Source organism: Rana temporaria, chromosome 5 (assembly GCF_905171775.1).
Source record: "Rana temporaria chromosome 5, aRanTem1.1, whole genome shotgun sequence".
In the NCBI taxonomy this organism is placed as follows: domain Eukaryota; kingdom Metazoa; phylum Chordata; class Amphibia; order Anura; family Ranidae; genus Rana; species Rana temporaria.
Genome location: NC_053493.1, coordinates 335729757 through 336002564, shown reverse-complemented (window position 1 = coordinate 336002564; position 272808 = coordinate 335729757). Strand labels below are relative to the sequence as shown.

At 41.0% G+C, this 272808-nt stretch overlaps 1 protein-coding gene across 2 annotated transcripts; it reads right to left on the bottom strand.

Moving 5' to 3' along the window:
- Positions 1 to 35029: 35029 nt before the first annotated feature.
- On the bottom strand, positions 35030 to 239479 carry SULF1 (sulfatase 1). 2 transcript variants are annotated; one of them, XM_040354377.1, is made up of 21 exons: positions 239207 to 239479; positions 198460 to 198544; positions 141190 to 141437; positions 138619 to 138858; positions 133674 to 133825; positions 118073 to 118242; positions 112367 to 112517; positions 109509 to 109684; positions 107051 to 107179; positions 102715 to 102771; positions 99791 to 99920; positions 75912 to 76122; positions 64889 to 65177; positions 63622 to 63718; positions 63200 to 63294; positions 57382 to 57447; positions 55877 to 56049; positions 52255 to 52397; positions 51388 to 51511; positions 49898 to 49931; positions 36010 to 36130 (listed from the first exon to the last, which is right to left on the bottom strand). In XM_040354377.1, the coding sequence occupies exons 3-21, from the start codon at positions 141359 to 141361 to the stop codon at positions 36100 to 36102; spliced, it is 2640 nt and encodes an 879-aa protein (XP_040210311.1). In that variant the 5' UTR covers positions 141362 to 141437; positions 198460 to 198544; positions 239207 to 239479; the 3' UTR covers positions 36010 to 36099. The 2 variants fall into 2 exon arrangements, with proteins under 2 accessions (XP_040210310.1, XP_040210311.1); XM_040354376.1 differs by lacking the exon at positions 49898 to 49931 and having other exon boundaries at positions 35030 to 36130; positions 239207 to 239478.
- Between the last annotated feature and the right edge of the window lie 33329 nt (positions 239480 to 272808).

The following is a 272808-nucleotide window of genomic DNA, read 5'->3' as shown; positions in this document are numbered from 1 at the left end:
GTTGACCTTTCTTTTTTAAGACCTCTGCAATTCTCCCTGGCAAGCTGTCAATCAACTTCTGGGCCACCTACTGACTGATGGCAGCCCATTCTTGCATAATCAATGCTTGGAGTTTGTGAGAATTTGTGGGAGTGGTTTTTGTTCACCCACCTCTTGAGTATTGACCACAAGTTCTCAATGGGTTTAAGGCCCGGGGAGTTTCCTGGCCATGGACCCAAAATTTGTAAGTTTTGTTCCCCAAGCCACTTAGCTACAAATTTTGCCGTATGGCAAGGTGCTCCATCATGCTGGAAAAGGCATTGTTCTTCACCAAACTGTTCTTGGATGGTTGGGAGAAGTTGCTCTCAGAGGATGTTTTTGTACCATTCTTTATTCATGGCTGTGTTCTTAGGCCAAATTATGTGTGAGCCCCCTACTCCCTTGGCTGAGAAGCAACCCCACACATGAATGGTCTCAGGATGCTTTACTGTTGACATGACTCAGGACTGATAATAGCGCTCACCTTTTCTTCTCCGGAGAAGGTTTTTTCTGGATGCCCCAAACAATCGAAAAATGGATTCATCAGAGAAATTACTTTACCCGAGTCCTCAGCAGTCCAATCCCTGTACCTTTTGCAGAATATCTGTTTGTTCCTGATATTTTTTCCTGGAGAGAAGTGGCTTCTTTGCTGCCCTTCTGGACACCAGGCCATCCTCCAAAAGTCTTTGCCTCACTGTGCGTGCAGATGTACTCACACCTGCCTGCTGCCATTCCTGAGAAAGCTCTGCACTGGTGGTGCCCAGATTCCGCAGCTGTATCAACTGTAGGAGATGGTCTTGGTACTTTTTGGGCTTCCTTGGGTGCCAAGAAGCCTTTTTCACAACAATTGAACCTCTCTCCTTGAAGATCTTGATGATCCGATAAATGGTTGATTTAGGTAGCAGCAATATCCTTGCCTGTGAATCCCTTCTTGTGAAAAGCAATGATAACTGCACGTGTTTCCTTGCAGGTAACCATGGTTAACAGAGGAAGAACAATGATTTCAAGCACCATCCTCTTTTTAAAGCTTCCAGTCTGTTATTCTAATTCAATCAGCTTTAAAGAGTGATTCCAGCCTTGTTCTCGTCAACAATGATACCTGTGTTAACGAGACAATCACTGACATGATGTCAGCTGGTCCTTTTGTGGCAGGACTGAAATGCAGGGGAAATGTTTTTTTTAGGGGATTTCATTAATTTTCATGGCAAAGGGGGACTTTGCAATTATTTGCAATTCATGTGATAGTGCTTTATAACATTCTGGAGTATATGCAAATTGCCATCATAAAAACGGAAGCAGCAGACTTTGTGAAAATTAATATTTGTGCCATTCGCAAAACTTTTTGGCCACGTCTGTACATCCAACACTCACAATACTGTTGTCCAAAGGTGCCCACTGTGCTCCTTCATCCAGAGTTGGGGGTGGGTTACTGGCCAGATCACCAGGTGAAAACACAGTGAAAAAAGTTATGCTGCCATCGTACATATTTGAGTGTAAGGCCCCATACACACCATAGAATCCATCCGCAGATAAATCCCAGCAAATGGGGTTCCGCGGATATAGCTCCCCTGGGATGGATTCCAGCAGATCGGATATTCGCTGACTTGCACAACAAATCCATCTGCTGGAATCCATCCCAACGGATGGATCCGCTGGTCTGTACAGACTCACCGAATCCATCCGTCCGAAGGGATCCCCCGCATGCGTCGTAATGATTTGACGCATGCGTGGAATTCCTTATATGACAGCGTCGCGCACGTCGCCGCGTCATAATCGCGGCGACGGCGCGACACGTCATCGCCAGAGGATTTCGGCGCGGATTTCAATGCGATGGTGTGTACACACCATCGCATGAAAATCCGCCGAAATCCACGAGAGGATTTATCCGCGGAAACGGTCCGCTGGACCGTATTCGCGGATAAATTCTATCGTGTGTATGGGGCCTGACAATCTTTTCCAAATATATGAAAAACGTCACTTTTTCGAGTCATTCAGACGTGAATCCATGACAGTACTAGATTTTAATATAAAGCCTACTTTGGTGATGCATCTATGTACATTGGCATTGGAGTAGTTCATGAACTGACTTATAGAAAATACATTTTATGACAGCAGACAATTGGCATCAGCCAGCTCAAGTCACTGTGAAGGTTTATTTTTCCCAAATACAGGTGGAAGATGCTCTGTGGCTGCAAGGAGAGGATGTTAGAACCTTAGAAGCTCTTTTTTTTTAATAAGGCGAGATCAGTAATCTCCTCTAAGTGTGCTGTCTCATGTTCCCCCGTGTGCTATGAAGTACAGAAGCGTTCGGTTGATAGTAACTGCCTACCAGAACTGGCACAGCTGGGATATTTTGTGCCAACAACTGGAAATGAACAGGCTGCATTATCTATCAGAATGTTTGTCATTGATACCAGGTGTGCTACATGTAATTAGAAGATACTGAACATGGTATGAAGTTTACTGGGAGGTATGCTTTAAAGCACAATTGAATTAGCCTAAATTACTATGCAACTACACTGTGGAGAATTGCATTGGAAGCATGGCAGAAATCATACTCCTAAATATGCAAGCCATACTAATGTTATCTATCAGGCAAGAATACCTAAAACAAAACTTTTCATGCAGGCATTGATATAATAACCATCAGCATAGGATTTTATATGTACACAGTAACCACTTGGTAATACATGAGCAAACGAAATATAAGCAGTATACAAAGGTTTAGTTGCATAATTTTTGTTACTATATGATACATTTTGTTATTGTTTTTAGGACTTATGTACAGATAGAACGTTTTGGTTTTGTTTGATCAACTTTTTAGAAGTGGCTATAGGTTCAAATTGAGTTCCATATATACAAAGCCTAGATTGACATTTTTTCTGATTAATTTTTTTTTATTTTTATTTTTTTATTCCTTTTTATAAAATACTGTAGTTCTAGTCTTTGAGAATTGTTCTGACGTCCCCCCCAGTGTGCAAAAAAACACCACTCCACCGGGGTCCAGTGAGCAGGAAGGATACTGCATAGAATCCTACTACCGCTAGTATGTTGGTGGAAAACCCTTAAAAATAAAATAGAATGTTTGGTGGAGCGCAGTACAGTAAACCATAATTCTGTACTGCACTTCTCTCAGGATAGAAGCTTTTCATAACTCAAGTTTATGCTTGCTGTATATCAGGTGTCACATCCCTAAATGATTTCCAACACAAAAAAAAAATCCTAATTAATGGGACTTTGAAGACACTAAGGAACTACAAATATATAAAATATACAAATGTTTATTGCAGATATTTGTAAAATCACAAATTATAAAATTATATAATCATTGTGTTCTGCTGCCAGGAAAGGCTCCCCACCAGCAGAATACAATGGAGCTGCGGTAAAGATTCTCCCAACAACACTGACTGTTGATGGGGGAATCAAGCTATTTTCTCTACTGGTGGATATAGAGAAAATTGCATAATCCATGGTCTGCCTTAGGCAGGCCATAAACGGTTTCAATCGTGTGTGGGCAGGGGTAATTGAAACTAGTTGATCGATCCATCAACTTGGGTACAACCAGCCTGCTGGATTCACTTGCGATTATCGCTATCAGCTGCTATAGCTGCTAGCAATTAACACCATCTTCTCACAGCGGGGACGACTTCCCCCACCGGGAGAAGACAATAGCTTGGTCAGGAGGGATTCCCTTGTCAGCACTTACTGTGTTGATAGGGGAATCTGCAAATTTCTTTCCTGCAACCCGTCCAAAAAGAGGGATTGTTTTCAAAAGAAGGGCATTTCGTCAAAATATGGGGCAGTTGGAAGGTATAGGTTATTGCATTTTTCTTTAAAGGGTCACTAAAGATATATATATATATATATATATATATATATATATATATATATATATATATATATATATACAGGGAGTGCAGAATTATTAGGCAAGTTGTATTTTTGAGGATTCATTTTATTATTGAACAACAACCATGTTCTCAATGAACCCAAAAAACTCATTAATATCAAAGCTGAATATTTTTGGAAGTAGTTTTTAGTTTGTTTTTAGTTTGAGCTATTTTAGGGGGATATCTGTGTGTGCAGGTGACTATTACAGTGCATAATTATTAGGCAACTTAACAAAAAACAAATATATACCCATTTCAATTATTTATTTTTACCAGTGAAACCAATATAACATCTCAACATTCACAAATATACATTTCTGACATTCAAAAACAAAACAAAAACAAATCAGTGACCAATATAGCCACCTTTCTTTGCAAGGACACTCAAAAGCCTGCCATCCATGGATTCTGTCAGTGTTTTGATCTGTTCACCATCAACATTGCGTGCAGCAGCAACCACAGCCTCCCAGACACTGTTCAGAGAGGTGTACTGTTTTCCCTCCTTGTAAATCTCACATTTGATGATGGACCGCAGGTTCTCAATGGGGTTCAGATCAGGTGAACAAGGAGGCCATGTCATTAGTTTTTCTTCTTTTATACCCTTTCTTGCCAGCCACGCTGTGGAGTACTTGGACGCGTGTGATGGAGCATTGTCCTGCATGAAAATCATGTTTTTCTTGAAGGATGCAGACTTCTTCCTGTACCACTGCTTGAAGAAGGTGTCTTCCAGAAACTGGCAGTAGGACTGGGAGTTGAGCTTGACTCCATCCTCAACCCGAAAAGGCCCCACAAGCTCATCTTTGATGATACCAGCCCAAACCAGTACTCCACCACCACCTTGCTGGCGTCTGAGTCGGACTGGAGCTCTCTGCCCTTTACCAATCCAGCCACGGGCCCATCCATCTGGCCCATCAAGACTCACTCTCATTTCATCAGTCCATAAAACCTTAGAAAAATCTTTCTTGAGATATTTCTTGGCCCAGTCTTGACGTTTCAGCTTGTGTGTCTTGTTCAGTGGTGGTCGTCTTTCAGCCTTTCTTACCTTGGCCATGTCTCTGAGTATTGCACACCTTGTGCTTTTGGGCACTCCAGTGATGTTGCAGCTCTGAAATATGGCCAAACTGGTGGCAAGTGGCATCTTGGCAGCTGCACGCTTGACTTTTCTCAGTTCATGGGCAGTTATTTTGCGCCTTGGTTTTTCCACACGCTTCTTGCGACCCTGTTGACTATTTTGAATGAAACGCTTGATTGTTCGATGATCACGCTTCAGAAGCTTTGCAATTTTAAGAGTGCTGCATCCCTCTGCAAGATATCTCACTATTTTTGACTTTTCTGAGCCTGTCAAGTCCTTCTTTTGACCCATTTTGCCAAAGGAAAGGAAGTTGCCTAATAATTATGCACACCTGATATAGAGTGTTGATGTCATTAGACCACACCCCTTCTCATTACAGAGATGCACATCACCTAATATGCTTAATTGGTAGTAGGCTTTCGAGCCTATACAGCTTGGAGTAAGACAACATGCATAAAGAGGATGATGTGGTCAAAATACTCATTTGCCTAATAATTCTGCACTCCCTGTATATATATATATATATATATATATATATATATATATATATATATTTTAAATAACAAACATGTTATACTTACCTCCACTGTGAAGCAAATTTTGCACAGAGTGGCCCCGATCCTTGTCTTCTGGGGTCCCTCGGCGGCTCTCTCGGCTCCTCCCTACAAGGACTCAACAACTTCATGCAAGCTCTCTTGCATGGTGTTGAGTCCTTGCGGGCGTGCTCCCATGATACAGCCAGCAGCCATAGCCGCTCACTGTATCACTCGGCCCTGCCCCCCAGTGCGCCGCGTCAGATAAGGGGTCAGATAAGTAAAGGGGGGCTCGGGGGGGGCACTAATGCACAGATGTTTTTTCACCTTAATGCATAGAATGCATTAAGGTGAAAAAACTTTTACCTTTACAACCCCGTTAAGCCCTTTGCACCTCGCAGTAATTCCTAAAGTGTATCTAAACCCAGGAACAAAAATGTAAAATCATGCAGTTTACCAGTACTTAGGTGTGGTGGCTGTATTCGTTTTCTTTTTTTCAGGATTTTTTCCCTTTGATTTACCAGGTGATTCTGATTCTGCATATAATGGCTATTGTCAACACATATGGTCAGCTTATAAAGCAGCGCCTCTCCAGAATTGTGTCCTGCCAGGGGCTGGATACATACTAACTGACAGCTCTAGTCGAAGCCGCTGTACTAACCATGTGAGGTCAGTTCATCGATCTCCCCCGCTGAGCTGCTGTGTTCTGACAGGGGGATCGCCCCCGCCATGGCTCTCCGATCATTGGTTGGAATTCTTTTATATCCAATATCATAGCTTAACTTTTAATAAGTCCATCCTTTTATCTATAAACTCACAGCATTTCAAGGGGAAGATCGAGTCATATTTTAAGAGTAAAGATGCAAAGCTTTTTAATACTGAAGTCTCTCAGCATCCTTGGAGTGCCACTTCAGGCTCTAATCCTTCCCCACCCTATCCAAAACCTGGAAAAAAGGTTTGGCTTTAATCACCACTGGCTAGAGAATCTTAAAAGTCAGCATGTATTTATTTAAATTAAGAGCAATTACTGGAACTCGACTTTTCAGACATTTAAACTGTCTATGAGATTCTCCAAGCCAAACAGGCAGTGTTGCTGAAAGAATGCAACGTTTTAGAGTCGTTTTTTGTCTTTATATGCAAAGGAAAGGACATTAAACACAAAGAAAGGAAAACTTGTTCACATTAGCCAGTTACTTTTAGTGCATTATATTTGAATAAAAGGAGACTCTGATTGGATGTTATAGGCATCACGTACAGTTCTCCTTTCATCTAATAATGTGTGCCTCATATACTATTCATACTTTAGTCAGCAATCATCCAGTGTTAAAGAAAATCTTTACTAAAAGAAATAGGGGGCTGCCATTGCTGGCCTCCTTTTGAATTTGCAAGTTTGGGTGTTATGCTGGCCCTCTGGCTTCAAACACTTTCTAAGTCACTGACCAAAAACATATTTGTAAATCAGTAAAGTCCTTGTACTGGGTACTTAGTGTAGTGACCCAACGTATTAAATAAAGAGTCAGGCAACTTGCAGTTTTAGACTAAAAAGCAATGGCAGTCTTTTTGATTCTCTTATGAAAACTGTGTCCAAAAAGTGGCTGATTGGTGTTTTCTAGCTATTGCACTCTACACTTCTGCACCTTTATTAATGCATTATAGAAAAGGAACCACCATAGAGAATAACAAGATTCTCCATTTAGCGTTGCCAACATCCCAAATTATTGTTTTGAATAGAAAACCAAAAAAGGAAAAAAGTACCCCCCAGTACAATGGGACTTTATGGGCGAACTAATTTCATTGATACATTGTATTAAATTAGATTGCCCAAAAAGTCCCATTGTAACGGGGGGAGGATACTTTTTTCCTTTTTTGGTTTTCTTTTCAGCACCTTTATTAATATTCAAATTTGAAAGTGGTTCAAATAATTTAAAGTGGTTTTGAGACAGCAGGAAAGGGCTAAAACCCATCTATTTTTTTACCGTCTCTGTTCTGTTGGGTATACGTCCTTTACTTCCTGGCCCATAGACAGAACAGGAAGTGAGAGGACAGCTCTAAAAAGGAGGATTTTCCCTTTAAGACGGTTTAACAGAACTAGAACATTTCTGACCTACTCCTATTCTGGTGACAACTGTAAAATATTGGATTTTCCATCAAATTCTGTTTTGTGACAGTGGTCTCCAGAACAAAACGAGAAAGTTGGTATTCCCAACGGGGACATAGTCAATTAAAAAAAAACCCTGACAGGTTTTTCTCTACTCTAGCCAAGATTAAAAAAAAGTTTTGGCTATACATACACTTTAAATGAAATGTAATAAATGTTAAGAAGCCATACAATGCAGTATTTGCTGTGTATTACCAAATTATGCAATTATTACAACACCATTGCCCCTATCAAGATTATAGATGTATAATATATGCCTGCCATATATATTTATATAAATCATAATTGCATTTTGAAGCACAACAGAATTAGCTGAAAATATAAAAATTGGTGGAATGTCTTTATTTATCCAAGTTCATGTGCTATTATAACGGCTGTCTCATACATTATAGAATTATTATTCAAAGTTACCTAAATCATAGTAGACCAAATAAATCTCATTGTATGGTCATTTTTAATTGTAACAACAAATATCTGCCAAAAAATAAATATTACCTTAAGAGATAATTATGTAACCAGTTTGAGCGTCCAATCAGTTCCTTTTAAAAGTGCTGCTTACAGATAAAACTGTGAGACATCTAACCTATTTATTGGGGCAAATAGTCTGAATACACTCAGGATATGTAGATCATTTTGTGCTCATCACATATTTAAAAAAAAAAACATAGTATAAGGCATGGTTACTGAAGAATGTTGCATGAACAAACATGCTTTGTGTTAATTTATTAATTAAAATGAAGTCATCATACTCCTGAATCTAAGTTAGATGTATATGTGCTAAATAGTTGGGCTATGTTATTTATTAGTATTTCTCATGCTTCAGTGTTAACATAGTTCTCTATTTTGTATAATATAATATATAGGCTAAGAAATATAGAACATATCACTTAAAAATAAATACAAACAAAATCTAATTGTAATGTATTCTGTGAAATCTAGCCATCTGCAGAGCTTTATGCTAAAGTAAGAGCAATATATTAATACTTTAAAAATATTTTATAGCATTTTAATTTGTCTACTTAATATACAGCAGAGGAAGTCATTTTTGTGAGATTCCCTTTCAGCCTAAAAATTCACTTGGAGCTGCAGAATTATTGTGGTTTTACCGATATATTTGTTGAACTAGCACCTCTGTTTTTAATACGGCAATATACTCAGGTTTCTTGGACAGCATTTGCAGGAATATCAATTAGGCCCCTTTCACATGTGCGGACTGTTCGTCCGTTTTTTACAAGTTCGTTTACGGACTTGTAATGCATCCCTATGGGATTGCAGACGTTAGCGGATGATGCATCCGCTAACGTCCGCAAAGATCCGCGTCCGTAAAGATCCGGTTTTTCGGACGGAAGAAAACCCTATTTTTCTTCCGTCCGGCGGATCGGATCGGATGAATACGGACAGACGGTCCGTATTCATCTGATTCCCCATAGGGGAGAGCGGAGGAAAGACAGGGCGGTCTCTGCACAGTGTGCGGGGACCGCCCTGTCCGCCGACAGCTCAGCGGGGATTAGGGATGATCCCCGCTGAGCTGACGGACACACACGGAGCGGACACAAAAACGGTCTGCTCCGTGTGAAAGGACCCTTAAAGGGTCACTAAAGGATTTTTTTTAGCTAAATAGCTTCCTTTACCTCACTGCAGTCCTGGTTTCATGTCCTCATTGTTCGTTTTTGCTTTGATGTTGCTGTAATTCCTCTCTGTTCTGGACACTTCCTGGCTGTCTGTTTCCTGATGACCACAGTACTGGGATATTTCTCTCTGTGGTCACTAATCAAGGAGGTGTGATTACTGTGTGTCTAAAACCCCTCAGCACCAATCCAGTTTCGTTTTACAAACCATCACTGCCCTCTATTGGCTCTCTGGCTCTGTACATCAGAGAGACAGGAAGCAACAGGCAAAAACTAAACTAAACTGTAGGTACATTATATGATTGATTTTTATCTATGTTTAATCTCTTTTAAAAGGAATCAGTTAACTATTATGTCTCTATACCCTATAAACAGTCATTTCAGCAAAAAAAATAATTCCTTTACACTTCCTTTAAGTTTCCTCATTGTGGAAAAGACCAGTCTACTTAACGTGACCTTGCATGAAATGGCAGTATAATTTACTGACCACTTTGGGCTAAGATTAACCTTGGCACTGCCATGCTAATAAAACGAACATTGTGCAATTGTACTAGGTTGCTGATTATGTGATATATAACCTTCAGTAATCGTTTGATATATAACGTTTAGAAATCTTATCCCCTAGAGTTACATCTGTGCATCTGAAGGCTAGCTCCAATATTGTGGACCAAGCAGTGACACATACTTTTATCATAATGCACGGTCTGCTTTAAGTGTGACTTATATAGTAGTGCCCACTTGGTTAGCTATGAAAATATAAAAAAAATGTTGAGTTATCTGTGCTCAAGTAATACAAACCTAATGATAAAGAAATAAAAGGTCAGATTTTCTTGAAATCCACACTCATAAAGAGCATAAAAGCCGGGGGGAATGATGTTGTTAAAAGTATTGAAGATATTCATGATCGTTACATGATGTAGCCAATTATTGGCTAGATTTGACTACTACTGTGTCTTTAGCCATTTGTTTCGCTGAGAGGACCACTGTGGGTGCTTATCTTTGATGGAAAATATGATTAGCTTGGTTGGATTTTTCCAACTGTTACTAATGCTCATCTCAGTTCAGTATGGTCCAAGATGTATCTTGGATAGATATATACATTGGCCAGTATGAGTATACTGTATGCAACTATTTATAGTTGGTGTCCACACAGCCTATTCTCATTCTTCTGTCCAGCAGCTAGATATATGCATCTGATAATGTAAGCATCATGGGTTTTTAATGATAGTACACTCGCTAAGCATTCAATTTTAAATTGAAGGTTTAATATAAGTCTCTAGAAACACATTTAACATGATTGTAAACAAAATGTCCAGTGTTAAAATGAATAATTCTCATCTCTTGCACAATCCGTAGTGGCTGGATGGTTGTGCGGAGCATCTGTGTCTCAGGCAGGGCTGTGGGGTATTTCCAGGCTGAGGTGGAATATTACAGGCCAGATGTGACACAAAATGCAGACAATAAGCAGCATTTTTATAGTTAGGTTTTATGATGAGTTCTTGTCTAGGATAGTACTAGTACTAGGATAACCCTTTAGGTTCTATTTTTGTGCTTAGTTCTGGCATATACTACCAGTCAGAATAGTATTTTTTAAGGTGCTTTCAGTATGTACTAAATCTAGATGCTGGCTGAGGTAGGTAATGTGTATGTATAGCTTTAGGCTCCATGCACACTGGCGTAAAAAAAAACGTTGCTTCTACAGGAGTTTTGTCTTCTGCCTGTAGAAGCAACTCAATGTTCTCCTATGTGTCCATACACATTAGGACGTTTACAAGCATATTTTGAGAACAACGTTTAGAGGCAGGAATAAAAAAAACTTCTCATTTGCGTTTCTGATTGGAGCTTACTGGCAAAAAAAAATTTAAACTCTCTTAAACTCCTCTAAACTTTGTACAAAAAATGCTCTATATGGACGCTTTTTACTCCAAAGAGAACAGACATTTTTTTTAAGCCCAGTGTGCATAGAGCCTCATGCCGCATACACACAATCGGTTAAACCGATGAGAATGGTCTGATGGACTGTTTTTATCGGTCAAAACCAATCGTGTGTGGGCGCCATCGGTTATTTAACCATGAGTTACAAAAAAAGCAAACTTGTTTTAAATTTTACCGATGGATTCCTAACAGATGGGAAAAAAACGTTGTGTTTTACGTCACCGCGTTCTGACACGATAGTTTTTTTAACCGATCGTGTGTAGGCGCGACGGACCATCAGTCAGCTGCATCGGTTAACCGATGAAAACGGTCCATCGGTCCGTTCTCATCAGATGGACTGATCGTGTGTACGCGGCATTACTGTTTCAGAAATGACAGGAAAATAGTGTAACTATGCTATTTTCTACAACAAATTTGGGTTGTATAAATAATAATAAGCAGATCCAATGATGATGTTGCCAGTTCCTAATGTCCTGCTTATCCAGATTAGGTGAGCAAAACCACACAAACCTAAATTGCCTATTATACAGTCAAGTTATCTGTATACTGTGGATGTACAGCTGTCACTTGAAGTCCGATATTTCAATAGAGGATGAAGGGAATGTCCAAAAATGTACCACCATCGCACCTTGTCATCAGTAGAGTCAATTGGTACATACTAGTTTTAAATCTTCATACTCTAGGAATTGGTTTGTCAAAAAAATATATTTATAGCCTACAGATTAAATTGTTCATTATTGTACACATGCCCAGATCCATACTGTTTACCAGTGTTTTCACACTTTAAATGATATCCATTTTGGTAGGTGAAATAGGTGAGGAGGGATTAAAACCACTGTCAGGTTTTATTGCCATTTGTGTCCTCCTGGATTGATCCATTTCCACTGGGATAAAAAGTGATGGGAAATCCAATGTTTTTTCAGATGTCACCAGAACAAGATATGAGGAACACATGTTCTGGTGACAAATGTCCACAGTGAATTTTGCCTTACTTTGAAACAATTTTCTCTCATTTTCCCTTGTGTCTCTGGGACTGGAAATTATGTCAGATCTTCCAATAAAGAAGTAGCAAAGGCCTGACTGGGGCTTTAACCCTTCCCTATTTTATCCACAGCTAAACAAAACATTTTGGATTTATGGCTTTATATGTGGTGTGACAATTTAATTCCCAGAATGCCCACACAGCCAGAGAGAGTGATCACCCGCACACCAAGATCTCCAGAGTGGGTCCAAAGCTTAATTCAGTGATTTACATTGTTACAGCAAAAAGCATTGTTTCGGAACCACACAGGACCCTTCATCAGGCATGGGACAAATTGTGATACAGAACAAAGAATATTTAAAGAACCAGTCACCAATCAGTAAGAAAGAAAACAACCCCAGACCCGCCCCATGATGTCATATTCCTGCCATATGCATAAAGTGTTATAAAATGACATAACAGCAATCTCATATGTGTACCAGCATAGCAATGGCTCAGCCCGCCCATTGTTCCCCTTTGATTACGGCACCAGCATAATACATTGCCATGACACTGGAGGCCAGCTCTGTATATCTTGGATGCCCCTGGGCACATGCAGCAGGACATGCCATTGGAGTCATGATTCATGCCTCCTATATTACCTAGCAACAGTATTATGCTGTTCAGCCAGGAACAGCCTCCTGCCCGGCTGATGTGGTTATTTTTAGGCTGATTCTGCCTCACACTGTCCTTCATATATGTCACTATTCATTTAAGGATGAACATGTGGCCATCAGATGTATTCACTTTATGCTATAGTTAACCTGATTGCTGTTTTGCCATATGGGATTGCTGTTACGCCATTTTTTAACAATTTATGTATATGGCGGGAATATGACATCATGATGTCAGGGGCCGGGTCTGGGGTCATTTCCTTTCTCACTGATTGGTGGATATTTCTTTAAGTATTGTCTGTTCTGTATCACAATTTGTCACATGCGTGATGAAGGGGTTCTGCATGGCTCTGAAACATTGCTTTATGCGGTAACAATGTGATTGCTGATTAAAGCTTTGGTGACATTACTCTCTGACTATATACGTTTCCAGCCGGTGGTCGCTTCAGCACCCACTTACAAATACAGCCATCTCAACAGTAATGTGTGCGTTGGGAATAGTGTTTTGCAGTCACAAAGTAATTTGCACTTGAACGTGTTCAGACATTTTCCATCTTGTACTCGTCTGGGTTGCAGAGCAGCTGACTCAGTCTTTTACATAGTAGTATAAGAAATAACACAAGTGGGCATTGGCCTGTTGGCTGAAAATGAGTGATAGGAATTTGGAGCAGTGGATTAACATCAAATTTTATGTGAAAATGTCAAAAGTGCGAGTGAAACTTTAGTTCTTTTACAAGTAAACATTCCATGAAGAAATCAAGTGTTTTTAAATGGCAAAGCAGTTTATGGAGGGACAGGAAGATGTCAACTATGACACAAGAAGTGAGCAGCCAAAAACGCAAAGGACAGATGCAAATGTGAACCCTTTTACACTCATGCTGGTGTTTTTTTTCTTGTTCAAATATTTTATTGAAGTTAGAAGAAAATCACATACAGTAAACATGTTTTTTTTTTTTATCCCAAGGGGATAGTTCACTGTTGTTTGGAAATTCTGAAAAGGTTACAGGAATCTGTTCAGAGGAAAAGACTGGAACTCTGGCATGACAGTGCTCCTTTTTTGTTATGAACATAGATATAAAGTTTTTGCAGTAGACTGAACCACACAGGTTTTTTGCACTATATTATTGAATAAGCACACATTTGTTATCCATGCAACTAGACTTACAAGGCTGCCCTGGTAACTCTCTATAAAGAACAATATCAGGAATCTCTATTAAAAAGTTAATATATGCATGCACGACTGAGGTGATCAATCTGTAGCCAGAGTACCAAATGAGATGCCACATATAGTCTTTTGTTAACTACAATTTGAGTGGTTAATGGCACACTGATACCTGGAGCTCTATTACAAATATCAATTGAACATCTTTGAGCTAAAGTCTTTAATAAAATGCTGGGAAAACTGAACTGAGGTTCTGAAAGTCACAAGATGGCCACTGTTTAGTGAATGGAGATAAAAAATGAACTTAATGTCAGAGACTGAATATTTTTTTTTCTTTTTTCTTTTACTAGTCAAAGATTGCAGTATCTGTAGTCATTTATATATGACTGAATGTGTGTGTAAATGGTATATGTAGGGACATAACTGCTGATGCATTTTATCTCAGGCAATAAATGGCGCCAATCTGATTGTAGATCAGCATTGCGGAGTGTGTTGTTAAGAATGAATATTATTGTGGTACAGCATGAAGGGTCTTTGTATTAGTGTGTTTTACTTGTAGTGCAAGAGTAATGCAGATCTCGGGTTTGCCACATTTAGGTTTGTTGTTTCTTGATATTTATTTTTATGACCACACAATCATTTCAAGCTAGGTCAAACTGGCTTATTCAATTGAAATCTTTCTGAAAATGTTTGTTTACAAACCTTTCGATACTTGACAATAAAGGAAAAATTGTTCATAATGTGTGTCTCTCTGTATGTGTATATGCTTCTGCTAGTCAAAACTTGTCACAAATAGATGGATCCATCCTTTCGTGTGCTAGCAGTTGATGAAACTATTAAAGGTGTAATGCTGTTGAGAATACATTCTTGGCACACATTAGTGGAGCATCAGTGTAATGCCAAAGTGTATCTTAGTATTGTTGCTGTCCATTTGCATCCTTTCATGGTCACAGTCCACCCATTTCCATTGGCTGTTTTCAGGAAAATAATGCATCTCTTCAAAAGACGCATCATTTAAATACTTGTCCACTAACAGAACAGTGACATCAGTGTATTCCAAAGGTTTCCGCAGTCCACAACTCTTCATTCACTCAAGCCCCATAAGTGGAGAAGCTGTGTAATGCTTTTGCCAGCGTGGATCAGAATCCATGTTTTCACCTTTTTGAACCCATGCTGCCAAGTATTTACCCAGTAGGAGTTATACCAGGTATACTGTAGAATATATGCAATCTGTTTTACCAGTCAAAAGATTTGTAACCATACTGAACCAGTTGTGATCAAGGATCCTTTGCTAGATTGCATGTTGGTGACCTCTATTTCTTTTTACTGCAGTTAGGTTATGGTCAATAAACCTACCACAGCTTGGTGATTGGACAGTGAAAGAGCATTACTGTCCTTATATGGTCATCATTTAACTGAATTAAATTGTGTTAATGTCTATCTATCTCAAATACAAAAATTAAAATCTGATGTACATAAATTGGGTCTGTACCTTAAAGTCTGAAGTGTAGTTTCAAGTTAAACACATTAGAAAACCCCCAGAGTGCATAATTACAAAGTTTTTTTTGTACCTACCATAAAATCCTTTTTCTCCGGGTTCACTGAAAGACACATCTGGATCTTGACCTATGGGCTATAGTGCCACCTGCCGGAGTAGGACACTAGGTACAAACACAATTACAGCTCAGGTGCAGCCCCTGCTGGTGGCCAAACCTCCCATCTGTAACAACAAAACTCAGTAGCCAGTTGTACACAGCATAAAGGGTGAGTGCTTTGTCCTTTAATTAATGCAGAGAAAAGGATTTTATGGTCAGTATAAAAATCTATTTTTTCCTCTCGTACTTATTAAAAGACACACCTGGACCTTTGGATCTTGATTAATGGGACGTTCCAAAGCAGTGCAAGTATAAAGGGAGGACCCAATGGAGTAACAAAAACAGATAACAGGGAACCACAACCCAGCAGAACATTAACAATGCTGCCTGCAATACCTTGTTGTCATAACTCGCATGTGAAAATGCAGAAAAATCAACCATGTAGAACTTGGTATGAACTGATCACCTTCCTGAAAACTTGAGAGACAGAGGCATGGTGATGAAAAGCTCAGGATGAACTCAGAACCATAGTAGAGTGTGCAGTACTGGGTAAAGGAGGTTCCTGAACCTGCCTAAGCCTAAATCACAGTCTGATGGATTCATCTGGAAATATTCAATGTTGAGGCAGCCTACCCCTTCCTATGACCATCCGTGACAAAAAAAAAAAGTCAGTATTTTGGATAGAATGGTGGCTTTCAGCAGGTAGACCCTAACTGCTCTAATTGCATCTTGATAATAGAGAGCCACCTCTTTAGGGTGGGAAGGATTGGGACAAAGGGAAGATAAGAAGATGATCTCAGTCAAATGACTGAGTGAAGGAAAACCTTATCCCAGAAATGGTTGCTTACAGAGCAGTGATGGAAAAGCTGCATGAAAAACCAGACTCTGTGACAGGAGATCTGGATGCAGTGGAAGACACACAGTCAGATGAGGACTAGATAAAAAGGCGAGGTCGGAACACATAGGCGCCATAAAGGACGAGGAAGGGAAGTTGGTTACAGATCACAAGGAGAAGGCATCTGTACTAAATGCTTTCTTCTCCTCAGTCTTCACACAGGAAAAGGATGGGTATAACAACCACAAATGTATGGTTAGTAACACATCACTGGATCTACCTTTTGTGGCTAACAGAAGCAGCTTAAAATAAATAAATCACCAGGACAAAATGGCTTACATTCAAGAGTCCTTAACCACTTAAGACCCGGACCAAAATGCAGCTAAAGGACCCGGCCAGGTTTTTGCGATTCGGCACTGCATCGCTTTAACAGACAATTGCGCGGTCGTGCGACGTGGCTCCCAAACAAAATTGGCGTCTTTTTTTTCCCACAAATAGAGCTTTCTTTTGGTGGTATTTGATCACCTCTTCGGTTTTTATTTTTTGCGCTATAAACAAAAATAGAGCGACAATTTTGAAAAAAATTCAATATTTTTTACTTTTTGCTATAATAAATATCCCCCAAAAATATATATAAAAAAAATTTCCTCAGTTTAGGCCGATACGTATTCTTCTACCTATTTTTGGTAAAAAAAAATCACTAAGTGTTTATCGGTTGGTTTGCGCAAAATGTATAGCGTTTACAAAATAGGGGATAGTTTTATTGCATTTTTATTAAAAAAAATGTTTTTACTACTAATGGTGGCGATCAGCATTTTTTTTCATGACTGCGACATTATGGCGGACACTTGCGACAATTTTGACACATTTTTGGGACCATTGTCATTTTCACAGCAAAAAATGCATTTAAAATGCATTGTTTACTGTGAAAATTACAATTGCAGTTTGGGAGTTAACCACAATGGGGCGCTGATGGGGTTATGTGTGACCTCATGTGTGGTTACAACTGTAGGGGGGTGTGGCTGTAGGTGTGACATCATCAATTGTGTATCCCTATAAAAGGGATCACACGATCGATGCCGCCGCCACAGTGAAGAACGGGGAAGCTGTGTTTACACACAGCTCTCCCCGTTCTTCAGCTCCGGGGACCGATCGCGGGACTCCAGCGGCGATCGGGTCCCACGGTCACGGTCACAGAGCTTCAGACCGGGGGGCGCGGGCCTCAGGCAAGCGCCCGCGACCCACGGCTGGGTACTAGCACAGGACGTACCTGTACGTGCATGTGCCCAGCTGTGCCATTCTGCCGACGTAAATGTGCAGGAGGCGGTCCTTAAGTAGTTAAGGAACTCAGTCAGGTTATAGCCAGACTGCTGTTCCTAATCTTTATGGACCGCATACTGACAGGATTGGTACCAGCTGATTGGCGAAAAATCCAGGTGATACCAATTTTCAAAAAAGGGCAGAGATATATTCCTGGAAACTATAGGTCTAGGTCGGTAGTTTATAAACTATTTTGGGGGGGGGGGGGGGGGATAAGGGACCATATCCAAGAATTTGCTGATGGAAATAGTATAATTAGAAGTAATAAGCATTCTATGAGTAAGTAAGCTGCCATCTGGACAAATGTAGGCCAGTATATGTTGTGTATCTGGATTTTGCAAAAGCATTTGATACAGGGCCCCACAAACGCTTAATCTACAAACTGAGGTTGGTGGGTATAGACCATAGGGCTTGTTCTTGGATAGAAAACTGGCTGCGGGGGCGAGTCCAAAGGGTGGTGATAAATAACCTGTAATCGGAATGGTCTAAAGTGGTTAGTGGGGTACCCCAAGGCTCTCATGGGCAAAAAGCAAAAGAACAAAAACATACAGCGCACAAGGGTTAAGTGAATGTCACTTTATAGTCTGTAATGTGTGGAAAAACATATATGCATGAAAAATTGAAAAGTTGAAAAAATTGAAAAAATTGAAGTAGCCACAAATAGCACACAGGAAAATAGCACATTAAAACATTTTTAAATTTTTTTTTTTTTAAAAACTAATAACAATAGTCCGCATAACATAAGCAGCAGTTCACGTGGAGATGGTAGAGTGAAAACACATACACTTCGGGGGAGGTGTTAGGAATGAATCCAGGTAGTGTGCATACACTTGTATGCAGAGGTAAAACAATACCTCAATAAAAGCAGCCGCATCTACGTCTCCATGCAGGGAGATGGAATCCGTTGGTGGGATGATGACAGCCACACTGGGAGCAGATGTAGAAGTTATATCCATGCAGAGATGGATACTGCCGTTTAAAGACCACTAGCTCAGGGGCTGATGGAAAGGAAACCTTCCTCGCAAACAGAAATCTCCAGCGGCAGGGGAAGTCCTGGAGGGGAGCCACCAAGCCGGTTCAGTGACGCAGCCGCGTCACACGGGAGCGAGGAAAGGGGGATGGTAGCCTGATGGAGTCACACAGAGAGCAGGAGGTGTCCGGACACCTTCGATCCAGCGTCAGGTGACTCAAAGCACCAATCAGTGTGGGCAGAAAACGAGCAGTAGAGATGCTGGCGCTAGTGTCACTGAGAGGATTTCCCGAGTGTCGGCACTACACATCAGCTGCAGTGTGCTTGCTGCAAACATATAGGGGCATCAAAGATTGTACTGGTGAGCCGTGACTGACATGTTTCGCGTGCCAGGACGCTTTATCAAAGTCACGGACAGGCTCCACCATCTAGTTAATAAAGGGGAAGGAATAATCCCATTGGACAATAGCACGGGGAGGGGGAGGGGGAGGATTCATAGTCTTAACCCTACCATCACCACCAGTTTAATGAAAACGTTTAAAAACATATAATAGAGTATATATAATATGTATAACATGACATATATGTATATAATAATCTCTCTCATGGAAGAACATATGTACATACATAGAAGATAGTCTGACATACCTTCAATACAAAGATAATAATAATTAATAATAAAGGGAAAATAAATGAAAAAAAAGAAAAAAAAACAAAAAAAAAAAAAAAAAAAAAAAACGAATGAAAAAAAAAAAAAAAAAAAAAAACTGGAAAAGAAAAAGAAAAAGAAAAAGAATGATAATAATGATGACGGTGAATAAAACTAAAATAATAATGATAAAACACTATACATACATTCACTCCATATATACCGCCTATACCACAAAAATCAAAAAATAATAAATAAATAATTAATAAATAAATAAATAAATAAAATAAAATAAAATAAATAAATCAAGTAAAATAAATAAAAATAAAAATAATAATAAAAATAAAAATATATTAAGTAAAAATAAAAATAAAAATAATAATAAAAATAAATATAAAAAGAAAAAAAGAAAAAATAAAAGGAAAAAATAGTGTGTGTACCCAGTATACTAGGTTAATTAGTGATGCTAAGAATATCCAACTCCTCGTTAAGGCCACCGGGCGACAAAGTGCCCAGCCGAAAGATCCAGAAAGTTTCCCTCTTGCATAGGAGGGAAAATCTTTCGTTCTCAGTCAAAGAACCCAACGGGATGGACTCAATAGCAAAAACCTCCAAACACTTAAAATCTTTATTGTGGACATGCAAAAAATGTCTAGGGACACTATGCTTATCACAGCCCTTTTTGATCAGGCGTCTGTGTTCTCCGATACGTATGAGTAGGGTACGGATCGTACGTCCAACGTATAATAAATTGCATGGACAGCGTAGTATGTAAACGATATATTCCGTAGAGCAAGTAAGGAATTGGCTGATCGGGAACACACAATCTTTGGTTTTAATAGTATCAGGGCCACCTTTTGGAATGGACTGACAAGTAAGGCAACCCCTTTTGCCGCATCTAAAAATGCCGGTTTTATTGTTAAAATAAGCCCGAATATCTAATGGGCGGGTGGGGTTGATCTTGGATACTTTACTGGGTGCAATGATGTTCCGGATGGTCCGGGACCTTCTAAAGGTAATCTCAGGTTTAGATGGAAGAATGGGAGACAAATATTGGTCAAGATGAAGAATATTGAAGTGTTTATTGATAATATTTATTATATTTTTATGTTTAGTGTTAAATGTCGAAATGAACCTTACATTATTCTCAACTTTATCCTTACTGACCTTATTAATTTTATTGATGGTGATACTAGCATTAAAAGCATCTTCTAATAATTCTGGAGGGTACCCCTTTTCTCTAAATTTAGTCTTCATAATAAGGCCCTGGGTCATGTAGTCCTCAGTTTTGGAACAGTTTCTGCGCAACCTATTGAATTGGCCATATGGGATGTTGGATTTCCAAGACGAGTGGTGACAACTGTTAAAGTGTAGATATGAATTACCACTAGTAGGTTTAATATGATTGCTAGTGGTAATTACTTTCTGATCATGTGACAAAACCAGGTCCAAAAAAATTAAATTGTCCTCATCATAGACATGTGTAAACGTTAAGCCTAGCGCATTGTCATTACAATGGCTTACAAATGAGGAGAACAAGTCAGCACCACCACTCCAAATAAGGACTACGTCGTCTATATAACGACCATAAAAAACGATGTGTTCCAAAAATGGATTATTGTTCCAAATCTGCAAGGTTTCCCAATAACCCATAGTCAGATTAGCATACACCGGTGCAAAATTTGCCCCCATTGCGGTCCCCTTCCTTTGTAAAAAGAACTGATCACAAAAAGAAAAATAGTTGTGGGTAAGACAGAATTCTATACCTCTACTAATAAACTCAGACTGGAAAGAGTTGATATCGTTGTTCTTACTTAGGAAGTATTGTACTGCTGCTAATCCAATATTATGGGGTATCGACGTGTATAGAGAGGCCACGTCAAGTGATGCCCACGCATAGCTATCTTCCCAAGAGTAATTCTCTAGGGTCTTAATGATCTCACTAGAATCTTTAATATATGAGGGTAATTCGCAAACAATGGGCTGTAAGGCATGGTCTATATAAGTAGATAAACCACTGGTAAGGCTATTGGTACTTGCAACGATCGGGCGACCCGGTGGATTCACCAAAGATTTGTGGACCTTCGGGAGATGGTAAAAGTGTGGGGTGCTGGAAATTTTGGGCAACAAAAATGCCTTCTCTCTCTTATTGATGACGCCCTTGCTAAAAACCGCATCAACAAGATGTGACTAGTTCTGCTTGGTAGTCGGAAAAAGGATCTGCAATCAGTTTTTGGTAGGTGTCACCATCTGATAGCAAGCGATATGCTTCTCTCAGGTACTCAGTCCTGTCCTGCACGACAAGGCTGCCCCCCTTGTCAGCTTGTTTGACTACAATATTTTTGTTGGCCTTAAGATTTTTCAGTGCCTGGCGTTCGTCGTGACTTAGATTGGGGGTCCCTGACTTGGAGGGGTTGTCACATAATTTAGAAAAATCCTTGTACACCGCTTGGTAAAAAGTCTCGATGTAGGGCCCTTTGGATTGAGTATGGTTGAAAACGGACTGTGGCCTAAAATTTGTGTGGACTATGTCAGGGTCTAGGCGCTAAACAGTATGAGAATGCACAGTGGTGGGATCTTGCCTTTTTGCAGAAATATTTGGATTTAGGTATTACGCTACGGGGGCTTCGCATTAAGAAACAATGCAGTTTTCTTGATGAGGACCTCTCGAAAGAATGGCGCCTCCCATCAGAGTTCTGCACCACCAAGTGGATAAGGATATTGGTCCAGCAACGAGAAAGAAAATTAAAACTTGCTGAACTACAGGTTGCTGAAAGGGCTCAGACAGTAAAACTTTTTAGCTCCTCCTGTCTTTTTCAAAAACGGCTCTCGATACAGGATTCTAATATAAAAAAAGATGAAGATGAGCTTATAAAGAAAAAGACCAATAAACTTGAGAGAGATGTTTCTGATTACAAGACTGGAAATGTCTTTGAATGGAAACGCCCAGTTTTAGAAACCAAACAGCCCAACACACAATCAAGTTTGGGAAGTAACCCACAGAATACCCGTTCCAATTATTTTAATGACGATAAAGAACCACGACAGAACAAGAATAGGAATAAATATAGAGGCAATAGAAGGACAAGGAATGTGAGAGATAATCCTAACAATACTAGAATTAAACAAGGTAGATCCCAAATGTCATCTTGTCCCCATGGCTATGTTTCTGAATCCATGTTGCCTATCTCGGAGGGGCCAACTGGTCAACTTAAGGACGTTCCTGTTCTTGTACCTAATCCCCCCACTATATTGGTCGATCTTAATCCTAGCCCACCAGCAGTGGATGCCACTGCCAATTCTGAGTGTAACATGTCATATTCACAGCTACCGATATGTTTTTCGGTTAGTACCTCTAATAAATACAGCCCCCTATCCAAAGATCTAGATGTTTACATCAAAGAAGGGGCTCGCCCTAGGGTCAATGGCCCCTAGGGCCCCTTTCTGCAAATAGTATTGATGAAGGTTTTTTAGACCTACCTCCAAGGGGAACTTCACTACAAAAAGAAAAAAGAAAACTCGAAGAGGTAGAAGAGGAGGATCTAGATCCAAGATTGAACAAAAAAGAAAAAATAGATTTGAACTAAAAGAGAGTACTATCAAAATTTTTAATCTTTCTAGTCATACGTTATCTCCGGTTGAACTTATCCTTCTACGTAAAGGGTTAAGTTTTTGCCCTTCCTCTGGACCCAATAAATTTGGACTTTTTAAAGATCTCAACAAATTTGTCCGACTCCTCACCCTCAAAAGATTTTTCGCCAAACGTGACACTACCAACACCGATATGGTTGTGGATTCTGATAGTGCCACAACGGGTAAAAGTGAGGATCTAGTCAAGGAACACGACCCCGATGGATTATTACAAATCCTAGAGGAGTTGTGGATTGAGGGTAACGTTGAGAGTCAAACTTTCTGTCCTTACCTAGACCCTGACATAGTCCACACAAATTTTAGGCCACAGTCCGTTTTCAACCCTACTCAATCCAAAGGGCCCTACATCGAGACTTTTTACCAAGCGGTGTACAAGGATTTTTCTAAATTATGTGACAACCCCTCCAAGTCAGGGACCCCCAATCTAAGTCACGACGAACGCCAGGCACTGAAAAATCTTAAGGCCAACAAAAATATTGTAGTCAAACAAGCTGACAAGGGGGGCAGCCTTGTCGTGCAGGACAGGACTGAGTACCTGAGAGAAGCATATCGCTTGCTATCAGATGGTGACACCTACCAAAAACTGATTGCAGATCCTTTTTCCGACTACCAAGCAGAACTAGTCACTCTTGTTGATGCGGTTTTTAGCAAGGGCGTCATCAATAAGAGAGAGAAGGCATTTTTGTTGCCCAAATTTCCAGCACCCCACACTTTTACCATCTCCCGAAGGTCCACAAATCTTTGGTGAATCCACCGGGTCGCCCGATCGTTGCAAGTACCAATAGCCTTACCAGTGGTTTATCTACTTATATAGACCATGCCTTACAGCCCATTGTTTGCGAATTACCCTCATATATTAAAGATTCTAGTGAGATCATTAAGACCCTAGAGAATTACTCTTGGGAAGATAGCTATGCGTGGGCATCACTTGACGTGGCCTCTCTATACACGTCGATACCCCATAATATTGGATTAGCAGCAGTACAATACTTCCTAAGTAAGAACAACGATATCAACTCTTTCCAGTCTGAGTTTATTAGTAGAGGTATAGAATTCTGTCTTACCCACAACTATTTTTCTTTTTGTGATCAGTTCTTTTTACAAAGGAAGGGGACCGCAATGGGGGCAAATTTTGCACCGGTGTATGCTAATCTGACTATGGGTTATTGGGAAACCTTGCAGATTTGGAACAATAATCCATTTTTGGAACACATCGTTTTTTATGGTCGTTATATAGACGACGTAGTCCTTATTTGGAGTGGTGGTGCTGACTTGTTCTCCTCATTTGTAAGCCATTGTAATGACAATGCGCTAGGCTTAACGTTTACACATGTCTATGATGAGGACAATTTAATTTTTTTGGACCTGGTTTTGTCACATGATCAGAAAGTAATTACCACTAGCAATCATATTAAACCTACTAGTGGTAATTCATATCTACACTTTAACAGTTGTCACCACTCGTCTTGGAAATCCAACATCCCATATGGCCAATTCAATAGGTTGCGCAGAAACTGTTCCAAAACTGAGGACTACATGACCCAGGGCCTTATTATGAAGACTAAATTTAGAGAAAAGGGGTACCCTCCAGAATTATTAGAAGATGCTTTTAATGCTAGTATCACCATCAATAAAATTAATAAGGTCAGTAAGGATAAAGTTGAGAATAATGTAAGGTTCATTTCGACATTTAACACTAAACATAAAAATATAATAAATATTATCAATAAACACTTCAATATTCTTCATCTTGACCAATATTTGTCTCCCATTCTTCCATCTAAACCTGAGATTACCTTTAGAAGGTCCCGGACCATCCGGAACATCATTGCACCCAGTAAAGTATCCAAGATCAACCCCACCCGCCCATTAGATATTCGGGCTTATTTTAACAATAAAACCGGCATTTTTAGATGCGGCAAAAGGGGTTGCCTTACTTGTCAGTCCATTCCAAAAGGTGGCCCTGATACTATTAAAACCAAAGATTGTGTGTTCCCGATCAGCCAATTCCTTACTTGCTCTACGGAATATATCGTTTACATACTACGCTGTCCATGCAATTTATTATACGTTGGACGTACGATCCGTACCCTACGCATACGTATCGGAGAACACAGACGCCTGATCAAAAAGGGCTGTGATAAGCATAGTGTCCCTAGACATTTTTTGCATGTCCACAATAAAGATTTTAAGTGTTTGGAGGTTTTTGCTATTGAGTCCATCCCGTTGGGTTCTTTGACTGAGAACGAAAGATTTTCCCTCCTATGCAAGAGGGAAACTTTCTGGATCTTTCGGCTGGGCACTTTGTCGCCCGGTGGCCTTAACGAGGAGTTGGATATTCTCAGCATCACTAATTAACCTAGTATACTGGGTACACACACTATTTTTTCCTTTTATTTTTTCTTTTTTTCTTTTTATATTTATTTTTATTATTATTTTTATTTTTATTTTTACTTAATATATTTTTATTTTTATTATTATTTATATTTTTATTTTTATTTAATTTTATTTATTTTACTTGATTTATTTATTTTATTTTATTTTATTTATTTATTTATTTATTAATTATTTATTTATTATTTTTAGATTTTTGTGGTATAGGCGGTATATATGGAGTGAATGTATGTATGTATAGTGTTTTATCATTATTATTTTAGTTTTATTCACCGTCATCATTATTATCATTCTTTTTCTTTTTCATTTTCTTTTCCAGTTTTTTTTTTTTTTCATTCGTTTTTTTCATTCGTTTTTTTTTTTATTTATTTTTTCATTTTTTTCATTTATTTTCCCTTTATTATTAATTATTATTATCTTTGTATTGAAGGTATGTCAGACTATCTTCTATGTATGTACATATGTTCTTCCATGAGAGAGATTATTATATACATATATGTCATGTTATACATATTATATATACTCTATTATATGTTTTTAAACGTTTTCATTAAACTGGTGGTGATGGTAGGGTTAAGACTATGAATCCTCCCCCTCCCCCTCCCCGTGCTATTGTCCAATGGGATTATTCCTTCCCCTTTATTAACTAGATGGTGGAGCCTGTCCGTGACTTTGATAAAGCGTCCTGGCACGCGAAACATGTCAGTCACGACTCACCAGTACAATCTTTGATGCCCCTATATGTTTGCAGCAAGCACACTGCAGCTGATGTGTAGTGCCGACACTCGGGAAATCCTCTCAGTGACACTAGCGCCAGCATCTCTACTGCTTGTTTTCTGCCCACACTGATTGGTGCTTTGAGTCACCTGACGCTGGATCGAAGGTGTCCGGACACCTCCTGCTCTCTGTGTGACTCCATCAGGCTACCATCCCCCTTTCCTCGCTCCCGTGTGACGCGGCTGCGTCACTGAACCGGCTTGGTGGCTCCCCTCCAGGACTTCCCCTGCCGCTGGAGATTTCTGTTTGCGAGGAAGGTTTCCTTTCCATCAGCCCCTGAGCTAGTGGTCTTTAAACGGCAGTATCCATCTCTGCATGGATATAACTTCTACATCTGCTCCCAGTGTGGCTGTCATCATCCCACCAACGGATTCCATCTCCCTGCATTGAGACGTAGAAGCGGCTGCTTTTATTGAGGTATTGTTTTACCTCTGCATACAAGTGTATGCACACTACCTGGATTCATTCCTAACACCTCCCCCGAAGTGTATGTGTTTTCACTCTACCATCTCCACGTGAACTGCTGCTTATGTTATGCGGACTATTGTTATTAGTTTTAAAAAAAAAAAAAAATTTAAAAAATTTTAATGTGCTATTTTCCTGTGTGCTATTTGTGGCTACTTCAATTTTTTCAATGTTTTCAACTTTTCAATTTTTCATGCATATATGTTTTTCCACACATTACAGACTATAAAGTGACATTCACTTAACCCTTGTGCGCTGTATGTTTTTGTTCTTTTGCTTTTTGCCCATGTCTCCTTAGTGGTTGACAGCTGCACGGATTGTGTTTTAGTGAAACTTCTTTAACCACTGACAACACTGTGGTTTACCGTCCTTATGGTGTAGCGCTTCATGTGGGTGTTTCTTTGTATACCCCAAGGCTCTCTCCTAGGACCAATTCGGTTTAACTTATTTATAAATGATATAGCGGGTGTGATAAATAGCTCGATCCCATTGTTTGCTGACGACACAAAAATATGTAGGGCAATAACAATAACACACAGAAGGATATAGAAACTTTACATGAGGACCTGAATACATTAATTGAGTGGACTACTGGAAGTCAAATGAAGTTTAACATTGATAAATGTAAGGTAATGCACTTGGGGGGTAAAACTATAAGCACAAGTTACTCATTGGGGGAGAGAACCTCTAGAGAATTCAAGGATGGAGAAGAATCTAGGGGTCTTAGTAGAAGACAGACTGTGCAATAGCATGCAGCGTCAAGGCGAGAGAATACTGGCATTAAAAAGGGTTTTGCCTTATCTGGAGTATTCCGTCTAGTTACGGTCACCAATTCTAAGAAAGGATGTGCTGGAGATGGAGAGAGTCCACAGAAGGGCAACTAAATTAATATGGGGACTGGAGGACCTCAATTATGAGGAATGACTACAAGCGCTAAACTTATTCTCACTGGAGAAGAGACACTTGAGAGAATATATGATAGCAATATACAAATATCTCAATGGTGTATGAAACTTTTCAGTCCCAGGGAGTGTAAGAGGAAACGGGGTCATATGTTGAGACTGGAAATTAAGCAGTTTAACCTTAAGCTGCGTAGGTTTTTTTTCACTATCAGGGCAGTACGGATGTGGAACTCTCTTCCACAATTGATGGTGTCAGCAGGAAGTATGGACAGTTTTAAAAGACTTTTGGATTTGTATCTTAGCCAAAACAATATATGGGGCTATGGGAAAAAAAATTCCACACACACACACACCAACACCGGTTGAACTGGATGGACTATTGTCTTAATTCAACCTTACCAGAAATGTAACTATGTAAAGCCCATTTCTGCCATTCCATATACACTAGGTTTACTGGAATGACCTTCAGCTCTATTCTGCACAACCACTGGGGCAGTAGTTTCAGTGGCGTAAAGGCATAAATCAAAGGGGATTCCTCATCAGACTACTTATAAGCAAATGAAGAGGAAGGGAGGGCTTCTCCGTGTGAACTACAAATTCCTCCATAGCTGTAGTGAAGGAGTGAAAGACGCCCAAAGCTTCCAGTCCAGAGTCTGAGAATGTCATAGATGCCTGCAGGACCAGAAGCATTTTGCAGGCAAGGCAATTGGGTCATTTGAGAAAGTGGCATCATATACCCCACAACTCACTTAGGTCAACAAGGTAGGTTTGTCCCTCACGTCCTCAGTTGCCCGCTGACCAGTCCGTCATGATTCAGTCATGGCTCTGGAGTATCCTGATACCATAGTAATGCAGATAGGGAAATTACCCCAACAGGGAAAACTTACCACACCCAGCACAACACATGCAAAAGAGCTGGGGATCCAGCCACTGTTCCAATGCACAGCCATCGCAGCTGGTCCCACTGTGACAGGGAACTTGATGCACATGTGGGCTCTTGTAGTGGATCTATAAAATCCACCCTGTCGCCCAACACAGCCGTTGAGTGGAGAACAAAAATCCATTAAAGGGAACAAAAAAAAAATGGACATAAAAGACCATAAAAATATGTGTGGTGTAAATAATACTGCACTGTCTTGAGTGAAGGGCAAGAAAACAATTAAAATATAAAAAAATGTGTTAGTGTGTGTTAAACACAATAAGCTGCTGCACCCAACCATGTAAGATACATCATGGAGAGCAAATGTTAGAAAAAAAAAAAGCTGCGCTGCAATGTGAAACTACTAAAAAACAAAAGTGATAATGTATAAATAATGATCAATTACAAAAATCACCATATGTAATGATTGGGGTCACCTGCACCTCCCTCTCCACACTGAAGTTGGGGTAGGTGAAGTAATGTGATAATACCCTAATTTAGTGCCTGTCAGTAGAACCTAGGTAACACACTGGCCCCAAACAGGACACCATCTCATCTTAATGAAAATTATAAAAAATATATAAAACATTCAATATAAATTCAAATATGATTAAAGTCCAAATAAAGTCCAATTGATCCAGTGCTAATAAATTCTTTCCAATCAGTGAAAAAAATTGGTGACACACAAAACACCCAAGGAAAAAAGTGATGATCCTAGATGAATAGAAGTGCCTCCACCAATGAAATCGCTGCCGCTTACCGGATTTCCTGATCTCATAGGAAAGAGATCAGAATAGCTTATGGCCCATACCCCAGCCAGGGTCTCTGATCCTCCCAAGCGAGTTCCTCTAGTATCCCGTACAAGTGAATCACAGTGGAAACGGTAACTCAATCAGCCAATCAGTCCCATATGATAGAGCAAAAGAAGAGAGGCTCACATAGCGTAAAACAGCTTAAAAGCACTTTAATAAACGTTTTAAAAACAATGGTCCACTCACATTTGTGCATAAATATAATAGCGTGTCAAAATAGAAAAAGTCGGCTGGCTCCCACAGCCCGTATGTTGCGGGACTTCTGCGTGGTTTGGTATGCGGTATCGCTCCTCACTACGTCGTTTCGTCACATATGGCGTCGTCCAGGGGCACGAGCGGCGCGCTGACACACCGCTGTTTAAATTCCACTACACAGGGAACGCCCAGCTCAGAGATCCGGGAGTCCCCAGCACCATCACAACTATTTTGCAATAGGGCAAATATGCCAATAGTGTCAAATTTTTGCAGACATAAAATAATGAAATTAGCGCAAAGCAACTTTTGATTAAGACTTGGAAAGAGAATCCATGAAAATTAACAAAAAAAGAGGTTAATACTTAATCAATGAATATAAATTATTAAACGTTAATCCACTGATATCGAAACGGTAACATTATTAATGCATAGATACTGTTCCTATTACTGACATGATATGTTTGATAATGTTTACATTTAACATTACGTGTTGCTGTACTGGTCACCATTGGCTGTCAGTTTCCAGCTGAATTTCGGGTAAATAGGAACAGTATCTATGCATTAGAAATGTTACCGTTTCGATATCAGTGGATTAACATTTAATCATTTATATTCATTGATTAAGTATTAACCTCTTTTTTTGTTCATTTTTATGGATTCTCTTTCCAAGTCTTAATCAAAAGTTGCTTTGCAGATAATTTCATTATTTTATGTCCGCAGAAATTTGACACTATTGGCATATTTGCCCTATTGCAAAATGGTGGCGATGGTGCCGGGGACTCCGGGATCTCTGGGCTGGGCGTTCCCTGTGTAGTGGAATTTAAATAGCGGTGTGTCAGCACGCCGCTCGTGCCCCAGGACGACGTCATCTGTGACGAAACGACGTAGGGAGGAGTGGTGTGCTGACGATACTGCATACCAAACCACGTAGAACGTACGGGCTGTGTGACCCGTTTTATTTCTGCACAAATGAGAGTGGACCATTGTTTTAAAAAAGTTTATTAAAGTGCTTTTAAGCTATGTGAGCCTCTCTTCTTTTGCTCTATCATATGGGACTGATTGGCTGATTGAGTTACCGTTTCCACTGTGATTCACTTGTACGGGATACTTGAGGAACTCGCTTGGGAGGATCAGAGACCCTGGCTGGGGTATGAGCCATAAGCTATTCTGATCTCTTTCCTTTGAGATCAGGAAATCCGGTAAGCGGCAGCGATTTCATTGGTGGAGGCACTTCTATTCATCTGGGATCATCACTTTTTTGATTGGATGTTTTGTTTGTCACCATTTTTTTCCACTGATTGTAGAGAATTTATTAGCACTGGATCAATTGGACTTTATTTGGACTTTAATCATATTTGAATTTATATTGAATGTTTTATATATTTTTATAATTTTCATTAAGATGAGATGGTGTCCTGTTTGGGGCCAGTGTGTTCCACCTAGGTTCTACTGACAGGCACTGTTTTAATAGGCTTTAGGGTATTATCACATTACTTCACCTACCCCAACTTCAGTGTGGAGAGGGAGGTGCAGGTGACCCCAATCATTACATATGGTGATTTTTGTGATTGATCATTATTTATACATTATCACTTTTGTTATTAGTAGTTTCACATTGCAGTGCAGCCTTTTTTTTCTAACATTTGCTCTCCATGATGTTTTTTTGTTTATGCCTCGCATCCTACTCTTGCAGGCGGGATTATAGCCCATCAGTCAAGATCTAAAAATACAGCAGTGTCCTTTAATGAACAAAGAGAAATATATTTTAAGTGTTTTACTTCTGTCTGTCATTCGAGTTCCAGTGCCAACCCTAAATTTAGCTCTCCTGCAGCAGGCTAAATATAAGGACTGCTGCAATCTGTAAATGCAACAGTGTATCTTTGGCTGCACAATACACCTTCTGCCTTGTCACAAACAGCTAGCTCTCCAGCCAGAAAAACTCAAATTTTCAGAGCAGTGACAGACCACCAAAGAAAGACTCAACAACCAGACCAAAATTCCACTCGCCTACAGCAGGCACAAATATCAGTGGTCTTTATCCAGGAGACAGAAGTTTAGCTTGAAACTGCATTTGGACTTTAAGCCTAAGCTTGCCTATTTATTATTATTTTTATTTTGTTTCAAGTATTAAAAAAAGGAAAATAATGTAAATTTGCTTAAAGGAGTTGTAACGGCAGAAGCTTTTTAATTTTAATGCATTTTATGCATTAGGATAAAAAATCTTCTGTGTGTAGCAGCCCCCCTAATACTTACCTGATCCCCATCTCTGTCCAGCGATGTCCACGAGTCCCTCGGCCATCCGGGACTCTCCCTCTTGATTGGCTGAGACATAGCACCGGCTCCACTGGCTACCGCTGTTGTTAATGAAAGTAAGTTAGCCAATCAGGAGAGAGAGAGGGATGGGACCAAATGGCCCCCATGGCAAGCTGCTTGCTCTGGGGGAACTCAACAGGAGGGAGGGGCCAGCAGCACAGAAGAGGGTCCCGAGAAGAGAAGGATTGGGCCTGCCCTGTGCAAAACCACTACACAGAGGAGGGAAGTATAACATGTTTGTTATTTAAAACAAAAAAAAAGACTTTACAATCACTTAAAATTAAATTATACCAATGCATACCATATATTCTCGAGTATAAACTGACTTTTTCAGCACATTTTTAATGCTGAAAAAGCCCCCCCTCGGCTTATACTCGAGTGAGGGTCTCCCGCTGTGCCAGTCTTAACTGTTCGGCGGCCGTCCACTGTAACAAAGCCCCGTCTCCTCCTCGTCGGTCATAGATGGAACACTGAACACTAATAACAATGCTGGGAAACTGAATCAGTGTTCCGTCTATCACGGACGAGGAGGAGGCGGGGCTTTGTTACAGTGGACGGCCACCGACTGCAGTTGCATGACACAGTGGGAGATCAAAGGTACATGAGGCTGCAGATGGGCACAGAGAGGCTGCAGATGGGTACAGAGAGGCTGCAGATGGGCACAGTGAGGCTGCAGATGGGCACAGTGAGGCTGCAGATGGGCATTGTTGACCCTCTTTTCCACTTACAGTAGCTGCTGCATTTCCCACCCTAGGCTTATACTCGAGTCAATACATTTTCCCATATTTTTGTGGTAAAATTAGGTGCCTCAGCTTATATTTTGGTCGGCTTATACTCGAGAATATACGGTATATAGGTAGATAGAATATTTAGAAGAATATGCATGCATCAATCATAAAACACAAAAGTAAAAGGCCACTTTAAAAAACTTTCAGAATTGTAAAAGTAAAGCACATTTTTATTTCAAGAAATGATGCTTCGAGACTTTCCTGAAGTCCGAATTGTTCTATAAAAGTATAACATGATTAAAAAAAACACAGAACAAAGCCTATTAATCTTAAATCTATTTACAAAAAAAAAGAGTACTTTCATAACCATAAATATGTTTGTCATGTCGTCACATAAGGTGACGCGCATAGCATCAGTTTTTAGTATATGTACATAGACCACATTGGGACTGCTCGGAGAAGAGAAACATTCAAAATCCCATGGAACAAATGTGGTGCTCATGTGCATTTCTGACATGGAATACCGAAGAAATATCTTGACAAAAAGGAAGAAAAATGTATTTCTACCTGGATATGTAAAAACATTGAGGTAATTTGTAAATGGATGTAACATTTACAATTTTAGTCAACGGTATACATATGACTCTGTTTATGTATAGGATATGTGCCATGTTTGCCGTTTTTTGATCCTCTAGCTGGACCTTCTTGGTAACCCCCATGTGGAAAAATACATTTATAGTACATTAACGTTGACGCCAACAAGTTGACAATGGAATTCAAGTGTAAGTGAGCTTAAAGTGCACAAATCCTTTTTAGACTTTAATGCCAATCCACAACAGCCCTTGAAAATCATATACTGTATTTATTAGCGTATAACACTCACTTTTTCCCCCTGAAAAAAGAGGGTAAACTGTGCCTGCGTGTTATACGCAGGGGGTCATGGAAAGTTCCCTCTTAGGCCACGTACACACCATCGGTCCAAACTGGTGAAAACGGACCGAAGTTCAGTTTCATCGGTCCAAACCGTCCGTGTGCACGCCCCATCAGTCTTTTGTACTTCGGACAAAAATTAGAGAACTTGCTTTAAAATCTAACCGATGGACCGCTGCCCGATAAGTCCAAACCGATGGTTAGTACACAAAAGCATCGGTTCAAAACCCGCGCATGCTCAGAATCAAGTCGACGAATGCTTGGAAGCATTGAACTTCGTTTTTTCAGCACGTCGTTGTGTTTTACGTCACCGCGTTCTGACCCGATCGGTTTTTGAACTGATGGTGTGTACGCACATCAGACCATCAGTCTGCTTCAGCTGTGAACCGATGAAAATGGTCCATCAAACCATTCTCATCGGATGGATCGACCGTGTGTATGCGGCCTTAAAGTTAGGGTGCGTGTTATACGCCTGTGCGTGTTATACGCCGATAAATACGGTACTTACCTGTTATTGCTTCACCTGCTTGGTGCTGCACAGCCTTTATTTAAAAACTCTTAATATCAAGGCCACATTTTTTCCACATATCTACACCACGATTAATATTCATTGCAATGGAAAGTCCTTACTCTGCTTATCCCTAGCAGAGTAGGAACAGGTAAGTCTATGGCTATCAAGGGCTGTTGAACATAGACATAAGAGCCCAGTAAATATAAGTGCACTTTTAAAGCTCCTGGAACTGGCAAAACTTGGAAACTCCCGTGTTACCAGACTGTGGAAGAAGAAGCAGATGGGGAACTTCCATTAAAATGGAAAGCTCTCTTTACATTGTGCATAAATCAGTAGGTATGTCAAGAGAGGAAATAAAGATACATATCACTAGAATAAAGCTGGGTCAATGTGCTCTAGATTGCGCCAGCATGCCAATAATAGAACAATGGGAGAAATAAACCAGTGATTCACGATTATGGGATACAATCCCATTAATATGATACAAGATAACTTATTGGAAAAACAACTCCTCTTTTCTCTGGATTGCACTTCCAAAATATTACCCTCTTTATAAATGGAGCAATATCCCTTTGTAAGTCACTGATTTATTCAATTTTCTCTCACCAATAGATCTATCATCTATTGGTCTAACATATTTTTGACAGATTTGGTTATCAATGTAATTATTCAAATCTGACAAATGCAGCCATCAGACACCACAGTAAATGCCTAGGTTTAGTAGGTGGCAGGGAAATTGGTTGTGCAATAATAATATGGATAAAGTCACCTAACACTGTCCAATTACTGTTGACTAGATATTAATCAGATTATCTTTGCCCCACACACAAGTTGGATTTTCCTCCAGATTTTCCTTATCTGTCACCATAATCTCCTAATGAATCAACGGGACAACACTGATTTCCAATTAGGCATTCATTATAAGATTTTGAATTTATAAAGCAAAATTGTAAAAAGCACCTTTCTGCAAAAAAAAATCTGGTCACAACAATATGTTTAGAACTAAAAGTAAAAAGGGAAAAAACATGATGGTCAAGCTTAAAAGCTTTATAAAAGTGCAAAATTAGTTTACTAATTCCAGTGGTTAGAAAATAAAATATAATATTTAGTGGGGATATAATTGTCTGTGGTGTTTAAACATTTGACACATATGAGCCCAAATAGTGAAAAAAATAAAACTGTGTGACGTCAAATTTCATGAAGTATTAATGTTCATTATCAAGTATCTTATTGAAGTGATGTTTAAAGACTCCGTTGTCCATATTGTGAAAAGCAAAAAAGCTGGATGCACTGGAATGTCAAGTGCCACAGTCACTGGTTAAATTTAGCTTTTAGTACATTTGTTCTAATCAGAAGAAAGCGAGAACGAGGCACTGCCTTCCATATCTAAGTTTGTATCTGTTTCTCCAGAAAAATCTTTTGTTGGTCGTGCTTTTGTACTTTTGTGGTCTTCAGAATCATCTAAGTGATCCACAGTGGAGATGTTTTTTACCTGGGGAGCCATGGAGTCGATAGGAAGATACATCTGGTCTTGAAATATATCTTCACTTGCAAGACGACGTTGCTGAAGTTCTCTAGGTGTATGACTGAAAGTCTGCATGTCTAAATTAATTTTAGATTCTAACTCTGTGAGTCCATTTCCACTGAAGTCCACATCATAGGTGTCTAAAGAAACTTGATCTCTCTGTCTTTCGGTTTTGCTATAGCTCCAGTGTGCCTGGTTCTTTTGTTTCTCCTTGGGGAGATTGTTTTCAAGTTTTTTCCTGTGATTAAATATCACTGTGCTCAAATTAACTTCCATTTTAGGTTCCCTTTCTTCTGCAGCTACACCGCTAAATTCATCTTCAGAGTCAGCAGAGGACATTTCCATCGGAGCCGACGCATCGGAGGACACATAAGTTCGTACAACCACAGTCGAATTTGCTGTAACTTTTTTAGGGATATTGTTCAGCAGTGCAAAAACTCTATCTACATCCTTCAAGTAATTAGCCCAATCATCCGGACTAAGTCTATACTTGTTTCTGTAGCCATACAAGCTTTCATTAACGCTGTACAGATCTTCCAGTCCTTTCCAGTCAACATCCTCTGTGAAATTGGGCAGGTTAACCTTCCCATCCATCCCATAGTTGTCCCCTGTAAAAATACAGATTGTTTAGGTCATTGAATTCTGGCTTCAATACAATCTTTCACTTCTTCACACACTTTTTAAAAAAAAAAAAATTCTATTTATAATGTAAACGTGTTTAAAATGAGGAATACTATTAAATAAAATGAGGTTAAAGTGTGTTCTTGTGTCAATTATTTTCCACTCAGTAAACAGAATGAATAGGTACAGTCTATTCAAATAAATTATAAGCACAGGGAACCCATCTCAGCAAAAAAGTTCTACGCTTAAAATATGCAATTGTTACCCAAATGCTGTTTAAAGTGCATCTATGATTTATCTAGGCAAGGAAAAGCTACAAGTTTAATAGTGTCTCCACCTCATCATCCACTCACACGCTCACCATCTAATTCAGCCACCAGAAGCAGAAACAGTTAGGACCATGTAAGCTCAAGTTGGAATTTACACAAGGCTTAGGACTCTTTCCTTCCACATGTAACAGTGTTGACTGCCTAAGGTGCAAATCACTGAGCATTAGAACTGTCACATGGGAGGAAGGGGAGTGAGTCACATGCTCCCTCATACCCAGAAGTACCAGCATATTTCTTACACTCCAGAAGCCAACAGAGTGTGGAAAGGGGAGCAAAGCAATATGAGTATACTGTATTTAGCTGGTGTGGCTGCCATTTAAGTGAATGTTTAGCCTTACCCTGCATGGAAAAAACACAGGTCATTTTAGGAATACTGCCAATCATAAATCTATTAATTTCAAAATATATTTTTACAAAGCACTGTTTATTACAGACTGCTTTTTCGAAATATCATCATATTTGAATCTGATACAATGCCATTTTAACACTTTTATGAAGCTAAATTTAAATGCTCAATCCACCCAAAACTAACATGTCTGGGCTTATATTTCCTAAGGACTCTGGTGATGAGATATGTCCACCATAATAATTTGTTTTCTATATAGTTCTATAAGACATAACAAGACAGTAGGTATAAAAACACATTGATCACACCCATAAAGGAATTGTCTTTCTCATGTGACGTTGGAAGTATTTCTCTGCTCATAAACCATAGCAGTAGGTATTTGTCATACAGTAGTATTTGTCTTGTAATTTATTATCTGCTTTTTGGGCCATCATATATTTTGTGGCTTCTAGAGCTGTCTGGTATAGAGAACTGGAAGTTGTGAATTGCCAAAAGAATGATAATACAATGATTTCATCCCATAGATAAAATGGTATTGATTTTGTCAGCATGATGTCAGTGCTGCATAAGCCAAAGACTTTATTTTCTGTAAAGTGAGGTAGATCTGTGTTCATGAAATGGATGTTTGAAGTTTGGACAGGTACACTTATTTTCACACTTGTGTTAGCCAAGCCCAGGTTTACTTCGCACTATAGTAATCCAGGCTCATGGGGCCAGATTCACAGAAGAAATAGGCCGGAGTATTTACTGATACTCCGGCGTATTTTCAAATTTGCCGCGTTGTATCTTAATTTGTGATTCACAAACAAGATACAACGGCATTTGGCTAAGATCCGACCGGCTTACGGCTTCGTACGCCTTCGGATCTTAGGCTGCAATACTTCGGCCGCCGCTGGGTGGAGTTTGCGTCATTTTCCAGCGTCGGGTATGTAAATTAGCTTTTACGGCGATCCACGAAGCTACTCGCGTGCGTTACGTCGTCGCAAGCCGTTTTTTCCCATCGCAAAGTTAAGCTTCTTTTTTCATGGCTTAACTTTAGAGCAGCCATGTTAAAGTATGGCCGTCGTTCCCGCATCGAATTTCAATTTTTTTTCCGGCGTAAGTACGTTACGCACGTCGCCATTCACAAACACGTCGGGGCGCCGTAATTTCGCGCAAAGCATGGCGGGAAATTTCCAAATGGAGCATGCGCAGAACGTTCGGTGTGGGAGCGCGCCCAATTTAAATGGTACACACCCCATTTGAATTAGGCGGGCTTGCGCTGGACGTCCTTACGATACACCGCCGTACGTTTACACGCAAGTGCTTGGTGAATCAGGCACTTGCGCTGAAAACTTGCGGCGGTGTAACGTAAAGACGATACGTTACGCCGCCGCGATTCTTTCTGAATCTGGCCCATGGTGTCTCATCTGCTCTGGCTCAGGTCACCTGCAAAAAATCCCATTATTTATAAAAAAAAATATTGTTAAAAACAGTAGCAATGAGGAGGAAATAAATTTGATGGCAAGAAATTTAAAGTACCATTTAATTTAACTCTAAATCTTACATTTTTTCATTTTGTATAGAGCAGTTGTCAGGGTTTTTCTACATCTGTATCCCAGTGGGAAGACTTTCTTTTACTTCCTGAGCAGAAGACATAACCGGAAGTGAGAGACAATCTCTTTAAAATAAGGTAAATTCCCTCTTCCCTACTGGGAAATGTGGTGTTGTGATAACTTAAAATTTTGGATTTCCCCCACTTTTAGTCCCAATGACAAAGGTCACAGGACAATTAGAGGAAGATAATCTCCCCAATAAGGATAAAGACAGCAGATGGCTTTTCTCTCCCACAAACCTTAATTTAAGATTTGGGGTGGTGACATCTGCCCCAGAACTCTCAGTCACAAACATGGCCCAAATAAAGGTGTCTCACTTTTCTTGTTGGAGTTTTCAATGTATGTGGGGACATGCTTAGCTCTTCTCTCCAGTGGAATGATTTGAGTATGGGCTCATATAGATAGGCTTTGTTTACTGTCAGAGGGTTTCAGCTTGCTTACATTTTTTTAATTTAGCAGTGTGGATGTGCTATAGGAGTCTGAGCTTGACATGTGTTTCTTTGGATGCAGTAGGTCCTATTGTAATCATTTTGGCTTGAGGAAGAAGCAGATCATATGAGACTCCAGCACCAAAACACATACATGCATACATGTGCTACATTAAAGTTCAAAACTCAGTGGTTGAAAATAAGTCTTTTTATACGACACCTACAGTGCCTTGAAAATGTATTCATACTCCTTGACATTTTTCACATTTTGTCATGTTGCAACCAAAAATGTAAATGCCTTTTATTGGGATTTTATGTCATAGACCAACACAAAGTGGCACATAATTGTGAAGTGGAAGAAAAACAAATAAATATCTGAAAAGTGTGGCATGCATTTCTATTCATTCCCCCTGAGTCAATACGTTGTAGAACCACCTTTTGCTGTAACTTTTTGGGGATGTCTCTACCAGCTTTGCACATCTAGAGATTTTTTTGCGCATTCTTCTTTGCAAAATAACTCAAGCTCTGTCAGATTGGATGGCAAGCAACTGTGAACATCAATTTTCAAGTGTTGCCACAGAATCTCAATTGGATTTAGGTCTGGACTTTGACTTGGCCATGAATATGCTTTGATCTAAACCATTCCATTGTAGCTCTGGCTCCATGTTTAGGGTCGTTGTCCTGCTGGGAGGTGAACCTCTGCCCCAGTCTCAAGTCTTTTGCAGACTCTAACAGGTTTTCTTCTAAGATTTCCCTGTATTTGGCTCCATCCATCTTCCCATCAACTCTAGCCAGCTTTCATGTCCTTGTTAAAGAAATGTATTCTCAGGATGCTGCCACCACCATGTGTCATGGTGATGTACATTGTTAGTTTTCTGCCACGCATAGCATTTTGCTTTTAGGCCAAAAAGTAACATTTTGGTCTCATCTGACCAGAGCACCTTCTTTCACATTTTTGCTGTGTCCTCCACATGGCTTCTTCCAAACTGCAAACAGGACATCTTATGACTTTCTTTCAACAATGGCTTTCTTTTTCCACTCTTTCATAAAGGACAGATTTATGGAGTGCATGACTAATAAGCTGTGGATCTCTGCAGCTCCTCCAGAGTCACAATGGGCCTCTTGGCTGCCTCTCAGATTAATGCTCTCCTTGCCCGGCCTGTCAGTTTAGGTGGACGACCATGTCTTGGTAGGTTTGCAGTTGTGCTATACTCTTTCCATTTTCGGATGATGGATTGAACAGTGCTCCATGAGATGTTCAAAGCTTGGGATATTTTTTTTATAACCTAACCCTGCTTTAAACTTCTCCACAACTTTATGCCTGACCAGTGTGGTGTGTTCCTTGGCCTTCATGATGTTGTTTGTTCACTAAGGTTCTCTAACAAACCTCTGAGGTATTCATAGAACAGCTGTATATATATACTGAGATTAAATTACACTCAGGTGGACTCTATTTACTAATTAGGTAAATTCTGAAGGCAATTGGTTTCATTAGATTTTAGTTAGGGGTATCAGAGTAAAGGGGGCTGAATACAAACACTTTTTCAAATAGTCATTTGTAAAACATTTTGAAAACCATTCATCATTTTCCTTCCACTTCACAATTATGTGCCACTTTGTGTTGGTCTCTCACAATAAAATACATTTACATTTTTGGTTGTAACATGACACAATGTGGACAATTTCAATGGGTATGAATATTTTTTTAAAGCACTGAAACATGTTTACTATTAGGGCATTTTAACAGAAACCTATCACAATAAAAACATGGAGGTTAACCCTAGCTGTTCATTTTTTTTCTGGAAATGCTAGTTGTCTGTCTATTATGGCAACCCCCTTGTTTAGATAACATTAAGTTAGTGATCTAGAGCAATTCTGGGGATAACACTCCTCAGACTTTCCCAATATGCAAAACTGTTTTGGGGTTTTGACTCAATAACCCCAAAAAAGGCAAAAGGCTCCACATAGGTAAAACCAGACCAGTAATTTATTAAATAAAACAGTAACACTTACATGGCAGTAACGTATTTCAAGTATGGACAGTAAGTTGGCCACCTACGATACGAACGCCCGTTCCTTTGGAACATTGAACAGCGCGGTGACATCAGCACGTCGCTTCTGCTGATGCGTTTCTGCACAAGTCTGATGTCGTCCTGGGGCACTCGTGCTGCCATGTAAGTGATAATAAATTACTAGTCTGGTTTTACCTATGGTGAGCCTTTGGGTTATCGTGATTATGAGAATTTAGGACCCTGGATCCTTTTAAGCTTCTGTGACCATTTATGTCCATCCGCCTACAAGTAGTGTTTGAAGGCCATTCTGGTCAGAGTCATTGCTTGACATCCCTGGAGACAAAGGCCCTGGCTGATTATTAGTTCAAAGCGATCCAGCTTGTGTTAGCTGGAAGTGTGCACTTTATGTGGTGACGAATTACATTTGCATGTTGGTGTGAATTTGTCATCTGCAGGAGGACACCAAATACTTGGCGTTCGTCTATTGTCTATCAGCAATACTTCGAAGGATTTATTTGTTTATGTTGCTGACCTATTTCTTGGGACTCAACAACCATTAGTGTTGACTCACATATTGTCGTATTTTTCGCCATTATCACATGTTGTCACTTATTAGATTTGTATATAGAGTGCAGCTCTCATATTTTATTGTCTATTTTTGTCCTTATCTCACCTTAGAGCTGCTGCAGGTTTCAGGATTTATAGGACACAGGGCAGTTTATTTTTTACATATTAACTAAACAGTGCAACTCACACATTAGAAAATACATTTCACCCAGAAAATAATAAGCACAACTAACACAGCGATAACTCTGTAAGCATCATCTGCTTACATGCTAAGCTGTAGATATTGAACAGAGCTTAGGCTTCTCACTACATCATATGGCAGGGTTGTGTGAATTATAAGTGTGGCTGCACAGAATTAAACATACTTAGGCAGGTAAACAATTCACAGACGTATATTTCATTTGTGTGTTGTTATGGCTGCAGTTTTGCTCTAAATCTTTTTTTTATTAATTTAATAACTAAAACAAAGAAAGGATATTTGGCAGCTCGGTCAGTCTAAGGTCCTCTGGGTAAGTAAATCTGTATTAAACTTAAGTGGCAGGCGGAATGCATACAATGCAAAAAATGTAGTCTGCGTACAGGGCAAAACTCTACAGTGCGTCATAACCACAATAATGCTGCTTTCCAGGCAGATGTTTTGTGATTTTCCTATCAAAGTGTCAAACTTCAGACAAACAGATTTTCTCAGAGTAGATACTGGAAGTGCAGAGCTTTAAAAAATGTAGCCTGGAGCAAAATCATAATGGATGTTATGCAAGTGTCTCATCTGAAACAAAATCCCATGACGATCACTGAAAACACCTTTAAAGAGCCAGATAAAAAAAGTATTAGCAATGAGCACTGTCATAAGACAAAGGCAAATGATCATTACATACTGTGCTCCCCAACATTCTACTGGCTTAAAGATGACATGGAAACCTTCACAAAATTGCATTTATGCGTGAAGATAAAATAGGCTGCAGAGGTCATCTGATATCACTGGATTGAGATCTACTGTTCCCTAATCTCACTGGATTGAGGTCTACTGTCCTCTGATTTCCCTGGATTGAGGTCTACTGTTCCCTAATCTCACTGGATTAAGGTCTACTGTCCTCTGATTTCCCTGGATTGAGGTCTACTGTTCCCTAATCTCACTGGATTGAGGTCTACTGTTCCCTAATCTCACTGGATTGATGTCTACTGTCCTCTGATTTCCCTGGATTGAGGTCTACTGTTACCTAATCTCACTGGATTAAGGTCTACTGTCCTCTGATTTTCCTGGATTGAGGTCCACTGTTCCCTAATCTCACTGGATTAAGGTCTACTGTCACCTGATCTCACTGGATTGAGGTCTACTGTTCCCTAATCTCACTGGATTGAAGTCAACTGTCCTCTGATCTCTCTGGATTGAGGCCTACTGTTCCCTAATCTCACTGGATTGAGGTCCACTGTGCTCTGCTCTAACTAGATTGAGGGAAGACTTTTATCTCTACAGGTAACTTTAGATTAACTAAGATTGAGTGGTATTTTCTGGGCGATTGTTACTTGGCTATTGGTCATGTAAAGTTACATTTCCAATATATATGGATTGACAGCTAAACAGAAGTTAGCTGTGTGCAGGTCTGCAAGACAGTGGCAGCAACCATCTAACCCCCATATACTATAAATGGGCCCCTAAGTCTCAAAGGGACCTTGTGCAGCCACTCAGTATGCACAAATGGTATGCCTTCTTTTGCTTTTCATGATGCTTGGCTGCTCTTCTACTTCTCTCCTCTGTACACATGAAAACGCTCCCTTTAAAGCTACCATTATCAATGTATTTTGAAAGATTGTATAAAAAACTGTTCAGGACATAAGTTCCACCCACTAGTTTACGCTATTATTGACCATTCACAATGGGTTTATGCTACAATTCAGTCAATACATTTTATCCAGCAATTTGTTAAAAGCAAACAGATTCTTCTAATACCATTGCAAGGGATGCCACTATATATTGCTCATAGTAACGTAGAATTGAGTAAAGAGCAACAATGGCTCTGATTTATCAAGCTTAGGACATATTAAGGAGCACTTAGGGCATGCTAAATTGGTCTCTCAGTCAGTTTTATTGCATGTCATAATCAGGGCCGGCGCTCCCACTAGGCGAACTAGGCAGCCGCCTAGAGCGCACTGCCTCCTAGAAGCGCAGCTACAGCTGCTGGGTCCCCTACAGAAGATCAGTTCCTCCTCAGCCGGTGGTGGCTGATGCGGAGTGTAGCGGAAGGTGGCTCTATATGGCTGGCTGCAGAGTGGCTGGACAGGGAGAAGAAGCAGGCAGATCTTCCCCTTCGCCGGACTAAGCCAGGGGTGACCATGCTAATGTCCAGCAGGCAGCAGCAGCTGTGGGTGTCAGCTCTCTGCCCGCCCCTTCTCCCTCCCTGGGTGATGTGCAACCATTGGAGGAGCAGGGCGGGCGGCATTGTGCAAACAGACACTCAGAATGGATCCACCGAGGCCCAGACTGGCCACTTGTCCTGGAGGAGTGAGGAGCCCAAAGCAAAGCTGCTCCTGCAGCTTAACCAGCCTCTCCACGGCCGGCCGCCGGAGCCCGGGGGTGGAACCAAATTATCAGCTGAAGGGGGAAGGGGCTGCAGGAGGTCTCCCATGCGTGACTGGTGATACTAACTACTGCTGCCCGCTGCCTGACATGTGGAGGGAGATGGAAAGAAGTGCCCCAAGGTAAGAACTTGTCAGGTGGTGGGGGAAGAGCTGGGGATGAGGGCTTCCAGTCAGATCTTATAACTGGTGTGTGACCCCCTCCACTTGGCTCCATCCATTCACCTAGCTGCACCCCCTCTCCTGTCCACTTTGCTATATTCTCCCTCCACCTGAATGCACTTCCCCTCTGCTGTCCACCTGGCTGCACCCCCCTCTGCTGTCCACCTGGCTGCACCCCCCTCTGCTGTCCACCAGGCTGCACCCCCCTCTGCTGTCCACCTGGCTGCACCCCCCTCTTCTGTCCACCTGGCTTCACCCCCTCTTCTGTCCACCTGGCTCCATCCCTCCACCTACCTGCACCCCCTTCCTGTCCACCTGGCTTTATCCCTCCACCTACCTGCACCCCCCTCCTGTCCACCTGGCTCTATCCCTCCACCTGGCTGCACCCCCCTCCTGTCCACCTGGCTCCATCCCTCCACCTGGCTGCACCCCCTCCTCCTGTCCACCTGGCTCCATCCCTCCACCTGCCTGCACACCCCTCCTGTCCACCTGGCTCCATCCCTCCACCTGCCTGCACCCCCCTCCTGTCCACCTGGCTCCATCCCTCCACCTGCCTGCACCCCCTCCTGTCCACCTGGCTCCATCCCTCCACCTGCCTGCACCCCCCTCCTGTCCACCTGGCTCCATTCCTCCACCTGCCTGCACCCCCTCCTGTCCACCTGGCTCCATCCCTCCACCTGCCTGCACCCCCCTCCTGTCCACCTGGCTTTATCCCTTTACCTGGCTGAACCCCCTCTCCACCTGGACCAGTTCTGGTGCTAAAATTATTGAGTTGATTTAGATTGTTTTTTTTTTGGGGGGGCGCAAGTAGCTGGTCTCGCCTAGGGTGCAAAATAGTCTAGCACCGGCCCTGGTCATAATAACACGTTATTTGGCAAGCCAGATGCAGTTGCCATTGCAGTTTGATAAATCAGGACCAATGAGTACAACGAGTACATCAGAGGAGTATAACTAATAAATCCTTCTGCATTTAAAAGGTATAAAGCTTCTGGCTGAATCAACAGCTTAGTACTATTTTACAGAATGGGCAGTTTCTAGATCTTCTGCTATAAAGGACAACCTATGGTGACACCTAAATGTCAACCTATGGTCAAACCCGTCACATATTCTGAGTTGTAAAGTCTTATGGTTTTTCACCTTAATGCATCCATTGGCTCCCGCTGCTGTCAATCAAATCCAGTGACTTGGGGGCGGGGCCGAGTCCTGCTGTCAATGGATGCAGCAGCAGGACTTTGGAGCGCGCCCGCACGAGTGTTCCCATACAATGCGGCTCTCTGGGGGGCACTCAATGCAGAGGAGGAGCCAGGGGACCCCGGAAGAGGAGGGTTGGGGCAGCTCTGTGCAAAACCCTTGCACAGAGGAGGTAAGTATAAGATATTTGTTATTTAAAAAAAAAATACCTTTACAATTGCTGTAAGGCCTTAAAGCATTAATTAATTTCAATAGCCAGAATAAATTGTTTATTCTGGCCAAGTAAATTAATTTACACCCAAGAGCTTGACACCTGTAAAAGCCCCTAAAAGCCCTTAAAAGCTTGTACAAATAGGCATATATAAAATTAATCATAGTAATTTATTGAAAAATAGTTTAAAAAGACATATTGTATAAAAACAAGAATAAATAGAACCCCAATTGCTGAATAAGCACCACCACTCCTCAAAATAGGTAGGGAGCCTATAATTCCATAACATAATAAAGGAGTGTCACCAACTAACTAAACTAAACTAAATGTTTTATTTTATATATGCCTTTTTATTGGTATGGTGCCCATAAAGTACCACATTTTTAATTTTTTCTTTTACTCTTTGTAGCTGGGTGACAGCGTGTGAGGTCAGATTGTTGACAGGCAGCAACTGTAATGCCGTGTACACACCATCGTTTTTCCTGACGTTCAAAAACCTGTTGTTTTTTTTTCACGACGTGATTCCTCTCCAGCCTGACTTGCATACACACATTCATGCAAAAAAAATGTCCGACCAAAGCGCAGTGACATACAATGCGTACGATGGGACTATAAAAGGGGAAGTTCCTTTCAAATGGCGCCACCCTTTGGGCTGATTCTGAGCATGCACATTTTTTTTCCCCTCGGAAAAGCATACACACGACTGCTTTTCGCGACGAGAAAAAGACTGATGTGAAACACAAAGAGAAAAAAGAGAGCTGGTTTCAATTTTTTGGCGGGCAGTTTTTTCGTAGAGAAAACTGCAAGCCCCCATTTTTTTATATATGTTTTTATATTTTTTTATTTCTTTTATATATATATATATATATATATATTAATTATTGTTATTATTATTATTATTATTACTAAAGGGCCCAGAGGTCCCCAGGGCCCCGGATGGCAACCCACCTTTTTTTTATAAAAGCATTACATTTTTTTTCTTTTATTTCTTTTTTTTTTCTTTTGTATATATATATATATATATTTTTTTTTTTTATTAAAGGGCTCAGAGGTCCCCAGGGCCCCATATGGCAAACCTCCTTTTTTTTTATAAATGTTTATTTTTTTTTATTTTTGTTATATATATTTTTTTCTATTTTTTTTATTAAAGGGCCCAGAGGTCCCCAGATCCCTGGATGGCAACCCCCTTTTTTTTTTTTTTTTTATAAATGTTTATTTTTTTTTTTTTTTATATATATATTTTTTTGTATTTTTTATTAAAGGGCCCAGAGGTTTTTTTTTTTTTTTTAATGAAAGGGCCCAGAGGTCCGGGATGGCAACCCCCCTTTTTTTTGTAATTTATTTTTATATAAAAAAATATTATTTGTGTATATATATATATATATATATATATATATATATATATTTTTTTTTTAATTAAAGGGCCCAGAGGTCCCCAGGGCCCCAGATGGCAACCCCCCTTAAAAAAAAATATATATATATATATTTTTTTTTCTTTTTATTAAAGGGCCTAGAGGTCCCCAGGGCCGCCCCGGATGGCTACCCCCCTTTTTTTATATATATTTTTCTTTATTTCTTCTTTTTCTTGTAAAGGGCCCCCCCTCTTCTTAATTCGCGGGGGCCCCCCCCCCCCCCCCCGCTTCTCAATTTCAGGCGGCAGCACTCCAGGAGGGCCCATGCCTAAAGCTGTGTAAGGGGCCCCATAATTCCTGATGGCGGCCCTGGTCGTGTGTACGAGGCATGAGACTTCAGGTTACCTTTGACCTCCTGACTCTCAAACATAAATAAACATGCAATCATTTAAGACTGACCATATGCCCTACTGAGATAGGTTGTTTTTAAAGGGCAACTAGACCAACCTCTAACTATATACCTGAAACACGTACATTCAACTGTTTTACAGTGCCTTGAAAAAGTATTCACACTCCTTGAAATTTTCCACATTTTGTCATGTTACAACCAAAAATGTAAATGTAAATGTATTTTATTGGGTTTTTATGTGATAGACCAACATAAAGTGGCACATAATTGTGAAGTGGAGGGAAAACAATAAATGTTTTTAAAAATGTTTTACAAATAAATATCTGAAAAGTATGATGTGTATTAGTAGAACCAATTGCCTTCAGAAGTCACCTAATTAGTAAATAGAGTCCGTCCGTGTCTTATTTATTCTTAGTATAAGTACAACTGTTCTGTGAAGCCCTCAGAGGTTTGTTGTAGAACCTTAGTGAACAAACAGCAGCATGAAGGCCAAGGAACACACCAGACTGGTCAGGCATAAAGTTGTGAAGAAGTTTAAAGCAGGGTTAAGTTATAAAAATATATCCCAAGCTTTGAACATCTTGACAGGCCAGGCAAGAGGAGAATTAATCAGAGAAGCAGCCAAGAGGCTAAGAGGGTAAGAGAATCTGTCCACAGGACAACTATTAGTCATGCACTCCACAAATCTGGCTTTTATGGAAGAGTGGCAATAAGAACGCCTTTATTGAAAGAAAGCCATAGAAAGTCCTGTTTGCAGTTTGCGAGAAGCCATATGGGGGACACAGCAAACATGTGGAAGAAAGCGCTCTGGTCAGATGAGACCAAAATTGGCTTAGAAGCAAACTGCTACATGTGGTGGAAAACTAACACTACACATCACCCTGAACACACCATCCCCACTGTGAAACATGGTGGTGGCAGCATTATGTTGTGGGATGCTTTTCTTCAGCAGGGACAGTGAAGCTGGTCAGAGTTGATGGGAAGATGGATGGAGTGAAATAAAGGGAAATCTTAGAAGAAAACCTATTATGCCCTGTACACACGATCGGTTCGTCTGATGAAAACAGACCGTTTTCATCAGACGAACCGATCGTGTGTGGGCCCCATCGGTTTTTTCTCCCATCGGTGAAAAAAAATAGAACCTGTTTTAAAATTTTCTGATGGTTAAAAAAACGATAGAAAAAAACGGTGGGGAAATCCATCGGTCAAAAATCCACGCATGCTCAGAATCAAGTAGACGCATGTTTGAAAGCATTGAACTTCATTTTTCTCTGCACGTCGTTGCTTTTTACGTCACCGCATTGGACACGATTGGATTTTTAACAGATGGTGTGTAGGCAAGACTGATTAAAGTCAGCTTTATCGGATATCTGATGAAAAAATACATTGGTCCGTTTTCATCAGACGAAACAATCGTGTGTACGTGGCATTAAAGTCTGCAAAACACCTGAGACTGGGGCGGAGGTTCACCTTCCAGCAGGACTACAACACTAAACATACAGCCAGAGCTACAATGGAATGGTTTAGATCAAAGCATATTCATGTGTTAGAATGGCCCGGTCAACGTCCAGACTTAAATCCAATTAAGAATATGTGGCGAGACTTAAAAATTGCTGTTCACAGTTGCTCTCCATCCAATCTGACAGAGCTTGAGCTGTTTTGCAAAGAAGAATGGGCAAAAATGTCCCTCTTCAGATGTGCAAAGCTGGTGGAAATGTGCAAATGTCAGATGTGCAAATGTCCCTCTTCAGATGTGCAAATCCCCAAAAATACTTGCAGCTGCAATTGCAGCGAAAGGTGGTTCTACAAAGTATTGTCTCAGGGGGACTGAATACAAATGCACACCACACTTTTCACAGATTTTTTTGTAAAAAAAATTTAAAACCATTTATCATTTTCCTTCCACTTCTCAGTTATGTGCCACTTTATGTTGATTCTAAATCCCAATAAAATACATTTACGTTTTTGGTTGCAACATGACAAGGGGCATGTCATAAACAGGGTGACAATACGGCAATACAGTGACATTGATATATCTTGTTTTTCATTTGCTGATTATAATTTACTTATTAATGGCTAAGCTAAAAAGTACAACTGTGAAATACAGGAAGGGTTGAAAAACCCACAGCTTACTCTAAAATACAAATTTATACGTCTATACATTGTTTCATGCATTTTGCAAAGCAAAACATGGTAATACACATATACAACTTTATATATGAATATATGGAGATGCAAAATGATAGTGTACACACAACACAAAGAAAACACAATGCACAGGCATTCTTATCAGTGGCACATTAACCTAAACATTGTGTGAATAAAATGTTGATAAATTAACAAGTCGCAAGCATGAAATGAGATGTATGAGCTCTTGCTGGGAATATGAGATGGAGTGAATCATGGTAGCCGGAGACCATTGACCAATATGAGGAAACCATGGTTAGAAATTGCATGCAACCAAAAGCTATGTCATGGGCCACATGACAGAAAACACACATTAGTCGGAATGGGCTGGATCATGCAATTATTTGGGAAGAAGCTGCTGGAAAGGATAAATAAGAAAAAGGACATATACCTGTGTGGATCATAGGTTCGTCCATCTTTACTTCCTGATATAGGAAAATACAAGAGTAATGGTTGTTAACTTCTAGAAGAGAAATCATTTACCAAATACTAGATTGCCAACTCTCCTTAAAAGATGGTTAAAGTGTACCCATCATTGAAATTAATAACTCAGCAGCTATTCTAATATTTAATATCAGGTATCTGAAAGGGACAGTCCACCCAAGACCAATATTTCAGCTTTTGGTAGATGCTATAGAGCTAAAGTAGACAGATTATTTTATTTCTGGGGCACTCTATTGGTGCGATTAGTGCAGCCAATATTTGTAGTTGCCACCTTCCCTGCTGGATTTTGTATTTATTTATACCATGGAGAATGGACAACAGTTGCTGGGGCATGAAAAGGTGGGTGAGAAAACCCAAACTCACAGGTAGACAGGGACAGTCAAGAGTTGGGTAGGGAGATCATTCTGCTGGAGTATCCCAAGGCATAAAATAAGGCATGGACTGACTCGGCCCATCATGCTCCATCTACTGTATAACATCACTTTTAGGTGAACTAGGCTTTTTTTTCTGTGCTTGATAATATGTAATGGGGCTTATTTACTATATTGTCTAAATAAAAACTATGTTGCCCCATAGAAACTAATCAGACTATGCTATCAGACTTCATAAGTTTGTGTCTACAGGACAACAGAGATAATGTTGGTTTTAAGCATTTTGATATATGAGGGATAGTGTAAGGATATTATAATAATTGTGGCTATACCCTTGGCCTGAACCAGCACTGTCCGGCCCTTCTACTGAGCTGGAATTTTAGCCTATTGTCGCCATTAAGTTTTCATGATGCTCCTAAGCAATGGTTTTAAACTGCTTTTAAACTACATTTGGGGGATTTTCCCATTGAGAATCATCGGTATGATAATACCTAACTTAGCTAGAAAGAGCAAGCATGTTAGAATTTACCACAAAATAGGCGCCAGCCACCACTGTATGTAAGCAATGCTATATATTTGAAAATCACTTTAATGCATGGGTTTTTATAGCTTATAGAATATAGAAACATACTAAAAGAGTGTCAATCAAAATACTCATATTAATTGGTCTTAATTTAAATTGGCTAAAAATATGCAACACCTGCAAACATAAAATTAGTGACCCACAAACTCTTTTTTACTAGGTACGGCTGATATTAGAAGGGGCACGGGCTGTGTAAGGGGTAAGCAGGTTAGTTAGCAGCCCCTGGCTACAGACAGTCTAGCAGTTGTTAGCTCTGAAGCCAATGCTGTAAATAAGCTTTGCGGTTCGTGTCGACCTGTTATTATTAAACCTGTAGGAAAGAATTGGTCAGGCCAGCAAGTTATTATTCAGCATTTTTTTTTTTTTAGCATGTAGGCATTTTTATAATCCAACTGCTGTAAATAAATAGGATGGCGTAGCAATGTTTTACACTTAGAACATATTACACTGTCTTTAAAAAACTTTATATGTACTGAAATTTACCTGTTTCTAACCCTTTCGGCCTTAGGTTGCACTGCCGGTGACCCTGACAGCTTCTTAGTTCCATCAACTGTATATGAAGCTGATTCAAAATTCCTCTCTCCACAGTATGTACAGAATTTGTGAGCTGTGGGGAAAACCGCAATGCACATGAATACATTGTTAGTAATGGTTCAAAAGGCTGAAACTAATGAGCAAACTGCAGAAACGGTTGCTATTTACATTTTGTATAAAAATATTAATTCACTCTTGGCTTGACGATTGCAAAACCTTCCTCATTGGCCTACCATTACACAGGCGATACCCCCTTTAGTCTATCATGACTGCTGCTTCTAGACCATCCACCTTACTCAACTGCTTTTTGTCTGCTCCCCTTCTCTGCCAATCCATCTATTGGCTTCCAGTGACCCAACAGCATATCAAGTCATCCACAACTCTGCCCCCAGTAACACCACAAAACTTGTCCCGATATATCACGCAGACCATCCACTCTACTCTTTCCCAGCCCCCCTGCTCTCTAGCTCCCTTTTTACCTCTTTCCATGCTTGCTTCCAAGACTTCTCTAGATCTTCTACCATCCTCTGGCACTCCCTATCCCAATCTGTATGGCTGTCTCTTACTTTCTGCCTTTAGGAGGTGATCCAAAAAAACTCAACTCCTTTATTGCATACTTACATAGTTTCAGCTTGGACCTATGTAAGTATGTGTAGCTCATCATTGAGGGGAAGCTAACAACCATGGTTTCATAATTACTGATAGGTTGTTGCTTGAAGAATAATTTCCATTGTTTGGTATTTTTGGACCATGACTGGGCCTCCTAAGCATAACTGCACTATGTCTCTAAATACTTAAATAGATTTGTGTGTTTACCTGGTAAGGGTCAATGTTCATATCGAAGTACTCCAAGAAACCGGTGGCAAATTCACAAAACAGAAAATTGTGAGTCTCGTTGATTGTTCTCAAACACCAGTATGTGTTATTATTGGAACTGGTACAGGCACAGAAAGACCCCACTGTGAAGAAAGAGGGAAATCAGATTGCATTTTAATACTTTTTAAGCATTAAATTACAAGAAAAAAAATTAGATTCTAATAGGACACATGTGCACGTATAAGGCCTATGCTTTGATATGGTCATCATGTCAAACATACATCAGTTAATAAGGTCAGCACCGTAATTGCAACAGTCATAAATATCAGCACTCCAAGTTAGAACCCGAGCAGAGTTTACATGACAAACATGTGCAGGAAAACACATAGACTGGATATTCCCATGGGGATATAGAATGCTGTTATCTAGTGATGGTGGACTTTGTCTCCTTTCCTCCTCAAAAAAATAATCAATGTAATGATTATAACAGGGGGTCTATGATTTAATTTGACTTTAAGATTTGTTTCTGTTTAAGGCAGGATTTAAAGATATGCCCCCGTGAAATTGTGGTACCCACATCCACCATGTTATTGTACCACGGGGTTCATTGAAAAGAAAAGCATCCAAGAGCCATTGGGACTTTGATGTGACTTCATACAAAGTAGTGAGAGGACATACAAAGTTTAGAGAACTCACTGGCTCAGGTAAGGCTGCTCACAACAGACAAGGCTACTCTCCAGTAGGTACCCCAGCAGGTTACCAGTAAAAAAAAAGCATGCGCTAATGGAAGGAGTGCCAGACCAAATGATAAACAAGTCCAAATGCATTATTTAGTTTATACTAATGAAGTAAAATTGCACTTTGCATAAGAATACCCTTAGCTTGAATGTGGTGAAATGTGGTAAAATTTACATTGCAAGGAATACCCAATCCTGTGCAAGGAAAATCAAGAAACTGCATTTTTGCTTGCACATGATTGGATGATGGAAGTCAGCAAAGCTTCACCTCCTTTATTAAACTCTGTGGAAAATTACACAGGAAAGCGAATGGTCTATTTTCCTTTAGTTAATTAAACTCACTGACTCGGTACTTTCCAAATGATCAATCTGATCCTAGAGTAACAATCAAGAATACTCACTTTGGTGGCAGCATTTGTTAGTGACTTAGACAGCACTGAAGTGAGAGACAGCCAAGCGTCTAGAATTTTCAAAATGCTAGCAACCGTAACCTCTGCATTTTACTCAGTACAACTTTCCTTTAAATTGTTAATGTTGTACTGGAGTGACTTTTACTTTTATATACTTGTGTTTCTCATACTGACAGTAGCACTGATAATATGAATGTAAGGTTTTCTTGATATCCAGATAGAATGAAAACCTTACATACAGTGCCTTGAAATAGTATTCATACCCTTTGATATTTTCCACATTCTGTCATGTTACAACCAAAAATTTAAATGTATTGTATTGGGATTTTATGTGAGAGACCAACACAGAGTGGCACATAATTGTGAAGTGGAAGAAAAATGGTTTTCAATTTTCTTTACAAATAAAGATCTGAAACATGTAGCATGCATTTGTATTCAGCCCTTTTACTCTGATACCCCTAACTAAAATCTAGTTTAACAGATTCCCTTCAGAAGTCAACTAATTAGTAAATGAGTCCAACTGTGTGTAAATGAATCTCAGTATAAATACAGCTGTTCTGTGAAGCCCTCAGATGTTTGTTAGAGAACCTTAGTGAACAACCAGCATCATGAAGACCAAGAACACACCAGACAGGTCAGGGATAAAGTTGTGGAGAAGTTTAAAGCAAGTTAGGTTATAAAAAAAATATCCCAAGCTTTAAACATCTCACGGAGCACTGTTCAATCCATCATCCGAAAATGGAAAGAGTATTGCACAACTGCAAACCTACTAAGACATTGCCTTCCACCTAAACTGACAGATCAAGGCAAGGAGAGCATTAATCAGAGACGCAGCCAAGAGGCCCATGGTAAATCTGTCCACAGGGCAACTATTAGTCGCTCACTCCACAAATCTGGCCTTTATGGAAGCGTGGCAAGAAGAAAGCCATTGTTGAAAGAAAGCCATAAGAAATCCCATTTGCAGTTTGCGAGAAGCCATATGGGGGACACAGAAAACATTTGAAAGAAGGTGCTCTGGTCAAATGAGACCAAAATTGAAATTTGTGGCCAAAAAGAAAAAATGCTATGTGTGGCGGAAAACTAACACTGCACTTCACCCTGAATACACCATCCCCACCGTGAAACACGGTGGTGGCAGCATCATTTTGTGGGGATGCTTTTCTTCAGCAGGGACAGGGAAGCTGGTCAGAGTTGATAGGAAGGTGGATGGAGCCAAATACAGGGCAATCTTAGAAGAAAACCTGAGTTAGAGTCTGGAAAAGACTTGAGACTGGGACGAGGTTCACCTTCCAGCAGGACAAAAACTCTAAACATACAGCCAGAGCTACAATTGAATGGTTTAGCTCAAAGCATATTCATGTGTTAGAATGGCCCAGTCAAAGCCCAGACCGAAGTCCAATTGAGAATCGGTGGCAAGACTTGAAAATTGCTGTTCACAGGCGCTCTCCATCCAATCTGACAGAGCTTGAGCTATTTTGCAAAAAAGAATGGGCAAAAATGTCACTCTCTAGATGTGCAAAGCTGGTAGAGACATCCCCAAAAAGACTTGCAGCTGTAATTGCAGTGAAAGGTGGTTCTACAAAGTAATGAATCAGAGGGGCTGAATACAAATGCACACCAAACTTTTCACATATTTATTTGTAAAAAATGTTGAAAACCATTTATCATTTTCCTTCCACTTCACAATTATGTGCCACTTTGTGTTTGTCTATCACTTAAAATCCCAATAAAATACATTTGGTTTGTAACATGACAAAATGTGAAAAATTTTGAGGGGTGTGAATATTTTTTCAAGGCTCGGTATATATACAGTATATACACAGTATATTACATACATGCACATGACCACAATCCTGTTAGTTAAGTGCAGAAATATTTTTACTGATTATTCAAGTCATATTTACTTTGGCATTACATTTAGTAATAGCACGGCCTTCATTTCCCTCATTTCTTTTTTTAATTAAGTCCATGTAAAGTACGCACACTCTGTACAACCTGATTTCTGGAAAAGTTTATCACAAGACTTTTTAATCCCAGCAGTTGTGCTGTGTTTAATTAAAGAAGGGTTTAAGCAACAAACCCCATGAACTGCTGAACTTTGCAGCTAGAATTACATACAGACCTTACAATGTATCTATACCCCATTGCCCATAGCTGCCAATTAGGCCTCATTCACACAGTAATTCTTAAGTGTACACCCGTGTGAGGACCATGTTTGCACCCACACGGATGTCAAATAGGGAGCAGCTGCTATGTCCCAAATGAGATGAATGGGGCTGTCTGCATGCCAATGTACAGGAACACCTGTGCATCCTGTGTGGGCAAACAGGGGCCTCACATTGGTGTACGCTTAAGTATGCCCGTCCGATTGTGGCCTCAGATTTCCAATACAGGTTGAAATTAACATTTACAGCTGGGTCTTTTCTAAGCATTATGACAGATGTAATTTTAGAGCATTAATGAACATGTTCTTACAGTTCCAGAATGGTGCCGTCTGCCAGTGGTTGTTGTCATGAGTGAAGCAGGTGAGTCCAGGAAGGCTGCATTCTTCTCCTTTCCTATGTCGTTTCTTTTCCTTTTTATCCTTCTTTCTTCTTCGGTTCTCTTTAAAGATCTGCAACTTGTTGTCAACCTCCTGAGCACCTTCCCTATGTGGAAAAGTAATTTAAGACAAAAGTCATGAACTAAAGTCTAAATCAGTCATCAAGAAAATCTATCAACTTTCTAAATAAACATCATTTGATTTCATAATAGTTCATGCAAACCTTATAAAATGTTAAAGCTGAAGTTAATTCTGCTATTTTTTTGCCTTCCCTAGTTCCCCCTTCATCAACATGCAAATAAAAAAGTTTAAACAAAACCTTTTGGTTTTCATGACAGACTTTATTTTTGATCCACTGATGCTATCACTGGATCTCTATGCAATGCAGGCAGATCATGGCTGGTGAAAGCCTTTAAAAGCCTGTATCCATGATGCAAACTGCAGGCTGGCTCTTGGGAGGAGATATACAAATATAAAAATGCTTTAATGGGTGGTGTCAGCCTGCAGAAGTGGGTATTCTTCTAGGCAGAATGCATTAGCATGCACACTGACTTAAGCTGGGTAGACATGGGCTGACTGTCGGGAGACATCGGCTGGTAAAAAAAAAAAAAGGCTGACATTTGGCCCATGTGTTTGTCGGTCTGTCTGACAGAATCTAGCCATTTGACCAGCTTCTGTTGGATGAGCATGCTGGAGAACAAGCAGCTGACCAACTCCCGATCAGCACTCTCAGCCAAGCGCTGATCAGAGTGTTCTTGTGGGTGGCCATCCCCCTATCAAGACACAACAGATTAGCAGGGGAGATTGCTGCACTAACTTTGCATAGTTAGTACAGCAGCTCAGACCGGAGCTTATAGGTTTTTTTTTCATTCCACCTGCTGGATGGAATGAAAAACACCTCATAGTGTGTACCAGGCTTTAGTTAATGTTAACATGTGATATTAAACCTCTATGACTGAATTAACTAACCTTGACCTTGTTACCTGCATGGGACCCTGTCCCTAATGACTGGCACCTGAGATCCCCTTCACTTTTGGAGCCTGTTGATGCAATGATGTTGTCTTTTTTATGCAGTTATTTCACTGCACTGAACTTGATGACATCACCATAGATTCTTAAATTAAGTCATTTTGTGGCAGCTACAAACATTGAAGCTCTGCACTAGGGACCATATAGATCACTTGAGGTTCCCAGGTGACCTCTCCAACCCACTTTTTCTATGATTGTGTTTACTATTTGCAAAATATGATCATCAGCATATATTTAGCAGTCCCAAATAGAACAAAGAAAAATATACTGAGAAATAAGTCTAAACCTTAATGCACAACTAAAGCTGAAAAAGAGTATTGCCGATTTTTTTATTATTACACTTTTCAGTAGAAGAAATGTGTTTGGAAAAGTTTTACATAATCAAAGAAAGTAGAATAAACTGATTTACTTGAATGGATGAATATGACTCTTTATCTTGTCTTGACCCTTCACACCTTTATCTTTCTTGTAAAATCTGGAAAACAAGTAAACAGCATTTAACAAAAAATATACAAACATATATAAAAGGTATTGTAAAATCGGTAAATCTCGCGCCAATAAAGATATAAGTAAGTAAACTGAATTAAATTAAATAAGTGTTAAGCTGCTTCCCAAAAAATCAATAAACCTAAGGCCCCGTACTCACGACCAAACATGTCTGCTGAAACTGGTCCGCAGACCAGTTTCAGCAGACATGTTTGGCCGTGTGTTGGCCCGAGCGGACCATTTTGGGACGAATCGGACAGGTTTCCAGCGGACAACTGTTTCCCGGACTTGTTTTAAAACAGTCCGCTGGAAACCTGTCCGCCCGGACATGTACGGTCGTCTGTACAGACCTACCGTACATGTCCTGCCGCCCGCATCCCTCGCATGCGTCGAATGACTTCGACGCATGCGTGGAAGCATTTTTAAGGCGGCCCGCCCACGTCGCCGCGTCATTGTCGCGGCGACACCGCGTCATCGACGCGGCGACACCGCGTCATCGACGCGGCGACACCGCGGACACGCCCCGCGTAATGTTTACGCGCGGGCTTCTGTTCGATGGTGTGTATAGCCATCGAACAGAAGTCCCCGGGCAGTCCCCGGCCAGACATGTCCGATGGAAACGGTCTGCAGACCGTTTTCATCGGACATGTCCTGTCGTGAGTACTCGGCCTGAAATGAATAGTGGGAAAAAAGTGAGGGTAGGGGGCGCTAGATAAGATTATAGAGTAGTGTTAAACATCATACATAAAGTGTAAATTATATATATCAATGAGTGTAAGATGACTTGCAATAGTCACATAATGTGAAAAAAGTCCATACATAAATTCAACATATAATAATATTAATGCAAATTGAAGTGCAATATCCCAGTGATTCCACCAATCCTTAAACAAAAGTCCTCGGTAGCAGAAATAAATTTGTTATTGCGTGCTGCAAACAAATCCACTGTGTAAAGCGTCCACCTTCACCCGCTATGAACAAATGATCACCCAACGTGCTCAGAATAAGGATGGCACCTTACCAACAGTTTTGACCCTTTTGGTTAGAAAGAGGTCAATTATAGCTTGTTATCACAAAGTGTATTGCTCCATGCAATTCAGGAATTCCTTATCAAGCGACCATATTCCAGTAGCAAAACCATGGGATATAGGATGAAAAAGAGGAAGGACCGCAATAGTGTAATTCAGTTTTATTAAAATAAGCTTAAAAACAAAATAGCCAAATGGCTCCTTACTATTTGCGGTGCCTGTATCCTGACACTGAGGCTGCTGAGCGTGTATCCGTAAGGAGAGATGGCCCCCGTCGCTGGAAGGTCTGGCATGCGTTCCACCACCAGAAACCAGCTGGACCGGAAGTTCATGACTGTGCGTGACCAGGTTCCGCCTCGACGTACGTTTCGTATGTTACTTCATCAGGATCCTTTGTTCATAGCGGGTGAAGGTGGACGCTTTACACAGTGGATTTGTTTGCAGCACGCAATCACAAATTTATTTCTGCTACAGAGGACTTTTGTTTAACCACTTAACCACCAGCCGCCGTCCAAAAACGGCGGCAAGGTGGTTGCTTAACTGGGGGTCGCCGTTCTGAAACGGCGCCCACCAGAAGCAGTGATGCGCGCCGCCTCGGGCGCGCACACAGAAAATTCTGTGCGCGCCGGGTCTATGAGACCCGGCGCTACACAGATCTCGGTAACTGACCGACAACAGCGGTCTTTTACCATGTGATCGCGCCGTCCAATGACGGCGCGATCACATGGTAAACAAACCGGCGTCATTTGATGACGCCGGTTCCTCCCTCCTCTCGCTGTACCGATCGGTACAGTGTGAGAGGAGAGCGCGGATGGCAGCAGCAGTGTGGGATGGATCTGTGACTATTGCAGTCACAGATCCATCCATCCCTGCTCAGCCATCCCTGCATTAACCCCTGCAATACTCTGCCTTCCCTGCGCAATACTCTGCAATGCTCTGCCTTCCCTGCGCAATTACTCTGCAATACCCCCTGCGCAATACTCTGCAAAACCCCCGCGCAATACTCTGCAAAACCCCCGCGCAATACTCTGCAAAACCCCCGCGCAATACTCTGCAAAACCCCCGCGCAATACTCTGCAAAACCCCCGCGCAATACTCTGCAATACCCCCGCGCAATACTCTGCAATACCCCCGCGCAATACTCTGCAATACCCCCGCGCAATACTCTGCAATACCCCCGCTCAATACTCTGCAATACACTGCAATACCCCCGCGCAATACTCTGCAATACCCCCGCGCAATACTCTGCAATACCCCCGCGCAATACTCTGCAATACCCCCGCGCAATACTCTGCAGTACTCCTTGCGCAATACTCTGCAATACCCCCGCGCAATACTCTGCAATACCCCCGCACAATACTCTGCAATACCCCCGCGCAATACTCTGCAGTACCCCCGCGCAATACTCTGCAGTACCCCCCGCGCAAAAATTCTCTGCAGTACCCCCTGCGCAATACTCTGCAGTACCCCTTGCGCAATACTCTGCAATACCCCCCGCGCAATACTCTGCAGTACCCCCGCGCAATACTCTGCAATACCCCCCGCACAATACTCTGCAATACCCCCCGCACAATACTCTGCAATACCCCCCGCACAATACTCTGCAATACCCCCGCACAATACTCTGCAATACCCCCCACACAATACTCTGCAATACCCCCCACACAATACTCTGCAATACCCCCCACACAATACTCTGCAATACCCCCGCACCAATACTCTGCAATACCCCCGCACCAATACTCTGCAATACCCCCGCACCAATACTTTGCAATACCCCGGCCAATACTCTGCAATACCCAGAAAATACTCTGGGGAAAAAAATGCGTTTTAACCACTTCCCGCCCACGTCATATGAGGTCCTTGACTTTGTGCAGGGATATCTAAATGATGCCTGCAGCTACAGGCATCATTCAGATATCATTTTTTTCAGCCGGCGATTCTCTACACCATAAGAACGATCATGGCGGCTGTTCCGCCTCTTGATCGTTCTTACGGGAGGCAAAAAGGGACGTCCCCACTCCCTTCGCCCTCCGGTGCTTCTTCTGACTCACCGCTGCGATTGAAGCCAGGATCGTTTTTTTTCTTGTTTTTTTTCAGGCTTCCCAGCCTAGAGGTGAGATGTGGGGTCTTATTGACCCCACATCTCACTGTAAAGAGGACCTGTCATGCTATATTCCTATTACAAGGGATGTTTCCATTCCTTGTAATTGGAATAAAAGTGATCAAAACATTTATTTTTGGGGAAAAACGTGTCAAACTAAAATAAATAAAGTAAAATGAACAATAAAAATAAAAAATAAATATTTAAAGCGCCCCTGTTCCCGCGTGCTCGTATACAGAAGCGAATGTGTACGTAAGTCCCGCCCACATATGAAAACGGTGTTCAAACCACACATGTGGGGTATCGCTGCGAACGTTAGAGCGAGAGCAATCATTTTGGCCCCAGACCTCCTCTGTAACTAAAAACATGTAACCAGTAAAAACATTTAAAACGTCACCTATGGGGATTTTTAAGTAGCGAAGTTTGGCGCCATTCCACAAGCGTGTGCAATATTGAAGGGTGACATGTTGGGTATCTATTTACTCGGCGTAACTTCATCTTTCATATTATGCAAAAACATTGGGCTAACTTTAATGTTTTTTTTTTAAAAAAGCACAAAACTGTTTTATTTCCCAAAAAAATGCGTTCGAAAAATTGCTGTACAAATACCATGCGCGATAAAAAGTTGCAACGACCGCCATTGTATTCTCTAGGGTCTTTGCTAAAAAAGCATATATAATGTTTTGGGGTTCTATGTAATTTTCTAACAAATAAATGATGATTTTTACATGTAGGAGAGAATATGAAACTTTTGTGGAAAAAAATAAAAATAAAAAAAACCTTGATTTTGCAAAGAATTGTGGGAAAAAATTACAACTTCAAAAAACTCACCATGCCTCTTTCTAAATACCTTGGAATGTCTTCTTTCCAAAAAGGGGTAATTTAGGGGGTATTTGTACTTTTCTGGCATGTTAGGGTCTCAAGAAATGAGAAAGGCTGTCAATACATCAGATGTGATCAAATTGATCAATTTTCAGTAATTGGTACCATTTTCAGACTAAATAATATCCAAATTTTTTTTTTTTTTAACCAAAGATATGTAGCAGTATACATTTTAGGCCAAATTTATGAAGAAAAATTCATTTTTTGCAAAATTTTATAATAGAAATGAAGAAAAATTCATTTTTTTACAAAATTTTCGTTCTTTTTTCATTTATAGCGAAAAAAATAAAAACCGCAGAGGTGATCAAATACCACCAAAAGAAAGCTCTATTTGTGGGAAAAAAAAGGACAAAAATTTCATTTGGCTACAGTGTTGTATGACGGAGTTATTGTCATTCAAAATGTGAGAGCACCGAAAGCTGAAAATTGGTCTGGTTATTAAGGGTGTTTAAGTGCCCAGTTGTCAAGTGGTTAAGGATTGGTGGAATCACTGGGATATTGCACTTCAATTTGCATTATTATTATATGTTGAATTTATGTATGGACTTTTTTCACATTATGTGACTATTGCAAGTCATCTTACACTCATTGATATATGTAATTTACACTCCATGTATGATGTTTAGCACTACTCTATAATTATATATAAAAGGTAATTTGGCCTCTGGGTCAGTGATACGTTATCCTTTGTAAAAAAAATAAAAAAAAATAAATGCACATCTTCACATGTTATTATTATTATTATTTTTAAAGGAGCCTGTAAAGTATTGCATAATAAATAAATAAATAATTATTTTGTACTTTTTGTATAGTTTTTGATCATGTATGGGCTTTTTACCTTTTTGTCCTAAACGTTGTTGTGTCCTAAACTGTGTTGTAAGCCTTTAGACCAGGGGTCTCCAAACTTTCTAAGCAAATAACCAATTTACAGTCCTTCTGGCTTTAGGTGGCCAGACTGTGGCCAGTGGGAGTAAACCGTGTGCCATCATTGGTTTTAATGGGAGGAATAATACCCCATTGTTGGTATCAGTGGGGTAGTGTCCCATCAATTGTGTTAGTGGGAGGAATGCTGGCACATCATTGGTGTCAGTTGGAGTAATAGTGCCCCAAGGACCGCATACAGGCAAGCAAAAGGCCACATATGGCCCCTGGGCCGCAGTTTGGAGACCACTGCTTTATACTATTACACCTGTACTGAAAATGACACCTTGCATGTCAGTTACATGCTGTTTTGGGTGTACAGTTAATGGTACCTCCCGTTCCCTCACTAAATGTGACTTATGTCAAATGCAACATATGAATGAATTGGGGCAAGTGTCATGACAGGTAAATAGAACAATGGATCAAGGATCTCCCAATCTATCGCACCTCCGGGTTCTCGCTCTAATGATAGATTAGGTAACACTATAAAATCTGACACCTCATCCCTATTTAATTGAAAATAGTAGCAACAGGATGATTGGGATTATAGCAGTGCCTACAATTACAAGGAATACATTTTATATAAAAATAGAAAGTTTAGTCATAAAAAACAACAATTATTGGGTTCAATAAAAAATCATTGTATGAGTATGATACATATCACATTGGTGGTCACTTTGGTGGTTTTCTTTGCATATAATCCCAATCATCCTGTTACTGCTATCTCCATGTTCTCCTTGCATACGTACTCCACACCAGAGACAATGAAATCCTTTGAATAACACCTAACATTATATGTCACTCACCCAGGTTTGCTGCAATCACATTCATCGGGTTTCCTCCTTTTCAGATGTCCTCTTACTTCTCTTAAATTCTTAATTTTGTCTTGTAGGGCTTCAATCTGAAATGCAGAAGTGTGCATTCATATCAATATTTGTATACCTCAAACTGGGTCTGTTGTGAGAGTTAAATGAACAATCCCCCTTATAATGTCAGTGACAGTTGACAGGGAGCATCGAGCATCAGTTTTGGATGGGCATTTATAAATCATAACTACATTCCAATACATAAAAGGAGAAATTCTTATTATCACCTCCTGGCACAATATGATTGGCCAAGAGGAGTATCACAGACATGTTCCTCCTGTCAATTGCTATCATTATCTCATGTAACGTTAAATTATTGTCTTGTACACACATAGAAGGAGAGCCAGCAGTGATCAGATTACCTCCTTGTCAATATAAGCTTTGTGGTCCTTCCAGGCTCTGCTTGAATGGTATAATTCCCTCTCACAGTGCACCGAGTCATTGGTCAGAATATAACACCTGAGTCAGAAAAAAGATTCAATGACCATTTTACCTACTTAGCCAACATTTATTACAGAAATAAACTAAAATATACAAAACTTTTAGGCACCATTTGCTATGATTCTTAATGATACTGTACTGTATCACCACTGTAATAAATGTGGCAATTACATACTGATTTTAAGATAACTAGAAGAAATATAACAAAGCGATTCTCTGGGCACTTGAAATATATGAAATGAAGAGGGCAAGTCCACTTCTAGATATAACTATTTAAAAGAAAACATTCATACTGGTCCCTGTAACACGTGTAAAAAAGATTTAGGCTGGGTTCACACTGCAGCACAGAGAGGCTCAAAGCAGGGGTCCGGTGTGGCCCCGCTCACCGCTTCAGGTCTGATTTCAGCCCGAATGTTTGGCTGAATTCACACCTGAAAGGACCAGATGACGCACGAGACTCCCGTGCAATTTGCACCGGAGCTGCTGCGGAGATGTGTCAACCGCCTCCATTGAGAGCCGGTCAAAATCTCCTGATATGCAAATTGGATGCGGGGAAACCTGCATCCAGTTTGCAATAATGTAAATCTGGAAAACATCAAATCTGGCAAGACTCAACTTTGTGTGTCCTTGAATGATAACTTTAGAAATCATTACTGAAATCCTGTTTCACGTCTAGGAGATGTACCTATTAGGAGTTTCTTGACACTGTTGTTTGACTTTAAAAGCCAAATGTTCAAGCTACAAAGTGTTTAGAGTTCCTGTGGCACAGAGCTGTCATCGACTACAATGGATTTTTCCTAGCAACAAAAAAGCAAAGGTACTACAAATTGCTGTTACATAACTGCTACAAAGCAATCATATACTCCAATAAATATGTAGGATGTCTTGTATATCACTAACTAACATTAACACAGAGATCATCGATAACCATTTTCATTTTCCACCTTCTCTTCTCATGTAATCTCATTTAAAGTCCCACAAACGCCTTCTGGCGTCCCCCTTTTCTTCTCTTTAATAAGTGGCAACTCAGACTAAAAATTCAATTTACAAACATCTAATTTCAAGAGACAGATGAACTGAGAACAAGGTTATTCTAAAATGTGTGGAAATATCCTTATAGCAAGACATAATGATGTTAATTTTTTAAATCTGCTAATGCTGCCAAAATGAAGGCCACCAGATGCTTACTTATGCGTGACTTTCACAGATGCAGAGTGACTGATCCCCATCACACCATCAGCCAACATTACATCATCATCCTCATTTGGGGAAGTAAATGTTTCATCCTCCTCTTCTTCATCATCATCAATATCCTCTCCCACTTCTTCTTCAGAGGCGTAATGTCTCTTGGCGATGACTCTTGTCTGTGGGGGCTCCACATTTTCTTCATCTTCTAAATTGATGTCATAAACCTCTCCTTCAAACTCAACAGCCAGGGAGCGGGCTTGTCTGGTGTGAACAAAACGGGGGTTGAATTCTGCAGAAAGAACAAAAAAAACAGAGCACTCGTAAAAGGATTACGGCTGTACTGTATGAACATCATACGTTATAAAAGTACTGTGGATAAGAACACTTAATGGTCATTTAAATTCACATAAACTATATTGTGGACCCATAAAAAAGCAAACTACACCTTTCCCAGGAGGCAGCAACAAAGGCCAGCCATAGATGGTTCGAATTTTGGCGGGTTCAGCAGGTACTGTCTGAGATTCGAACCATGTATGAACAGACTGAATGTACCAAGTTGATCGATCAATCAACCTGGGTACAACCAGCCTACCAGATTTTACATGTGGTTATTGCTAATGACTGGGAGAATACAATTCCATGTTTCCAGGAAAGAAATTTGCTCCGTGCATGGCCCTCAATACTCTTGCGCTGTTTTATCGATTATAAAGTTATAGGAGAGGGGGTTACAAAAATGTATGCACACATAATCAGGTACAGATGTGCATAGTAACCAATCAGCTTCTATATTTTAGGCCCCTTTTACACGAGAGATCCAATTGGGACAACCTGTCCACTTTTCAGCTGTTTACACCTGGCTACCTCAGGGTCCAATCTGGCAAAGTGGGATCCATTTTCCTCCAGCTGGCCAGATTCAATAAGAGGGCAGCCGGGTGTAAACAAACAGTTGGTCCATTTACATCCGGCTTCCCAAAGAGTAGAGCGGGCTGTATACATGTCTGCTCTGCATAAGTGGAGCGGGCACATACCTGTCATCCACTCGCTCTGCTCAGTTTAGCAGGGGATCAACAGATAGATCCCCTGCTGAGCAAAAACGGATTCAGCCCATGTGAAAGGGGCCTTACTGTCACAGCTTAATTGAAATAGCTGAAGTTAGAAGCTGATTTGTTACTTTGCACAGCTGCACCAGATTCTAAGTGCACCAGTTTTAGTAAGTATAGTAAGCTATGCTTTCCATGAAAAAATAGATGAAACCTATACAAAAGCACCGTTGTTAATATGTTCCTTGAACAGTGGAAACTCTAAAGCCTCATACAAACGATCGGACTTCCATTGGACTTTCCGTGGATTTTTGCCTGAAGGGCGTTGTCCGTGAACTTGGTATGCATACACACGGCAGAACATTTTTGGAAAACATACACCAAACTATGTGGTTTTTCAGCTCTTTAGTGCCACCTTTTGGGCAACTTCTGCTATTGTTGTCTGATGTTTAGCATTGGTTCGGAGCATGCGTGTTTGTACTTTGGATTTTAGTCCGATGAATTTGTGTACACACGATCAGATAATCTGACAGAACACATATTTTGTCAGAAAATTTGAGAGCATGCACAATTTCCGACAACAATTGTCTGATGGAGCATAAAGACAGTCGGATTGTCCGACAAAACACGTCCGTCGGACAGTTGTTGTCGGAAAATCTGATTGTGTGTATGGGCCTTTAAACAGCAGTGGCAGTGCATAGAACAGTTCATAAATGTTAAACTTTCTTGTTGATACACAGTATATGGTTTTAACTGATGAAGGACATTCAATTATAGAAATACACAGATTCTTAATAGGATTGGCAAGAGTAATTTTCAAGAACAGTTTATTAGCCTCATATTCATCTGCTACCACTAATTAGGAATAAGAAAAATCTATAAAACATTAACAAATTAAAAATGCAAATATAAATTGGACACAGAAATAAAGTGAACAGACATCTGGTAACAGAGCTACACCCTTGATACTATTAGGGGCTATATTTTACTACACTGCAGACATTTGACAAGCTAGGGAGATAAAAGCCAAATCCATTAACTAGCTCAATAACACTGAACACTGTGTCTGAAAATAATTTGAAACAACAATTTGCCTTAATACTTGTTATATTAAAAAAATGTGTGCAATAAATTCTCAAATCACAAATAAAAAAACAATATCACATGTCATTATAAGGTTTATGGACAAATTACTATAATACTTATATATAAAAAAAACAATATAGACAATAAACATTCAAATCTCAAATGAAACATAAATGTAGTATATCAGTATAAGGGCTATAGAGAAATAACACTTAAAACAAAAAAAAAAGTATTTTGAATAAAATTTCCTTGGAGAAGACATTTGAAGTCATTTGAAGAGACATTTTCGCAAATTGACACTTTCAGAAAGTCTGTATATTTATTATAATTTTTTTTTGTCTCATCAATTAAAGAAGGACTCTTAGCTGGCCAGAAAAAAATGTAATATTTCCCCTCCACCAGAATAAGCAAATTTAAATTGTAACACTAGTTTTGTCTAGGGCAGGGGTCTCCAAACTTTCAAAACAAAGGGCCAGTTTACTGTCCTTCAGACATTAGGGGGGCCAGACGTTGGTGTCAGTTGGTGAAATTATGACCAATCGTGTCAGTGGAAGGAATAGTACCCTATTGTTGGTGTCAGTGGGAGGAATAGTGTCCCATCATTGGTGTCAGTAGGAAGAATAATGCCCCATCATTGGTATCAGTGTGAGGAATTATGCACCATCATTGGTGTCAGTGGTTGGAATAGTGTCTTGTATCATTGAGAGGAACACTGGCACACGGGTCTGATGAAGGCAAGCAAAGGGCTGCATCTGGCCCCCGGGCCGCAGTTTGGGGACCACTGGTCTAAGGGGATATAATAAAAAGAATTACTTACCTTAACCGGTCCACGTCATACATGTCCAAGTATGTGTTTAAGCTAGGAGCATAGACCAGAACATCTGCACAGATCCCATAACAGCTGACTTAATAGGCCAACTTTAAAAGATCAGAGCAACCTTCAATGTTTTAGCTTTTGCAGAAATTCTATGGATATCCTGGTCAATGCTTTTTACTTAAACTATACAGATAACATTGCTATGTACTCATACCTTAAGAGGTAAATCCACTTTCAAAGGAACAAAAATTATAAAAAAAATTATAAAAAATAAATAAAATGTAAATACAATTTTGTCACACAAGCCATGAAGTACATGGCTTGTGTGACAATTGTATTTACATTTTTTTTTTTTGATAATTTTTTAGGCTATTTTTGTTCCTTTGAAAGTGGGTTTACCTCTTAAGGTATGAGTACATAGCAATGTTATCTGTATAGCTGTCAACTTGATCATCACTGGGTGTTTCCTTATATTGAATCATATGGACTCTTTTCCTTTTCAAATCACTGTGTGTTTTACATTTAGCCCAATGTAGGGCTCATAGTTCATGTTTTGTTCACTACAATGGATGATTCTTATTTGTTTTTTTGCATATAGGTCTACATTATGGCCTATTTCATGATTTGCTAATTTACTTTTGTGTATTGTTTATCCAAACAGGTATTTTAACTTAATTCATGATTCACGTTTATTCATATGATTTTCACATTTATGGTCACCTTTTTCGAAAAGGTTTCCTTTGATATTAGCGCAACTATATATATATTTTTTCATTTTTTTACACAAGCCATATTTTAATTGAATGTTATTAAAAAATTACCTTTTACATAAAATTCTATACAATATGACAACTTGGAGGCCTTCTGTACACGCTTTGTGAACAGATCTTCATCAGAAATTTCATTTTCTGCTTGTGTGATTAACTCACTGATTTTCCCAGAAGTCTGCACTAAGATACAAGTGAGATTTTGGGCATCCTCTGCAACACAAATTTCACTTTTGGTGAGATACTCCCAAAAGGTTAATCAGTTGCATAGAGATTCTGACCCTACAACTTTCCTCATTAGAACACTGCAAGTACATTAGGTGATAAATGCTGTGTTTTGCACTAGAAACAATTCCTTCTCGACAATGGTTCTTTGTTAAAGTATTGTGTTGGGCTTAAAATATATCTGATTGTTCTTTAATGTCTATGATTATGCCCATCAGGTGAAACATGTTACAGGGGTGGTTCTGGGGGCAGGGCCATGTGCTGAAGCTTGCCAACTGATTATAGTATTGCCAGTAAAGACATCATTAGTGTGTAATTTTGCTTTGAAATATACTACTGGTTATTGATTTAAGACACAACTGTATTGCATCCTGGTCATGCTGTGTTTGAAGAATGACCTACTGTTGGAAATAAGCAGACACTTGATACCTTGGTCGCATTTGTGGAGTGTATGCTGGAATTCACCTGGAGCTCTATTCTAATGTGATATGAGTACTAGTTGCAAGTCAGAAAACAGTGGAGTTGATTTACTCAAAGCAAATTAGTTATTTACTTTGCCAGGTAAGTTGCACTTAGTTAGTGTATTTTCCTCAGAGCTTAGTGAACGTGGTGAAATTTTACTTTTGCAAAGAATTTTTGCTTGCACATGATTGGATGATGCATTTCAGAAGAGCTTCACTTCATTCACTAATCTCTGGGAAACATTCTCTTGCAAAGTAAACAGGCCATTTGCCTTTAGTAAGTCAACCCCCAAAAAATCAACGTGACAACCAGGAAATTTGATTTTTCAGCCTCCTTACTTGACCGTGAAGCAGGTCCCACAATTCACAAGCCTGTTACAGGCTACCTTCAATAATGCAAGGAAACCAAACAGGTGGGAACCATTTAGTTGTAGGCCAGCTTTTCTCAACCAGGGTTCCTCCTGAAGTCGCTAGGGGTTCATTGAGTAATGACCAATTTCTGCCTCTTGTATGCAGTAAGTAACCACTGACCTGACCCCAATGATCTTTTTAGTTGTCTGTAAGGGGCAAGTCTATCATGCTAATATACTGTGAGTTGTACATAATCATTAGCAGGGGGTCCCTGAGACCCAAACGTTATTTCAACGGTTCCTCAGTGTTAAAAGGTTGAGAAAGGCTGCTTTAAGCCTCATGCACACAGGAAGTTTTTTTTTAACTCTCCTAGATGCCAGCAACGTTTTTGGAGAAAAAACTTTTGATGCTTGTAAAAGTGTCTAACATTTTTACAAGCGTTTAGTGCTTGGGTATTAATTTCATTGGCCAGTATAAATAATTTATTCTGGCCATTGAAATTAACTAATGCTCAAGTGCTAAATGCACCTAGCATTAACATGCGTTTAGATGCTTTTACAAGAGTCTAATGTTTTTTCTGCCCAAACTCTGCTGCTCCTGGACACGCTGGCAGAGGTTTTTTTCCTGCCTCAAAACTCTCCTGCCACTAGAAACTGATAAATGTGTGCATGAGGCCTTAGGAATAACACTTTTTTCATTGGATTCAAAGTGAGATTGAAAGAGAAGTACAGCTAAAGCTCGTTTGTACTTTTTACTTCTGTGGATCACATTAGTGCAGTTCATTCTGCACTCCTGTGACCCATTTTTACCAGACAGCGGGCTGAAGTTTACTGTCGGCTGATGTCACAGAGCTGGTCCAGACTCGGAAAAGATTGCGATCACATGGTCGGGATCTGCCCATATGCCTGGATTGACACCCGGCTCAGCCTCTCAGCGAACAGCTAAATTCTTGAGCCGCCCACTCCCGCCCATTCCTCCACAGCCAAGTGCCCCAGTGAGCGAGAGGGGACAGAGCAGAGAGCCGGTGACTGACTGTCACTGGCTCTCTGCTCAAGGAGCTATGATAACCGAGTGATCCATGGTGTTTGATCGCTCGGATCTCAGCCTTAGAGCCAGTGGGAGACCAACACTGCATCCCCCTAGGTAATTATAATAATAAAAAAAAAATCACATAATTCTCTTTAAAATAAACAGATTTCCTGCTCAGTGATATAGTAAAGCAAAGCTCCACCCCAAAGAGGAAGCTCTGCTTGTCCGCAGTTTATAACTGGTACAAACTCCTACTTCCATGGAAGATCACTGATCAGTGATCTATGACATGTCGGCCCCTCCCCCCCTCCCACTGCCTTCTGGGACACTTACAGGTCCCAGAAGACAACGGGACCATTCAGAAAGTGCAGCACAACTCGTGCATGCACAGTAGGAAACCGTCTGTGAAATCTAAAGGCTTCACTGTCGGTTTCCCTTACTTACAATGCCGTTGCCTGCACCCAAAGCTGATTGACGAATCGGCTTAATATGCTGACATTGTGGGATCCCTGGACAGGTAAGTGTCCTTATATTAAAGGTCAGCAGATATAGTATTTGTAGCTGCTGACTTTTAATAGTTTTTTTTACAGACTGGAGCTCCTCTTTAAAAAAGGCATTACTTGGGTGTTGGTCACTGGGCAGATGTATGAATCTAACATCCACATTTAATTCAGACATTCCATACTCCCCTCGAAAAAGCAGGGTAAGTTCAACATGGCCCATTGGTAGGAATGGCTGTTTTTGCACAGTATATTCCCCATTGAAGGGGTAGCAAGCCAGATGAGGCAAGTTAAGAACTCAAACATGACTTTCATGTAGGTAGAGTCTCTAAGCACTATGCTATGGATTATGTAGTGTACATCTTTGAAACATTATATTTTCCAAGAAATACCTCCAGGTTCTGGTCTTTAGTAAAAAAATAAAACTAGTCTTGCAAATATGTGATCCTTTCTTGCTGTGATATACATATACCTGGGCCAGGTTCCTCTAAGAACCAGAATAGGTTAATATCATTTATTAGTGTTTCCATCTGATTGTGCCACCTTTTCACATACTAAAAGAGCCAGCTGCATATATATAAATCACATAGAACATCTGTTTCACTTTCAATAGCCACCAGAAAGGCCAATTATACTAATTGAAAAACAGCTTCAGTAAAACATTTGTGTTAGTCCAAATTAAAGACCTCCAGTGATTTATGGTGTCAGCTGTATAAAGAAAGATAAACATACTGTAGGGAACTGTGGAGGTAATATACAGGATGATGGTTACAAGTTCACTGCTGCCCCATGCCCACCTTCACAGAGGAATGAATTAGGCTACAAGTACAAGCCATGACTGAAATATTTCTGCTGCTTTTTGTTTTGGAACACGTCGGCAGTGATAAATAAGATCAATATGACACTGGTCTTTTTCAATGAAACAGAAATTTTAGCAAAAATGGATAATAGATAATTATGAATTTTTTAATGTAGTAAAGACAAACTAAAGAAAAAAAAAACACAAATGCCCAAAGCCTCATTTTCAGTGAATTTTCATTTTTTTTTGCACAGATATTAAAATAAAATGTTAACATTCTGCATTCTGATATGTGAACTTACATTACTGTCAACGTCCACTAGGGGTCACTGTGGCACAGTATGACAGCGCTGGCACAATGACCCTGATTTGTGTGATCCGTTCTTTAATTCCAGATTTCATTAATTTAATTAAAAGCTCTAGAACTGTGATGATTAAGGATTCTCAGAGAATTTAAGATTATTTGGTCTTTTATGTAATAAAATCTTGAAAACTAAATTTATAGGATTTAAAGAGATAATTTTTTGGGATCTAACAGTGAAGCCGGTATAAGAGAAATTATAATTGTGGCTTATTTTTATGCCTGTACATCTGATATTAATTTTAAACACTGGCTACTGGTTATTAAATATTAAACAAGGAACCTAGTCCTAAACATTTTTGGTTTTGGGTGTATTGGTGTGTTGTTTGATCACCTTTCTGTATCTTATTGCTTCCTTGAAGTGGAGATCTCCCCTACCACTGGCTCTTTCCTGAAGACCAGAGACTGTAGACTGGAGTATATTCTCCACCATCATGGTGTTACTGGCCCTGTAGCGTCCTTTTCACCATAATATTTTTTTATTAATGCTGCCATTCAAGCCTACATTTCAATAGTCAATATGCAAAGAAGCACAAGATATTTTACTAGTTTCATTAAATTGTGGTGTGGCCTTTTCAACTAATCCTTTTCCCTGATATAAAATGTGATTGGATTTTTTTTCCTGTCAGGGTTAGACAAAAGTTAATCTGTGGCAGAGGATCAAAACCACTCCCCACTTTACTTAAACTAAAAAAGAAAACATTCTGCTTTAGACTAGGTTCACACTGCTGCGAATTCTATTGCGAATTCGAGCTGTTGCGATTTCTCAAATTCGCAAGTCATTTAAATTACATAGTTTAACATTAGTGTCGTTCACATCAATACCAATATAACCTGCGGGACAAAAGGGTCCTGAGTTTGATCCATGTGCGATGCGAATTCAGCTCTACAGACTGGCATTCCCTGAAATCGCGGGAAAATCGCGGCAAATTCTCGGCAAAAAAGCAGCCGCGATTTTACCACGATTTTGAATTCGCAGCAGTGTGAACCTAGCCTTAAAATTTTCTTTTTGCACATGGGCATTGCAGTATTAGATACTATACTATATACAATATTGTTTTAAAAAATCTAAATAAAAAATGGTTGCAGGTATAAAATGCAGGCAGAATTCAACCAAGAAAGATCTTATGCCCTGTACACACGATCGGTCCATCCGATGAAAACAGTCTGATTTTTTCATTGGTTAACCGATGAAGCTGACTGATGGTCAGTCGTGCCTACACACCATCGGTTAAAAAAACTATCGTGTCAGAACACGGTGACATAAAACACAACGACGTGCTAAAAAAAAACGCATGCGTCAACTTGATTCTGAGCATGCATGGATTTTTAACCGATGGACGTGCCTACAAATGATCGTTTTTTTTCTATCGGTTAGGTATCCATCGGTTAAATTTAAAACAAGATTGAATTTTTTTAACCGATGGGGCCTACACACGATCGGTTTGGTACGATGAAAACGGTCCATCAGACCGTTCTCATCGGTTTGACCGATCGTGTGTACGCGGCATTAGTATGCTAGTTGCTGTAAAGCTCCCTCATGCAGCCTCAGTTGTCCCTCTTTTTGCTCTGATTGGGTCATCTCTACACAAAATGTACAAATGTGCTTCCAAACGTGTTCTGCTGCCCTAAACCTTTTATCCAACCTTTATATTACTACATTTGTTATTTTGAAAAGTCAATATAATGGAAAAATAGAGGCCAAAAAAGCACTAGCGTGGTTTAGCCAATTCATTTTCTGCATATTAGATGTATGTGGTCCATGGGAAGTGCCAGGGCCAATGTTTTTTTTTTTTTTCAAATGGAACTCTAGGGGCAAGTTTGACATTTGGACCAGACAAATGAAGCGAGTCCTAAATAATCCCTATACGCCGGCCCTAAAGAATGACACCATTACTTAGGAATTCTCAGGCAGAAATCAAAAAGTCAGTGCACTTGTAATGGATAGGACTAATGACCAAATGATGCCTTCTCTTATGTTGACAGCCCTGCCAACTTTGTAAAAAATGTAAACCCCCTTGCCATGGCAGTGCTCATGCCTTGTGACTGATGGCTCAGGCACCCCATGTAATGCATTGTGGGAGGTAGGAGGTGGAGATGAAGGGGATGCTTAGTGTGCAGGTTCACTCCATAAAAAACAGCTTTGCCAAGACTGTTTAGTTACATCCCTGCCATTACATAGTTAGTCGAGTTGAAAAAAGACACAAGTCCATCTATTTCAACCATAAAAATAAATAAAATAAAAAATATTCTACAATCCCATATACCCAATTCATTACAGATCCACTTCTCAGTGTCAGTTGTTGTATGATCAGTATGATGTTGTATTAAGGACTAATATAATCAGTGGGAAGAGCAATAATCTACAATTACAAAAGGTTACTGATACCAACTAATCAGACTCAGAGACCAGTTACATGTTTAACTGATTGACGTAAATAGTTTCGTTAATTGAGAAAAAATATTTTCATTAACTTTATGTGACCGTAATAAATAGCTTTTTCTAAGGCCCAGTTCACACCACATGCAGTCCAGTGCCCTTTTTTTCTTTCTGCATCCAAAACGCATGGATAGTAGGTTATATGATTTTCAATGGCATAGTTCACACCAGTGCAGTCAGTTCCAGTGTGTTCCAGTTCCAGAACATGCTGCATTTTTTCTGCACTGAACTGTACTGGAACGCGGTAAAACGCACCAAAATGTACTGGAACACATATGTTCTTATTTAAGGTTAAGAAAAAAAAGAGAGGGGGAAAATGCACTGGACCGCATCAAAAACACACTGGAACACATAAAACACGCACATGCAGAAAAGCATCAGGAACACATCCGGACTGCATTTCTATGGTGTGAACTGGCCCTAAGTTTGTATGCACGTCAGCAATCTGAGGCCTATGCACTCACATGGAATTAAAGGGAACCTCTTAGCAGAGTACTGATTTTAAACTGGAACTTTATGCTAGGAATTGAAGATGGGCAAACAGGCAGGATTTATAATGCAGAAAATACATTCTTTGTCTCTTCTGCATTAAAGCCACTTACCTACCTTGTCCGCCCCTGTACAGTAAGCTTACTGCACATATTCAGCAATGCAGGACTTCCGTGCATACGTGGGAGTAATGTCAGCTCAGCCTGGCCAAAACAGTGGCCGACGATTAAGACCCTGTAGCCAGCTGCCCAAAGATGTCAGCGGCCAGTGCAGAACTCCAGGATGGCACATCACTGAATTGAAGGTAAGTTTAGTTCCGCTTTAACTTCTTAAACAAATGTACTTTAAATATTTGGTATATAGTATAGTTTCTGTTATGAAAATACTTTGAAATAAAATGGGCAGAGGGCAGAGGATTCATGTAGCATTTGCTCCCTGGAATCCATCTACCCTTAGCTCAAGCATAGAGACAGGAGGGTGTGCTTAGCTGAGAAAGCCACTCCTCTTCATGAAAGAAAAAAAATGCCCATTAAGACTCCATATGACATAATTTTGGCCTAGGCCAGAAACCAGGAAGCAACCGAAGAAATGTAAAAAAAGAGAGAGTTCAGTTCTGCTTTAAGAAGGCATTTGTCATTAAAATCCACTTGTCACTTACTTTTACCATTGGCTGGTCTTAAGAAAATCCTCTGCTTTTTTCTGGGGTTCCGATGTGGCCTGTAGTCTGTTTCAGGACACACACAATCTCTGCTCCCGTAGCCCTTTGAATTTATACTCCGTGCCCTTTTCTTCAGTGGTACAACATCTGCAGATCCTTTACACTTATGAATCCGAAGTTTACCAGACACATCTTCAATGCACTGCCATTTCTACAAGGAAACACAAAACATTGTAGGATTATTATTAAGATTTATTGATCAATCCACCTTCACATTCTAATGACTGAATTGCTGAATTGCTGTAATCTACTTATGCAGGCCCAAACACAGGCATCACATTCCATCCACGACCGTTTAGCTTGCCTACACAGCTTGTATGTCCCTTTCAAAGCCTAGTTTAAAAAAAAATCAGCACAAGGGACTTTACATTTAATGCTAAGTGTTCTCTATGCTGGTGACAAATCTCAAAGTGGAAATCTTCAGTTTTCTGCCCTCCCCACATCCACAATGATACAGTGCTGCAGTTTACCTGTTACAGACACACATCAAGAGAGCCGATTATGCCTATCTTTTCCAACCCCTCGTCTATTCACAAAAGTTGTACTACAGCTAAATGAAAAGTGATCTATAATGGAAGAAGTGGATGGAAAGAGCGAGCATAGTCAGCAATCTTAATGACAGCCCATTTGACGAGTCCAGCTCTGGTATTAACCACCATCGGAGTATCGGATGATTAACGTTGTGGGGTGTGGGGGGGGGGGGGGCAAAAGATTGAAGGTTTCCACTATAACAGCCAAAACTAGCACAAGGTACATTTTACAGTAAATTAAAGTAATGTTCCTTTTGCAGATTTTTTTTATATTTTTATACGTAAAAAAACTATACAAATACCCACAAAAAAATTATTAACATTATTTTTTAGATAAAGGAAGAATGATAAAAAATGTACTAGTACACGATGACTTACATGAGATATCCAAACAAAATAAATATTCAATGCAGCACATCTAAAATGTACATATTAAACACGAACATGATTATATGCATATTCTGAACATGCATTGCTATCAATAAGCCCATAGTCCAGAGTTTCTCAACCATGTAACAGAGTTTCTTCGGAGGTTGCGGGGGGTTCCTTGAGCAATACACCTATATCACCAATTTCTAACTGGCCCATATCATTTGGCACTATTCCAACGCCTGCCAAAAAGATTAAGAACCTAGGGGTATGGTTAGACTCAGAACTCACATTTATACAACATGTCTTAAATACCGTGAAAAATACAAACTACTACCTATATTTCCTTCGAAAGCTGAAAAATCTGTTTACCGAAGCGAAACGGAAAAAACTAGTACAAGCATTCATACTTTCCAGGTTGGATTACTCAAACGTCATCTTATTAAATCTCCCAAAGAAATGGATTGCTAAGTTGCAGTTAGTTAAAAACCATGCCGCCCGCCTTATTAAAGGACTATCTTACAGAGAACATGTCACAAGCTCTCTTCGAGAGCTTCACTGGCTATCTTTTGCCAAAAGGGCCAAATTTAAGTTTTTAACCACTTAAGCCCCGGACCAAAATGCAGGTAAAAGACCAGGCCCCTTTTTGTGATACTGCATCGCTTTAACTGACAATTGCGCGGTCGTGCGACGTGGCTCCCAAACAAAATTGGCGTCCTTTTTTTCCCACAAATAGAGCTTTCTCACCTCTGCGTTTTTTATTTTTTGCGCTATAAACAAAAATAGAGCGACAATTTTGAAAAAAAAATGCAATATTTTTTACTTTTTGCTATAATAAATATCCCCCAAAAGCATATATACATTTTTTTCCCCTCAGTTTAGGCCGATACGTATTCTTTTATTTTTGGTAAAAAAAATCGCAATAAGAGTTTATTGATTGGTTTGCGCAAAATTTATAGCGTTTACAAAATAGGGGATAGTTTTATTGCATTTTTATAACTTTTTTTTACTACTAATGGTGGCGATCAGCGATTTTTTTCGTGACTGCGACATTATGGCGGACACTTTGGACAGTTTTGACACATTTTTGGGACCATTTAAAATGCATTCTTTATTGTGAAAATGACAGTTGCAGTTTGGGAGTTAACCACTAGGGGGCGCTGTTGGGGTTATGTGTTCCCTGAAGTGTGTTTACAACTGTAGGGGGGTGTGGCTGTAGGACTGACGTCATCGATTGTGCCTCCCTAAAAAAGGGATGACACGATCGATGCTGCCGCCACAGTGAAGAACGGGGAAGCCGTGTTTACATACGGCTCTCCCCGTTCTTCAGCTCCGGGGACCGGGTCCCGCGGTCCCGGAGCTTCGGACCGCGGCTGGGTACATGTACAGGACGTACCTGTACGAACATCTGCCCAGCCGTGCCATTCTGCTGACGTACATAAGCAGGAAGCGGTCCTTAAGTGGTTAAGGCATATTGGAGTCATGGTCCAATCTATTTATCGAGTATGGTTGCTCACTATACTCCCACAAGATCTCTACGTTCGGCGAATCAAAACCGCCTTATGCCTAAATCATATAATTTTGCAGAAGCTGGGGGAAAAACTTTACAGGTCTTTGGTGTATTTCTATGGAATAATCTTCCTGAGAACATGCGGAAAATCAACTCGCTTATCCACTTTTCGCAAGATATTGAAGACTCACTTATTTACCAATGCATTTGGATAATGGGCGTGCTTTATCTATCACTAACCACCACCTGATCAGCCCGCCCCTGACTTGTTGCTGCTTGTCTAATGTTGACTGTTATTCTGTTTATTTAACTTTCTATTTATTTTTCCCTCTGATTAGATGATTCTTATACCGTTACCTTAGTTGTTATCTATTATTACTTTCTGTTCTGTACGTGATATCTGTTTTGCCTATTTTGATTGTCAGTACCTGTATTTAGTCGCAGTTCATGAACTGTATTTAGCGCTTTACAAATAATAAAAATGAAATGAAATCAATAAACAATTTCTGCCTCTCAGATAAGTTCCCACTGACTGATTTATGTTTAGCTATCTGTAAGGGGGCGAGTCTTCCCAATGACCACCATTTTTGCTGCAGCCGCAAAACATGTGTACAGCCCTGAGCAGCTGCATGCTGTTCTTTAGTTGGTTGGTCAAGGGCCGGTAACACCACCTTTTACCAAACCCCTGGCCATCCGTGTGAACAAGTCCTTATGGAGCCCATTTGTAAGCGGTAAAAACCCAACAGGAGTTTGAATCCTTCCTTACTCTATTTACAACTAATTATACAGTTTATGGCTGAGATGTTTACATCAATTCCTTCCCTTAACGAAGTGTACATACCAAGAATGATGCTAGAAAACTCTATCTGCCTAATGTCTCAAAAACCTCCATAAGAGAAAGGGAAGGCAGCATCTCTCTTTCTTACAGACATCCTTAGCAGCATATCATTTTCTCCAACCCTACAGGTGCTGTTAATGTAGGAATGTAAAATGAGATTCGGTAGTCATTTCACACTCCATAGCTGGCGTGCCAGTCTTCAGATGTTTCCTAAATAGAGGAGACTGCAAAGCACTGTTTATGTACACTGGACCAGATCAAATGTCTTCACGTTTAGCATCACATTACTACGAAGGGATCAAGTAATGCTTGCTCATGATATATTTATGTAGGGTGCTTCAGACAGGAACAGTCAACAGCTGATACATTTATTTGAAGGACAATCCAGCACACAACATTCTGTCTGCAGTGAATGAGCTGTTAATGGGAATTTGTCTCCTTCAGATTTCCAATTAGCAGCAGAGATTGATTAGAGCTGAAACAAATTTGGTTCTGTGGAAACTGACTAAAGGTATCTATATCCATTGTGGTTTTCTTGAAAAAGACGTCAGCATCTAGTAAACAGATGTTGAAGAGGAGGTGAAAGTGACTCAGCTTGGGAATCTTCATTCCCTATGTTTAATATACAACCTAACTTCCTTCCAGCTTACCAGAAGTGAGTGTACACCAGGCACCGCACAGGAAGTGGTACAGCTTGTCTAAACTCAGCCCACCTTGCGGCATGAAGAGACTTTTGTTTATAAAGCTTTAATAGATGAGCCTACAGTAATGATAACAGTGAAACTTCTGACCTATTCATAGATAATGTAGAAAAAAAAATCACACAGCTGTGTTGTCAGGAGGCAGCTTGTTATCCACCAGTTTCTGCTGGCAACTTACTCTCTCACTGTCCTCATTTCTGAGTTTTTTTCATTTTAGCGAAGATAGAACTATTGAATGCAGCTATTCTTAATTAATCACATGAATTCTTAATCAGATGAAATGATCTGGAATGGAAAGTCAGGAGGTGGTGTCAATACAACATGTGTAAAGAATCTCAAGAATAAAGAAAAATACAGAAGAAATTTAAGGATAACGATAAGTTGCATCAAGGAGATATTTCCATGTATACAACTTGGCCAATGCTTCCACCTTTTCAATGATTGGTAGGGAAGATGTTCAATGACAGGTAAAAAGGGATTTCTAAAGGGGTCATTTAAAATGTCTTCTCCATAAGTTAAACCCAAGGCAAATACCTGCTTTGCCTATTTTAAGTCTATTAACAACTCTTCTCCTTGCACGCTGTTGATGGATCAATCACACTTCGGCAAGTGGGCCCTGATAGTATTCACTTCAGAGTTCTAAGAGAACTTTGAGGTATTGTTGTTGGACTATTAAAGGGGTTGTAAAGGTTTGAATTTTCTACATAGGTTCCTTTAAGCTAGTGCATTGTTGGTTCACTTACCTTTTCCTTCGATTTCCCTTTTAAATGTTTTTTTTTCTTTGTTTTCTTTGTCTGAATTTCTCACTTCCTGTTCCTCCTCGGTAAGCTGTTCTGGCTGACTAACCCCCAGCCAGAACGGCTCAGATGATGGGGGCAAACTTACTGAGGAGAAACAGGAAGTGAGGAATTCAGACAAAGGAAAAAAAAATAGAAGTGAAATCGAAGGAAAAGGTAAGAGAACCAACAATGCACTAGCTTAAATGAACATATTTAGAAAAAAAAAAAAAAAAAAATTCTAACTCCTTTAACAGATCTTTTTAATCAATCTCTTCTAACAGAGAAGTTACCCATTAATGATGGACAGCTAATATTGTATCTATCCATAAGAAGTTCAGCAAGGTAGAATCTGGCAATTACAGTCCAGTGAGTTTAACACCTGCTGTACTCAAGTTAATAGAATCCCTCCTACAAAGAAGAGTTGCATATCACCTAAAAACACACAACTTACTGGACCCAAAGCAGCATGGCTTTATTAGGGGCAAATCATGTCAGACTAATCTGACTGAATTTCTTTTACTATATCACTAATGTTTTAGACCAGAGTGGTGCTTATATAAATTTCAACAAAACATTTGACATAGTTCCACATAATGGTCTAATAAAAATTTTGTACAAACTAGGACTTAACCTTTGGATGGTTCAGTGGATATGCAGTTGGCTAAAGAATAGATAGCAGAGTGTGGTTGAAAACGGGATTCATTTAGAACAGAGACCAGTCACTAGTGGTGTACAACAAGGCTCTGTACTAGGTTCTGTTTTATTTATTCTATATATAGGTGATATACTGTATTTATTGGCGTATAACACTCACTTTTTTACCCTGAAAATAGAGGGTAAACTGTGCCTGCGTGTTATATACGGGGGGGGGGGGGGGGGGTTTCCTGAAAATTCCCTCTGAGGCTGCGTACACACGATCGGTCAAACCCATGAGAACGGTCTGATGGACCGTTTTCATCGGTCCAAACCGATTGTGTGTGGGCGCCATCGGTTATTTATCTATCGGATAAAAAAAAGCCAACTTGTTTTAAATTTAACCGATGGATTCCTAACCGATAGAAAAAAAAAACGATCGTTAGTAGGCACGACCATCGGTTAAAAATCCACGCATGCTTAGAATCAAGTCGACGCATGCTTGGGAGCATTGAACTTCGTTTTTTTCAGCACGTCGTTGTGTTTTACGTCACCGCGTTCTGACACGATCGGTTTTTTAACCGATGGTGTGTAGGCACGACTGACCATCAGTCAGCTTCATCGGTTAACCGATGAAAACGGTCCATCAGACCGTTTTCATCGGATGGACCGATCGTGTGTACAGGGCATTAAAGTTAGGGTGCGTGTTATACGCCTGTGCGTGTTATACGCTGATAAATATGGTAGCTAAAGGATTGGTGAGCAAGGTATTGCTGATGACACAAGGGTGATACCCCTGGAGGGGTCTGTAAATGAATGAATGCATCACCAGAGGGTCCTCCAACAGAAGAAGGGAGGTCCTGATTCCCCTATATAGATCTTTAGTGAGACCTCATTTAAAATACTGTGTCCAGTTCTGGAGACCTCACTTTCAAAAAGATATTGATAAGATAGATCGAGTCCAGAGACGGGTAACAAAAATGGTGAATGGTCTGGGGGATAAAACATATTAAGAGGAACTTCAGGAGCCCAATATGTACAGTCTGTAGGAAAGAAGGGAAAGGTGAGACATGACTTAAACCTTCAAATAAATCAAGGAGATGAATAAGGTCCTTGAAGGCAGTATTTTCAATATGAAGTCTAGTTCCAGAACATGGCGACATGAACTCAGACTAGCAGGAGGAAAGTTAAAACTAGTTTTAGAACACATTAATTTACCAAAAGTAGTTAATGCTTGGAATAGACTTCCAGCAGAGGTAGTGAGTTAGTCCACAGTAAGTGCATTCCAATGTGCTTTGGAGAAGCATAGATCTGTACTCAGACAAAAAAGTTAACAAAAAAAGACATACAGTATTTAAATATACAAAAATGGGGCAGACTGGATGGACCACTTGGTCTTTTTTTATTCCATCAGTCTTCTATGTTTCTATGTTTCTAAATGGCAATTCACAATATAGAACACCCTTGCAGCATGCTGTGTTCAACCACATTGCCAACAAGGGATGACAATTTAGATGTACTTCATCTAGGTATGAGAATGTTCAGAACTATTCTAAAATGTGTTTGGACCGTAAAACAGCCCTTTGTATATGTGCTTGGTAAAACTGTAAGGCCCCTTTGACACTGGAGTGGGGTCGGCTTTTACTCCCGCTAGCGGCAGAGAAAGGGTTAAAAACCACAGCAAAGAGCCTCTGCAGAGGCGCTTTGCTGGCGGTATAGCCGCTGTGCCCCATTGATTTCAATGGGAAGGAGCGGTATACACACTGCTCCTTCACCGCTCCAAAGATGCTGCTAGCAGGACTGTTTTTTACCATCCTGCTAGCGCACCGCTCCAGTGTGAAAGCCCCGAGCAGCAGCTGTTTTAGGTCGGTTTGCCGGCGCTATTTTTTGCGTTATAGCGCCTGCAAACTGACCCAGTTTGAAAGGGGTCTTAGACTACCGGGCAAGATTGCAATAAGTAAACAACCTGATATAATATATAAATACATATTTAAATAAATACATAAAATACAAAAAAAATATATAAGATTTAAAACATTTAAGGTCCAAATCACCACAATGGCACACCAGGAAGAGGATCTATATTTTCAAAGACGTGACAATTAAATTTGGCTAAATCCAATTAAAGTAAATGAAAATAAAGATTCTTATTCTTGAGATAAAGCTTTATGTATTGAGCCTAAAGTTTTATATTTTGTTGAAAAAATATTATAAATGATCAAAAATGATGCCAGTAGTTTGGATCAAAGTCATTATAACAGAAAAAACATGTGTCTAGTATTTGACTGTCAATATCTAGCTCTCCATCTGACACCTTCAGCTCCCAGTCCCAGACATGTGTGGTTTTATTCAAAGTCCACAGCTGGTCATAGACTGGAAGTTTACAAATGTATGGTCGAAAAATGTTTATTTTATGAGAAAAGTAGATGGCTGAGCCAAACCAGACTACATTAACTTTCATCTGAATTATTAGAAAGGCTGATTTTCTCTGCTTAAGTGAAATTTGACACAGTAACTATTAGCAGCCTTACGTTAAATTTTTTTTCCCCTCAAAAGACAACCTAGATCTGATATTAGCCATGCATAAGAACTCAGAAAAATTTAGTCAGGTCCTTGTTTTTTTAACTTGACATGCATGAGTAGTACACCTTGAGTGAGATCCCCATAAACTAGTACATGTAGCCTACAGCATAAGTCAAGTAAAACAAAGAAACACATATTTTGTATATCTCTGGAATACATGCATATTTCCCATGTTTTTTCTGTTTCCTTTTTTAAATGTGGCTTAGCTTTAACCGACCAATCCAAAGTGAGCATAAAAAACAATGTCAACAATCTAAAATGGCAAGCAAGGGGTCATCGGAGGTCTGTTACAGCATATCCGATTCCTACTTAGACCCCACGTACACAGGATTTTTTTTTACCTCCCTCGGATGCCACTTAAAGCCACATTTTGCAAACACATTTAGGCAGTTCATGCACTTGAGCATTCATTCATTCATTTGCCCAGAATATTATTTTATTCTGGTCATTAGAATGCATGTTTAGACCATGTTTAGATTTTTTTGGACGCTGGAACGTGAATGTGCTAGTCCTGTTTTTTTTTCTCCCAGTAAATGCTCCTGCCTTTAAACACCTGTAAATGCCTATGTGTGCATGGACATATAGGCTAACATTGAGAGGCATTTACAGGAAATAAAAAAAACACAAAACACATCTAAAAGCGGCGTTTAAAGCATCCTGCATGCACGAGACCTTAGGCTACACAATCTCTAACAGATTTACTGCTGCTTGTATTCCTCCATACAAGTCTCTGCGAAAACAAGGCAAACTCAAGCTAAACACATCTTATAAAGTCTATATTGACCTGTGGGGGAACAGAGAAAAAGTCCCAGTGACCCATACACAGCCAAATGTGTGACCACATTTTCTATTCTGCGTAAACATTATCTTAGCAAACATTAGCTGAGCTTGAAACCTGGGCACTTCTCAAACACATTTAGAGATCTGACAATTTAGATCTAAAACAACCAACCTGACCAATAATTGTCCCATGTATGGACATCTATACAAAGAAAACAGTTCAGTTTAAATAATATACCAAACCATTGTTGGGTTCTGCATATACCCTCCAGTGCTTCTGCAGTGGTTCTCCTGCATCATTTGCACAGATAATGCTGTCTGGTGATTCACGGGTATCTAATGTCCCCAGTGCAGATAGCTGCACATCAATGAAGACCTCACTACAACGTGACAAACACATTTAAATATATGATGGTCCAGAATTTGAACTGCTAAACCAGAAGAGAAAAAATGTTACATTCCATGCTGATCTTTAGAATATTTGTAATCATTACATTTTATACACAACATCCCATAACATCATTTCCCAATTCTGAAAAGGGTAGCACAGAGGAAAAAAGTCCTAAAAATACTACCCGTAGTGCTTTGTGTAAAAACCACCACAGTTTAATGTTATATCCAAAAGAAATTCCAGTGTCCATAAGGGTCAGTCATAAGGAGTGATTATGCAACAGATCTCAGGAGAAACCTGAACTGGGTACAGCTCACATACATCACTCAGGTTCAAGGAGAACAGTCCAGCATGCACTTTCACACAGATTAACAACTAATCACTTGTGTGGCAAATAGGAAATTCTTTGCAGGGAGATTTGCGCTGTGCAATAGGCTTACAACTGGCCACTGGAATGCAATCCCATGTTAATCCGTATTGGAATTTATAAGAACAAGGAAAAATTGGATATATTAATAAAGGTATATGTCAGATGATGGAAAGGGATTTCTCTGTACAGACAGAAAAAAACACTGCGCTATCGTGTAAATAAATTAACAGTGAAAAAAATTAATTTCTGTGAAAAGCTGCCAGTATTAATACTAAAATACCATAGTAAACAAAGAAACAAAAAACAAGATAATACGGCGCTAATATTTAAACCTGTGAAAAATATATATGTGAAATATATCTCAAAAAGTTGAATGCAACATTCATAAAAATAAATGTGAAATAAATGACCAAAAGAATGATCAAAAATTTGATAAAAGAATTGACAATATGGTATTCAATGTGACAAATCCAACCATATAAATAAATGAAGTGACAAAGAAATAGTCCATAAAAAATCAGTGCAAAATAAGTCCAATTAAGGTGAGCATCTGTGATTAATCAGGAAAGGGATCCTCCACCAAAAAGGTCACCCAATGTGTGGGAAATGAAATCTCCTTACCAGAGACAAAGACCGGGCTTTCAACGGTCTAATTCAGCATAAGGATGTTTAAAGTCTTCCTTGAAAAGACTATTCCAGACACTGCTATGAATCACCAGTATTGATAACTCCAAAAGATAGAATCCCATTCAAATCCGCTCCAGTTAAACATTGGTGTTCATAAAAAATAAAGAATGGTAGGAAACCACATAGTGCATTACTGTGTAAACATTGAGCTTTAATAAAAACAGGTGTGCACTTACAGCAAAAACTTTGTAATCTCGCATGTGGGATATGGTATGGAAGGGATGGCGTTTCCTCAAGCCTCCGTTCGCTTCGTGTCTCCGTCCGTCGCGTGTCTCTCCCTCTAACGTGATGACGTCACTGTGGCTAAGCTCCTCCTACGCGTTTCGTCGCAATACGGACGTCTACGGGGATAGGCTGCCTGCAGGCAGCCTATCCCCGTAGACGTCCGTATTGCGACGAAACGCGTAGGAGGAGCTTAGCCACAGTGACGTCATCACGTTAGAGGGAGAGACACGCGACGGACGGAGACACGAAGCGAACGGAGGCTTGAGGAAACGCCATCCCTTCCATACCATATCCCACATGCGAGATTACAAAGTTTTTGCTGTAAGTGCACACCTGTTTTTATTAAAGCTCAATGTTTACACAGTAATGCACTATGTGGTTTCCTACCATTCTTTATTTTTTATGAACACCAATGTTTAACTGGAGCGGATTTGAATGGGATTCTATCTTTTGGAGTTATCAATACTGGTGATTCATAGCAGTGTCTGGAATAGTCTTTTCAAGGAAGACTTTAAACATCCTTATGCTGAATTAGACCGTTGAAAGCCCGGTCTTTGTCTCTGGTAAGGAGATTTCATTTCCCACACATTGGGTGACCTTTTTGGTGGAGGATCCCTTTCCTGATTAATCACAGATGCTCACCTTAATTGGACTTATTTTGCACTGATTTTTTATGGACTATTTCTTTGTCACTTCATTTATTTATATGGTTGGATTTGTCACATTGAATACCATATTGTCAATTCTTTTATCAAATTTTTGATCATTCTTTTGGTCATTTATTTCACATTTATTTTTATGAATGTTGCATTCAACTTTTTGAGATATATTTCACATATATATTTTTCACAGGTTTAAATATTAGCGCCGTATTATCTTGTTTTTTATATGTCAGATGATACAAGCTTGAAATAAGGCACTGCTGTTGCCAACTCTTTCCAGTAAGTATTTTTTTATTTTTTAAAGGCTAGAGAGCTCTAAGATTGATAGATAATTAAAAGACTATTGTAACATCTTTTATAGAAACAAGATTTGCAGAAAAAATAGGGTACTTACTTGTAGTAACCTAATGTACATTGTCCTTATTCAGTTGCTGTATAAAGTTTTATTGCGAGCAATAAGTCAAACAGCACAGATAAGTTTAAAGGTAATCACAATAAAAGTAATAATTAACTATAAACTTTTAAATGTCAGGTCACACATACTTATTTTAGATTTTTTTCCCATCTTGAGATAAGGACATTATAAGCCAGTTTACTGCAGGTGAGTGTAATGCCGCGTACACACGATCGGTTTGTCTGATGAAAATGGTCTGATGGACCGTTTTCATCAGACTAACCGATCGTGTGTGGGCCCCATCGTTTTTTTATCCATCGGTTAAAAAACTGGGAACTTGTTTTAAAATTATCTGACCGATAGGAAAAAACGATCATCTGTGGGTACGTCCATCGGTTAAAAATCCACGCATGCTCAGAATCAAGTGGAAGCATGCTCGGAAGCATTGAACTTAATTTTTCTCAGCACGTCGTTGTGTTTTACATCACCGCGTTCTGAAACGATCAGTTTTTTAACCGATGGTGTGTAGGCACGACTGTTGAAAGTCAGCTTCGTCGGATATCTGATGAAAAAATCCATCAGACCGTTTTCATCGGATTAACCGATCGTGCGTACAGGGCATAAGTCTCTGACTGCTGATGGAGGAACCCATAAGCAATATATTTCGTCTGAGACAGGCTGAGGTGATGCTACTGTTTGAAAATCTAAGGATCATTTATTTTGCATAGGTGACAAGTGAAAACATAGAGTAGTAAAGTAAGGGCTCATTACTGTAGAGACTTTCAGCCATGTTTGTAAAATTGCTGGGATGGATAAGTAATAAGGCCGAGCAGCGGCCTGTGTTTATGGGAGGAGCCCGGGGAGCCTATATAATCTCCTCGCCTCCCTCCGGGCTCCGTCGGCTTCCTGTCTCAGCACGAGACTTCCGGCGCACTTCGATTGCGTCATCCCTCGCAGCCGCCGCATCCACGCCATCCGCGCCATCCGCGCCATCCGTACCTTCGAATCCATCCAGCGACCTCGGCAGACACCGGGGCGTCCCTCGGTTATCGTCCGACCGCCGCAAGGTAGGCTCTGCTCTCCCGGCTCCCGAGCCCCTTCCCACCGCGGGCTCACCATTCATTTCAGCCCCCACCGCACCAACGTATCCCACACACTGGCAGACCCCAGGCATTTCAACATGTCGGTACATACTCCTTACCCGCTCCTTGCACTGTCTACTCACTCACAAACGCCCACGCACTTTCGTCACACCACACATGTCTACACTCCTTACTGTCAGTTTAAACCCATAAATGTATATTCATAATGCTTACCACAGTAGATGTATTACCATAAGTATTTTTCTGCAGTGTTACTGGTTAACTCTAAACTTGATCACTGACAATGCAAACTGAAATATTCTTGTAGTCACAGATTCATTAAGCAACAGCAAAAACTGTGATTACAATGCCCAACCGCATCTTGTGCAGTCCGCCCCATACCTATCAATGTTTTCCTTACCCTGCATACTGAACTGTAGCCCACTTGTTGTCACATGCCTCACATACGTGCACCGATCCGTTGGCACAGCTACAACTAGCTCCCCTTTGGTATTCATGTCATTAAACTGTTTTTTTTAATTTTTTTTTTTTTTTCTTGTTTGTTTATTTGTGTCTTGCCATTTTTTTTTTTTTTTTTTTCTTCTTCTTCTCCTTTTCTTCCCCTGGTTTATTGTAAAAACAAAAAAAAAAAAAAAAGACCAACTTGCAGCTTCTCCAGTTCACCGACCTCCCAGCCCCACGGCTTTCTCAGTCCCCAACACATGGTATACCGTGCACCACATTGGGAACACACGTATACCCAGCACTGCATCCCCTGCCATAGTACCCGTTGCTGTACACCTTTCCGATGCTCGGTCACGCACAAGCACTCACGCCACTATTTTTTCATGCGGTGCATCATCAGGCTTCTCCAGTCACCCCATCCATTGTTCCCTCCATTTTGCTTCACAGCAATTCCAGACACACCCCACTCGCCTCCAAATCATGCCTCACACAGCCTGCGCTCCCCACGCATCACACCCACACGCATACCAGCCGCGGCACCCCCGATCAGTAGCGACCTCACTCCCAGCTCATGCTCCACAGCTCCGCAGTCGCCAACAACATGACAACACATTGTTACGCCTCTCTCATGGGACGTTCCCTCACTTGCCCACCTGCAGTACGTCTTGGGGGTACACAAACACCTTCTCAGCTGCAGCTTCACCCCATTCCACATGTGGCCAAATCCGCCGTGGCCCCCCCCCTTTCAGTACATGCTCCAGAGCCCGGTAGTCACCCACAACCACAGTGCACCGGTTCATGCCTCTGTCATGGGTCATTTCAGCTACTCGCCCTACCACAAACACGCCCCAGCAAGACCACACACATCCTCACACACATTCCGGACCCAAACAGGCCCCTCTCTTCTTAGCCCCATTTCAGCACATGCTCCAGAGTTTCGCATCTCTGCCATGGGAATTTCTGTCACTCATTTACTTGACACAAGTCCAGATCTCAACCCCTGCACGTTCCCGCTGGCAGGCTTGCCTCGAACGTTCCCCAACAGTGTCACCCTCATTTCGGCACATGCTCCAGAGCCCCCGCGTTGTCAGTCACACCCGCAACGCACCGCTTCAGGCCTCTGTCATGGGACATTTCGGCCACCAAGCCATCGCCGCCTCACCCCCTTCGTCGGTCGCTTACAACATTCGAGCTTATCTAGCCCCCGTCCTTATGTATTATCATTTCTCCACAGGTCAGTCAAGCTCGCCAGCTTCCCCTGCACACCAGGTTCAGTAATTTTACAGGTAAAAAAAAAAAAAAAAAAAAGGTGGATCCCCCATCCCCGGCACGACACGGAAACAACCCGTTTTATCTCACCCCTGCAGGTTCCTGCTCGTCCCACCTCGACCTCCTAGACAAAACTCCGTACCCAGGGCACGATTTACCCTGAGTCATGTCTCAGGACGGCAGCGAAGACCTTTTTGCCCCTTCCTCACCGCCCCCCGCTTCAGAGAGCGGCAGCGCACGCTCCTTCAGGGGATGGACCATCCCCAAGTTAACAGCGGAGTTGAGGCGCAAGCATGTGCCCTTTCCGTCCACAGCCAGGAAGGCAGAACTTTTCAGGCTCCTGTTCCCACCTCCTGCTTCAAACAACTCCCCGCCAGCCTCACCCGGACCAAGCACCCAGCAAACTTCGCTAAACTCCATATCCGCCGCCGTGTCCCAACTCCACAACATGGTCGCAACACTCTCCACCACAATTACAGACGTACAGGCGAGAATGACGCTTCTGGAGGCTCGCCCACCTACAGCTTCCCCCGATCCATCCACGCTCACCCCGTGTGCAGTGCAACCGCAAATACCTCCCCCGCTTACACCCACAGGCAAGTGCTCCGTAGTCCTCCCAGCCCACTTGGTTCCTGCCAACATCAGGAAGGACATCCTGGACGGCAAGGACATCAACCTAGCCTCCCTCCTCATCTCGGTACACGACCTAGCCGACAACAAGGCCTATGCCTGGGGAGACGTCTCAGTGGTCCTCAAGGCCAAAGACCCAAGGCTTAACCGTAAACTATCGGTCCCGGAATTCGCCTTGGCCTTTGGCATGCTCAGAGATGTCCTATGCTCCGCCTCCCCCAGTAGGAGGGAAGAGCTGGACCTTTATCTCCACACCATAGTGGATCTGGGCTACAAGTACGGAGGGTTTTCATTCTATGACTACCACCGCTCCTTCTCAGCCAAAGCAGCGGCCAGGCTGCTGCAGTTCCAGACAGCTACAGATTGGAGTCTCATGGACACCGAGCTGTTCTGCCGCCACTTTGCTGGCCTGCGCTCACCATTATGCGCTGTTTGCCAGTCCTCCACTCACACCGCCACCTGGTGCGCCAACACCACCACCAACACCACCTCCAACACTCGCCCGTTCGAACTCCCCTCGACCTCGAGGGCAGTTCCGGGCCTACCGGCCACCCAGCAGACGTCCCAGGCCGACAAGTTCGGGCGCCCAGTACAGACGCTAGGCGGCGCGGCCATCTGCAATAATTTTAACCATGGCTCCTGCAACTTCAGCCAATGCCGTCTGCTCCATGTCTGCCTTACGTGCCATAGAGCGCACCCCAGGACCCTATGCCTAGTCAAGCAACAAAAGAAGACCTGACTAGGCCGCATTAACATCCCCTGGCTGGAGCTCTACCTCACCTCCCACCCCACCCCCTCCCTCACCACCTTCCTCGTCCAAGGCTTCACAGAAGGGTTCCACACAGGCCTCATTTCACTACCCCACACAACGCACGAATGTAGAAACCTGCGCTCAGCCGCCACAGACGAGCAGGCCATAGACCAGCTCTTACAGACAGAGCTAGAGCGAGGCTTCATCATAGGCCCCTTCACCACACCCCCCTTCAGCACCTGGAGAGTCAGCCCTATTGGGCTTGTCAAGGGCAAGTTTTCAAATAAAACACGTTTAGTTTACGATCTGTCTGCGCCTCATTCTTCCCCCACCCCCAGCCTGAACTCCTTGATCCCCTCGGAGGAGTTCTCCCTAAAATACGCGTCTGTAGACATGGCAATCCAAGCCATAATTAAAACCGGCACGGGCACCTGGCTCTCCAAGGCCGACATCTCAGACGCCTTTAAACTCTTGCCTATCCACCCGTCCCTCTGGTGTTGGCATGGCATGAAATGGAGAGAGTCATACTACTTCGCCACCAAGCTGACGTTTGGCTCCAAGTCTAGTCCCTGGCTCTTCGACACCTTCGCACAGACTCTCACCTGGATTCTCGTGCACCAAGCCCGTTGTCAACAAGTCATCCACTACTTGGATGACTTTTTGCTAATTGAACAACCCGACACGCCTCCAGGAGACCTCCAAAAGTTGAGACTCGTCTTCAAAAATCTCAACGTCCCCCTCGCAGAACACAAAGTAGAAGGCCCAGCACACTCCATTACCTTCCTCGGAGTTAATCTGGATACCACCTCCATGCAAGCCAGCCTCCCCCCCGACAAACTGACCCGCATCAGGGCAGTCCTCCATAGTTTCACCCAAACGCAGGGCTGCACCAGGAAGCAGCTGCAGTCCCTCCTGGGAATGCTAAACTTTGCAGTAAGGATCATCCCTCAGGGCCGATCCTTCGTGTCACGCCTTCTGGTCTTCCTTTCCCATGCACAGGACCCTGATCAGATTCTCAGGTTGGATACCGCAGCCTTAGCGGACCTCTCGATGTGGGAAGAATTTCTCACCAACTGGAACGGTATATCAATGTTTATACCGTCAGTGTCACCCCTTTCCCCACAAGTAGTGACCGACGCCGCAGCCTCCACAGGTTTTGCAGCTATTTTTGGCCACCACTGGTTCGCAGGACCGTGGCCGCCAGAAATACTAGCGATCCCGGGCTTCACCCAGACGTCCTCCTTGTTCGAGTTGTACCCAATCGTAGCAGCCGCCCAACTCTGGGGCCACAGCTGGGCTGGACAAACTGTTACCTTCACCACCGACAACCAGGCCACAGCCGACATTATTAACAAGGGCAGGTCCAGGTCTCTTGTTATAATGTCCTTCCTACGTCGGCTAGTGCAACTGTCCTTGCTACACCAATTCAATGTGCATTGTACCTTCCTCCCCGGCAAGTGTAATCTCGCCGCAGACGCCTTGTCCCGCTTTAATTATGCCTCTTTTTTTCAGCAGAAACCCGCAGCCGATCCATCTTCAGCCCCTATCCCTCCTTGGTCTCAACTGACCCTGGACTGACACAGCACCTACAGCAAGCTACCCAGCTGATCAACCAGTCTCTCTCCCGCAATACCCTCAAAGCCTATCACACGGCTTGGGACACCTTTACCAACTTCTTGACGCGCCACTCCGCTAACACCACCCCGAGTGTCAAGCACGTATTGGCCTTCATCTCCTACTGTCACACTTGCCAGTCCCTTTCATACAACACCATCCGTCTCTACCTGGCTGGCGTCCAGCACTTTCTGGCCTTACACGATCCGGCGAAGCCTTCGCTGTTTACGTCCCACGCAGTCAAAGCTGCCCTACGCGCAGTCCGGAAGCAACAACCAGTTGTCAACGCCAAACGCCTGCCCATTACCAGCACCATATTTAGAGACCTGTCCGCCATCCTCGCCACATCCCCGTTCGGCCTCCTGCCTAGCTTGGTCATACAAGCGGCCATCTACCTAGCGTATTATGGTTTCCTCCGACCCAGCGAGTTTGCCTTCAACAGCCCTGCCGGCCAAGTCCTGCGCAGACGACACTTGGTCCGCCATCAAGACCGCTTCACGCTTCACCTCACTACCACCAAAACACAGCAATCAGGCCCCGGCTTAGACATCGCCATTTACAAGACAGGTAACGCCTGGTGCCCAGTATCCGTGTTGGACCGCCTACTCTTACTTTTGCCAGCCCAATCAGACTCCGCTCCTCTACTCCCTTTTCCGGACAAACCTCTGAACACCAGCCAGTTCATTAAACACGTGAGGATCCTCCTTCGGACTCTGCACCTCAATCCTACCCAGTATTCGGGCCACTCCTTTCGTATCGGAGCAGCCTCAACCGCCTCGCGACACGGGGTCCCCGACCATATCATTAAGAAGCTAGGCAGGTGGAAGTCTGCCTGCTTCGCTAGGTACATTCCTGACCCTCAGGCGGAGATGGCACAAGCCTTCGCCATACTTGCTCACTAATGTTCTGACTCAATAAAACTATAACCCTACCTGAATGTTTTGCCCCCTTATTCTGGCGTACCGTCCATTAGGGCCAGCGCACACTTCAGGTCCATTGTATGTTGTGAGTCCTAGTCAGTCTGTGTCCATGTCCGTGTCGGCCGTAGGGCTCCGACCATAAGTAATAAGGCCGAGCAGCGGCCTGTGTTTATGGGAGGAGCCCGGGGAGCCTATATAATCTCCTCGCCTCCCTCCGGGCTCCGTCGGCTTCCTGTCTCAGCACGAGACTTCCGGCGCACTTCGCCCACCCCCCCATCCCATTTCACAGGAATTCCCAGGTTCATTCCTCTCCACAACATCTATCATTTAACAGGGTATGCCCCCTTATTCTGGCGTACCGTCCATTAGGGCCAGCGCACACTTCAGGTCCATTGTATGTTGTGAGTCCTAGTCAGTCTGTGTCCATGTCCGTGTCGGCCGTAGGGCTCCGACCATAAAGACCTGTAGTGCAAAGTGGATTTGCCTTTCGTAAATAACCCCCATTGTAACTGAGGATTTAGCATAGACTTATGCTATTGCACGTATAGAGATACCAACACCAATGTCACATTTGTTGTGCAGTGACCTGATCCTTCCATGGCAACATTGCCAGGTACAGACTTATTCTTTACATGGCCACATGTGATTGTGGCTATAAATGCAACGCAAATCATTGATGTGTCCAGATCTATTTTTGGTGTGTTCTAGGCCCTGCATGGAAAAAAATAAAGATAAATCTATATGTGGCGAGTACATAACATTGTTTCCTCCTAAAATGAGAATAAACACTGTGCAAAAACGTATGGAAAAAAATCTTCCAAAATTGTAAATTTGGAATGGGAGATCTGAGCATGTGTTAATAAAACCTAACTTGCTTGTAACAATATAATACATTAATAAAATTAAAATAATGTAGATCGCTAAATACGCAAAACAATTTAAACATCAATAAATCCACTTGTCACTTTATTAATCTCAGGCCCCGTACACACGGTCGAGGAACTCGACGTGCCAAACACATCGAGTTCCTCGGCGTGTTCAGTCCTGGAGCCGCCGAGGACCTCGGCGGGCCGAGTTCTCCCATAGAACAACGAGGAAATAGAGAACATGTTCTCTATTTCCTCGCCGAGGTCCTCGCCGGCTTCCTCGGCCGAAAGTGTACACACGGCCGGGTTTCTCGGCGGAATTCAGCTCCCGACCGAGTTTCTGGCTGAATTCTGCCGAGAAACTCGGTCGTGTGTACGGGGCCTAATTCTACACTAATAAGTCCAACACAGAGCAATTCTCAGTTCTGAGGCAACATTCGCTAGTGTCATTTACCAAATCAGTAAAAGACAGAAAGCAGTGTTCCTATAAATAACCGCTTCAGCAATGAAGGAGATTCTTAGCATATTGTAATAAGATAGAGGATTAAGCCTCCATAATCCACTTCATTGTTTTAGCATTGCTGTCCTCAGCAGTTCAAGTAGTGAGAAGAAAATGTATGCTCTACAGAGGTAATCCCAAAAAGGATGATTAGCAGTTGAGATTCTACTAACTAGTCCCTACTTTTGCTGGAAAAAAATCTTGCCAACAATCATAAAACTATAGCAAGTTAGAGGCCACCACTGGAGAGGAAGGAAAGGCGCACAAAAGGAGAAATGCTGAAGCAGATGAGAGAAGTGATTCTTATGAAGCGTAGCTGGCAATATCTAGAGTCTGCGGATTGGAAGGATCTAAGCATGCATAACAAATAACAACAAACTACCAATGTATAAAATACATGCATCTTCCAGGGTGCATCTAGTAAATCCCCACTTATGGAGGTTAAACACAAATAAACCATTCACTTTACAAGGGATGTTGCACTGTGCAAGGGAATTTTCCCCAGAGCTTAGTGAAGGAGGTGAAGCTCTGCTAACTTCCATCATCCAATTATGTGCAAGAAAAAATGCAGCTTTTTATTAAATTTCCCTTGCATGTGATTGGGTATTCTTTTAAAAGTGATACTCCACCACTATCCCAAGCTCTGGGGAAAAAGTACCTGGCATTTTGCAACTTCCCTTGAAATTGAACAGTCAATTTGTCTTTGTAAATTAACCCCACTGCGTCCAATGCCAACAAATATAAAATGAGAGGGCCTACCTGATCAGATATAGCTTATACAGGGAGTGCAGAATTATTAGGCAAATGAGTATTTTGACCACATCATCCTCTTTATGCATGTTGTCTTACTCCAAGCTGTATAGGCTCGAAAGCCTACTACCAATTAAGCATATTAGGTGATGTGCATCTCTGTAATGAGAAGGGGTGTGGTCTAATGACATCAACACCCTATATCAGGTGTGCATAATTATTAGGCAACTTCCTTTCCTTTGGCAAAATTGGTCAAAAGAAGGACTTGACAGGCTCAGAAAAGTCAAAAATAGTGAGATATCTTGCAGAGGGATGCAGCACTCTTAAAATTGCAAAGCTTCTGAAGCGTGATCATCGAAAAATCAAGCGTTTCATTCAAAATAGTCAACAGGGTCGCAAGAAGCGTGTGGAAAAACCAAGGCACAAAATAACTGCCCATGAACTGAGAAAAGTCAAGCGTGCAGCTGCCAAGATGCCACTTGCCACCAGTTTGGCCATATTTCAGAGCTGCAACATCACTGGAGTGCCCAAAAGCACAAGGTGTGCAATACTCAGAGACATGGCCAAGGTAAGAAAGGCTGAAAGACGACCACCACTGAACAAGACACACAAGCTGAAACGTCAAGACTGGTCCAAGAAATATCTCAAGAATGATTTTTCAAAGGTTTTATGGACTGATGAAATGAGAGTGAGTCTTGATGGGCCAGATGGATGGGTCCGTGGCTGGATTGGTAAAGGGCAGAGAGCTCCAGTCCGACTCAGACGCCAGCAAGGTGGAGGTGGAGTACTGGTTTGGGCTGGTATCATCAAAGATGAGCTTGTGGGGCCGGGTTGAGGATGGAGTCAAGCTCAACTCCCAGTCCTACTGCCAGTTTCTGGAAGACACCTTCTTCAAGCAGTGGTACAGGAAGAAGTCTGCATCCTTCAAGAAAAACATGATTTTCATGCAGGACAATGCTCCATCACACGCGTCCAAGTACTCCACAGCGTGGCTGGCAAGAAAGGGTATAAAAGAAGAAAAACGAATGACATGGCCTCCTTGTTCACCTGATCTGAACCCCATTGAGAACCTGTGGTCCATCAAATGTGAGATTTACAAGGAGGGAAAACAGTACACCTCTCTGAACAGTGTCTGGGAGGCTGTGGTTGCTGCTGCACGCAATGTTGATGGTGAACAGATCAAAACACTGACAGAATCCATGGATGTCAGGCTTTTGAGTGTCCTTGCAAAGAAAGGTGGCTATATTGGTCACTGATTTGTTTTTGTTTTGTTTTTGAATGTCAGAAATGTATATTTGTGAATGTTGAGATGTTATATTGGTTTCACTGGTAAAAATAAATAATTGAAATGGGTATATATTTTTTTTTTGTTAAGTTGCCTAATAATTATGCACAGTAATAGTCACATCCACACAGAGATATCCCCCTAAAATAGCTAAAACTAAAAACAAACTAAAAACTACTTCCAAAAATATTCAGCTTTGATATTAATGAGTTTTTTGGGTTCATTGAGAACATGGTTGTTGTTCAATAATAAAATTAATCCTCAAAAATACAACTTGCCTAATAATTCTGCACTCCCTGTAATGTTTAATTGTTATGTCTTGAAGGTTTTATTCCATTCCTGGAAGTGCAGTTTTAGGATTGGAGATATACAATTACGTGAATACAGTTTTTAAAAATCAATAGCTCAAATATCTGTAGCAGATAACTTGTCATAAAACTACCTCATACATCAAACCTGAACTCCAAAAGGACACCAAATAACCATACAAATTCAGCTCTATACAGAAACATTTCTCGTTGCTAAAAGAAATGCCTTATATGTATAGACTTTGAAAACACATCAGATCTCAATGGAGAAAAATATCATGCTGGATATCTACACTGATATGGACTGGGTAATGTGTTAGGAACGAAAGGATGCCATATTGTTTGATGGAAATTTAGAATATTTACCTACAGAGGGCTGAAGTCAAAGACACCCTGAAAATCAAAGCAGCAGGCTAGTCCATTTTGAAATTTCATTGCAGCAACTCAAAATGGTACTCAGTAGTTTGTATGACCCCCCCCCCCACGTGCTTGTATGCATGGTGTCCTAGGGTATTTCCTCCCAGATCTGGACCAGTGCATCATGGATCTCCTGAAGACTCAGATGCAACCTGGCTGCGTCGGATAGACCGAAACATAATGTCCCAGCAGTGTACTATTTAATTTAGGTCAGGCGAGCGTGGGGGTTGGTCAATGGTATCAATTCCTTCATTCTCCAGGAACTGGCTGCATACTCTCACCACATGGGGCTGGGCATTGTTGTGCACCAGGAGGAACCCAGGAACAATTGCACCAGTGTAGGGTCTGATAATGTGTCCAAGGGTTTCATTCCAATACCTAATGGCAGTCAGGATGCCATTGTCTAGCCTGTAGAGGTCTGTGTGTCCCTCCATGGATATGCCTCCCCAAACCATCCCCAGGCCATCATTGACCCACCACCAAATTGGTGATGCTGAACAATGTTACAGGCCACATAATGCTCTCCACGGCTTCTCCAGAACCTTTCACGTCTGTCACATGTGCTCAGGGTAAACCTGCTCTCATCTGTAAAAAGCACAGGGCACCAGTGGCAGACCTGCCAATTCTGGTGTTTAATGGAAAATGCCAATCGAGCTCCATGGTGCCGGGCAGTGAGCACAGAGCCCACTAGAGGATTTCGGGCTCATAGGCCCCCCAATAAAGTCTGTTTCTGATTGTTTGGTCAGAGATATTCATACCAGTGTATTGATGTGCCATCCTGGAGGAGTTGGACTGTCTATGCAACCTCTATAGGGTCCAGAAATCGCTATACATACTTTTTTTTAAGCTGATCCGATCCGGTCTCCAGAAGGGAAGCTCTGCAGAGGACACAGCCGGCTGTGAACTGACTGGGGAGTGACATCACCCATAGACTTACTATGGGGCTTCCGTAGTTGGACCTGTCCTCTGCACAGTGAAGCCGTGGCTGACAGCTCAGCGTGGGATCGGGTCAGATTGACTTCAGAAAGGGTATGTATATATATATTTTCTTTACAGGGCTAGATAGGTTAGAGTTAAATTGTGGATGTCTGTAGATGCAGGGATTTTAGTGTTAGGGTGGACTTCTACTTTAAGTATTTAGATTTTTTAGATGACTCAGTAAAGAATCTATACATATGTCCTACAATACAGTAATACAGCTTTTTATACAAGGTTAACATTCATACGCGAGAAGTATCTGTACACATACAGTATGTAATTCATCCCTGCAAACATTCAGCTACATCCTACACAGGGCAAGCATAAAAAATAAACACCTGCAAAGTTAATTCAGTTTCCAGTGAGTGGCCCTCATGGGAATCAGCTAACACGTGGTTAGAGTAGCTTCCGCAAATACTGCATAGTTGCTCTTGATACCTAGCAAGGTATTTTGTTTGATGTTTAATTCTGATGAAAATAACAGAAGCACCATGCTTTACAAAAAAAAAAAAGAGCACAGATATTTTCCTTACCTGTCCTGGCTGCTCACAAGCTGTCTGGTATCTGGCTTGCTGGCAAAGCTCCTTTACTCGCTCATACTTTGGCAAATGGTTAGACTGTGGTGCACTTTTGTTTGGCTCCTCTTTTTTTCTGATGAATTTTCTGGCAAGAGAGAGGTTTAGGTGTTTAGGACAAATAGCGTTATTGAATAAAGGGTGCAAGCATGAAGGTACTAACTATTAAGATCTAAGTGCAGCCAAAATAAAAAAAACACAGACGTCAGCACAAGGGACATAACTTACAGACAGTAGGACATGTCCCTTGTGCTGAGCCCCTGTAGAAGCTCACAGTGGTATGGATGGAGGGGGCATAGACAGAGGAGGATTTCACCTAAAAGAAGAGACATCATGACAAGGGACACACCCTATTGACTTGTAAGTTATGTCCCTTGTGCTCATCTTTTGGTGTGGAAAAACTTGAGCGGCCCGAAGAGCTTTAATCTCAACCCTATTGAACACTTTTGGGACGAATTTCAATGGAGATTGCAAACCAGGTCTTGTCCAACATCAGTACCTAATGTCACACATGTTCTTTTTGTTAAATGGATGAAAATTCCCACAGACATACACCAAATCCAGTGGAAAGCTTTCCTAGAAAAGTAGGGGTTGTTATAGCTGCAAAAGGGAGGGGACAACTTCGTGATGCTTATGGTTTTGGAATGAGATGTCCAACATAGGTGTTCACAAACTCTTGGCATATAGTGCATAGCAAATATCAGTAATTCTTTCATAGCTCCACTGCAACTAATAAGCAACCCTAGCCTAAACAGCATTATGTATGAACATTCAGTGCCACCATAAAGATAGTACAGTGCCTTAAAAAAAGTATTTATACCCCTTGAAATTTTCCAAATTTTGTGATGTTACATCCAAAAATGTAAATGTAGTTTATTGGGATTTTATGTGATAGACCAACACAAAGTGGCACATAATTGTGAAGTGGAAGGAAAATGATAAATTGTTTTCATTTCTTTTTACAAATAAATATGTGAAAAGTGTGGGGTGCATTTGTATTCAGCCGCCCTGAGTCAATACTTTGTAGAACCACCGTTTGCTGAAATTACAGCTGCAAGTCTTTTTGGGGATGTCTCTACCAGCTTTGCACATCTAGAGAGAGACATTTTTGCCCATTCTTTGCAAAATAGCTCAAGCTCTGTCAGATTGGATGGAAAGCTTCTGTGAAGAGCAATTTTCAAGTCTTGCCACAGATTCTCAATTGGATTTAGGTCTGGACTTTAACTGGGCCACTCTTAATATACTTTGATAGAAAACCATTCCATTGTAGCTATTGCTGTATGTTTAGTGTTGTTGTCCTGCTGGAAGGTGAACCTCCTCCCCAGTCTCAAGTTTTTTTGCAGACTCTAACAGGTTTGTCTTCTAAGACTGCCCTGTATTTGGCTCCATCCATCTTCCCATCAAATCTGACCAGTGTCCCCGTCTCTGCTAAAAAAAAGCATCCCTACAACATGATGCTGCCACCATCATGTTTCACGGTGGGGATGGTGTGTTCAGGATGATGTGCAGTATTTGTTTTTCGCCACAAATAGTATTTTGCTTTAAGGCCAAAAAGTTAAATTTTGGTCTCATCTGACCAGAGCACCTTCTTCCACATGTTTGCTGTGTCCCCCACAAGGCTTCTCAGAAAATGCAAACAGGACTTACTATGGCTTTCTTTCAACAATGGCTTCCTTCTTGCCACTCTTCCATAAAGGCCAGATTTGTGGAGAAAATGACTAATAGTTATACTGATATTAAATTACACACAGGTGGACTCTATTTACTAATTAGGTGACTTCTGAAGGCAATTGGTTCCACTAGATTTTAGTTAGGGATATAAGAGTAAAGGAGGCTGAATAAAAATGCACGCCACACTTTTTAAATATTTATTCATAAACCATTTTGAAAGCCATTTATCATTTTCCTTCCACTTCACAATTATTTGCCACTTTTTTTTTTATCTATCACATAAAATCCTAATAAAATACATTTACGTTCTTTGGTTGTAACATGACAAACTGTAAGTTCTAACCACTGCTATTAAGCTCACCTCTTTATCATGGCTGTTTAATTCCATAGGGAAACTTCCCCTGAGTTTAGCCATGAAATATCACAGATCACTTAACCAGAAGATATGTGGAGTAGAATCACTGCACCAGCCATTAGCAAATTATCTTCCCTGTCACAGGGAATCTTCTTCTGGCACCTCACTCTCCAGTGTGCTTAGCCTAATTATAATTTGAACCTTTTAATTTTTCATCGTAGAAAGTGCACTTGGGGTTTGGCTCAGATCCCTGCATCAGTGTTGTGAAAGTTTGGTGCTCACAAACCAAACATTAATGACAATTCATAGTTATTTATGAAAATAATAAGATCCCAGTGCTGCCTAACCTATATACTATGCCAGTAACTTTTATTTCACCTTGGGTTACAAATCCATCCCTATCGTCACCTGACAACCCCAATTCAACTGGACTCTTTATTTAAAGTGCATTATAAAGACCACACAGTAGTTGTTAAACCATACTGCTTCACGTTCATGCACACAAAAAAATCAATACATAATTAATATAAGTTGTAAAAGTCCATTGTATACCTCTAATTGCACTGATCATCCTAATCAGCTATGGCCTTACAACATATCGCTAGGTCTTATTTTGTACAGTACATTTTAATAAACTAGAAATAGAACCTTCTATTCCAGCCTGGTAGTTTTCTACTGGTTTTTGCTTCGGGGCTCTCTGGCATAAAGACAGAAAAATATTCCGCTTGAGAAGTACAGTAACCTCCTCTTCAATCTTGTGCCAGATGTAATTTTAAATCATGACACATGTTTATATTGTCGAGACATGTAAAATGAAGTTCAGTCATTGTATGAAATAATAAACGTAGCCTGTTACCCTCTTTCCACCAAGAATGTATCTCTCCAGATCTTGTTTTTTTTATTGGTCCGTAATCTGGAATAAAAGGAAGGAGAATGAGTCTGAGTGAGAACCAGCTGTGTAAAAGTGGACTTCATGTTAAAACAAAAGAGTCAAAAGTTTGCATTGCCCTTAGCAACGGGAAGTTTGCAACTTTTTTTTTTGTTAGCCAGTCTTACAAAGTGACAGACGAAGCCTGCTTTATTACAAACTCAATCATTTTCTTTGCTCCAGTTTTATGGATGATGACTGATTACTAAAATCCTGGTAGCTTCAGCTTGTTCTTTTTATTTGGGATCATTTCAGTGTGTTTTTTGTTCCCTTAGTAAATGTCAGTTCACTGAAAGTTGAAATAAGAGTTGGTAAACTTAAAACATCTGTATGTGAGCTGCATAAATGACTCTATAATTTAAGCTTTATCTGTGCTATAAACCAGCCATTCTGGATGTATATATGATTCCAGGGGTGTAATAGAATGGCTTGTATGTCTCTGCCCAATGCCTAAACCCTCTTAATCTAGCCAAACAGAAATATGGGAACTGCCATTGCAGACATGTTTTACAGTGGTGCATACCCATCATCCTAAAGTCTTTCTTTCTTTCACTACTTGGTGGGGGTAGTGATCTAAAACAAGCATATACATATCTGGTGCCCCAACAACTCTTATTTGCATACTTGCTCTGGATCAATGACTCACTAATTAGTGATGCAAGAATAGATATTACAGTCCAAGCTTGGAGCCTCACTATGCAATTGGGCAGATGAGAATCGTTGGGTGCCATATGAGTTTATCATTGTTTTCATTCAGCAATGGCAGCTTCCATTTTGCTTTTCTAAAACCCTGTACACACGATCAGTTTGTCAGCTGAAAACCGACCGATGGACTGTTTTTATCAGACAAACCGATCGTGTGTGGGCCCCATCGTTTTTTTTCCATCGGTGAAAAAAAATAGAACATGTTTTAAATTTTTCCTATGGATAAAAATCTGATTGTCTGTGTGGAACATCGGACAAAAATCCACGCATTCTCAGAATCAAGTCGACGCATGCTTAGAAGCATTGAACATAATTTTTTTCGGCTTCTCGTAGTGTTTTGTACATCACCGCGTTTTGGCACGGTCGGATTTTCGACTGATGGTGTGTAGGCAAGACTGATCAAAGTCAGCTTTATCGGATATCCGACGAAAAAATCCATCAGATTCCATCAGATATCCGATCGTGTGTACAGGGCTTAACAGTTTTCTTTTAAACTCCTTTTTTCTGGACTGGTGATATATTCTGAAATATCGATAAAATCAAAGAAACAATCGTTCAATGCTTTACTACAGGGGTAAGCAACCTCGGCACTCCAGCTGTGGTGAAACTACAAATCCCATCATGCCTCTGCCTCTAGGAGTCATGCCTGTGATTGTCAGGGTCTTGCAATGTCTCATGGGACTTGTAGTTTCACCACAGCTGGAGGGCTGAGGTTGCCTACCCCTGCTTTACTACAAAAAGATTTTAGTTGCCAGCTGTCTATTTTATCATTACCTTAAACTGATATAATGGTTTTAGTAAATGCTATAAGTTTAAACTATCAAATGTGTTTTCTTTCTTGAGAGTATACTGGTAAGAACTCTGTAGTTGTGTTTCTAGGTCTTCATAGCTGTCATACCATTACAAGGGATGACTCTGTCTTACAATAAATATATAGACAGAAACTATGACAAGGAGATTTCACTAGTGTCACCCAAACATTTCAGAAACCACTAAAGCCCCTTTCACACTCGGGCAACTTGTCCTGCGACTTGGGACTGCAAAGTCGCATGACAAGTTGTACCCCATGATTTCCAATGAGTACCATTCATATCTGTGTTACTTCAAGTCCCACTGACTTTAAAGTAGTCCCTGTAATACTTTGGTCTGACTTTGATGCGAGTTGAGGTCCATAGACCTCAAGTTTACACAGGTATTCCCCGAAATTATGGCAAAATCACATCAAAATTGCGGCCACAAAATTGGGGTAAAATTGCTGCAAAATTGCGCGACCTTTAAGTCAGTGTGAAAGGAGCCTAACTGACACTGTCCATAAGAATCCATAAACAAAGGAAAAGGGTGCCTATCCGTGCGCTGTTTTCAGGGTTTTTGATGGTGTCAGTTCTATCATTTATATAAATTGGTAAATATGATTTAAAAAAAACAAAAAACCTTATTAACTTTATTAACATTTTATGCCCCCAGCATTTTAAAAGAGCATATATGTATGCAACCATAGCCAACATGCTAACAATGTTATAAGGCCAAAATCCGGTCATTTTCTAAGAAATTATCCTGCCGATACTCTTTCACAAACAATTATGTAGGGTATGTACAGTATATCCAAATATACATACCCCACTTTTTTTTGTTAGAGTAGGAAAGGATTGGGACCTCTGTTTTTATTGCTGCCTATGTCCTTGTTAGGTAGATTTACCCTCTGTATCAGTTCTGGTGACCACTGACAGACTGTGATAAGAAATCCAGCTTTTAACAGGTGTCCTCAGAATAAGAGGTCTTCCGACACCTTAAGACAACTGAAGAATATTGTTTACTTTGTAGAGCTCCCTCTATTATTGCCTTATGCAGTGAACAGATAAACCAGAGCTTTATTCAGCCACTGTATGCTCCAGGATGACTACTCCTCTCTGCAGAGATCAGCATCAACAGGTTTCAATCAGTGTAAAAACGTCATAGGCTCCACCTTTACGCGTTATGTCCAACAGGATTTCCTCAGCAGGACTTCCTTCTGAGTTCTATTGGATGTAATGCATAAAGGTAGAGCCTATGACGTGTGATCTCTGCAGAGAGGAGTAGTCATCTCGGAACATATACTGGTTGTATATAGCTCTGGTTTACCTGTTCGCTGGTTGCTTTATGAGGTTTTTAACACGCTGCTTGTTTTACCTTCTTGTAACGTAGTTACATAGTAGGTGAGGTCTATGAAGTCCAACCCATGTTTGTGATTTTTTTTCAGTATTACATTGTATATCCCTGTATGTTGTGGTCGTTCAGGTGCTTATCTGATAGTTTCTTGAAACTATCAATGCTCCCCTCTGAGACCACCGCCTATGGAAGGTTATTCCACATCCTTGCTGCTCTTACAGTAAAGAACCCTCTACGCAGTTTAAAGTTAAACCACTTTTCTTAACATTTTAATGAGTGTAAGTTTGAGTGCAGATTGAGCTGTAAGTGGTTGTAATGAATACTATCAGTGAGCACTATTATATGGTTTCTGCTCTCTCCCATGAAGTGCTTACCACTGGCGGTGTTGTAAGATCAACCCTTTACTACCATTTTTGTTACTACATCTGAACCACGCTGTTGAAGTTGTTAACACTTAATATGTAAAGCAATATTAGAGCTCCTATATCTTAAGGGGTCCATGCTTAAAGGGGAGTTCCAGCCTTTTAGTGTTTATTAAAAGTCTGCAGCTACAAAAAGTGTAGCTGCTGACTTTTAATAAACAGACACTTACCTGCTCCACGGTCCAGCGACGCGGCCGCCCAGAGCTCTGCTCCTCTCCCCCATCTGACAGCTTTCGGCTTCACGGCCGGGCACTCACTGTGTATGCACGAGTCGCGCTGCACTCTATGAATAGACAGGCGACCTCCTGGGACCTGTCAAGTGTCCCTGAAGATAGCCTAAAGGGAGGGGCCACCTAGGGTGAGAAGAGAAGTTGCTAAGGCGGTCCCTGGGCAGAAGGAGGAAATAGGACAGGAAGTCCCACTCCTACCGAAGCCCCCACTTCCTCCCCCAAAAAAATGACATGCCAAATGTGACATGTAAGGGGGTGAGGAGTGCTTAAAGCGGAAGTTCCACTTTTGGGTGGAACTCCGCTTTAAGAAAAGCAGTTTGATTGCACAAGGTGGAGTCGGGGGAGCAACCGTTTTTAGCACAGCAAGAGTGTTTTTAGAAAGATCACGTGTTTCTGACACAGAAAGTTTAATAAGAAGATCACTGTGTGAGGATCGTGATTGTATTTATACATGATCTAAAAATTTTGCCTTAGCCCTGGTTCACCAGTGTGACTTTGAAATTGTGCTACTTCAGTGTGACTTAAAAACTGCAGATCAGTGCGATTTTCACCTCCAATTTCATTGCGGCTTGCGACTTAATTTAACAGAAGTCTATGCAAGTCGCAACAAAATCCCCAAAAAGTAGTGCAAGAACCTTTTTGTTTTTTATTTTACCAAAACACCAATGACCATTTCCTTTTTTGCTTTAGGGAGTTAAACTTTCTCTTCTATTTTCAGATACAGTGAATACAAACAATATGTAAAAGCAAAGACTGGCATACCTGTTCCCTGGTCTCTCAATATCCATCAGAGGGAGAACAGACTTCCCATCCATGTCAGGTGGAGTATCCAAACCAGCAATATCCAGTATAGTTGGAGCAATATCCAAGTTCAGCACAATCTGAGGCACACTGCAAAACATAACCGTACAGAGTTACAGATCAATTGTAACAGAAAGTTATCAATATTAATTTTGAATATTATGAGATTAATCACATACATTGCTATTAGTTAATTCCTGAATGATAACACAAGGTAGATTTTCCTTATCGTTTACTCCAGATATATTTACAAAAGGTAACTCTGCATTATGAAAAAGAAGAGTAATGCCACGTAGACCCAGTCGGAATTTTCGACAGGAAATGTTCGATGTGAGCTTGTTGTCGGAAAATCCGACCGTGTGTATGCTCCATCGGACATTTGCTGTCGGAATTTCCGACAACAAATGTTTGAGAGCTGGTTTCTTAATTTTTCCGACATAGTCGGAAATTCCGATCGTCTGTATACAATTCCGAAGCACAAAAATCCTACGCATGCTCAAAATCAAATCGGCGCATGCTCGGAATCATTGAACTTAATTTTTCTTGGCTCGTCGTAGAGTTGTACATCACGCGTTCTTGACGTTCGGAATTTCCGACAACATTTGTGTGACCGTGTGTATGCAACATAAGTATGAGCCAATATTCCGTTGGAAAAAAATCCACGGTTTTGTTGTCGGAATGTCCGATCGTGTGTACGCGGCATTAGTGTGAAAGTTTCTAAATCAATGATACTACAAGTATCATATACATCATACTAAAATTATACCTATCTCCTCTGCCTTTTCCACAGGGACTCCACTCTTAAGGTGGTGTCGCAGTGGGAGCGGGACGTTGGAACTTTTGAGGAGGAGCAGTGAGAGGAGGCCATGCAGGCAGTCCCCCTGTGTTCCATGAATGTGGCCCAGCGTGTGTCACAGCTATATATTCTTTTGCGGGCTCATTACACGCCAGCAAGGTTGGCTCGTATGGGGGTAGGGTCAGATGCAGAATGTACTAGGTGCAGCCAGGATCATGGAGCATGGAGATTTGATTCATCTCCTTTGGAGGTGCCCAAAGCTCCACCTGTACTGGTCACAAGTCCTGGATACCCTTCATAGGGTCTTTCAGACAAAAATTCCTGTCGACCCTAAGTATTGTTTGCTGGGCATATTAGATGCACTCCCACTGGAGGACGCCCACAGGCAGGCGGTGGCAAGGGCTCTCTTTCAAGCTAGGAAAGTAATCCTGAGGCACTGGAAATCCACGGAACCCCCCACATTGCAGGAGTGGCTTGCCCAAATGGGTGACACTATCCGTTTAGAAAAACTGATCTATCAACATAGGGGTAAAAGAGGTAAATTTGATAAACTGTGGGCCCCATGGCTAGGTGTTCCCAAACTGGCCCCATTGGATCTGGTCAATGATCGATTGTTTTCCTAGAGTATATATGGTTGCTCTAATTTCTTCATCTGGATGGGGGGGCTGAATGTTCCATTTATCTGCAGTAAAGAGTGGGTTGCCATTGTTCTTGTCGATTATGTGTAATACGTTACTGCTGTATGTGTCGGTACTGACTGTTCTTTTGTATTTGTTTTGCTCTGAACCATGTGTGTACAAATACCTTTTGTGCTCAATAAATACGTTTTGCTTGATAAAAAAAAAAAATTATACCCATCTCAAAATTGCAGTTTTGAATTTCTTTTCTATCACCCTAATTGGTTCTAGGAGACCCAGTGGTTCTAAAAGACCAAGAAGCTGATAAGAATAGCATGAACACTATTTTGCAATTTAGGGAAATTCATGTAGATAGAACTAACAGATGATCATCATTAATGTTGCACATACTGAATTAATACAGCAGTCTATAGATGTTGCACATAACAGTACATCAATCCCCAACTATGTATAAAGTTTATATAACAGTGGAAGACATTCTGGTCATTCATCCCTATTTAGGATTATTTGCATTGAATACATCAGACACAAACATGTCTATATATGTACAGATGATACCCCCACACACACAAAGTTTGATTCCTAGCCAACTGGAAAAGCAAGCAATATAATGTATGTCCTAGTCACTGAGAATGTAGTTGCAACCAAAAGTCATTACTCTGGAGACCATTGTTGGTCATTTAACCACATTTGTATGATATGGTGTTCCCATCCATCCATGTGTTGATAAAGATAACCAGACAACAACTGCCGCAATAACACAGAACAAAGTAGATTCAGTAAACTCCCAGACAGTTTTGTTTATAGTATTTGCTGCTGGTAACATGGCCTCAGAAAATTAAGAAGAGTAATGATATTCTTAGTCCAAACAAAGCAGTTAGTGGCTGATGAAGGCCAGGACAGCTAGTCCAAGTGAGGATAAAATCATGTTGCAATTTGGAAACTTAACAGATATAACAGTTGTAAACTAAACCAGAGAACATACACTGATCCTTGCTCCACGTTTGGCCCACGCACAAAGAAAGGGACTCGGATATCAAAGTCATAAGGCATAGACTTCCCTTTGACCAGCCCAAACTGTCCTACATGGTAGCCATGGTCTGCTGTGTAAATGATGTACGTGTTGTCCAATTCTCCTGTTTCCACCAGCATGTTGTACAGCTACCGGTATGAAAGATAGAAAATAGAATCAATAAACATATTATAATAAAACAGCAGTTTTATTGTTTTACATCTAAACAGAAAGCATGATAAAATTAAAATATTAAGGTCAATGGAGCTTTCATCTTAAATCTGCTAAATACTGTAATTTTGAGGTGCATCAAAAGAAAAGATGTGCAAAGTCTTATTGTTTGTTTTATTTAAAAAGCAGACACATCCTGAGTAGAAAAGTTTGTCCCCCTGCCAGCACATGAAGGGAATCGGCCCTCGTGGAAGCAGTGGTTTCTCTGCAGAGGTCTGACAGCCTTCCTTGCTGGATTAGAGCTAGAGTTCTCTAATAAACATATGGTGAGCTTTGCTGACTGCAGAGCGATAAGTTCTGAGGGTACTGTGTAAACCTGACATTGCCCAAAGAAATTATTGGGCCCTTGTTGTAAGGAGTTAGTATGTCACATAGCACATGAAATACCATTGTAAGCGAAAGCACTTCACTACTATACATCCAGGAAAGAGACTAATTATGGACTGGTTATATATTCTTCAAGTCAGTAAAAATCTAACTAAGGGTAAACCTACTCCCTCCCCCATTTTAAAATTATTTTATCTACCCCATCAAAAGAAAAGATGCTTATACTTACCTATTCTAAAGCTGCTCTGGTCACAGCCGTCTTTATGAGCGGGCACCCTGGGCTGCGCCCCATGTTCACCTAAGGCCCTATCCAGGGGCCAGGGCCGGCGCGCCGGTTCCTGCAGGAGTGTGTGCACCAGAGGTGGAGAGGGAATGTATGCTGCTGGGGATCGCGTAGGGGCTTGGGGAGGGAACTATCACAGTAGTACACTGACAGATCCCTCCCCCGGCTCCCCTAGCTGCAGAGCTGTTCGGTGGCTCAGGGCTTTGATTGATGCTGAGGAGCTGGCCCGCCTCCTTCATCGTCACTGGTTGGGACTCATGAGGTAGTGTGGCCAGCCAAGGGGTGACCCCGCCTGTCACTGGGGGAGCGGAGCGGCCGGCCTCAGGGATGATCGCACGGTCCTTCTGGGCAAATCAATTTGGAGGTAAAAAAAGGGCTCTAAAAATGCTGTCTTCTTTTTCATTCAGCCACTGGACTTAGAGAAATTGGGTTTGAAACTAACTGCTCTGCTCAAATTCCTTACACTAAGGACAGTGCTACAGGAGAAACCAGATACCACCTTGAGCTTTGACAGCTTTATTACTTCTATCTTTAGACTTTTACATAGAAGTAAAAAAGTTCTGTTAGCTGACAAAGATCAAGATGGTATCTGTTTTTTTTCCTGTAGAACTGTCCTTATTGTAAGTTTTTAAACCAATTTCTACCAGACATCAGCCCTCTGTCGCCCAGTCCCCCTGCCGTCGCCCAATCCCCCTGCTGTTGGCAAGTGACACGCTGAATCTGGTGGCAGGGGACGGGTGTCAAGTAACATGCTGAATCTGGGGGCAGGGTATGGGTGGCAAGTGACACGCTGAATCTTGGGGCAGGGGACGGTTGGCAAGTGACATACTGAATCTGGTGGCAGAGGACAGGTGGCAAGTGACACGCTGAATCTGGTGGCAGGGGACGGGTAGCAAGTAACACACTGTAAAGTAGAAATATTGCACTTTCATTCTTGAGAACAGGTGCGTAAATTGGGGCAAGCTTGTAGGGGCCCCATAGCATTACTTTGCCCAGGGGTCCATGATGCTATTAAGATAGCCCTGGCTCCGGTCAAGTCACATGATATATCCAGTGGCGGCTTTAGTAAAGAGGAGAGGTGGCCAACGACGGCTGCAAATGCCTGTGCAGTGATGTCAGCCATAGGATTACTATGGGGCATCCGTTGTCGGCTCTCCCCCCACTACACATATCATGTGACCGGATCGGAGCTGCTTTAGAATAGGCAAGCATAAGCATATTTTCTTTCACAGGGTACATAGAATAATTTTATACCGCGTACACACGATCAGAATTTCCGACAACAAAACTGTGGATTTTTTTCTGACGGAATTTTGTCTCAAACTTGTGTTGCATACACATGGTCACACAAATGTTGTCGAAAATGCAATGATTCTGAGAATGTGTAGGATTTTATGTGCGTCGGAATTACATACAGACAAACGGAATTTACGAAAATAACTTTTGCCGTCGGGAAATTTGAGAACAAGCTCTCAAATTTTTCCTGTTGGAAATTTCAACAGAAAATGTCTGATTGGGCCTACACACAGTCAGAAGTTCCGACCAAAAACTCACATCGAACATTTTTTGTCGGAAATTCCGATCGCGTGTATGCGGCATTAGAATTGGGGTTGGAGTAGGTTTAGCCTTAGTTAGATTTTGACTCAACTTCTACTTTAAACTTCCTGAGGGTCATGGCATGATTTCAGGATATTTCTTGGATGTACAGTAACCCCACTTGTGTTAGACAATGGTGATGAACACCCAGTGAGTTTGCAGTGATTTTTTTGCATATCAGCTACTGTGTGAATAAAGGGTACAACATTTTCTTTGTCCCAAACGAAGCAGAGAGGGAAAACCTTCTGCATATTAAATTTGTACAGTATTATTGATATTTTTACTCACAATAAAGGGCAAGACTTTTTCAGTTAAAACATTTGAAGGACCATGCATTTAGTGGAATCATTATCATTGGGGAAAATAAAAGATAAACATAAAATAAAAAATATACCTTTTCCATTGAATCATCCACAGACATAAGTGTCTGCAACCTCTTCCTGTGAAGTACATTTGTAAACTCCATATGTATAGGTAACATGGCCCCCGTGTACTGCATGATCCAATGCTTGTCCATGTTTGGTGCATGATTGTAGCTGGGAGTTCTGATCCAAGAAAGCAATATACACACAAATGTTAATACAGCTATGCATACAGCAAATCTATAAATTACCTTTATAAACCTAATTAAATTTATAAATACCAACAAAATAAACGCACTTGACCATTTTTTTGTAAGCCTGTTAAGCCAATCCAAGGTTTTACTGTAATAAAATGCCATAAATCTATCCCCTATTTTGTAGACGCTATAACTTTTGCACACACCAATTAATATATGCTTTTTGCAATTTTTTATTACCAAGAAAATGTAGAAGAATACGTATCGACCTAAACTGAGGAAAAAATTGGGGCTATTTATTATAGCAAAAAGTACAAAATATTGTGTTTTTTTTTCAAAATTGTCGCTCTTTTTTTGTTTATAGCGCAAAAAAATAAAAGCCGCAGAGATGATCAAAAACCACCAAAAGAAATCTCTATTTGTTTGAAAAAAAGATCTCAACTTTGTTTGGGTACAGCGTTGTACGACCACGCAATTGTCAGTTAAATCCATGCAGTGCCATATCGCAAAAAATGGCCCGGTCATTGAGCAGCCAAATCTTCCGGGGCTGAAGTGATTAAGCTGCAATACATTACGTTTTTATATGTAGGTTTAATACTGCTTTAATTTCTAGTTTTATAATATGAATGCAACATCTGTAGGATGGCACCAACAGTTTTTGTGTAGCAATGATTTCTACATGAAATGCAGCAAGGCAGGTGAGCTCTGGACGTTATATAACCATGTTCATTAGATCAATGTTCATTCATTAAGTTGATGAAGGGGATAGAATAGGCCTGCCACCAACACGAATATGAAAGCCAAAAATAAAATATACATAAAAAAATTAAGTCTGATGAAGATAATTTTTCTTGGAAGGTTTTGAGAGTCGAATATATCCACTTTACTTGAAACAGTTTTAGCAAGCTTTATAAATTGGGCATCCAATAGCAAAAACCAGAAAATGAGGCAAAGGTATATCTTCCAATTGCTACTGGTAAACAGCCCAGTCTAAGACAGGAATTTCACTTACTTTTTTAACCCTTCCCTACGAGACATAGCACATTGTACGCAATCCCATTTTTGCAGTCATAATTTTTTTTAAAAATGACTTGTGAAACCTATGTGTGCTTTTTCACAGACACAATATCTTTCTACTGGCCTTTCAAAATAACAAATTAAATAATTTAAACGCTGGAAGAAATGTTTAGTGCAATATAACAGTTATGGTAGTTAAACAGTAAATTTTTTTAGAAAGGATTTTTAAATCAAACCTAAAAGAGGAAAAGAGGGATTGGTTCCAAAAGAGGGACATTACATCTAAATGAGGGACAGCTGGGAGATATGCATACATAAGTAGTTAGGTGCAGAGTAATGCCCTGTACACACGATCGGTCCATCCGATGAGAACGGTCTGATGGATTTTTCCATCAGTTAACCGATGAAGCTTACTGATGGTCAGTCGTGCCTACACACCATCGATTAAAAAAACGATCGTGTCAGAACGTGGTCACGTAAACCACGTACGACGGCACTATAAAGGGGAAGTTCAAATCCAATGGCGCCACCCTTGGGGCTGCTTTAGCTGATTTTGTGTTAGTAAAAGACGTTTCACACTTTTCTGTGTGTTACAGCGTGATGAATGTGCTATCTCCATAACGAACACTAGTTTTACCAGAACGAGCGCTCCCGTCCCCTAATTTAGTCTGAGCATGCATGGATTTTTAACCGAGGGACGTGCCTACAAATGATCGTTTTTTTGCTATCGGTTAGGTATCTATTGGTTAATTTTGAAACAAGTTTCACATTTTTTAACCAATGGGTAAATAACCAATGGGGCCTACACATGACCGGTTTGGTCTGATGAAAACGGTCCATCAGACCGTTCTCATCGGATTGACCGATCGTGTGTACGCGGCATAATTGTTACTTCTTAATGCTCAAATTTGCTTTAAATGAACTATTTCTGGATTATTAGTAATATCAAATGAAATTGAGAGGAACCTGCAGAACAAACGAGAACTTAGGCTTGTCTGCGTTTTACCAATCTAGTGGGAACATCTCTTGGAAGGCAGTGCAGGTTACACCCCTGTAAAGTATCCCAAGTATATTATCACTTGGACAAATGTTCTTGGAAAAGCTCCTCACTTTTTTCTTTCCTGTTATTTTGAGCCAACGACATTTGAAATGTTTTTATTTTATAAAAAAAAAATACAGGAATGGGACTGAGAACATTTTTTCCAGCTCACATGGAAGGGCGGATAATATAATTAAAAGTAAAAAACAAATAACACTGAATGACTCATTCAGTTAAATGATTTTCAATAAGCAAAAAAGTATTTAAGAATGATTCAACATACTTTGTTTAGAAATGTTATTAATGACTTAATGAGCTGAATGTTACCAAGTAAGCCTAAAGGCACTGATTTAGGCAAGCTAAATAGTACAATAAGAAATATACATCCTTCGTCAAAAGTAAATAAAGGTGAATTACATTTTACCGTAAAGAGAAAAATACTAGTAAACTTTGAACAGACACCAAGTTTAGCAATCTGCAAGTGATTGAAAGGCTAGCCATACAAGGCTCCTATCATTTGCATGAGAAAATCTGATACATGACAGTTCTTCAGGCCATACCAAAACACCAAATAAACCACTACCTTCCGCTTCCTAACAACCAGTGCAATTAAGTTTCAACCTGGTGGGCTTTTCCCCTTTTCACACCAAGTAGTAGAGCAAGCTTGGACTTTGTTGACCACTTTCGATCACCATACAGTGGGAAAAATAATTATTCGATCCCCTGCAGATTTTGTAAGTCTGCTCACTTACAAAGAAATGGTCTATAATGTTTATCATTTTAAATGATAGAGACAGAATATCAACAAAAAATCCAAGAAAAAACACGATACAAATTTTACAAATTGAGTTGCATTTCAGTGAGTAAAATAAGTATTTGATCCCCAAGCAAAACATGACTACTTGGTGTAGAAACCCTTGTTGGTAAGCACAGAGGTAAGACGTTTCTTGTAGTTAGTGACCAGGTTTGCACACATCTCAGGAGGGATTTTGGTCCACTCTTTTTTTCCAGATCTTCTCTAAATTGATTGAATTAACTTATTTTTATGAAAGGTCAGTATATGAATTATCATCGTTTGAGTTCACTAGGAATGAGTGGTAGGTCATGACATTACCAACTATAAATATTACCTAACCGCTTGCCGACTGCCTCACATACATATAAGTCGGCAGAATGGCACTGGCAGGCAAAGCAACATACAGGTATATTGGTTTGAATCTGCCACCTAGTAGCGCGCACGCCATGCTCTCTGTGACCGTGCCCATGGGACCCGCAGACTTGATGTCCGCCGGTGTCCCGCGATCATGTCTCAGAGAGGCAGAACGGGGGGATGCCTTTGTAAACAAGGCATTTCCCTGTTCTGCCTAGTGAAAGAGATCAACTGCTCCCTGTGATCAGAAGCACTGATCAGTGTCGTGTCACTCGTAGCCCAGCCCCCACCCAGTTAGAAGCGCTCCCTAGGACACACTTAACCCCTTCCTCGCCCCCTACTGGTTAACCCATTCACTGCCAGTGTCATTTACACAGTAATCAGTGCATTTTTATAGCACTGATTACTGTATAAATGACAATGGTCCCAAAATAGCATCAAAAGTGCTCGATGTGTCCGCCGCAATATCGCAGTCACAATAAAAATTGCTGATCGCTGCTATTACTAGTAAAAACATGATAATAATAGAAATGCCATAAAACTATCCCCTATTTTGTAGACACTATAACTTTTGCGCAAACCAATAAATATATACGCTTATTGCAATTTTTTTTACCAAAAATATGTAGAAGAACACATATCAGCCTAAACTGGAAAAAAAAATATAGCAAAAAGTAAAAAATATATTTATTTTTTTCAAAATGTCGCTTTTTTTAGTTTATAGCACAAAAAATAAAAACCACAGATGTGATCAAATACCACCAAAAGTAAACTCTATTTGTGGGAAAAACAGGACGTCAATTTTGTTTGGGTACCACGTTGCACGACTGCGCAATTGTCAGTTAAATCGACGCAGTGCTGAATCGCAAAAAATGGCCTGGTCATTCAGCAGCCAATTCTTCCGGGGCTGAAGTGGTTAAACATTGTGTATAAGATAGAGAAGTTGATTTTCAATACTGTGGTTTTATGTTTTAAGTTGTTTTTAGCATATCTAATTAAATCATCACATCCCAGCCATTAACATGTACTATAAGTGTTTAGGATAATAGAAGTTACGGGTTAGAACTCCTGTCAGGTTTGTCCTAGTGACAGAGACGTGAAAAAGAATCCAACATTTTAGCCTGTCGCTGGAACAGGAATAGTGAAATCTTCCAGTGGTACCACTTTTAGGGGGGCAACTTTCCATTGTGTCTACAGTACAGAACGTAAAAAAGGCCATTCCTAATGGTACAGAGATGGTAAGCAATCCCCATTCCATTAAAAATGTAAAAAAAAAAGGTTTTGGTTTAAATACCCGTTTAAGTGTAAAGTAGCAAGTAAGCACCATAATCCTTATATTAAAAACTGCTCGGCATATCAAACTAGTCAAAACTGGGGTAAAACTTTAACGCCTGAACTATGGGGAATAAAAAGATTTACCCTTGCAGTTGGTTCCCCTCCATACTGCAAAAGTTAACGGCTCATTTTACCACAGGGATGATGCATAAGGTTAACATTGTCGACATGGACCATCATTTCCATAGGGATAGAGGGAAGCATCATAGAACCAGAAATCATTAAAACCTTTTGCATTGTTTATGCTGGAAATGGGACTTTTACACATTTTTCTGGCGTCCCTTGCGTTAGAATTTATTGATTTTTGGTTATATGAAGCCAACCTCTATCTCAATGGATCCCCTGTGGGGGTGGTCCACATTGACAACGTTCTTTAGCGGATGTGTATTCATATTGCTTCTAAGTATTTTGTTCAACCACATGGGTAACATATCTCATTCACATGTTCTCCAGAAGAGGACAACAAATGTTTGAAATGCATTGAGCTTGCATGTGATATGTTCTATTTGATCTACAGTATATCAACCCATTGAAATGGATGGATATGGTTTTATGTGGTTTTTATTCTCTGTACAATAAAATATTGATTTTTAAATACTTAAATATATGTATTTGTGCGGTACCAGAAGTATCCAGTATGCTCTTAAAAGTCTTAGATACACAATTCTTGGTTCTGTCATTGGACAGGAGGATACCAACGGCCCACCCACAACCCAATCAGAGGAAGACTGCTGGCTGCCAAAGGAGTGAGGAATAGGTATATCATCTTATTCATCAGGCCCAAAGTAAAAGATTAGTTAATCCTTGCAGCAGAGAGGGGGCAACTGCAAGGGTAACCCCCTCCCCCCCCCCCCCACACACACACACATTTGATCAACATTTCCACACAAGCATTTATAGCATATCTGTAAAAAAGCTGAAAAAGTAAAAAAAAGGCTCAATATCTACACAAATTCCCAACATTATCTGCACTGGATATAGTACCAAATATTTTACTTACATATGCTGTGAAGCATTAGGGAACATTTCTGAAAACTGTGGCGCAGAATCCTCAGGACCATGTGGTGCTGCGTGACTGATCACCATCATTATTGGTCGATGGGGGTACATGTTCTTTGAGTGTTTAAAATAACTAATGCTGTCATTGGTAATAAGATCTGTGAAATAGTCCTGAAATAAAAGAAAAAAATTAAACAATGTTTACAAAATATTCCCCATAATACAAAAGATAAAGATCAAAGTGCAAGTGTGTGCACAGTCCAAACTTAGGTTTATAGTTCTGAACAGCATAGAGCATACTAAACCCACAACAGTAAAATCACTCTGTGTATGCAGTAAAGCATGCTTTTTATACCTAAGGGGTTAATCCTCTGCATTGTGTAAAAAGGTTTGATCCTGTGTTTTCTGAGAGTTTTTTTTCTTGGGAGACTGCAAGTGATCAGCACAGGGCCAATCAGCACTGTCCAGACAGGGGATCAGAGGTCTTGCAGGCTCATAGGACAATCAGGGGAGGGTTAAAACTTTTCCTATAAGCTTTAACCCAAAACTAATGGAAGTCACAGGACTGCTCTAACTGCTAACGAAAAAAGGTATTTGGCAGTTTATATTTACTAAAACTATTGCATTTCCATGTTCTGTGTATTGTGGGAGACCAGATATAGTGAATGCAGAGTCCTGGGTTTAGTAACAATTTTAAGCCTGATATGACAAAGTTAATTTGGCAGGACACAAAACGAAAAATCCTAAAAATTATACTATTAAAAAAAAGAAGCATTTCATTTCAGCTCCAGCTGAAAAGGCTAAGTCTAATTTGCTGTCTGCACCCCATTGGGGAGATTTCACTTCCCTTTTTGTCCCAGAGGTGCAACAGGAATTAAGAGGAAATCTCCCAAAGTGTAAGGAGTGCCTCTCTTATACCGTTGTCTACAGAACAAATACCCCATTGAGGATTTAACAACACCCCTGGTTCTGGAGAGAACCATTCTGTTTCAGGAACAAAGATCACCACTATGAACAGAGAGGTAAAAGTCCCAAACAGAGACACAGATAACAATAAAAACTTGACGGAGGGTCTAATCCCAGAAGGAAGCACAAGAAAGCCTGCAAACTGTTTGCTGAAGACAAGCAGACTAAGGACATGAATTACTGGAACCATGTCCTGTGGTCTAATAAGAAGCAGAGCATGAGCCCCTTCCTTTGGCAACTGGGATGCAGGGCAGTATTCCAACATCATAATGACCCCAAACACGACTCCAAGATGACCAATGCCTTGCTAAAGATGCTGAGGGTAAAGATGATGGACTGGCCAAGCATGTCTCCAGACCTAAACCCTATTGAGCATCTGTGGGGCATCCTCAAACACAAGGTGGAGGATTGCAAGGTCTCTAACATCCACCAGTTTAGTGATGTCGTCATGGAGGTGTGGAAGAGAACTCCAGTGGCAACCTGTGAAGCTCTGGTGAACTCCATGCCCAAGAGGGTTAAGGCAGTGCTGGAAAATAATAGTGGCACACAAAATATTGACACTTTGTGCCAAATTTGGACATTTTCACTTAAAGGAGTTGTAAAGGAAAACATTTTTTTGCCTAAAATTAATGTCTGCAAGGTAGACAGACAGAATAGTGTAATAATTCTGTTAAAAAACTAGTAAATACCTATTAAATTCCTTCATCTATATCACCTCCGGCATTCTAGTTTCTGTTCTCTCATTCACTTGGTTTTCATCGCTCGTTCATGTAAGAACTACATTTCCCAGTATGAATTGCGGCACACCCAGTAATTCACACCTCCTTGAAGTCTCTAACATGTAAAGAGCATCCTGCTGCACAGATGTAGTTCCCAGGAGGGGGCGAGCACGTTACTGACCACCGCAGTAAAGCCTCCCTTCACGGTGGTCAGTAAAATCAGACAAGCAGGAAGTGAACAGAACAGAGAAGAAATAGAGCAACTTCTGAGCAAAAACTAACAATGAGGAAGTGAAAAGAGGAATGTCTGCAGGTAAAGGGTGCTTATTATGAAAAAAATACATTTCCTTTACAACCCCTTTAAGGGTGTACTCAGTTTTGTTGCCAGCGGTTTAAACATTAATGGCTGTGTGTTGAGTTATTTTGAGGGGACAGCAAATTTACTGTTATACAAGCTGTACACTCACTACTTTACATTGTAACAAAGTGTAATTTCTTCAGTGTTGTCACATGAAAATTTATAATAAAATATTTACAGAAATGTGAGGGGTGTACTCACTTTTGTGAGATACTGTATATACACACACACAAAGCGTGTACACTGAGGACTTCTCGTACCTGCTACTAACCAATATAAAATATCTTCAATGCAGGTGTATTTATTTATGCTAAACCAAAGAATACATACGTCTTAAAGCGGTGGTTCACCCTCATTACCAACATTTTACCATTAAATTAGGCATAGTAGCGCGAGCTACAGTATGCCTGTATTTATTTTTTTAGCCCCGTACTCACTATACAATCGTATAGATAAGATTCCGACTCCCCGCGGGGAATGGGCGTTCCTATCCAGAGGGAGGATGATTGACGGCCGGCTATGGCACATCACGCTCCCCGAAGATAGCCGGAGTAGGTCTCGGCTCTTCACGGCGCTATACTTCGCCTGCGCACAGACTATGCGCAGGCGCCGTGAAGAGCCAAGTCCTATTTCGGCTATTTCCGGAGAAGCGTGACGTGCCATAGCCGGCCGTCAATCACCTTCCCTCTGGATAGGAACGCCCATTCCCCGCGCGGAGTCGGAATCTTATCTATACGATTGCACAGTGAGTACGGGGCTAAAAAAATAAATACAGGCATACTGTAGCTTGCGCTACTATGCTTAATTTTATGCTAGAAGAATTTTTTTTTTTTTTTTTTATAGGGTGAACCCCCGCTTTAAAGAATTTTTAGTTTTGTCAGTCTATCTGCTTTCCAAAATATATCACTGGGGGGAAAAATAAATCTATGTTAACATTTAATGCTATGTCTATCAATCCAAGCCAACTGGGTCTGCATTGTTGCTGCCACTGTACAGCTTGAGAATTTTAATTGGTAGAATGATGCACTGTGCACTAAGACTCATTGCTCTCTGAGTCCACCTGGAACTGAATTATTAGCAGGGTGGGGCACTACTTTTCCGGTCGTGGCTCTGGCCATCATGGTACAGAATAGGCAAACTCTGGGCAAACTGTCTCTTATAGCTCCTTCATCCCAAGCCTTGGAATGCCTTGTGTGACTAACATGTCTGATGTTTTTCTAGTCAATTAACTTGGGTAAGACGGGGTACTACAAGACAGTTGGGTGGTCAGAAATAAAAATCCAACCCTGGTTGTGACATGTTCAATATACAATTTTTCACTTTGTCTGAAAGCTAATATAAACATGTGTGAAGTGAACAAAAGCCCTGGCCAGATAAGATTTTTTTTTACTTTGCACTTCGCAAAATAATGCATGGCTGCTGAAGTGATCTCCATGAAGAAAAAAGACAGAATGACCTGTTTCCTGGCTCACTTTTCTCCACTGTTTCTTAAAGTGAACCCATGAGTGCATTATATAGAAGCTACAATTGCAGTCTTGTTTCTAAAGTTTCTGGATCATCTACCTGTTCCTTCAGTGACTCACAAGATGGTGAAAATGGGATCAGGATACCTTTATTTGCAAGTCATGAATACCTCCATATTGCTGTACTCACAGGTTTATTTCAAGCCACAAGGCTGAAACATGCAAGCCGGTCTCATTCCTAATCCAGTGTTTTAGGATTTTAACCCCATGTTCCAATAAAGCCTTCATAAATGTCTTGTGTTTTGACTTTTGCTGGACTTTCACTTCAAGCCTCTGTCTTCTCTCCCAGTGATCTGCTGTGTGAATTAATGCCTCTGGCAAGGCTAGTAGGATCCAAATGCAATCATGAACAGTTGTGAAGACAGGTGCCAACAGTGAAAAAATGAGATCCAAAAATTATAACAAATTTCTGGCAATAATATTGATGCTTAGCAGTCAACTGGAAGTATTTCAATATTTTGCCTGTACAGCTCTTTTATGCAATTTACTGAAAGCTCACATCAATCCAATGTGTAAAATTATGGAAATTTTGGACCTTTTAATTCCACTTTATATAATCTAGTAAAAGTGGAACAGACACATTTTAGGCAAACGAGAATAACATATCAGTACAGAGGGAAGGATGTATGCCACCCTGATGCTTTCCAGATACATTTCCCGACAAAACCTACATAATGTGCCAAGTCAAAGCTTTGATATCCTGGAAAGCATAAAGAAGGCTTAAAAGGCCATCAGTGTATTGTATCCTGTTTGATTAATGGGTGACATGGGTGTCTTTTATTTGCTTTTACTTTCTAAATTCCTTTTTTATCAAGGTACTCAAAGTCTAAAAAAGCTGGAACATTATGATCACCAGAAATAAAGTTTAATTTAGAGTAGTGACAACTTCAACATATTCTGAATATTAGGCTTCTGGAGGTCATTGTATATTTTCAGTTTAACATACATGAAGAATTATTAATTGCAAGTAGATACCCAATCTGTTTCCACTAATTACAGGCATACCCCACTTTTAAGTACACATTGGGGTTTATTTACTATCGCTGGAGAGTGCAAAACCAGGCTCACTTTTGCATAGAAACCAATGAGCTTCTAACCCCAGCTTTTTCATTTAAGCCTGGTAATAAAACCTGGAAGCTCATTGGTTTCTATGCAGAAGTGAGTCTGATTTTGCACTCTCCAGCGATAGTAAATAAACCCCATTGCGTACTTAAAAGTGGGGTATGTCTGTAAATGAAAACTAACAAAGTAAGATGCAAATAAAGCAAATAAAATAAAATAAAATACTGAGGCTCATGCAAATTCAAAGTGGAAACTGGTATCCAGACAATGCATAATAAATATTAACATATTCTGAACGAGCGGTAAAAGCACTTAAAACGAGGCCTTTCTTCTATAGCTATGGGCATTGTGGATAAATTCATTTTCAAAGTTCACAACATATCAAGTTAAATATCAGCTTTTTTTTAATATGAGAATAGATCTTTGCAGCCTGCTAGCCTTCTAATGTAAACACACAGCAGGTGTTAGAGACCAACTGAAAAACTTTAGAGTCTTTGTTGTGATTTTTGAGAATTAATAATTTGATATAAAAAGGAGCTAGAAAGGTGAATGAGAGTTTGTTTGTACTGCTGCTTGTTATTAATGTGTACATAGTTTCATGTCCATGAAACACAGGTGCACAGGTGCACTTTAAAGCAGAACTAAACCCTCCTATCCTTTACCAAGGAAGCTGCCATTGTAGCCTTTGTTTGATCTCCTTTGCCAGGTTGAGGCACATGAGATTAGCTATGACACCAGCCAGTTCGGATAGCTAACATAAGTGCACTAGTAACTTTAAGGCCCTTTGCATACTAGGGCATGTAACCAAACTGTGTTCAATCCTAGAATTTTAGTGGCGCTGGCATTTAGAGCCCTATGAGTTCAGGGCATTCTTTCCTGAAGGCATAAGGCCCTAAAATACCAGTATCACTCGATTCAGGTTTCAGCCCCATCCAGCCACAGTATGTATTAGCCTGTCATTGACTCTGATAGGCTGCAGGGCTGGATGCCACTTGCCAACCTAGCAAAACCCTGGTATGGAATGCACATGGGCTAGACACATCTCTGTGCAAGGGACTTAACAGTAGTCATTCAAGGCATGCCTTAAATCAGTGGGGTTAGTTCTTATTTAAGACAAAAAGAAATCTAAAAAGTTACACCGACCAAGCATATGTTTTTTTTTCACTGATCTAATCTTCATACATACATACATACATACATACATACATACATTTACCCCACTTCTTAAAGTGATTCTAAACTCAGAAGATTTTTTTTTATCTTAATGCATTCTAAGGTATGGTCAGCACTCAGATAGTATTCCTTTATTAAATACTGACACATAGAAGAAACTCTAGGCCACTGATCCTGTTCCTTGCTTTACTACCCAGATAATCACTGACCCCAACAAACATGTGAATATATCAAGTATCGGTGCACCTGACATGCACATACTTGTTTCAGGTCAGGAACTCTCCAAGCAGTGAGGTCAGGATAATAATGACATCCTGGGAGAATGCAACTTAAAAATCAAGTCAGCAATCCCATATTCCTTTCCCTGGTGATTCCTGGCATGCATTTAGGAAACCAGTCTATTATTTTAGGGCTCATTTACCCCAACCGCTTGCCCATAAGCTACAAAGACAGTGTACCAGGGTGTACATGTCACAGATGTGATGATTTGCTTCTTGGCAAAAAGGAAACCCCACATTGGCCAAACACAATCCATCAACCGCATGATATCTACATTTTTGTTAAGAGGTGGTATGGGCTTTTAGGGGTTAAAGCAGGAGATAAGGAAGCCCCATAATGCCTCTTAATTGCCTGTAAAAACAATCCACCATAAATTGTTCTTCAGAAGGCTAAGGCTAGTCTAAGCTAGCCCTTAAGCCTAGTACACACAATCAGAAAATCGTCTGAAAAATACCACTTTCAAAGCGGATGTACCATAATCGAATCGTTAGTACACATCTTGCGAGAGCTGATCACGACAATTAATCCGAAATTATTCAAAGGGACAAACATGAAACATTTTCTTGTACAATACCAGATAGACTAAAGAATACATTACAATACAACACATTTCATCACTTTTGAAGTTGTATTCTTTTGTACGGAAATTTTTGTAAGTTGAGTAACCTCTTTATTTTTGATACAAGACTAGCATGCAAAAAAAAGGGACCATCATTTGTCAGTTATTCTCATCGTGTGTACAAGGCTTTAGAGTTAGGGCTTATTCATTATCTTTGCTGAGCTGTGTTGCTCTACAAAGAGCAATGCAGACACAACAAAAGGGCACATAGAAAACAATGTTTTTTCATGTGCCCTGTTCATATAACAATGCTGTGTCAAGGTGGGTTGTCAAGGGCTTATAAAAGATTAAAATAATACATGTACTCTTTACCTTGACATGACCATTGGGAAGTGTAAGTAGTGTTAAAAGTTAAGATCATTTAAGAGGTCGTAATAACTACGATCCTGCAGCTGTCGACATTTAAGAGAAATCTAACTTGCAAACAAGTAGGCTTAACCTATAGGCAAAATGGTTGCGGAAATTGTGCTTCTCAGGAAAGCCGAGGAAATTAAACAAAAGCAGAGGGGGGCTAGGGATGAAGATGAATTTTTAAATTAAACCACCTGCCACCAGGAGAAGCCTGCAGTCTCCAGCTGAAACCACTAGTAAGCCGTGTAGGGACAAGAGGTGATCACATGACCCATAGAGCTCAGAACAGATGCGAGGGGGAGAGAAGCTGCGCTCTACTCCAATAAAACGAACGAATGAAGTGTAACCCCAGCTTTATTTCCAACTCATAAGACAGCCACTGTTTCTATTCAGACAGAAGTGGGGTGTAAGGATTGGAATGATTTATTTTATGAGCACCGTGGAATCATTGAGCAAATCCATGCAACAACAAAAAATAAAACTGCTAATGCTTAACAAGAAAAACTGAATTGTAGATAAACACTAGAAACCAGGTTCTTAAATGTGCTTCTGGGTAAGACTGCAGTCTCTTGTCTTTACAGTGCAACTATCCTCTCATGCTGCAGTTTAAGTGTGTGAAGGGTGTAGTGGGCAGTGTTGAGACAAAGTCCTCTAGGATCCAGGGCATGGATGCAAATGTGTATTTAATCAGCAAGTTAAAGCAAGGCCAGGTTTCCAAAACGATTATCAAAAGCCATAACGTGTTCTTCCATCTGGGAACAAGGTGGTTTACTCACTCAACAAAAATGCTAATTATATTCTGAAATGTTCCCCTTTTATACTAGAATTATGTTTCTTGTACATGGAATTTTTTTATTGCAGTACTACAAAACAAACACACGCAAATTTACCAAATTAACATATGAGCAGCAAATACATTAGCTGAAGGGATGAAGGGGAGCAAGATGTTCTGTTGTTAAAAAATAAAATGCTGTCAGCACTCCTGATACAGAGCTGACTGATGCAGTCTAATCTGAAGGACTGAACTGTCATTTTGACAGCTCAGTACTGCACGGTGCAGTATATGGCTGGGGCGATACAGAGGCAGGAGAGGCAATAATCCAGATGTGTACCCGCCCCCCAGCAGCACAGCACTCCAGGTGTCTTTGCATCAATCTAGCTCTGGCAGTGGATTTAAAAAAAAAGGTACATGAACTAGCAAATACTCAGGGGGGTTAAAGGATTCAGAAAACGACATGCAGATGAGGTCACAGGCAGCTGTAGATTTGGCAAGCGGGAAAGTTGGGTACAAAAGTCATAAATGTTGATTTACTAAAGGCAAATAGGTTGTGCCCTTTGCAAAGTGCAGTTGCACGCTGCCAGAGCAGTTGCTCCAGACCTTAGTAAAAGCTCTGCTGACTTCCAACATCCAAACATGTGCAAGCAAAAACGCTGTTTTTTTTTTATTTTCCTTGCACGTGATTGGGTATGCTTTGTGAATTGAAGCTCTACCTCATTTACTAAGCTCTAGAGCAACTGCACTTGCAGAGTACAACTGCACTTTGCAAAGTGCAAAGGGGCAGATCCACAGAGCGGGTACGCCAGTGTATCTACTGATACGCCGGCATACTTTCAAATTACCCGCTTCGTATCTTTGGTTTGAATCCTCAAACCAAGATACAACCGCATCTGGGTTAGATCCGACAGGTGTACGTCCTCGTATGCCTTCGGATCTAAAATGCAATACTTTGGCGTCCGCTGGGTGGCGTTCACGTCGTTTTCCACATCGGGTATGCAAATTAACTATTTCCGACGATCCACGAACATACACGCGGCTGTCGCATTCTCTTACGCCGTCTCTAGTCGGCTTTTTCCGGCGTATAGTTAAAGCTGCTGTTTTGCGGTGTATAGTTAGACTTGCCATGTTAAGTATGGCCGTCGTTCCCGCGTCGAAATTTGAATTTATTTATTTTTTTGCGTAAGTTGTCCGTGAATCGGGATGGACGTAATTCACGTCTAGGTTAAAAAAAAATGTCGTTGTTGCGACGTCATTTAGCGCAATGCACGGCGGGAAATTTAGAAACGGAGCATGCGCAGTTCATTCGGTGCGGGGACGCGCTTCATTTAAATGAAGCACGCCCCCTAATTGCCGATTTGAATTCCGCCGCCAGAGATACACTATGCCGCGGTAACTTACGGCGCAAAATCTTTAAGGATTCTTAATTACGACAGGTAAGGTACGGCGGCGTAGCGTATACCTGATACGCTGCGCCAATCTATTTCTATGTGGATCTGGCCCAAAGCCTCTTTGCCTGTAGTAAATCAACCCCCATTGTTTGTACTGTCACTCTGCAGCTAGGGGTGTACAGCCTTTCTTATAAATATGAGAATAAGTGACTTTAAGCCACTATGTATTTTGAAGTGCAATCAGTACAACTTTAGAATTGAGAAACTATATAAATTTGGGATTTCAAGTAACAATTCAGATTTGTACCTCAGAAGATATATAGGAGTTGAATTACTAAAACTGTAGAGGGCAAAATCTAGGGCAGTGATGCATGGTAGCCAATCAGCTTCCAGTTGTTGTTTTTTTGGTCACAGATTAAGGCTCCTTGCAGATGGGGCGGACTCCGTCAAGTGGATCTGTCTGCTCAGTGGGGGATCTGTCTGCAGATGACAGGTCCATGTTCGCTCCACTGTTCTCTATGGGGTGGTCTGATGGAAACAGACAGCCTATCTGTATCTGACAGTCATGCAATCCGATCTGCCAAACAGATGGGGAACAGATCCCCATCCGTCTGTTTTTAGTGGACCAGATCGGATGCCGGCAGGTGTCAACAGACATCCACCACTCCATAGAGAGCCAATCACCATTGGCTCCCACTGCTATCAATCAAAGTCAGTAAGCCAATGAGGAGCGAGAGAGAGAGTGGGGCCAAGCCACATTTCCGTGTCTGAAAAGACACACAGAGCAGCGGCTCGGCTTGGGTGACTCCATAGCAAGCTGCGTGCTGTGGGGGCACTTGGCAAAAGCGAGGGGCCAGGAGTGCCAGCAAGGGACCCGAGAAGAGGAGATCCTGGGCTGCTCTGTGCAAAACCACTACACAGAGCAGGTAAGTATAACATGTTTGTTATTTTTAATCAAAAGAAACCAAGTCTTTAATATCACTTTAAGTTCAGGTTAACACTGGCCAACATGCTAAACTACAGTGTTTTTCTGTGCTTGCAGCTGTCATGCCAATGTGCATTTCAATATACTGCATCCTTTTTTTTTGTGGTGGGGGGATTAACTTTATTTCAAGTGTCATTACAGAGCAGTACAGGGTGCTGTATTGCTGTGCGGTGGCCTGTTGTGCCATGCAGTGCGCTGCGAAAAATGCAGACATGCTGAATTATGCATATCACACCAGCATTGTAGTGTGGATGGGGTACATAGAAAACAATTGTTTTCTATGTGCCCTAGAGGTGACCTGCGATTTTCCATTATTATTACACATAGGGGGTTATTTACGAAAGGCAAATCCACTTTGCACTACAAGTGCAAACTACAAATGCAAAGTGCACTTGAAATTGCACTGAAAGTGCACTTGGAAGTGTAGTCGCTGTAAATCTGAGGGGTAGATCTGAAACGAGGGGAAGCTCTGCTGATTTTATTATCCGATCATGTGCAAGCTAAAATGCTGTTTTTTATTTTTCTTGCATGTCCCCCTTGGATCTACAGCGACTGCACTTAATAGTAATAACCCCCATAGTGTGAACAAGCCCTTTACTGTCTTTATGTCATTCACCTCATCCCTTGTTTGATCTCTGAGCAGTAAGGCTCCATTCACACCTATGCAGGTACAATGTGCACGTGTGTTTGTGCAATTTTGTGTGTCGCATTTAGGAAATCTGGGTGCCTTACATGTGAAAAATCGCAAAAAAATAAGTGCCTAACTCTTTATTTTAAATAGAGCCGCACAAAAATGCATGGGGTACTTTTTTACCATTACTTTGTTGACCTTGTTTTTGGTGTGCACAAAAATGCACAAGTTTTTGGTTAAACTTAGAGTCAGATCCATTAAGAACCACTGTAAAAAAGGATCATACATAGTAAATGTGGTACACAAAGAGGAAAAAATTTGCCTACACAATTGTCACAAATCAGTAAGAATAGTAATCGTTCATAATAAAAAGATTCTGCAAATCCGATAGAAGTCACAAACCTGCCAAAGCTTAAGGAACAAATATCAAGGAACGCTGAAGGATGGTTATGCTGAATTAATTTGACGCCGTATATCTTCCAGGACCTAAGGGGATGAGCACCATTAAGCTTGTAATCTTATGTGCAATCCTATTACATGGGTCAAATGCCATAACTGGAACATCTGTGTCACTGTCTGAAGAAAACCCAGCATGCGGCAGGCACGCTGAAAAGGCTCATGGTTTGCAGCAGTTAGCAGCTCTGTGAAATCTCACGGCTGTAGGCAAGTCACCTTGGCACACTTTCCGAGTTTTTTGTTAGGATTGAAGTCTTCGTTTCAGAAATCTTCCCAGAACCTTGTTATTTCTCACATATCCATTCCAATTGTACTGCCTTGAGACTCAACAGTACATTTTTTTTCCAAAGCATAATGAAAACAGCATGGACCGAGGTCCTGTTTGTGAGTTTTATAGATGGAAATACATGGTAACATCATTTATCGTAACATTACAGATCCCAGGAACGCCACATGTTGCCCCTTCCTCTCTTGCCTGATTGAAGTTTGTCAGGATTAAACCTTTTCTTTTATCCAGATGTCACCATCAGTTGAACTTTCACATGCAAATTAACTAATTTGTGATAACAAACACACTAAAAATATCACATTCCAAGTAGACATCTATGACGTTGGTTAGGAAAAAAACTGGCAAAATCTATGGCGGAGGAGGGTGACATCAGAAAGAGGTCAAAGCTTGCAACACCAAAAGTAGTTTATGAATCAGCATTACGGTTAGTAAGTCATAGGCTATCCAGACCTCCATGATTACAATTTCCAGGAAGATTTATGATCATCTGTTCTAAATATCTTAAACAGATTCTCTGTTTAGGTTAAATATTTATCTAACATGTCCCTGTGCTAGGTTAGTTGATGTAAAAGTAGTCATAGATTTTAGATATTTTGTCAGATAAATAAACCAATGGAAGACATAGCTATCTACCTTCTGACCTACAAGCATGCATGTATATGACTTTAAGACACTTCAAATGCCCAAAGGATGTGAAAGCCACAGCTCTAATAGGGTAAAACTCTATTGGCCAGAGTGGAATTATTTGGTTGAGAAACTTTGCTGGGCATTATTGGTAAAATTGCACATATGCCTGACACCTTGACTATTATTTGATCCTACTCAACATATCCAGTATCAGAAAAAAACATCTGTGTGTACCTATACTACATTGACTATTTTTTACTATGGGATGTAGTGGTAACATGCATCACTGTAAAGCTTAAATAATAGTAACCTCGAATACTCCTTACATAACTCAGAATATTTATGCAACAGAAAAGGTTCACCTAATCTCATTAATTTGTCATACTTCAGTGTGGTCCAACACTACTGGTTAAAGGTATTGGAATTGGCAAGCTCGGACTGCACCCATAAATACAAAGTGCACATGTGCCCAGACTTTGGACATTAAACTATTTTCATATTGAACAAGCAGGAAAACCTTTAAACGAAACCACCCCCAATCTTTTAATGTACAATTATTTCTTCGCAAAGATCCAAAGGCTCTAGAGTTGGGCTGTTGAGCTGATAGACTGCCAAGATACTGATCTTAAAGAATATTCCCAAATATTTCAGAGAACTTTGAAAATTGAATTCTCCCCAATGCCTTTGGATACAGAGATTAATGGTGTTTTTCACTGATCTACTTGCTCAGAATATGTAAATACATTAGTAGACATTATCGAAACCCTTAAAGGGTAACAAATTTTGCATTTGATATTCAGTCACTGGGTAATCTTCATATTACGTGGTTATATGGTGCCTCTGGGAATTTTTTGAAAGCCCTCCAACGATTTGTTTTAAAAGAGACACAGTGAAATGGCCATGTATAGCGAGTTTTGATATAAAACTATAGTCTTTTATTACCTTTTTATTAGTAATACAAATAATCAACTTAATGTAAACCGTATCATTTATATAATGTATGTTAATAGTTTTAAAACCTTGTTTCTATGTATAGCCTGTAATGATATATTTAGAAGTGGCAGTCACCTGTACATATGTCCAATAATATGTAGTTTCTGCTTCTTCCTTTGTATTGGTGAACAAAGGCTAAACCATGCTGATGCTATTATCACAGTGCCAGTCTACCAGGTAGATGCCAGATTAAAAATAATAGACTCTCTACAGCCTACGAATATCTGAAAATACCCACGATGCTCTTGGTAACAAGAGATCATGTGATCATTTCCCAGACTTCAGGTCAAACAAGGGAAATTGGAAACAGCAGTTCGAAGCAAATGGGGTCTAGAAATAATAACGTCATTTGGCAATGCTAACATGTACCCTGTTGTATTATGCAACATGGGAATGTTAATAATAGGTCTACTTAGCAATATGACTAACAAGCAGTTGTTTATATACTATTAGTGCAGAATGTCCCTGACAGGTGCAATAAAAGCTCTGTCCCTCAAACAATAGATTTATTTCTATCAATAGCTCAGTAGAGTATCATATAACACATTCAGAGATACAATCATTATTGACAGTAATTGCCTTGTTCAAGAAACAGTTCTTACGCCGCGTACACACAATCGTTTTTCGGCATGTAAAAAACGAAGTGTTTCAGCCTCTAGAAAAATTTTTTTTTTTTCCAAATTCGTCATTAAAACGGCGTTGCCCACAAACAATCGTTAAAAAAAATGCTCTAGCAAAGCGCGCTGACGTACAACATGTACGACGGCACTATAAAGGGGAAGTTCCCTTCAGATGGCGCCACCCTAGGGGCTGCTTTTGCTTATTTCATGTTAGTAAACGACGATTCGCGCTTTTCTGTCTGTTACAGCGTGATGTATGTGCTTACTCCATTACGAACGCTAGGTTTACCAGAACAAGCGCTCCCATCTCATAACTTGCTTCTGAGCATGCGTGGGTTTTTCACGTCGTTTAAGCCCACACACGATCATTTTTTACAACCCGAAAAACGACATGTAGCATGTTCGAATTTTTTTTTTGTCGTTTTTCAGAATAAGAAAAATGATGTGAAGCCCACACACAATCGTTTTAAATGACATTTTTTTTAAAACGTTGTTTTTTACATGCCGAAAAACGATCGTGTGTCTGAGGCATTATTCGGAAAGTGAAAATTCTTAAAGTGTACGCTAGGGTAAAAAACAAACATATGCAGTACATCTCAACATTGCATGTCCATTTGCACATGTTTTATGCATTAAAGACCCTTCAAGTCTCAAAATAAGTTAGATTTCAACTACAATTCACGGTTTCCTGCATTATGGACCAAACTAACAATGCTGTGTTACGGCAGCAGTATGAAGACACTTTCCCTATGTTGATGTATTTAAAGACAGTTGGTCTTGGAGCACCTCCACCATTCAGGACAAGCCTTGTATTTTTTCAATGTATACTCTAACTGGCCGAGGTACAGAGGACATAACAATCTACATCTTGGCCAATCAGAGGAAGCCTTCTATTCATTAGAGAATACAAGGAACTCCCCCCCCTCCCCCCACAGAACTACTGTGTTTGTAGAGATGTTTTTCAGCTGTGAAAACACTCTGACCTCTGTTAAAAATTAAAAACTGTGGCTATTCAATGTTCATGAGTGTTTTTGATCCATAAGCTTTTATGGGAGAATAGTCCTGCTAAAAGAAAAAAGCTGAAAAACACTACTGCAAAAACGCTGAAAAACTATTTCTACAGATACGGCTTTCCACAGCTAACCGTATTGGCTGGTTTATATGGTCCACAGGGCGCACTGCTGCCTACGGGCGCCCGGCCGCTGGTTTCCCTCTGCGTCTGTATGCTCTGCAGGCTGCAGCATGAAACTAACTCAGTTTTAGGCAGCTGCTCCGTCCGACCGGTAGTGTAATTAGAGGCACAGCGCAGCATTGGAGCCAGAGCTAGAGGAAACAGAGCCGATGCTTCCTGTATAGCGCCGCCTCCTGTCCCATGGCAGGGCAAATGGGGTGGAGTAAAGGGTGGAGCCACTGGGGCGGCAAAATTAGATTTTGCCTATGGTGTCTAAAATCCTTGCACCAGCCCTGAATGTCCAGTGTGCATGAGGCCTTATTAATTGCTCAAGGTTATTGGGAATTCATTGGCTCTGTTTTACTGAAGTTGTCTCTGTTTTTCTGAATCATATTATGCTGATTACAAAAAAAGCTCCAATTAAATTGTATTCATTCATTTATTGGACCAGATTTTTTAAATGTTTGCTGCCCATAAATATTTGTAAAATTTATGATGTAGCCCTTGTACTTAAAAATTTGGAGGGCCCTACTCTAAGCTTCTGTATATCACTAGCCCTACATTATGATATTAAAAGAACCTGAGGCTGCTCTTAGAAAACATTAGAAACATACCTTTTCATATTCAAATCCATGCTTTTCCTTGTATCCATTCCTGCACATAGTATAATTGTAGAAGCGTGAGTTCTTAATTAGTCCTAGCCATTCTCTCCATCCAGGGGGGATATAACTTCCATTGTATTCATTGAGGTACTTTCCAAAAAATGCTACAGAGAAGAACAAAAGACACTATAAGCAAGCTGTTCGAATATGTTCATTTTCACACTGCTCAACTAAAAGCCAATTCAATACAAACATGAAAAAAATATGACATAGCAAAGTTATATTATACATACCGTATACCTGGAAGAAGGCTTTTTTGTTTTTGATAGATAAGGGTTAAAACCTCTTTCCAATTTTTCTCTCTGCTAGAGATTTTTCCTCACTTCCTGTCACATTAACAAGAGAGGAAGTGAAGGAAGATCTGTATAAGAGACACAACAGGGGATCTGCTGAAAAAATCTTTTGTATTTCTGTTTGTGTCCCTGTTACAGATTTGACCTCACTTCCTGTCTGGTGAAACCATTGGCACTGTAACATTAAGTAAGGAACAACCTGTCTATAGGAAGCCTAGTTATTCTTATATTACACATACAGTATATTATATATTTCCTGTGACTTGCTTTCTCCTTACTTAAGATGCATTTTCAGGCTTTATTTTTCCATCTCCCGTTTGATGATTTCTGAGGAAAAGAAAATAATTAAGCTGTTGGCTTAATGTGTACGGTTGGCTGCAGTGACAAAATGACTAATTTGCATGTCTCTACCCTGAATTCCTCAAGGAATAGGTCCATTATGAATTTGTATGAAAGCAGATCACCTTTTAATAGCTGTTCCTCTGCTGAAACTTACAGGAGGTTCCCTCTTTTTTTAGCCCCACATTGACACCAAAGCCTAGTACACACAGGCCCAATGTCAGGTGACATTGGGCGGTTTAATAAAAACCAGCCGACATTCGGCCTTTGTGTATGGCCTGGAAAACAAGCAGCCAACCAGCTCCCGATCAGTGCTTTCAGCCAATGGCTGAGAGTGCCGACCGGAGTGTTCTGGCAGGAGGGGGGCTTTACCCCTGTCAGAGCACAATAGAACGGCAGGGGAGATCGTTGTACTACCATCGGATTGTTAGTACAGCGGCTCTGACCAGAGCTGTCAATTTTTTTTTTCATTCAACCTAAAAAAACTAGTGGTGTGCACCAGGGTTTCGCGCAGGGGAGGGCTGGGCCAGGGGGCAAGGTGGAAATTGCCTCCCAGGCCGTTCTAACTTATGTTCAAAATGGCCCGCAGCTGCTGCCCTCTACCATTTTTCTTTTTTATTCTGCACTAGGAAGTCGTGCTGTTGCATTCCGGAGTTTTAGTCCACGCTCAAGCTCCCGGTGGGTGGAAAACAGAGCAGTGCAGCGGAAGCTACAACTCCCTGGGACCGGAATCTTAGAAGCAGGCAGAGGCAGTGTGTGCCAGGGAGTCGGGACGCAGGGCTGGGCGCTGGCTGCAACTTGACCCCAGGACCAGGAGCATTACCCCCTAGGAGGCCGTGGCGTGCAAGGACCTGCTGAGCTGAGATCACTGAGGTGAGAGACCCTGACACCCCTAGCTGACCCCCATCTCCCCCATACACCCCATGTAACCTGCCCCAGTGATCAGGCTCCATTGATGGGCACTGGAGTTGGCTGCACTGATGGGCACTGGTGAGGCCGCATTAAAAAACAGGTTGGTCTTGGATGATGAGCTCATTCGGCGGTTCAATGGGCCAATTGACTGGACTTGCCCCCCAGGCCTAAGGCTGGCTACACTCACGCTCTGGTTTCGCGTGAGTGTAGCCAGGCGACTTATAGGCTTTTTTTATAGGCTTTTTTTTTTTTCTTGTAAATGTGCAACGTGTAGTACAGGAGTATAATTTTGTGCTCTTGGCCCAACAGACTTTTACAGTGCCTTGAAAAAGTATTCACACCCCTTGAAATTTTACACATTTTGTCATGTTACAGCCAAAAACTTATTTGATTTTATTGAGATTGTATGTAATAGACCCAAACACAAAATGGCACATAATTGTGAAGTGGTAAGGAAAATGATAAACGGCTTTCAAAATGTTTTACAAATAAATATGTGAAAAGTGTGGCATGCATTTGTATTCAGCCCCTTTGAGTCAATTCTTTGTAGAACCACCTTTCACTGCAATTACAGCTGCAAGTCTTTTTAGGGATGTCTCTACCAGCTTTGCACATCTAGAGAGTGAAATTTTTGCCCATTCTTCTTTGCAAAATAGCTCAAGCTCTGTTGGGTTGGATGGAGAGCGTCTGTGAACAACAATTTTCAAGTCTTGCCACAGATTCTCTATTGGATTTAGGTCTGGACTGTGACTGGGCCATTCTAACACATGAAAATGCTTTGATCTAAACCATTCCATTGTAGCTCTGGCTGTATGTTTAGGCACTCCTTGTCCGGCCTGTCAGTTTAGGTGGACGGTCATGTCTTGGTAGGTTTGCAGCTGTGCCATTCGCTTTCCATTTTCGGATGATAGATTGAACAGTGCTTTATGAGATGTTGAAAGCATGGGATATTTTATTATAACCTAACCCTGCTTTAAAAATTCTCCACAACTATATACCTGACCTGTCTGGTGTGTTACTTTGTCATTATGATGCCTAAGCTTCTCTAACAAACCTCTGAGGGATTCACAGAACAGCTGTATTCATACTGAGATTAAATTACACAAAGGTTGACTCTATTTACTAAGTAGGTGACTTCTGAAGGCAATTGGTTCCACTAGATTTTAGTTGGGGGTATCAGAGTAAAGGGGGCTGACTATAAATGCACGCCACATTTTTCAGATATTTATTTGTAAAAAAAAAATAAAACCATTTATCATTTTTCTTCCACTTTACAATTATGTGCCACTTTGTGTTGGTATATCACATAAAATCCCAATAAAATACATTTTTTTTTGATTGCAACATGACAAAATGTGGAACATTTCTAGGGGTATGACAATTATTTCAAGGCACTGTAAATGGAAGCGCTTGAAAGATGCATGTTAACAAGTGTTTTTCAGTTACTCCTATTAAAATCTATGGGGCCTAAAAAAACATCAACCAAAGAAGCTCATTAACATTTTTGTGCTTCACACGACAGGAGACACAACAATCGAGTGTAAATGGACTCATTGAGAATAAGGTAATTTTTACCTTGAGTTTTGGAAATCATGTGCAAGTGTGAATTGGAGCTTAGTAGTTTTTGATTGACTGTCTCAGTTAACAAGCCAATAAGCAGAAGACAAAATCTGTAAATTTGCTATTGTCAACTGTGGCATGCACCTGTTTCAAGAGACTTTATTTACGTCTGGGCAGATAAACCCTTAAAATACCATGTATATTGTTTATGGTGAACTGTTTTTTTATTTTTTATTGTTCGAAGTAAAGCTTGCTATACACTAGTAGATTTTCAAATGAACATTTGTACGAAAATTCTTTGTATATTCAATGACTGGATGAATGTCGTTTAAAAGTACGACAACATTTTGTTTGCTTTTAACATTTGATTTTTGGAGTAATTTCCTGAAGAATAACCACATACATTGTTAGATTTGACAGTCCCAAATCGCATGACAAGTCCCACCCCATTGCCGGCAATTGAACCGTTCATAGTCTCATGTCACAGCGATTATGAAAAAGGTTCCTGCACTACTTTTTACAGATTTCATTGTGACTTGCATAGACTTGCCGTCCCCCCCACAACAGATTTACTACTACAGGGTAGCTTTCCTGTGCAGGATCACATATATGTGATTCCACACTTCTGCCTGCAGGGGGGGGGGGCACGTGCTACCGGTAGGTTGCTTTTGCTGAGATTATATCTGTGGGTGTCGGGCACTGGATGTCCTCTGGAACCCATCGACCATCAGTAAAACACACAGAAGTGAGATCTGCCAATGTAAACAAGGCAGCTCTCCGTTTTGACAGGGGGGAAGGGATGGATTTTGTGCTCCTTCAAAGCAGGGAAGAAAATCCATTTCTTCACCCTAGTAAAAGTATGTCACACAGTAAACAAAAACACTGGCTAGGCACACAGTTACCCTTTGATCGCCTTGGATGTTTAACCCCTTCCAAGCCAGTGTCATTAGTACAGTGACAGTGCATATTTTTAGCCTTTATCATTGAATTAGTGTCACTGGTTCCTGCAAAAAGTCAAAAGTGTCAGTGTCCGATTTCCACTGCAATAACTCAGTCCTGACATAAGTTGCTAATCCTCCCCATTACTAGTATAAAAAAAGAAAAAATAATTCATAAATATATACCATAGTTTGTAGATGCTATAACGTTTGCGCAAAAACAATCAATATACACTTACTGGGATTTTGTTTACCAAACAGAATACAAATTGGCCTAAATTGATGAAGAAATTAGATTTGTTGCATTTTTCTGTTGAATGTGTTTCATAGCAGAAAGTAAAAAATATTGTCTTTTTTTTTTATTATTTGTCCTTTTTTTTGTGTATAGTGCAAAAAAAAAAGCAGTGGTGATCAAATACCACCAAAATAAAGCTCTATTTGTGGGGGAAAAAATTACATAAAGTTTATTTTGGGTACAGTGTCGCATGACTGCGCAATTGTCAGTTAAAGTAACGCAGTGCCATATCGCAAAAAATGGCCTGGTTATGAAGGGGGGTACATCTTCTGGAGGTCAAGTGTTTAAATGAAGTCGCAATGAAACTGATGTGTGGCTTTGAAAATTGCGCTGAAGTAGCGTGATTTCAAAGCCGCACCAGTGTGAACCAGGGCTAAAATGAATAATAGTGCATAGCCTGCTTTAGTATGAATGATGAGCGGATTAATAGCCCTGCTCCATCTGCTTTGCTACAAATAAATGATCCTAATATACCCAGGTCACAAAGTAACATACGCAATAAAATATTGTGTTTCCAATTCTGCAAGCCATGTATAGAATAGCCATCACAATGCTATTACCTGTCCTGTATCCTGTATTATTGAGGTACACTGCAAATGTACGAGGTTCATGTATAGCTTGCCAAGATGGAGAGGAGCAGTTCTCATTGTTGGTAAAAATATTGTGGTTGTGGACATATTTCCCAGTCAGCATAGATGAGCGCGAGGGACAACACATGGGAGTGGTCACAAAGGCATTTATAAAATTCGCACCTCCTTCCTCCATTATTTTTCTGGTCTTGTTCATCACCTGCAACGAACCTGAAATAAATAAAATTCTTTGCTAATGTATAAAACATTTATGTGACATACCAGCTTCAAGGACAATCGTAACACAATTCTAACTTCATACAAGGATGCTCGAGGGGCACGTGATATAGCCCTTTTGAGAAAATCACTGTTGGTTCTCCTCTGCCGCGTACACATGACCGTTATTTATGTCATTGAAAGAAATGAAATTTTTCTCAACGTGATTCCTCTCAAACCTGCCTTGCATACATACAATTGTGAAAAAAAATGCTTGAGCAAAGCGTGATAACGTACAACACGTACTACGGCACTATAAAGGGGAAGTTCCATTAGAATTGCGCCACCCTTTGGGCTGCTTTTGCTGATTTCATGTTACCGCGTGTTAGTAAAAGTGCTTTTCAATCTGTTACAGCGTGATGAATGTGCTATCTCCATTACGAATGCTTGTTTTACCAGAACGAGCGCTTCCGTCTCATAACTTGCTTCTGAGCATGCACGTTTTTTTTCCCCCTACACATGATCGCTTTTCACGACGTGAAATAGAACGACGTGAAAAACTCCCATTTTTCACGTCAATTTTAAAAATTGCATTTTTCTCGTCATGAAAAACGGTCATGTGTATGCGGCATCAGCCTTTCAAGCTCCATCCTAAAGCAAATCTGCACTCTACTGTTATCAATAATGAAGCAGAAGATACAAGTTTTTCATTGCAATATATGCTCCAACATGGAGGTTGTCAGAGATTGGAGTTAGGGCCACACTATACAGAGGACCGTGACAAGGCAATGCAGCTTTCACATATATTTGCAAATATTGTGCAACTAAAACCCTTTTTTTATAATAGAAATTTTGAACAATTTTACTACAAAATAAGCTACAGAGACAGTACAGAAAATTAGAATCTGTCACAGAAAAGAGCGGTCAGTTGTTCAATCATTGAGAAGGGACTTCTCAATTAATATGAGAAGATCCATGCTGCTTATTGATCTTGTAAGTAGGGGTAAGGTTCCATTCACACTTGTGTGACTTTGGACACACAAAATCGTAGCCTATTTATTTAAATGAAAGCCGTTCAAAAGACTTTAAAAAACTTTCATGCAATTTGAGTGCCATAGACGCATCTTAATGTTATCAATGTAAAAGATGTGCAACAGTTGTCGCACCAATCAAAGTTGCATCAAAGTAAAAATGAAAATCGCATGACCTTGGAGTTGCACAAGTGTGAATGGAGCCTTAAACCTCTATTTTTAGACGCGTACTTTTTTGTTGTTAATTTTTTTGGCTGCCTTGCTGGTAAGTATCTTGAGAATAGTTTAATTTAGTTTAGTTTGTTCTTTGTTAAGCCCTTCCATGTACACCTTACTCTAGATCAGGGATATGCAATTAGCGGACCTCCAGCTGTTGCAGAACTACAACTCCCATGAGGCATAGCAAGATTCTGACAGCCACAAGCATGACACCCAGATGCAGAGGCATGATGGGACTTGTAGTTTTGCAACAGCTGGAGGTCCGCTAATTGCATATCCCTGCTCTAGATAAAAATAAATGGGGGTGGGTTGCCACACATTGAGTTGAAAGGAGAACCCCCCCCCCCCACCACTAATCAAGGAAAAAAAATCCAATTTATCCTTTTGACAAAAGTCACTTAAACCCTGGTAGACTTCTGTAGGACAGGGACAGCCACATACTGATCAAAATTTTACCAGAGGCTGATTTCGATCAGTATCAGTGTATGGCTTGCTTTAGGCTCCATGTACACGAGACGTTTTCACAACTGCTCCTAAATTATTAAACAGATGGTAACCCACGTTTAAAACGCCCGTTTTGCCACGTTTACATGCCGCGTTTAGCGGCATTTGCGTTTAGAAGCGTTTAAAAAAATGGCCAAAAACAAGAAACGCCTATAAACAAAATGCGGGTTACCGTGTTTAGCCGCGTTTGGCGTCTGAAACGCGGAAATCTTCTACGTCTGAACCCATTTTTTTGCTTTCAAAGAAACGCTGTTAAACGCAACTGCCTAAAAACGGCAATAAACCATGTACATGGTCACGTAAGAAAACATTGAATTAGTTCAGGGGCAGTTGAAAAAAGCGTCCAACTGCCTCTGAACGTACGTTTAGCAGCGTCCCGTGTACGTGGGGCCTAACTCTTGTTATAAAGAAAACTCTGCAGTTAAATTTTAGGAAAAGCGTGTATCAATAATGCAGCAAGAATATAGTACTACTGAAATCCAGTACATAACAAGGGTGGTTACAATGTATCCTGTACTTCTTTGATCACGACACAATCAGCAATGTAAATGTATACCGAATGGCCAAAATAATGTGTATAAAAAGTCCTCACCTAGCTCTACATCCTGGTCATCAGTCATGACTAGAATAATATTCGGCCTGATATTCTTCCTGTCTGCTGGCAGACGTCCTCTAAGTCTTCCCGCTTTTAGTGTTGAACCGTGGCTTGCTGAAAGCTCCATATCCAGCATCATGAAAAGAAGTGCAAAACAGTAATACTTCATTGTAGAGGAGATGGTGGCTCTGCTGTGACCAGATGATGCCGAGTGTCCCTTCTGTTATTTAGAGGCAATCTTTTGGCTGCAATGCAATTAATAAAAAGTCATTTTATGCCTGAATATGTCCAATTATATCAGAATACATTTACATGAATTATGATGTGACATAAATGATCTCCTGGCCAGACCAAGAAATAGTTTTCTGTGATGATTAGCTAAGGGAATAGCTAAAGCACTTGGGAGAACAAAGTGTAAACGGTGCTCATTATAATAGGTAGACAACATAACATACCTGTATGATTACACATTTATAGGTAGAGCTCCATGTAATTTAGCTAAAGCATAGCCATGTATTTTCCTGTTTATAGTCAGTGATAAAATATTCATAGAACATCTCCACAGTAGATAGATTTACACTAAAGCCCCGTACACATGATCAGAATTTCATACAAAAAATCATACAATAATCTGAACGTTAGTGCAGAGCTTTTGCCCAAAATTTTCCAAAGGGACAAACGTGAAACTTTTTCTCGTATGAAAGCAGATGGTACGATTTTCATTTCATTAGTACAGTTTTTGTACAAAAATACAAAACAAATATACAAACATTACATCACTTCCGAAGTTTTATTCTGTGATGCGAGAATTTTTGTACTTCAGGAGCCTATTTGTTTTTAATATGAGTCTAGCAAGCAAAAGAAAATGAGTATGCAGAGAACAGTAATAAGTTGCAGCCCTCCAAACCAATGAAGTTTAGGCCTGTAGCGTTTTTTATGCTATTTTTTGTTAAGGTTTACAGAAAATATGCAATTGATCCTGGCAATTATTGCCATTTATACTAAGCAATAAAAAAGCTCAATGGCTCCCACTGCTTAATCTGAGCCAATGAGGAGGGAGAGGGCCTCAGCTCTCATGCACACTGCTGGATCAGGCTCAGGTAGATATAGAAGGGGGCTGCAGGGGGAGATGCATTCAGATGTTTTTTTACAACCACTTTAAGGAAATAGATTGCTGCAGAGGTTGAAGGGGTGGGGGGTTAGCCTATCAGTGCTCAGACCATACGCTACACACTGCATCAAATTGGTCTGCATGGCTGTCGTCCCAGAAGGAAGCCTCTTAAATGCACAAGAACGCCCGCAAACAGTTTGTCGAAGACAAGCAGACTAAGGACATGGATTACTGGAACCATGTCCTGTGTTCTGATGAGACCAAGATAAACCCGTGTGGGGCGGCAACCAGTTGAGGTGTACAAAGACAAGTGTGTCTGCCAACAGTCAAGCATGGTGGTGGGAGTGTCATGGTCTGGGGCTGCATGAGTGCTGCCGGCACTGGGGAGCTACAGTTCATTGAGGGAACCATGAATGCCAACATGTACTGTGACATACTGAAGCAGAGCATGATCACCTCCCTCTGGAGACTGGGCCGTAGGGCAGTATTCCAACATAAAAACCCCAAACACACCTTCAAGATGACCACTGTCTTGCTAAAGAAGCTGAGGGTAAATTTCATGGACTGGCCAAGCATTTCTCCAGATCTAAACCCTATTGAGCATTTGTGGGGCATCCTCAAATGGAAGGTGGAGAAGTGCATTCACCAGCTCCATGATGTTGTCATGGAGTAGTGGAAGAGGGCTCCAGTGGCAACCTGTGAAGCTCTGGTGAACTCCATGCTCAAGAGGGTTAAGGCAGTGCTGGAAAATAATGGTGCCACACAAAATATTGACACTTTGGGCCCAATTTGGACATTTTCACTTAGGGGTGTACTCACTTTTGTTGCCAGCAGTTTAGACAAATAATGGCTGCGTGTTGAGTTATTTTGAGGGGACAGCAAATTTACGCTGTTATACAAGCTGTACACTCACTACTTTACATTGTAGCAAAGTGTCAGTTCTTCAGTGTTGTCACATGAAAATATATAATAAAATATTTTCAAAAATGTGAGGGGCGTACTCACTTTTGTGAGATACTTTATATAATATCTATACCTGGAATTCCTCTTTAAAATATTGAATGCAAAGACAGCCAAACAAATAGCATTTTCAGAATCCAGTCAGCAGTGGTAGCCTAGGAATTAAACTCAGTGCTATCTTTGCTTCAAGATATGCAAAGGTCTAACAAGGTAACTTGACAAAGAAAATCCTTTCTCCTAAACGCAGTTAAAAAGGGTAAGTAATTGTCCTATTATCCACATCTGATGTCTTCATGACAGGTTTTTAAAGAGCAATGTGAAAGTGCATACAAACAACAAGCGAACCAAAATCAGTAATCTGACTAATGATTAATGATGAACATATAACATTTATCCCTGGGTGGTTGATATGCATAACTGACAGTTCATCACTGCACTTTGTACTATTTGATGAAATAAATTTCAATCTAACGAATGTGCTCAACTCGTGTCATGGTAAAGGGTAAGTTTCATTAGATGGACTCAGGGGCAATACAGTTGATTGATGATGTGATCTGAGATGAAATACTGTCGGCCACACACTGATTGACAGCACTGACAATCACCATTCGCACTACCGAAACCCAAATTTTCAGAGCTGTCACTCATCCGTCAAGATTGGCAGAAACTCCAGCCTATACATAATCCACAGAGCCCCAGACCATCCCATAATGCTCCGCATACAAACCCACAATTTTCTCTGCATGCCTACTTGCTTCTTCCCACCCTGGAAGGTGTATTACAAATCTGGTACACTGTGACTAATGGCAAACTAACTTAAAGGTAAGGGAGCTGTTAAAAAAAATGTTTTTTTAAATTAACTAATATAAAATAAAAAATCTAATAGATGTAAAATAAATCTAGTCCAATTAATCTCATCTATGTTTCATGCTTTACAATTGATGAAAGTTGTGGGGAGTAGCCTACCTTGGCTTATAAGAAAGGAGCTGGTCGGGATTCATTACGTGATCAGCACTTCAGCACCTGAGACAAAGCAGTGTTTCGTCATGCAACATTAACCCGAATCAGACAAGCAAGCAGAACTAATTAAGTGAGAAATATCTATAGTTGAAATACTGAGGGGGTTTGGGATCAGTGTGGGTGAGTCCTGTCAGTTAGGTAAAAAAAAAAAAACCTCTTCTTTAAATTTCCAGACCCAAAATGAAGTTTTAATAATGTGCTATTTGGCTATTTACATTAATCAGTGCTGACCATAAATCCAGGGCAATAGGCAGATATAAAAAAAAACAAAATTCATTATAAAATTTATTTTCATCTATAATTACCATAAATACTCAAATCTGTCTTAAAGCTGAACTCCAGCCAAAAAAAAAAAATATATATATATATTCCCCAATAGCCACAAATTATCTAAATCTACTTTGTGATTACCAAATGCCTTTGTCCATGTATTACCTTGTAAAAATAGCAGTGACATCATCACTGTGCTGAGCACAACCTGTGTAGACTAGACATGTGCATTCGTTTTCGTCCAAATGCATTTTCGTCTGAATTTCAGGTATTTTCGTTATCATTTTAACAAACGATAACGAAAGCACAGAAAACGAAAGATCCGACATAAACAAATGCTTTATTTTCGTTTTTGTTGCGGTCGAATGTGCCTAACCTTAACTCTATTCGTCCAATATTATTCTACATAAAGAGAAAAGATGTGACATTATAGAGACATGAAGAAGAGTCGACATAGAGAGAAAAGATTCGACATAGAGACATAGAGAGACATGAAGATTCTATGGACTCGAACATTTGAAATCTTCGACGGAATCTTAAAAAAAAAAAAAAAAAGAACAACGAACAATTTGGGGTGTTCTCGCCAAATTCGAAAAGCCGCAGAACACCCTGTTAAAGTCTATGGGATAAATCTAAAGTGCTAATTTTAAAGGCTAATATGCAAGTTATTGTCCTAAAAAGTTTAAAGGAATATTTCCCTTTTATTGTTTCACTTTAAGCATCATTAAATTCACTGCTCCCGAAAAAATGGCAGTTTTTAAAAAGTTTTTTTTGCATTGATACATGTCCCCTGGGGCAGGACCCAGGTCCCCAAACACTTTTTAGGACAATAACTTGCATATTAGCCTTAAAAATTAGCACTTTAGATTTATCCCTTTTTGAAGACCCCTCATATATAAAGAGATGACAAAGGTTACTGTTTACAAAATGAGAATCAATGAATACTCACATCTTATATGCAGTCTATTTTCCTCCCACTATATTATGCTCATTGATTGCTAATTGATAATAAAAGCTCCCATTAAATCAAACTATATTTTTTGGCTCAAATTTTCTCTGTGAATGAAATGCTAAGAATATAGAGTAGCAAAGCATTGGTCCTAATTTTTTAAATTCCTGTTCAAAGACAATGACATACGTGTGTGACGTTTCTAAATGCATATAAGTACACATAATGATTTAAATTGTATAGGTCTCATTATGTGTAAACTTGAGTTTTGGTGCATTCAGTCTAACTGCATTTAGAGAAGGTAGAAATCTGTATGCCCAGGGGCAAATTAGATACTCTGAACACATGTGGACAAAGTTACATTTAATTGTAAGAGAAAATGATCTGGGAAGTATAAAGTTTGTTCCCAGATCAATTCTCCTGCATTTAAATAAAATAAATCCATGTGAATGTAGACTTAGAAGCATGGGGGGACTGGTTTACAGTAGCATGCTTTTATTAAAAAAAGCTGCAAAGCTTTGTAACAGTCTTAATACTTTGCAATGTTTGGTGTAAGGTTGGTTTCTCTAATGACCGTAATAAGAGCAATAAGGAAATATGTACGCTTATGCTTCTCTCACAGTGTCATCATCACCAAAAACAGATTCACTCAGTCTTCCAAATGACAATTTTAAGAGTTTACTTTTTTCAATGAAGGTTTGCAGTTTTATTGGAACTGATCCAGCCTAATGTTTTATGACTATGTCTTTCAGAACATTATTCCATGGGATCTTCTAGCTAAGTAAATTTTCACTTACCATTTATTGCACAATAACATGTACAAACAGATGTATTTTAATGCATATCCTACCATGGCAATTACCAGAAGATCAATAAAAAATATGTGAATTTACATACAGTAGTAGTGACAAGATTTAAAAACCTACAGTACACAGTATTTACAGGAAACCTGTGAGGATATAAACACAGAAGCTACCATTTTCAACTCCAGAACCATCATCCATGCTTACTACCTAGTGACTTTTTTGCCTGTCACTGATGCTAACAGGCTGACAATCTTCATGGTCTGAAGCCAGCCATAGACGGTGCCTTTTTCTTTCCTGCAACCAAGGGTTGTGTTCTCCAGGCAGGAGGTCAGAGGGAGCCATCCTGGACCGTACTGACACACAATGATTATTGCTAGCGGCTACAGCCACTGGCAATAATAGCATTGACTGATCAACTTGGGTATAATCAGCCTCCCCATCCACGGTTCAAATCTCGGCCAATCCCTGTTGATCCGGCTGAGATTCAAACCGTATATGGCCAGCTTAAATTATTTGTATAAATCTGTTACTAGGAATAATTCTAGCAATAAACATATTTGTTATCAAGACTGATATGCCCACCTCTTGTCATTGGGGTCCTCTGACCTGGAGTTGAGTGTTGGTTATATTGATTTTTAATGCGCGACTTAAGATGGCCATACATGGATTGAAATTTGGCCGGTTCAGCAAGGACTGGCCACATTTTGATCCATGTACAGTGCATTGAAAAATGATTCATACCCCTTGAAATTTTCCACATTTTGTCATGTTACACCGAAAAACATAAATGTTTTTTATTGGGATTTTATGTAATAGACCAACACAAAGTGGCACAAAATTGTGACATGAAAGGAAAATGACAGATAAATATCTGAAAAATGTGGCGTGCATTTGTATTTAACCCCCTTTACCCTAACTAAAATCTAGAGGAACCAATTGCCTTCAGAAGTCACCAAATTAGTAAATAGAGTCCACCTGTGTGTAATTTAATCTCAGTATAAATACAGCTGTTATGTGAAGCCCTCAGAGGTTTGTTAGAGAACATTAGTAAAACAGCATGATGAAGGCCAAGGAACACACCAGACAGGTCAGGGATACAGTTGTGGAGAAGTTTAAATCAGGGTTAGGTTATAAAAAAATATCCCAAGCTTTGAACATCTCACAGAGGTTCAATCCATCATCCGAAAATGGATAGAGTATGGCACATCTGCAAACCTACAAAGACATGGAGATCCACCTAAACTGAAAAGCCAGGCAAGGAGAGCATTAATCAGAGAAGCAGCCAAGAGGTTGAGGTTAACTCTGGTGGAGCTGCAGAGATCCACAGCTCTGGTGGGAGAATCTGTCCACAGGACAACTATTAGTCATGCACTTGACAAATCTGACCTTTATGGAAGAGGGGCAAGAAGAAAGCCATTGTTGAAGGAAAGGCATAAAAAAGGTCCCATTTGTAGTTTGCGAGAAGCCATGTGGGGGACACAGAAAACATGTGAAAGAAGGTGCTATGGTCAGATGAGACCAACATTTTACTTTTGGCCTTAAAACAAAACACTATGTGTGGCAGAAAACTAACACTCCAAATCATCCTGAACACACCTTCACTACCGTGAAACATGGTGGTGGCAGCATCATGTTGTGGGGATGTTTTTATTCAGCAGGGACAGGGAAGCTGGTCAGAGTTGATGGGAAGATGGATGGAGCCAAATACAGGGCATTCTTAGAAGAAAACTTGTTAAGAGTCTGCAAAAGACTTGAGACTGGGGCAGAGGTTCACCTTCCAGCAGGACAACGACCCTAAACATACATCCAGAGTTACAATGGAATAGTTTAGATCAAAATATTAATGTGTTAGAATGGCCCAGTCAAAGTCCAGACCTAATTCCAATGGAGAATCTGTGACAAGAATTGCAAATTGTTGTTCACAGATGCTCTCCATGCAATCTGATGGAGCTTGAGGTATTTTGCAAAGAAGAATGGGCAAAAATGTCACTCTCTACATGTGCAAAGCTGGTAGACAGACACGCAAAGAGACTTTCAGCTTTTATTGCAGCGAAAAGGTGGTTCTACGAAGTATTGACTTCTGAATACAAATGCACACCACACTTTTCAGATATTTATTTGTAAAAAAAATTAAAACCATTTACCGTTTTCGCTCCACTTCACATTATGTGCTACTTTGTGTTGGTCTATCACATAAAATCCCAATGAAATATGTTTTTGGTTGTAGCATGACAAAATTTGGAAAATTTCAAGGGGTATGAATACTTTTTCAAGGCACTGTATGAGATATTGATCAACATGTATCAATCTATAGATCGACTTGTGTACAACCAACCTATTGTGTTTCTTCCAAATGATCAGTAGCTGGCAATATTAATAATTGTATTTTGTGGGCAGGAGAATAGCACTGTTGGAGTCAGTACATTTTTTTTGTTCAACCCACTGGTCAAATGTAAAAATGTATAATGTATAGCCTGCCTGTGACTGCACTGCGACAAGTGTGCAGGTTGGGAATTGAGACTTCACTGGCTGCACAATAGGGTAATATCACAAACAGTAGTATTCACCTTCAAAAACAACATAGAAATAACAGCTCCCATATTTCAGTTCTGACAATTTCCCCCAAAAGGTCCCTTTTATCCCTTTTTTACATTGCATGTTGTATTTTTTTGCACTCAGGAAGGTTCAGTACTTTGCTAATTCTGACAAGCTGTCTGCTGTTTTACAGAGTATGAGTTTGGCTGGATGTGCAATGTACACAATACCAATTTGTATAATAGGGTGTTCGGAGATGAGCACTGGACTACATTGTACTATTTAAAACTGAATTTCAGTAATCTGCACTACTACAGTGGCAGCAGTAATCCTCTGGGTTGTCTAGTTAGTGGCTTCCTCTCTTCACACTGACCACCACAGGGGATTGCTCTCACAGCACTGCCGCCATTCACAAAAGTTTTCAATAAAAACACAGCTCTCTGTAATTAGAGATGATGATTATGACATCACTGCCCTTTTTTTTTACACCTCATCCAATCAAAAAATACCTTTCATTCATTGAAAAAATTACAATGTATATCGTGATTTGTGATGGTGCCAAGCAAGGGACCTGCTGAGGTCAGTGTGACCAGCGTAAGGCCAGTTCACAAAAAAGGATATCAGGGAACTGGAGAAAGTGCAGAGGAGAGCAACCAAACTGATAAGAGGCATGGAGGAGCTCAGCTATGAGGAAAGATTAGAGGAACTGAAATTATTCTCTCTGGAGAAGAGGAGATTAAGAGCGGGATGTGATCAACATGTATAATTACAGTGGCCCATATAGTGAACTTGGTGTTCAGTTATTTTCTTTAAGGTCATCACAGAGGACAAGAAGAGACACTTTTTATCTGGAGAAAGGGAGATTTAATCTAATATACGGAAAGGTTTCTTCACAGTAAGAGCTGTGAAAAGGTGGAATAGACTCCCTCAAAAGCTGATTCTGTATAGCTCAGTAGATTTCTTTAAAAAAATGCATAGGTTCTTTCCTAAATGTACATTATATAACTGGATACTAACATTTATAGGTAAAGTTGAGCCAGGAAACAACTGATTGCCTCTTGGGGGATAAGGAAATATATAGTTTTCCCCCTTGCCTTCCTCTGGATCAACTGTGGGTATGGGATTGTGTATATAGGATTGTAAAAATAAAATGTAGTTTTGTTATTTTTTTTTTCCTCTTTTATGGGTTGAACTAGATGGTCTTTTTTCAACCAGACTTAAAGTGGGAGTTCACTCAAAAAAAAAAAATTAAGATTAGATTCATGCTAATTTTGTCAAGGGGAATCGGGTAATTTTTTTTAAAAACGAAGCAGTACTTACCGTTTTAGAGAGCGATCTTCTCCGCCGCTGAATCGCTGAGCATGAATCTAATCTTAAAAATTATAATTTCCGGGTGAACCTCCACTTTAATTGGTGTAACAATGTGTGCAGAGATGAAGCTACTCAACACAGGACCCAGAAGATCATTGCTATCACTGTAGTAGAGCTGGCTATGATTGTCAGGTTCTCTAACAGTCCCTTAGGTATGAGACATGCATACTTACATGGGTCCAAGCTGGACCCATGTAAGCATGCAATAAAGATCATGCCTGGATTTCAGCTTTAACATTGGCAGACATTTAAGACTGGAGCGGGGAAGCCCCTGTCTTTCATCTAGACTACTTTATGGGAAGTCATCCGTGTGTAGAAAATACACCCCTCTCCCTAGAACTACTAAATCTGCTCCAACATCTTCTCACTGCCTCCGGTAAAAGGTTTTAAAAAGTGAATGTTGTTTGAAGCGCTTTATTTAATGGAACTTGTTCTTTGATTGTATTTGTCTTTTTTTAGGTAAAATACCTGTACAGACAGCGGTCGTCGGTACTGTAATAAAGATCCCTTGTAATTAACGTTTGTCTAGAAAAAAAAAAGATACATAAAGACATGATGGGTCTACTTGATTTTGTTTTAAAGCTGTAATTTCTGCTAAAAGCCCTGTCAAATAACAGAGCATGAGCTTATGAAGGATAATACAGGAGGATTTAATTACATTTTTCTCATAATCGCAGTGAGAGAAGGTGGGGAGGCCCTCGGGGCAGGCAGGTCAGTCTTGTAAAACTGGACACATATCAGATACAATATTCACAGGGCTGCCGGCAGCACAAATACTTCAGGAACATGCCTTCAATGCACTACACTAGAAAGCAGTCAAATAGGTAAATTTACTTTCTTAGAGAACTAGTTCCTTGCACACATTTTTTTGGTCACAGTCAGGATCCGAAATTTTCAGAAATCCCAAACTGATCTTTTAGTCATTACCTGAACGGAATTGGTTTCTCTGCATACAGCCTACAGAACACATTTGGCAAAATCTAGGCACATCTGCTGCCTATTTTTTTCTAACCCTGCACATTTGTGGAAGTTCTAAACTTTCCCAGTGCTTGGTGTAAGGCTAAAATCCTCATTAGCAGGGTAGCAAATGTCCAGAGAATGTGTGCAGCGGGGAGTAAGCGTACATCAGTTGGCACATCAATAATAAAATCAATGATTTGCCATCCTAAAATAGTGAACGTTAAAAATAGGTTGGGGTCAGCAGCTGCACCATTCATTGTATTATTTCTTGTGCTGGCAAACAGAATGTGAAAAACATGCTGGGCTTGTCGTGAGGTTCAAGTGGTCCTTGATCATTTGCAGAGTTATAAATAAGTTTGTATGTGGCATACACAGCACCCTCATCTCTGCGGTCCAAGTTTATGGCATGAGTTGCAAGACTCATTTGTTTTTTGTTTTTTTCATAATGACCAAATATACCATTAAATCTCTATTTTTCTGCATGTCAGATCTAATTTGTCACTTACTAATGTTCCTTGACATTTAATCTGTAGTGAATGCCAGGCAATAAAATGCAAAATGAAGCATTTCCATTACAATTTCCACTTTCAGGTGTAAAATGTTCCAAAAAAATGATTTTACAAATTGGCAACTATACATGTGACCTGTGCCCAAAATTTCCAAGATAAAAGTGTGAAGGTACCATTCCCAGCTTATTTGTGGTGTCTGCATCATACATTGTTTACAGATCAGAAAACAGTACACAATGGTACGTCATCAGAAAATATCTTGGCTACTTTAACTTGACAGCTCCAACTACTTGGCCAACCAAAACATTTAATTTTACATTGTGTGGTTGTGCGTGAGTGCAGCATGGTGCGGACGCAATAATACACACACAGTCCAAGTGCAATTAGTAAAATGTGTATTGTAGTTAAGGCAAAACAGTTCACAACAAACACGGTGGTAGAAGGCCCAACCGCGAACACTCACAAATGCCAACAGCGTGTAGCAAAGCAGATATCAGCCAAACTGACAGTGTCTGTCTGGAGTGGAGAGGCAAAATGTGGTTTGGCCATCTCTTACCCAAACAGAAAAATGTCCAAGGAGATTGTGAGCCCTAAGCTTTTCCTTTCTTCTGGAACCTTTGCCTGCTGCTAATACTGTCCCGGACACATAGGTGTACGCACAGGGTGTGCCAGGTGTGCCCGGGCACAGCCTAATCACCCTGTGCAGCACATATTCCCCCTACTGCCCTGGTTTCCCACGCCTTCCCCCCGCAGTGCTTCCGGCTTCCCTACTCTCCTCTCCCTCCAGCTGTTGGTGCAGGAATGTTTTAGGATGAGTGGGGGAAGGGGCCAGTAAATATGTAACTTACTGGCCCCTTCCGTTTCATCGTGAGTGATCGGTACTATGTGTTTGATCTTTGGGGTGCACACCCTAATGCAGGGGTGCCCAACCTTTTGATGAGCGAGGGCCACTAGGCGTCTTGGTAACTGGTCGTGGGCCACAATGAGCGGAACGGGTTGGATGGCAGCCCACTCTACTTTTTTTTGCAGATCAGATTGGAGGTAGATTGGAGGTAGGAGCGCGTAAAAGTCCACTGCTCTGCACCTGCGGATCAGTTTGAAAGCAGCCCAGTAACCACTTCAGAACAGATATGCCCATATATACACTGATTTTAGTAATAAACTTACCTTTAATAACAGTATTCTATTCTATTCCATCCCAGAGCAGAAGGTCGCGGGCCACATCAAAGGGCTCCGCGGGCCACATGTGGCCCCGGGCCACTGGTTGGGCACCCCTGCCCTAATGCAATAGGCTGCGCACACCTATGCCCTGACAGATGGGTGACCTGCCCCTACAGCACCCACATGTGAATGTGCATCAAAACCAGGACATGAAGTCTGTTACTGGGCAAATACAACATCGCAGGTATAAGTGCTCAGGCTTGTTTGAGTCTCATGCATGCACAGTACATTCTGTCTGCGTTGTTCAAGAAAGAATGGGTACCTTTGCTCATGTTTAACTTCAACAAGCCAAACCTTTACTCCTGCAGTGCTGGGAGTATGACTGCAATGATTGCCCCATCCTGCCATCCAGACAGGACAAGATGAGATTGCCTACTTGAGTTTTTGAGACAGGCTTATGAGACTATGAACAGCCTACAGTTGTGACATGAAAACGAACCTTAATTTATCAAATTCAAACTGGGAACACTGGAGTGCAATTTTATTGTCAAACTGAACTAACCCTTTAAGACATTGTAGAGGTTCTAAGCCTTTTGAAAAAAAAAAAAAAAGAATAAATTGGCTAAAGTTGGGCTTTAAAGATAAATTGGACTAGTGGCTGTGAGAAACTTCTTAATCCTGACATTTTGTTTACTTCAGTAAATGAGAAAAACAAAGGGTATGCAGTGGTTGTGTTTGTGAATAGCTCTCCTGTATGACACTCGAGAGTTCTCAGCTCCCCAGATTACTGAAAAATAGGATGGACTGCTGTCCTACAGTGACGCCTGAATGAAGAACTGAAGGGCTAAGCAGATAGGCTGAAGTTGAACTCCCAAAAATGCTTCATTCGGGGGGCACCATTAACTCAGAATTTGTTTTACAAAGCTTTGCTCCAAACAAACAATCCCAAACGTTCCTGTAAAAAAAATAAAACTTCCTTTTCTGGTAACCACAAAAATTTCCATATGTGAACAATGCCTCCAGGAAAGTAAACTGAATTAATAGAGAATGCCATAAGAAGACTGCTATTAAAGCAAAGGTTTCACTCAACAAAAAGCCAGGTTTCACTCACTGAAAGGAGATAATCCCTTCAAACTGCTTGGCCATGAAATGCAAATATCAATAAACCTCCCACTGCCTCATCTAATCCCGGAGAGAGCTGCCGCATTGTCATTTCAGAAGCTAATCAGAATCCGAGGGAAAGGGATTTATTCATAATGCAATGGTGCCATAAAGGAAACTGTACTGAGAGAAATTAGTACTCTGACATGGATGACCTTCTTCTGAAAATGGAAAGTGCCTGGCTGCCCTCAGCACTTCCTTAGGCACTGATCTAGAACAAGTAGGCAGAAAGTGAAGACAGTCTGACCCGATCTGTGTACATGCTTTAGATCAGTGATTTAGAAAATGTGCATTAGCATAACAGGTAGGCAACTAATATTTTCATGAAGTGCAGTCAGGAATAGCAGCCCCTGTATTCCAGTACATGCTTCATATGAATGCATCATATACCGTATATATACACAGGAGGCAGAAATTTTGTGGGCTTCACTAAAATACAGCATATACAATCAGTAACCCAATAAAAAAGTATCATACTAGAGCTATATCTAGGAAATAGAACCTGAAATGTCAATAAGTGGTAAGCATACTGTATTAATAACAACTACGTCTGTGCTGCCCATTCCCAGATTCAGCTCTTCTAAAACCTTGCCTGGAATGTATCACTATCTATAAACTAGTTATACAGTTTTATATTTCTCTCAGACTGAACAGGAGAACATCAATAACATGAGTCCCACATTAACACTAAACAACTTGGATGGAGGAATCTGTAATGCCGCCTATTGTATTCAGATACCCACAGTACCAGTGGATGCCTGCATACCCAGTGACTGCATTGGATAGGGTGCAGTCACTGTTTGATAGATATTTCTCCCAGGGGACACTCACAGCTCGAATTTAGCCAGTTCATCAGGACTTGGCAGAAACTGGGCCATGTATGGCTAGCTTTATGTCAAAGCTTTGTGTACTTTATGCTTCAAGTCTCTATTTTAAGAATCACTATTTTATGGAAAAAATAAATTATCATTGCAAATAGCATCCCTATAGACTTCTATTGACATGACTAATTAACTTCATAAAATTGCATGTAGAAATCGCATGGTATTGAGGTAATGGTCCAGTTTTTGGACGTCATGTTAATTTCCTATTCTGTATGCTCCAGGTCAATATCAAAGTCAAAGCCAGGCTGAACATTAGAAGGGGGGTTAGCAATGGCAGCTAACATCTTTTTCTTACTACAGGTTCCCGTTAAAGTATACAAGCATTTGTAGTGCACTTTTCCTTTTCTGAAGACTGACTAATAATTATTAAACATAATGTTTTGGAAGGGAAATCAGCTGGGTAAACTTTGTGGCATTAAATGACACATCTGAGTGCTGCACTGCCAAGACATGGGTATGAAAAGAAAAAAATAGGTAATGGTAATACAGAAAATTCGTTTTTTAGACAAATAGGGGCTTCTGTTTAAAAACAGGAACAATAGTGCCTATTGTGTTAAATCCACACCAGAGTCTGTTCAAATGCTTTAACATTTAAATTCAAAAGTATACTTCAGCAACTGGTTTCTTATTGTCTTTAAAGGGTTTGAAAAGGTTTGTTTTTTATTTTCTAAATAGGTTCCTTTAATCTAGTGCATTGTTGGTTCACTTACCTTTTCCTTCGATTTCCCTTCTAAATCATTTTTTGTTTTTGTTTTCTTTGTCTGACTTTCTCACTTCCTGTTCCTCCTCAGTAAGCTGTTCTGGCTGACTAACCCCCAGCCAGAACGGCTCAGATGATGGGGGCAAGTTTACTGAGGAGAAACAGGAAGTGAGTAATCCAGACAAAGAAAAAAAAAACATTTAGAAGGGAAATCGAAAAAAAAGGTAAGTGAACCAACAATGCACTAGCTTAGAGGAACCTATTTAGAAAATAAAAAAACAACCTTTACATCCCCTTTAAACTTTGAGGATAAAATAATTAAGTACTCTTGGACTCCATAACTGTTGATGTGGTACTCTTGTTTTCTCTACACCTTTCAGAGTTCACCTGAACCATCCATGGGGCCCTTTTGAGAGCTGCATAGCCAGCCCTTGTACCCGACAGTACAGACTTATCTTCACACTGAGAAACCAAATCAGTTTTGGATCCAGCACCTTCCACCTCCATCCTTTTGAGGTTTTCATAGCTGTCTATATCTTCCCAGTACACCCTCACTTCTTGTCCAGGTGATACCCTATGTGTCAGAGCATGACAGTGTGTCTGCCTGAAGAAGGGGTTTTTAGTGGCCAAAAAATATTGCTTCTTTCTGTTGGTGGCAATAAAGTGCTGTTTGTTTCTCTGAACATGATGTGCTGGTGATACTTTGGACTGATTGCGCTAACAGGAACACAGAAAAAAAATAAATAAACTGAAACCTAATAAAAAAGGTGCACCGGCCTAGTGTATTATCATAAAACCTTGTATTAGTAAAAAATATTCCAATGCACTCACAAAAGTACAGAAAAAAGTGCATGTAACATGATACAGTTCCAACGCTGTTAATAAATACTGCAGCAAGGGGGCTTTGGTTAGCTCTGAGGAAGAGGGTATCACCCTTGAAAAGTGTAAGCTGCACCCTGGTGGGTGGACGCTTTTACAACATTAGGACTGTATCATGTTACATGCACTTTTCTATGGTGCACCTTCTTCTTTGTTTACATTTCAGTTTTGGTTTTCCCTGATCTGAAGCAGGCCGGTTGGGCTCCCAGTGGTGGTGGTCTAATTCTCCTTGCAACACGATTAAAGAGGTGCTTGCTCTGAACCTACACGTTGGACTCATTTTTTGTATTCTCAATAGAAGGGTTGGGCAAATAAAAAATAAAATAAAAATAGCACTATTTTTTGGTTGATCTTAAACACCCGCCAAGGTAGATCAGCTTTTTTTTCATACCTTTTTTGTCACTTTTGTTTCTAAGTTCTGAGTCTGATCAGCACAGCAGATTAACGAGGAGAGTTCACAGAATGACCATCAACAAACCGTACATTAAAATTTGCATTTACCATATTTTTGTGTGGATGCAGGCCAGTAAAATAACATTCTGTACCATATATTTCTGATTAACTAGCAGCATGTTTTGGGCCATAATGCTGACATCATACCTTCCCGCTGGTTGAGAAGGTATAGAGACATGTTAGTCATGTTATATATGCAACAAAACTGCTTTGATGTTCTATAAAATAGTATCAAGAACACATAATACAACAAAAGTAAAGCTTTGCACAGAGAAATGAATAAGCCACTTCTTATCACTCTCCCACAGTATTGCACTTATTTAAAGTAAACATCAAGGTATACAGTATTATTCCCACAGGAAAAGTTAGGAGTTTAACTCACCTCTGTAAAACTGCTTGTGAAATATCCCACACTATTTTCTGTTATGAAGTTTGGAGGAACGTTTTAGACAATGTTGACCCAGAAAGTGCAGCCATCCTGACTGCACTGAGCAAACATTGGCAGGCAAGTGTTTGAATAACCCCCATAGCTGACAGCTACACCTCTGTGTTAATAAAATTCACACCCTTACACCATACTAAACACCATTACAAAGCCCCTTTTTCTTTATAACTCAATCAATTCCATACTAATTGCATTTCTATGTTTCCTTTATATGCATATTCTAAAGTATAATGTAATGTAATTATGTAAAATAGCCATAGGAGTACAACAACGTTGTTGAATCTACTTGCATATTGAATAAAAAGTGAAGTTTAGGACTGATTGATAATAAAGTGAAAAGAGCAATGATCAAGCTCATTCACTATGACAATCAGTAAGCTTACTAAAATATCACTTTTGATTGGTTGGCATGGTTATTATATGTTGCTTACCATTATTGCTTTCTGAGCTGTCTAAAGCTAGCCATACATGGCTTAAATTTTGCTCCAATTTTTAGTCGGGGTGACCATGTCAGCACTAGCTCAACAAAAGTTGATTTAAAGTGTAAGTAAACCCCCCTATCATTTTCAGCCAAGGAAGCTACCACCTTTGCCTCTGTTTAACCTACAACTGCCATTATGCTGCACATGGGATTAGTTATGACACCAGCTATTGGATGGTTTTGCTGAGAGCACAACCAATGGGAGTGTTACATTTCTGGCACGTGCTGGGAATTATACTGTTTTATGGATGGGTTTACTTACGCTTCAAAGGAGATGTATGGGGTTCCTAAAAAAACTAATATCTGTACCACAGCTGTCTCTTTTCTGGCTCTAAGTCCGAGAACTGAGTGATCACATGACTGCTGGATGCTCAGATTTTAGACAGCTCTGAGTAGAGAGTAGTAACTGTCAGTCACTGTTCTCTGCTTTGCACTTCCGGCACTCACTAGAGTGCCAGGGCTGGAGAAGGGGTGGGCATAGTTGGTTTTGGCTCTTAGCCGTGTCCTGCGGGTCGGAGACAGCTGCCAATCAGGTGGCTGTGTGGATCCAGACAATAGTGTGGAAAATTGTTGGCCAAGCACTGACTACATCCTATGCAGTCAGGCCTCGTACACACGACCGAGTTTCTCGTCGGGCCAAATAGAGAACATGTTCTCTATTTCCTTGTTGTTCAATGAGGAAAGTTGGCCCGCCGAGATCCTCGGCGGCTTCAACACAGAACTCGACGAGGAACTCGATGTGTTTGGCACGTCGAGTTCCTCGGACGTGTGTACGGGGCCTCACTGTTCGAGTATTCAGAGCACTGTGGGTGTAGCGTCTGCACGAATAAATAGCTAGCAAACTCGATTTCTCCATCCACACTGTTTTGCAGGCTGAAAAGGAGAATCTAAGTGTTTATGGCTATCCTTGCTGAATGAGGTAGTGCACGTGTGTATTTGTATGCTTCATTGAGTCATGTGTGGACCATATTCATCAATACTCAAACATATATAAAACTTGCGGTAAAAAGCACTGAGAAGTATTACCAGTATTGCTTTTTAAAATTTTAATTCCACAGGACTGCCCACCTTTCAGCCATCAGTACCTAGCATGGGGTGGTTCTCTTCTTTCTGAGTAATTTATGCATTGTATATGCATACGATGCTACCAAGAGTAAGCCAACAGCCAACAATAGGACCAAGGTACATATATCATTATTTAGTGCACTTTATGAGCAGGGTTGAATTCTGCATAGGCAACACTAGCCGTAGCCGTCACCCACACATTTTAGCAACCATTGGTAATTTGTTACATACATGGTAAATGGTTACCGACTGCTGCCCTGCCTGCATGTTTAGCTCATCTAGTTCCTCGCTGCTACACCGCACAACTTGGGCATTTTTATTGATGGATTATTGCTATGTAAACTTGTTTAGCTACTCTCGATCAAGTAAGAACTGAACTGCTAGCAAAGTAGTGTGATAGTTTGCCTTTCTCTTCTAGCCAGTGTCTCCAGGTGTTCTAATGCTGAGAGGGCAAACCGTGTACATGTTGGGGGTTGCAGGAAGTGTTTCTGCAATATGTTGTGTATAAGGAATGCTATCAAATTGACTTTATTTTTAGCAAGAAAAACACTCCAATCTTTATTATAGGAAATATTAATTCTTCTGTCAAAAATAGGACAAACAAAAGTCACAGAATACATCATCTAGGTTAATATTACGAGACCATAAAGATAAACATAGATAATAAAGATAAGCATAGCTATAGCTTGTAATCTAAACAAAATGAGACACCCAAGCTAACTGCCTTCTGGGGTTATTCAGATGAATTCCATACTCATCTACTGTATGTCTGACATATTTCTATCATCTAAAAAAAAAAAATCTGCGAACAAGGGAATAGAGCAAGAGGGAGTTCTGCTACTAGTGAGTAAACTTTTCAGCCGCACTCTCCTATCAATGCTCCTTCATAAACTTTACTGTAGAACCTCTGGTGCACTTAGTCACTGAGTTGTGGTCAATGACTAAGCACACCAGCATGAAATGTGTCTGAGTGTCAGTGGTTCTAAAGAAAAAGTTTATTAAAGGGTCTTGACTGGTGAGTGTTAAATTGCTGATACTAAGGAGGACTTAAAGTTACAGTCAGCATAGCTTTCTCACACTAAAGGAGGTTGATCACTTGAGGAGGCTTTTATGATATGAAGTGATGCTACTACTCCTATGTAATGTCTGAGAAAATAGGTGACAAGCTATATAAAAGATTCCCATGCATTATTGTCAAAGTGAATTATGAAATCTTTATGCTAAAAAATTAATTGGGAAATAAGATATACTGTACAAGCTCTAAGCAGCTTCCACTAAATATATACTTATAATTAAGAAGGTTTTACTTGCAGCTCCAGATTATATTTACTTTGTAGATGCCTGCACTTTCATGCTTAGTCTATTTTTTTTCCAGTTCTTCCCCATTACCTATTAGGGCACACATTTTAATAAAATGGTCACGTCAACCAACAGAAAATATTTAGGGACTAATATGTCAACAATTACATTCTAAGATCAGGGCTATTCACTCTTCACAGCCAATCGGTTTCACACTCTCAGGCCCCGTACACACGTCCGAGAAACTCGACGAGCAAAACACATCGTTTTGCTCGTCGAGTTCCTTGTGAAGCCGCCGAGGATCTCGGCGAGCCAAGTTTCCCCATTGACTAACGAGGAAATAGAGAACATGTTCTCTATTTGGCTCGACAAGTTCCTCGTCGGCTTCCTCGGCCAAAAGTGTACACACGACCGGGTTTCTCGGCAGAATACGGCTCCGATCGAGTTTCTGGCTGAATTCTGCCGAGAAACTCGGTCGTGTGTACGGGGCCTCAGGGCAGAGTTAGTGGATGGAAGACAAAAAAAGACAGTCCTTAATTAGAGAACTTGGATGATTTAGATCTTACACAGCAAATCAGTAAACATTTAACATTATCTAGTTCACCTAGTTTCTTATGAGTTTTGTATTGTCAGAATCCAGAAAGCAACTCACATTGTCACTAGGCATGTACTTCCTGAACCTCACTTCCTTAAACCTAAGTCGTGTAATGTCCTCTTTTTGCTTCATATATCACCAATCGCATTCTAAGCAAGAATGAGTTTGACTGGTGACTTTGAGACACTTCTTTGTACCTGAATTTTTTTTACTAGGCTCTTTGTTTGGAAAAGATAGCCATGAACCTGCAGTGGAAGTGTTTGGGAATAGGTCTCCTCACCACATGCAGGGATTCCTAAGTCATCAGACAACTAACAAAAGGTAGTAGGATGATTTTGAGCACTACAGCAATGAGAAAAAAAACGGAAGCATTGACCAAGTAGGCGCTACCCTATGTATGCTGGTTTGATTTTCCGTTTTGATTGGAATGTTCCTTTATGTCAGCTAATGTACTCTACTCCTACATCTTTATCCAGTCAAAACAAGACCTGGCACCATAGGTATTAATCCCAGTATAAAAATAAAAGTACTACGATTTAATCAACACTGTGCTTATCTCTATCCTGGCCCGATGTAAACATAATGGAAGTAGCTGAGCTGGATCCAAAAGTAAGGAGTGTGTAGGAGGCATTAGGATGCACTTCAGTGGAAGTGAAAGCAGAGATTTACTTATACACCCATGAAAACCTTTACTTTCTTAAACAGAGATTTCAGATGAAACATGCTTTATGCAGGATAAAATTTGAAATCGTACATTGACACACGCTTATTCTTAAAGTGATTGTAAAGTCAATTTTTTTTCCTATAAAAATAATAAATATGTTATACTTTCCTGCTCTGTTGCAGTGGATTTGCACAAAACAGCCCAGATCCTTTTCTTCTCGGGTCCCTCTTCTATGATCTTGGGCCCTCTCTCTTGTTCAGTGACCCCACAGCAAGCAGCTTTCTATGGGGGCACCTAAGCCGAGTCACAGCTCCCTCTGTCTATTCAGATACGGAGCCCCAGCCTGGCCCCACCTCCTCTCTCCCCTGATTGGCTAGCTAACTTTGATTGACAGCAGCGGGAGACAATTGGTGCCACTGCTGTGTCTCAGCCATTCAGGAATGGCTGAGACACATGTGGACATTGCTAGACAGAGAGAGACCTCAGGTAAGTATTAGTGGGGCTGAGGGGGGCTGCTGCACACAAAAGGCTTTTTATCTTAATGCATAGAATGCATTAGGATAAAAAAAAAATACTTCTGTCTTTACAACCACTTTAAGGCACAGAAAATTTGAACACAGAAAAAAACTGTAATATATGTCTTCACACAGCCACACTGGACTATTTGGGGCTGATTTACTAAAGGCAAATAAGACTGCTCACTTTTGCAAAGTAAATTGCTCTTTGCAGGGAAATTTGCCCCAGGGCTTAGAGAATGGCCTCGTACACACGACCGAGTTTCTCGGCAAAAACCAGCAAGAAACTTGCTGGGAGATATTTTTTTGCCGAGGAAACGGTCGTGTGTACATTTTTCGACGAGGAAACTGTCGAGGATCCCGTCGAGCCAAAAAGAGAGCATGTCTTCTTTTTCCTCTATGGGAATGGAAAAACTTGCCTTGTCGAGTTCCTCGACAGCCTAACAAGGAACTCGACGAGGAAAACGATGTGTATCGCCCGTCGAGTTCCTCGGTCGTGTGTACGAGGCTAGAGTGGTGCAGTTTCACATGCAAGGGGGGAAAAAAAACAGCAGTTTTGCTTGCACATCATTGGCAAATGGAAGTCAGTAGGGATTCACCTCCTCCACTAAGCTCTGAGGAAAATTCACCTGCAAAGTGAACAGCCTATTTGCCCTTAGCGAACCCCTTTTTTGTCCAAAAAAACATGCACAGGCAGATGTCACATAATCTAAAAGATTTTGGAAGAGTTTATTTTACTTGTTTACTTAGCATTGATTACACAGCTCTGTTTATTACACAGGCTGTTGACACCAGTCTCTTTTGCAAAGGAGCTTACAGTCTTATGTACATGCCACTTTTACATATATTAGTGAGAGTTTATGTACAGGTAGATGCAGAAGAACCTCCTAGTATATTTTGTTTTATATGGTGAAAGAAAACAGCAAACAGAAAGACAGTATACAAACTCCATGCAGTCATATTCATGTGTACAGATCAATTATGACTTCAAAGGATTTTGTGGGACTGGCATTGTTCCTTTAAGAACTTCAAAAGCTGTGAGATCTTTTGCAGTTTTTCATTTCATAACACCATGGAGCAGTGCCAAACAGGCAGTAATAATGAGATTCCATGACATGGTGTATATGAATGTTGTGTGAAGGAAGTTTGCAAAAAATCTATTTGTTTTCAAGCTGACCATACACTAGTAAATGTTTTAATTCATATTTGTACAATAAATTGCATGGTAATTCTTTGTACATTCAATGACTGGATGACTGTTGGTTGAAAGTACTTCAAAATGTTGTTTGCTTTTAACATTTGATTTTGGAATGAATGAACTTTTCAGAATAAAAACCCCATTCGCTGTTAGAAATTCATTCATTTGAAAATTTTACATCCTGCTCCTTTGAATTTTTTTGTCGCTGTGGTTAAAAAATGAACACTAACAAACATTCTTATAAAAATAAAAATAATTTGGAATAAAATTCTGCTATTGTATGGCCAGCTTTAACCTCCCTGGCGGTATTCCTGAGTGTGGCTCGGGGTGAATTTTCAGAACCAAAAGCAGTAACCCTGAGCCACACTCTGGATCACATCGCAGGATCCATGTACAGGTTACTTACCTTGTCCCCAGGATCCTGCAATGTCTCCCCGCTGTGTGTGCGAGCCGCCGTGTCTCGCTCGATTCACAGTGCCGAGCTCCCTTCCCCGCAGCACGGTGCCAAATTCAAAAAGTGAAAAACACACAATATATACAGTACACTGTAATCTTACAGATTACATTACTGTATCAAATAGTTTCACATCCCTTTTGTCCCTAGTGGTTTGTCCAGTGCCCTGCATGCAGTTTTATATTATAAATACTGTTCTTTCTGCCTGGAAACTGGAGATTGTCCATAGCAACCAAAAAGTGTCCCTTTATGTCAAAAGTGCTTTTAGAGCAGCTAGAAAACAGCGATAATAAATTTGAATCACTTGGAGAGGTGATTTGTGGGGAAATTTGTCATTAAACACTGAAAGTAACGACAGAGACAATTCTGCAACTGAGCAGATTTCAGTGTTTTTGATTTGATTACATTATTGAATAATTTTTATTATTATTATTATTATATTATTATTTGTCATAATTATTTATAGTTATTTATTATATTATAATTTATGATTTTGTGTTTCAAACGTTATCATACCCGGGATGTCTACTAGACTCTTGTTTGGACAGATTTAAGTGAGTTATTCCTAAGAATTACAGGCCTACAATATAAAACGCCAAATTTCCATGCAAAACATTGTACCGCTTTGAGCATCAAAAATCCGACATCAGAACAGATTTGGCTAAGTCTTAAATATGTTCTAAATTGAATTATGTTAATCATTATGCCATTCCAATAACTGCATAAATTCTTCCTCAATGCTCTATTCACTTCTAGTGTGATTCTGGGTTTCCGATATCCAAGGAAAGGAAAAGAGGCATAAAGCACTTCTTGATGATTTAGACAATAATGTAATACTGGCTCTGCAATATGAGCAGAACCCAGCAATATCCTTGGAAACATGACTGGAATTAATGAAACTTTAGAATGCCGCCTGAAAATTCAGAAAAATACTTTTTGAGATTTTGTGATGTGACGCACAGCAGATAAGCAAACAAAGTGACTTTCATAAATTTTCGGTCTTAGGAATTCATAAAAACATGCATATGTATGTAATTGTGTCTGTTTCATTACTACTTTCTTAAAAGTTTTTAATATGGCCACACATACTAGAAAAGACCCTGTACATACTGTAAGGATTTACATTGTGTAGACAATACTACATTTAAGCCAAAAGTCATACAATATAATATGTTAAAGAGGATCTGCAGTCTGCTCACATAATTTGCAATAAAAACATCTTTGTCATTCTGAAGTTTCCCTCCAACCACTTTGCATATTATTTTATATATACTGTGATTCTGTACTTGCCAAATATGCTACTCCACTAAGTGCACGAAGTCTGGCTGCAGCCATTTTAACTGTGGGCAGCTAAAGCTGCTGCCTGTTCACTTCCTGGATTTTCACAGACACACAGAGAGGCACACCTCCAGCTCTGCAGCCCCACAGCTCTCCTCTCATTGGCCTGTGACTCATCCCCCCTCTCTCCCTCTTAATACAAGAAAGGATTGCTTACTCTGATTTTACTGCCCCCTTTGAGCATCTCACAGTGTTTATTTGAAACCTAGCACCATCATTTAGCCCGTTCCTCCCCAGCTGTACTGTCCCTTTCAATTATTGGTTTTCAGTTCTTCCAATCATGGAGGCTCAGCATCACATGTGGGCTTTACCGAGGATGGTCTGCATCCAAATACAGCCTGGCTATAAACACCCACTTTTCCAAACAAGGCATTTTGACAATTGCGTGACTTTACATGACGTTGTTTTTTTGTGAATCAAAACATTCATAATGTACATAACACCAATGTTGGGGACTGGCATGCTGAACAAGCCAAACCTTTCCTGTATTTAGGATTTTAATATTGAAGAATGTTTGTGAATGCATTTTTTTTAAGCCATACCATGTTTAAGGCCAGGTTCACACTATTGAGAATATTTAATGCGGGTTCCCCGCAACCAATTCGCAATAGCAGATGAATGTAAATGGCTCTCTATGGAGCCCGTTCACGTATCTCAGATACGACTCAGGTGCGAATTTGCACAGGCGCCCTGTGCGTCTTTTGGTCTGTTTCAGGTCCAAAATTCGGGCTGCTGGGAGCCGCATCAGCATCCAGTATGAACAGAGCTTTTTATTCCTTCATTTTGAAGAAACACTCCTAATTTAACAAACCATGTATGGGCTAGTATTACAATAAAATCAGAGTATTGAAGAAGATGAGTTTAAGTTAAAGTCAAATATCATTTCGTTTTCAAATACGATAGATGTAGGGCTTTCCTCTTCATCTAAACCAGGAGCACAGAGCTGTTATTAAATCTATTTTAGAAAAACATCTCACATGAAAAAAAAATCCAAATCAAAGAAAGAAATACTGGAACAATATCAATGGATAGTCTGGGACACATGACTTACATCAATTAATCTTGAGTGTAGAGACAGTAAAATGTGACATGCAAGTGCCAGGTGTGAGAATGCATTTCTCTGATCTGCTCCATATGTAAAAGTGCTGACACAAGTTTATTTCCTATTGACTAGACCACAGGAGATTAAGGATGGTCTTGAGAACATCAAAAATAATGGAAACAAATCCCAGTTCAATTTCCGGGAGGATTTCTAGATGGAGTGCAGAAGGACAAAGAGAGCAGTAACTGTACTAAAACCACAAACCTTTCCTCCCATGAGCCACTGTCCTCAGATCTGAGTATGCCGCTTGCACAGTCCATAGCACCCATTAATGCTTGTAGTACTGGTATAGGCAAACTCTAATGTTAACTAACAAACTAACCTATCTATTCATGGGAATGTAGGCTATACAAGTTTATTAAAATGATAAATAATAAATAAATAATAGACCAAACCAAGACCATCAAAGATGGTGATAAATTGGCCGCAGCACCTTTATTGGTATAATTTATAATACAAACATTAAATAAATTTAAATAATTATCTTTATTAAAATATCAATAAATAAATATTTAATTTCAAATATATTTTCCAAATCTTTCCAAAATTTCTCACTCAGTCATAAGACTCAAGTGATTGCCATAAATAAAATATCAACCAAGTCCCCCCTTGATCCAAGGGTGACAGACCACATAAAAGGTGCTGCGACAAGGGTGGGGGGGATGGGGAGCTCTTAACCTGATAAGGTAAATTTTTTTTGTGCTCTGACCCTCACACCTGTGGGCTTTATATACCCCTCTACCTCACGTGTATGAGTCATCAGTACACGTGTTTTTCCCGCCTGAACTCACATGCCCTTCCCGCTCAAAAACATGTGCAAATCCCGCTTAAATCCTGTTCTCTTACCTCACAAGAAATATGTACACTGACTCCCATTTTTTTTTTTAAAACTCTATAACCCCAATATATATATATATATATATATTTTTTTAAATTTAATTAAATATTGTGATAGCCACAATCCCATGTAGTGGGCACTGATGATGCCCCCTTTTTCATTCTGATGTTCACTGAAATGGCAAAGTTTGTCCTTACAGTAAAACATAACACCCAGGGTAAGCTAAACCTCCCAACAAATTACTTCATTATTCAGGTACATTAAAGTTGAATTCCAGGTATAGATATTTTTGCATAGTTACATTGGTCCAGGTTAGACCAGTGTATGCATGTATGTTCCATACCTGGCTCATCCCTTTGAAATCTGGAAATCACTGTAATGGTCACTGCTACTACAGCAATCAGCACTAGCTTCCGAGTCCTGTGCAAAGCAGCTGGCGTGTTGCTTAGTGGACACAGGGTCACTCGTTTGGCAAGGATATCAATCAGCAAACACTTTGATGATAGTGACTGATCGTAATTTCACAGCCCCACCTTGTCCAATCACATAATTCTTTGCATTCACTGAGAAAATGCAAAGTATTCTCTGAATGACATCCTTTTTGAGCAAGCAATTTCCTGTGATCAGTAGGCAGCAGAACAGCCGCTCAGCATGAGACCTAGATCTAGAAGGATTGTCCAGGTACGGTACATGCATACTTACATAGGTCCAAGCTATCGATGTCAAAATATCCATCCATACCTAAATTTCAGCTTTAATAAAAAAAAACTCTACACCTAACATCCTAGCTTTACATTGTTTACAAAAAGTCTCACTCTGCTTATTAGGTGGTCCCTTCACTTAAAGTGGAACTACACCCAAATGGAATTTCGACCCCCTGCAGCCTTCTGGGGCACTCCACAGGTCTCAGAAGACTACGGGACCATTCACGAAGCGAGCAGGACTCACACATGCACAGTAGGAAATAAGCAGCGAAACTGCAAGACTTTCGTTACTTAAGATGGCAGTGCCTGCACTCAAAGCCGATTAAATTGGCTCGGGTGAGAACATTGCTGGATCCCTGGACAGGTAAGTTCCCTTATATTAAAAGCCAGCAGCTACAGTATTTTTCTATCATGAATTCTGCTGCTAGACTAATACACCTCACTAACCGATTCGTGACTGCTGTTCCTCTTTGCCAATCCCTTCACTGGCTTCCCCTACCCCACCGTGTAAAATTCAAAATGCTAACCACAATATACAAGGCCATTCACAACATCACCCCCATGTACCAATCTCCAATCTCATCTGCAGATATTGCCCAAATTGTCCCCTCCGCTCCTCCCAGGAACCCCTGCTCTCTAGTTACCCTGTAACCTCCTCCCATGCTTGCCTTCAGGCCTTCTCCAGAGCCACTCCCATCCTCTGGAACTCCCTGCCCCGGTATGCCCGATCAGCCCCTACCTTGTACACTCAACTAATTTATTCAGGGAAAACTATGCCACACCCACCTAACAACTGTCCCGACCCCCCCCCCCCCCCATCAAATCATTCTCTGCAGCTATTAGCTTTTGTACCACCACCCCCTCCCTTTAGAATGTAAGCTCTATGAGCAGGGCCCTCCTGTACCTTCTGTATTTCACTGTACTATCCCCCCCCAACTTTTATAAAGCACTGCGTAAACTGTTGGTGCTATATAAATCGTGTATAATAATAATAATAATAATAATAATAATAATTTTTAATCTTTTTGGGGGAGCCTGGAGCTCCTCTTTAATTTACAGAAAATGCACCAGTAATACAAAGACCCTGCTGCTATAGTAGAAGAAGAAAGTATCCAGTGTTGGGGGAGGGAGAACTGGAATTGTGACGGGACCACCTTACAAAAGGTGAGCAAAATTGTCAGCATTACCCAAAAACTAAAACATCTGTTACCAAAGGATTGATTATTTGCAACATAGTCGAAGATAAATGTGATATATGTAAATTCAATATTTTTATCTCTCAAATATTATAATTATAAGATGAAGTCTTAAGCATAGCATGTTGCATCCTTCTAGTGATATGAATGATACAAAGGGGTGTATTCAGAAAATATAAATAGGGCTAACACTGTCAAGACTGAATAGCCTGCAACCTTACAGCTGTAATTTCATTACACTTAAATGGCATTATTATGACTCATGCCTCAACAGCTTTCGAAAGATTGCTATTTGGATACTAAGCTCAACTCAACTATGACCCAGCAGTGTGAGCTTGGCAGTCGGTTTCTTTTAATGGATTTCAATATATTTTTTTTACTTACAAGCAATAAAATAAAAACTGCTCTTTTTACAGGAATAGTATAGGATAAAAACACAAACGGCACAAAAACTTGCAGTCACTGTTCAGAAATGTGATTGATCAGAAAATGTGTTTGTTGTTGTTACTTGGGCCATTTTACAATAGATTTAGTAAAACAAAAAAAAAATCCAGTCATTCACAATACATATACGTAATACACAATGATAACTATTAAATGTAAGGCAGGACTTGCTCAGTAAAATGTTTTAAAAGGCCTGGATTCTTTCCTAGATACACATAATATAACTGGATACTAAAATTTATAGTTAAAGGTGATCCAGGGAACATCCTATTGCCTCTTAAGAGCCCATTCACACTGGGGCAACACGACTTCTAGCAAGACTTTGGGAGGCAACTTGGACACGACTTGAGTATGAATCATCAGGCAACTTACAAGGCAACTTCAAGTTGCCTTCAGGACAGTACAAGGCAACTTCAAGTCGCCTCCAGGACAGGAGGCTTTCCAGTGGCCAATCAAACAACAATCAGCTCTGTGGGAGCGAGTGGTTTGCCTGAGAAATGTATGTTATCTTCCTGTATTGTTGCTTCAGTTAAGACGTGATCCGACTTCTGAGGCGACTTCCATTGAAATCAATGGGTACAAGTTGCCTACAAGTTGCCTAGAAGTCGGATTGAAGTAGTACAGGAACCTTTTCTGAAGTCGGAGCGACTTCAGTAGTGTGCATTAAGACAGCTCCCATTCACTTCGATTCATTTTCTCGACCGCGCGACTTGGGGCAACTTGAAGTTGGATCCCAGGTCGCCCCTGTGTGAACCGCCTCTGAGGGATCAGGAAATATTTGTTTCCCCCTGCTGGAACAAATCGAAACATGCTTTATTGGGATTTTTAGCCTTCCTCTGGATCAACAGTTGGTATAGGATTGTATATTTTCCCTTCTATTTGTTGAACTGGATGGACTTGTGTCTTTTTCCAACCGGACTAACTATGTAACAGTACACTCAAAACCTTTTTAAGCTTTAAGCTCCATTCATAGTTTTTAAATTTGAGGCTTTTTTTTTTTTTTTTTTTATTGTACACACCTTTTTTCGGGAATTTTCAGGCTTAAGTATTTTATTTTAGCCAATATAAAGGTAGTTACTAGGAGAAAGAGAGGCAAGAAATAACATGAAAAATGCACATTAAGTGCATTTTCCGACTTTTTCAGGCGCTTCCATTGAAGTCTACAGGAGCAAAAAGTGACTCTGATCCAAAGAAGCTCATTTACCTTTTCTAGCTTCAAGTGGCCAGCTTCGGACGACAAGGTACTCAGGTGTGAACAGGTACAATAATGGGAATCTTGATGTTGAGCATTGAATATGCTTCAAATCGCTCAGGTATGAATTGGGTCTTACAAAGTACAGGATAACTAAAAATCCAAGAGCCAATTTTGAAGGGGACCCTTTGTCTGGGACAGAAGACCCCTAATGCTTTACAAGTGTCATATTTTGTTCTATTTTGTCAAGTATGGTTCCAATTTTCCATCTTCTAAGTCAGGTGTCTCAAACTGGCGGCCCTCCAGCTGTTGCTAAACTACAAGTCCCATCATACCTCTGCCTGTGGGAGTCATGCTTGTAACTGTCAGTCTTGCAATGCCTCATGGGACTTGTAGTTTCACAACAGCTGGAGGGCTGCCAGTTTGAGACCCCTAAGGCTAAGCCCAACCACTCAGGCTAAACTCCAGTGGTGAGACCTGTGTCCTTGTTCTGTTTAGACTGGTAATTTGGTATTACATTAGGGTTTCATAATCTTAAAGGACTTTTTAATTTATTCCAGATGCAGTATAAAGTATGAGTATGAGAAACCAAGGCATGGTAAAACAGTGCTGGGTTCTCCAGAGGACACACCTTGCCAGCGGCGTTCAGACAAAATCCAATGATTCGTTCTTCCAAAGTCCACACATAAGTTAAACATCATTTCTTCATAAGCTGACCCTCCAATATTAGGTAAACAAACTTAGTGCAGAGCTAAGTCCTTCTTCCACCGAGAGCAGAATATGCACACCAGATTTGCTTGCACCGTTTTCCTGCAATATGTTGTAGCCTTCATTTTCTCTTCACCGCTCATTTTGTGCTAAAAATAAACTTGTCACACAAAGCAGGCTGATATAATTAAACCAGATGATTTGTCGCTGAAGTAAAATCAGCCATTCATGAATGCTGGTCACCAGAGGCCATTTCAAACAATGCATATTTCAGAGGAATCTGAGGTAATCCTTGCTCTGGACTGATTTGGTTTCCTGGCTGTCTCAGGCACATGTGGCCCACAAACAGATGCTTATTGAACCCTGATGGTTTACAGAAGATTATAAGAACTTTGAGTTCTGCTGTAATTTCAGACTGAAATATTACTGCCTCGGTAGTGAACTTTAACGAGCACTTCACAGCAATCGTGCCAATGTTCACTGGAAATCCAGACTTTGAAAAATAAATTTGTATATTACAGTCATACTAAAGTATTATTCAAAATACATGATCAGAACAACGTTCTTAGGGGAAGAAGACAAAGGGTTTAATAATTTACTGAAACTGTAGAGTACAAAATCTGGTGCAGCTGTGCATGGTAGCTAATCAGCTTACACATTCAGCTTGTACAATGAAGCTTTGACAAAAAAAAACTGGAAGCTGATTGGTTTCTGTGCAGAGCTGCACCAGATTTTGCACTCTCCAGTTTTAGTAAATCAACCCCAATGCATACAAGCAGTTAGTTTGTCTGTCGGCAGGGTGGGATAGATGACAGGCATGGTGATATATGGTAGGACAGGGGTGCCCAACCTTTTTTTTAGGCCACCTAAGCGACATGGCAACCGGTCGCGGGCCACAATGAGCGGAGCGGGTGGATGGCAGCCCACTCTACTCTATAGAGCCCACTCTTTTTTTTTTTTCCCTTTTTTTGCAGGTCTAATTGGAGGTAGGCGTTTGTAAACGGACACAAGTCCATTTACATCTGCTACTCCTTACATGGGAATGGAAGGTCCAATTGGGTTGGACTGACCGTGTCAAAGGGGCCTATGGCTCAGTGCAGGTAACCCACAGGTGCACTGCTCTGCACCTGCGGATCAGTTTGAAAGCAGCTCAGTAACCACTGCATAACAGATATGCCCAGATATACACTGTGATTTTAGTAATAAACGTAACTTTAATAACAGTATTCTATTCTTTCCCAGTGCAGGAGGTCGCGGGCCACATCAGAGGGCTCTGCGGGCCACATGTGGCCCCCGGGCCACTGGTTGGCCACCCCTGTGGTAGGACATGGCAGCACCCCCATGTGAACCCCATTGGGAAAGCCCCAAGATAGACAACATATATAATTCAGAAGTAGTGTGCACTGTATATTCTATATAAATGTTTTAAAATCCATTATAAATTAAAAGAGATGGTATTTAGAAAAAAAAAAATACTCAACTAGGTGGATGCAGCTTCGATCCAATGCTGAATCTGCCCTCTCTGCTGGCTCTGCACTGAGAACTGTGCGATCAAAGACCACTGATCACTCAGTTCTCAGCATTCTGTGAGGACTGGCTCTCTGTTCTGCCCCTCCAGCGCTCACTGGATCGTGGATCGCTGAGAGACCGAGCCAGCTCTGGTCCAGACTTCTGGGCAGATCCAGACTATAAGAACGGCTCTGTGATGTCAGCGGACAGCGGGCTGCACTCCTGTGGTCCATAGGATGAGTACAGCCAAATAGCTTTAGCTATACTACTCATTTAAACAGCAGTTATTTTTATCCATCTCTCTTTGCTAATGTTAAAGCTTCACTCACAAAGAGACAGAAAATAATTAAGGCACGCAGGGGGGTTACCCCTGACTGCTTAAGACATTAAAAGTCACAAGGAAGCTGCTCATGTACTTGATTTTATTTAACAATAAAGCCCAGCATTGCTAAAGTTATGAACATTGCTTCCTGTCAATGGGAGATACTCTGATTCAATCTTCTGGATGAATCAAGCTCTTGTGAAACCCTAGCATGTAGCTTGAAGACAATTCAATATTGAGTTGACCTTGTATGAACAAAAAAAAAATGTTCACATTGCCTTTAACACAGATTTAAACCTGCAGGTCTCCATTCAATCTTAAAGTGATATTAAAGTGCAAAACAAAAATGTATTATATTGCAGCGTACCAGTTTTCAGATGTGGGGGCTGCATTTGTTTTCTTTTTTAAACTTTTTTCTTTATTTTCACCTGGTGATCCTGCAAGTAAGTAAGTTATTTTTCCTTTAAGAGACCAAGATGCTCAGCAAAAGTGGCAGTTAGAGGGTTGAGACAAACCATTTGCCACTGACAAGGGGGCTTATAATGGTCAGCTCTTATTCGTTTAAGTAATTTTTTTTTCTAAAAGGCATAACTGCTTAAAAAAGTGTTAGTCAATTCCATCTAAACCTGATAGTACATCTAGCACTATTCTCTGCACAGGGTGACAATTCTGCTGTCCAATGGTGTCTCCATTTCTCCTTTATCCAGAGTGTAGCCACCCTAAAGCTAGCCATAGATGATTCCTCCATCCAAACAAATGAGGTGGATGGAGGAATCCTTTTCACAAGGACAATGCATTTGGAGAGTGAAACTCTGTTGATCGACAAATGTTTCCACACAAATGAGGCAGATGGAGGAATCCACTCCGGTGGGAAATTGCATTCTGACAGCGGGACTCTGATCAACAAAAGTTTCCCAAGTTGTTAATTTGACAGAAATCGATCTAACAAACTGCTTCTGTTGAATAGGGAGGGCCACTAATTGAAATTCATATGGTCCCTGCTTAGTTGGCTGAATTTCGATCCATCTATGACCATATTAAGAAATGAAGTGTTACTGGCAAGATCACCTGGTACAAATAAAGGAAAAAAGAGCCTAAAAAAATAAGTGCCCATGGGCTAAACATCTGGAGACATCGGTTGGTTCAATAGAATCCGGCCAACATTCGGACTGTGTGTATGACAGCTGGTCCTACAGAAGCCGGACGTTTGGCCGGCTCCTGTCGAACAAGCATGCGGGAAAACCAGCAGCTGACTGGCTCCCGGTCAGCACTCTCAGCCAATGGCGGGGGAGCTGTTCCCCTCTCAGAACACAACAGCTCAGTGGAGGAGATCACTGTACTAACGTGAGACTGTTAGTACAGAGCCTCTGATCGGAGCAGTCAGTTTTAGTGTGTAAGGCCTCGTACACACGACCGAGGAACTCGTCGTAAATGAAACATCGCTTTCCTCGACGAGTTCCTTGTTAGGTCTGTCGAGAATCTTGACAAGCTTTCTTTGCATACACACTGTCAAGACCAAATCTCGTCGTTCTCAAACGCTGTGACGTTCAACACGTACGACGGCAGGGGAAGTTCGATTCCACTGGCACAAACCTTGGGGCTGCTTTTGCTAATCTCATGTTACTGCGTGTTAAGTAAAAGTTTGGTAAGAGACGATTTGCACTTTTCAGTCTGTTACAGCGTGACAAATGTGCTATCTCCATTACAAACGCTACTTTTACCAAAGGTGCGCTGCCGTCTCATACTTTATTCTGAGCATGTGCGGGTTTCTAAGCATACACACAAACGTGTTTCCCGTCGAAAACCAGCCCGACGAGAAACACGATGAGGAAATTGAGACTTCCGTCGAGGAAAAAGAGAACTTATTCTCTTTTTTTCTCGTCGAGTTCCTCGACAGTTTTCTCGATGAAAAACATACACACGACCGTTTTACTCAGCAAAAAAGCTCTGCCACCAAGTTTCTTGATGGATTCTGTCGAGGAAAATGGTCGTGTGTACGAGGCCTGACAGGCTTCAAGCCTTCTCTAAAGCAGTGTTGGGTTATCAGCCCAGCATGATGAATTGAGACCATGTCATAAAATTAGGGCTGTGTGAGAGGTTTCTACACCAGTGTTTTTATTCCTGTGATCCTGGTCAGATGAGACATGACTGTGTTCAGAAATAAGCTGTGTGTCTGACAGGATCAGAGTAATCAGAGATCAACTCACAGAGGAATTTTCACACTATCAATTAGGAAAAGTCATTGTCCTAAAGAGCTCTTGTGTGACCTTTTCTTAGCGGACACCTATCAAGAGAGGAATTTGTCACTGAAGAACTCTCCATCTGACAATGCAAGTTGCCCATACACAGAGCAAATTGATTTCCTGCAAACACAGGTTTTAGGAGAGAAATTGGCTTGATTCCCCCATTAACACAGACAGTGTTGACATGGGAATCTCCTCCACGGAGCCATTGTATTCTCCTGGTGGGGGGTGGAGGGAGTGGGGGACACTGTCCCTGCCAAGAGAATATAGTAATTATTGCTAGCAGCTATGCTATCCATTCGATCGATCAACTTGGTACATTCAGCCTGCCCATACGTGGTTTGAATCTCTGCCTGTTCCTGCTGAACCCGCCAAGCTTCGAACCCTCTATTGCCGGCTTTATACTGACCCAGGTGCTTCAACTCTTTTGAGTCAATTCCAGGAAAGATTCCTGAAAACAGGGGTCAGTGTAGAAACCAAACAACGAGCAGAAAGAGGTCAGCAATGGTAGCCTTGTATTTCTCTCATGACATGCTTACCTTAGGACTGAAATAGATGTAACCTGCTGAGCGGTATTCCCGAGTCTGGCTCGGGGTGGAATTTCAGCACCAATAGCTGTAACCCCGAGCCAGTCTCGGGATTGCATCGCAGGATACAGGCAGGGAATTACTTACCTTGTCCCTGGATCCTGCAAGGTCTCCCCGCTGTGTGATGGACCTGTGTCCTCGCTCGATTCACAGTGCCGAGTCCCGCCGAGCTCCGTTCCCTGAGACGTTACGACGCATGGGGGCGGAGATCGGCGCCAAATTCAAAAAAGTTAAAACACAGTACACAAACAGTATACTGTAATCTTACAGATTACAGTACTGTATGAGATAAATAAACACCCCCTTTGTCCCTAGTAGTCTGTCCAGTGCCCTGCATGCACTTTTATATTAAAAATACTGTTCTTTCTGCCTGGAAATTGTAGATTGTCCATAGCAATCAAAAAGTGTCCCTTTACGTCAAAGTGCTTTTAGACCAGCTAAACAGTGGTAATAAATTAGAATCACTTGCAGAATTGAGCGATAGCGATTTGTGGGGAAATTCGTCATCAAACACTGAAAGTAATGACAGCGACAATTCTGCAACTGAGAAAATTTCAGTGTTTTTGATTTGATTACATTATTGAATCATTTGTATTATTATTAATTATTATATTATAATTATTTATAGTTATTTATTATATTATAATTTATGATTTTGTGTTTCAAACTTTATCATACCCGGGATGACTACTAGACTCCTGTTTGCTCAGATTTAAGTGAGTTATTCCTAAGAAATACAGGCCTACAATATAAAATGACAAATTTCCATGCAAAATAATAGTAGCGCTTTCAGCACCTAAAATCTGACATAATCATACCGCCAGGGAGGTTAAAGTATATCTCAAGCCAAAACTTTTTTTCATTTTGGATAAAAATATAATTGTAAAACAACCCTGTCAGGTTTCTTTTGCCATCTGTGCCCCATTGTGGGGATTTTCCTTAATTTCCTGTCTGTCTGACACAACAGGAAGTGAAAGAAAATCTTTGCACAGGGAATGAAATCCCACTGCAACAAGTGTACCCAATGGAAGATTTCCCATCTATTCCTGTTTCCCCTTTCTTTTAGTCACCATGACCAACAGTGACAGTGAATCTCCCAACTGGGACACAGAGCACATTTAACAAATGAGACTATCAACAAGTAAACTAAACTGGTTGTGGCCACGGCTAGTTTATTTGCCGGTTTTTATGTTGTATATACACATTTGCTGGAAGAACAGCAAATTGAAATATATTTTTACAGACTCAAAGCCAAAGAAGTGATCTGCCATTCACAAAACACGTCTATGTATAAAGTAGCCCAGCTGTCTGTACGGTCCATGTGCTTCACAAGGGTCATCTCTACACAAGGCGCCCAACTAATGCATAAAAATAAGTCCGCCAAAACAAAAAACTGCAGGCTGATGTAACAAGGAAGACATTAACATGCTTCTTAAAGTCGAATGCGCCCACATTTGTTTTCTTTTCCCCTTTCCACAAAGCCTGACATGATGAAAGCATGGAATTCAGTAGGCCAACATGCTGCCTGGTGTACACTGATGAGCCACTTGCTAACTGAGCATGTCAGCAATTCATTACACCCGCTCAGGAAACCCTGGGGGTTTCCAAACAAACCTTTTCACTCGGAACATGTTTACAGTGTACACTAAAAAGTGTCAGGAACTGGAAAGAGCGCGTTAATTAGCAGCCCCCCCCCCATGTCCTGGTATGTCATTTAACAATAACATGAAATGGAAAAGAATTTGGATTCACAGGATTGTTTTCAAAGGGCAAGTTAGAGGCTGTGCCTTCAAATTATGATCTTACAGTGACTATATATTGTATACAGTATGTTATATGAGGTAAAATGTACGTAAACCCAATATTTCTTTTTTATGTCACATTGTAGAGAATAAGATTTCCTATCATCTGTGCCCAGTCTTGCCACACAGTTAATCCAGCTCTGAGCAATCCTCTTTTATTGTTCAGTGAAAATTAACAGACTTCCAGATAAAAACCTGTCTAAATAAAAAGTCCTTTCCGTCCCCTTGCTTCGAGTGACATACATTACCTCTCACAATGAACTGTGGATTACCCCCCATATTATGATAAACATCCAGGAATGTGCATGTGTCCAAGCTAGTGCACAAGATATGTAAAAACCCTGTCATTTAAAGCAAGGGGACGGAGCTGGATTAACTATGTGTGGCAAGACTGGGCACAGATGATAGGAAATCTTATTCTCTACATTGTGACATAAAAAAAAAATTGGGGTTTACATCCACTTTATTAAGGAAACATTGCTTGAGATCTATTCACACATTGAACTCTAGGCTAGTAGCTAAAAACACAGTTAAAATACATCTAGTTACCAAAGGGCTTGTATTCTTATTTATCCAGTCCTAAAATTGACAGCCCCATTATACGGAACAGTTAGATGGATAATACCACTTACAGTAGGGCCCCATTCACACTATGTGTGATTCCACACCAGACCAATGCCAGTCACCCCAACAATTGTTTTCTGTGTACTCTGATCACACTGCAATGCTGCCTTCCGGTGGGTTGCAACATTCACTTTGCTTTTGTACTTTTTGGTGTTTCACAAAAGAGCCGATTGGTGTTTCGAAAAGCATTACCTAGGCAATGGAGCTTCCCAGGCGTGACGTCACTTCCGCTTCTGCGCTCCACGGTGGTTCTGGATCTCCTTTCACTACAGCTGGTGATGAACAACACCTGGGCTCTCCCATCCATGTGGTTCTGCCACTGTTGCTGACATCCTGGACTATGGAGAGGACGATGCTGCTGTTACATTACAGGCTTTCCTTCTTGTGGATTTATGTGAGTGCACATTTAGCTGCCTAATTAAACATTGTTTTTGAAAGGTACCTGTCCCCTCCTCCTTCCCTCGCCACTGGGCCATTCAGAAAGCGCAACATGCTTCGTGCATGTGCAGTATGGAATGGAAAGGCTTTATTGCTGGGTTACCTTACTACGAATGGCAGTGGCATACCCGAGAGCCGATGGAAACATCGGCTGGGGTGCCGATACCCCTGGATTCCAGGACAGGTAAGTGTCCTAATATTAAAAGTCAGTATGTGTAGCTGCTGACTTTTATTTTTTTGCAGGGAATGGGGAATGGGGGGGGGGTGGTGTAACCACAGGGAGTTAAAAGGACAATAATTGTCCTTTTAACTCCCTGTGGACTACACAGATACCTCAAACAATGTCATCAGCTTTGCCAAAGATCTTCTGTGAACTACAGTATGTGATGGAGACAAGGAGATGTTTCTAGCTGAAATCAGGGTAGCAGCCTGGAGTGGGAACGTTGATCTTTGAGAGATACAGTATGGCAAATGAGAGTTGTCACCCTAAGACAGTAAGTGTGTTACTGGCAGGAGGGAAAAAGGCGGAAAATATAAAATTAATGTAACCACAACCACATTTAACCGCTTGCTGACCACCGCACGGCTAAATACATCGACAGAATGGCACGGCTGCGCAAAAGAACATATATATACGTCCCCTTTTAAGAATCGTTTTTTTGTGAAGGCGCGCAATGCCCGTCACAAGCTCCGTGACTCCGACCGCGGGTTCTGCAGATTCGATGTCCATGGGGATACCCGCGATCGTGTCACGGTGAGGAAGAACGGGGAAATGCTGATGTAAACAAGCATTTTCCCAGTCTTCCTAGTGACAGGACAGTGATCACAGCTTCCTGAAATCGGAAGCAGTGATCACTGTTGTGTCACACACAGCCCAACCCCATACAGCTAGAAGCACTCCCTTTGGCACACTTAACCCCTTCAGCGCCACCTATTGGTTAACCCCAAAAATATGTAGAAGAATACTTATGCGCCTAAACTGAGGACAAAAATAGTTTTTTTATATATTTTTTGGGGATATTTTTTATAGCAAAAAGTAAAAATATTGCATTTTGTCGCTCTATTTTTGTTTATAGCGCAAACAATAAAAACCGCAGAGGTGATCAGATACCACCAAAATAAAGCTCTATTTGTGGGTAAAAAAGGACATCAATTTTGTTTGGGAGCCACATCGTACGACCGTGCAATTGTCAGTTAAAGCGTCACAGTCTTTGGCCAGCAAAATGGTCCAGGGCTTAAGTGGTTAATGACTGACAAGATGCATTTTATCAAATTTAGATAAACTTTAAAAATTCGAGGCTGCATTCACATGTATGTGTTCCAAGAATACACAAACAAAATTGAGTTTAGCTTGCAGTGCCATTAATTTTTAAGGGCACTCCAAACATGGCCAGCAGACAAATGTTTTCACATGCAGAAAAACATGCAAAGCTCTACGCCCGAAAAGGTACAGGAGCTTCTTTTGTTGCACATAGGGAAGCCCATTCAAGCGAATGGGCTGCCCCATGCCCATCGGGTAAAAACACAAAAAAACACTCATAAAAATGCGTGTTAATGGGAAGCTAGGTGTAAATTGGCATGAGGGTTTATTATCACTTTAATATAATCCAATAAAATTAGAGATACACACTAAGAAAAGGGGAAAACAATAAAGGAAGGCATCTTAGAGTTTCTTTTCCCCATAAACCTCAACATAATAAATCAATATAACTATATCCTAGAATTTGTAAATAAACGCTGACTAGACATCACATTAGGTCTGTATAGTCAACATTAATATCATTATGTTCTGTACTTTTTGCAGGAACCAAAGTGTTCCTATATGTCGGCTGCTAAAGAGCTTTTTCTGCTACTTAACCAACAGCAGGCAAAATTCCTCCCAGGGTTTGAGCTAAATGAAGCTATAGACTTGAGCCTGCTGGTTACACAAACCTCCTGAGCAGAATACTCTGAGGGATACTACATCTCGGACAGACAGCGCAGTTTGCCAGCTTTACTGAATGAATGCTAAAAAGACCCTGACTCAACAGAGGGGCAACTTGTCATTTATGTACTGCCAGGGTCTGCAGCCATAGGACCTTTGCTACTGCTGAATAGCACCTTACAAGCCCAAAACTCCACTAATGTACTTTCAGCAGAATCCTTCTGACACAAGCATTAATCCAGAACTCACAGAATGCGTTCAATCATAAATGCCTTCTTGTAGTCTCCGGCAGATTAATCCTTCCATTTATGCATAAGAAACCTTTTAACCTCATGAAAAGTAATGCTAAGATGTTAACCTGACTCAATGCACGGATTGCTTGTATTAAAACAGATTTGACTCTAATCCAAACGCTATGTAAATAATGCATTACAAATTGACTTAAAAGGTAACTACAATTCTCCAACTTTGCACAGCAAGTTTAAAGATCTCTATCCTAAGAGTACTTTATAATCCATTAATGTTCGAATCATTTATTCCATATGAGGCAGATACATTGATGTATCACTGTATTTAAGAAAGGTCACTTTTGTTTCAATTCAACCTCCTGATTTCAGTAATACTAATTCTTATTATATCAACTAGTATGAAAATCATCCACTCTGAATGGCAAACAGCTAAATAATAGATTGCACCCTTCAATTCATTTTGGGTGTCATGGAGAGGTTCAGGAGAATTAGAAATAGGGGAATTTTCAGGGGTATGCACACCCAATCGGTGATTGTTAACATTGTACTCAACTGAAGTAGGGAAGTATAGATGTTATGTGTAGTAGGATTAATCCGCGCTATCCCCAAAGAAAGGGGGTGTGCAATAGTGCAACAAAGTGTAAAAACAATGCCACCATGTGAAAAAATAAATTTATATGTGGATAATACTTGTCCCCACTGGGACAAAATTCCAAATATGACAAAAAATATATGATAAAGAAAAGGTGCTGCAATTATAAAAATAGTTTGAATAGTAAACTAGAAGTAAATGTGATAAAGTGAAAATAATGCGCAACCTAAAAAATCGCAGAAACAAGCGATTATAGAAGTGTATATGTGTATAAACTTAAAAAAACATATATGAATTAATGTGAATATAAACACAATGATGAAAGAAAGCAGCAATATAAGTGAATGAAAATCTGCCGCACACTTTCAGCGATAATCCTGAGTGATCACTTAAAGTCCAACAAAAAAGCAATAAAGCAACTTTGAAGTCCAAGAAAGAAGCAAAAAAAGCTGCAAGGATTCAATCAAACACAGGAGCAGGGATACAAATCTTCAGTTTTATGCTTCCATCAGGTAAAGGTAGATAAATTGGCCGCTTACCGACTCAGATGGATCTCTGCTATGGAGATCAAATGGGCTCAACACACCGGGGTTGGTTCACCAGGCCCCCGACATGGAAGTTGATCCACAGCAGAAAATCCTTCCTTAGCAAACTTTTTCACCTCTCCATGGGATAACAAGCAACCCTTTATATCAGATGGATCTTTGTCCCAGGACACATACACTATCTCCTCCCGGGTTAGTGATAGGTAAAGGCGTTCAATGAGCAGGTTTGGGCATATTATAAATGAAAAAAAGAGGAAAACTTCATAGTGCAGTATATCAAAAAGGTACCCTTTTTTAAAATAAACGGGTTATTGACAAACAGATAAAAATGAATTAAAAACAGACTACCAGCGGCGGCTCACGCCAAACCAACTGGAGTGTGATGATTTCAGAGTCCTTAGCTCCACCCGGCACTGCGTTTTTCCGTACAAGGCGTCCACTGGGAAAGGAGACTTGTTTTTTTAAGTTTATACACATATACACGTCTATAGTCGCTTGTTTCTGCAATTTTTTAGGTTGCACATTATTTTCACTTTATCAAGTATAGATGTTAACACAAGAGGTGGTTTATGGATTATTCTTCTGTCCTCATCTAGGGCCATACATTTTGAGATTAAATGAAAAAGATTAAAATCCAATGAAAAAAAATGAAAAAAATCCAAGTGGTGGGAGTTAGGCTTCTCCAGTGATATGCATCTTTTGCTCCTCATTCTTCAAAAATGCTGGTCTTACACCTGCAGAATTTCATTCAGGTGAGAAAGTATAAAAAAAAATCGCTGGTCTGGCTTTTCAATGGTGCCTTCAACTCATTTCAAACATATTTTCATTCAAGTACAGCGTCAATGCCCTGATTTTCATAAAACACATGTTCTATTTCTGGATTATCTTTAACAAGTGCACAAGACTTGATATGATTTAATTTGGATGGGATCAAATTAAATGATTAGAAATGTGTTTGTTTTTATTTGATTTGACAACAATTTTCCATCCTTGTTCCTTGATTTTTAACTCACTTTGGTCAAAAAACGATTGAATTGAATTGTCCCTTTAAACCAGTGATGGCGAACATTGGCACCCCAGATGTTTTGGAACTACATTTCCTTTGATGCTCAACTATGCTGTAGAGTGCATGAGCATCATGGGAAATGTTGAGTTGAGTTGAGAGGTATCTTAATATAGCGCGGTCTTCCCCCGAAGGGTCCCGACAAGCTTAGCAGAGTTTTTTGGGAAGAGAGACCCGGAGACTAGGAGCTGCAAGGGGCAGCAAAGAGGGTGAAGTCAAAAAGGCTATGGAGGGAAGGCTTGCATAAAAAGCCAAGTCTTCAATAACCCGCGAAAGACCGGGATATAAGGGGTCTCCTGGAGCTTGGCAGGGAGGCAATTCCACAGCACGGCACCCTGGTGGGAGAAAGCTCGACCACCACGCCGGGTCTTCTTGGGCACCAGGATGTAGAGGAGATCTCTTTCGGTTGATCGAAGTGATCTGCAAAGAGCTTGTTTATGAAAACAAGAACAAAGGTAGGTCGGGGCAAGGCCTCTCATAATTTTAAACATAATACATCCTGCCTTAAATAAGGTGCGATAGTGGACCGGCACAGAGGACAGGGGTGATATGATCCCTCAGCGGGACATCCATAAGTAACCTTGTCGCTGCATTTTGTATAAGTTGAAGCTTCTGCACTATCATCTTTGGCAATCCCAGATAAAGTGAATTGCATTAGTCTAGGCTGCTGCCTATCGTGGCACCGATGACGGTTTCTGTCTGGGAGATCCAGATATTTAAACAACACCCTCAGGAATTTTAGTAGTTCCAAAACATCTGGGGTGCTTCACTTCTTTAAAGGCTTACATAATCAAATGAACGTTCTGAAAATGACAACTTTCTAATGAAATTCTACAGGTTTAAGGCCAGCTTACGACATTTAGCAAACCCCAAAGCCTGTAAAGATTAGCTGCTCTACTAGGGGACCTGGGACATACCTCAAAAACAGTGAAAAATATATATCTAACATCTGGCCTTGAAACTATTACTGGGATAATTACAATTCTGGACTATTTAAGGAATAATTTAAATCTGCAACCAGGCAGATTAATCATGGTTAAACAGTACACCTTGACTTACCAATTCTGAAATCCATTCTCTGCCAATACACGATTCAGCCAAAGATAGCTTCTAGCTTTTGGTGTAGGGATTGCTATGCTAGTGATTCTACAAAGTAAACCAATGTCTATAAATACACCTATAAAATGAGTAAATTATTCATTTGGTGACATATTGAAATGATCTGTCCCTTTTTGGCTCTTTCAGGCAACAAGGAAATGCAAAGTGCTGTAACCCATAGAGCCACAAAAAATTATTGTAAGCAAACGACCCTCAACCCATCCCACCTTCTCTCCTGCAAATGTGTGAGATCACTAGAAAAATAAATATAAATGAAAAATCTACTGCCCTTAAATGTTTTAGTCCCTCTTCATATTAATTCTGCACAGCATATAACGAAACTGCTAATTGCTACTTTTCAGAATTTGTAAATGTTTAAAGCCATTAGGCTTGATATTACTTCTCCAATGAACACGGAGGGGCACTGGCAAAGGCATAAGAAATGCCTCCTTTTAAATGTTAGTGCCTGGCTTAAATACCACATTATGCCATGTACATAAAGCTTATTGTGACTACACATTTGCCCTTAAATGGCTTCAGGGTGTTGCACAATCACTAATTGCTTCCTAATTACAGGACTACAGTACAGCATGTAACAAGTCAATGAATGGAGGATATTCTAAACCAGAGCACACGGGCTATTCAGCTGAGTCACAAGCACCAAACTGACTTGTCAATTTGATGAAAACTCTGGGTTTTAACTACTATCAAAGCATATGGAGGGATAATCGTGAGACACCAGCAAAACCTTTGAAACGCTTTTACAAACAATAACCTTCTGGAGTGGGAACTGAGTTGAATGGATAAAAAATCACAACATTAAAGCTATTAGTGAAGTACAAGTTTTTTTTAGTAACAGTAAAAAAAAAAGAAGCTTGTTTAAACTGACGGAACCTTTTTAAACTTTGTTATACAAAAATCCATTTGCATAGTTTATATTTGATTGTACAAATCCAGACCTTTTTAATAGGTTATTATGACATGGATGTTTAAATGCTCCATAGATTTATGTAGGGCCATTTTATTTTTTTAAATAACAGGATTATGTAAATTGTTTCTTCTATAGTTTTTTGTTCTCTTGTACAGTGGAAGGTAATTCTACTTGTCTTGTAAAAATATAAAGTTTCTCACGCATAAAACATGCTGAAGCATGGCATTGCTGTGCTTTTTTAAGGTAGAAGTTATTGTTTGCTAATAATTATAGTGAGTATATATAATGCCAACCTTTTTTATTTTTTAGGTTAGAGTAGGGAATTGTTTTTTAAATTATTTTTGTAATTGTAATTTTGTAATTGTTTTTTTAATATATTTTTACAGTGTATCTAAACCTGTATCTAAAGCAGAGTTTCAGGAAAAAAGAGAACTCTGTCTCAAACAATCGTTTATGGACATATTTTTTTTCTTTCTGGCCTTTTTTTGTCTTCGAGGCTTCCGTCCTATGTCGGCGCAACAAGGTACATCACTTCTGCAGTTGCATGCAGCCCTCCTCTTTCCTGCTGCCTTCTGGGACCTGTGTGTCTCCCAGAAGACGACTGGACCACTCAGGAAGCACCACGCGACTTGCGCATGCGCAGTAGGAAACCAACTGTGAAGCCTGAAGGGCTGTATAAAAGACTCTTCCTATACAGCCTAGTAAAATATTGAATGAATGAAAAAAGGACGCTAACTGATCATTCCAGTGATAAATTAATAATTTCATAAAAATTCAAAAACATCAGTGTATATTCAAAATAAATGTCCAAAATTGTGAAAGACCAAAAATATATATTGAAAAATGTAAAGATTCAAATAAAAATATCATTAAAATAAGAACAATGATAGTTCAATGTTTAGGCTCCACCCAAAGTGAGATATTCAAATGTGCTCACCAGATAAATTCGGGCCTTCAAGCATGGATAAGAAAAATGTGAATTCCTTCAATCAATTGGTATAATCACCACAAAACAGGCCTATGTCTCCTCTTACCATCAAAGGCTCTGCAAGGATGGCTCCACCAAATGAGCCACAAAGAGACAGGTGATAGTGTTAAGCCTCGTACACACGATCGGATTTTCCGCTGACAAAGCATAGGACTTTTGTCTGAAGGACGTTGGCTGTGAAGTTGTCTTGCATACAAACGGCAAAGAATTGTCATCCAACAAACACAAAACAATGTGGTTTTTCAGCTCTTTAGCGCCACCCTTTGGGCAACTTCTGCTAATGTTGTCTTATGGTTAGCATTGCTTCTGAGCATGCGTGTTTGGGATTTTTTCCGACGGACTTGTGTACACACGATCGGAAAATCCGACAAGGCACATTTGTCGTCGAAAATTTTTCGACGAGCCAAAACGAGAGCAAGTTCTCTATTTTCTCGACGGGAGTCTGATTTGGCTCGTCAAGTTTCTGGTCGGGCTGGTTTTCAACGAGAAACTCGAGCGTGTGTATGCTAAGAAACCCACGCTTGCTCAGATTAAAGTATAAGACGGGAGTAAAAGTAGCATTTGTACTGGAGATAACACATTTTTCATGCTGTAACAGACTGAAAAGTGCAAATGTCTCTTACCAAACTTTTATTTAACACGCAAACACATGAAATTAGCAAAAGCAGCCCCAAGAGTTTAGCCAGTGGAATCAAACTTCCCTTGCCGTTGTATGTGTTGTATGTCACCGCATTTGAGAACAAGGAGATTTTGGTTTGACTGTGTGTACGCAAAGCAAGCTTGTCGAGTTCCTCGACAAGCCTAACAAGGAACTCGACGAGGAACTCGATGTGTTTCGCCCGTCGAGTTTCTCGGTCGTGTGTACGAGGACTAAAAGAGACAGAATTTCTCTTATATAAGGAGTTTAAATAAGGCTAAGCTTTTAAACAATCTGCAAATCTCTGTATTTAATATCATACTATGGTAGATGAAGCCTTTAAATGTGACAGTCACATAACGTTTTTAAATAAAATGACAGTAGTATGAACATTGCAATAATAACTAAAAATATGTGCTCACTGAAAACAAATGATGCTTTCCCTTTAAATAATCCTGGATCCAGGCATTACGGCTGGGTAGCCTTGTCTGAAGACCAGGTCCCATACAAGTACTGCACACATATGTTTTACATTAACTATTAATTAAAACCAGAAGCTGCCGCACAGACACCTGAGCTTTTTCCAGCTTTGTGGCAGCTCAGGTCACACGTTCCTTATGACTAAGCTCTTTTGGCTGAAAGCATGTCTGGCAGGCACCAAGACTACCTTATAAAAAAGAGAAATACTGGTGTTTCCCACAACAACCAATCAGATGTGTTTTCTATGATTTCATGTGAACTGATCTTTAATCCCATGTTCACATTGGGCCCATTAGGCATGCAATTTGACATGTCAATTCGAATGCCAAATCGGAGCCTATTGTTGGCAATGGCACTATCCGAATCGGTGCGACGCCATCTTTGTGGCGCCGCACCGATTCCCAAAAGTAGATTGTTCGGGGGCGTGTTCAAAAGACATCTGTGCATGAACTCACGCAGATATCTGTCAAATTGCCCCAGAAGTCGGACTGAAATGCCGGTTTGAAATCGTGCGAGTTCAGCTGAGCTTGCATGATTTCAAACCTGCCCTCAGTGTGAATGAAGGTCGCTATAGATAATGGTGGTCAATTTTATTTTACATAGTTACATGGTTAGTTAGGTTGAAAAAAGACACAAGTCCATCTAGTTCAACCATAAAAATAAAAAATATCGTACAATCCCATATACCCAATTCTATACCCACAGTTGATCCAGAGGAAGGCGAAAAACCCCAGCAGAGCATGATCCAATTTGCTACAGCAGGGGAAAAAATTCCTTCCTGATCCCCCGAGAGGTAATCAGAATTTCCCTGGATCAGCTTTACCTATAAATGTTAGTACCTGGTTATATTATGTACATTTAGGAAAGTATCCAGGTCTGTCTTAAAGCAATCTGTTGAGATGGCCAGAACCACCTCTGGACCACATTTTCACAGCTCTTACTGTGAAGAAACCTTTCCGTATTTGGAGATGAAATCTCTTTTCCTCTAGACATAAAGAGTGCCCCTTGTCCTCAGTGTTGACCGTAAAGTGAATAACTCAACACCAAGTTCACTATATGGACCGCTTATATATTTGTACATGTTGATCATATCCCCCCTTATTCTCCTCTTCTCAAGAGTGAATAAATTTAGTTCTTCTAATCTTTCCTCATAGCTGAGCTCCTCCATGCCTCTTATCAGTTTGGTTGCCCTTCTCTGCACTTTCTCCAGTTCTCCAATATCCTTTTTGAGAACTGGGACCCAAAACTGAACTGCATATGCTTGTGCTTGTTTTAAGAGGAAATGGCAGTCTTTGCGAGACCTTTTTTAGTTAGAAAAATTAAAGTGATCAGCCTTATGTATAATCTTATTATTGTGGGCTGTTTTGTGTTTGTGTGTTTAGTGTGTAATTATATACAGTGTCTACCTGGAAATTGTTTTTCTTTATATAGTTTAAAATGATATGCTGCATGTCCTTGAGGACCTTCTATCTTTTTTATTGTTTGTATTTGGGGACCTTTTTTTTTAGATTGTAATTATATACTGGATGTACTTCAGGACCTTCTTCCCCTTCATAATTTATAGTTGGGAATCTTGTTTTTTTCTAAAGTTTTCATTTGGGACTTTATTTATTTGTATGGTTTGCAATTATATACAGTATATACTGTACATGAGGACCTTGTTTTCTACTGTAATTTGTATGTTGGGGAAGTCTTCTTGCAGTCCTGGTTGAAAACAACATAACTTTCTATGTGATTGAGACTTTTGTTACAGTAACCTAGATCATTCATCTTTTTATACAATCATTACCGATGTATAGAGACTGTTGTACGCTTTTTACTGCTCCCTCTCTAAAGTCATATCAATTCCTAAATAGCAGCTGTGAAACTCAGTGTAAAAATTAAGCCTTAGCCATAAACAATCAAATAAGAAAAGAGGTCAGTGAAGCAGTGATGCAATAAACAGAGATTTATGTAGGATCAGAAGCACAAATCCATCAAATACACAGCTAATATCTATATGAATTTACACCAACAGGTAATTACCAATAAAGCAGCCCCTATATGGATTTAAAGGAGTTGTAAAGGAAAAAAAAACATTTCCTAAAATTAATGTCTGCAAGGTAGACATAATAGTGTAATGATTCTGTTAAAAAAAAACGAGTAAATACCTATTAAATTCTTTCATCTATATCACCTCCGGCGTTCTTGTTTCTGTTCTCTCATTCACTTCCTGGTTTGCATCGCTCGTTCATGTAAGAATTACATTTCCTAGTATGCATTGCGGCACGCCCAGTAATTCACTCCTCCTTGAAGTCTTTAACACAGAGAGAGCATCCTGCCACACAGATGTAGTTCCCAGGAGGGGGTGAGCACATTACTGACCGCCGCAGTAAAGCCTCCCTCATGGTGGTGAGTAACAATCAGACAAGCAGGAAGTGAACAGAGCAGAGAAGAAATAGAGCAACTTCTAAGCAAAAACAAACAATGAGGAAGTGAAAAGAGGAATGTCTGCAGGTAAAGGATGCTTATTATGAAAAAAATTTTTTTTTCCTTTACAACCCCTTTAAGGTGGATGTAGGGTTGCCAACTTTTCTTCAAGCAAAACCCGAATACTTTAGCGGTGCATGGCATTTTTTTTGTAGTATACGCAATAAGATTGTATAAGACTTGGGACAATCTTGGACATGCATGCAGCCGCTGAGTTAATAAAAGCGGGGCAGGGGTACTGCGTTGGCTAGTATGTGAGTGAACAGGGCAGAGTGACAGTGTGCAGAGACTGTGTGCGGGGAAGAGGGAGGAGACTTCGTGGTGAGAAGCCCATGTTGTAAGGGGAGGAGTTTGTACACTATACTGGCAACTTCCTGTCATCCTCATCCCTCTGCAGTAGACCGAAGCCTCGTACACACGACCGAGAAACTCGACGGGCGAAACACATCGTTTTGCTCGTCGAGTTCCTTGTTAGGCTGTCGAGGATCTCGGCGAGCCAAATTTCCCCATTCCCGTCGAGGAAAAAGAAGACATGCTCTCTTTTTGGCTCGACGAGATCCTCGACAGTTACCTTGTCGAAAAGTGTACACACAACCGGTTTCCTCGGCAAAAAAAAAATACCAGCAAGTTTCTTGCTAGTTTTTGCAGAGAAACCTGGTCGTGTGTACGAGGCCTGACTCTCCCAGAAGTCTGCATAGAGGGAGCCACTGTCCAGTCTGAATGTGTCGAGGTTTCAGGTGGTCTGAAATCCGGACACATGATTCAAAACCCGGACTGTCTGGGTCAATCCAGGACTGTGGCAACCCTAGGTGGATGGGGGAATCCGCCCGATGAGCTTTGTATTCTGACAGTGGGGAGACTTCTCCGTCATCAGAATACATTGATCAGCGCTGAGGGCTATTTACTGCAGTGCTAATCAAGTGGGGAAAATACAATAGGTCCATTGTACAGAAGTTGATTTACTTCTGTACAACCTCACTGCCCATACATGGATTGAAATTCAGCCTATCCCTGCTGAACTGGCCAAATATCGATCTATGTATGGCCGGCTTAAGGCAGCTAATTATTAGTATTGCATTGCTGCTTCTCAAACCTCTTTTCTTATTGGATTGTATTGGTGGCCTGGGGCATTGCTGAGGCTTTTGAGATCAGCTTAATGGAGACAGAGCTTGAATGCCTGGTATCAGTGGCGTCATTTGGTGTATATGTCTAGGTCAGAAGTACCCAACTGGGACTATTCAAAATATCCTTAGTACATTATCTTTCAACTAGTAATTAAAAAAAAAGGCACAGATTTGATACTTTAATTCAATGCTCTGATTAAGTTATGGAGCTCATAGAAAGGAAAAAGCATGTCCTTAATGAAATCATAATTCCCACAACCGACTTTTCATCCACTCCTTAAAGTTGGCAGAACTAGCTATATTGGGAATAGTTTGGGTTAAAGCCAAGAAGAAAAGTTCCCATAACTCATGCTAACTCAACAGGGCGTTTTTTGTTTTGTGAACCTACTTTTCAAAGGCCGTCATTTATCCTATTTTAATAGTGCCATTTAGACATGAACATTCATAAACTTCACTTTAAAACTCATTCTGACTCCACTAACTTATGTGGAGAACCCAATCAAGTCTTAAGGCCCATACACACGATTTGACAACAAATATCCGACGGACCTGTTTGATCGGACAATCCGACCGTGTGTACACTCCATCAGACAAATGATTTAGCATTTAAAGTAGAATACAAGTTAAAGCGGAGTTCCACCCTGAAAAAAATCTTTCCACCAAAAATCTAAAAAAAAAAAAAATTTTACTTAACCTAAATAGCTGTTGCTATGCGGAAGTCCCGAATCTGCCTCTTCATCTTCCGCGGTGGATTCTCTTCCTCCTCGTACACTCGGTTTCTTCTTGTGAATGGGGCGCGCTGCATTCTGGGAACTGTGTGTGTCCCAGAAAGCAGCCGTCCCATTCACAAAGCGCTGCGCTGCTCGCACATGCGCAGTAGGAAACGGGCAGTGAAGCCGCACTGTTTCCCTTACTGTGGATGGCGGCGCCTGAAGCTGCCAGGATCGAGTATCGGCCTCGGCGGGGGCTGACATCGCTGGCGACTAGGACAGGTAAGTGTCCTTATTAAAAGTCAGCAGCTACAGTGTAAGCAGCTGCTGACTTTTATTTATTCTTATTTTTTTACCGGACCTTCGCTTTAAATCCATTTTGCTAATATATCAAAAAATGGATGCTGGCTTACTAGATGGAGTTGAGAAGGTTCATTCTCTTTCAATAACTAATGCTAATGATTAGCCAACAATAGCAGAAGTTGCCCAAAGGGTGGCGGTAAAGAGCTGAAAAACCATGTGTTTTGGTGAAAGTTGGCTGAAAAAGTCCTACCGTGTGTAAGTTTACCAAGTTCACTGACAGCGCACTTCGGACAGAAATCCACGGAAAAGTCAGATGTAAGTCTAATCGTGTGTATGAGGCTATAGTCACAGAAGATAGCCAATATTGAAAAATAAATGTGCCACTTTGGCCATTTGCAGTGTATCAGCACATGCCTGTTAACATGCATTACTGCATTACAGTTTTGTAAATGGGCCAGGTACTTTGTAGGTTTCTTGGCAGTAAGTGGGTTAAATTATTCATACCTCTCAGCTGTACCTTATACATGAAGAGTCTTGGGTTCAAATACCTTTTTCATGCTGATTGACTGCTGCTGAAAATCCATGCATACTCAGAATCAAGTCGACGCATGCTTGGAAGCATTGAACGTTTTTTTCAGCACGTCGTTGTGTTTAACGTCACCGCGTTCCTACACGATCGTTTTTTTAACCGATGGTGTGTAGGCGCGACGGACCATCAGTCAGCTTCATCGGTTAACCAATGAAAACGGTCCATCGGTCCGTTCTCATCGAATGGACTGATCGTGTGTACGCGGCATAACACTACCCTTTCCACATGCTGATGATGCTGCTGTCCGTGATGTCCCTATTGTTCTTCCATCCAGAGTGGAGACTTCCTAACACAGGAAGTGTATTACTGGCTGGATCACCAGGTGAAAATAAAGGAAATAAGACTAACAATAGAAAACTAATACAACCATCACATTTAAAGCCTAAGTGCAGCCAAAAACTAATAATTTAGCAGAAGGCGCATAACTTATAGTCAGTAGGATGTGTCCCTTGTGCTGATGCATCTTTTTTAAGTGGAAATCCTCCTCTGTGAAATAGATTTATTTCGATTTTTAGCAACAAAACCAGAGTTTCATTTTGCTGTGATACTTTTAACCTACAATAGGCTAATATCTCCATAAATTATAAATCACAAAAGTTCAAATGTATTAATTCTGTAGACTTATCGCTAGGATTGTGCCTTGGCATGCAATAGATTCTGTACATGAATAGCTTCCCTCTTTTATCACTTAGACTAAAAGCAACATCTCTCCACTTATCAATACTTCTGCTTTTTTGTCAATTTCCTTCCTTTTTCATTATTAAACTTGACTGACCTTTAGCTTTCTCTAGTGAGTATGACAAAAGACTAACAAAGAATAGGCACATAGGTTATTCTCAAGTAATTCATCATTATGTCTTCCTGTTGCTACAACACACATTAACACATTAAAACATTTAGGCTCGGGTTCACACCACTGTGTTGCGATTTTGTGTCCATTTTCAATTTGATTATTTAGTGCAACTTTGACGCAACTTGGCTGCATTTTTGCATATTCTATGGGGCCAAGTTGCACTGTAATCACACCAAAGTAGCACAGGAACCTTTTCCAAAAGCACACTGGGGGTTATTTACAAAAGGCAGATCCACTTTGCACTACAAGTGCAAACTACAAGTGTAAAGTGCACTTGAAATTGCACTAAAAGTGCACTTGGAAGTGCAGTTGCTGTAAATCTGAGGGGTTGCTGTAGATCTGAATTGAGGGGAAGCTCTGCTGATTTTATCATCCAATCATGTGCAAGCTAAAATGCTGTTTTTTTTATTTTCCTTGCATGTCCCCCTCGGATCTACAGCGACTGCACTTCCAAGTACACTTTGCACTTGTAGCGCAAAGTGGATTTGCCTTTAGTAAATAACCCCCATTGTGTTGGTTTACATTTATGAGAATGGGCACCATTGAATATAATGTGATTTTGTTCGTCTTGCAATTCTGTGCATCTCAAACCGCATCAGAAATCACACTAGTGTGAACCAGCACTGACCTGTGTAGCTCTAACTTAAGGGAAGACCAAAAAAAATAAAAAATCTTTAGGCTTTAAGGGTAAGCTGTACTCTTAAATTATCTATTAACCCCCTTCTTGCTGCCCTGCACCAATTCCAATAGCTGTGTAACACTCATGCTAGACATATAGCTGCAGCCGATCAGCAGATTTAATGGCTGACCCTGCCTGAATGTCGCCCTTTGACACCATCCATGTGCCCCTCCTCCACGGCTGTGCTCCTTTGTTGGCAGCTGAACAAAGTTTGGAGCTGCTGTTAGGTAAATGTTAGACAGCTGTGACCATCAGAATACATGGTCGGGCATCAATGTGGAAATTTTAAAATAGATTATCTTTAGAATATAATTAAGGCATTAAACAACCCTTAGCAAAAAAAAAAAAAGATATATACAAAAAAACTCAATTATTCCTGCCAGAAGAGGCACCATCTTGAGATCCATTAAAGATGAGCATCTGCCATGGCTTGGGGTTTTATAGAAAAGCTTATACTCTGTGTGCAGTACAGCAGATGCTGGCGAGTACTCATCACCCATTCTTGTGAGGGCCGGTGCTTTTGTTTCTCTGATAGGGTCATTTTTGACTCAGTACCTCTGTTAACATGATGAATCATAAGCATGTGATAAGTGGGGACAACGCTTAACAGGTAACTCCTGTTTATGTATTGGACAATCAGGCTTTTTTTTTTTTTTTTTAAAGCCTGTTCAAAAAGCTATGACCCATGGCAACCCACTACTTATTTCCAAGCCCAGCTAGAGCCACAAGTGGCATTTGACACACCCTGGTGTGGGATTATGCTCCCATATGTCCCTGAGACACCGTGAGTGGTCACTGGTGATAGGTGAATGGTTACTAATGCCGCGTACACACGATCGGTTCAACCGATGAGAATGGCCTGATGGACCGTTTTCATCGGTCAAAACCGATCGTGTGTGGGCACCATCGGTTAGTTAACCATCGGTTAAAAAAAAGGCAACTTTTTTTAAAATTATCCGATGGATTCCTAACCGATAGGAGAAAACCGATCGTTAGTAGGCACAACCATCGGTTAAAAATCCACGCATGCTCAGAATTAAGTCGACGCATGCTTGGATGCATTGAACTTCGTTTTTTCTTCAGCACGTCGTGTGTTTTACGTCACCGCATTCTGACACGATCAGTTTTTTAACCGATGGTGTGTAGGCACGACTGACCATCAGTCAGCTTCATCGGTTAACCGATGAAAACGGTCCATCGGTCCATTCTCATCGGATGGACTGATCGCGTGTATGCGGCATAAAGCTCAGTAAATAAAAATCCCATTGCGTCAATCCACACCATACAGATGACCTCACAGTGACTTTTTCATATTAGTTTTCACCCTGTTGCATTTGCTAGTGAGGGAGAACGGGTGTCTCTCTACACAGAACCAATCTTATTCAGATAATATTTTATGTGTGTTGTAACCTTTATTAAAGTGGGATTCCACCTGCGATTTGTTTTTTTTTTAAAAGTCAGCGGCTACTAACAGTGTAGCTGCTGACTTTTAATAAAGACACTTACCTGTCCTAGTCGCCCGCGATGTCGGTCCCCTGATGGCGATTGCTAGCGATCGATCGGTCCTGGCACCTCCATCCTTACTAAGGGTAAGCGTAAGGCTTCACTGCCCGTTTCCTACTGCACATGCGTGACTCGCACATCGCTTTGGATATGGACCGCTGTCTCCTGGGATACACACAGTTCCCAGAAGGCAGCGCGGCTCATTCACAAGAAGACACAGCGACATAGGACGAGCCAGAAGATCCACCGTGGAAGAAGAGGCAGAAGAGCTACTTCCGCATAGCAACCGCCCTTTCAGGTGAGTATACTTCTTTTTTTTTTTCTTTTTTTTTTTAGGGGGGGGGGGGGGGGGGACAGGTGGAACTCCACTATAACCAGTCAGAATCCATTTAATCAGGGGCGGACTGGCAACTCATGGGGCCCCCGGGCAATAGGAGATTATGCCGCCCCCAGGGCAATAGGAGATTATGGGGCCCCCAGGCAATTTATTGTGGGGCCACACAGTATACACACACATACAGTATACATACACAGTATACACCCACAGACACACAATATACACACATAGCATACATACACAGTATACATACACAGACCCACAATATACAAACACGGTATACATACGCACACAATACACATACACACACTGAAAAGGTACTGGAGAGGCGGGCCAGCTATAATCTTGGATTTAAAAAAAAAAAAGATTTTTACATACTGTCCCTGGTTTTACTGAGGCTGGCAACCCTGATGGGGCCCCCTAATGGAATGGGGCCCTCGGGCAGTGCCCAAGCGCCCGAATGGTCAGTCCGCCCCTGCATTTAATACTGGTCTGACTTCAGCAGAGTAAATTTTGGTTGCTACAGGTTGCTGCATTAGGAATAGGAATGCGCAAAATGGAGAGTTTTCCTTTCCCAGCAATATTCCTAAGTGGATTGGAATCAATAGGGAAGGCAAAATAAGGCTCAATGCACACTAGGGTTTTTTTAAGCTAAAAAAAAACACTGGGAAAATCACTATATAAAAGATGCTGGTAATAGCTTTTTGTAGTAGCGTTTTAGGAGTTTTTAAGAGCGTTTAGGAGCATTAGCATTTTATTAGAATTTTGCAGTAAAAGAAAAAAAAAAAAAAAGCTAAAAAAAGCGTTTAGTAGCATTTAGGCGCCTTTAGCAGTGTTTCTGTTGGAAAAACTCTGCAGGAAACTCTACAAAAACAAACAAAAAATAATAATTCTGCTCCTAAACGCTGAAGCTGAAAAAAATCTAATAGCCTAAAGTTGTGTGCATGGACACATAGAATAACACTATTTGGCTTCTAGGAGAAGGAAAAAATGCTAATAACGGCTTTTGGGACGTTAAAAAAAGGCTAGTGTGCAAGGAGCCTAATGCTGCGTACACACGACCGTTATTCATGTCATTGAAAAAAACAATGTTTTTCTCAAGGTGATTCCTCACAAACCTGCCTTGCAAACACACGATCGTGAAAAAAAACGCTTGAGCAAAGCGCGGTGACGTACAACAACAAGTATAAAGGGGAAGTTCCATTCGAATGGCGCCACCCTTTGGGCTGCTTATGCTAATTTTCCCATCTCATAACTTGCACGTTTTTCCCCCCTTGTTAAAACGTACACACGACCGTTTTTCACGACGTGAAAAACAGCGAGAAAAAATAGAGCAGGTTCTAAATTTTTAACGGCCATTTTTCTCATTGAGAAAAATGCTCTGGAGCCTACACACAACCAATTTAAAAAATGGCATTTATCTCGTCATGAAAAATGTTTTTTTTGGTGGCTGTTAAGTGCGCAGTTGGCTTTACATGGCTTTACATGGCTTCTGAGGGATAGGGAAGCTTCTTTTAACTATCCCGTACCTGTTTTTGTGTCCAAAAAGTCAAAAAATGCCTACTCATTAGCCTTGTGAGAGTACACAAATACAATCAAATATACAAAAAATTTAAAAATTCAAATCGCCCCAACCAAAAAGAGATACATTTTAAAAAACAATTTTGCCTAAGCAAATTGTAGCTTTAATGTAACGGCAGCCTTGAGAAAAAAATCTGATTGTGCACTTCGGGGAAAATTCAGTGTTGGGTAGACAGAAATTCTTAATTGACTAAGGCTGTTAATTTTTCAGTGAAATCTACTCTAATGCCGCGTAAACACACAGTCGGAATTTTCGACAACAAATGTTCGATGTGAGCTTGTTGTCGGAAAATACGACTGTGTGTATGCTCCATTTGTTGTCGGAAATTCCGACCGTGTGTACACAATTCAACGCACAAAAATTCTACGCATGCTCGGAATCAATTCGACGCATGCTCGGAATCATTGAACTTCATTTTTTTCGGCTCGTCGTAGTGTTGTACATCACCGCGTTCTTGATGTTCGCAATTTCTGACAACATTTATGTGACCGTGTGTATGCAAGACAAATTTGAGCGAACATCCGTCGGAAAAAAATCCACGGTTTTGTTGTCGGAATGTCCGATCTTCTGTATGCAGCACAAATCTATATTACTGCCCCAGTGACCTTTCTTTGCCAAGCATACCTGGCAAACTTCAAGCACTTCCAGCATAGATAGTGGACATGATTTCCTGTGTAAAGATAAACATTCCTATCTACAATTTCTGAGCAGGTAATTGGAAAGACTAAAGCTCAGTAAACATGGGACGAATGTCAGGGTGGCATCAACTGGTTGAACAGAAACCAGCCCACATTTGGCCCATGTGTACTGCAGCTCTGCCAATGGGGCATTACCAAAAAAGTTTTGCTGAATGGCTCCTGATCAGTGCTATCAGCCAATGGCTAGGAGCACTGACTGGAGTGTTCTGGTGGGTGGCATCCCCCTGTCAGAACACAATAGCACAGCAGGGGATATCGCTGTACTAACATTGCATATTTATATGCATATTTATATTTATTTATTTATTCGACAACATGTATTTATACCAGAAATCCATAAAATAAATTGTAAAAACACAGATTGACAATGTCAATGCCCAACAACAAAACACTACTTAAATACAACTTAAAGCAGCACTTACCTCGTTAGAGATGTCTTTTGACTGGCAAATTCTTTAAGGAAAGCATGATGTTGGCATTAATATACACAAAGAGCACAGTCTTTTCCTAGGGGAAAAAAAAGCTTTCATTAAAAATATGAAAAAAGATAAAAAAATAAATGTTCAAGTGTTATGTCTTTATATATAAAATATATTCTATTAATGCCCTGACTTACAGTGTCAATACATTTCTGGATAAAGGTGAAATTTAGAATGCACAAATCAATGTACCTTTAAACTGTATTTTTATTTAATTTTAATATAATTGAATACCAGATAATGGAACTGGTCAAATAAAACCCAGAGCTCATATCAATTAAGATTCAGTAATCTACCCCACAGATACTACTCAGTGGCTGCCACATATGAGCATTGCAGCTTTTTCACGAACCCATATCCACTTTTTATATAGTAGACAGCACTTAGAGAACTGGGATCCGTGGTTTGCATCTTGGCCAGGACACTACCTGCATGGAATTTGCTTGTTCTCCCTGTGGGTTTCCTCCCACAACCAAAGACGGATGGTGAATTGGCTCCTGTATAAAGTGGCCCTAGTATGCGCATACAAATTGGCTATGAACACGTTATTACATTCTGCATGCCAGTTCCAATCTGAGCTATATGGAATGATTGAAAAAAGAACTGATTATCTATTTTGTAAAAATAATATGGAAAAAAGCTTTCAAGCGTATCAGGCACGGTGCCCAGCTGGCCCACAGAATTTAACGGATATATACCTGCATACATACATATAGTTTTCAGCATATGAGCTGCCCTACTACTTTTTTTATTATTATTATACAGGATTTATATAGCACCAACAGTTTGTGTAGCACTTAATTTTCTATATATACACATGTTTCAGGGGATGGTGTGTGTGTGTGATCTGCAGGTTTTTGATTTTCTATAGCCTGCTGTCAATCAGAAACCAGCAGTGCTCCAAACACACCCCACCTAAGTGTACACATACTGAGAAAAGGTGACTGGTCACCCTTTTGCTTCTTAATGATGTCTAGTAACTTGTATGCTGTATATGCTTCCAGTATCCATGGAAAAAAAAAAGTCATGACTGTACACTTATACAGGAATGTCGAATGGATCGGCAATTGAAATTTTGCACCAATAAAATTGGAGCCATTGTGTTCTCCTAGCCCCACAGTGATTACTGCTAGCCGGTTGTACTCAAGTTGATTAGCCTGCCCATACATGGTTCGAATCTGGGACGGTTCAGACTCCAACCGTCTATGGTCAGCTTAAGAGGGGCATTTTTTTCCAATGACCTCTGATAAATTGGTTTTATCTGGTATACCCCAAAACCTGAAAATTATTTCTAAGGGTTCTTCTAAGGCAGGGGTGTCCATTTTGCCTGGGATTCCGTGAACCATTAAAATTCGGTCTAAGTGTGCTCGATCGAGCACTAATACACTGCGCAACAAGAATTCTCTTGTGTTAGTGGCTGTGTGTGGTGAAGAGATGAGCTCAGGCGTGTTTTTTGGATATACCGTATTTATCGGCGTATAACACACACCTTCACTTTAAAAAATCTTACATTTTAAATAAAGAACTGTGAAGCAAAATAAGGGTCACTGCCCATCAATGCAGCACCCCACATTGCCCTGAATGAAGCACCCCCCACATTGCCCTGAATACAGCACCCCCACATTGCCCTGAATGCAGCATCCCCCACATTGCCCTGAATGCAGCACCCCCCTTGACATGAATGCAGACTCACCATTGCAGCCTGATTCATGCCCATCTGCAACATTGGAGGAGATAGGGAGGAGGCGGGACGAGCGCCGACAGACATACAGGAGAAACTCCTGTTTTATCGGCGGCCTCTTTATTAGAAGGTCCTGCCTTCTGTGATGGACAGAACAGTCGTCCAATGTGGCCCCTGGTGCTCAGGAATTCGTTGGGGGCCACAAAAGATATCAAAATGACCAGGCGGGCCGTTCAAAACCAGAACTTTGGACGTGCCTGCTCGTAAAAAGGTTAAAAAGGGCTGGCCTAAATACAATTATTTTATATTTCTTTTTAATGATTGTTGCACAATAATTGCAAGATAGCAGTGAACATTAAATATATAAAACAAACAAAACAAAAGTTTACATGGAGCATTGGATGTATCACAAAAAGCACTGCACAAGCTAATACAATTCAAGAAAGTAGCTAGAAACAATAAAACCTTCTGGTTTCTAGATAATAAATGTATTCCAATGCAAGATCAAATGGAAGCCAGCACTTTTTGGTTGCTAGACCTCACCCCTTTCTTCACGGTTTAAAGTGAAATTAAAGGCAAAACCTAACTAACTCTAAAGCGCCTGCCACCCCCATTCTAAGACTAATTTATCTATTCCTGTAAAGAAATGATTGCTATACTTACCAGTTCTGAAACCGCTCCGGTCTCCAACGGCACCTTCTGTGTGCAGGAGAAAGGCGACAATGGCTGGGAAATACCTGGGAAGTAAAGTCACCCATAGACTTACTATGGGGCTTCCATTGTTGGCTGCCTCTCCTACACACTGAAGCTGCTGCTGACAGCTCACCCTGGGACTGGACCAGAGCGGCTTCAGAATAGGTAAGTATTGCGATCTTTTCTTTACAGGACTAGGTAGATTAGGCTTAGAATGGGAGTGAGTTGCATACATAAAGAATTTTACAGTTTACGCTTTAAAAGGAGCAACTGTACCCCAGAGCAAGCCCTAAATAATGCTAGGGTATGGAGGGGGGTGGGGGGCCTTGATCTCCGGGCTGCAGGGAGGGAACCGTACACTCACAGCTTGATCCCATGGGGGTGATGTGCGGCTGCCTGCCGGGGCAGGGGGATTGGGGTACTTCACCCACCAAATAGACAGTGATTTACTATCCCAACTTGGACTTGAGCCTCTGGGAAAAGCGCTCCACCTAGAGCAGTGGTCATCAACCCTGTCCTCAGGGCCCACTAACAGGCCAGGTTTGCAAAATAACTGAAATACATCACAGGTGACATCATTTGCTGCTCAGTGATCAAATTATTCTAGTCTGCATCTCCCCCAAGGTAATACATAAAACCTGGCCTGTTAGTGGGCCTTGAGGACAGGGTTGATGAACACTGTCCTAGAGCAGTGTTTCCCAACTCCAGTCCTCAAGGCACACCAACAGGTCATGTTTTCAGGCTTACCTTTATTTTGCACAGGTGATTTGATCAGTTTCACTGCCTTAGTAATTACCACAGCCGTTTCATCTGAGGGAAATCCTGAAAACATGACCTGTTGGTGTGCCTTGAGGACTGGAGTTGGGAAACACTGTCCTAGAGGACCCGAATACAGCTAGTGCTCCTCCTCATAAAAGTTACTTCTGATCTACGTCTTGGAATTAAATATTAGCATATTGTCTCTCATATGATCTGCTACAGTTGACACTTTGTTGCTGTAATACGTTGTTGCCAAGCAGGCTGATATGTATGTACACTGTTATTTGTTGTACCTGAAATTTTTCTAAAAAATATGTGAAAAGAATGGGAGTGAGTGTAGGTTTAGAGTTAGAGTTAGGATGGCCATACATTATACAATTTTCTTATTCATTTTCCTATAGATTTACCTTAAACTATATAGTACAAGGGCTCTCCTGATTGAATACAAATTGTAAGTGTTTAGGTTGGACATACAGAAAAAAGGGTCCCAAATGGACCTCATATTATATGGTTTTGTTATATATGAAGGAAAATTGAAATATAAAATTGTATAATGTATAGCCAGCCGTTTTGCCTTTACTTCCACTTTAAGGATAGGACATAGTGTAAACAGACTGGACGGAATAAAAGGATACAATATATGTGGTATTTTAACCAAATAATAAAGCACACTATTCTTCAGCGGTCGGTTGGAGCACCAAATAGTAAATCAGTATTATTGCTCAGATATACAGTAAAATGGCATAGTTCTGAATGTTCGAAGGCAATGGCCCGAGGCTAAGATGGTGATTCTCTTTAAGATTGTACTGTTCTAGTTTTTTAGAATATAATTTCCAACAGATTAATTTATTTAAAATCTGAGTATATTTTTTCTCAATTTCCTTAAAATATTTTACTTCCATGTGTACACAGTCTCTTTAAATTTCCATAGCATCCTTAGTTATGGCCACCATAAAATTCTGCCTGAAAGCCATCGGTCTTGCCCGCTCATTATTGTGTGCTTGTGAATTCCCTAGTGATTAGTGTAACTAAACCGTTTGCCACATTATCACATTACACTAAACACAAGTTTAGGAATAATTATAGGCGTCAAACATTAAAAAGTTGTTGGAAGTAATCACACTATCACTTAGCTCACTGCTTAATTACAAGGTAGATTTAATATCCTGAATTTTTTTTTTTTCTGCATTTAGGGAAATAAAAGTGAAATAAAGCTGAATCAGGTAATTGCTGAGAAAAGTAAAATACATTTATACAGATGTCCTAAGTTTAGGGGAGAAATACTAAACCTTTCAATAGTAATCATCTTTACATCTTTGGATAAGATGATGTTCTAAAACAAATCAGAAATAATCAGCTTTATAATTACCATTTACTAAATATTATGTTCAATTATGTACATAAAGAGTCTTGAAGTTTCAGCTGTGCCAACTGAGAATATTAAAATTTTGTTTGCTGGCATGCAGTAATTGTTAAAGTAATGCAAGGCGCTGTATATGTAAATCTTTCAGAGTTTAAAGGGTTAGATCACGTTTTCACGCAACTTAAAGGAGAACTAACTCACAACACCCTTGCCATAGTCCCGGTCTCCGCTGCACTTACCACTATGGATGCATATGTTCTGCCACCCACACCTGCCGGTGTAGCGGTCTGGGTATTTAAAAAAAATTCTCTCTTCTGCACCCAACTTTCTTCTGTAACACCATCCTGGAGGAAAGAAGGCTCAGAGAGATTCTCATTGGTCAGCATGGTCATGTGGCGGCACTGATTATTGCCCACTAACCACCGGGAGCATAATGATACTACATAGCCACTGGCTGTATACTGCATTTTTTAATTGCCTTGACCACTACACTGGCAGACATGGGTGACAGAAGATAATCGTCCAAGTAGGTAAATGCAACAGGGACCGGGGGTGTAAGATGGTGTTGTAAGGTAGTTCTTATGTCTTGTGAAAAGGTGAAGTAACCCTTTATTAATGTTAACCCTAACAATGAACCTCTTATATGTCCCCGCTTTTGGTCAGTTCAATATACTATTGAATGCGTTTTCAATCTGTTCAGTAAGTTAGAAAACAATAGCTGTTGATTCTGCCAGAAACCTTGTCAGCTGATAACTTTCTGGGCTCTCTGCCTGCCCTGCACTGTTAGGCCCCGTACAGACGACCGAGTTTCTCGGCAGAATTCAGCCAGAAACTCGATCGGAGCCGTATTCTGCCGAGAAACCCGGTCGTGTGTACACTTTTGGTCTAGGAAACCGACGAGGATCTCGTCAGGCCAAATAGAGAACATGTTCTCTATTTCCTTGTTAGTCAATGAGGAAACTTGGCTCGCCGAGGTCCTCAGCGGCTTCACAAGGAACTCGACGAGCAAAACGATGTGTTTTGCCCGTCGAGTTTCTCGGACGTGTGTACGGGGCCTCAGTATTGCTCTTGGGTCTCCCCCCTGCGCACTACAGAACACCTTAACCTATTTCATTGAGAAAAAAAGTAGGGGAGAAATTTTGTAGTCCTAACTAAGGGTGACAACACTGCCCCCCCCATAAATATAGTACAATGCAGGAGCGTTATCACCCTATTTCCCTTTGAGAAGCAAAAATGGATGTAAATGGAGAAAACAGTATTTTTCTGAAAAACATGGCAATTGTTTACTAGTTGTGTTACAGTTAGGGTTTACATCAGCTATAATTTGGCTCCAGTGAGAGCGGTGTGAAACGCGTTAGAGCGAGTTCTCTCTTTATTAGGGTTTACATCCACTTTAAAGCCCAACAATTCCACGTCCTCCCCCCACCCCACAGTAAGCGTTAAATGCTTGTGAAGTCTAGGAGTTTGCAAAAGAGGCTGTATTACCTACATGACTCCCCGCGCCAGCATGCTCTGATGCTCTCCTCCTCCTCTCCCCAAAACTCCAACCTGTGGGTGGAGCCTTGGCATTACTATGTACAGTGCAGGAGCCGATAAATCTACACCGGGGCTTTAGCATTGATCCTAGGATAATGGCTGTCCTACCTTGGGGTTTCTTGTTGCCCGTATTTTATGCTATTACCATGTGAACATTTCAAGTTAGTTACCTGACAGATGCTTAGTTTCCCACGTGAAATCTTTTAAGTGGTTTCTTCAGCAGTTCACTTCATTCAATATCATTTTATCATATGGATGATTTTATATTTATGAATCTGTTCCCCCTATGGCCTACTAATACCTAATTGGGACCAGTTCCCTTGGTGCATGAACCTCAGTGACTCCTTGTTGAATGCTGTTTATTACATTTTTGAATATCAACGTTGTGACAATATATATAATGCTTTATGGCTCCTGAAGAAGCTGACTGGTGAAACATGTCGAGCGAAGAGCATTTGTCAACAACATAAGAATCTGTATTCAATTGTCTTTGCTTGTTTTTAGCATCCATTTGTACTTACATATTTTTAATGTTACAGTATAATAAATATTTTTATAACTTGTGTGTTATGGCACCTTTAGGCCTCATGCACACTGGACGTTAAAATAACGTTATAAAAACGCCAGTAGCTTTGCAGGGAGTTTTTCAATTTTTTTCTGTTTTTTTTTACGTTTTTCAATAGCGTTTTTTAGCGTTTTTCCGTTGAAGAAAACTATTTTTTTTTCTTTTTTCAATGGATCAAAAACATTACAAAAACACTGGTGAGTGAAGTTTTTGAGCGTTTATCAGCGTTTATTGACGTTTATCAGCATTTATCAGCGTTAGAGCGTTTTTACAGCTGAAAAACGTCTCTCAGAACCCACTAGTTTTTTTTTTTACTGCTCAAAAACGCCACTGCCCAAAACTGCTGATAACAGCCTATGTATGCATAGACACATAGGATAACATGATGGAGAGTTTATTGACTGTAGAAAAAAAACGTCTACTGCCAAATACAGCTGCTGTAAAAACGTCCAAAAACGTCCAGTGTGCATGAGGCCTTAAAGTCCCCTCTTTACTGCTTCTAAAAATGAACAGTGCAGAGCTAATAACCCTGCATTATACATGGTGGAGGATGGAGTGGGGCAGACCAGTCAGACAGCAGATGGATAGAAGGAGCAGTGAGTCAGGTAAGTAATAAAGCATCTTCTGCAATGCCCTAGGCTTAGAAGCATTTAACACTTAAAGCGGATGTGCCACGGGAAAATAATATTAAAAGCCACCAGCTACAAATACTGCAGCTGCTGACTTTTAATATTAGGACACTTACCTGTCCTGGAGTCCAGCGCTGATCGCAGCAGAGCACGAGCGATCGCTCGTCTCTCTGCTGCTCCCCCCGCCATCCACGCTCAGGGAACCAGGAAGTGAAGCGCTGCGGCTTCACTGCCCGGTTCCCTACGGCGCATGCGCGAGTCGCGCTGCGCCCGCCGATTGGCTCACACGCTGTGTGCTGGGAGCCGAGTGTTCCCAGCACACAACGGGCGACAGACGGGATGTGACGGAATGCCCGTCTTTCGCCCGTAGCGTGTGGCCGGAAGTGGGTGCAAATACCTGTCTTTAGACAGGTGTCTGCACCCCCCTCCCCCCTGAAAGGAGGGGGGGAGGGTTCCGATCAGCGGGACTCCACTTTAGGGTGGAGAACCGCTTTAATGTGGAGGGAGGGGGGGGGATGCAGTTTTTTTTTGCCCGCAGTTGGGCTTTAAGCATTGCAACAAACAAGTGTATTCCACCACAGAAAAAGAAGTGTCTGGATTTTAATTATAAGAATCTGTTTACACTTCTCTCAGCTGCTTGGTGAGGGAGAGTGGCCAAACTAAATATTTAACCAATGTTTATAGGTCACACTTAGCAATTTTCCTTGAAATATATACCTCCTACAAGGAAGCACAAACTGTAGATACAGTAACCTACGGAGTTTGTCACACAAGTTATTTTGGGGTTGATTTACTGAAGGGGCATCCATTATACTGCATCTTGTGTTCTCTATAAACATCATGTCAGGTTAAGAAACATTTAAACTTACCTCAATGCGAACCTATAAAATATGATGCAAGATCCCAGCTTTGTACTGCCGACAGAAACTATGGAAAATCCTTATTTTTTTAACGCGTAAGTAAGCCCAAATTTTTTTTCAGCATGTTTGAAACCGTGTCTCAATGTATACAATTTTCTTAAGCAAATCCCTTTTTTTGTGACTCTATTTCAGGATTTCTTATTTGGAGATCCTTTCAGTAACAGCATTTCCTGACAACACTAAGCTGCTGACTTCCAGCTCCTTCAGTTGGCCCTTTCGGGTTTGTCAGATAGGCAGCCCAATGGCCAACCGACGGAGCTTAAATGGCAGGCTGACAACGCGCCACCACTGATTGTAGAGCAGTGGCTTAGCGTGGTCAGCCTGCAACAGGAAGTGTTGTTACCGGCACAATCTCCAGATAATTTGAAACATATTCACAATTTTTTTTTTTTTTTTTAAACATACTGAAAATTCATTTAGGTTTACATACATATAAACGTATGTTTTTTTATTGCAGAATAGGTTGAATGAGGGAGCCTTCCCTTTGTACCTATTGCCAAGCGAATGATTACAGTTTAGTGAATAAATTTAAGCTGTGTTCATTTCAATCATCTAATTATGAAAAAACAAAAATTCAGCTGCTTTCATTTTCTTTGTACATCACTAAGTATTAAAGTAAACACAGCTTTACCAAGCTTTGTTAGGTTATGTTACCACTACAGTTTAGGCACACATTTTATTGCATCGGTACAGCTGGATCACTTTATTAAGCGCTTCTTCGGTGATGACAGCAGTCTTCTGTGTGCCTAGTGGCTGCCCTTTTGCATGGCACAGGGGGTCGCCCATTAGGCACTGCCTCTATTCAGAGAATGCCTTATATTTCCTTCAATGAATATAGGCATTCCCTGGTTGGATGAGGTGGAGAGGCAGAGAGGTCAGTATTGACTAAAAGAAAAAAAATGCATTTTGTGAATGGCAGCAGTGCTACGTGATCAACCCCCTGTGGCTACTATGCAGAAGGGCAGCACTTGCCACTGGACCCAGAAGACTGCTACTATCACTGTAGTAGCGCTGACTACTTTTTTTTCCCTTGCCCGCATAATCCCTGGGGCATTCCTTCCAAATTTCTGTATTTGGGATGTGGCAAGGGTTGCCGGGATTCACCTTTAGGTAGTCTCTCTTCTTTCATCATTTTTGAGTACTACAGGCATAGGTATGATATATGCATGCTTACATTGTAAATGTACATGAAAATGTACGCCTATGATTCAATTTTAACATTTGCTTTGAAAATCAAACCTTTACTACTCCTTTGGAAATTCAACCCCAATAAGAGAAAGCAGCATAGAGATAGCAGCTATCACCATCCTGCCAGTTGTCACTCATAAGGTTTGAAAATAGTTTGCCACAGCTTCAAAAGAAAACAAAAAACAAAAATGTAAATTAATCCCCCCCCCCCTCAAAAAAAATGCAAAAACATGCCACTTGAGCATAGATTGATTAAGGTCAGATTTGGCTATAAGCAAGGTAGCAGCTTTGGTCCTCCTCTGATTGACAGGATAAGGACTGAAAGAAGTAAAAAGAGCCCCCCCCCCCCCCAATTTGCATTGTCTACACTGGCATGTCCTCACCTGACAACACCAAATGCCTACAGGTACACCCTCCTTTGTGAAGTGACAAACAGATGTGCAGCTTTTACCAATTGTGAGTGAGTGAGTGAGAAACTTATATAGCGCAACACATGCGAACTGAATCGCCTCTGGGCGCTGAATCGATTCCATGCGTAGAGCCCCTTTGACCTCAGAAGAGATGGGTTTTAATCTTTCTCCTAAAGGCCAAGTGGTTTACCTCCAACCGAATGGTGGTTGGTAGATCATTCCACAGACGAGGTCCCTGGACTGCAAATCTTCGATCTCCTTTGGACTTGTATCTGGCTTTAGGTATCTGGAGTAGATTTTGATTGGTGGATCGCAGAATGCGATTGGTGTTGTGAGCTTTTATTTTTTCGCATAGATATCGGGGGGCGTTTCCTTGAATACACTTATGCATTAGGCAGAGTGCCTTGATAGTGATTCTGTCTTTTACTGGCAACCAATGAAGGGATCTCAGTGAAAGTGAGATTGATTCCCATGTTTTTTTGCCGGTCACTAATCGAGCGGCCGTATTTTGAACGACTTGCAGACGAGTGATTTGGTATTTGGGGAGTCCGAGATAGAGGGCATTTGCATAGTCAAGTCTGGAATTAATAATTGTTCCCACCACGACTGCAATGTCCTCTTTCGGGATAAAGGGGGTGAGTATGCGTAGTAGGCGCAGCAGATGGTGCGATCCGCTGACTACTGACCCTATTTGTGCATCCATTGTCATGTTGGAGTCGAAAATGACTCCAAGACTTTTGACTTTGGTGCTAGGGGTGATCGCTTTGCCCAGAATGGGCAGAGGTGTCCATGATGTCGCAGAATGATTTTTTTGGTTGGCGTGAGACAGGAGAAATTCTGTTTTAGAACCGTTGAGTTTAAAATAACTCTTTGTCATCCAGTTGTCTATCAAAGTAAGGCATTTCTCTAGTCCAAGATAATGATCCTTTTTGTTGCATACGTGAAAATACAGTTCTGTGTCATCTGCATAAGAGTGATAAAGTAACTTCTGGTTACTAATGATTTCGAAAAAAGGGCGGAGATAGATGTTAAACAGTACGGGCGACAAAGGGGATCCCTGAGGGACTTGTGCCACCCCCCTGGTCTACTACAGGAGCAAGAAAGATGTAGCTGGGTCCCCTGGACATCCACCAGGCCCTATGCTTCTGCCTAGATTGCCTTGTGGATAGCAGTCTCCATACTTGTTTTAACAGCAATAACTTCTTCAGGGCAAAGTACACTGTTCTTCCTGACAGATCCCCTTTAGAGCCACACATCATAAATATAATAAATATAGCAATACTGATCCCTAATACGTACATAATGATTCCCAGAAGCAGATCTTGACATATTTCACATTATTCTGTAACTAAAAGAACCAATTTCATTTATTTTATTGTCCTTGACCTTGTGGAAGGAAAGTAACATAGTATAACAAAATCTCTCCTTGTAGCTAGTAATACATAATACATATATTCAGTTCTGAGAAGCTTCTCATTTCTTATTTATACAATCAGTGTGTACTGTTGGTTTATTCTGACTTTAATTTAACTGGACAGCCTGTGTTTTAGGCCAAAACTCCAGCCAAAACTTTTTCTTTGTTGTTTTAGTTGGTGTGAAGGTTTTTATTGCTGCTTTTGTCACTGTTGAAAATGTTTCTATCAACTTCCTGTACCAAAGACAGGGTGTCACAGGAGTAAAGTCATTTTCTGCAATAAAGGCAGAGTCAAATATAAAAGCACCATTAATGTAGCCTTAAAGGTTTAGTCCATAGCTAAAATTGTATTTTTAAGCAGGATTGAGTGAGACAACAAAGCCACGTATGAACAAGCCCCAAACACCCACCATTTCTCCTGGCAAAGGCCAGAGCTACCTGTTTACTGGTCTAGTCTAGAGGTAAGATAGTCCGTCACAGTGCCGCTGCTAAATTTGGGCTTTTGTATCGCTCCAAGCTTCTAAGCTTGAAAAATAGCTCTCACAACAACAGCATTCCAAATCTTCTCCACATATACCTCCTTGCTCCACTCTATGACTAAACTTTTTTAAGTGGTATTAAAAGTTCAGCTTAAAAATCAAATAAAAAATTACCTGCGTTGTGTAATTGTTTTGCGCAGAGCAGCCCTGATCCTCCTTTTCTCGGATCCCCCGCAGGGTCTCCTGGCCCCTCCCCTATGACTAGTGCTCCCAATAGCAAGACATTTGCTATGGGTGCACTAATGTGTGCTCATTTCCAAGCCCTCCTCTATGCATCTATAAGACACATAAAGCCGTGGCTCGGCCCCACTCCCTCCTCATTGGCTCACTGGCTGTGTTTGTCTCAGCCAATGAGGAGTGGAAGTCCCAGGACAGCCAAGGCTCTCGAGCACATCGCTGGATCCAGAGAGGGGTCAGGTGAGTATTAGGGGGGCTGTGGGAGGAGCAACACACAGAAGGTTTTTTACCTTCATGCATAGAATGCACAAAGGCAAAAAACCTTCAGCCTTTACAAAAACTTGCCTAATGGGCACTTTTACCCCCTTCCTGCCCAGGTCAATTTTAAGCTTTCAGCTTTCAGCGGGTGCGATTACAGGAGGATATTATATGACGGCCTCCCAGAACTGGCTGGCCACGCTGTAGCCCTCATTCATCTATAGCGTGGCCAGCAAGTGGTTAACTAAACTGAATCCAGTAAGAAGAGGGATGTACCCGAATTGATGGAGCAACTGTAGCAGGAAATTTTTTTTTTGCAATCTTCTTTGGTTATCTCGACTCAAGAGTAATACAAACAGAATTCCTACATCGCTCATACTATACTCCATACATCTTTTGTAGGATGGGTTGGCTTCCCACTTGGAGCAGTGTGGTAATTTTACCATATGGTCTGGAAACCAATACAAGCTTTTTGGTTTGAGGTCACTAACTTTACCAGTGTGATTCTACAGCTTCCTAATACAGTGTACAGTGGAATCTCAGATAACGAGCATAAACCAAAGTACTCGCATATCAAAGTGAGTTTTCCCATTGAAGTCAATAGAAACTAAAATGATTTGTTCCGCATTGACTTCAATGGCATGCAATACCGCATGCGGCCAGAGGTGGGAGGGGTGCTGGAGAGCCTCGCAAACAGCCGTAAATGCCTGAGGAAACCTTGGCTGACCTCAGAAGGACTCCGCTCCCGAGGTTTGCCAAGCTGTCCTTGCTTTTCGTTGCATTTCCGAACGGCGCCGATAGGCGGCGTTCGCTCCGTTCAGCTCCGGCGCCCCCCACCTCAGGCCAAATGCGGTACTGCACACCGCTTTGGTTTGAATCCTGCTCATTTTGCGAGACAACACTCGCAAACCGAATTAGGATTTTTTAAAATACAGTGCTCATATTGCGAAACGCTCATTAACCGCGTTACTCACAATCCTAGGTTCCACTGTATATGTAACCCCTTACTTTGCTAATTAGATTATGTGGAGGATGACACTCCCCCTAATGGAATGAAAACAATTCTATGTTTACTGTTTTTCTATGCTAAGAAATGAATAATGCTGCATTGGAAATCTACCGTCCTCCCCTCTATATCTTTATGGCTTCCTTGTAAATAGGGCAATTCCCATGTACAAATTGACATTTGAGTCGAGGGGATGCCCTAAGAAGTTTGATAAGGTCAGGTCCCCCTGGATAGATTCCCAAGATACGGTTACTCCAGAATAGTGTTCTATGCCTACATGTAAATAATTACTTACTCCCATTGGCTCTGAGGTCATTTGATATACCTATGCTTTTAAAACTTTTGTAATGATATATTTCCTGTGCTGTGTTTCTGTATCAGGATGCAGGTATTTGGTCCTTTTCATTTATCATTGTACTAATATGTATGGATATGCTATCATTTGCTCTTGTTTTGTAAACTGCTGAGCTATGGCTTGCTTTTGTATTTTTGTTGATTTTGTTCTCTTTCTTTTGTATGTTAAAAACATGAGAAAATTTCAATACAATTTAAAAATAAAAAAAGAGGTAAGATAGACTTTAAAGTGGATGTAAACCCACTCTCATCCTTTCTAAACTACTGCCATAGTGCTGATCTATAAGGATATACATGCCTCCTGCATGTATCATTACCTGTCAAATGTCTCCTCTCTGTCTGTTATAAGAACTGAAAAACTGCAGATTCTGTGGGTGGATCTGTTGTCTGGAGCTCTGTGGGCAGAGTTGTGATGTCAGTAGACTCCCCGCCCTCCTTGACACTCCCCTTGTCAACATGCATTTTTTTCCTATGAATTCCACTAAATTCTGCTATGATCACTAACATCCAGTCAAAATCCAGAAAAGTAACCACATGACTTCAATAAAAGAGGGGGGGGGGGGGGTGGGAATTAAAAAATAATGCCTGTCTCCAGGCTAGTGCATGAGATATGTAATTAACCTGTCACTCACAGTAAGGTTTTTCTCTGTAAGTCCGTTTTATTTCATTGAACAATAAAAGAGGATTACTCAGAGCTGGATTAACTCTGTGATAGGAAATCTTATGCTGTATATTGTGATTTGGGGTTTACATCCACTTTAAGTACAGTGGGCCATATTCTCTCTAAATATCCGCCTGCTGCGCTTAGGGCACTTACACTCCGCTGTCCCAACTTACTGGAGCAGGTGTTGTATTCCCCAACCACTTGCTCCATAACTTGGGACAGCGGAGTGTAAGTGTCCCGGCGTAGCCTGGCGGATCTCCAAGGGGGCGGCTTCTATTCAAATGAAGCGCGCCCCCGATGCAAAAGAACTGGGCATGCGCCGGGCTGCAAAAAGCCCAGTGCGCATGCTCCAGTTCTCGGCGGAAAACGTCAATGACGCCGACGTGTGCGTCATTGACGTAAAGTCGTATTCAAGAACGACTTACGTAAACGACGTATCCGACGAAAAAACACGACGGGGACCCGACGCCATCCGTAACATGGCCTACGCGAGACTTGCGGAAACTTACCCCTCATATAGCAGGGGTAAGTTTCCGCTTACGCAAACGACGTTAGCGACGGTTACGCGACGCAAACTCGTTCGGGAATCGGCGTAGAAGGATCATTTGCATATGCAAATGACTCCTTCACGTAAATGCCATCAAGCGGCGGCCGGCGTCATTGCATTTAAGATCCGCCAGTGTAAGTGACTTACAGATGGCGGATCTTAAGTGTATCTATGCAAAAATGATTCTGAGAATCAGGAGCATAGATACACTGGCCAAAAAAGGGAGTTACGATGGAGTATCCTGAGATACTCCATCGTAACTTCTCTGAGAATATGGCCCAGTATGTCCTAATACCTGTGACCTACACATGTCCATTCACATGCCATCATTCCTTTGCATGGGCTTCAATACTTGTGCTCTTGGACTGATTTATCATTTTTGGAGGTTAACAAAGCACTAAAAAAGGAGTTGCACGTACTCTACACACATACTATCTAATGAGAAAAAACGATATACCAGATTCTAGCAGGTGGACTAGCAGTAATAGAGTGTATCGCTTTCCAAGGTGCAGCCAAGTTAATGAGGTGTCAGAATTCAAATAGTTTCAAGAGCAAGTACTCTAAAGATTTTTTTTTTTCTGTATACTGAGATCGATTTCTCTTTTTAAACTCCTATATAATCATATGATAATGTATATAATAGCCTTCTTCAACAATTGTTTTCCTCCAAGAGAATTTCTTGTTTTTTGCAAACACAACAAACTGATGCGTTTGGAAAAAAAAAAATCACAAAAAGAAAGACATGTCATATGAATTCACTAAGACAATGAAAAGAGCAGTAAAGATCGGTGTAAAAAAATAGAACATGTTTTAAATTTTTCCTATGGATTAAAAACCTCCATCGGAGAAAAATCCACGCATGCTCAGAATCAAGTCGACGCATTTTTTTTGGCTCGTCGTAGTGTTTTACATCACCGCGTTTTGGAACGGTCGGGATTTAGTCTGATGGTGTGTAGGCAAGACTGATGAAAGTCAGCTTCATCGGATATCCAACGAAAAAATCCATCGAATTTGAGTCCATCAGAACTCCGATCGTGTGTACACGGCTTAACAAAGGGCTAAGTATAAGGCCTCGTACACACAACCATTTTCCTCAACAGAATCAATCAAGAAACTTGGTGGCAGAGCTTTTTTGCCAAGGAAAATGGTCGTGTGTATGTTTTTCGTCGAGAAGACTCGACGAGAAAAAAAGAGAACAAGTTCTCTTTTTTCTCGTCAGGAGTCTCAATTTCCTCGTTGTGTTTCTCGTTGGGCTGGTTTACGACGAGAAACACGTTCGTGTGTATGCTTAGAAACCCGCGCATGCTCAAAATAAAGTATGAGATGGGAGCGTGCCTTCGGTAAAAGTAGCGTTTGTAATGGAGATAGCACATTTGTCGCGCTGTAACAGACTGAAAAGCGCGAATCGTCTCTCACCAAACTTTTACTTAACATGCAGTAATATGAGATTAGCAAAAGCAGCCCCAAGGGTGGCGCCAGTGGAATCAAACTTCCCCTTTATAGTGCCGTCGTACGTGTTGTACGTCACCATGTTTGAGAACAACGAGATTTTGTCTTGACAGTGTGTATGCAAAGAAAGCTTGTCAAGATTCTCGACAAGCCTGACAAGAAACTCGTCGAGGAAAACAACGTTTCATTTACGACGAGTTCCTCGGTCGTGTGTACGAGGCCTTTGTTTACTATTACTATTAGTCAGATTAGTGGAAGGTAAAATCTGCTGAGTAGTGTGTAGACCACTACTCTTTGCACATTCATTTTTACACATTGTCCTGCTGTGATTTATTTCAGTTATCTTGCAAACCTGGCCTGTTAGTGGGCCCTGAGGACAGGATTGATGATCACTGGCGTAGATCACAGAGGAAGGTACCTGCTCACCCTTCCCCCCTGAAAGGGGCCAAATGTGACACCGGGGGGGAGATTCCAAAAAGTGGAAGTTCCATTGTTGGGTGGAACGCCACTTTAATGTTTTTTGATCCTCTTCACAGTGTAAAGATAAAACTTCCACACTGCAGAATGCTTATAATTATTGTACAGTAAAACCTTGGATTGCGAGCATAATTCGTTCCGGAAGCATGCTTGTAATCCAAAGCACTTGTATATCAAAGCAAATGTAACCATAAGAAATAAAGGAAACTCAAATCATTCGTTCAACAACCATTTATTCATAGGTCCTTCAGTTTATAGTCCATATAAAAAAATTATAGCAATGCGATGTGTAACCATAAAATGTCCATCCACAAATGGAAGCCTCCACAAGGGGATTAGAAGCAAAATCCCGCAGGAGCTACAGAGCAATAAAGAGAAGAGAGGCGCCTCTAAGTGTAGCAATATGTTGCTAAATGTTGCACCTTCATTAAATGTAACCATATTGATACACTTGGAGGCGCCTCTCTTCTCTTGTATACTCAGTTGTGACATGACGCTACTTGTATATCAAGACATCGCTTGTATATCAAGTCAAAATGTATTTAACCACTTGCGGACCGCCACATGTACATTTACGTCGGCAGAATGGCACGTACACTACACTGACACCAGTACACGCAGGCACATTTAACCCCTTGCGATCACCCCCCCCTGTCACAGTGTCACTGAATGCAGTGATCATATATGTACTGATCACTGCATTTAGTGTCAGTGTGACAGGCAGTTAGTGTTAGGTCCAGGGTAGCCCCCCGTACCCCCCTAATAAAGTTTTAACCCCTTGATCACCGCCCTAGTTAACCCTTTCACTCCCTATTGCCAGTGTCACTAAGCGATCATTTTTCTGATCCCTGTATTAGTGTCGCTGTTCCCGCTAGGTAGCTATTTTTTTTTTATTGAGATTTTTTTTTACTAAAGACATGTGGCTGAATAAATTTTGGCCTAAATTTTTGACTAACATTTAGTTTATTTGATTTTTCTTATAACAAAAAGTAAAAAATATTGATTTTTTTTCAAAAATGTCGCTCTATTTTTGTATATAGCGCAAAAAATAAAAATCGCAGAGGCGATCAAATACCACCAAAAAAAAGCTCTATTTGTGGGAAGAAAAGGACGCAAATTTTGTTTGGGAGCCACGTCGTACGACCGCGCAATTGTCTGTTAAAGCAACGCAGTGCCAAATTGTAAAAATCCCTTGGGTCATTTAGCAGCATATTGGTCCGGTCCTTAAGTGGTTAAAAATGTAGCTTGTTTTTCAAAACGCTTTTAAACCAAGTTACTCTCAAACCAAGGTTTTACTGTATTTGCACATTATAACGGACTCCTTTTCCAAAGTTCCATTCTTCCTGCATATGAGTGGGAGGACAGATCAAGCACTTCAGTGTTCTTCCAACCTTGACCCCAGGGAAAAGCCAGTAGAAACTTGTATCTATCATAATATTACTTCTGACCCAACACCAATAAGTATGACTGCTGTGGTGGGTGGCATTCAAAGCGGTACACAAAGGTTTATAATGGTAATCTTGAAGACCACAACAAACGGATTTCAAATGTATAATTTATATTTCACTTTTTGTGCAATATGTGGTAGCCCCCACATTCTCATGCCACATAAAAGCACCATAGAGAATTAAAGCTTACTACAGATCATTCATTCAGCCTCTCTATTGATGGACAGAATTTTTGCAATCCGAAAGTAACCCACATTTATCCTATCTTATTAGGAATGTGAGTATCAAATTCCCAACACTATCCAATTCAACCAACTTCTGTGATCTGAAGGTTGGGGGTGTCTGGGTGACTTTTGAAGGTGGACACAAACAAAAGGACTGTTGCTTGATCTGGCCAGGTGTGCACTAAGCATGTAATGTCTATTGTAGTACAGAATTTTGATAACAGATAACGTTCCAACATGGGAATTTGTTTTATGCATTAACATCAATGGGAAACAGTGAGGGCAACACGCCGCATTTGTTCACCCTCTACCATTGCATTATGCTCATTAACCTTGAAATTATGGTAAGGCAAGGCCCCTATGTGGTGAGGATGGGTTTTGTTTTCTGATTTAGGCATACCTCCTAACATTTTGAGATGGAAATGAGGGACACCTACTAGAAAACCTATGTAGGCATAGGAAACGTCCCCTTTCACGCCCCCTTAAAGGGGAAATAATCCCCAAAAAAAGGTTAATAAATCTACAAGTGTATTTTTTTTTCACCACTGCTATTCCTTTATATTGGCTTTAAAATTGAAAAATACAGCAATTTCGAATTTGGATGAAAGGTTTAGCACTGGGAAACACTTTTTGATAGATAAAAAAAATAATTTTATATACAACTTTATCGATCAGACCAAAATGAGGGACAAATGAGGAGAAAAGAGGGACAGAGGGACATTGCTCCAAATCAGAGACAGTCCCTCAAAATCAGGGACAGTTGAGAGCTATGATTGAGGCTTTCTCAGCTCTATCATGACACATGCGATTTTACATGTATATGACTTTGGAGTAAATAAAAAGTGTCTGTTTTACCACAAAGTGTTGCCAATGTAAATGCAAAAAGTACCTTATCGATTTCCTGAACTATAAAAATTGATAAACATGCAGAATAAGTACATATATGGGAACTTTTTCACATGCCAAAGGATTTGCATTGCTGTCTGCCCAGTTCTGAGATTTTCACAGCTCTGTCTGACAGAACAGGAGACCTGATTTTTCTCTGCTGCAGCTAAAGCGGAATTTCCCCCTAAAGGCAAAGTCTGCTTTATAACCTCTTACCCCCCCCCCCCCTTCTGTTTTTGGCACCTTTTGGAGGTTTTGACAGGTACCCGCTCCCACTTCCGGGAAGTGCTCAACCCCCACAACCTTCTAGGACATGACAGGTCCCAGAAAGCTGCAGGACTTATCACAAAGTGCAGCATGACTTGCTAGGAAGCCACAAGGATTCACAGCCGAATACCCACAGTAAACATGCCCCACAGTAAACAGGACCCAAAGACTGGCAAATGAGTGGTTTGGATGAGCACAGTGCTGGACTCCTGGACAGGTAAGTGTCCTTTTATTAAAAGTCAGCAGCTACAGGATTTGTATCTACTAACTTTTATATATATATAAAAAAAAAAAAAACGGCTGAAGAACTGCCTTAAAGTGGAGCTCCATCCTAAAGTGGAACTTCCGCTCATTGGATTCCTCCCCCCCTCCGCTGCCACAATCTAAAACAGGAATTTGCACCCACTTCCGGGGACTGCGGGGACCTGCGGGCAGGCGGAGCTCCACTTTAAGTAACACCTATACAGTAGGTCTTGCCCCTCCCTAAGCCTGTGACTGGACAGTTAAAGGAAAGAGTTCATCCCGTCTCCTGTGAGCATACAACGAATTGGTTTCTTGTACTGCTTCTCCCTCCCCCAGCCTGAGCATTGCTGTACAGGGACTGTAGAAGGCCGATACCAAGTCAAATTCAAGTCATTACTTTGCTTGCATGAAACATGCTTCAAGGTTTTATTAATGAATAAAGTTGCAGACTTGTGTGTTTTTTTTAGACGTGCCTGGAGATTAGATTTAAGTGTTCTTCATCAGTAAGAATAATGGTGCTAAAATGGTTCCATTAAGAGCAATCAATTTGTATTTCTATTTTTTAATAGGGTTTGTTTGACAAACAGAGACCCCCATATTATCCAGGTCCATGTGATTTGAACTGTATACTTATACCCTGCAGACTAGCTGGCTCATGTTCTTTTAGAAATGAGTCATTATGTTAAATAAAATGCACCGCAACCTACGACATGGTCTGTCTATTCAAATCACTAATTATACAGACACATTAAATGCTCATTATGCTGTTTTGCGCAATCACTTCTATATTTAACTTGCTACTTTTGATTTATGCATTCCCTGCATTTACACCCAGTGACAGACTTACATTATACTGGCCTCAAGGCCACACAGCTCCTTAAAGGAGTTCGAAAGACTTAAAGTGGACTGTACAAACAATTGTGTGGGAAAACATATGACCCTACCTATGTTTATGTATATATGTCATTTTCCATAGAATATTCTCAAATGTATTACTTGCAGTTCTAATTAGGTGTAACTGTCCCGAGATAAACCCACACAACATGTTTTCTTTTTGAAAAAAGACTGTTTAAATGTAGATACAGGAGATGCCAACTACTAGCCAGAAAACTCTGTTAGTAGGATTTGCCAACTGAAGTTTCTGTGTCCAAGAGGACTGCATTAGGACCTGTAAGGGCACTCTCAATGGGCAGGGTGGTGCCATTTGGTAGAGCCTTTCCAAGATGGCAGCAATAGGCCCTTCACAGGCCCCTGTGACAAACTGAACCTAAATTGGGAAGGGGCACAGAAGAAGACCGTTATGGATCATAAGGCCATTAGCGGGAATCTTGTGGTGTCTGCTCTTTGTAAGGATTGTTAATTCTAAAATGTACAGGTTTATTTGTAGTCTAATGTCATCCAAACTCTATTTTTATATTCTGGTTTGGGGGGCACTCGTTTTTTTTTTAACTACCCACAAAGAACCCCACCAAAACTTATACCTGATTGCCAATTAACCATCAAGGTACAATATACTAACTGAGTTTCACAGAGTAAGTTGAAAATCTAAAGGTAAAACCTAATCCCCCTTGTAATGGTTGACACAGGTGGGTGTAGAAGATTCTGTAGAAGAATACTCAATTTTGGAGTCTAAAAGATATAAGAAGCCAATATTTCCAATATAATTGTATGTCACTTGTACTACTTTGTACTCAAGCAAGGGCCAATGACCAAAAACCAGGACCAGTGCGTTCTGAAGCTCCAGAGTTAGAGCTGTAAAAACACCAGATGTTAAAAACGCTCAAAACGCGCAAAAACGCTCAGAACGCGCAAAAACGCTACTGCTGCGTTTTTGAGCTCCAGCTGAAAAAAAAAAAAAAAAAAACATGGACAGGCGTTTTTAAAGGGTCAGTAAAGGAAAAACATTTTTTTGCTGAAATGACTGTTTACAGGGTATAGAGACATAAAAGTTAACTGATTCCTTTTAAAAATGATTAAAAATAGATTAAATTCAATCATATAATGTGCCTCTAGTTTCACTTTCGTTTTTAAACTGGTTTCATGTTTATGTGAAGTAAAGAGACCCACAGAACAAAAACAAACAAATCCAGGGCAGTGTTTTGTTTTTAAAATTAATCTGATTGTTCCTGAGGAGTTTTAGACACACAGCTTGGACCACAGTGAAAAGCTGCCATGAGATTTTTCATAAGGAGCCAGACAAGCATGAAGTGTGGAGATCACAGCAGAATTACAGCAACTTCAAAGCAAAAACGAACAATGAGGACATGAAACCAGTACTGCAGTAAGGTAAAGGAAGCTATTTAGCTAAAAAAAATGTCCTTTAGTGATCCTTTAAGCTGTAAAAAAGGCTAAAAAAAGTGGCTGTAAAAACGTCCATGGAAATGAAGCCTTAGAGCCGGTTCACACTGGGGCGACTCGTCAGGCAAGTCGCGTCCCATTCTATTCAATAGAACCGTTCTAATAGGAGCGACGCAAGTCTCTCCGACTTAGAAAAAGGTTCTTGTACTACTTTGGGGGGGACTCGGGGCGATTTGCATTGACTTCTATACAGAAGTCATTTTGCAAGTCGCCTCTCAAGTCGTCTTCAGGAGAAGGGGAAGTTATATTCGCCTTTGGACTGCTTTAGCCGATTCCTTGTTAGTAAAAGACGATTCACGCTTTTTTGTCTGTTACAGCGTGATGAATGTGCTTACTCCATTATGAACGGTAGTTTTACCAGAACAAGCGCTCCCGTCTCATAACTTGCTTCTGAGCATGCGCGGGTTTAAAACGTTGTTTTAGCTCACACACGATAATTTTTTACAACCCGAAAAACGATTTTTTTTTAAAACGACGTTAAAAAATGCAGCACGTTCAAAAAGATTTTTTGTCGTTTTTCAGAAACTGAAAAACGATGTGCAGCCCACACACGATCATTGTAAATGATGTTTTTAACCACTTCCAGACCGCTGTACGACTATATACGGCCTAACTTTAAAGATACATATCTCGGTAACGGCAGCAGCTGCTGCCACAACCGAGGTATGTATCTTTACTGTCAGCGGTTCTGGTAACGATAACGGCGGTCTCCGCGGCGGATGCGCCGCGAGATCGCCGTTATCGGTGGCGGGAGAGGGCCCCCCCCCTGCCGCCGCTCTCCCGCGCCCTCCGCCGCTTACCGGAGCCGTCGGTAGCGGCGGAGGAGATCGCGACCGTTCGGGAGCTGAGCGGGGACGAGACTGAAGGAAAAATCTCCTTCGCCCGTCCCCATAGCTCGGCTGGGCGGAAGTGACGTCAAAACGTCAGTCCCGCCCAGCCTCTTAAAGAAACATTTTTTTTTTTTGTCATTTGAAAAAATGACATTTTCCAATTTTTTTTTTTTTTTCTCATTTTAGTCTAAATATAAGATCTGAGGTCTTTTTGACCCCAGATCTCATATTTAAGAGGACCTGTCATGCTTTTTTCTATTACAAGGGATGTTTACATTCCTTGTAATAGGAATAAAAGTGATCATTTTTTTTTTATTTTTTTTCCCAGTGTAAAAAATAATAAAATAAATAAAAATAAATAAGAAAAAAAAAAAAAATGTTTTTTAAAGCGCCCCGTCCCGACGAGCTCGTGCGCAGAAGCGAACGCATACGTGAGTAGCGCCCGCATATGAAAACTGTGTTCAAACGACACAAGTGAGGTATCGCCGCGATCGTTAGAGCGAGAGCAATAATTATAGCCCTAGGCCTACTCTGTAACTCAAAAAATGCAACCTATAGAATTTTTTAAACGTCGCCTATTGAGATTTTTAAGGGTAAAAGTTTGACGCCATGCCACGAGCGGGCGCAATTTGTAAGCGTGGCATGTTGGGTACCATTTTACTCGGCGTAACATTATCTTTCACAATATATAAAAAAATTGGGCCAAATTTATTGCTGTCTTATTTTTTAATTCAAAAAAGTGATTTTTTTCCAAAAAAAGTGCGCTTGTAGGACCGCTGCGCAAATATGGTGTGACAAAAAGTATTGCAATGATCGCCATTTTATTCTCTAGGGTATTAGAAAAAAAAATATATATAATGTTTGTGGGTTTTAAGTAATTTTCTAGCAAAAAAAAATGTTTTAGTCTTGTAAACGCCAAATCTGAAAAACACCCAAAGTAGAGAAGTGGTTAAAAACAACGTTTTTTTTCATGCCGAAAAATGATCGCGTGTACGTGGCATGAGACTTATATTCACTTTGTGAAAAGTGATCATGAACATACAACAAAGCAAGTAAAAAGGAGGTGTGATGACTTCAAGAAAAAGAAAAAAACACTGAAAATACTAAATAATTTCTCTAACAGCTTCACATTCACAGGTTCGAATATCCAGAAAATGAAGTGTTTAGTCACCCTTTGATTGCTATAATGAAAGGTAGATAGCGTTTTATGAACACATGCACTGACTGTTTTACGCACTTGCTGGTAGTAGAACAGTGCATGTTAGGAATGTCGAACGCGCCATAAATATTTCGCCTGAGTGTCCGCCACCTGGAGCAGTAAATTACTCTTTGACAACAAGCCGGTCCTCCCCAGAGGCAGAGATATTAAACTGCTCTATTTATTGTGCTGGGACAATTACTCCGTTTCTTTTAAGTTCGCACAACAGTGTTACTGTAATTCTTTTAATAAATCTCAAATAAGTTACTTTTTGTTTCCTGCACAGACCTTGAAATTGGATTATGTGCTCAGTGGCTGTATTACAGGGGACATCTGTGAATAATAAGACTGTTTTAGGACACAAAGACTCTAAAGAGTGTTTTTATCAAACATACAAAACTATCAGCATTGCTTCAGTTTTTTTTCCCCCAGCAAAGCAGCAAGGATTTTAGTCTACATGGGGTATAGAAAATAATCACCCCCTTTAAAATAATCACATTTTGTTGTTTTGCAGCCTGAAACGAAGACAGACACAGTTTTTATTTTTATCTAGTTGTATTTACTAGTGCAACTTATAACATCCAAGTAAAAGATAAAACACCAACATATCAGGAAGAAATCGAAAACAGAATCACTAATGCCGCGTACACACGGTCGGAATTTCCGACGGAAAAAGTCAGACGGAATTTTTTCATTGGATATTCCGACCGTGTATGTGACCCACTGACTTTTTCCGTCTGAAATCAAGACGGACTTAGAAAGAGAACATGTTCTCTTTTTTTCCCGACGGAAAAAAATTCTATCAGAAATTCCGTTCATCTGTATGGAAAAAAACACGCATGCTCGGAAACAATTTGGCGCATGCTCGGAAGCACTGAACTCCATTTTTCTAGGCTTGTCGTAGTGTTGTACGTCACCACGTTTTTGACGGTCGAAATTTGGTGTGTCCGTGTGTATGCAAGACAGCTTGAGCGGAATTCCGTCGGAAAAACCCGTCAGAGTTTAATCCGACGAAAAAAACGTTGTGTGTACGCGGCATTAAAGCACCTTTCACACGGGCGGACTGTTCGGGTCCGCCAGTCAGTTTTTACGGCAGACCTGAACGGGCGCTCCATGCAAGTCTATGTAGTGTCGCATGTCAGCGGTGACCATGTCCGTTGACATTCGATCCTCTAAAATCAGATGTATGGTGATACGTCGCCATCCGTCCTGGCAGATCTGATCGGGTGAGATCTGATGAAAACAGACATGCTGTCCCTTTTCGTCCGATCTCTCCATAGCAAGCAGCGGCGCTCGACAAGCCCCTCCCCGCTCAGTGAGCAGAGAGGGACCTGTCATCCGCCGGCTCAGCGGAGATCAACGGAGAGATTTCTCGCTTAGCTGGCGGATGCCGCTGAGTGGATCCACCTCGTGTGAATGAGGCCTAAGTTGGAAAAAGGATCACCCCCCTGATGTCAGTATTTTGTTGAACCACCTTTTGCTTTAATTACAGCGTTTAAGTCTGTTGGGATGTCTCTACTAACTTTGCACATCTAGACTTTGCAATATTTGCCCACTCTTCTTTGCAGAACTTTCTTTTCTTTAGATATAAAGGCTTTGGCCATATAACATCTAGGATACAACCGTATATTATATTTGTTTTCTGCCATACTGTGCACAACAATAGTGGCTCCAACTTTTGGTCTTTAATCCAGTGAGTACCGGTGGTGTTTTGATCTATGTGTGTTACGCCTGCACTTGTGGTTACATTCTTTGATTTGTACTGATTTTCCTATCATTAGGCTCCCATCCTTTGAGCTATCTATTAGTGCATGGGAACATGGAAACCACCTGGTGGGTTATTAGATGCTCAATCTCTTGCTGATCCCTGTAAGTTATCACTATGAAATATATACAAACCATTTGCAACCATTTATGTTCATTCTTTGTATGAATATATTTTTTTATTTCTTATGTGTGGTTATTTTTTCATTATAGAACCTACTACTATTTCTGTTCACCAGAACCCCTTGAAGAAGACTCCACGAGTTGAAACGTGTAGGGAATTACCACTGGGACCTGTTGCCTTTGTGGCAGATTTACAGCAGTATATGTCAGATCCCCTTCTGTTACTGCCTCTCAGCGGAGCCTTGAGAGCCTTAAGCCGCGTACACGCGATCGGTCCATCTGATGAGAACGGACCGATGGACCGTTTTCATCGGTTAACCGATGAAGCTGACTGATGTTCCATCGTGCCTACACACAATCAGTTAAAAAAACGATCGTGTCAGAACGCGGTGACGTAAAACACAAAGACGTGCTGAAAAAACAGAATATCAGTGCTTCTAAGCATGCGTCGACTTGATTTTTAACCGATGGTTGTGCCTACTAACGATCGGTTTTGTCCTATCGGTTAGAAATCCATCAGTTAAATTTAAAGCAAGTTGGCTTTTTTTTAACCGATGGTTAAATAACCTATGGGGCCCACACACGATCGGTTTTGACCGATGAAAACGGTCCATCAGACCGTTGTCCTCTGGTTAACCTATTGTGTGTACGATGCCTTAGTCAGCTGCCCCCGCCCCTTCCTCAGTGATTGGTGGACTGGCAGAGCAGAGCAGAGATTAGAGCAGAGCAGAGAGCAGGTGAATGACATTTGCCCGCTCTCTGCTTACTGCTAACCGATTGCCTCTCGGGGGATCAGGAAGGAATTTTTTCCCCTGCTGTAGCAAATTGGATCATGCTCTGCTGGGGTTTTTTGCCTTCCTCTGGATCAACTGTGGGTATGGATTTGGGTGTATGGGATAGTACTGTGTTTTTTATTTTGTTTGTTTATTTTTATTTTTTTGTGGTTGGACTGGATGGACTTGTGTCTTTTTTCAACCTGACTAACTATGTAACTATGTAACTAAGTAACTGAGCAATCAGCGGTCTTTAATGCAGTCATCTAGGTATCATTTTTTTTTATTCCTGCATAGCTCTATTAAAAAGCCTCTTTAGGTTTTAGTTGAAAGAGAATTTTTGGTTAGCTATTTTTCTGAATTTATACATACCTAGGTGGATGCAGCATCTGTCCCTCACTGGCTCTAACACTGAGAACTGCGCGATCAAACACCACCGATCGCTCAGTTCTCAGGGCTCCGTAAGCAGAAAGCTGGTGACTGTCAGTGACCAATTTTCTGCTCTGCCCCTCCTTGCACTCACTGGAGTGCTGGGCTGGGGAGGGGGCAGTAGCGGCCGGCTCAAGCTCTCAGCGGCTCGCTGAGAAGCTGAGCCGGCTTCCGGTCCAGGCACCTGGCGGATCCCGACTTCATTGTCGTCATCTTTCCCAAGCCTGGACTGGCTCTGTGACATCAGCGGGCGTCAGCCTGCTGTCTGCTGAAAACGGGTCACAGGAGTGCAGAACAAACTGCACTTCTGTGATCCACAGGAGAAGTACAGCCAAATGAGCTTTGGCTGTACTTCTCCTTCATTTTCAGGCTGCGATGAGGCCATCAGTCATCAGTCTGCTACAGGCAGGAGGAAGCATTTGCTCAGTCTCTTCTCTCCTAGACATCAAACAGCAACATTTGCAGCAAGTCTCAAGGTGCAAGACTACATCCGGGGGCTGATCTATGGCAGATACTTGCAAACACAGCCAAAAACTGCATAGTCACCAGGATTTACATAGGTGTGTCATCACCAAGCCAGTATTCAAACCCTGGAAGTAAAAACTGACATTAGACTGAGCCTGAACAAAGATGGCTTCATCCTTCTGGAGAGAAAAAAAAGATCAAGGCATCGTCAGGGGGAGTTGTGTGATATCCGAGGCACTGACATTTTGTGGTAAATGCACATCATCAGGGGCTGGCTGCAAAAAAAAAAACAGTAAAAGGCCACTGCCCGCTCCCGGGAAGCAGCAGTGTAATGGTGATCTACTCACAGTTCTGACAAATGGCTTTCAAACTGTCAGCAGCCCTGCAGCTGCTCCAGTGATCTAGGGATTTGAAATTCCATCTCTTTTTCATCAATGCGATGGCGCTGACCAATCAGAATCTATCTGTTCCATCCAAAAAGCGCTGATGGAGAACAGGTAGAAGAGCAGGGATTCTACATCCCTGGACCGCTGGGGCAGCTGGGAGTGCTGGAGCAGCTTGGCAACCCCAGAGGTAAGTACAGCCGGCAGGGCTGGTGCAAGGATTTTTGACACCCTAGGCAAAACCTCATTTTGCGGCACCTCCATTGGCTCCACTTCTGACTCACCCCCCTGTGTCCTGCCCATGTATACCCCACCTTTTAAATGAAGCACCCATCAAATGCAGCCTCTCCAGTGCCCATCAAATGCAGCCTTTCCAGCACTCATCAAATACAGCCTCTCCAGCGCCCATCAATGCAGCCTCACCAGCGCCCATCAATTCAGCCTCACCAGCGCCCGTCAATGTAGCCTCACCAGCGCCCATCAATGTAGCCTCACCAGCACCCATCAATGCAGCCTACTAGTGCCCATCAATGAATGTTTGCTTGCTTCCATTCATTCGGGAGTAGGGACACAGACACAGCCCTCCACCTCCAGTGCGCCTCTGACACTATGTACGAATGGAGTGGCGGCTGCCTGCTGATGCTGAGACTTATTTGGTTGTTGCAGAGAGAAGAGAGTAGGAACACCAGTGGCTGGGTGCCCCTAGGCAACAGTGCACCCTAGGCGGCTGCCTAGTTTGCCTAATGGTTGCACTGGCCCTGACAGCAGAGAACAGGGGAAGGGTGTCATTGTTATGTAAAGGTGAACTAACACTATAACTTCCCCCCTATAATGTATATCCTAAACCCTTTTCCGTAGATAATAGCAAAGAATGTTGTTTATAATCAAATCCATCACATAAAAATTTGCTCCTTTTTAAGCCAAAATAAGATTCTGTGAACTCTCAGATCCTCCTCCAGCCCATAGAGGCCTTATCTCTTCTGTTCCTCCAAGGAGTAGGACGGCCTATATGGTATGACCTTTCCTCTGACACTAGAATATCAATCATACGTGTCTTCATGGTGGTCTCAGTACTCCGTCCTAGCAGTAATGTACTCAGCAGACTTCATGTACTCAGCAGACCCTGATCTTGGTCACAATGATCAGAATTAGTTTATTATTTATCATGGTTGTATTTTGTATGGGGAAGGATTTTCGTATTTATCACATTAAGGGAGATTTGCTGAAAAGTGAAAGTGTTCTCTATGGGGCTGAATAACTCAGGAAGGAGGGAACGATTAATCTGCAAAGTGAATGATCACTTCCCTTAGTCAATAGGGTGAAGCTATGTTGGAATACTGAAATTAGTGCCAAAGAAATGTGATTGGATGATTCAAGTGAATACAGATCTGCCTTTTTCACTGTGCTACATGAGCAGTCACCTTGCAATGTGAGTCAGATCACGTGTAAATCGCTCCACAAAATCACTTAGCGGGAGCGCTTGTTCCCACTATGCAATGATGTTAAGAGGACCCTACATTTATAAAGGTTCCATCGTACAGTTGGACATTTAGCAGGGATTTACATACAGAGTTGGCAGCCTTCCTGCCCAAAACACTTGTATATAATACTAGTATTTCCGGACAATTCCTGGTCACACCACTGGGGGAAATTCTCTATTAGTAGCCTTCTGTTCTGGGAACACTTATGCCGCGTACACACGGTCGTTTTTTGTAATAAAAAAAAAACGTAATTTTTTAGCATGAAAAAAAAACGATGTTTAGCATACACACCATCTTTTTTTTTAAAGAGCTCTAGCAAAGCGTGGTTACGTTCAGCACGTAAGGCGGCACTCTGTTCCATTCAAGCTTGCGTCATAACTTGCTTCTGCGCATGCGCGGGTTTAAAAACATAATTTTTAACATCGTTTTAGCTACACGCGGTCATTTTTTATGACACAAAAAACGATGTTTTGAAAAACGACATAAAAAATGTAAGCATGCTCGAATTTTTTTTTTGTCGCTTTTCAGAAGACATAAAACAACGTTTTCCCCACACACGGTCATTTTAAATGACGTTTTTAAAAATGACGTTTTTTTTCATCACAAAAAACGACCGTGTGTATGCGGCATAAGGCCTCGTACACACGATAGGTTAACCAGAGGACAACGGTCTGATGGACCGTTTTCATAGGTCAAAACCGATCGTGTGTGGGCCCCATAGGTTATTTAACCATAGGTTCAAAAAAAGCCAACTTGCTTTAAAATTAACCTATGGATTCCTAACCGATAGGTCAAAGCCGATCATTAGTAGGCACGACCATTGGTTAAAAATCCACGCATGCTCAGAATCAAGTCGACGCATGCTTGGAAGCATTGAACTTTGTTTTTTTAAGCACGTCGTTGTGTTTTACGTCACCGCGTTCTGACACGATAATTTTTTTAACTGATGGTGTGTAGGCGTGACGGACCATCAGTCAGCTTCATCGGTTAACCTATGACAACGGTCCTTCAGACCGTTTTCATCGGATGGACTGATCGTGTGTACGAGGCTTTAGGCTCCTTTCACACGGGGCGGAATCCATTCAAGCAGATCCACCTCTCTCCACGGATCCACCTGTGTCGGCCCCCCTATGCAGAGTGGATACAGCCCACTATTCTCTATGGGGCGGACGGATGGAAACGGAATGCTTACCCATCCGATTGTCATCCGATCCGATGGACGGACAGCCAACGTATCCCCATCCATCTGTGTTCAGTCCTGGTTTCAGCTATAAACAGGAACGCTTGGGTCGCATAAGCTCTTCTGTTTATGGCTTTGAAGATGAACACGCTGCAGAAATAGCAGTCAGAAAAGGTCCCCTTTTATGGATTGTAGGTGTGATTGGGAGATGTGTATATACAATATCTATACTTACATTTTATACGCATTCAAATGTAAATCTTTCAAGCACGGCTGCAGTGTTAATTATTTACCCTCCTAATGGCTTTCTCTATGTGATTAGCTGGCCGCCCCTCTGCAGTGTCACTGCCATTCAGACATTCCATACAGGGACAGGAATTTACTTAGTACTTATTCCATTATGTCTCACACAGAAATGTAAAGAATACTTGAGAAATAAAATCAGGCGGTAGTTTGCTAGGCATATCAAAGAATGTCCTGATAAGCCGATTTGTGCAGGGATCTTACTTATTTAGGTAAACAGTTCTTTGCACATTTCTGTAACCAACTGCAACCAAGCCGAATGATCCTTTTCTTAATCTAGCATCCCTACGGTTACTATGGGTTACTGCACTTTGCACATAATTACTGCCATATTAAATATCCAAATAGCTAAAAAAAGGTTGCCATTGTTATTATTTCACGTCACCATCAGTGAAACCCAATATGCGCTTTTTAAGCTTGATTGACAGAGGCTTAGCTGATAATAAAGCAGTATCACGAACTGAAATACCGGTAGCACCAAAACAAAGTTCTAGGCAATAACTGAGAATTCCAACTCTCAGTAATGGATGTCTGACAATGACAGTTCAAAATTCCCAACTAGCCAAGCGTCCCGTCTTCGCAGAGCTAGGAACGATTTGGAATCCCCTCCACCAGATTCCAGAATGTGAGCGCTGCGGAGTAACCTAAGCTAATAATTACACTTTAAAGCAAACTCTGTTAAATCAGCCACATAAGTATCTGACATTTGTCTCTGCTCGGGGATTTAGCGGCTATGCCAGGGTATGATTACCAGCGATAACTCCGGTTCAGATCATTGGGTTTAAACGGTTGTCTGCGAAAATGTCTGGCCTTTTTTTAATTCATCGACAAAACCACAAGCTTTTAAATATCAGTCAAAATCATTCAGGCTGGCAGAATTCCTAGCCATGCTTTTCTGTGTGCAGAGAGCGAATGGGATGGAATGTGGGCTGTATTAGAAAAGCAACAAGTGGAAGAAATGAAACATTCAGACATGTACCATGGGTTTTCATAGATTTTTTTCACATAGTGCTATGTTAGTACTCCTATCAGATAGTGCTATATTAGTACTCCTAGCAGATAGTGCTATGTTAGTACTCCTAGCAGATAGTGCTATGTTAGTACTCCTAGCAGATAGTGCTATGTTAGTACTCCTATCAGTTAGTGCTATGTTAGTACTCCTAGCAAATAGTGCTATGTTAGTACTCCTAGCAGATAGTGCTATGTTAGTACAGATAGTGCTGTGTTAGTACTGTTAGTGTGGTGTTAGTACTCCTATCGGATAGTGCTATGCTAGTACAGATAGTGCTATGTTAGTACAGAAAGTGCTGTGTTAGTACTGTTAGTGCGGTGTTAGTACTCCTATTAGATAGTGCTATGCTAGTACTCCTATCAGATAGTGCTATGTTAGTACTCCTATCAGAAAGTGCTATGTTAGTACTCCTATCAGAAATGACTATGTTAGTACTGATAGTGCTATGTTAGTACTCCTATCAGATAGTGTTATGTTAGTACTCTTATCAGAGAGTACCATGCTAGTTCTCCTATCAGATGGTGTTAGTACTCCAAACAGATAGTGCTATGTTAGTTTGCTATGTTAGTACTCCTATCAGATAGTGCTATTTTAGTACTGATATTGCTATGTTAGTACTGTTAGTATGGTGTTAGTACTCCTATCAGATAGTGCTATGTTAGTACTAATAGTGCTAAATTAATACTCCAATCAGATAGTTCTAGGTTAGTAATGTTACTGCTGTGTTAAATCACTCCTATCCAGGGGTCAAGTCCTGGGGAAAAAAGTGTGGGAACTCCTACCCAAGATCCACTCCCCCACCAAAAAAAAAAATGATACACTCATATGCATAATTACTAAACCGCATGTTTTTTATTTTTTTATTTCGATCCACTGTACCTTGGTAATCCTTTATGTTACTGGCCGCTTCCTGTATATGGATTCATCGGGTAGTGTGCGGGTATTCCGTCACTTCCTGGATGCCGCAATGTCTCCTGGGAGCTTTTGTCATTGTTGCCAGGAGACATTGCAGAGGTCTGCCGCGAGTTTTCGCGGGATTTAGAAAGCCCCTGACAGTGACTCGAGCTGGGCATCGCCGCTTAGTGAAGGATTGGCTTGGGCGGCTCTGCTGCTCTAGTCCTGCAAAGGGACTGACATGCGGGAATGAAATTGTGCGAGTTCAGCTGAATTTGCGCAATTTAATTCCCGCAGTCAGAGTGAAGTTTGTGAACCTAGGCTTACTGTCTCTAACCTTTCCAGACATATTTCTGAGTTTAATCAGCAAAACGGTGTAAACAGCAACAATGTACAATGTGTACTAACCCATAGCAACCAATCCCTTTCAACTTACTTAGTTCAGACTATTGAAAGGGGAAATTTGTTGGGTCTTTGATATTCTGAATAAGTTCATTTGTGCTGGGAATAATAGTCTTCAAAAATCTTGTTTTTATCTGATATGTACACACGGTACAAAGACTATGATACGTCATGATGTGGACTGCAGTACAATGCTTATCTCTGGAAGTTTGATATGAAATGATGGGAAATCAAACCATTGTGTGCACCAAGTCTGGCTCTAGGTGTAGAGAGTGACACATGCACTTGAGGCTACAGCTGTACAAATACAACATATACTAGCATCTAATGACACTGAACATCACACCTACCACATCATAAATGCAATAGCTGCATTTTCTTTTTTTTGAGTCTTTAGCTTTGCCCCCAAAATAGGTGCTTTATTAAATTGATGCTAAACGATACCCTTGTTCGCCAAAAAATAATGCATACACATCCACTAAAGGCCCTGTAATTTTTTTTTCGTGAAATCCTTTCTTACTGTGTGTCTGCCTCCTTGAAATGACCTTGGTGAGCTTCCAAGCCTCTCCTCCCCCCCCCCCTCACTTGTTAGCTGTGCTCATGTGCACCGTTCTATGCACGCCACAAATCTTCGTGCTGCCAACTGATGCAAAACGATTGATCATATTCTGCTTTGGCCAATAGAGTTTGATCGAATTTACGTCTCAATCATTTTAGTCAAATGGCACAACAATCGGATAAAAAATAAAAAAATCGAAGCGTGTGTGGCCATTATAAAGGCGATTGTACAGTCAGACTGTGGTGGTTGTAAAGCTAAAAAAAAAAACACCCAAAAAATACTCAACTCCACCTTCCAGCAATGCAGTGGTTACACCCCTCTATAGCCACTGTCATCTTCTCCCTGGGCTACTTCTGGGTGCTGGGTTTTTGGCCTCTTGATTGGGCAGTGGTTGATGTCATCCCATGCATATGTACAGGAGTCGGTCATTCCAGCATAGCCAGGAATGCAACTAAGCTGTGCATGCGCAACTCCATGTACATTCTTCAGACAGCGATCAGGCATATAAGACCCATTTCCTGAATGGCCAAAACGCCAGTCAATCCTAAGAGGAGGAGAGAGGAGAGTGGAGAGCAGGGCCGGAGGAGAAGACCCGCCAACCCAGCAGCCACCACTGGATTGGCTCACCCGCAACAGCGCTCCCCGACTTGGACAGGGGAGGGAAGTCGGAGTGAGAAGATAAGAAGGCCGTCTGTCTCGCCAGGGGCCGTATTCCCCACATTCATTTCCCCGGGGAGTGGGTAGACTGATTTGTCTCCCGCTGGGGGGCGAGGGTGGTGGTTGATGCCCCCTCGAATTATCGAGCACCAGTCACCACTGGTGGGAGGAATAGTGCCCTATCATTGGTGTCAGTGGGAGGAATAATGTCCCATCTTTGGGTCTCAGAGGAAGAGTTTATGCGCCATCATTGGTGTCAGTGGGAAGAATAATGCCACATCATTGTTGTCAGAGGGAGCAAGAGTTTCCCAAGGGCCAGATAAAGGCGTATCCAGCCCCTGGGCTGTAGTTTGGAGACTACTGTTCTAGGACATCTAATACTTCCCTTCCCCCAGACTGACAAAGCTACTGTCTGCTGTGCCACCTGTGTTCCTTCATCCAGAGTGGGGGCACTGTAATACAGGAGAAAATGGAGAAAAAGCCCTGCAGATCACCAGCAGAAAATCAAGAAAAAGCCCAAAAAAGAAAACTAATGATTGGCAGCCTGCAATATATTATATTTTTGGTTATGGGTGCTTTGACTACATGTAATGTCCCTAAAGTTTACAGCACATTATGTGAAAGCATGCTAAAAGTTACAGAAAATGTCCCTACACCCACACAAAAAGTTCAAACATCTGATATTAGTGCTTTCCCATTAGATAGTGACAGCAATTTTAATTTCTACTCAAAGTGTAATCAATTTGGTTTGGGGAAGTGCCCCTGAGCTATAGTAAAACAAGCCCTGACAGAGAGGAACACATGCCGGTATATCCAGTGACAGGCATTAATAATACAGCCAGATTACCTACACAGCTTAGGTAATATGCCACGCTCCATTTGTTCATGCAATGTTATTTTTTGGATAATGAAACCGTCGGGATTTAGTATCACTATCATGGTAACAATCTATAGCTTGACAAGCAAGACAATACCAGTTTACTGTACATACTGTCTTTTATAAAATGTATCCCACAAGTTACATTGTATGCAGTTCCTGCCATCAAAGCATATCAGTCTGCAAAGCAAGCCACCATTCATGGGGAAACCTCAATTACATTAGGAAGCACATTGACACTGAGCATTGTCACAAAGAATGTTGTTCACTTTGCAGCTGAATTAAACAAATACACAATAACCCATCTTATGTCTTTTTTTTTTGGGCTGGAAATATAATACTGTTCTAATGATGCGTGACGCCCACACTCCACCACGATTTCCTCTCTGTACAAATGCAATTGTTGGGGGAGCCACCCAAATGATGACTTTTACTTTGCAAGTCATCATCCAAGATAAAGCACAATAATGTCAACGTTGTATAATGTAGATTGCATTAGTCCAAGGTTTCAGTAGCCTTGGGGGGGAAAAGTGGGGGGTCAGCGAAGTTTAGGAACATGTACATTTGCGCATGTGGTGTCAGTTAAAAGTAAATTATAGCTCCTCTTGTATTTACAGTAGTTAGTAAACTTTGTACAAAGTCACTTCCTAGAAAGTCTTCTAAGAAAACATCAGACACTTGATAGAATAAAAAATGATGCCTTCAGATTAAATGATGCAAGGTTTTCCTTTAACTCTTGAAGGATCTATCCAGCATAATCCAATAAGTATGCTTCAAATGAGGTGATCTTTACAGCATGTGTTTAGGGCACCGCTGCTTGGGGAGCTGCAATAAATTCTTACCATAATTACAGAATGGTTATGGGAGAAAAAGAAATGGGCTTGTGGAGCGTCCACTGATGAATGTTTTAGTACATGTTACTGAATGAGAAGCTTCGTTTTAAATTTTCAGTATAATGAAATGAACCTCTTCTAGAATGTTTCATTTGCAACATGTTGGCTTTAGTGTGTTGCAGAAGCGATGATAGCTTTATAGAGATTTAACAAATGCTATTAAACAAATAAAAACTGCACATGTAGCAGCTCGATTGGGGCTCAAGCACATAGATAGGCGCCAGGCACTGCTATTAAGTCACTGCGTTGTCTTTCACTAGGAGGACCTGCATCCAAAGCTATTTTTTTGCATTTTAGACAGAGTAGGGAATAAAATCAGGTTTTTGTTGCCATCTGTGTCCCACTGGGGAGATTTCCCTTTACTAACTGTCTAGTAGTTTCTACAAAGTGAATAAACTTCTTTATAGACAGTTATCATTGGAACACGTTTTTACTGTTCTGGTGGCAACTTAAGGGAAGAGATTTATTTTACTAAAACGAGTGCACACGAAATCTGGTGCAAGTTTGCATAGTAACCAATCAGCTTCTAGGTTTTATTGTCAAAGCTTAATTGAACAAACGGAAATAAGAAGCTGATTAGTTACTATGAACAGTTGCACCAGATTCTGCGTGCACCAGTTTTAGTAAATCGCCCCCCAATATGTTGGATCTTCCCTAACTTTCAGTCCCAGTGAAACAGGTTACCAGGACAAATAGAGAAAGTGAATCACATAGACAGCAAAAAGAAAAAGAAAAAAACAGGGCGGAGGTTCTAACCCCCAGACCACTCTACTGTTTTAGCTTTAGATGTGCTTCAAGCCACATCTTGCACAAGTAGCTCTCTATCCCCACGATGACCACACAGGTTCTGTAAAACCTTGAGCTCTAATAAACCTCCATCAACTCGGAAAGCTACTCAAGGTCATTATTAGGGTTAGTGCCCAGTTACATTGTATCCATTCTATGCCAACATCCTTTTCCACACTAGCTTGCTGTCATGATCCAATAGGGTGGACATAGTCTAGACTTTATAAATGCCATTTGATGGGAAATAGTCTGGACTTTTAAGTCCTTTCCAAGGTCCTTCCATGGAAAATAAGCCTGGGAACAGCAATATAAAAAAAACTGGCCTCACACAAGTGTGCATTGGTCAACACCAGCAGGACTTTGCTTCTCTTCAGATACATTCAACTGAACTTGTTCTCTAAATTTGAAGGTGTTCTGTAGCTTCTCCAAGCCTCTGCTATCAAGTGTATTCATGACCTGAATAAATGAGAATCTTCAGAGACTCTAGTCCTGAATATGCAGAAAAACATCCCCTGTATCTATCAAGTGTCAGAAAAAGAACCAAAGAAGTGACTTGTATAAGAGCTATGAAACCTCTTCAACTTTATAAAACAAATCCAGATAAATGTAGCCAGCTACTACTAGCTACACCATGACATGGATACATTTAATTATTCAAGGGCTCTCCTATTGAAGACACAGAAAAGCATCCCCTGTATCTATCAGGTGTCACAAAAAGAACCAAATAGGGGGATTGCATAAGAGCTATGAAACGTATTCAACATTATAAAACAAATCCAGGTAAATGTGTCCAGCTACTACTAGCTACACCATGACCTAGATACATGAAATAATTCATGGACTCTCCTACTGAAGATGCAGGAAAGTATCTATCAAGTGTCAAAAAAAGGAACTTAAGAAGTGACTTCGATAAGAGCTACAAAACATCCTCAGCATTACAGAACAAGTCCAGATAAATATGGAAACTAATACTAGTTACAGCAAAACCTGGATAAATGAGAACCCTCACAAACTCTTGAAGAAGTAGGCAAGCATCAAGTGTCAGGAAAATGAACCAAAGAAATGGCTTGAATGAGCTACAAAACACCTTCAACTTTGCAGGACAAGTCCATATAAATGTGGCCAACTAATAACACCATGACCAGGATAAATGAAAACCTTCACAGACTCTCTTCTTGAGGAAGCAACCAAGTATCTATCATGTGTCCCAAAAATGAACTAAAGAAGTGGCTTGGATAAGAGGTATGAAACATCTTCAACATTACAAAAGTCCAGTTAAATGTGACTACTAACTATATCATGACTTGGATAAATAAGAACCTTTAGACTCCTGAATAGGGATGAGCTGAACACCACCCCGTTCGGTTCGCCCCAGAACCTGCGAACAGATCAAAAATGTGTGTGAACTTTAGAACCCCATTAAAGTCTATGGGACTCGAACGTTTGAAATCTAAAGTGCTAATTTTAAAGGCTAATATGCAAGTATTGTCTTTAAAAGTGCTTGGGGACCCGGGTCCTGCCCCTGGGGACATGTATCAATGCAAAAAAAAAGTTTTACATTTTGCAGTTTTTTCGGGAGCAGTGATTTTAAATGACTTTTTATCCTTCAGAAATGACACTTTGTGCAGGGACAGTTCTAAGCATGGGAAACAAGCGCTGCTTTACAGGCATACTTTACAACCCCCCCCCCTTAGGTGTGAATTTAAAGGATATTTCACTTTTATTGTTTCACTTTAAGCATTATTATTATTATTATTAAGCATTATTAAAATCACTGCTCCTGAAAAAACTGTCGTTTTTTAAAAACTTTTTTTGCATTGATACTGTACATGTCCCCTGGGGCAGGACCCAGGTCCCCAAACACTTTTTATGACAATAACTTGCATATAAGCCTTTAAAATTAGCACTTTAGATTTCTCCCATAGAATTTTTCAGAGTGTTCTGCGGCTTTTCGAATTTGCTGCGAACACCCCAAATTGTTCGCTGTTCGGCGAAGAGGCATTGTTCGAGTCGAACATGAGTTCGACTCGGACTCGAAGCTCATCCCTACTCTTGAAGAAGCAGGCAAGCATCAAGTGTCAGGAAAAAATGACCTGAAGAAGTGGCTTGCATTAGAGTAAAAAACATCTCCAACATTACAGGACAAGTCTAGGTAAATGTGACCAACTACTTCCAGCTACACCATGACCTGGATATATGAGAACCGTCACAGATCCGCTTCTTGAAAAAGCAGCCAAGCATCATCTGTATCTATCAAACATCATAAATTGAACTGAAAAAATGGCTTGCATAAGCGCTAGGAAACATATTCAACATCAATGGAGCTAGGAGACAACTTCAACATCATTGGAGCTAGGAGACATCTTCAACATCATTGGAGCTAGGAAACATCTTCAACATCATTGGAGCTAGGAAACATCTTCAACACTCCAGAACAAGTTTAGTTAAAGTTGAGGTTCACCCGAAAAATCAATTTTTAACATTAGATTGAGGCTAATTAGGCGAAGCAGAATCGGGTGTTTTTTTTAAAATCAATGCAGTACTTACCGTTTTAGAGATAGATGTTCTCTGCCGCTTCCGGGTATGGGCGTTCCTATTTGATTGACAGCCTTCCGACGGTTGCATACAGCGCGTCACGAGTTCCCGAAAGTAGCCGAACGTCGGTGTGCAGGCGCCGTATAGAGCCGCACCAACGTTCGGCAACTCGTGACGCGCTGTATGCGACCGTCGGAAGGCTGTCAATCAAATAGGAACGCCCAGTCCCGAAGATCATACCCGGAAGCCATGGAGAACATCTATCTCTAAAACGGTAAGTACTACATTGATTTTTAAAAAAACACCCGATTCTGCTTCACCTAATTAGCCACAATCTAATGTTAAAAAAAATTTTTTCGGGTGAACTGCCGCTTTAAATTTAGCCAAATAGTACTATTTATACTATGACCTGGACAAATGAGAACCTTCAGACTATTTACTTCACAAAGCCAGCAAGCATCCCCTGTATCAGGCATCATAAATTGAACTGAAGAAGTGCTTTGGATTAGAGCTAGGAAACATCTTCCACATTCCAGAAGACGTTTAGTTGAATGTAACCAACTAGTTACATCATGACCTGGACAAATGAGGACCTTCAGACTATCTTGAAAAAGCAGGCAAGCATCTCCTGTATCAGGCATCATAAATTGAACTGAAGAAGTGCTTTGGATAAGAGCTAAGAAACATCCTCAACATTCCAGAAGTTTAGTTAAATGTAGCTAACTACTAATAGTAATGACCTGGACAAATGAGAAACTTCAGACTATCTTCTTGAAAAAGCAGGCAAGCATCTACTACGGTACCTAGCAGGCATCATACATTGAACTGAAGAAGTGATTTGGATAAGAGCTAAAAAAACATCTTCAACGTTCCAGAAGAAGATTAGTAAAATGTAACTAACTACTACTAGTTCCACCATGACCTGGACACATGAGAACCTTCAGACGATCTTCTTGTAGAAGCAGGCAAGCATCCCCTGTATCTATCAAGCACAATAACAGCATTGATAGCAGAGAAGTTTCTTCACAAGGGTTCAGCATTCCTCCCACCCCAGCACAGCGACTACTCCCAAGAAACATTGCCCAACTTTACCTGAAGTCACTGGAGTGGCCCCTGATGTGTCCTTGCGGCTCCCCTCACTGGCTGAAGAGCTCACAACTCCGGTTGCGGTGCAGCCTTGCTTCTCTTCTAATCCCCACTCCACAGTGATGACACACACTAACCCCAACCATCTGTTGAAACACGTCCCGCAGCACTCAGCACAGTCCAATGGCTGGATGTCTCCTGTAACAGGCAGAGGAGGGGAAGAGGAGACACCAGGCTGCAGGTCTGCACACTCTTCCCCAAGTAACCTGAGAATTGGAGAGGGGAGCGCTATAAAAAGGCTGCCAGTGGGAGGAGGAGGTGCTGAGTGTGTGTGTGTGTGTGTGCTGGGAAGGTAGAGAGGGTGTGATCACATCTGATGACCACTTGTGTCACAGCATTCCCACTGCAGAGCCCCCTGACATCCCCGGGGACCACCAGGACCCTCACTTCACACCATCCTTCTTCTATGGGATCGGGGACCATCTGGGAGCAGTGCCCCAGGACTCACAGCAGTGCATGTTTATAGTTTTCATGTTTATTAATTGCAAGGTGTATGTTTATATATATATATATATATATTTGTACACAGAAAGGTGTATGTTTATATTTTCTTTTTAATATTTGTATACAGAAAGATGTATGTTTATATTTTCTTTTTAATATTTGTATACAGAAAGGTGTATGTTTATATTTTCTTTTTAATATTTGTATACAGAAAGGTGGAAGTTTTTATTTTCTTTTTAATATTTGTATACAGAAAGGTGAACGTTTATATTTTCTCTTTTAATATTTGTATATAGTAAGGTGTATGTTTATATTTTCTTTTTAATATTTTTATACAGAAAGGTGAAAGGTTATATTTTCTTATTAATATTTGTAAATAGTAAGGTGTATGCTTAGATTTTCTTTTTTATTATTTGTATATATAGTGAGGTGTATGTTTTTATTTTATTTTTTAATTATTTGTATACAGAAAGATGTATGTTTATATTTTCTTTTTTATTATGTATATATAGTGAGGTGTATGTTTTTATTTTATTTTCTATTATTTGTACACAGAAAGGTGTATGTTTATATTTTATTTTTAATATTTGTATACAGAAAGGTGGAAGTTTTTCTTTTCTTTTTAATATTTGTATACAGAAAGGTGAAAGGTTATATTTTCTCTTTTAATATTTGTATATAGTAAGGTGTATGTTTATATTTAATTTTTTATTATTTGTATACAGAAAGGTGAAAGGTTATATTTTCTTATTAATATTTGTAAATAGTAAGGTGTATGTTTATATTTTCTTTTTTAATATTTGTATATAGTGAGGTGCATGTTTTTATTTAATTTTTTATTATTTGTATACAGAAAGATGTATGTTTATATTTTCTTTTTTAATATTCGTATATAGTAAGGTGTATGTTTATATTTTATTTTTTTATATTTATATACAGAAAGATGTATGTTTATATTTTCTTTTTTAATATTTGTATTTAGTAAGGTGTATGTTTATATTTTATTTTTTAATATTTATATACAGAAAGATATATGTTTATATTTTCTAATATACAGACAGATGTATGTTTATATTTTATTTTTTTAATATTTGTATATAGTAAGGTGTATGTTTATATTTTCTTTTTTAATATTTATATACAGAAAGATGTATGTTTATATTTTCTTTTTTAATATTTGTACATAGTGAGGTGTATGTTTTTATTTTATTTTTTATTATTTGTATACAGAAAGATGTATATTTATATTGTCTTTTTTTAATATTTGAATATAGTAAGGTGTATGTTTATATTTTATTTTTAAATATTTATATACAGAAAGATGTATGTTTATATTTTATTTTTTAATATTTGTATATAGTAAGGTGTATGTTTATATTTTATTTTTTATTATTTGTATACAGAAAGATGTATGTTTATATTTCTTTTTTAATATTTGTATATAGTAAGGTGTATATTTATATTTTATTTTTAATATTTATATACAGAAAGATGTATGTTTATATTTTATTTTTTAATATTTGTATATAGTAAGGTGTATGTTTATATTTTATTTTTTATTATTTGTATACAGAAAGATGTATGTTTATATTTCTTTTTTAATATTTGTATATAGTAAGGTGTATATTTATATTTTATTTTTTAATATTTATATACAGAAAGATGTATGTTTATATTTATTTTTTAATATTTGTATATAGTAAGGTGTATGTTTATATTTTCTTTTTTATTATTTGTATACAGAAAGATGTATGTTTATATTTTCTTTTTTAATATTTGTATATAGTAAGGTGTATGTTTATATTTTCTTTTTTATTATTTGTATACAGAAATATGTATGTTTATATTTCTTTTTTAATATTTGTATATAGTAAGGTGTATGTTTATATTTTCTTTTTTATTATTTGTATACAGAAAGATGTATGTTTATATTTCTTTTTTAATATTTGTATATAGTAAGGTGTATGTTTCTATTTCAGACAGATTATAGAAGCAGTGATTTCTCCATGCGATATGAATGGATGGGGGGGTGGTCGATGATTTGAAAGCCAGGAGCAGAGAAAAGCTGTGCGTTCTGTTCAATGGGCTGAACTGTGAACTTGCATGCACCGGCCATGTGCTGTGACATGGAATCCCGCTGCTCCCTATTGTGTGTCCGCTCCCAGCACCATGTTCAGGCTGCAATAAAGAGCTGAATGTCCGCCGATCTCACATAGGCTCCATTCAATCTCTGCCTTTCAATCAATTTCAAGTTTTTTTTTTCTCTTTAAAGTGACAGTAAACTCTTGTTAAAAAATATTCTAATAAAATATTTATTCTTAACATAGAAAAGTCCATTCTGTTGTTTTCAGCCTCCTCGAAATGTATTTATTACAGGTACTTATACAGCCCTGAGAATTTACGCAGCGATTAAGCTTTGGTAATGAGACCTGGAAGCTCATTGGTTTCTATGCAGAAGTGAGCCTAATTTTGCACTTACTCCATTGTGTACGTAAAAGTGGGGTATGCCTGTAGTGTACATTCACATCAGTCCCTGCCAGTGCCAGGACAAGGTCATCTAGAGTCCAGGGTGAACATGCCAATTTATGCCCCCCCCCCCCATGTATGAGCATTATGTGCAGGGCCGGTGCTACCACTAGGCAAACTAGGCAGCCGCCTAGGACACACTACTGCCTAGGGCGCCCGACCACTGGTGTTCCTACTCTCTTCTCTCTGCAGCAAGCAACTAAGTCTCAGAATCAGCAGATAGCCGCCGCACATAGTGTCAGAGGTGCCGCAGCGGCGGAGGACTGTGTCTGTGTTCCGACTTCCGAATGAATAGAAGCAAGCAAACATTCATGGATGGGCACTGGTGGGTTGCATTGATGGGCATTGGTAGGCTGAATTGATGGGCGCTGGCGAGGCTGCATTTGATGGGTGCTTCAATAAAAAGGTGGGGAATACATGTCCTGGGCAAAGGGGGTGGAGCCAGGGGTGGAGCCAAGGGGAGGGAGGCAAAATTAGGTTTCGCCTAGGGTGTCGAAAATCCTTGCACCAGCCCTGACTATGTGTCAGAAAAATACCCCCCAAAAAAAAACAAATCGAGTACTAATTTTCATGCATACCCCCTATGCATAAATTCCCCCTTCTCCCAGTACAATTCAGCCTCCCCTGTTGAAATCCCCCCTCCCAGCACAAATCGTCCCCATATGCCCCTATCACAACCCCCTCCCCCCCCACCAAGAAAAAAAAATCCCCCTCCTAGCACAAATCGTCTGCCTCTCAAATTCTCTTCTGAGCACAAATCCTCTTCTCCCTACTCCAAATCCTCCTCCCAGAACAAATTTCCCTCCCTTAATCCTCCATCTTAGTGCAAACCCCCCCCCCCCCAAAACCCCCCCCCCCCACTCCCCCATCACCACCATATTATCTTTTCTAGCACAAAACTCTCAAATACCCCCTCCTAGCACAAATTCCCAATATATTACCATTTGTAGCACAACACCCCCTCCTAGCACAAATCCTCTTCCGCCATTCACCTCATAACACAAATTTCCCCTCCTAGAACATTTTTAACCTCCTGCCACCCCAAAAATCCACCTTCCAACACAAATCCCCTCCCCCCAGTCTCCTCATGGTGCCCTCCCACCTCACATGATGCCACAGTGTCCAGGGCAGCTGCCCCTTCCGCCTGCCCTTTGTCCTGGCCATGGTCCCTGCCCTCAAGGAGCTTACAATCTAAAGTCCCTAACTCACATTCGTACATACACATATTAGGGCCAATTTAGACTGGTGCCAATTAACATATCAGTGTGTCTTTATAGTGTGGGAGGAAACCGGAGTACCCAGAGGAAACCCAAGCAGGTACAGGGAGAACATGAAAACTCCGGGCAGGTTGTGCTGGGGTTGGAACCAAGGACCCTACTGCTGCCAGGTAAGTGCTTACCAGTTAGCCACTGTGCTTCCTCCAAAGCTACAAAGTCCTTTTTTGTTTGTTTGCTGCTGCAATCTGACTTTCTGTTAGAGGGTGGCTATGTTCCCTCTCAGTGGTCCCCCTGAGCATAGGAAAGTAGCCACCCTCTCAGTACACATGCCTGCAACTAACATGCACTGCTCATTAAAAAAACAAATGGAAGTCAGGGGTAGAGAAGAGGTTCAGGAGCTCATGGGGGAACTTACAAGGAGGCAGCAGGAAAATACAGTAAGAAATGATTGGCTAAACTTTTTTTTGGCTATACTTCTGTGGATCACGGGAGTACAGTTCGTTCTGCTTCCGATAAAGTCCACTGTCTGCTGACGTCACCAAGTGGGTCCAGGCTCTGAAAACATCCCAACCATATGGTTGGGATCATCCTAGAAGCCTGGACCAGCAGCTGGCTCAGCCTCTCAGTGAGTCGCTGATTGCCTGAGCCATCCGCTCCCACCCCCGGCACAGCCCATCGCTGACTGACAGTCACTGCCTCTTTCCAGGCTGCAGACCGAGAGCTGAGCGATCAGCAGTGTTTGATTGCTCAGTTTTCTTCGGCTGGGGGGGTTCAGGGGGTCACAGCTCCAGCCTTAAAGCGGGGGTTTACCCTATAAACCCCCAAAAAAAAAAAAAAAAAAATTCTTCTACCATAAAATCAGGCATTGTAGCGCGAGCTACAGTATGCCTGTCCCGATTTTTTTATCCCCGTACTCACCGTGTACTCGTACATCGAAGATACCGACTCCCCTCGGGGAATGGGCGTGCCTATGGAGACGGAGGATGATTGACGGCCGGCTCTGGCGCGTCACGCTTCTCCGGAAATAGCCGAAATAGGCTTGGCTCTTCACGGCGCCTGCGCATAGCCTGTGCGCAGGCGCCGTGAAGAGCCGAAACCTACTCCGGCTGTCTTCGGGGAGAGTGACGTGCCAGGGCCGGCCGTCAATCATCCTCCCTCTCCATAGGCATGCCCATTCCCCGCGGGAGCCGAAATCTATAATGTACGAGTACACAGTGAGTACGGGGGTAAAAAAATCGGGACAGGCATACTGTAGCTCGCGCTACAATGCCTGTCTCGATGGTAAAATCGTGTCACTGAGGGTGAACCACCGCTTTAACCAGCTGTTGTCGGAACATTCTCTCCTCTCCCCTTCAGCTGCCATTAGCGGACACAGGGGAGATCCCATGACCAGACCGGAATGGGCTGAAAATAGGTAAATATATACCGTATTTATCGGCGTATACCGCACACTTTTTTGCCCTGAAACTTTCAGGGCAAAATCGTGGGTGCGCGATATACGCCGATACCCGCTTCCCGCGCCGCAGTCACGTACAGGACGCACAGGACGTGACCGCGAGAGGAGCCGAGCCTGCCCGACTATACACGAGTGTACTGCGCTCGGTATATGCCGGCGCAGTAGTTCAAACTCAGCGCGGGAAGCGGGAATCGAGCGGGGAGGACACCGCAGAAGGACGCCGGACCCGACGAGGAGGACACCACCGAAGCCACAGACGGACGCCGGACCCGACGAGGCCACCGATGGACGCCGCGCAAGACACCAAAACTGTAAGTACTAAAATCTTTTTTGACAGGAATGCGGGTCCACTTTAGGGGTGCGCGCTATACGCCGGAGCGCGCAAAACCCAGATAAATAAATCTTTGTTACACCGGTTAGCTAGCATAGGTGTTAAGAGGAGGGAGGGGACAGTTTTAAGGCTAGTTAGAATGAAGCTGTAATTCCACTTTAAATTCAACGTTCAGGCTCCATTTAGGAATTGTCTATACATCGTTCTGATCCCAAGGTTTCAAACTGCTAGGCAGCACTAATAAAGATGCTTCAGCTACAGACAAGAAGAGATACAGAGGGGTGGATTTACTAAAGGCAACTAGACTGTGCACTTTGCAAAGTGCAGTTGCACTCTGAAAGTGCAATTGCTCCAGAGATTAGTAAATGAGATGAAGCTTCACTTTGCAAAGAATAGCCAATCACATGCAAAGAAGATTAAAAAAACAGCATTTTTGCTTGCACATGATTGGATGAAAAAAGTCAGCAGAGCTTTGGCTCATTTACTAAGCTCAGGAGTAACTACTCTTGCAGAGTGCAACTGCACTTTGAAAAGTGCACAGTCAATTTGCCTTTAGTAAATCAACCCCAATGTTTCTTCCTTTCATATGGCTTCAGGCTAGATTCACACTACAGCATTCTCTGAAAAGTGATCAAGGGTGAATCGCTTTTTTCACAAAGTGGCTATAGCTTACCACATATTACAATTTGATTGTGCAATGTCCTTTAGGCTGGGTTCATTTATTGAGAATTGAATGTGTGTTTCTCCGCATCCAATTCGCATAGCAGGAGATTGTGAAAGACTCTCTATGTAGCCGGTTCACACATCTCCGGAGCGGCTCCAGTGTGAGTTGCACAGGAGCCCTGTGCGTCTTTTGGTCCATTTCAGGTCCGAATTCAGCCCAAAATTCGGGCTAAAATTGGACCTGGACCAGTGAATGAAGATGCACCAGATCCAGGGGCGGACTGACCATTGAGTCACTCGGGCACTGCCCGAGGGCCCAATGCCACTAGGGGGCCCCATCAGGGTTGCCAGGCTCAGTAAAACCAGGGACAGTATGTAAAAATCTATGTTTTTTTAGATCTGTCCCTGATATGTCCGAAACCGACATGCTTTTGATGTGAAAATACAGAGATTTTAGCTGCCCCGCCTCTGCACTGCCTCCTGGCGTGGTGGCTATCTTTAAACCCAGGGGACCCATAATCTTCTATTGCCCGGGGGCCCCATGAGTTGTCAGTCCGCCCCTGACCAGATCCCTGCTGTGACTGGCTGCGTTCTCCAGTGTGAACCCAGCCTTAAAGGGTTTGTAAATATTTTTTTAAATAACAAACATGTTAGACTTATCTCCACTGTGCAGCTCGTTTTGCAGAAAGTGGCCCCGATCCACGTCTTCTGGGGTCCCTCGGCGGCTGTCTCTGGTCCTCCACGCAAGAATTCCACACATTCATGCGCGCTCCCTTGCATTGTGTGGAGTCCTTGCGGGCGGGCTCCCGTGATACAGTGAGCGGCCATAGCGGCCACGGCCCTCGGCGCGCCGCGTCATTGGATGTGATTGACAGCAGCGCCAGCCAATGGCTGTGCTGCTTTCAATCCATCTGCTCTAGCCAATCAACTGCCAGGCTGAGTGGCGAAGAGGATGTCAGGGCCGAGCGTGGGATTTTCGAGGGGTCAGGTAAGTATAACAGGGAGCCGGGGCGGGGGGGGGCGCTATAGTCGGAAGTATTTCCACCTTAATGCATAAAACGCATTAAGGTGAAAAAACTTTTACCTTTACAACCCCTTTAAGCTCACCACACACATTACAATGTGTTTTTACTACCCCCAACAAGTATGTAGTGAAAGAGTCTGTCTGATTGCATACAAACTGTTTGGTCCCCATATTACATATTTTGGGGAGATTTAAATTTGATTGTACAGAAATTGTACTGTCAGATTGTGACACCTACAGTTATGGTGAGTCCAGCTTTGACCAATGTCACTATGTACATACCATACCTGGCCGATGCCCCTGGAAGCTGGATATCACTAAAATAGGCACTGCTACTTCAGTGATCTCCACTTGCTTCCGGATCCTATGCTGAGCAGCTGGCTTGATACATTATGAACACTGATGGTCAGACGCTCAGCACTGACTCAATTCAGAGAATGCTTTGCTTCACTAGCCTGGTACTCTAAGGCCCTGTACACACGAGCTGATATCCGATGAAAACGGTCCGCCGGACCGTTTCCAGTGGACATTTCTGCTCCGGATTTTGATCTGATGGGCTGTACACACCATCAGATCAAAATCCCAGCGGAAAACATACGCGGTGACGTGGCCGCGCCGTCGCCGCGTCGATGACGCGGCGACCCTGGAAGGTAAATACTTCCACGCATGCGTCGAATCACTTCGACGCATGCGAGGGATGGGGATCGCTTGGACTTATCCGGTGAGTCTGTACAGACGACCGGATAAGTCCGACGGACAGGTTTCCAGCGGATAGATTTCTTAGCATGCTAAGAAATTTTTATCCGCTTGAAAAACGGTCGGCTGGACAAATGTCCGCCGAAAAATGTCCGCTAGGCCGTACACACGACCGGATTTGTCTGCTGGAACTGATCCGCGGATAAATCCCAACGGACAGATCCGGTCGTGTGTACGGGGCCTTATAGGTAGTACCACTGGGGAAGCTAGACATTATTTCACCCGGGGCAAAGAATCAGTTCGGTGACCCCCTTATGGGACAAGATTAGGCAGAAGTGAGAAACTCCCAGGCCATAGCTGTTGAGTCAGATGTCTGTCCCCTCCCCCCATGTTCCTCTGTCGTCGTCCCTGCTCCTCTGGTCCTCCCCTGCTTCTTTGTTCCCCCAAGGTGAGCGCTGCGGGGAGGGAGAGATAGAGGAGCGGAGGGGGACGGCAGTCCGCTGTCACTGAAGCTGGCCCACTGAGCCATCGGTCCACCGGGAAATTCCCTGTAGTCCCAATGGCCAGTCCATCCCTGCGCGTACACACGACCGTTTTTCATGACGAGAAAAATGCCATTATTTAAATTGGTCATTAACCACTTCTCTACTTTGGGTGTTTTTCAGATTTGGTGCTTACAAGACTAAAACAGTTTTTTTTGCTAGAAAATTACTTAAAACCCACAAACATTATATATTTATTTTTTTCTAACACCCTAGAGAATAAAATGGTGATCATTGCAATACTTTTTGTCACACCATATTTGCGCAGCGGTCCTACAAGCGCACTTTTTTTGGAAAAAAATCACTTTTTTGAATTAAAAAATAAGACAGCAATAAATTTGGCCCAATTTTTTTATATATTGTGAAAGATAATGTTATGCCGAGTAAAATGGTACCCAACATGTCACGCTTACAAATTGCGCCCGCTCGTGGCATGGCGTCAAACTTTTACCCTTAAAAATCTCGATAGGCGACGTTTAAAAAATTCTATAGGTTGCATTTTTTGAGTTACAGAGAAGGTCTAGGGCTATAATTATTGCTCTCGCTCTAACGGTCGCGGCGATACCTCACTTGTGTCGTTTGAACACCGTTTTCATATGCGGGCGCTACTCGCGTTTGCGTTCGCTTCTGCGCACAAGCTCGTCGGGACGGGGCGCTTTAAATTTTTTTTTTTTTTTCTTATTTATTTTTATTTATTTTCTTATTTTTTACACTGGAAAAAAAAAATTATCACTTTTATTCCTATTACAAGGAATGTAAACATCCCTTGTAATAGAAAAAAGCATGACAGGTCCTCTTAAATATGAGATCTGGGGTCAAAAAGAGCTCAGATCTCATATTTAGACTAAAATGCAAAAAAATAAAAATACATTTGAAACTGTCATTTTTTCAAATGACAAAAAAAAAATGTTTCTTTAAGAGGCTGGGCGGGACTGACGTTTTGACGTCACTTCCGCCCAGCAGAGCTATTGGGACGGGCGAAGGAGATTTTTCCTTCAGTCTCGTCCCCAGTCAGCAGCCGAATGGTCCCGATCGCCTCCGCCGCTACCAACGGCTACGGTAAGCGGCGGAGGGTGCGGGAGAGCGGCGGGAGGGGGGGGGGGCCCTCTCCCGCCGCCGATAACGGCGATCTCGCGGCGAATCCGCTGCGGAGACCGCCGTTATCGTTAACAGAACCGCTGACACTAAAGATTGATACCTCGGTTGTGGCAGCAGCTGCTGCCGTTACCGAGATATACATCTTTAAAGTTAGGCCGTATAAAGACGTACGGCGGTTTGGAAGTGGTTAAAAGTGATCGTGTGTAGGCTCCAGAGCATTTTTCTCGACGAGAAAAATGGGCATTAAAAATTTAGAATGTATATATATGTTAATTCGCGCTGAATATTAACTTAGAAAATGCAAATCGTGCTAATAAGTGATTAAAAAGAAACTATCAAGTGTCAAATTAATAGGCAAAAACGATACAAGTAAAGTCCAATTGCATAAATATACACCAGTGGTTTTCAATGAAACAACACCCAGATCAGTGTGATGATTAAAGGAAGGTGTGATGTGATCTCACACAACGTGCTCCTGCTTCACAAGTAGATACGCCTCTTCCACATTAACCACAGCTCATGGAAAACAAAAGAGAGATACTCTCATAGCGCAGCTGAGTGTAAAACAATACAAAGAGGATAGATGGTCTCTAACAATGGCACACTCACGAATCCACCGATTAAAAGCCGCATATAGCAACAATACACCGATCCTTCATTAAGCCGCTCAGCTCATATGATGTTTCCTCTCCTCATTCGAATCCTAGATCGAATCCTAGATCCGTCCCGCTCGTAACTCCTCCCCCACGCGTTACGTCAATAGTCACTTGACTTAGTCATGGGTCACCCATGACTAAGTCAAGTGACTATTGAGGGAGTGGAGTTACGACGTGGGGGAGGAGTTACGAGCGGGACGGTTCTAGGATTCGATCTAGGATTCGAATGAGGAGAGGAAACATCATATGAGCTGAGCGGCTTAATGAAGGATCGGTGTATTGTTGCTATATGCGGCTTTTAATCGGTGGATTCGTGAGTGTGCCATTGTTAGAGACCATCTATCCTCTTTGTATTGTTTTACACTCAGCTGCGCTATGAGCTGTGGTTAATGTGGAAGAGGCGTATCTACTTGTGAAGCAGGAGCACGTTGTGTGAGATCACATCACACCTTCCTTTAATCATCACACTGATCTGGGTGTTGTTTCATTGAAAACCACTGGTGTATATTTATGCAATTGGACTTTACTTGTATCGTTTTTGCCTATTAATTTGACACTTGATAGTTTCTTTTTAATCACTTATTAGCACGATTTGCATTTTCTAAGTTAATATTCAGCGCGAATTAACATATATATACATTGTACCATTTTTGTTTGACTTACATTACTTTTTTGCTGCGTTTATTATTTGGTAATTTTGTTAAATGCTCTATAATTTGATATTTAATTAGCGCTGTAGTACCATATTTTTACATTAAAAATTTAGAACCTGCTCTATTTTTTCACGTCGTTTTTCACGTCGACGTTTTTCTCAGTCGTGTGTAGGCTTTAACGACAGGGGGAAAAAACGCGCATGCTCAGAAGCAAGTTATGAAAAGGGAAATGTGCATAATCAGCCCAAAGGGTGGCGCCATTCAAATGGAACTTCCCCTTTATAGTGCCGTCGTACGTGTTGTACGTCACCTCGCTTTGCTCAAGCATTTTTTTTCACGATCGTTTGTATGCAAGGCAGGCTTGACAAGAATCACGTTGAGAAAAACATCGTTTTTTTCCATGACATGAAAAATGATCGTGTGTACGTGGCATTAGCCTGGAAAGTGAAAAGTGAGTAGTGATGTAGCCATCACATCTAGGGGCTGGTAAGCTGCAAAATATTTCATTTTATTTTTTTGAATACAATTAAAGGAAAAGTATAGGATTTTTGTATGCACTGTAATGATTACACTCAGGACTGAGAATACACTTAGCATTGATTGAATACACTGACAGCCTAATTGCAAGTTTCTATTATTGAGATCATTATTGAGACTTTTGAGATCAGGTCTTTGAATCAGATAAGCCTGTTATTTATGACAAGTTCACTTTTGGTTCAGAAGAATATGGCTCACCCATATGTATGAAGAGGAATGAGAAGGAGTCAGTGGGGATATTTTCAGGAAGTTGCACAGGATTGCACAGAGGAGATTGCTGGAATATGCAGAAAGATAAGTATTTGCCATGGAACTCTGCACTCTGGAACATGAATTAAAGCAGAACTCCAGGATCTGCTGCCCCCTCTGTTTTTTTTTTATATATATAAAAATTAATCTATATATATATATACTGTATGTGTATATACAGTGGGGCAGATCCACAAAGAGAGTACGCCGGCGTATCTAGTGATACGCCGGCGTACTTTCAAATTTCCCGCGTCGTATCTTTGTTTTGAATCCGTCGTATTCCGCGTCGAGTATGCAAATTAGCTATTTCCGACGATCCATGAATGTACGAGCGGCCGTCGCATTCTTTTACGTCGTTTCCGTTCGGCTTTTTTCGGCGTATAGTTAAAGCTGCTATTTGGTGGCATACGCAATGTTAAGTATGGCCGTCGTTCCCGCGTCGAATTTGAAAATATTTTATTTGGTTTGCGTAAGTCGTCCGTGAATGGGGCTGGATGTCAAATGTCAAAACAATGACGTCCTTGCAACGTCATTTAGCACAATGCACGGCGGGAAATTTAGGGACGGCTCATGCGCAGTTCGTTCGGCGCGGGGACGCGCTTCATTTAAATGAAACAGGCCCCCTACTCGCTGATTTGAATTACGTGCCGTTACGCCGCGAGAGATACACTACGCCGCCGTAACTTACGGCCCGAATTCTTTGTGGATTCAAAGATTAAAAAAGTAAGTTACATCGGCGTAGCGTATCTCACATACGCTGCACCCATGCAATTGTACGAGGATCTGCCCCAGTATATTTATATTCATGAAAAAAGTATCAAACACATGGAAACATAAAAAGTCCAATTAATAAAACAGCGCTAATAATGGATAAAGTCCAAATCCACATAGATAAATAAATAAATGATGAAAGGTGAGTAAACAGTCCCAAAGTGGTAATAATGTATCAAGAGCAAAGTTCTAAAGTGGTAAGTGCTTCTAGGGTTGGAACAGTAGTGCACCCTACACCAGCTCCCAATCTTCACCACAGAAGTGAGGCACAACTCCCCCTCAGGGGTTCACACTCACCAGAATATTGAGTAAACTCCAGATTCCTCTTATTAGACCTCCTCCATCACCTCAGAAGCAGCAAGGGTTAATCTCCATTCATGGTGCATAGAAAACACAAAGGCACTGACATAGTGTAATCCTGCTTTAATAAATATAAAAACCTGTGTACCAACACACCGCTTCCAATATACGTACAATTCATATACTTGTAAAGAACATAAAAGAAAAGGGTAATCACCGCTGTCCTCCAAACACAGGGGCCGCGCTTGTGCTAAAAGCACAGTGCTGCTGAGACCTTTTCCTGGTTTACGATATTGCAGGCGGTGGAACGCACTCTTCTCACTTCCTGCTTACGCCGTCGTAGCCACGCCCTACATACACACACACCTGTTTTCCTGCAGTCCTCCAGCCAGTCAGGTAATGTCACAGCAGCTTTCTATTCTTCCTCTAGCGTTGCAAGGGGAAGTTGGTGACAGAACTGGAGCATGGAGAGGGTAGAAACTGAGTTCTGAGTTAACTGTTGCATGTATTTTTACCATATGGGTAATAAATTTGATATGCTTATTTCATGAGGCCAGTGCACTCTTGGTTTTCCCTCAAATATGAAATATTGTCAGACCAATCTCGTCTCCAAATATCACCCAAACTGTCCTCTCCACTCCTCTCAAGATCTTCTGCTCTCAAGCTTAATTTTCTCCTCCTCTCATGCTCATCTTCAGGACTTCTAGAGAACCTCTCCCATCCTCTGGAACTCTCTACCTCAATCTGTCCAGCTATCTCCTACTATGGCTGCCTTTAGGTGATCCCTGAAAACTCATCTCTTCAGGGAAGTCTATCACCCTCCAACTAATCTTTTATCACTTCTATCAGCTCATCCCCCACAGTGACAACCTTTTGTACTACTTGCCTCATTCATTAGATTGTAAGCTCTTATAAGCAGGGCCCTCTTAACCTCCTTAGCGGTATTCCAGAGTCTGGCTCGGGGTGAATTTTTCATACCAAAAGCGGTATCCCCCGAGCTCAGGATCGCATTGCAGGATACAGGGGGAAGTTACTTACCTTGTCCCTGGATCCTGCGATGTGTCCCCGCTGTGTGTGCGGGCTCCTCCGCTGTGTCTCCTCGCTCAATTCACAGTGCCGAGTGCAGAGCTTTGTTCCCTGCGGCGTTACGACGCACAGGGAGTTCAGTGCCAAATTCAAAAAGTGAAACACACAATACACATACAGTATACTGTAATGTTACAGATTACAGTACTGTATGAAATAAATACACACCCCCCTTGTCCCTAGTGGTCTGTCCAGTGTCCTACATGTAGTTTTATATAATAAAAACTGTTCTTTCTCCCTGGAAACTGGAGATTGTCCATAGCAACCAAAAAGTGTCCCTTTACATCAAAAGTGCTTTTAGAACAGCTAGAAAACAGCGATAATAAATTATAATCACTTGCAGAATTGAGCGATAGCGATTTGTGGGGAAATTCATCATCAAACAATAAAAATAATGACAGGGACAATTCTGCAACTGAGCACATTTCAGTGTTTTTGATTTGATTACATTATTGAATAATTTTTATTATAATTACATTATTATTTGTTATAATTATTTATAGTTATTTATTTTATTATAATTTATGATTTTGTGTTTCAAACTTTATCATACCCGGGATGTCTACTAGACTCCTTTTTGGACAGATTTAAGTGAGTTATTCCTAAGAATTGCAGGCCTAAAATATAAAACGCCAAATTTCCTTGCAAAATAATGGTACCGCTTTCAGCACCTAAAACCAGAAGGAATCATACCGCCAGGGAGGTTAAAGAGGAAGAAAACCCTGATGGATTTTACTTCCTCTTTTGCTCACTGCAAACCCTCCAAATTAAAAGCATAATGGGTTAGTATGTATCGCATATTAGCCCATTATGTGAAACTTACCTGCAGACGAATCCAGGGCTGTCCCCTGTGCAGGCTGTGTCAATCTTCTCGCCCCTCTTCCTTCCGGGGGCTCAGACTCCAGCTCTGTAATTGGCGAGCATGAGCCACCGGTAACGGCACAGTCTAACTGAAGCGATAGCACGATGTGTCATTGCTTTAGTGCGCATGTGCCGATTACTTTGGCACATGCAGATACAGGGGGAGATCTCCTAAGCCGTGCAGGTTTAGGAGATCTCCGGGGGTAGCTACAGGTAAGCATTACCTGTAGCAAAAAGTGGTTTGTAAGGGTTTACAAACACTTTAAACCCTTTGTTCTTTATTGCATTGTAACTATACTATCTCCCTTTTATATTGTAAAGTGCTGCATAAACTGTTGTCGCTTTATAAATCCTGTATAATAATAATAATTGTATATAAGCGTTACGTAGTTAGGAGTTCCATCCAGCAAGTTGACTTTTCTATTATTTACTAGGCTAAGCTAAATGTTGAAGCATTGCTATTTACAGAGTTCAATAGCTGAAGATCAGAATACACAAGCAGCTGAATGAGTCAGAGGGAAAAGAGGGACACCTTTCAGCATAGGCTAGGCAGAGGATACAGCCCTACCACACACCCCTATTACACAAACCATGATAAATACATACGCAAAACATGATGCACTGCTAGTTTTTTACTGTCACTTTTTCTTTATACTATCTTTTAACCACTTGAGATCCGCGCTGTAGGCGAAAGACATCCACAGCGCGTCTCTCAAGTGCCGGGTGGACGTCCCTGGACGTCCTGTTGTTTACATTCCCCGCGCGCGCCGCTGGGGGCGCGCAGCGGGAAACACTGTGCCCGGCGCATCGCTGGAAAGCCGATGCGCGTGCCTGGCGGCCGCGATGTCCGCCAGGTACCCGCGATTGGCGGTGACAGCAGGGACGTGGAGCTCTGTGTGTAAACACAGAGCTCCACGTCCTGTCAGGGAGAGAGGAGACCGATCTGTGTCCCTTGTACATAGGGACACAGTATCGGTCACCTCCCCCAGTCAGTCCCCTCCCCCCACACAGTTATAACACACCCAGAATACACATTTAACCCCTTCCTCACCCCCTAGTGTTAACCCCTTCACTGCCAGTCACATTTATACAGTAATTAGTGCATTCTTATAGCACTGATCGCTGTATAAATGTGAATGGTCCCAAAATTGTGACAAAAGTGTCCGATACGTCCGCCGCAATATCGCAGGCCTGACAAAAAAATCGCAAATCGCCGCCATTACTAGTAAAAAATAAAAAAATAAATCATAAATCTATCCCCTATTTTGTAGGCACTATAACTTTTGCGCAAACCAATCAATATACGCTTATTGCGATTTTTTTAAACAAAAATATGTAGAAGAATACGTATTGGCCTAAACCGAGGGACATTTTTTTTTTTTTTTTTAAATAGGGATATTATTATAACAAAAAGTAAAAAATATTGTGTTCTTTTTCAAAATTTTCTGTCTTGTTTTGTTAATAGCGCAAAAAAAAAAAAAATCGCAGAGATGATCAAATACCACCAAAAGAAATCTCTATTTGTGGGAAAAAAATTATAAAAATATTATTTGGGTACAGTGTTGCATGACCGCGCAATTGTCATTCAAAATGCGTCAGCGCTGAAAGCTGAAAATTGGTCTGGGCACGAAGGCGGTTTAAGTGCCCAGTAATGAAGTTGTTAAATAGAAAAATGCAATCATTTAGAAGCTGGATAGAACATTTAAGTTATGTCTAGACTTGTGTCTAAACTTCCGAGGCCTCTAAAAATCGATCTGAGTTCAGATCACTATTGATGCATTTGACAGGCAGATAGGAGGTGATATATAGCCTCAGCCTGTTTTACCCCACTGCCTTTGTAGCTTGAATGGGGCACTAAGAACACAGCTCAACCTTGTGTTTTTAACACTCCCATTCACAAATCTAAATGAGCCCTTAGTGCAAAATAAGACTTTAAATAGTTAAAGGAAGTATAATAGTTTGGGGACAATTTTGTCCAATTAAAACGTAAACAGTTTTAAACTGATGCCCTTTATGTCTTTATGTTTTTACTGTTCATAAAAAATAAACATGTAGTACAGGGTACACCTATGACACGGGTGTCACAGAGAAATATTTATTTAATGTGTGGGATAATAACATACAATGTCATGTTGCTCCCCCACCGGAGCAAATTGGATCATGGCTTATTGTTTTTTTGTGAGTGTAGGGTTCTGTATATTGAGGTTTTTTATTTATTCATTTTTTTTTCTTTTGGTTGAACTACATTGTTTTTTCTTTTTTCAACTTGTTATAAAAAGCCACATACATTTCTGCTTTGCATACAATGTTATGTGGCATCCTCTTACTACTGATACATTTTATGAAATACGCATTACTAGCTCTTCTATCCATTTCAATTAAAGTAGAACTATTGGCATTTTTTTCTTGTTTTCTTTTTGTGTCCCATTGTGGAGATTTCCCTTCACTTCCTGTCCCATAGCCAAAAGTGAGAGGAATTCCTTCCAAAGTAAGGGAATTCTTCTGACGTCACCTGGTGTCCCCATTGGAAGACTCCTCCCAATTGTTATATTGGTGAAAACCCACTTTAACTTTCGATGAAAACAGGATGAATAGTGGGGTCAAATCTTTATAACGGGGGCACAGACCGTAATTAAACCTGACAGGTGCTCTAATCCTTCCCCAATCTATCCAAAACTAAAAGAACCGTTGTCTTTTGTTATTTTTAATGCTCTAATGCAGGCTAGTTAAAAGCTAACCCTACTGCTAGTTAGAACATTTTTTTGAAACCTGAACTCCAGGACAAACAAATATGGTCTAAATATAAAAGTCATGTGTATTGTTCCTTGAATCTTGGTGTGCTTTGTGTATTTCTTTCAGATCTTTGCAGTAATCCAGTGTGAGACTTTATCTCTCTTCAGGAACTTCCTGTAATAAAGACTGGGCCCTGCTGCTCTCTCCTTGTGTGGGGTGATTGGTCTTGTCTCCGCCCACTCCTATAGTTTTCTGTAGTGGGTGGGTCTGCTGGAGCCCTCCCACAGCTCCGCCCTCTGCAGAGTTTATGTACAGTGCTCTACAAGTACCTCATAGAGCACATCTGATGAGTTCAGAGGGCATTTCTACTTCTCATAACCAATTCTTTAAAGCTGTTAGCAAAAAATAGCATTGATGTCTGTAAGTAATTTGGGGTATTTAAAAGATAAAAGATAAAAGATAAAAAGATAACATTTCCATGTTTACCAATAGGGATGGAGATGCAATTTGATGCTTATACATTTACCCTTATGCGTTTTTTCCAGTGCTTTTTATTGCCATACCCGTATTTATCGGCGTATATCGCGCACTTTTTTGCCCTGAAAATCAGGGCAAAATCGTGGGTGCGCGATATACGCCGATACCCGCTTTCCCGCGCCGAGTTTTGAATACTGCGCCGACATATACCGAGCGCAGTACACTCGGGTATATTCGGCCAGTCTCGGCTTCTTCCGCGGTCACGTCCTGGACGTACAGGACGTGAGCGCGACAGTTGCCGAGCCTGCCCGAGCGTACTGCGTTCGGTATATGCTGGCGCAGTATTCAAAACTCGGCGCGGGAAACGAGCGGGGAGGACGCAAGGACGCCGCAGAAGGACGCCGGACCCGCCGAAGAAGACACCGGACCCGCCGAAGAGGACACCGGACCCGCCAAAGAGGACACCGGACCCGCCGCAGAAGGACACCGAAGCCGCAGAAGGACACCCGAAGCCGCAGAAGGACGCCGGACCCGACGAGGCCGCCGATGGACGCCGCGCAAGACACCAAAACTGTAAGTACAAAAATAACTTTTTTTCCACAGGATTGGGGGTCACTTTAGGGGTGCGCGGTATACGCGGGAGCGCGTTATACCGCGATAAATACGGTATTTTAGATGGAGGTTGGCAGGTGACACACACCCCTAGTCACCTGCTCTCCATCTACTCATTAGCACTTGTATGCCTCATTGAGGAAAAGTTTAGTTAGGACCACAGTAATACAGAGAGCCTTGTAAGCGGCCTGTGGCTTATCCATATATTTGCAAATGTGTGCAACCAATCCTCTGCTTTTAACATACGAAGTTAGTCAGTTGAATTCGGCTTGCAATTTGGTTGGTAAGTTTGAGCCTGGTTATTACGCTATACAATTTTACTTTTTTACTTATGTTTTCATCAACACGCATCTCATTCAAAGTCCCAACCCTTTCTTTCTTTCAATGTTAATGCTCAAAAACACTTTGCACAGTTAAAGGTTATTGCCAGTAAATCACACATCCTGGGTACTTGACTTTATTTCAACTTGGCCATAGTGAAACCCTGGCATTGATAAAGGGGTCAATACTGTAGGGAAGTTGAAGCACATTGGTCCTCTGAAAACGTATTACATACTCAAAATAGCCTATAATACTGTAAGGCTTACCTGTAGCTACCCTGGATATTTCCTAAACCTGCACGCTTTAGGATATATCCCCTATATCAGCATGTGCCAAAGTCCTCGGCACATGCGCACTGTTGCTTCAGCTAGTGTGCCGTTACCACGCAGATGCGTGGGAGTGATGTCATCATGGCTCTGACCAATCACAGCGCCAGAGCCCGCGATACCCGGAAGCAACTCCGATGTCGCCGACTGGAGCTGTGTACTGGGACCGCTGCAGGGGCTTCGATCTAAGATCTAAGGTGAATATTTCATAATGAGCTAGTATGCTATGTATACTAGCTCATTATGCCTTTTTTATTTTTATTTTAATTTTTTTTGTGGGTTTGCAAACACTTTAAGCTTTGACAAAAAAATGGAAGCTGGTTGGTTTCTATGCACAGCTGCACCAGATTTTGCACTCTCCAATTTTAGTAAATCAACCCCAAAGCTTGCATTGCTGCTGCTTTGCCTAAAGCACTGTAAAGCATTTAGAGTGCACTAAGAAATGTTTAATTAGCCATGAAATTGGGATATCAGTTGTATGAAGCTTTTTGGAAAACATTTAACAGATGGGAGTAGTGCCAAAAATATAGTCGTACATAATCATGGTCAGATTCCCTAAGTAATACACAGTAGCATAGCTTACTGTTTAAAGTATGTATATACATATATGAATTGCTTGTCTTAAAATTCCAGCCACCCCTTACAGCAATACCAGGTCCCTGACCTCACTCTTCCCTATTGCAGTTAAAGCAATACACATGGTCCAGTCTCTGATTAGATAGTCAATGATAAGGCCATTCCTATGCCTCCTGCTGTCATCGGAATCTGTGAATTTGGCCTCATGCACACAGGATGTTAGAAAACACCACTTTTACATGCATTTGTCATTTTTGTTTTCAGTCTCTAAATGCACCTATGTGGCCATACGTTTACAGGCGTATTAAAAAAGGAGTTTTTAGAGACTGAAAAAAAATCTTGCACGTTCAAGAGAGGAGCATTTGAGTAGAAAAAACTTGGAACGGCCTAAACTTTAGGCGCATTTAGCGCTTGAGCGTTCATTCATTCCAATGGCCAGAATAAATTATTAAATTAATATTCTGGCCAATGAAATGAATAAATGCCCAAATACTTGGCATGCCTAACTGAAGTTTTAGGTGCGTTTGTTAAGCCATCCCCCCCCCCCCAAAGAAGTCAAGGGGAGTAAAAAAATATACTCGAGTATAAGCCAACCAGAATATAAGCCGAGGCACCTAATTTTACCACAAAAAAATGGGAAAACGTATTGACTCGAGTAGGGGGTCCGTCTGCATGCCTCACTGTGCCTCACTTTGCCTCACTGTGTCCATGTGCATGCCTCACTGTGCCCATGCCTCACTGTGCCCATGCCTTACTTTGCCCATGACTAGACTTACGTTTAACATGGGAGTATTTAGAAGGGGTGCCCGGCTTTGAAAAATCGGTGCTCCATGGCCGTAGGTCTCCCAGACCACAAACTTTGCACACTCGTAGAGGAAGATTGGGGCTACATGTGTGCCAATTTTATGGTCCAGGAGACCTACGGCTGGTCGGTACTGGGTCTCCAAATTCCGGGAGATCAGGCGCAAAAAAGTGACACGAGTATAAGCCGAGGGGGGCATTTTCAGCACCAAAAAATGTGCTGAAAAACTCGGTTTATACTCGAGTATATACAGTAAGTTCACTTTAAAAAATAAAAATAAAGAAATGCACATCTTTTTGCAGGTAAAAAAAAATCATTTATTTCTTATCAAAAGCCTGTAAAGCATTGCTCCTGCAATCGGCAGATCGTGGTGCTATGCAGGGCTCCTTCAGACTGTCAGTGTAGTTGTCTGCCTGTAATTCATACAGGCAGGCAGTTGCAGAATGACAGGACGATTTAAAGAACTACTATAAGGCACATCAGCATCCTGGTAGTTAAATGAGAACTACAAGCCGTCAGCCACAACAACTGACGGGTAGATGAAGTTCGCCCATTCACAGAACTCTGCTCCTCCCAGTGGCTGGCTCATCATCATAAACACAATTTATGTCTTCAATATATTTGCCTAATATTAAAGCATTTGTAAAGGAAACATTTTTTTTGCTTTAAAATAACAAACATGTTATACTTACCTCCACTGTGCAGTTCGTTTTGCACAGAGTTGCCCGATCCACGTCTTCTGGGGTCCCTTGGCGGCTGTCTCTGGTCCTCCCCGCAATTACTCACCACAGTCATGCGAGAGCTCGCATGGTGGTCAGTAATTGCGGGCGCGCTCCTGTCATACAGCGAGCGGCCATAGCCGCTCACTGTATCACTCGGCCCCGCCCCTCGGCGCGCTGCGTCAATGGATTTGATTGACAGCAGCGCCAGCCAATGGCTGTGCTGCTCTCAATCCATCCGCTCTAGCCAATCAGCGGGCAGGCTGAGCGGCGAAGAGGATCTCGGGACCGCGCGGGACTTTCGACGGGTCAGGTAAGTAAAACGGGGGCTTGGGGGGGGGCCGGCAACACCAGATGTTTTTTCACCTTAATGCATAGATTGCATTAAGGTGAAAAAAATATTTAATTTACAACTCCTTTAATGCAAGCACATATTCAATAAACTGCAGTGCGGCCATAGAATAAACTTTGCATATCTACATTTTGAATACACAGCTAGTAAGTCAGTGCAATGTTCTTGTTGCAGCAAACTGTAACATTCATGAAATATAAAAAGCCCTGGTCAGGGTATAGTATGGGACCATATGATGCTTTGTCTTACCCCATGCAAGCATGCCTGCCATTATGGTACAGCTGCAGAGTCTTGAATGACTTAAAGGAAAGCTCCATCTGTTACCTATTTTCTATAATTCTACCACTGTGAAAATTACTAAATTACCCAAAATCACTTTACTGTGAAACTTTAGTAAGCTGCAAAGATCATCCTAACTATATGATGTGACACAGCAGGGTCCCTGCCTGTACAAAAAGCATCAAATCTTGCAATACATTTCTTCAATTAAAGTCAGGTATGTGTAAGAATTAGAGAAGAAAAAGGGGAGGGAAAATGTATATAGACAGTAGAACAAAACTGATGGCAGAAAATAATGTTTGCAAAGACAGAACCCCAACATAAGCCCGCTACATGGGCTGAACTGGCTGCCTTTTCAGTCCATATGTTTAGCTGTTTGTTCAACTGAAGCTTGTCTAAAGGTCTAACAATGGCTCTTATTTATGGACAACCATCAGCAAAGTCAGGATATCTTTCGGAGGAAGAAGATATGAAAACATAAATAAAATGGTGGTGTTATTATTATAGCAGGAGTCATATAGGGGTCTATTAATAAAAAAAATTGCATGGCTATACATCAAGGAAAAATGCAAATTCTGTGTAATTTAGCCAGCATTCGCTCATTCGTTTAAGGCACAGGTGTCAAACACAAGACCCGTGGGCCGAATCCGGCCCTCCAGGCCAATTCATGTGGCCCTCGCACCTCTCCTGCAGCTGCAGGAGAGCTCCAGCGCTCCTCTGGTCCTACTCCAGACCCTTACTTTCTGCTTTTAGGCCTCATTAACACTGGCGGACTCCCTCGATACGGAGTCCGCCTGCTCCCGCCAGCTCAGCGGAAAATCCGTCCGCAGATCTCCACTGAGCCGACGGATGACAAGCTCCTCTCTGCTCACTGAGCGAGGAGGAGCTTGTCGGGCACCGCTGTCTCCTATGGAGTGATCTGATGAAAACGGACAGCATGTCTGTTTTCATCAGATCTTACCCGATCTGATCCGCCATGGACGGATGGGGACGTGTCCCCATACGTCTGTTTTTAGCGGATTGGATCGGGTCAAATGTCAGCGGACATCCGACGCTCCATAGGGATGCATGGAGCGGCCGTTCAGGTCCGCCGCCAAAACTGCCAGGCAGACCTGAACGATCTGTCCGTGTGAATGAGGCCTAAAGCAATGCATCCAGCTTCTTTCCAGCAGCAGCATAAGGAAAGGGGGGTGGCTCTCGACATCTAATGTAAAGGGGAGGGGATGCACTGGACATCTAATCTTACAGATCCAACCGCCCCTTTTGAGGGCAATCATTATGCTGATGCGGCCCATGATGAAATTGAGTTTGACACCCCTGGTTTAAGGGATTCTTCTCATAATGCATAAAGCTGTGGCTTTTGTGCAAATGGGGCGAAAACAAACGTTCTTAAAGCGATTCTCTACTCTGGAAAAAAAATTATTAGAAGTCTGCAGCTAGAAATATTGTAGCTGTTTACTTTTAATTATAGTTTAATAGAAGAACGCTTACCTAAACAGGGATCCTCACCTGGGCTAGTTCTTCACTAGCCTTTGGGTGTCTAGTGCTGGCATCTTAACTGTGGGCAGCCAACTGTGCTGTTTGCAACTTCACAGCCGGCTGCCCACTGCTTACGATGCTTTGTCAATTTTTCCACAGTTATCTGGGACCTGTGACGTGTCCCAGAAGACTGCAGGGAGAAAGGGTAAGAGGAGAACTTCTGCTTGAATCGCCTAGCCCAGGGGTCTACAAACTTTCTAAACAAGGGGCCTCTTTACTGTCCTTCAGACATTGGGGGGGCTGAACTGTGGTCAGTGGGAGAAGAAAGTGGGAGTAAACAATACCCCATGATTGGTATTAGGCGGACTAATAGTGTCCCATCATTAAAAGGGTTGTAAAGAAATTGTAAAAAAATGTAAAAAAATTCCCTAAATAGCTTCATTTACCTTAGTACAGTCCTCCTTCACTTACCCCATCCTTTGATTTTGCTTTTAAATGTCCTTATTTCTTTTGAGAAATCCTCACTTCCTGTTCTTCTATCTGTAACTCCACACAGTAATGCAAAGCCTTCTCCCTGGTGTGGAGTGTCGTGCTCACCCCTCCCTTGCACTACAGGAGTGTCAATGGGGGATTTGTTTAAAACCTGCTCCTGGAGCTAAAAGAGGAGAGTTTTCTGCACCTCGCAATACTCACTAAAAGATCAATACATGTTCTTTTTCCTGCATGTTGTGTCTCTGCAACACCTTGCTTCACTGTGACAGAGAGACAAACTGGATGTTAGTGTTAGAATTTTAAAAAGAACATGTGTCAGGTACATTGTGCCCAGGGCCGCCATCAGGGGGGTACAGGCAGTACACCTGTAAGGGGCCCGGAGGTCCCCAGAAGCCCGGAGGCCCACAGGGCCCCAGATGGAAACCCCCCTTTTTTTATTTATTTTTTAGATTTTTTTTTTATATATTTTTATTTTATTTTTTATTAAAGGCCCAATTTTTTTTAGAGGTCCCCAGGGCCCTGGAAGGCCCCCAGGGCCCAGGATGGTAACCCCCCTTTTTTTTTTGTTTAGGAGTCAGGAGGTCCCCAGGGGCCCGGATGACAAACCCCCTTTTTTTAATAAAAAAATAATCTTTTTTTATATATATATATATTTTTATTTATTTTATATATATATATATATATATATATATAGGGCTCAGAGGTCCCCAGGGCCCCAGATGGCAACCCCCCTTTTAAAAAAATATATATATATATATTTTTTATTTCTTTTCATTAAAGGGCCCAGAGGTCCCCCATTTTTTTTATATATATATATTTTTCTTTATTTCTTCTTTTTAAATTTGTGGCAGCCACCCCCCCCCCCCACTTCTCAATTTCAGGCGGCAGTACCCCCCCCCCCCCCCGGTTCTCTGCTCCAGGGGGCCCATGCCTTAAGCTGTGTAAGGGACCCCATAATTCCTGATGGCGGCCCTGACTGTGCCTCTAACACTCATATGTATAGGGCCGATGCTAATCAAAGGAACAATTCACGTCCAGAAACACAATATACATTTGTCTGTCAGTATCTGTCTATGTTAACCTGAACCAGAAAGGCTTTATTCAATATACAGTGCCTTGAAAAAGTATTAAAGGGTTAGTAAAGGAATTTTTTTTCCCTTTAAAATAACAAACATGTCATACTTACCTTCACTGTGCAGTTCAGTTTGCACAGAGTGGCCCCGATTCACGTCTTCTGGGGTCCCTCGGCGGCTGTCTCTGGTCCTCCCGGCAAGTACTCACCACAGTCATGCGAGAGAGCTCGCATGGTGGTGAGTAATTGCGGGCGCGGTCCTGTGATTGACAGCAGCGCCAGCATAGATTGCATTAAGGTGAAAAAAAATTTTCTTTACAACTCCTTTAATACTGCTTGAAATGTTCCACATTTTCAAGGGGTATGAATACTTTTTCAAGGCACTGTAAATGCATTAGCCTAAAGATGACAAATAATGTTTTTATGCAACTATTCCCTTCATGTTCATTCACCCAAATACCCAAATGAATCTACAGGATCATTAATTGCTATTGGATCTCATTTAAATTTACACTAAATTCTGGTTCAAAAAGGGGAAAATTCAACTTAAAAAACGTACCTTTTATTGATCTCAGCCTCCTCCAAATGTCCAAATGTATTTATTTTTTTTCTGCTGTGATCCAGCTTCCTGTTAGGGATGGGGGCTACATTAGTTATATATGGTTCCACTTGGAACCTATGTCAGGTCTTAACTGTTGTGTCCCTATTGAGGACATTTCCTCTCACCTCCTGTGACACAATGGGAAGCAAAAACATCTTGTCAAAGAGAACAAAAGCAGGGGGCATTTTCGAGAATAGTGGTTTCCTCCATCATTTCTTATGAGAACATCACCTTGTTCAGTGTCTTGTTATTGTAAATTCATGAACATAGATGCACAATAGATGCCTTGTTGGTGTGTTTATTATCCCAAAAAAATATTCATTTGATTAATAGAGAATTTTATGCAGAAATCCAGAAAATTCCTAAGGGTCCTTTCACACTTTCAAATACACATTTAGGTAGCTAATTGTGTGTGTTGAGGTGTTTTTGTATGCATAGTAACTTGCATTGTCTGTACGTGTGTTGGGGATAGGGGGATGATCATTCACATCTGTGTGTTTACCTGAATGCTGAATGCATATAATCTATGCAAAATGGGCTATATATCTTTTAAATGCAAGATCATTTATCCCATAGGAAGGACACTTGAGGGAAAATTCAGATAACCAGGGAAGGGAAGTGTTTGAGAAACAAATCTGCCTAGCCCTCCTGAGCTGAGCCATAACTACCTCCTTCCTCAAGCTGCTTACTTACCCCAGAAGGTAAGACAAAGAGCACGTACCCACCCTGCAGGGGCATGTCTAGGGTCCAAATAGATCAGGAGGCATAGAGGGGCTGGTAGAATACCATGATGACCATTTTGGGTCCAGCTAAACACTGAGTATAGTGTGAAACGCGTCAGACCCTACCGATATGCTGTGTCTTGTAGTGCTGTTTTTTATCTTGGATTTTTTACAATACAGGCAATTATTTTGTTCTGAGTGCGGCTGTCCAGAAGAAATCATTTCTTTTGTCTAGCATTTTGGGTCCAATCTAAGACTAATATAATCTTTTCAACTAAACGAAAATGAATTGGCCTAAACACTTTGATGTCATAATATTATGACAAAGTAGTTAATTGATGGATTAAAAAGTAGATATATTGTGCAATGTTCCAAAACTTTATAATATCTAGAATGTGTCATCTCCATGCCTCAAGTGGGCAAGATCTGGGACATGTGCCCTGGGTGCCAAGGTCTAGCAATAGCTGCCATCCTGGATAGTGTTCACAACATAAACCAAAGATTAAAATTCAACAAGGACCAGACCAATTTTGATCACTATGTGGGCTCCTCCGCTAGACAGAGGTTGATTATTTAATGGACTTTTTTTTAAGGGATATGTTGGAAAACGTTCCCTCTCTCAGCGGCTGCAGAAAACCAGCTAAAGGTGCTGATCAGAGTATTCCAACAGCTGCAAGTGCAGAATACATTGTCCTGGCAGGTGTGGATGCAGGAATCTGTCTTTTTTATTTTATTCAGCCCGCTGCATGAATGAAGTGATAAAAACTAGCCATCTAGGGTCAGGCTTAGCTCAGACAGGCCTGGAGAAATGCTCATTGCTTGTCTGTCTACACATATGTACTGCTCCAATAGTCCCCTATCTGAAAATAAAACAAATTTTGCTTGGTCAATTTAACACATCTTCTCAAGTTCCCCAGCTACTTACCTGAGTATGTCACCGCCAATCTATCACAATGTTTACATTCTTTTGTGTCCGTACAGTGAGTCCTTATTGGCTTAAAGCATTTGTTAACCCTCCCCCCAAAAAAAGATCCTGTTCCTGTAAAGCATGTTATATAGCACAGTGCTTGTGCTGTGTCATTTGGCCACCTGAAATACCTGGCTAATCCTGCCTGGTTCTGCCCCCCCTTTGTAAACTGACCACACGTCAGTTTATGTGCCTCCGTCATTCGCTGTGTCTCCAGTCTCTCATCTGTGCTCTCCTCCATCCTCTCCTCCTCCCCTCCCTGGCTGTCAGCTCTGTGTCCGCGCCCACCCCCTCCCCTCCTGCTGCTCAAATTAGGGTTAAATTGACACTATCCTCTCTATTTATTTATGTAATGTCCCCCTGTGACTGTGCTTTATAAAATATTGCAGCTATATACCTGTTTACAGAGCGGCAATCGGCACTCACGTGGCCTGTCAGCTCTCCCCTCCTCTCCCATTGACGTCAGTGGGACATCCTCGGCCCCACCCGCTGTAGCTGTCAGGCCGAGAGAGGAGAGAGCCGGCAGGTCACATCTGTAAATATGTATATAGCTTCAACAGCCACTTTAAATAGGTTTGCATACCGATTCTAGTCTCAGGGTACAAATCTATGGGGGCTCATTGTGCAGAGATTTTGGCTGGAGGATGCACACATCTTTCCTACTCATGAAAGTAGGCAACAGTTTTGTTAGTTTAGGTAAGGAGGACAGGTAAGGTGGGTAAAATTGGCCATACACTAGTAGAATTTTGTTCTGAAAATCTAATTTTCAGAACATTTGTTTGATATTCTAATCATTAATGGGTCAAAAGGATGTTGTTTTTTTTTTTCCCCAGAGTGACAGGAAAAATTCAAAGGAGCAGGGTAGAATTTGTTTTTCCATTCTTTATTTATATATATTTTATCAAGATATTTGAGAACAAAATAGGTCAAATAGGCATCAGGAAAAAACATGTTCTGGTTAACTAGCATAATACATATCTCTTATGAAGATTAACTGTAATCTCCATATGTCTTTATCCAAGTCAAAATAACTATTTCAAAAAATTGTTGGTGTTAGGTACATTTTGTCAAAAATAATATAATTCAATATGCCTCTAGATAGGTACTTAAGGCTAGTCCCATATTATTTGTAGTAACTAGTTTGATTAGAGTTTAAAAAAAGATATGGTTTGAAATGATTAGGAATAAGGTAGATAAAGAAGAGAAAGAGGATAGGGAGAAAGTAAGAAAAAATAAAAAAGGGAAGAAGATGGGGGAATGGTAATTTCCCTTATCGATAGCTCCATACTATTAGATTTAGAGTGAATTTCTATATAGTAACCAGGGTGTCCTAATTTCTTAATGTTTGTCAGGCTTGTTCTTTAGAAATTCTGTAAGTTGTTCTATTAGTTGAATTTCAGAAACTCTTGTTTGCCATTGTGTTAAGGTTGATGGGTCTGTTTTTATCCAGAAAGCTGGTATGCAAGCTTTTGCCACATTTAAGAGGTGTTTGAGTAGTGAGATCTTATCATTTTTTAATAATATTTGTGTATCGTGTAAAAGATAAGCGGATAGTGCATTCAGGAAAGAACAGCCTGTTAAATCCTTATTGGAAGTTTTGATACCAGACCAGAAGTCGGCTAGTAATGGGCAGTCCCAGAAAATATGTAGGAGTGATCCTTCCATTTTTAAGCATCGTCAGCACAGAGGGGATATCTGAGAGTTTTTTTTACAGTGAATGTGGTTTTTGTGAGAGGAACTATTCACTCCAATATTGAATGCTAAAAGCAATTGGTTTTTGAAGTACCTTTAAACAACATTTGTCAAGTCATGAAATGTACTCATAGGAATTTTTGTATAAATGTTCATATGAATATTCTTTAGAAAATCTAATAATGTATGGCCAGTTTAAGTGTACTTTGTCCTGGGGTGTTTTAGTTTAGCTCAGGAGGGCTTGACATGCTGGGCAAGTGTACTTTGTCTGAAAATACATATACCCTTTCAAGAATTTACCATCATTCCCTATAAAGACTTAGTGACGTTTGTATATTGGACAGGTTTGGCATTTATTGAGAACACTTATGATTTTTGGGTAGCTGTGGTGACCAGAAGTAATTCAATGAAAAGAAACACGCCACTAACACAGGAAGCACTTTAGACTTCTCTGCTTTTGTTCCAACGGACACATTTAATGGAAATGTGCAATCATTGTTACAATGGACAAAAACAAAATAGAAAGATTTGTTGAGAAAAGGCTTTGTGAGTCCTTTTAGATTAACACAAAACATAAACAATTGTGATGTATACAACAATAAGAGAAAACACATGAAGTGTACAACAAACAGGAAATGAAGAGTGGAATTCAGACAAAGGGTCCAGCAGCAGAAATTAATTTCCATTTTCTGAACTATTTATTATTCACACCTATTGGATAATGACTGTTGATTCCCACGAGTCTCTTATTTGGTGAGTCTGTCTTATATATTGTACTCTGGGTCCTTACAACATGTTATTGTTTGTCATTATTTAGGCCGTTAAATATTTGAAATCTGACCTGCTTTTACAGAATGGAAATTGAGAAGATGCCTAGGACAAGTCCTGATCATTCATGATTCAGCTGCTCATCTATTACCATCACAATCTATGGGCTTGAAGCTGCCTAATGGATCCCTCCAGTTTTCCCCAAGCTCCATATTGAAAACTGGAAAAATCTCACTTGATTGTGGGTAAAGCTGCAAAATGGGGTTAATTTACTAAAGAAGAGTACCGTATTTGCTGACGTATAAGGTGACTGGCCGTATAAGATGACCCCAGGGGCGGACTGACCATTGAGTCACTCGGGCACTGCCCGAGGGCCCCATGCCACTAGGGGGCCCCATCCGGGTTGCCAGGCTCAGTAAAACCAGGGACAGTATGTAAAAATCTGTGTTTTTTTTAGATCTGTCCCTGATATGTCCGAAAATGACATGCTTTTAATGTGAATATCCCAAGATTTTAGCTGCCCTGCCTCTGCACTACCTCCTGGCGTGGTGGCCATCTGTAAGCCAGAGGGGCCCCATACTCTTCTATTGCCCGGGGGCCCCATGAGTTGTCAGTCCGCCCCTGGATGACCCCCTAATTTTCCAGCTAAAATGTTGGTTTTAAGATATACTCGCCGTATAAGACGACCCCCTTCCCCCCCTCACTGTGCCATTGCCTCACTTCACTGTGCCATTGCCTCACCTCACTGTGCCATTGCCTCACCTCACTGTGCCATTGCCTCACCGTGCCATTGCCTCACCTCACTGTGCCATTACCTCACCGTGCCATTACCTCACCGTGTCATTGGCTCATCTCACTTCGCCGATCTTCATTCCTTCATGCGTGGCAGAGTGAGTCAGACTTCGGGCGTCCATTTTTTTTGTTCCATGACAGGCGGAACACTCAGTTTCCCAGCAGAGCCTGTGTTCAGTGTTCCGCCTATCATGGAAGTCCTCTCGTCCTCTGAACACAGGCTCTGCTGGGAAACTGAATGTTCCGCCTATCACGGAACAGCACGAGGAGGAGGCACGGCTTTTAAAAAATGGATGCCCACAGTCTGCATCCGGCGTATAAGACGACCCCTGATTTTTGCACCATATTTCTAAGTATAAAAGGTTGTCTTATACACCGGCATATACGGTATGTTCACTTTCAAAAGTGACTTTTTTTTAGCTTTGCAAATAAGGTAACGCCAAGATAAAATTTATTAGATAAATAAAGAAAAAGATTACTTTTTAAAGAAAACAAATTTATGTGCAAAAGAACTTAAAGTTTGAAAAAGTAGGAAAGAATTAGAATCTCTGTCAAGTTTTTGTTTCTGTTGGTTTACCCGCTTAAGAGATTCACCGTCTATATTTGCATTGGTGAGCATAGCCACTAAGACAGAAAGTGAGGGGAAATCGAACAAATACAAGCCTCACACAAACCCACCTGGGAAAGTCCTAAACTAAACTAACATCTCCACTTGCTTACTGGTCCAGGTTACTGGTTACTGAATGTGATGTCGGACACAGTCCCGTGTTTCAAAATTTTTCATACCCGGGATGATTATTAAACCAATATGCAGTGTCTAGTATTACAGTAACTAGTAATATTGCTCCTTTGTTTGGACACATTTGCGTGTTTTGGTTTGATTACATAATTGAATAAAATGTATTATTATTATATTATTATTTTTAATAATTATTTATAATTATTTATTATATTATAATTTATGATTTTGTGTTTCAAACATTATCATACCCGGACTTATACTAGACACTCGTTTGGACAGATTTAAGTGAGTTATTCCTAAGAATTACAGGCCTACAATATAAAACAACAAATTTCCATGCAAAACAATGAACCGCCTGATGTGGCTGAGGGGACGGGATAGGCCTTCTGTGCTATGCCCGTCTCTGTCGTTTTCCCTGAGCCTCTGGGATCGCCTAGCAAAAACACATAGATTTAAGTCACTACACACCCAGATGGCGTCCTTGTTTCATAATCCCCTGTTCACCCCGGGTCTCCGACCCCAGGACTTCTCTTGGTGGATCAATAAGGGTCTATTGAGGATAGCGGATCTATGCGACCACAAGGGAGCTTTGTCAAAATCGGTTCTACAGGAAAAGTATGGCCTTCCGAATGCTGAATATTTTCGATACGCTCAAATTTCTCACTTTTTAGAGACTTTGAGTCGTACTTCTGACATCTCTACATCCACGGCTATGGAACAACTTTGCAGAACCTTTGCCAAACACTCCGGTCACATATCACGAATCTATGGCTTATTGTACTCCAATACTCAAAAGATGGTTTACATGCAAAAGTGGGAACATGATCTTGACACAGAATTGGAAATTGCGGAATGGAGTAAACTGGTACAGGGGGCTTCTAGGTCTTATATTAATACCTCTTTAATAGAGGCTAATTACAAAGTACTGATGCAATGGTGCATGGTCCCTGCGCAAATAGCCACTTTTGTTCCGGGGGCGTCCCCGCGGTGCTTCAGGGGGTGCAATGAGGATGGCACCATGTACCACATTTGGTGGACATGCCAAAAGGTGAGACAATTTTGGATACGCACTTATAACTTTATCTATTTTTTAACCCAGGTTAATCTTGTTAAGTCGCCTCTGCATGCACTGCTGGGACGCCCGGTAGAGGAAACGTCAAAGCACTTGAGAAAACTGATAGCTTTTATTATTGTGGTAGCCAGAATCTCCATTGCTAAGTCTTGGAGAACCCCCCACTGTCCCCCATTGTCTCCTGAAGTCTAAACTGTCATGGATTATGGTGAACGAGAGGATGTTGGCCATTCTGAACGATAAAGTCAAGGTTTTTGACAGGGTGTGGGATCCCTGGATCACCTACCTCACAAATGTACATTGATCCGCATCAACGCAGGGGCTTTCCCTTTTTTGGGTTAAGGTAGGGATGCACCATCCTTTCTCCCTCTCTCTCTTTATTTTCTTTCCTCTTCTTCTATCTTTCTTTCTTTCCTTTCTCCCTTCTTCTCTGCTTTTCTAGTGTTACTTCTCATTGTTACGATACTGAATCAACTATAGTTGGTTATTGTCTGTTGGCCCTCCGGGTCTAGATAGGGCTCCAAATGGGCGAGCCTGAGCTGAGTTTGACGTTATCCCTGTTTAGGGATAGTTCTAGAGGGAGCTCTCAAAGACATAAGATATGCAAATGTTCTGTGTATATTTGCAATAATTTGTATCTGCATGTTAGTCCTCCAGATGATGACTGTGAGCGTTTTTTTTTGTATACCTTTTTCTTTCTTTGAAAACTCAATAATAAATATTGGAAACGAAAACAATGAACCGCTTTGACATTCGAAAATACTGACATAATCAGACTGCCAGGGAAGTTAAATCTGGTATGATATTCCATTGTATGTCCAATTTCTTTCTGCTAACAAGTA

Coding starts and splice junctions, on each gene's coding strand:
- SULF1 (XM_040354376.1), bottom strand. CDS start 141,361: ATGAAGTATTACTGTTTTGCACTTCTTTTCATGATGCTGGATATGGAG. Junction 76,123..99,790: donor CTTGTGAGCAGCCAGGACAG/GTAAGGAAAATA, acceptor GTTTCCTTGTAG/AAATGGCAGTGCATTGAAGA. Junction 56,050..57,381: donor AGTCATATTCATCCATTCAA/GTAAATCAGTTT, acceptor TTTTCCACATAG/GGAAGGTGCTCAGGAGGTTG.